At 55.3% G+C, this 274,630-nt stretch overlaps 12 protein-coding genes, 3 long non-coding RNA genes and 3 pseudogenes across 35 annotated transcripts; 11 read left to right on the forward strand and 7 right to left on the reverse strand.

Annotated features, from left to right (window-relative positions):
- Window positions 1–5,172: 5,172 nt before the first annotated feature.
- Window positions 5,173–29,440, reverse strand: LOC127485922 (uncharacterized). 2 transcript variants are annotated; one of them, XR_016224626.1, is made up of 5 exons: window positions 29,310–29,440; window positions 14,153–14,478; window positions 10,566–12,389; window positions 5,519–5,551; window positions 5,173–5,288 (listed from the first exon to the last, which is right to left on the reverse strand). It is a non-coding gene; the product is annotated as an uncharacterized LOC127485922 (long non-coding RNA). The 2 variants fall into 2 exon arrangements; XR_016224625.1 differs by lacking the exons at window positions 5,173–5,288; window positions 5,519–5,551; window positions 29,310–29,440 and adding exons at window positions 5,700–6,029; window positions 17,438–18,111.
- On the forward strand, window positions 16,135–33,439 carry LMTK3 (lemur tail kinase 3). 3 transcript variants are annotated; one of them, XM_070063117.2, is made up of 16 exons: window positions 16,135–16,179; window positions 17,262–17,374; window positions 18,138–18,271; window positions 18,480–18,630; window positions 19,023–19,099; window positions 19,496–19,614; window positions 23,485–23,572; window positions 23,734–23,882; window positions 24,175–24,259; window positions 24,336–24,457; window positions 24,560–24,709; window positions 24,994–27,497; window positions 29,368–29,777; window positions 30,704–30,839; window positions 30,973–31,110; window positions 32,930–33,439. In XM_070063117.2, exons 2-16 carry the CDS (start codon window positions 17,299–17,301, stop codon window positions 32,944–32,946), a joined length of 4,356 nt encoding a protein of 1,451 aa, XP_069919218.1. In that variant the 5' UTR covers window positions 16,135–16,179; window positions 17,262–17,298; the 3' UTR covers window positions 32,947–33,439. The 3 variants fall into 3 exon arrangements, with proteins under 3 accessions (XP_069919218.1, XP_069919219.1, XP_069919217.2); XM_070063118.2 differs by having other exon boundaries at window positions 16,140–16,255; XM_070063116.2 differs by lacking the exon at window positions 16,135–16,179 and adding an exon at window positions 17,036–17,139.
- A 2,561-nt stretch (window positions 33,440–36,000) lies between these two features.
- Window positions 36,001–43,140, reverse strand: CYTH2 (cytohesin 2). 2 transcript variants are annotated; one of them, XM_051840056.3, is made up of 12 exons: window positions 42,947–43,140; window positions 42,052–42,199; window positions 41,884–41,950; window positions 40,986–41,104; window positions 40,331–40,411; window positions 39,579–39,691; window positions 39,333–39,481; window positions 38,813–38,924; window positions 36,779–36,855; window positions 36,584–36,655; window positions 36,345–36,499; window positions 36,001–36,255 (listed from the first exon to the last, which is right to left on the reverse strand). In XM_051840056.3, the coding sequence occupies exons 1-12, from the start codon at window positions 42,963–42,965 to the stop codon at window positions 36,168–36,170; spliced, it is 1,200 nt and encodes a 399-aa protein (XP_051696016.1). In that variant the 5' UTR covers window positions 42,966–43,140; the 3' UTR covers window positions 36,001–36,167. The 2 variants fall into 2 exon arrangements, with proteins under 2 accessions (XP_051696016.1, XP_069919230.1); XM_070063129.2 differs by having other exon boundaries at window positions 42,454–43,140.
- Window positions 43,141–46,134: 2,994 nt separating this feature from the next.
- On the reverse strand, window positions 46,135–55,220 carry KCNJ14 (potassium inwardly rectifying channel subfamily J member 14). Of its 2 annotated transcripts, none has more exons than XM_070063133.2 (3): window positions 54,842–55,220; window positions 48,819–49,578; window positions 46,135–47,284 (listed from the first exon to the last, which is right to left on the reverse strand). In XM_070063133.2, the coding sequence occupies exons 2-3, from the start codon at window positions 49,524–49,526 to the stop codon at window positions 46,688–46,690; spliced, it is 1,305 nt and encodes a 434-aa protein (XP_069919234.1). In that variant the 5' UTR covers window positions 49,527–49,578; window positions 54,842–55,220; the 3' UTR covers window positions 46,135–46,687. The 2 variants fall into 2 exon arrangements, with proteins under 2 accessions (XP_069919234.1, XP_069919236.1); XM_070063135.2 differs by having other exon boundaries at window positions 49,707–55,220.
- A 138-nt stretch (window positions 55,221–55,358) lies between these two features.
- Window positions 55,359–59,557, reverse strand: GRWD1 (glutamate rich WD repeat containing 1). Its single transcript, XM_002723735.6, has 7 exons — window positions 59,357–59,557; window positions 59,085–59,202; window positions 58,758–58,923; window positions 57,435–57,648; window positions 57,200–57,342; window positions 56,846–57,043; window positions 55,359–56,041 (listed from the first exon to the last, which is right to left on the reverse strand). The coding sequence occupies exons 1-7, from the start codon at window positions 59,541–59,543 to the stop codon at window positions 55,724–55,726; spliced, it is 1,344 nt and encodes a 447-aa protein (XP_002723781.3). The 5' UTR covers window positions 59,544–59,557; the 3' UTR covers window positions 55,359–55,723.
- Window positions 59,558–61,080: 1,523 nt separating this feature from the next.
- GRIN2D (glutamate ionotropic receptor NMDA type subunit 2D) lies at window positions 61,081–90,880 on the reverse strand. The gene is made up of 13 exons (XM_070063119.2): window positions 90,520–90,880; window positions 87,453–87,943; window positions 84,308–84,927; window positions 79,865–79,979; window positions 79,515–79,726; window positions 79,187–79,355; window positions 78,628–78,781; window positions 76,669–76,794; window positions 76,241–76,470; window positions 74,716–74,876; window positions 63,054–63,241; window positions 62,686–62,918; window positions 61,081–62,550 (listed from the first exon to the last, which is right to left on the reverse strand). The coding sequence occupies exons 2-13, from the start codon at window positions 87,915–87,917 to the stop codon at window positions 61,225–61,227; spliced, it is 3,999 nt and encodes a 1,332-aa protein (XP_069919220.1). The 5' UTR covers window positions 87,918–87,943; window positions 90,520–90,880; the 3' UTR covers window positions 61,081–61,224.
- Window positions 90,881–93,946: 3,066 nt separating this feature from the next.
- Window positions 93,947–99,910, forward strand: KDELR1 (KDEL endoplasmic reticulum protein retention receptor 1). Its single transcript, XM_051840061.3, has 5 exons — window positions 93,947–94,282; window positions 94,940–95,040; window positions 95,158–95,316; window positions 98,844–99,096; window positions 99,644–99,910. Exons 1-5 carry the CDS (start codon window positions 94,192–94,194, stop codon window positions 99,676–99,678), a joined length of 639 nt encoding a protein of 212 aa, XP_051696021.1. The 5' UTR covers window positions 93,947–94,191; the 3' UTR covers window positions 99,679–99,910.
- A 2,426-nt stretch (window positions 99,911–102,336) lies between these two features.
- Window positions 102,337–110,050, reverse strand: SYNGR4 (synaptogyrin 4). 4 transcript variants are annotated; one of them, XM_051840059.3, is made up of 5 exons: window positions 109,687–110,050; window positions 108,835–109,035; window positions 103,641–103,830; window positions 102,844–102,983; window positions 102,337–102,630 (listed from the first exon to the last, which is right to left on the reverse strand). In XM_051840059.3, exons 2-5 carry the CDS (start codon window positions 108,925–108,927, stop codon window positions 102,397–102,399), a joined length of 657 nt encoding a protein of 218 aa, XP_051696019.1. In that variant the 5' UTR covers window positions 108,928–109,035; window positions 109,687–110,050; the 3' UTR covers window positions 102,337–102,396. The 4 variants fall into 4 exon arrangements, with proteins under 4 accessions (XP_051696019.1, XP_051696018.1, XP_051696017.1 ...); XM_051840058.3 differs by having other exon boundaries at window positions 103,641–103,878; window positions 109,778–110,040; XM_051840057.3 differs by having other exon boundaries at window positions 103,641–103,878; window positions 109,687–110,040.
- A 101-nt stretch (window positions 110,051–110,151) lies between these two features.
- Window positions 110,152–128,637, forward strand: TMEM143 (transmembrane protein 143). 6 transcript variants are annotated; one of them, XM_089319012.1, is made up of 9 exons: window positions 110,153–110,300; window positions 110,661–110,901; window positions 113,886–113,990; window positions 121,697–121,891; window positions 123,522–123,652; window positions 123,967–124,246; window positions 126,634–126,721; window positions 127,141–127,268; window positions 127,605–128,637. In XM_089319012.1, the coding sequence occupies exons 1-8, from the start codon at window positions 110,206–110,208 to the stop codon at window positions 127,230–127,232; spliced, it is 1,227 nt and encodes a 408-aa protein (XP_089175138.1). In that variant the 5' UTR covers window positions 110,153–110,205; the 3' UTR covers window positions 127,233–127,268; window positions 127,605–128,637. The 6 variants fall into 6 exon arrangements, 4 of the variants coding, with proteins under 4 accessions (XP_089175138.1, XP_002723784.4, XP_008250637.4 ...); XR_016224627.1 differs by lacking the exon at window positions 126,634–126,721; XM_002723738.6 differs by lacking the exon at window positions 126,634–126,721 and having other exon boundaries at window positions 127,079–127,268.
- A 1,006-nt stretch (window positions 128,638–129,643) lies between these two features.
- EMP3 (epithelial membrane protein 3 (MAM blood group)) lies at window positions 129,644–133,236 on the reverse strand. Of its 2 annotated transcripts, none has more exons than XM_017339822.4 (5): window positions 133,078–133,236; window positions 131,874–131,966; window positions 131,573–131,675; window positions 130,727–130,867; window positions 129,644–129,908 (listed from the first exon to the last, which is right to left on the reverse strand). In XM_017339822.4, the coding sequence occupies exons 2-5, from the start codon at window positions 131,949–131,951 to the stop codon at window positions 129,739–129,741; spliced, it is 492 nt and encodes a 163-aa protein (XP_017195311.3). In that variant the 5' UTR covers window positions 131,952–131,966; window positions 133,078–133,236; the 3' UTR covers window positions 129,644–129,738. The 2 variants fall into 2 exon arrangements, with proteins under 2 accessions (XP_017195311.3, XP_002723780.3); XM_002723734.6 differs by lacking the exon at window positions 133,078–133,236 and adding an exon at window positions 132,802–132,852.
- Window positions 133,237–133,750: 514 nt separating this feature from the next.
- Window positions 133,751–155,630, forward strand: ODAD1 (outer dynein arm docking complex subunit 1). Of its 5 annotated transcripts, XM_089319007.1 has the most exons (15): window positions 133,751–135,829; window positions 136,083–136,175; window positions 137,082–137,181; window positions 137,288–137,477; window positions 143,248–143,370; window positions 143,487–143,600; window positions 146,759–146,826; window positions 148,562–148,749; window positions 148,833–148,967; window positions 149,192–149,274; window positions 149,355–149,523; window positions 152,986–153,149; window positions 153,449–153,546; window positions 153,796–153,874; window positions 154,110–155,630. In XM_089319007.1, the coding sequence occupies exons 2-15, from the start codon at window positions 136,106–136,108 to the stop codon at window positions 154,659–154,661; spliced, it is 2,133 nt and encodes a 710-aa protein (XP_089175133.1). In that variant the 5' UTR covers window positions 133,751–135,829; window positions 136,083–136,105; the 3' UTR covers window positions 154,662–155,630. The 5 variants fall into 5 exon arrangements, with proteins under 5 accessions (XP_089175133.1, XP_089175135.1, XP_089175132.1 ...); XM_089319009.1 differs by lacking the exon at window positions 133,751–135,829 and having other exon boundaries at window positions 135,867–136,175; window positions 149,086–149,274; XM_089319006.1 differs by lacking the exon at window positions 133,751–135,829 and having other exon boundaries at window positions 135,867–136,175.
- On the forward strand, window positions 137,488–141,259 carry LOC149120765 (uncharacterized). Its single transcript, XR_016224629.1, has 2 exons — window positions 137,488–137,823; window positions 138,446–141,259. It is a non-coding gene; the product is annotated as an uncharacterized LOC149120765 (long non-coding RNA).
- Window positions 155,631–195,784: 40,154 nt separating the features above from the next.
- Window positions 195,785–198,958, forward strand: LOC149120766 (uncharacterized). The gene is made up of 3 exons (XR_016224633.1): window positions 195,785–196,308; window positions 197,366–197,509; window positions 197,901–198,958. It is a non-coding gene; the product is annotated as an uncharacterized LOC149120766 (long non-coding RNA).
- Window positions 198,959–202,476: 3,518 nt separating this feature from the next.
- Window positions 202,477–203,349, forward strand: ORYCUNV1R1567 (vomeronasal 1 receptor oryCunV1R1567). Its single transcript, NM_001167254.1, has one exon. It carries the CDS (start codon window positions 202,477–202,479, stop codon window positions 203,347–203,349), a length of 873 nt encoding a protein of 290 aa, NP_001160726.1.
- ORYCUNV1R-PS1521 (vomeronasal 1 receptor oryCunV1R-ps1521 pseudogene) lies at window positions 227,821–228,224 on the forward strand (annotated as a pseudogene).
- ORYCUNV1R-PS1563 (vomeronasal 1 receptor oryCunV1R-ps1563 pseudogene) lies at window positions 245,327–246,274 on the forward strand (annotated as a pseudogene).
- Window positions 250,306–262,732, forward strand: ORYCUNV1R1661 (vomeronasal 1 receptor oryCunV1R1661). Of its 3 annotated transcripts, XM_089318694.1 has the most exons (3): window positions 250,306–250,963; window positions 251,544–251,586; window positions 261,312–262,732. In XM_089318694.1, exon 3 carries the CDS (start codon window positions 261,617–261,619, stop codon window positions 262,562–262,564), a length of 948 nt encoding a protein of 315 aa, XP_089174820.1. In that variant the 5' UTR covers window positions 250,306–250,963; window positions 251,544–251,586; window positions 261,312–261,616; the 3' UTR covers window positions 262,565–262,732. The 3 variants fall into 3 exon arrangements, with proteins under 3 accessions (XP_089174820.1, XP_089174821.1, NP_001160809.1); XM_089318695.1 differs by lacking the exons at window positions 250,306–250,963; window positions 251,544–251,586 and adding an exon at window positions 252,967–253,280; NM_001167337.1 differs by lacking the exons at window positions 250,306–250,963; window positions 251,544–251,586 and having other exon boundaries at window positions 261,617–262,564.
- Window positions 271,528–272,397, forward strand: ORYCUNV1R-PS1556 (vomeronasal 1 receptor oryCunV1R-ps1556 pseudogene; annotated as a pseudogene).

A 274,630-nucleotide genomic window follows, 5' to 3' on the forward strand; every position in this document is an offset into this window, starting at 1 on the left:
ATGAGGTCGCTGTTCACACAGAACCAGGCCACTGTCACCTCTACAGCCCGACCTTGCCTCTGAAAGCTGGTAACTGCCAGCCATGCGTTCCGGGAGAGCTGAGCAGACAGCAGCTCTGGCTGGCCCCTGGGGGGCAGCAGGCAGGGGCCCAGATCCCAAGTCAGGAAGGAAGCAACAACCAGGCAGGGAGGCTGCGTGGGTTGGGGAGGAGGTAGGCCTGGACCCCTGGGTCTGAGAGAGGAGGGCAGGGGGCCTGGACCCCTGGGTCTGAGAGAGGAGGGCAGGGGGCCTGGACCCCTGGGTCTGAGGGAGGAGGGCAGGGGCTGGACTCCTGGGTCTGAGGGAGGAGGGCTAGGCTGGACCCCTGGGTCTGAGGGAGGAGGGCTGGGGCTGGATTCCTGGGTCTGAGGGAGGAGGGACTGGGCTGGACTCCTGGGTCTGAGGGAGGAGGGCTGGGCCTGGACCCCTGGGTCTGAGGGAGGAGGGCTGGGCCTGGACCCCTGGGTCTGAGAGAGGAGGACTGGGGCTGGACTCCTGGGTCTGAGGGAGGAGGACTGGGGCTGGACTCCTGGGTCTGAGGGAGGAGGGCTGGGGCTGTACTCCTGGGTCTGAGGGAGGAGGACTGGGGCTGGACTCCTGGGTCTGAGGGAGGAGGGCTGGGGCTGGACCCCTGGGTCTGAGGGAGGAGGGGCTGGTGCTGAGCATCTGGGTCTGAGGGAGGAGGGCTGGGGCTGGACTCCTGGGGCTGAGGGAGGAGGGCTGGGCCTGGACCCCTGGGTCTGAGGGAGGAGGGCTGGGCCTGGACCCCTGGGTCTGAGGGAGGAGGGCTGGGCTGGACTCCTGGGGCTGAGGGAGGAGGGGCTGGGGCTGGACCCCTGGGGCTGAGGGAGGAGGGGCTGGGGCTGGACTCCTGGGTCTGAGGGAGGAGGGGCTGGGGCTGGACCCCTGGGTCTGAGGGAGGAGGACTGGGGCTGGACTCCTGGGGCTGAGGGAGGAGGGGCTGGTGCTGAGCATCTGGGTCTGAGGGAGGAGGGCTGGGGCTGGACTCCTGGGGCTGAGGGAGGAAGGGCTGGGACTGGACCCCTGGGTCTGAGGGAGGAGGGCTGGGGCTGGACTCCTGGGTCTGAGGGAGGAGGGCAGGGCCTGAACTCCTGAGACTCGGCTGAAAACTGAGCACCGAGACACCTGTCCCGGCCAGAAAGCTGCGAGCTGTGAGGGATGCTGGGTCCCCAGAGTTCTTTTAGGACAGGAAGGTGGGGGCCCGGCCCCACCCCCCCAATCAGTGGGTCCATCTGGGGTGTGCAGCGTTGTAGAAACCTCCTCCATGCTCCCCGCCCTGATTGCTCCATCCCACAGAGGAGCCTGCCCCAGGCCCGATACCATGGGCCTTGGCCCCACCCCACACACTCCCGGCCTGGGGCCGGGCTAGAGGCCCGTGGGGGCGGCTGCACACCCCAGCTACTCTCAGGGAGGGCCAGCCAGCAACCCTGGGGCACTTGGTCAGGGTGAGGGGGCATCTTGTGACCTCACCAGGCGCCTGGTCACACAGGAGAAGGAGAAGTGACCCCAAGGGGTTAAGACCAGGAGTGAGGAGTGTGAGGGAGCCACGGGGGGCTGAGGATCAGGAAGGCTGGCCAGACCCAGCGACCTGAGGTTCCTAGTGCTGCGTGTGGTGTCCACAGCGACCGACAGGTGGACAAAGGCACCGCCCCACCCCCGCATCTCGGGCCTCCCAGTGCCATCCTCACTGGTCCCTGGCACTCTCCTCTGCCAAGTGCTGGGACCAGCCAAACCCGCTGTGCCAGTCGGGCATCCCCACGCACCCCCCCATCCTCTCGCCTCCCTGCAGTGGCTCCAGGGAGGCCTGGCCCAGCCCGAGGGCGAGGGCGGCGAGCAGGTGGGTGGGAGAACAGGACGCCCCAATCCTGCAGCTGCTCCGCCCCTCCCTCTGGTCCTGCTCATTCCTGCCCTTCCCAGGCTCTCCTGGCCTGGGCTGGGGCCCTGCTCCTCTCCTCTAGGGGCCCATACTTCCTCTTGGCTCTGAGTCCCCAAAAACCTGCCCCACCACGCGCACCTGCTGGGCCTGCCCGTGGCTCCCATTCATTCAGATTCATTCATCTGACAGCTCCGAGGGGGCGGAGCCAAGCGCAGGCTCCTGCCAGGAATCCAGGAGAGCAGAGAAGGACAGCGTCACCGTGGGGGGCCTCACCACACCCCTCCCCCCACAGCTGGCTGCACAGGGGACTCTGCTGAGGTGGCCGGGTCCAGAGGTGACCCTGACCATCCTCTCCAGGTAGGGCCTGTGCTCCACAGCTGGCTCTGCAGCTGGAGGGAGGGGCCGAGACCCAAAGGCTATCGGCGGTCTTCACGCGGCGGCTGAGGCCCAGGAACATTCTCCCCTGGGCGCCCAGAAGAACACACAGCCCTGCCCGTGCCTGCCCTGTGAGGGGAGCCCCTGTTATCTTTGATTGATCTATTTTGATTGAAAGGCAGAGATACAGAGAGAGAGAGAGAGATCTTCCATCCGCTGGCTCACTCGCCAAATGACTGCAACCGCCAGGGCTCGGCCAGGCCGAAGCCGGGAGCCAAGAGCTCCATCCAGGTCTCCCACATGGGTGTAGGAGCCCAGGCACTTGGGCCGTCTTCCGCTGCTTTTTCCAGGGCATCAGCAGGGAGCTGGATTGGAAGAGCAGCAGCTGGGACTCGAACCGGTGCCCATGTGGAATGGTGGCGTCTCAGATGGCAGCTTAACCCGTTGCAGGGCAGCGCTGGCCCCTGGAGCCCCTTTTAGAAACGTTTGGTGCAGACTTCAGACCGCCACTGCTGAGGCGATGAATGAGGCAAATGGCACGGCCAGAGGGGGAAACAGGCAGCGGAGGGGGACACCAAGCATTGTGCAAAATGGCCGGGGGTGGGGCTTTGTGCCCTCTTCTCAAATGGAATTGTGGGAATATCAGCCTTTCTCTCACGGCCCTGGTGATGACAGCTGCCACTCGAGGCAGCCTTCCCGGCACCCGAAGCTGAGCAGGGGAGACAGGGCAAGGAGATTGAGGAGGGAAAGGTAGGCTGAGTTTCCATCACAGCCTCAGGTCCGAACGCTCCTTCGAAGGCGGTGAGAGCTGGAAGGAACATTCTAGAGAGTGGGTCAGTGTGGGCAGAGCCCGGGGCGGGGGGGGAGGAATGACGTCCAGCTGCCTTGCTGCCTGGCCTCGTTCAGGTCACCTCCTCTGAGAGGCCTGCCCTGATTGCTCACCCAGGACAGTCCCTGGTTCACATCCCAGCCTGTTCTCCCGCCCGGCCCTTCCCTTCCCAAACCCAACCCCAGTTTCCCTCTGAGACTCTCTGGGCGGAGGGAAACTGACACGCCTAGCCTGCCGATGCCGGCCTGGTGACACAGCCAGGCCACCCGTGTCCACACACTCCCGGTTCTGTCTTTGCCCAGCGCTCCCACCACGTGTGCTGGGGGCCCCGGGACCTGCACTGCTGCTCCCCAAGCCCTCCTCGCGACTTTTATGAGCTCATCCCCATTTCACAGACAGGGAACACATGTCACAGTCGGTAGAATTTGGCCCATGCTTGGGGAAAGCCTGTCCCAGCTCCTGGGGACTGCTTGATGAGCAGCAGCCGTGTCAGCCGCCCCGCCCAGGGCTGCCCAGCACGGAGAAGCCCGGCCCCAGACGGAGGGCAGCGGGCGCTCCAACGGTCAGCGGGTGGCTGGCTGCCTCTGCCATCGGGTTGGCATCTGAGAAGAGGCCCTGTGTCCACTCCGCTCCCCACCAGGGACCCCTCTGACCAAATGGGACTGACCCCCAACCTCCCCTAGGCTCACCTGGGAAGGACCGGAGCACTCTGGGTAGTCTCGGCTTCAGGAGGGGGGTGCCACTGGCACCTGGTGGGCCGAGGCCCAGGTGCCACCCTGCACAGGGCGGCCCCCGCCATGCCACCGGGAATCTCCCGACCCCGGGCACTAGCAACGCCGGGGCTGAGATGTAGACCCCGACTTCAGTGTGCCGGAAACAGGGGCGGGATGCCCCGCGGGACGTTCCCAGGAAAGAGACACACGCAGAAGCGGGACAAGCCACACAGGACAACGCCCCGGGCGTTCCAGCTCCTCAGATCCGGAGCAAGGAAGAGAACACACGGCAGGCTCTGCTCAGCTTCACCCCCTTGGTTCCAAGGCTGAACGCTTAAGCAGCCTCACGCGTGTTTCCAGAGCCCCTCGGCTGCCCGCTGGGGTGGCCGGCATGTAGCAGAGCACGCGGTGGCCAGGATGTGGGGCTGCGTGCAGGGGGCACGAAGGCAAACGGCGCAGGGGAGGGGAGTCGGTTTGTCGGTCCCCTGCCCAGCTCCGCAGACGCCGTGCCCCCGGCAGGCACAGCCAGAGCCTTGGGTGCTTACCCACAGCCGCGCTTATGTTAAAGCACACACTGGGCACCACAGATGCCCACGGGCAGATACACAAATCCGCAAACCGTGGCCCAGACAGACCGAGGGATGCTGCCAGATAGTCCAGAGGCAGAGGCCAGGCGGGCGTTTGGCTCAGTGGCGAGACGCCGCTCGGGGCACCAGCGTCCCATGTCAGAGGGTCTGGGTCCCCCCTCTGCTTCCTGCTAGTGGGCACCCTGGGGGGCGCAGGGGAGGGGAGTCGGTTTGTCGGTCCCCTGCCCAGCTCCGCAGACGCCGTGCCCCCGGCAGGCACAGCCAGAGCCTTGGGTGCTTACCCACAGCCGCACTTATGTTAAAGCACACACCGGGCACCACAGATGCCCACGGGCAGATACACAAATCCGCAAACCGTGGCCCAGACAGACCGAGGGATGCTGCCAGATAGTCCAGAGGCAGAGGCCGGGCGGGCGTTTGGCTCAGTGGCGAGACGCCGCTCGGGGCACCAGCGTCCCATGTCAGAGGGTCTGGGTCCCCCCTCTGCTTCCTGCTAGTGGGCACCCTGGGGGGCAGCAGTACTTAGCTCAAGTACTTAGCTCCCTGCCTCCACCTGGGAGGCCTGGATGGAGCTCCCAATTCCTGGCTTCAGCCTGGCCCAGCCTTGGCTGCCGCGGACATTTGGAGAGTGAACCAGCAATGGAAGATCTCTCTCATCTCTCTGACCCTGTCTTTCTGCCTTTCAAATATAAAAGATGAATCAAAATTAAAAACGTTAACAATTAAACTTACCGGGGCCGGCGCTGTGGCGCAGCTGGTTAACGCCCTGGCCTGAAGCGCCAGCATCCCATATGGGTGCTGGTTCGAGTCCTGGCTGCTCCACTTCTGATCCAGCTCTCTGCTGTGGCCTGGGAAAGCAGTAGAAGATGTCCCAAGTGCTTGGGCCCCTGCACCCATACCCATGTGAGAGACTTAGAAGATGCTCCTGGCTCCTGGCTTCGGATCGGCGCAGCTCTGGCTGTTGAGGCCAATTGGGGAGTGAACCAGCGGGTGGAAGACCTCTCTCTCTCTGCCTCTCCTCTCTCTGTGTAACTCTTTCCAATAAATAAATAAATCTTTAAAAAAATATTCAACTTACCGATGACCCAGCAGTCACGCCCCTCGGTGTTTACTGGAAAGAAATGAAAACTTTGTTAATTAAAATGTATACATCAACGTGTGCCTCAGCTGTGTTCACCACGGCTGAAGAGCAGAACCCCAGTGTGCACCACGAGGTACATGGATAAACATAGCTTTTGAATATTTTTTAATTTATTTATTGGAGAGGCAGAGTTACAGAGAGAGGGAGAGAGGTCCTCCATCCGCTGGTTCACTCCCCAAAAGGCCTCGACAGCCAGAGCTGGGCCAATCCAAAGCCAGGAGCTTCATCCAGGTCTCCCACGTAGATGGCAGTTGCCCAGGCCCAAGCACTCAAGCCATCTTTGCTTTTCCCAGGCCATTAGCAGGGAGCTGGATCAGAAATGGAGCAGCCAGGACTCAAGCCAGCGTCCACGTGGGAAGTCGGCATTGCAGACGGCAGCTTAAATCCGTATGTCACAGCACCGGTCGCTGGCTAAACACATTTTGGTGAATCCATGTAGGGGAAGCATCTGCAATGCAAAGGAATTAGCTCTTAGACACACAGCGTCCTAGAGAAACAAATCTTAATAAACGCATCATACAAAGTGGAAGAGGCCGGAAGGGTCAGTGTGGTGGCACAGCAGGCGGAGAGGCCGAGCTGCTGCTGTGGCGCCAGCGTCCAATACTGGGGAGCCAGTTCAAGCCCCACAGAGCTCTGCTTCCAATCCAGCTTCCTGCTAACGCGCCCGGGAGGCAGCAGGGGATGTGCTCAAGTACGTGGGCCCCTGCATCCGCACGGAGACCTGGGTGGAGTTGCTGGCTCCTGACTGGCCAGGCCCAGCTGAGGCTTGCAGCCATTTGGAAAGAACCAGTGCATGAAAGACCTCCCCCCACTCCCTGTCCCTTCCACTGTGTTGCTCTGCCTTTCAAATACACAAGGAAATCTTCTTAAAAAGAAGCTAGATGTGGCCGGCACCACGGCTCACTGGGCTGATCCTCCGCCTGTGGCGCCGGTACCCCGGGTTCTAGTCCCGGTTGGGGCGCTGGGTTCTGTCACGGTTGCTCCTCTTCCAGTCCAGCTCTCTGCTGTGGCCCGGGAGGGCAGTGGAGGATGGCCCAGGTCCTTGGGCCCTGCACCCGCATGGGGGACCAGGAGAAGCACCTGGCTCCTGGCTTCGGATCAGCACAGCGCCAGCCGTAGTGGCCATTTGGGGGGTGAACCAGCGGAAGGAAGACCTTTCTCTCTGTCTCTCTCTCTCTCACTGTCTAACTCTGCCTGTCAAATAAATAAATTTAAAAAGAAACTGGATGGGGCTGGCATTGTGGTGTAGTGGGTAAAGCCACCTCCTCTGATGCCGGCATCCCATATGGGCACTGGTTCAAGTCCCGGCTGTTTTGTTTCCAATTCAGCTCCCTGCTAACAGCTTGGGAAAGCAGCAGAAGATGGCCCAGTGCTTGGGCCCCTGCACCCACGTGGGAGACTCAGATGGAGTTTCTGACTCCTGGCTTCAGCCTGGCCCAACCCCAGCCATTGGGGCCACTTGGGGAGTGAATCAGCAGATTGAAGATGTCCGTGTGTGTCTCTCTGTAATTCTGCCTTTCAAATAAATAAATAAAAAAAATCTTTTTAAAAACCTCATCAGTTCATGTACAAACAGGGTGCATTTTAACTTGTTATACCTCTATCAACCTGAGACAAAAAAAAAAAGAAAGAAAGAAAGAAAGAAAGAAAGAAAGAAAGAAAGAAAGAAAGAAAGAAAGAAAGAAAAGAAAAGAAAAATGAGCCTAAGAATTCGCCTTGGTGGGGCTGGTACAGCAGGTAAAGCCGCTGCCTATGCCTCCGACATCCCATTTGGACGCCGCTTTGAGTCCTGGCTGCTCCACTTCCGATCCAGCTCCCTGCTATGACCTGGGAAAGAGGTAGAAGATGCCCAAGTGCTCGGGCCCCTGCACCCGTGTGGGAGACCCGGATGGAGCTCCAGGCTCCTGGATTCTGCTTGGCCCAGCCCTGGCTGTTGTGGCCATTTGGGGAGTGAACCAGCAGGTGGAATATGCACCTCTCTCTGTGACTCGAACCAGCACTCATGGAATGCAGGTGTCACAGATGGTGGCTTTACCCGCTGTGCCAAAATGGGCCCCGGCCATCGCACGTAACTGCCAGCTCTGGAGGACAAAGGCATGCTCCAAAGGCGCCTTTGTCAAACCCGCCACTCCCCATTCTCTGCTCAGCAGACCGGCGGGCCGGGAGTGATGTCAGCAGCCAGGTCACCGGGAGCAAAGCAGCGTGGGCGTCCCAGGGCTGTCAGGAATGGCATCAGCCAGCGGGGAACGCTGCAGCCACAACTTTTTTTTTATGTTTCTTTTTTTTTTTTATTTAATGAACATAAATTTCCAAATTACAGCTTATGGATTACAATAGCTTCCCCCCCCATAACTTCCCTCCCACCCACAACACTCCCCTCTCCCACTCCCTCTCCCCTTCCCTTCACATCAAGTTTAATTTTCAATTATCTTTATATACAGAAGATCAATTTAGCATATATTAAGTAAAGATTTCCACAGTTTGCACCCCCACAGAAACACAAAGTGTAAAATACTATTTGAGTACTAGTTATAGCATTAATTAAACACCTAAGAGTAATTGTGTATTAATTACAGAGTTCAACCAATAGTTTTAAGTAGATCATAAAATGTAACTTTTGTTTTGTTGTGGCTTCCCTCCCCCCCCCCCCCCCCCGCCAACCTCCCTCCCTCCCATGGCCCTCCCCTCACCCACTCCCTCTCCCATCCTGCCCTTCATCGAGTTTCATTTTCAATTACCTTCATATACTGAAGATCAACTTAGTATATACTAAGCAGGGATTTCAACAGGCTGTACTCACTCAACCGAACCAGGTATAGGGTATTGTTCGACTAGTAGAGTGTTGTTTTTGAGTTTCATAGTTAAACACATTAAGGACAGAGATCCTACGTGGGGAGCATGAACCCAGTGACTCCCGTTGTTGATTTAACAATTGGCACTCTTATTTATGATGTCAGAAATCACCCGAGACTTGCTATGAGCTGTCTAGGCTATGGAAGCCCCTTGAGTTCACGGACTCTGAACTTGTTTAGTCAAGGCCGTATCACAGTGGAGGTTCCTTCCTCCCTTCAGAGAAAGGCGCCTCTCTCCTTGATGGCCTGTTCCTTCTGCTGGGGTCTTGTTCACCAAGATCTTTCATTTAGATTGTTTTTTGCCACCGTGTCATGTGCAGCCACAAAGATAAGTGAGGGTGTCCCAGGGGACGGGGCTGGGGGACCACTCGGTTATTGGAACCCCATGGGATATCCGTCCCCTCTTCCAGGACATCCCCCTGGGGTCCTGCTGCGCCCATCTCATATCTTTGTGAGGTCTCCTCCCTACTGGATCTGGGCTGACCCATGGGACAAAGCCGTGACGGCAGCAGTGACACACGGAACACTGCGGCTAGGTCAGCAGAAGCCTCACGACCTCCACCGCGGTGCCCGGGTTGGGGCTGGAGGGAGCTGGTCGGGCCACACAGGTGTTTCCATCACACACACATCCGCCGTGCATTTCAACATGTATATATATATAGGCACCAAATAAACTCCTCTTTGAATCTCATTTTTCACGAATTTTTCAAAGATTCCGTAGATTCAGGGAGGCTGGAGTGGCTGGTGGCGGGGGAGACCCGCGGTGCTGGGGCAAAGCCCAGACCGGAAGTGACCCCCGTGGGAAAGTCGGCCCTCCGATCCTGCCTGCCCGAACCACCGGCCTGTCACTGGTGGAGCTGATGCGTGGGCTAAGGTCACGAGCAAGGTCAGGGCTGCTGCCTGGGTGGGCAGAGGCCTGGTGGGAACAAGGCGCCCCCAGAAAACAGCAGGGCAAAGGCCCCGAGGCAGTTTCTTCTTGCACAGAGTACTGGTCCCTGGGGGGGGGGGGGGCTTTAGCCGTGCCAGCTGGGAGCTGCCGGGGGCTGGGGGCAGCGCAGGGACGTGAGCCGACTACAGGGTGGGGCTGGGGGCAGCGCAGCCAAGAGCCCACCAAGAGGCTGCTGCATCCATCCAAGCAGCCCAGAGGCCGCCAGAGGTGCTCAGATTCCAGGAATATTCCAGAAATGGCGTCAGCTGACGGCTCAGGTGTGGGGGTGTGAGAGAGGAAGGCGCCGGACGGGCACTGAGCCGCTGGGCCCCAGCCGCTGAGCCGGGAGGCCGTGGGTGGGGCGGGAGGACGCTTCCTAACCGAGCCACCCGACCCACGCTGCTCGCGCCTCCAGGCTTTGTGCCCGGTCCCGCCGCCTGGAATGCTCCCGCCCCCGGCCTCACCCCTGCTCCCGGTCACAGAGGTCACCCTGGCCCTGCGCACGGTGGCCGCACAACCTCCGGCCCTTCCCCCTCCCACCGGAGTCCGTCCGCCTGCAGCCCAGCTCCGGCCAGGCGGCAGAACCTGGGGGCGCTTTGATCGCACAGCGCACGCGCGACAGAACCACCTCACGCGTCCCTCCGCCCGCAAACGTGAACCGAGCCTCTGCTGTGCGCCGGACACCGCGGTAGGGGCCAGGGCCCCGGAGGCTCAGCGCCTCGGGTCCTGCTGCAGGCCGGAGGGCTTCACGGAGGAGGTCAGGGGGCGTGGCAAGCGCAGAGCCCAGGGGGACCTGGAAGAGGGTGTCGGGCCACGGCTAAGGGACTGGGGGGTGCGGAAGGCAGGGGCTGAGGCCAGCCTGGGCCCCGGGAGGGCCTGCGTTCCGGTGCTGGGTATTAGACGACGCTTTGACATCCTGGGGCCGAAGGACATCATTTGGCTGCGCTTTCCAGAAGCTTCCTTGTCCCTCGGCTTCTGGGCCCAAGCCATCACCAAGAACTACAGTCTCCCTCCCAGACCTGTCCTGACAGCTCTGTTGACAAGGAATTCCATCCCCCCCTGTGCAGCGGAGGAGCCCGCGCATTCGCCATCTGCGCCAACGCCGCCGCCGCCATCACTGCCCATTTCCCAGCCGTCTCCCAGACCCCTGGAGGGCCTACCCTAGCCCCAGGCCCGGCCGATCGTTCTGTCCCCGTGGACCTACCCGTTTCTCCCACAGGGACTCACACACCCCGCGGCCGCAAAGGTGCACCCACAGCGCAGCAGGTGTCGTAAAAGTCGTAAAAGACGTCCTTCCTTTTCCGGCACACGCACGCGCCGCCATGTGCGCATCCCTCAGTAGGGTCTACATCGCGAAGAAATTCTGCGTTCCCCATTTTTCTTTATTTGGCAGGCAGGGAGAGAACAAGATCTTCCATCAGCTGCTTCAGTCCCTCAAATGGCCACGCCAGCTCGGACCGGGCCAGGCCGGAGCCAGGAGCTAGGAGCCCCATCCGGGTCTCCCGCGTGGGGGGGGGGGCGGCGCCTCGAGTGCTTGAGCCTCCATCCGGGTCTCCCGCGTTGGGGGGCGGTGCCTCGAGTGCTTGAACTTCCATCCGGGTCTCCCGCGTGGGGGCGGCACCTCGAGTGCTCGAGCCTCCATCCGGGTCTCCCGCGTGGGGGGCGGCACCTCGAGTGCTCGAGCCTCCATCCGGGTCTCCCGCGTGGGGGCGGCACCTCGAGTGCTCGAGCCTCCATCCGGGTCTCCCGCGTGAGGGGCGGCGCCTCGAGTGCTCGAGCCTCCATCCGGGTCTCCCGCGTGGGGGCGGCGCCTCGAGTGCTCGAGCCTCCATCGTGGAGGTTTCCAGAAAGCGCAGCGCGCACACCCTGAGGCGGACACGCGGGGTTTGCGCAATGCCGCTCGGCGCGCCGCATTTTTTAAATAGTGGGTATTTTATGAAAATAGGCTTCTGTGTTAGCTCCGGAGGCTTCACGCGTTAGTATTGAGTCATGTTTAAGAGGCGTTAGTAAACAAAGGGCTTCAAGTTTCCACTTCGACTTTCTCGTGGGGCGAATCTCGGTGGAGGTGCCCACAGACGTAATAGCCTTTTGGAGACCAGTAATTTCTGCGGGTGAAAGGCTGTTTGCTCTTACGTGAGACCTGGTCTTGGTCTTTACTGTTTGTTTTTTCCTGTAGGTCACAGGGAAAGCGGAAATACTGATTTTTTAAAAAAGAATAATTTATTTGGAAAAGAGAGGGAGAGGCAGGGTGGTCTTCCGTCTGTTGGGTCGCTCCCCGACGGCCGGGGGCCTGGGACACCCCCTGCGTCTCCCCTGTGGGGGGCCTGGACCCCAGAGCTCGGGTGTCTTCAGGGCTTTCCCGGGTGCGTTAGCAGGGAGCTGGATCTCGCGTGCACGAGAACCAGAAAAGACAGAGAACGTCTCAGTGTCGGTGACATGAAAGTGATTTTGACTTCATGGACACCCCCAGAAGGATCTCAGGGACTCCCGGGGCGGGGCCCAAAACCATATTTGAGAGCCACCGATGTACAGCGACAGGTGTGCAACCAACGACCGTCCAAAGAGAACAGAGGTTCTGGCCAGCGTTGTGGTGCATGGAGTTGAGTGGCCACCTGTGACAAGAGCATCCCATATCGGAGCGCCAGTTCAGGTCCCGGCTGTGCCCCTTCAGGTCCGGTCAGATAAATAAATAAATCTCTCCTTTTTTAAAAAAAATCATTTATTTATAAAGTCATAGTTGGAGAGGCAGAGAGAGAGGTCTTCCATCCACTGGTTCACTTCCCAGATGGCCACACTGGCCAGGGCTGGGCCAGGCGGAAGCCAGGAGCCAGGAGCTTCATCACAGTCTCCCCTGTGGGTGCAGGAGCCCAAGGACTTGGCCTATCTTCCACTGCTTTTCCCAGGCCATTAGTAGGGAGCTGGCTCTGAAGTGGAACAGCCGGGACTCGAACCAGTGTCCAGATGGGATGCTGGTGTTGCAGGCGGTGGTTATACCTGCTTCGCCATAATGCTGGCCCTGAAGTAAATACTTAAAACAAAAAAATTGTATCAAAGAAGTGGCAGCAAAGAAGGATGTACTTTTCTCTAAAGGGAGGAGAGAACTTCCACTTTGCTTATGGCTTTGTCTAAATACTGACGGAGTTTGTGGATTCAGAAAGCTTCCATAGCCTTGGCAGCTCCTGTCAAGAGCCTTGGGTGGTCACTGACGTCATACATAAGAGTGCTAGTTGTTAAATCAACAGCAGGAGTCACTGTGCACTAACTCCCCATGCAGGACCTGTGTCCTCAATGAGTTGTATTATGAGAGTTAACTGTGATACTTGTTCTCAAACAGTGTGTGTGTGTGTGTGCAAATTGTTGAAATCTTTATAGAGTTGGTCTTCTGTGTATAAAGTTAATTGAAAATGAATCTTAATGGAGAATGGGACTGGGAAGGGGAGAGGGAGGAAGAGGAGGGGTGGGAGTGTGGGTGGGAGGGCAGGTATGGTGGGAAGAATATATCCCTCAAGTTGTACTTATGAAATTTGTATTCCTTAAAAATTAATCAATTAATTTTATCATAAGTTTGGTGACCAAGCCAATGGTGACCCAAGCAGATAAACAGTCTTGAATTATTTACTGCCTGTGAATGGGTGTTCCGAAGTGGTGGAATTCTTCATGCATTCCATGACAGAAAATTCTATCATTGCTACTGTGAAGACGCTGGCTTGGCCCCCAACTGCAGGCCTTAGACAAGCAGGGGCGAGTTTTTCACAGGTGCAAGCACAGCGCGTTTGGTTACAGAGACAAGGTATGCTGGAAAGAAGACTGGTACTTAAGGTGGTTTTTTTTTTTTTTTTTTTTTTTTTTTTGTATTGATTTATTTCAAAGGTGGAGTTACAGGAGGCAGAGGCAATGAGAGAGAGAAGTCTTCCATTCGCTGGTTCACTCCCCAAATGCCTACAATGCCCAGGGCTGTGCCAGGCCGCAGCTAAGAGCCTGGAACTCCATCCAGGTCTGCCACATGGGTGGCAGTTGGCCCATTCCCCGCTGCCTTCCCAGGGACGTTAGCAGGGAGCTTGAACACAAGCAGAGTGTCAAGGACTCTGAAATGGGATGTTGTCCTCGGAAGTAGCAGCATAACCCATTACCCACAATGCCTACTGGCACTGTGGCGTAGCAGGTAAAGCCGCCGCCTGCAGTGCCAGCATCCCATATGGCCGACAGTTTGAGTCCCGGCTGCTCCACTTTTGATCCAGCTCCCTTCTAATGTGCCTGGGAAAGCAGCAGAGATGGCCGCGTGGGGGACCCAGATGGAGTTCCAGGCTCCTGACTTCCCCCTGGCACTGTCCCCACCTTTGTGGCCTCGTAGGGAGTGAACCAGTGAATGGAAGATCTCGCTTTCCATAAAATAATCAATCTTTTAAAGAAGAAGAAGGCCATTTCTAGGGCAGGTTGTGGGGAAATTAGGCACATGTGGCAATTCAAAGATGGCGCCCAAAGGAAGTAAGGTGGGCGGTGCCCAAAGTCGTTTGCTACCAAAGCTGATTGGCTGCACAGCATCAGGGAGGTGACAACTGATGATGAGTGCACAGACATATGGCTGGTCCTGTAAAAAGTCACCCTGTAAAATGACCTTTTAAGTAATTGGTTGGTCCTTAATCCCTGCCCCAGTAATCACGTGGTCTTGTGCTTTAAAAGGCTTTGCCATGTGCCAATAAACGGAGTTCTTGCTTGCGTGACTTGACTCCCCGCTGTGTCTGACTGTCTCCGGGATCAGGAGGCTGGGGAACGGGCGAGCGGCGCACTTACCTTTCTTCGGACCCAGTCCATCCTCGTTCGGGTGGACTAAGACCCTGCAGCAGGTGTTTGGTGCAGAGGCTGAGACACCACTTGGGACACCCGCACTCTGGTCCGAGTGCCTGGGTTTGCGTCCTGGTTCCAGTTCTGAATCCAGCTTCCTGCTAACGTGCGCTCTGGGCAGCAATGATGGCTCAAGCACTTGGGTTCCTGCTGCACCCACGTGGCGGAACTGGATGGCGTTCCGGGCTCCTTGCTTCGGCCTGGCCCAGCCCTGGCTGTTGCGAGTATTTGATGAGTGAACCAGGGAATGGAAGATCCATCTCTGTCTCTCTGCACTTCAAATAAAATGAAAGTAAAATATTTGTTAGGCAAAGGATAGATAAGGAGCCGAGGATTGCATAAGGAGCTCCAGATGTCTAAGACGAACAGTGCCTATGTGTGCATCTTGCAAGTCAGACGGACCTGGTGGGTGAGATGGATAGAGCCCCCACTCTCTCTGACAGCTCTCAGTAGGGTTTCTGTTGAATGCTTTGCAGGCTTTTAGGGCAGTTCTGCCCACACCTGGGATCGTGAAAGTGTTGGATGCCAGCCCTGCTGCCCTCTCCCCATGCGGGGGCTGATCAGCCTATTAGAAAACTCTGAAAGACCTCAAATTCCAGAACACATCTGGCCCCCAGGGTTTGGGATAAGGGATGATGTTCCCTCTGCAGTCAGCGTGCCCTCGGCTACTCTAGTTCACTAAAAACAGTAATCAGACCCCAAATTGCTTGTGACCCAGGCGTTGAGGTCACACCCCACAGATGACTGTTGGGCACTCATGCTTTGGAACAATCTGGAACAGCTGTTCCGCCCCAGACAAGGTCACTCCCCTGCCCCTGGAGAGCTCAGCAGCTTTAAATCCTGGTTTGCGATTATTTCACACGCGGCTTCCAGGAAGGCAGGGAGCAGGTCTGACCCCAGGCCTGGTGAATCACACAGTAGGTGCTTAACAAGTGAGTGAACACGTGAGCAAGGAGCCAGCCGGAGTCAGAGTTGGGGCTGTAACCCCGCCCAGGCCGATCCCTAGGGCTGTTTTTCCCATGTCATCCGCAAAGATGCAGACAGCGGACCCTGGGTCCTGGCTGACCTCCACGGCCGGCCGGCCACCGCAGCGTCCTGGAGACCTGCGTAACCCGGGAGTCCGGGCTGGATGAACCAGGACTACATTTCCCACAAGTCTCCGCGCTGGAGCCACACCCCCTCCGTGAGCCTCCGCTTCCGCCAGGTTCCTTGCCCTTCAGCCTTGGGGGCAGCCCATTGCAAATTTCCTCACCACCACCCCCACTCCCGACCGCAGTCCCAGTCCCTGCGCCTTGCAGCCAGGGCCGAGCACCCCCTCCTTCCCGCAAGGAGCCTGCCTCAGTTTCTCTACTGAGACTCTCCTCCCCCGCCTCCCCCCCCCCCACGGGGTGGGCTGTGCGCTGCGGGGTCTGTGGACCGCGCGTCTCGGTGGATAAGCCTTGGGTCCCTGCCGGAGGTGGGGGCGCCGGTGAGCCGCGCTGGGGAGGGGGCGTCTGCGTGCGCAGCGTCCCGCCCGGCCTCCCCTCGGCGACCACGCAGAAATCCGCGCCCAGGGTGGGAGTCCGCGCTTCCGGGTGTGTGTGTGTGTGTGTGTCTGTGTGTGTGTCCTGGTGCGCTGTGTGTCGGTGCCGCTGACGCCTCGGGCTCCTGTGGCAGCCCCGCCACTTCCCGCCCGAGCGCCTGTGCCTCAGTTTCCTCGTCTGTCCGTGGGCGTGACGCGAGCGCCTGGCTCAGAGGCTGGAGAGGTGACCGAGCGCCGGAGCGGATACTCGTGGGAATAAACAAATGAAAAAAACAAAAACAAAAACAAAAAAACCTGTGCTCCTGTTATCTTTTGTTGTGAGGAGGCCGGGGCGAAGTCTGTGCGAGTGCGCAGGGGACGTGGGTGTTCCTGGTGCGTGCGTGTCTCCGTGCGTGTGCTGTGGCTCGTCTTCGCACTGGGTCCCTGTGCCCGCCTTTGGGAGGGCTGCGCTCGGGTAGCGAGTCTTGGCGACCTTGTGTGGAATGTTTGCGCGTGATGCGTGCCTGTGCGGACTGGCGTGTCGGCTGTGGGTGCGTGTGCTTGCATGTGCTTGGCGTGGCTCTGTGTGTGGGCTGTGCGCGCCCGTGTGCACCTGCGTCCGGATGCGTCCGTGGGGTGCCCCTGGCTGCTGTGGGGGCCACCACATGCCTGAGACGTGTGCGTCTGTGATGCTGTGTCTCGGGGGAGGAGAGGTGTCCTTGGTGGCCCGTTTGTCTGCACAGCGCGTGTCCCTGTGGTAGCCGCGTGGATCTTTGTCTGTGGCCCGTGTGGGGGCTTTGTGGCGCTGAGGCTCCTGCGTGGCCGGATGCGTCTGTACCAGGGGCTGGCTGCCTGCGTGTCTGTGTGTGCGTGTGTGTTCCCGGGCCGCTCTCCCCGCGTCTTTGTGTGTGACGTGTACGTGTCCCCGTCTGCTGATAGCTGTCCACCTTTGTATGTGATGTGCTCGTCTGGGAGGGTCTCTGCGACGTGTGTCAGCTGTGTGGGGGCTGCGTGTGCCTGACATGTGCGTCTTCGTGTGGAGCACACGTGTCTGTGGCCGTGGCATGCCACAGCAGGGTCCCGGTCGGGCACTATGGGCCCTGGGAGCCCCCCCCCCCCACACCGCCACCAGGGGTCTGCTGGTCCCCGTCTGTCCTTCCCCCTCCCCTTCCCTCCCTCCTGGCCGCCCGAGCTACCCGGAGCCAGTTGCCATGACGACGCTCCATCCTCCCTCCTCCCACCTTCCTCTGACAGGCTCTCTGATCCCCCAATCCCGGCTGCCCTCGGGGGCGGGGCCCTCATCCTCGCCCCCCCCAATCCTACCCTCTCCCCCCCACCCCAGCAACCCCGGCTCCCCAGCTCCTCTCCTCCGTCCGCCTCTCCATCCCTTCATCTGTCTGTCCCTTCGAAGAGGGGGAGGGGGGTACCTGAGCCAGTAAGCAGCCCCTCCCTCCCCCTGTCCTGCGTCTCCTGCCCCTTTCCTGGGCCGGGGGGAGGCCAGGGTCGCGCGGGTCCCCATGGCTGGGGGCTGAGGGCCCGCCCCCCCCTCCTCCCCAGCCGCCACCACCTCCACCTCCCGGCCATCCTCGACAAGATGCCTGCGCCCGGCGCCCTCCTCCTGCTCGCGGCCGTCTGCGCCTCCGGCTGCCTGGCGTCCCCGGCCCAGCCCGGTGAGTCTGTCGGGCCACGGCCTCGCCGCCCGCCGGGGTCCTCCGCGGCCCCCGCTCGGTCACCTGTGCGCGCCTCCCGCGGTCTGCGCCGGCCGGGCCTGCGGGAGGGCGGCCGCGCAGGCCGGGGAGGGGTCCGTGGGGCCTCCCGCGTGTTCGCGTGCCCGCGTGTGCTGTCCGCGGTGCGCAGCAGTCGGGAAAGACGGGGCCGCAGCCGGAATTGGGGGCACAGGAGGGAAGGCTGGCCCGAGGGGCACACGGCGCGGGAGGCTGTTGCGGGCTCGGGGCGCTGGAGGTGGGGACCTGTGTGTGCGCCAGGCGACCCTGTAAGAGACAGGTGTCAGCCCCCTCCGGGGTCCTCCAGCGTGGGCCAAGATCTCCCAGCCTGCAGCCGGGGCCCATCCTCTGCCGCGAACAGGGGGTAACAAGGCTGTCCGTGGGAGCGTATTTTAAATTCTGAGAGCTCCAGGCCTCACTTTCACTCCTGCTTCCCTCAGTTCTCGCTGGAATCCGTCCCATCCCGGGGGTAAGGGAATGGGGTAGGGTGGACCCAGTTTGGGGCGAGAGGGAAGACCCCACCCCCAACCCAACCACCTGGGAAGGCCCCAAACTACGACTCCCACAATACCCCGGGCCACTCGGCTCCTCTGCCAAGGGGCTCCTGGTTGCAGAGCATCATGGGATTTGTAGTCCGGGATGGGAGGGGCCTGGCGTGCAGGAGCCGGGGGCTTGAAGTCGCGACTCCAGCCCAGCCCTGTGTCCACAGATGGATTCGCCATGGGTCGGGCCCCTCTGGCACCTCCCTACGCCGTGGTCCTCATTTCCTGCTCCGGCCTGCTGGCCTTCATCTTCCTCCTCCTCACCTGTCTGTGCTGCAAACGGGGGGATGTTGGTTTCAAGGTGAGGTGCCCTGGGGGCTTCCATGCGGGAGGAAGACGCTGGCAAGTCCAGATGGGTGGGGTGGGGTGGGGGCAGTGAGCCTGAGACCCCCTCTGGAGGCTTGGACTCCAGGAATAGGGTGCAGACGCGGCCGGGTTGGGGGCCGGCCCCAGAGGCCGGTGGCGCTCCCCCAGCCTGTGCCTCCTCGCCCCTCGCCCTCCGTGCCCAGGAGTTCGAGAACCCGGAAGGCGAGGACTGCTCCGGGGAGTACACTCCCCCGGCCGAGGAGACTTCCTCCTCTCAGTCGTTGCCTGATGTCTACATCCTCCCGCTGGCCGAGGTCTCCCTGCCAATGCCTGCGCCGCAGCCTTCACACTCAGGTACCGCCCTGCACCCGGCCCAGGACCCCTGGGCCCCAGGGAAGGCCCGGCCAATAGCGAGGGGGGCAGAGGTGATCTTTGAGGAGGCCATTGCTTGAGGCAAACCCAGATTTGGGGACCCGTGTGTGGTTGTGTTGGGGGGGCGACTGATAGAGAGAGGAGCCTAGATCTCATCCTTACAGGCAGCCAATGGGAGGCGGGAGTCAGGTCACAGGATCCCGGGCCCCCACAGGGAGGGACTGATTGGGTGCTGAAACTGTGTGGGCAGCCAATGAGGAGGCTGAGCTCACCGGGGACGATTGGAGGCAGCCAATGGAAAGCGAGTGGTGTCCCCACTGAGTTGGGGGTGGGGTTGGAGGCTCAAGGGCCTCCCCCTGTCCCTCTCACCCCAGACATGACCACCCCTCTGGGCTTGAGCCGCCAGCACCTCAGCTACCTGCAAGAGATTGGCAGCGGCTGGTTTGGGAAGGTGAGTGGGGCAGGGGTGGGGGTGGGGGTGCTTGCTCCTGCTGTGCTCCTGTCCTGTGTCCACACCCCTGCTCTCTCCTCATCCGGCCCTCACGGCCTCCCTGCCCCCCCACCGCCATCCCCCCACATCTGTCGGTCAGCGCCTCCCTCCTCACTCCATTGACCACTCCGCCTGGCCACCCGGCTCTCCACGGGTCCGTCCGTCTGTCCATCCTTCCATCCGTCCCTGCGTCCATCGGACTCTGGGCCTGTGAGTCTCTCATCTCATGTCTGGTGGGGTACAAGGGTGGGGGGAGATGGAGAGCCAGAAAGGAGGGGGCGGGGAGCTGGGAGCCGTGGGGGGAGGAGGACAGGGTGGGGGAGGGCACTCGCTGACTCCTGGGTGCCCCTTGGCCAGGTGATCCTGGGAGAGATTTTCTCCGACTACACCCCAGCCCAGGTGGTGGTGAAAGAGCTCCGAGCCAGCGCGGGGCCACTGGAGCAACGCAAGTTCATCTCGGAAGCACAGCCATACAGGTACAGCGGGATAGGAGTGAGCGGGACAGGGGTGAGCGGGACAGGTGTCAGTGGGACAGGGGTGAGCGGGACAGGTGTCAGTGGGACAGGGGTGAGCGGGACAGGGGTGAGCGGGACAGGGGTGAGCTGGGCAGGTGTGGCGGGACAGGCATCGGGGCTCCTCCATAAGCGTGGGCTCTGGGTCCTGAACACCTGGGGCGTGCGCCTCCTAGAGGCAATATCTGGAATGGAAGGCGTACGGTATGAGGTCAAACTGGGTTCAGATCCCCCAGGTCATTCTTCCTGGCTGGGGGGTGCCAGCTGCAGGTGCCCTCCTGGGGCCTGAGCTGGGGGTGCACAGGGCGCGTCTCCCTCGGGAGCCGGAGCCCAGGATGCCTGAGAGGGCCCCTTCCTCAGGCCCCTGCTTGTGGGTGGGGGAGGGCAGAAGCCGGATCACGCTCCAGGGCCTTGAGCTGGACCCCACGCTCCCCAAGCTGTTCCCGTCCCCTTTCCACTGGACTCTGTGAGGCTGGGGAAGGCAGGACCGGTCCCTGCCCTGCCTGCTCTCCCTGAACCCCACGGGCTCCTGGGTGAGGTCTGCCAGGTAAATGCCTCGTGTGTGTGTGTGTGTGTGTGCACGCAGAGACCCCCCCCCCCCAGCACACATGGGACGTTGGCGCTCCCTCACTCTAACACCTGCTGTGGCTGCTGCTTGCCCACAGGCCCTCACCGTGCAGTGAGTGCAACTCACGGTGCAGTCTCACCGTGTCCCCTCCCAGATTCCCCCACAGCAACCTCAGCATGACAACTTGTCTTGCTCCCCCTCCCCCTCTCTGACCCCTCCTCAGGTCTCAGGCAGGCCCTGGGCCCCTGCACCTCCCACGCTCTTTGAGGGCCACAGGTGTGACTTTGTTGTGAGGCAGCCATTGGCCATGTAGGCAGAAGGAGAGTTGAGCCAATGGAAACTCATTTCCTCCCGCACACAGGCCACATCGAAGGGCTCGGTAGCCACGGGTGGCTCCTGTGCTGTTGGGCTCATCATGGCCCGAGCTCGCCGTGGCCACAGGGTGGCGGACATGTGTCCCTGGCTGTATGACCATTGGCAAGTCACTTCACCTCTGCCTCAGTTTCCTTCTGGGTCAGCTGGGGATCACCCACTCGCCAGGAGGGTGTTGGGAGGCTGTGCAGTGGTAGACAGGCGTGGGACAGGGGGTGGCTGTGCAGTGGTAGACAGGCGTGGGACAGGGGGTGGCTGTGCAGTGGTAGACAGAGGCGTGGGACAGGGGGTGGCTGTGCAGTGGTAGACAGGTGTGGGACGGGGGTGGCTGTGCAGTGGTAGACACAGGCGTGGGACAGGGGGTGGCTGTGCAGTGGTAGACACAGGCGTGGGACAGGGGGTGGCTGTGCAGTGGTAGACACAGGCGTGGGACAGGGGGTGGCTGTGCAGTGGTAGACACAGGCGTGGGACAGGGGGTGGCTGTGCAGTGGTAGACAGAGGCGTGGGATGGGGGGTGGCTGTGCAGTGGTAGACACAGGCGTGGGACAGGGGGTGGCTGTGCAGTGGTAGACAGGCGTGGGACAGGGGGTGGCTGTGCAGTGGTAGACACAGGCGTGGGACGGGGGTGGCTGTGCAGTGGTAGACAGAGGCGTGGGACAGGGGTGGCTGTGCAGTGGTAGACAGGCGTGGGACAGGGGGTGGCTGTGCAGTGGTAGACAGAGGCGTGGGACGGGGGGTGGCTGTGCAGTGGTAGACACAGGTGTGGGATGGGGGGTGGCTGTGCAGTGGTAGACACAGGCGTGGGACAGGGGGTGGCTGTGCAGTGGTAGACACAGGCGTGGGACGGGGGTGGCTGTGTAGTGGTAGACAGGCATGGGACAGGGGGTGGCTGTGCAGTGGTAGACACAGGCGTGGGACAGGGGGTGGCTGTGCAGTGGTAGACACAGGCGTGGGACGGGGGTGGCTGTGTAGTGGTAGACAGGCATGGGACAGGGGGTGGCTGTGCAGTGGTAGACAGAGGCGTGGGACGGGGGTGGCTGTGCAGTGGTAGACACAGGTGTGGGACAGGGGGTGGCTGTGCAGTGGTAGACAGAGGCGTGGGACGGGGGTGGCTGTGCAGTGGTAGACACAGGCGTGGGACAGGGGGTGGCTGTGCAGTGGTAGACAGAGGCGTGGGATGGGGGTGGCTGTGCAGTGGTAGACACAGGCGTGGGACAGGGGGTGGCTGTGCAGTGGTAGACACAGGCGTGGGACAGGGGGTGGCTGTGCAGTGGTAGACAGAGGTGTGGGATGGGGGTGGCTGTGCAGTGGTAGACACAGGCGTGGGACGGGGGTGGCTGTGCAGTGGTAGACAGAGGCGTGGGACGGGGGTGGCTGTGCAGTGGTAGACACAGGCGTGGGACAGGGGGTGGCTGTGCAGTGGTAGACAGAGGCGTGGGACGGGGGTGGCTGTGCAGTGGTAGACACAGGTGTGGGACAGGGGGTGGCTGTGCAGTGGTAGACACAGGTGTGGGACAGGGGGTGGCTGTGCAGTGGCCTTGAGCTCCTTGTGCCCCTGCCAGCCGCAGTGTCCTGCACAGGATGGGGGGCAGCTTTGTTGCACCTGTCCTGCGGGGGTGGGGGAGGCCACAGGATAAGCAGAGGGGGCCTGGGTACTTCCTGTTCCCCTGCCCCTGGCCTGCGTCTCCCGCAGAGCGCTGAGTCCAGCCAACAGAAACAGCTAGACCCACACCCCCTCAGTGGTCATCTTGCAAGAACTCACCACACCTTGGGGGAGACACATAAATAAATGAAGAAATATATTATAAAGTCTTTGTTTATTTGAGAGGCAGAGAGAGGGGAAGAGAGAGAGAGAGAGAAAGGGAGAGAGGGAGAGAGAGGGAGAGAAGGAGGGGGGGAGAGAGAGAGGGAGGGAGGCTCCCACCCATTGACTCGCCCTCCAGGAGCCTACAGAGGTGAAGCTGGGAGCCCGGGATCCGATCCAGGCCTCCCCTGTTGGCTGGGACGCAGTTACCTGAGCCATCCTGCTGCCTCCCAGGGGCTGCATTAGCAGGAGCCCAGGGCCAGGGCTGGGTATCGAACCCAGGCCCTCTGGGATGGGAAGCGGTGTCTCGAAGCAGCATCTTAACCTCCAGGCCAAACATCTGCCCTGAGAGAGAAATAGGAGAAAACCAGACGAGAGTGCCAACAGGGTGAGGCAGTTTGTCACAGAGACAGGGGCCACGCTGGACCACGGGTGAGCCCGGGTGGACCCACGGGAATCGGCCACGCAGAGCCGTGTGGGAAGCACGTTCCAGGCAGAGGGGTCAGCAGGTGCAAAGGCTGGGAGGCGGGAATGCACGGAGAGAGCCATCACTCCGTACACCCTGGACCAGAAGTGGCAGAGATACTGCCTGCCGGCTCCTCTCCGATCTCATTTCCACAAGCACAGGAGGGAACTGCGATGACCATCCCCGTTGTACAGATGGGGAAACTGAGGCAGGGAGCGAGGTGAAGTGACTCACCTGCCAGTGCACACCTGGGAAGGCTGGAGTGGGGAGAGAGCCCCAGACCTGACTCCCATGCAGGGGTGGGGGACTCTGGGGAGGGGAGGGCATGGAAAGGTGGCCCTGGGGAAAGCCACACTGGGCCAGCCCATGGGCTAGGGCAGACCAGAGGTCTTCCTGGGGCAGCGGGGAGCCACAGAGGGCTGTGGATGGGCAGACGGCAGGGCCAGGCAGAGTGAGGGGAGAGTGGAGGCCAGGAGGTGCTGACGGGTGAGGGTGCGTCCGCCCGACCCTGACGGCAGGCCAGTCCTGGATGACTCTCGGGGAAGGGCTGGGGTGGGGGTGAGCTGAGACGAGGCAGGGGTGGGGTGGCAGGGGCCGCTCCCCTGACCCAGCCCCCGCCCCCAGGAGCCTGCAGCACCCCAACGTCCTGCAGTGCCTGGGCCTGTGTGTGGAGACGCTGCCCTTCCTGCTGATCATGGAGTTCTGCCAACTGGTGAGGGTCCTGGGCGCGGGGCTCGGCGGGGGGCTGGGCCAGGCTGCTCGCCACGCAGACACTCCTGCCTGGCAAGCCGGGGGCTTCTGCGGCTACCAGCCTCCCAGCAGCCGGGGAGACCAGCGGCGCCAGGAGCTGACCCGGCTCTTCCTCCCTCCCAGGGGGACCTGAAGCGGTACCTCCGGGCTCAGCGGCCCCCTGAGGGCCTGTCCCCCGAGCTGCCCCCTCGGGACCTGCGCACCCTGCAGAGGATGGGCCTGGAGATTGCCCGGGGGCTGGCGCACCTGCACTCGCACAACTACGTGCACAGGTGGGCGGGGCTCTGTGGGGAGGGGCCTGGGGGCGAGGGGTGGCTCTCTGGGAAGAGGGGGGGAGCAGAGGCGGGCCAGGGAGGAAGAAGAAAAGAATCCCAAGAGAGCCTGGAAAGGGGTGGGAGGAGCCAGGGGCCGTTGGGAGGAAAGGCCAGAATTGTAGAGAGGAGAGGGGGCGTCACCTGAGTTGGAAGAGGCGGTAGCAGCTGCAGGGGCCAGGGAAGCCATGAGGACTTGGGTCTGGGCTGGGGGAGGCGTCGCCCCTGCGCTCACCTGCACCCCCCACCCTAGCGATCTGGCCCTGCGCAACTGCCTGCTGACCTCTGACCTCACTGTGCGCATCGGAGACTACGGGCTCGCCCACAGCAACTACAAGGTGGGGGCTGCCCTCCGGAGGGGCGGGGGGCCGCGGGGGTGGCCTGAGCCGCCTGACCCCGCCGGCCCGCCCCCAGGAGGACTATTACCTGACGCCGGAGCGCCTATGGATCCCGTTGCGCTGGGCGGCGCCCGAGCTCCTCGGGGAGCTGCACGGCACCTTCATGGTGGTGGACCAGAGCCGCGAGAGCAACATCTGGTGAGGCCCTGCGGTCTGCGGGCGGGGACACTGAGGCTCCCAACCCCCAGCGGGACAGCCCCGGGCTCTGACCTCCCCGCGCCACCCCTGTGCCGCCCGCAGGTCCCTGGGGGTGACCCTGTGGGAGCTGTTTGAGTTCGGGGCGCAGCCCTATCGCCACCTGTCGGACGAGGAGGTCCTGGCCTTCGTGGTCCGCCAGCAGCACGTCAAGCTGGCCCGGCCGAGGCTCAAGCTGCCCTACGCCGACTACTGGTGAGAGCCGGGCACTGCGGGGACCCAAGACCTGCCGGCTCCCTTCCTGGGGGCCCGGCTCCCCCCCCACCTCTGCCTGCACCTGCGACTTGGAGGGAGGAAAACTGAGGCAGGGAGGGGCACGGCTGGGACTTGAAGCGGTTTTCCCCCAGCAGACCCCTGCTGCTTCCACCTCTAATCCCACAGCGCAGAGCCCAGACAGGGCTCCTCACGCCTGCCAGCCTCCCCCTGCCCCACGCCCACCCCCAGCCTTCTACCCTGCACACTCTCACCCCCCCCCCCAGGTATGACATCCTGCAGTCCTGCTGGCGGCCGCCCGCCCAGCGCCCCTCGGCCTCTGACCTCCAGTTGCAGCTCACCTACCTGCTCTCGGAGAGGCCCCCCCGGCCGCCCCCGCCGCCACCCCCGCCCCGAGACGGCCCCTTCCCCTGGCCCTGGCCCCCATCGCACAGCGCGCCGCGCCCCGGGACCCTCTCGTCCCCGTTCCCGCTTCTGGATGGCTTCCCCGGGGCTGACCCCGACGACGTGCTCACGGTCACGGAGAGCAGCCGCGGCCTGAACCTCGAGTGCCTATGGGAGAAGGCCCGGCGGGGGGCGGGCCGGGGCGGGGCGGCGCCCCCCTGGCAGCCCGCGTCCGCGCCACCGGCCCCCCACGCCAACCCTTCCAACCCCTTCTACGAGGCGCTGTCCACACCCAGCGTGCTGCCCGTCATCAGCGCCCGCAGCCCCTCAGTGAGCAGCGAGTACTACATCCGCCTGGAGGAGCACGGCTCCCCCCCGGAGCCCCTCTTCCCCAACGACTGGGACCCTCTGGACCCAGGCGTGCCTGCCCCCCAGGCCCCGCAGGCCCCTTCCGAGGTCCCCCAGCTAGTGTCCGAGACCTGGGCCTCCCCCCTCTTCCCGGCGCCTCGGCCCTTCCCGGCCCAGTCCTCGGCATCAGGCAGCTTCCTGCTGAGCGGCTGGGACCCCGAGGGCCGGGGTGCGGGGGAGACGCTGGCCGGAGACCCTGCCGAGGTGCTGGGGGAGCGGGGGACCGCCCCTTGGGCCGAGGAGGAGGAGGAGGAAGAAGAGGGCAGCTCTCCGGGGGAGGACAGCAGCAGCCTTGGGGGTGGCCCCAGCCGCCGGGGCCCCCTGCCCTGCCCCCTGTGCAGCCGCGAGGGGGCCTGCTCCTGCCTGCCGCTGGAGAGGGGAGATGCTGTGGCCGGCTGGGGGGGGCACCCTGCCCTTGGCTGTCCCCACCCCCCCGAGGACGACTCGTCTCTGCGGGCAGAACGGGGTTCCCTGGCCGACCTCCCCCTGGTCCCCCCCGCCTCGGCCCCCCCCGAGTTTCTGGACCCCCTCATGGGGGCGGCGGCGCCCCAGTACCCCGGGCGGGGGCCACCTCCCGCTCCCCCCCCCCTGCCGCCACCTCCTCCCCGGGCATCCGCGGACCCGGCCGCGTCCCCCGACCCCCCGTCGGCCGTGGCCAGTCCCGGCTCAGGCCTATCCTCTCCGGGCCCCAAGCCGGGGGACAGCGGCTACGAGACCGAGACCCCTTTTTCCCCCGAGGGAGCCTTCCCAGGTGGGGGGGCGGCCGAGGAGGAAGGGGTCCCTCGGCCACGGGCTCCCCCCGAGCCACCCGACCCAGGAGCGCCCCGGCCACCCCCAGACCCGGGTCCCCTCCCGCTCCCAGGGACCCGGGAGAAGCCGACCTTCGTAGTGCAAGTGAGCACAGAGCAGCTGCTGATGTCCCTGCGGGAGGACGTGACAAGGAACCTCCTAGGGGACAAGGGGCCGACACCCCGGGAGGCAGGGCCCAGGAAGGCGGGGAGAGGCCCCGGGAACAGAGAGAAAGCCCCGGGCCCGAACAGGGACCTGCCAGCCCTGGGCAGCGGGAAGAGAGCCCCAAGCCTGAGGCTCCCCGTGAACGGAGCGACAGCGCTGGAGAGCGGGGGACAGAGAGCCCCCGGCGGCGAGGGGAAGGAGGCGGTGGAGAATGGGGGCCTGGGGTCCCCGGAGAAAGCAGAGAAAGTGCTGGAGAATGGGGAGCTGACACCCCCAAGGAGGGAGGAGAAGGCGGAGAGTGGGGGCCCGGGGGCGCCGGAGAGAGCAGAGCAAGCGCTGGAGAATGGGGAGCTGACGCCCCCAAGGAGGGAGGAGAAGGTGTCCGAGAATGGGGACCCGAGACCGCCCAGGAGCGCGGAGAAGCCACCAGAGACTGGGCCGCGGGGAGCCCCAGGACCCTGGGAGAAGACGCCGGAGAATGGGGGGCCAGCCCCGGAGCACTCGCCGGAGAGAGTCCCCACAGCCAGCATGGCGGCTTCACCCCAGAACGGCACGGAGACGGGCCCTGGCCCCCTTGGCCCAGCCCCCAGGAGCGGGACGCTGGAAGCCGGGACCGAGAGGAGAGCCCACGAGACTGGGGGGGCGCCGAGAGCCCCCGGGGCTGGGAGGCTGGACCTCGGGAGTGGGGGCCGAGCCCCAGTGGGCACGGGGACGGCCCCCGGCGGCGGCCCCGGAAGCGGCGTGGACGCAAAGGTCGGATGGGTAGACAGCACGAGGCCGCAGCCGCCGCCGCCACCGCCGCCGCCCCTGGAACCACAGCCGAGGAGGCCGGAACCAGCGCCCCCGAGAGCCAGGCCGGAGGTGGCGTCCGAGGGAGAGCCCGGGGTCCCAGACAGCAAAGCCGGCGGCGACACGGCACCCAGCGGAGACGGGGACCCCCCCAAGCCCGAGAGGAAGGGCCCCGAGATGCCACGGCTCTTCTTGGACTTGGGACCCCCACAGGGGAACAGCGAGCAGATCAAAGGTGAGGAGGCCTTGGGGGGCTCAGGTGGCGGCCGTGGTGCGGCGGTGGGGGGAGCAGAGCAGGCCGGGCAGGGCAGACCCCAAAGCCACAACCACCCTGGCTCAGCCCCGCCCTAGCTCTGCCGCTGGGGCCCCTGCCCCTGTTGCGTGCCTCAGTTTCTCCATCTGCCAGAACAGGTGGCCGTGGTTAACGGAGTGAGATGAGCCAGAGCGTGCAAAGCCCACAGCCTAACGGCACTGCTTCAGCCACTGCCACCCCCGCAGCCCAGGGGCCAGGCAGCGTAGGGACGAGGACGGGGCCGGCTCAGCTCCAGCGAAACCGTCCGGTCCTGAGGGGCGGCTCCTTCTCAGGAAGCCCACCTCCACTCTCCCCCCTCTTTGAAGCCAGAGCACTGTTCCCCCCCCCCCCAATGGCTGCAACCAACTCAGAGGCAGTGCGTCCCGGGCCGTGTGGTGGGCCTCTGGGGGAAACTGTAGGGGGCTGAGGTGTCCGCCCACCGAGCCAGCCTCGGGGTGGGGTGGGGAGTGTGCCAGGCCCCGAGCTGCCCAACGCTGGGCCTCAGGGCACCTCAGCCCCCTGCCCACCCGCACTGGCCCTGGTGAGCTGGAGGCACAGCAGTGCTTCCCTGGAGAGGCAGTGAGCTAAGGACGCAGGAGTGTGTCCCCCCGGGGGGCCATGTCAGAGAAAAGAGAGCCCCCCCCCATCTAGAGGTGGACATGACAGCCCCCAGAATCCTGGGAGGCGATGGCGGCTCCTATCTGTCCTGGGACTCCTGGGCTCTCCTCTCCGGGTGAGCCTGTGGCGAGGGGGGCGAGGGCCAGGAAGGGGCTGGGCACAGGCCTCTGTCTCCTCAGCACCTCCGCCAGGCCGCGTGGGCAGCGTGGGGCCAGCTGTGTCGGCAAAGAGCTGGAGCAGCTGCGGACCTGGCTGGGCGGAGGCTGGCGCTGGCCTGCTTTTTCCTACTTAGGGAACTCCTATGCATCCTCCGAAACCTTACCCACAGTTCCCTTCCCTGGGAGGCCCCCCTGATTTCTAACAGCCATCACCCCGACTTTTCTCTGGGGTCCCCCAAGCCCCTGTTGCTTCTCCTGTGCAGCACCCCCGGGGACCCCATCGCCCTGAGGTGGTCATCAGGAAAGGTGGACGGGGGGAGGAAGCCACACAGATGCCCGGGGGAGGGCGCTGAATTGGGCACCAGCAGGACATGTCCAGTCAGGAGTGAGGGGACGGTGACCCAGTCGGCATCCGTGCTTCCCCCTGCGGGACCCGGGACCTCACCTTGTCCCCACCCCGCCCCACAGGGCCGGGCCCGCAGTTCACTTATGCGCTGGTGGAGGGTTGAGTAGCCCTGTTCGCTGGCAGTGAGGACACAGGTGCTTCTGCTTGGCCAGGGACGCTCGGCGAGTGAGCAGGACAGGCTTGGGATTCGAAGCCGGGTTTCCTCCTCTGGGGACCTGAGACCCTGCTAGGGCAGGGGAGGGGCCTGGAGGCGGTCCGACAGCCCAGCGTTGGCGTCTGCGAGCCAGTGTCACACGGTGGGCACCATTCGCCCATTAACCTCACAGGCACCCACTGAGCCCTCCCAGGAGCTCGGCCCCATCTCTGTCTCCCTGCCACAGTGAGAGGGTCTGGGGGCTTCTGAAGCCCCCGGCTGGCGGAGGAGCAGGGCTCGGCTTAGGAAAGCGAGGTCCTGGCAGGTGCACGGGTTCAGAGGTGGGAGGAGTGGGGAGATGGCACCTGTGGCGGATGGAGGTCCAGCCAGGAGGCACTGGGCACAGAGGCTGCAGGGGCGCCCAGGGGCTGGGGGCTTACCTGAGCGCAGCCAGGCCTGGGGGCCTGCCTCAGCCTCACTGTATCTCTCCCCTCGCAGCCAAGCTCTCGCGGCTCTCGCTGGCACTGCCGCCGCTCACGCTCACGCCGTACCCGGGGCCGGGCCCGCGGCGGCCCCCGTGGGAGGGCGCGGACGCCGGGGCGGCTGGCGGGGAGGCCGGCGGGGCGGGATCGTCGGGGCCAGCGGAGGAGGACGGGGAGGACGAGGACGAGGACGAGGAGGAGGACGCGGCGGCGGCGGGCGCGGCGGCGGGGCCGCGGGGCCCCGGGAGGGCGCGGGCAGCCCCGGTGCCCGTCGTGGTGAGCAGCGCCGACGCGGACGCGGCCCGCCCGCTGCGGGGGCTGCTCAAGTCTCCACGCGCGGCCGACGACCCCGAGGACAGCGAGCTGGAGAGGAAGCGCAAGATGGTCTCCTTCCACGGGGACGTGACCGTCTACCTCTTCGACCAGGTGGGGAACCCGGAAGAGGGCGGGGCCGGTGGAGACACGCCCGTGTGGGCGGGGCCTGGGGAGGGGCAGGGCTGATCCGCGCCCATAAGGGGCGGGGCCTGGAGGGACAGGTATGGATCCACGCCCAGAAGGGGCGAGGCCGGAGATGGATCAGCGCTCCGAAGGGGCGGGGCCTCTGGGCGAGGCCGGGGAGGGATCCACGCCCAGAGGGGCGGGGCCTAACGGATGGGCGGAGCCTAGTGCGGGTGTGGGACGGGGTGAAAGTCTATAGGCTGAAGGTGGATCTGGAAGAGGGTGCACTGACTCGGTGATAAGAGGCCAGGGAGAAAAGCTTGGACAGGATCAGGGCGTGGTCTGCAGGGTTAGCTCGGGGAGGGCGAGCCGGCCTTGGGGCGAGGCGCCGGGGACGCGGCAGGTCCTGCCACGATGTTCTGGGACCCGGACGGGTCTTAGCGAGACGGGTTGCAGATGGTGCCAGCAGTGTCGAGGCCGCGGGGATTCTGCGGGAAGCTTTGGGGCTGGAGGCATGTCCGGCGAGGTCCAAGCTGAAAGGCGGGGCCGAGCTCTGGGGCCTGAGCCGCTGACATAAGGGGGCGGTGCAGGGGCGCGCGTGGGATGCGGTTAGGAGGACTCCCGCAAACGTGGGCGCCCGTGGCCTCGACCGCGGAGGCGGGACTGTTGGGGCCCCAGCGCCGGCCCCGGCTGCGAGCGGGCTCCGACTGCGGCCGGAGTCAGGTAGGCAGCTTCGGGCCGGGCCGGGACTTGGACGGCCCGTGAGGGGCTCGGGCCAGCTCTCCGGAACGGCCGGAAGCTGGACCGCCGGAGCCCCTGGAAGGCTGGCAGGCCTTCCTCGCTGCGGGACGAGGCTGTGGAGGCGGGGGGGTGACGCTCCGCGCCCTCTCGCTTCCCCTCACCTGCCCTCGCAGGAGACGCCCACCAACGAGCTGAGCGTCCAGGGCCCCTCCGAGGGGGACACGGACCCGTCAACTCCCCCAGCGCCCCCGACGCCTCCCCACCCCGCCACCCCCGGAGATGGGTTTCCCAGCAACGACAGCGGCTTTGGTGAGGGGAGCGTGGGTGGGGGCGGGCCCCGATGCGGGGGGGGCGCCTGGCGGGGCGGGGCCTGCTGGGGCGGGGCTGTCGGGGCGGGGCCGAAGCCGCGACGTGTCTGACCGTCCTCTCCTGTGCCCACTAGGAGGCAGTTTCGAGTGGGCGGAGGATTTCCCCCTCCTCCCCCCACCAGGCCCCCCCCTGTGCTTCTCCCGCTTCTCCGTCTCGCCTGCGCTGGAGACCCCGGGACCCCCCGCCCGGGCCCCCGACGCCCGGCCCGCAGGTACCCAACTCCCTCTTCTGCGCGTCTCTCCTCCCTGTCTGCCCGCCTTGTCCTCATCTCTGAATTTTCAATCGCCACCGACCCCCCAGCCCGGCTCAGACCAGACAGACAGTAGCCATCAGTCTGGGCAGCCACGCCCTTCGCCAAGCCTCAGCTTCCCCTTCTGCAAGGGTCCCCCCTCCCCCCACACACACACTCTTATCCGTGGGCTCAGGCGGCCGCGCGCTACTTGAGCCCACTTCCGCTCATGCACCTGCCGCCCGGGAAGCCGGCGCGCTCGAGGCCGGGTGCTGGGAGCCAGGCTGTCCCTCGGCCGTGCCCCCAGCGGGACTGCAGCCCCTCCACAGGGTGGCCGGCTGGCCCGCGGACTCTGCAGTGTGCCTGCCGCATTGGAGCCCGTGGCGGTGGATTCTGGTCTTGGCTTCGTCTTACACAAGGGAGCCCCGAGGCCCAAAGGGGAGCGCCGGGTCCCTGCCCTCGGCGGGAGTCAGCCCTCCTCAGGGTCCCTGCCTGCAGCGCCCTGGGGAGGGTCGCGGCTCCCTGGGCTCCTGCCTGTGCCTGCGGCTCGGGCGGGGCTCTCTGCTGCCCTCTGCTGCCCGTGCACTCTGTGCGCTGAGCAGGGCAGGTGCAGGTGTTTGTTCCCTGAGAGCAGAGCTGAGCAGGTAGAAGGCTCAGCTTGGCCCTGTCAGGGAGGGGCCCGAGTCCGGATGCGCACCCCGCCTTGTCCCCGCTGTGTGACCTGGGGCAGGCCTCTTGCCCCCTCTGTGCTTCCGTGTTGTGCTCTGCAGAACGGGAGTCAGAGCAGGATGCAGCTCGCAAGGTGGTTGAAGGGACCAAGTGTGCAGCACGGAGCCCTGACCGTGCAGCGGGGTCTCTGTGTGTCAGACACCCACCGTGAGCAGACGCCGGTGGGGCACCCGGGCCATGCAGTGCTGACCGAGACCTGTGCACCCTGCCCACCCCCAGTGCTGACCACAGGGTCCCCCAGCACAGGAGCGCCCCTGCACCCAGGCCGCTAGGAGAGCTGACGCCAGCAGGAGGCCCTGCCTCCCCGTCCTGGTGTCCTTTAGCCACCAAGGGCCACCCGTCCTTAGGCTGGGGGTGGAGGGTGAGGGCTCCGGGGCAGGGGGGAGCGAGTCGGGGCTCAGGGCTGGGGAGAGGCGGGGGCTCAGGGACACTGGCCGCATCCTGAGTCAGGACAGGGGCCGGCCGGGCTGGTGAGGGCGGATGACCTCACCTTTAGTCACCAGGAAGCTGGACCGGGGCCCAGTCGCGCAGAACCCCAGGTTCTTGGCTCAGCCGACAAATATTCGGCTGGCTGCGGCCTAGCGCGAGGGGCGTGGTCTTGGTGCAGGCCCCCAGGTGGGGAGTGGTGAGGACCCTTCCCCCACAGGCATTGCTTCTCTGGGTCTGTGAGACGGGTGGGGCAGAGGAAACCCTGCGGGCGGTGCTGGGTGGGGGCCCCCAGGGCCTAGGGAGCTTTATAACACAGGATGCAGGGCCGCCGCGGCATTCGGATGAGCAAGCACCGGGGAAGGGGGACAGTCAGAAGGAAACGAGCTAGACTGGCTCTCGGAGCGGCTGGGGAGGGGCTCTGAGGAGGCCCCCACAGCGGGTCACTGAGGTGTGTGGGAGCGGCGGATGCAAAGGCCCTGGGGCAGGGCTCAGCTTGGAGCTGCAGGTACAGAGAGGCCGGAGCAGACCGCCCGTGCCAGGGCCCAAGCTGGGGGCTTTCCTTCCCTTCATGTCGGCAGCCACGAGCCTGCTCCCTCTACCCCCTCCCTGAAGTTCCACTTCTCTCCCTGCTTGCCATCCCCAGGCCCCGTGGAGAACTGACTCCCCGAAGACCTGACCCCCCTGCAGCCCCAGAAGAGGGGTTCAGGGTAGAATCCTCTGTGGACGACGGAGCCACTGCCACCACCGCAGACGCCGCCTCCGGGGAGGCCCCTGAGGCTGGGCCCTCCCCCTCCCCCACCATGTGCCAAACGGGAGGCCCTGGCCCCCCGCCCCCCAGCCCCCCGGATGGCTCCTCTGACGCCCCCGACCCCCTCGGTGCCAAATGAGGCAAGACGCCCCGCCCCCCGGAGAGCCGCCTCTCGGAACTGAACTGAACTCTTTGGGGCCTGGAGCCCCAGGCACAGCGGAGGCCCCTCCTCTCCCGCCCCTGGCCCCACACGGGGGCCTCAGGCTTCGGGGATCTGGACCCCGCCACCCATCTCGCGCCTCTCGTCCCCTCCCCAGCCCGGCCCCTGGAGGGGCCTCTGGTCCAAACCTTCGCGTGGCATTTTCACATTATTTAAAAAAGACAAAAACGACTTTTTGGAGGAACGTGGAACCTGTGTGTGTGTTTCAGGAGGGGCGGCTACGCCGTGGGGAGACCCCAGCCCCGCGCGCGGAGCCTGGTGCCCGGTGCCCGGTGCCCGGAGCGCGGGCCGAGTTGGGGGCGTGGCTCGGGAACGAGTGCTGACGCCTACGCTGGGACGGCCACGCCCCTCGACGCTCAGGGCCCACCTGCCCGGGGTGGCTCTGCCTCAGTTTCCCCTTGGCATGCTCGTGCCTCGCCTTCATGCTGACAGATGCCTTTTGTCTTTAGCTCCCGGGCTCATTCTGGGATCCACCTGACTTCCCGGCTCCACCCGGCCCTCTTCCTCGCTGTCTGAATCTATTTCTGTCTGCCCTCGCCCTGTCTCCGCTCCGGGCCAGTCTTCCTGTGGCTTGCTGTGCCTTTCTGCCCCGTGTTTGTTCTTGTCCTTGGCTTCTCCTGGCTCCTCCGGCCTCCTCCCTCTGACTGGGTCCCAACCGGCCCCGGTAACCTTGGCACTGGCAGATTTGAGGGAGGAAGCAGGGACGGACCAAGGGTGAGATCCTAGCTGGAGTACTGTGGCCTCTGGCTTGGGAATTAGGGTGATGGGGACATTATGGTCACAAGTAGGTTCTAGGCGAGGATGAAGGTTTCCTAGTGGTGTTGAGTGGCCATAAGGAGGGGGCTTCAAGGAGGCAGGGCTAGGCTCCTGGGTCTGAGATAACAGCACCTCAGGGTGGGTGCCCCCGTCCACCCCTTTCCTTTATCTCGCTCCCTTTCAGAGGCGGGAAGTCGGAGACCCGTGTCCCGGGGGCTGGCCATCTCCCAGGTGGAGGCGGAGTCAGCCCCGGGCCCTCCTAGGCTGCTTCACAGCCTCCCGGGTGGTCCCTGGCTTGTAGGAGCATCGCCCATCTCAGCCTCTGGCCACCTGCTGCCCGCGTGCCTGCCTGTGTCCAAATGTCCCCTTTTCATAAGGACACCGGTCACGTTGCACTAGGGCCTGGCTAATTATACCTGCAGTAACCCCATTTCCAAACAAGATCACATTCACAGATGCTAGGGGCGGGCCTTCAAGATATGAATGGGGGGGCATTTCAACCCCTAGGAAGAGGGTGGGAGTCTGGGGCCCTGTGTAAGGAGGGAGAGCGGAGTGTGGGCAAAACCCAAGGACAACTCTGAGGTGACCGCAGCCTGGCTGGAGTCAGGCAGCTGGCCATCTCCAGCTTGATTTGGTCAAAACAGAGCCGCTGAATCTGTAGGCCCCCACGCCCAATGCGGGTCAATGGCATTGCCACCCACCACTCCATCCCACCCTCGGCAGGTCTGGGCAGGTCTCTGCTCCTTCACAGCTGCGCAGCCCCCACCCCCCAACCTCCACACTGCTCTCCCCACAGCAGGCGGAAGCCCCTGCTGCCAGCACCTGCCTGCCCGAGGCCACTTCCCATCCCGCCAGGGGCACACGAGAGGACCCGGCGAGGACCGACAGCTGACCAGGCCACCCGCTCCCCCACACCAGACCCCGTCCTGCCTCACCCCTGCCGCCCCCTTACAGAAGCCGCTCTACCTCTCTACCTGGGCTCGGCCAGGTAGTGAGCAGCCACTGCAGGGGCAGTCATGGGACCCTTGATTATCCAGGGACCGCTGCCCCCACTTCCCCGGAGCCACTGGGAGAAGCGGCTCCACCCCGGAGCACTGCCTCCACAGCGTGGAGCCTGGAGCAACCTCAGCCCCCAAGGTGCCTGGGGGCGCGGGGGGAGACGCCACACAGCACAGCCAGCCGGGAACAGTGGTCGGAGGGCGCGGGGAGGGGGCAGTGCTCTTCCTGCACTAAGGGCCCCTTCATGCCAGCCGGTGCCTGCGGCCAAGCTCGTGACAGGACTTGGGCCGCTCCCCAACCCACCCCGAGCATTCAACACCTCGGGGTGATGCGGCCATGGTATGGTGTGGCGTGGTGTGCGGAGGAACTACAACTCCCGGCAGCACATGCGGGCACAGCCGTTTCCCCACCTGAGGGTCTCCCTGGCAGCCACGGGTGGTGGTCTCAGAACCACCAACCCACGCTTCTGGGGAGCCAGGAGCCCGCGTACTGGGGGAACCACGCATACCCCACCTATAGGCTAAAGGGGACCGGGGCTCTCCCTTCAGGGGCTGAGACCCCTGGCTGGGAGGCGGCGCAGATGCACGGCCTTGACACAGGAGCCTGGAGCAGGGAGGGGCGGCAAGGCAAGCAGCACAGCCCCGCCCTGCCCACCGCACCCAGCGGTCTGCCTCCTCCCCACACCCTCCCCGGACCCCTCTGCAGCTCTACAGTTCAGCCTGCCCCCAGCACCCTGCGTGGCACAGCTCACAGAGGGAAGCCTGGCCCCGAGTCGGCCAAGTCTGACAGCAGCTCCTGCCCCGTGGAGCTCCCCCCTCGACCCCCTGCCACTCCCAGGACTCGGGGTGCAGCTGCACCCCACCCCTCAGAGCCCCAGCCGCCTTCCCTCCTGCACCGGCCCAGGGACAGCGGCTGCGCGGGGCGCCCAGCTGGCTCCCCTAAGCACTCGGTTCTGCCAAGCCCAAGAAATGAGGGGGTCCGCAGACACGAGTGGGTAGATAATAAGATTACCAACAGCGTGTTAATTACAAATGCGGACAGAGGAGCTAGAGGTGAACTTTCCAGACAGGGAACCGGGATCCGCAGCCCCAGGGCCCGGGGGTCCGGCCACCCAGGCGGGGCAGCTCCAAAATAAATAACGGAGTTGGGGGCAGGGGGTCAGGGCTGCTCCTGCTTCTTCTTGACAGATATCCGCTTCTTCCTCGCCGCCAGCATCTCGTAGAAGGGGTCCACGCTCACTGCCGCCCTGCAGAAGGGGCGGGGGCGGCCAGGATGAGCAGCGCAGCGAGGCCGCGCTCACCCCCCCCCCGCCCCCTGGCCCTGGGCGGGGCTCACTGGATGGACTTGATCCACTCGTCCTTCTCCTCCTGGGTGGGCGCCGAGATGCGGTACACCATGTGGTTGCCCTCCACCACGCGGCCGTCCGCCTCCGTCTTGCACGCTTTGATGAGCTGCCCCTTGTTGTTGGGGATGTAGAGCTCGAAGCAGTTCTGGGGGCGGGGCAAGGGGACCTAAGTGCCAGCCCTGGGGCCCGAGGAGACCCCCCCCGGGACGGGGGACAGAGAGGCTCTGACCGGCTTCCGGGGGTCGTCCACCTCACGGATGCTCAGGTTCTCCAGCGGGATGATTCCGCGGGGCTCCTTGTCCTGAGGGCGACGTACATCTCAACCTTGTACACCTCCACCCCAGCACCCCTCCCCCAGCGCAGGAGGCCAGCCCCCTCCCCCAGCCCAGGAGGCCAGCCCACCGTCGGCACAGCCCCCGCTCACCGTCGTGTACTCGAAGTAGTAGAGGCAGTTGTCTGTGAGGATGAACCAGCGCCGCTTCCACGTCTTCACCCGGCCCCCTGAAAGGGAAGGGGTGGGAGGGGGCCTGGGCTCAACGAGGGGGGGACGGGGCCTCTGGGAGGGGACGGGCCTCTGGGAAGGGAGGGGAGGGAGAGGCAGAGCAGGAAGGGCAGGGCTCTCGGCCTAGGACAAAGCCAGTGTGGGAAGAGACAGACGAGCAGGCACAGGTGCGCCCGGGCCCCAGGCACCGGTGGCCCCCAGCACCGCTAAGCCAGTGTGTCAGCCCAGGCCAAGTCTCGGCCTGCAGCCCCTCCTCCCCGGAGGCCCGAGGCCAGGGCAGCCCCCTCCCCTGTCTAGTGCTGGGGACGGGCAGAGCTGTGTACCTACCTCCTGGGGCAGACAGCGAGAAAGCAGGCAGGGCCAGGTGCAGGAGAGGGGAAGGCAGGAGGACGGGGTGCCCCCGAGAGCCGCAGGCGACAGAACGGTGCGGGGGAGGGGATGTGCAGGGCCAGGCAGAGAGACACAGAGACATCAGCAAGAAACACGGCCAGAGAGGGAGGGAGGGGAGGGGGAGGGAGGGAGGGGAGAGAGGAGAAAACCAGTTACATCCACATGAGGGAGGATGGCCACAGCCTCTCCCCCGGGGAGCCAAGGCCCTGAGCCCATTGTGGCAGCCACAGACCCGCCGCGGGACCCATCTCGGGCCAGAAGAGCCACAGGGGTGCCTGTGCAAGTCACCGCAAGGGCAGGACAAACCCCTGTCTCTGGCCCAGGGGACGCCCGGGGCTCATCTCAGCTCCGCCACAGACTTGCAGTGTGACCTCTGGACACTTGCTAGCCCTATCAGGACTCCAGCCCGGAGACCACTTGGGCCCACGTCCCTGTGGACAGACCCCCTGAGGACAGGCCACCCAGTCCCCTCTCCTGTAGCTGAGTGTTATAAGACAGGGCACCTCGTTCTTGGGCTACAAAGGGAGCAGATACACCTGGGTAACAGGTCTGGGCCCAAGGCTGCCTGTCCCGTGCCTGGGCTGACGGCTGCAGCTGGGAGATGGGAACAGCTCCTGCTCAGGGAGTGGGGAGTGGCTGCCCTTCCCCGCTGGGGCACCAACTGCCTCGGCTGCCCTGGCCCGTGCTTACCAGGAGGGCCTCTAGCCGCTGAGGAATGCTACGGGGTTTCAGTCCACCTGCAGAAGGGCCTGTCCAGAGGGAGGCTGAACCCATGCCGGAGCTGGCCTCCCCTGCCCCAATGCAGCCTGGCCTCGAGCCCTGCCCTGCTCCAGCCTCTGCCTCCTGGGAGCCACGCCCTGCTTCTCCCTACCCCTAGCCAGGGGTCTCATCCTTGCCCGCACCACAGGTACCTGGGGAGCTTTAAAAATGGCTAACGGCCTGGACCTCAGGGCTGGGCCAGGGCCCCAGGACTGTCACGTGCAGCCAGGGTGGAGATCTCTGGACAGCCACCCCGCTTGTGGGCCTACAGGAGGACCGGCGCCCTGCCTAGCCAGGATCCGAGTCGGCCCAGCTGGTCCAGGCTGTCCCCTTCCAAGCTGGGAGCTAATCTGAGCAGGCGAGGAGTCCCCTGGGGGATTCTGGGACAGGTGTCCTCGCCTGTACCTTCTGCCTGTGGTGATGTGCTAGTGAGGGCCGATACCCATGATGGCCACTGTGACACTGGCCTTGAAACGGGGACAGAAGCAGAGGGATGCTGGCCCCAGGTTTGGGGTCCCCTCGGGCCAGGCCTGCCGCCTGCAGCCCCTGTCACTGACTGTCACTGCAGCACTGACGAGGGCCTGGCGTGCAGAGAAGATGAAGGCCAGGGCTAGGAGCGCTTCCTGCAGGCCAGGCCCCGTGTGGGGCCCCAGCCCTCAGGCCTGACCCCGAGTGCACCCTGGAAGGGTCAGGGAGGGCCGCTCCCCACCTCAGGTCACACAGCAGGAGTGTGTGGAGCCGAGCGCCCCCGGCCCGGGGCCGTACCCAGCACCCAGGCCCCGAGCTCCCCCCGGCCGGGGGCCGTACCCAGCTTCAGGAGCCAGCCCTCGCGGTCCGGGTTGAAGAAGGTGTGGGTCAGGTCGTTGCCGTCGTCCTCGGGGATCTTGAAGGGCTCGTTGCGGATGCTGTCATAGAGGCTCTGGGGGGCGGAGGCCTGGTCAGCCACTCGGGGCTCCCGCGCCCCTCCCAGGGCTCGCCGGGGGCAGGGAGAGTGTGGCGGGGCCACCCAGCGGGGGACGGGAGAAGCGGAAGCAGAGGCAGGAAGCCGGGGGAATGGGGAGACAGAAAGAAAGAGCAACAGCAGATGGGGCCTAGGACAGGGATAGAGAGACACTGGCCTGGAGCTCAGGGCCGCTGACAGAGACGGAGACAGAGACCACAGAGAAGAAAATAAAAAACTGAAAAAAAAATAGAATCGCGCCAGGCGGCAGGATGGGGCCATGTGTGGGAGGGGAGGGCAGTGCTCAGGCAGCCCCAGGACAGCAGCACCTGGGAGGCCCCAGGCAGGGGAGGCGGCCGCGACAGGGGCAGGGAGGAGGAGCCTGACCCTCAGCAGCTCCTCGGGCAGGTCCCCGCCCTCGTTGATGCCCCGGTTCATGGCCACGAAGCGCTCGAGGCCCGGCTTGTCGCGCACGTTGGGGTTGTGCAGGCTGGTGTTCAGCATGATCACCGCGAAGGACAGCACGTAGCAGGTGTCTGCGGCGGGTGGCCAGGGGAGGCGGTGACCGCCTGGCCCCGGCCCCGCCCCCGGCCCCGCCCCCGGCCCCGCCGCCCCAGGGGCCTGCACCCTCACCTGTGGACTGGAAGACGCCAGGATTGCACAGGCAGTAGCGCTGGGCAAAGGCCTCCATCATTCGGTCAATCTTCTGGGCCTCCCCAGGGAGGCGAAAGCTCCACAGAAACTGCCTGGGGGCGGGGCGGGTGTGGGCGCCAGGACCAGCAGGAGCCCCTCCCCCGGAGCCGTGGGAGGGACCGGCCAGCGAGAGACCCAAGCGGCCAGGCCTCCGCCTGCGTCTCAGGGAGGGGCCCGTGACCCGGTCTGACCGGGGGGCACTGCCAGTGCAGCTCTGGCCCCTGGGGCGCTGCCTGGACGCCCGCATCCTGTTCCAGTCCCTGCTCCCCGGCTTCCCGCCAACGCACACCCTGGGAGGGAGCAGCTGGCGGCTCAAGTACCTGGGCCCCGCCACCCACATGGAGACCGAATGGAGCTCTGGGCTTCTGGCTTCAGCGTGGCCCAACCCTGGCTGTTCTGCCTAGGTCTCTCTCTGCCTTTCGAATAAAATGAAAATTAAAAATACTTCTTCTGAGGTTTCTAAACAGGTCTGGTGGTTGCTACGGGCTTCTGGTGCCACGTAGGAAGGTCAAGAAGCTCAATGCCAACACGACGAGCGAAGAGGGCGCCTGGATACGGCCGTGCCTGGAGGAGGCTCACTCATGGACTTTGGCATTACAAGAAGCAATCAACTCCCTAGTTTTGTGTGGGGTGGGGCTCACCACTCCGGACTAAGGAAAGTGACTTTCTGCCCCCCCGACCCCTCCCCTCACCTGAGGGCCTGCACCAGATTGAGGTCGGTGAACTCATGCAGATCCACAAAAGCATGGAGCACGGCCAGGTTCAGCTCCTCCCTGCGAGCACAGGACAGTCACACACACAGGAACGCACAGGGGGCACTGGGGCAGCTGGCCCTCGGCAGGGAACGCGGCTTCCCGCCTGGCCCCACGGCAGGGCTGCTCAAGTTTAGCTGCACCGTTGCTGGGAGACTCGCACCCACCACCCACGCCACCTCCTGCCCCCTCAGACGACCCCACACTCCCCAGATGTGGACACGGTGCCCTGGCCCCTAGACGTGCACCCCAGTGGCCATGAAGGCCTGCCAATGCCCCCCGCCAGCCACATGCTCCCCAGCCATCACCCAGCTGCACATCGCCTAGATGTCCACGGGGTCCGTGCTCCCTAGGGGCCTGCCACGCGTCCCCACACTCCCTGGCTGGCCAGACAGCTCCCACGCACACCTGCAGCCCATGCCTGGTTCTCCCACTCCCGTGATGCTCCTGGATGCTCTCTATAAGGGGACCCCCGTCTTGGGCGCTGGCAGGCCGCCCACACCCAGACACACACACTCCGCAGCAGTCCGGTCCGAGGGCCAGTGTGCAGGGGCCCTGCCCAGGGAGCGAGGCCGGCAGGCATGAAGGGGCTCACCTCTCCCCCAGGTAGTCCCCGATGGCTGTCTTGTTCAGCCCCTCACCCTTGTACAGGAAGCGGGCGATCTCCTCGGGGGTATTCTGCAGAAGTTCATTCTCCACCAAGAACTGGATCCCCTGGCGGGCGAGAGCGGGCTCTCAGTGCCCGGGGCCAGGCCGTCACAGGTGCCTGGACCTCAGCCTCCCTGTCCCTGCCTGGCTAGGTCCACGCTGAACACCTGCTTGCTGAGTGACGGTGTCAGTGGGCAGCAGTGGTGGACACCGAGCCCCAGGCGGCCTGGAGGCTCCTCGGCGCCCTCTTGGCCGTGCAGCCCCTACGCTGCAGCTACAGCTCGTTCTGGGCGGTGGGTCTGTGTCCAGGGCCTCTCCTCCCTGGGTCCCCAGCTCCGCCCGGCACAGGGTCGGGCCCTCGGGAGGCACTGGAAAACGGGTGTTAAATGAACGACTGGGTGAGCAATGCTGGGCCAGCGTGCGCGTCCCGGCTGCTCCACTTCCAAGCCACCCGCCTGCTAACGTGCCGGGAAGGCAGCAGATCATGGCCACGTCCTTGGGCCCCTGCACCTGTGCGTGAGACCCGGAAGAAGCTCCTGGCTTTGACCTGGCCCAGCCCTGGCTGTTGGGACCTCCCTCCCTCTCTTTCCCCCTTTTAAAAAAGTCTTTCCTCCAACTGGTGAACGCCTCTCCATCCTCCAAACCTAACCTGGTCTCCTCCTCGGGGCAGCCCCCCAGGCTCCCCGTTTGGCTGTCCACAGCCTGGTGTCTGGCGCCTCCCCAGAGGTTGGACTGCTCAGGGCTCACAGCGCAAGCGGACAGCCAGTAGCTGAGTCCAGGGACTGGGGACAAACCTGCTACAACCCCCCGCCCCCCGGCAGCACCCAGCCCTTGGCCCCCGGTACCTTCTTGGGGTCCATGTTGAACTTCTTCCTGCCCATTGCCATCTTCCGGTTCCGCTGCAAGGTCTTACTGCAGGGGACACGAAGCAGGGCGGGGGCGGCGGCCCAGGGTCAGGCCTGGCGTCCTGGGCCGGCCTGGCTCGGGCCGCCCGCCCCGGGCCCGGCCCTCACCTGCCCTCGTTGGCCTCCAGCCCCTCCACCTCGCTCATGGCCTCGCTGAGCTCCTCCCGCAGGCGCTGGATCTCCACGAGCAGCTCCTGCTTCCGCCGTCGGATGTTCTCCAGCTCCATCCGCTCCTCCGGCGTCAGGTCTGGGGGTTCTGCGGGGCCGGGGTCGGGGTGCCGAGGGTCAGCCCTGGGGCCGGGAGCCTGCATGCTTGCAACGTGGGGCGAGACGGGGCTGGGGCAGGACGCAGGTGAGGCGCCTGCCTCGGATGAAGGGGGCACTAGCAGCCTGGACCGCTCAGGCCAGGGCTGAGGCCGGGAGTCCCGGGGGGGGCGGGGGGGCTTAGGGCCCGGCCCCCAGAGTCTGAGGGGGAACCCGCGTGGGAGCCTCGGCCTCCGGGTCCATTACTTGGAAAGCGGCCGTGGTGTTCTGATTCCATTACTGGCGCGGCGGCCGGGGGGCCCGGGGGAAGATGGGCCTGGGTCTTCGGAAGCCCTGGGTCCAAGGGAAGTGACCACGGCAGGAGAAGCCGACGGCAGCCCGCGGAGTCGGGACGGCGCGGCCGGGCCTCGGCGGACCCGGCAGCCCCCACGGCCTCCCCTCCCCGCCCGCCGCTGGGCTCGCCCGGCCCCTCCGGCGGGAATGGTTCCGCCCCGGCCTCGCCTCCGCCGCGCCATCCCGCCCCCTCCCGCCGACGCCGGAAACGGGCTCGGCCCAGACAATGGCCCGGAACGCCCCGCGCTCGCGGACCCCGCCGGAAGCCCGCCCGGCGCCCCGGCCAGCGCGGCGGCGACGGCGGCGCCGAGGACCCCGGGCGGCGGGCGCCGGGCGCGAACGCCGGCGGCGGGGCGTTCGCCAGGGAACGCTCCATCCGCTCCACGGCCCCGCCCCTCCGGCCTACCGTAGACGCCGTCCTCCATGGCGGCGAGGAAGGCCCGCGGGGAGTCCGGGGCGGTCCCGCCAGTCGGGCCTGGATCCGCGCTGGCCCGCGGGCTCGGGTGAGCCCGCTCAAACGCCCCGGGAGCCACCGCCGCCTCCTCAGCGCCAGTCCTCAGCGCTGAAAAGACTCTCCCTTCGTCGCCCAACCGCCCGGCCGGTAGGGACCGCCCCTCGTCTTGACACCGCCCAATCCGCGGCGACCCCTCCGGGCTGCACCGCCCCCCGACGCCAAAGGACAGTCCGCCCAGGCCAATAGGCACACAAGAAACAGGTGTTAGGCATGTCCGGCCGGAGGTAGACAGCCAGGGGGCCCAATCGGGGTGCGGGCAGGGCGCCAGGCCCCGCCCCCGAAACAAAAGAATGCCCTTGGCAAGCCTGTCCACCAATGAGAAGCCTCGCAAAGGCGTTGTGAGGAGGTGGGGCTGTGCGCGAGCGGAGAACACTGAGCCTGCGCAAGGACTCGGGGCGCGCGGAGTCTGGGTCAGTCGAGCCCCGCCTCTCAGCACGTTGCCAGGGGGCGTTACTTTGTTAGTCCTGTTGCTAGGGGGCGGGGCCTAGGCCGTGAGCCACACCTCCCGGCCGGCCACGCTGGCTTTGGACCGCCGCGGTTGCCGCGCAACCATGAGCGGCTTCGCCGGCCTTTTGCCTCGCGTCTCCCTTGCTACGTGCAGACCCTTCCCTTAACGCCCCACATGACCACTCCAGCCGCTTCAGGGTCAGGACGTAGTGAAATGGAGTTCTGTCAAATGCTACACTCCCGGGTACCGGTCACGCAGAATGGGACGTTAGGGACAGCACCGGCTCCGCCCTCTTTCCTAAGCCCCTCCCCTTAGCGTAGCATCCTCCCTCCGAGTCTCTACCTCTTTCTCTTTTCTCTGCCGCCTCTCTGCTTTCTCTCCCCCGACTCCGGCTCTGCTCTGTTCAGGCATCCCCCACCCCGACCCTCTCAGACTCCCCCCGCGCCCCAGGCCCTCCCGTTCCACAGCCCCGGCCGGGGGTGGCAGGTGCGCAGGTCCCGCCTGGACAGAACCGCCGAGCCCCTGTGAGTGGTCAGACCACGGGGACTGAAGTCTCTGGGCCTCACCTCATTTGCCGTCCCTGGGCTGGGCGGGCGGGGACGGATTCGGGGCCAGGACCTGGTTAAGCCGTTGGATTAGACATGGAGCCTTTTAATCCCCTCACTGACCTTTATGAGCGGCCCGGGTCCTGTCCTACCCGGCCAGAGAACGGCGTGTGTCGGCTTTGCCCCCATTCTGTCCTTCCAAACCGAATCCCTCCTCGTCACTGCACCCCAACTTAACATCCTCCCCCACCCCTTGAGACTCCATTGTCCCCTGCCCCTTCCCCAGACACCGCGAGCTGTGAGAGCGGCCAGCTAATTAATCCCATCCGGTCATTACACGGGGATTCTGAAGGATAAAAGGGGTCGGGGAAGCCCGAAGGGGACAGCCGGTTGAGCAGTACTTGTGCAGTGACAGCGCCTGGCCTCGGCCTGCAGCACGGGAGTGGAGACGCCTCCTCCCTGCCCTGGCACTGGCTCCCTCTGCGGCTGGCTCCCAGCCTGCAGGATGATTAGCCACATGGCAGCATGGGGGCGGGCCTAAGACCTCCCCAGAAACACTTGTAGACACCCCCCGTCAGCGTGCCCAGTTCCTTAGTCTGGGGGACAATCTCCCGCACAATACCCACTTCCTCTCCCCTCCACGGGAAGATTCCGGTGTTCAGAGCTACTTCCTCCCTGCCCAGATTCTAGAGCTAGGCCAGGGACTAGCTGGCTTTGGCCATTAGCCATGGTTCCACTACCCCTTGCTGGCCCTGTGATGTCCTTTTTACTTATGTATTTGAAAGGCAGGGTGACAGTGAGAGACGGAGCCATCTTCCACTTGCTGGTTCACTCCCCAGATGGCTGCAACAGCCCAGGGCTGCACCAGGAGCCAAGAACTCCACCCCAGTCTCCCACACAGGTAGCAGGGGCCCGAGCACTTGGGCTGTCTTCTGCTGCTTTCCTTGGTGCATTAGCAGGGAGCTGGATTGAAAGCCGAGTGACCGGGACTCGAACTGGCACTCCACTGCCGTTGTCACGAGTGGCAGCTCCACACACCGCATCACCACGCTGGCCCATGGCCCAGTGATGTAGGTGCCCGAGTTCAGAGACAGCTTCCAAGGGCACCTCCCATCCCAGCCACCCCTGGAAGGCCAGGTGCTCCAGTACCGGGATCCACACCCCCACCCCGCCCTCAGTGAGGGGAGGAATCACTAAGTTCCAACACCGCTTTTCACAGATGGTGGAGCCGAGGCAGGGAGTGGGAGTCGTGTGCCCAGCGCCACACAGTAAGAGGATGCAGGGTGGAGCTTTAGCGGGAAACTTCCTGGACTGCGTTCCAGTTGGCTGCAGCCTGATTTCTAACCCCACTGCAGGAACCAGGGAAAAAATAGATATCTGTATTTATATTATGTATATAATATACATATGTATAACATCTTTAAGAAATAGACACGCGTCACTAGGTACAGGATTCCAGCGCATTCTAGACTCCCCAGTCCCAGCCCTTCCCCCTCCCTTGCCCACTAAGGAGCCCTGTGACCGGCAGGGTCTCACCTGAGCCCTCAGAAACCGTGCTTAGCAAGCCCGAGTCCACCTCCTGGAGCTGCCGAGCAGCCCACGTGGAGGCGGGGAGCGCGTCCAGGCCTCGGGGGTGGCCATCCCTGGATCTCTGGAGCCTCATTCCTTTTGGCATGACAGAACCACAGGAAGTCACCTAGAACCCTCGAGAGTCGCAGTTCCACCGGGAAGCCACAGAAACCGGGAACTGCCCGCCCCCCCCACCCCACCCCCCGCCGTGATCAGTCCAGAGCTGCAGAATCCAAATTCCTTTGGACGTTCTAGAATGGCACTTTAAAAAATGAAAACCACCCTGCGGGGGCCCTGGCAGCATCGCTCGCCCCTGGGCATCGGTCACTTCGTCCCTCTGGACCCACAGACTCGTCATTGTGTTGTGCATTCTAGAAAGCAAAGTGTCTAGAGTTCGGTTCTCTAGGCCAAGCCAGCGCTTGCCTTGGTAGCCAACCTGGACTCAAGGAATCAACTCTTGGGCTCTCTGAAACCACAGTTTGTTCTTTTTCTTTCTTGGCTCAGTCGCCACTCTTCGTTTTGCATCCGTCTCGGACGTGCAGCATTCCACAGCCTTCTCGCCTTCGGCGGTCTAGAACAAGTGATTCGCCGCTCAGTCGGCTGAGTCGGAAACCAACAGCCCCTTGCAGCGCAGGTCAAAGCCACACCCACCAGCCCCGGATCCGCTGCTGTGCAGGAACTGCCAGCTTCCTTCTCCGCACGCAGCCTGCCCTACACCACCGACCCCTAGCTCTGCTCAACAGCCCAGACCCAGCCAGGCAGAACCATCTAGAGCCACCACTTCCTTGGCTCTTGGGTGCTCCAGAGCTCTGGAGCCACAGCTCTGGTGAGACGCAGGAATCGGGCTCTTAAAGGGGTTCAGGGAGGAGCGCAGAAGCAGAGGGGCTAAGGTCCAGACAGTGTGTGGTGGGTCCGGTCCACCAGCCATGGCAGACGCTCACAAGCTAACGGTTTACCCAGCAGGCCTGTGGGCCTCGGGAAACGGCTGCCCCACCCCCGATGCAGGCTGAGCTCTCCATCTTGCTCCCCCGTGGAAAGGGGGCACAAGCGGAAAGGGGATGTTGGCTTGCGTCACGGGGGCAGGGTCAGCGCCAGGGTCGGGGTGAGAACTCGGGGGCTGGCAGCCCCTGCTTCTTGCTCCGCCTCACTCCCTTCCTTGGCCTCCTCTTCCTCCTCTTCCTCCTGGCAGCAACTCAGAGCAAGTTCATTCTCGTAACAAAACGCAGCCAGGGAGCCGGGGAAGCTGGACTTGGGGCTGTGGGAAGCCTGCTCCGCCCGCTCGTCCAGCTCCTTGGCGCTGCAGACGGGCGTCCCCGGGACCTCGTAGGTGCGGTGGAAGTGGCGATAGTCGACTTCGTACTGGGAGCCACGCTGGAAGAGGACCGGCTCAAAACGGTGGCCCCAGAGCAGCTCGCCGGGGAGGTACGACGAGCGACACTGCGTGGTCATGGCCGTGGCTTCCACCATGCCCTCGAGGATGACCACGAGCTCAAAGTCGGCCCGGGCCAGCTCGGCCCGTCCCAGCTCGTACAGCGGGCTGGCAGAGTCGATCTCGTGCACGATGGTGATGGGAGACACCAGGAAGATGCGGTCGGTGCCTCCGTCAAAGCCCACGTCCACGTCCTGGTGGTCGAGCGGGATGTACTCCCCCTCCGGGGTCACACGAGGCTGCAGGAGAAAGGGGGGGGGGAGCCGAAGGCAGCAGGAAGCAGAGAGACGAACAGGGACACAGGGAAGAGCAAAGACCACGCGCGGGGATGGGTACGGTGACAACACGGTCCCAGAGGGAGGGGACAGGGACACGGGAGAGAGGGGGATGGAGACCCAGGGAGGGGCGGGGGAGGTCAAGACACAGAGGTAAAGAGAGGGAGAGATAGGGATAGAGATGGAGGAAGACAGGGACAGAATGCAATTAACACAGACCACAAAGAGGATGCAGAGACAATGCGAAGATGACATTCAGCCAGGACACGGAGAAGAGGGATAGAAAAATGGTTTTCAAATGCGTGGCCAAACACACACCATGATGATACAAAGATGGAGACCTGACACCCAGGACTCCAGCACTGCCCTGGCTGTCCCCAGGCCAACCTACCCTCCAGCCCCTCAAGTCCGGCATATGGTCTAGCTCCACTCGTCTGCCCCACCCCCCAACCTCCTGTGCCATGCCACTGCCCCACAGCCTTCTGGAAGATTCCGAGGTGTGTGTGGGGGGGCACCTCTGCTCTTGCACCCTTCCCCCACCACACGCAGCCCGCAGTGCCCAGGGTCTTCACTCGGCCCGGGGAAGCCTCTCCCCCAGGTTGTTGGACACAGTGGCATTGGAGCCATTTGACCACAATGCCAGGAACATGAAGGGCCCTTCTTCGGGGTTGCCCCAGGGTCCGGGAAGCGACAGAAGCCACAGTTCTCCCAGGAGGCTGCTGGAGCCACTGAGGTGGGGGATGAGGCCTCCCGCAAGTGGCGTAGCTCAGCTCCGCAGGGTCGGGCTGCACCCCACCTTCCCACGGTGCCCTAAGGGTCGGCTGCACCCCATCTTTCCCATGGTGCCCTAAGGGTCGGGCTGCACCCCACCTTCCCACGGTGCCCTAAGGGTCGGGCTGCACCCCATCTTTCCCACGGTGCCCTAAGGGTCGGGCTGCACCCCACCTTCCCATGGTGCCCTAAGGGTCGGGCTGCACCCCACCTTCCCACGGTGCCCTAAGGGTCGGGCTGCACCCCACCTTCCCACGGTGCCCTAAGGGTCGGGCTGCACCCCACCCTCCAACGGTGCCGTAGGGGCTCAGCCTCAAGTAGGATGAGAATTGTAAACCTGAGCCATGCAAGGGTCCCTGGAACCCCACCACCCACGGAACACAGTCTCCTCAGAGCACCTCAGGCCGGCTCTTTCCCTGTGACGCCCCAGACGCTTCTGGGAATGGCAGTCCACAGCCCTTCCCACCCAGGAGTGGACCGCCTAGGCCCGGATTTCCCACAATCCCATGGCCGGGCCATGCTCAGGCCACAAGCAGCTCTTCAGAGTTCCAACCCAGGCCTCCGTAAAGAGCGGCCGCAGACCCTTCTCCCGATCCCGTCTCCTACGACCCCGAGAGGCTGCTGGGAATTGTAGTCCACGCACCCTCCAGGCCCACCCGCGTCGCCCTTGCGCCTACATCTCCCACAGTGCCCTGGGCGCGCCTGCAGACCCCGCGAAGCGCCGCACCTGCAGCAGCTGGGCCCGCACGTGGGCCTCGACCAGGTGGCTGCGGCGCAGGTTGCCGACGCGCCACATGAGGCAGAGGCGGCGGTCGCGCAGCGCCACGACGGCGTTCTCGCTGAAGACGAGCGTCTCGTTGCGCTTCTTGGGCTTGGCCATCTTGGCCATGACGGCGCCCACGACGAAGGCGTCGAGCACGCAGCCGGCGATGCACTGCAGCACCACGGCGGCCACGGCGGCCGGGCACTCCTCGGTGACGCTGCGCACGCCGTAGCCGATGGACGTCTGCGTCTCCAGCGCGAAGAGGAAGGCGGCCAGGAAGCTGGCCACCTGCGAGAAGCAGGGCGCGGGCGGCGGCGGCGCGGCCAGGTCGCCGTGCAGCGAGGCGATGAGCCAGAAGGCCAGGCCGAAGAGCAGCCAGGAGGCGAGGAAGGAGCAGGAGAAGAGCAGGCACATCCAGCGCCAGCGCACGTCCACGCACGTGGTGAACAGGTCGCTCAGGTAGCGCGCGCCCTGGCCGCCCAGGTTCACGAAGCGCACGTTGCAGTGCCCGTCTTTCTTGACGAAGCGCCCGCGCCGCCGGCCCACCGGCGACTGCGCCGGCGCCCAGCCGTTGCGGCACAGCCCCGGCCCGGCCTCCTCCTCATCGCCCGCCCGGCTGTCCCCCGACTCCAGGGCGCCGCTCAGGCGGCGCAGGGCCCTGGCCAGGCCCATTGGGCGCGGGGGCCCCCTCCACTTGGCCTAGTGGGGGGCGGGCGCCCCGAACCTGCGGGGACAAGCGACAGGACAGAACATCAGGGGTGCCTGGAGCGCATAAGGTCGTGGGCCAGGGGTGCTCCCTTGGGTGGGCCTCGGTGGCCACCGCCGGCAGGCTCTGGGTGGGACAAAACTCACCTTCCAAGCTCAGCCCCGGTGGCCGCGCTGTCAGAAACACCTGGGCACCCTGACAGCAGCCTTGGACATGTGGCACGGTTGCAGCAGACTTTCCACAGTGCCAAATTTCTGCCTTAAATCTGTGGTTTCCGTAATATGAAGGATGACTAAGTAGGCCATTGATAGACTGCTGTGGTCTCGGGCAGCGTATTCAGCTGTGCCTCACGGGGTTGATACTGTTTTTTTTTGTTTGTTTGTTTTTTGACAGGCAGAGTGGACAGTGAGAGAGACAGAGAGAAAGGTCTTCCTTTGCCGTTGGTTCACCTTCCAATGGCAGCTGTGGCCGGTGCGCTGCGGCCAGTGCACTGCGCTGATCCGATGGCAGGAGCCAGGTGCTTCTCCTGGTCTCCCATGGGGTGCAGGGCCCAAGCACTTGGGCCATCCTCCACTGCCCTCCCTGGCCACAGCAGAGAGCTGGCCTGGAAGAGGGGCAACTGGGACAGAATCCGGCACCCCGACTGGGACTAGAACCCGGTGTGCCGGCGCCGCAAGGCGGAGGATTAGCCTAGTGAGCCGCGGCGCCGGCCGATACTGTTGCACAGATGCTGAGCTGGGGTGTGGAACAACTTGCCCGAGACACAGCTGACTGCGCTGGACTCTGTGCCAGCCACCGGCCAGGTTGTAGCTCCACTCAGCACGGGGTCAGCGTGGAGACCCCAGCAGGCTGAGGTTGGGCGCGGCGCAAAGACACGCTCCAAAAGCACAAGCGACATAAGCGACAATCTCCTTGAAGACATTGAATTTCATCAACATTTTAAAAGAATTTATATCTATCTGCGAGTGGGTGTTTTGTGCCAGCAGTTAAGGCACCACTTGGGCCGCCCCGTCCCACACTGGAGCGCCAGGCTTTGAGTCCTGTGCCACTCCTGATTCCAGCTTCCTGCTAACCTGCACCCTGGCAGGCAGCAGGTGGTGGCTCGAGCACTTGGGTCCCTGCCACCCACACGGGACACCCGAGTTTCTGGCTCCTGCCTCTGGCCATTGTGGACATTTAGGGTATGGTCGGGAAGTCCCTCTCTTTGTCGTTCTCTCTCTGCCTTTCAAATACATGACATAATTTTTTTTTTTTTTTTTCATTTGAGAGAGGTCCCACTCACTCTGGTTAATCCCCCCCAAGCCCATCAATGGCCAGGGCCAGGCTGGGGTGAAAACCAGGAGCCAGGAACTCAATCCTGGGTCTCCTAGGTGGGTAGTGGGAACTCTATTGTTTTTTATTAAGATTTATTTTATTTACTTGAAAGACAGAGTTACAGAGAGAGGAGAGTGAGAGAGGTCTTCCACCCGCTGGTTCACTCCCCAGATGGCTGCAATGGCTGGAGCTGCACCGATCTGAAGCCAGGAGCCAGGAGCTTCTCCCGGGTCTCCCACGTGGGTGCAGGGGCCCAAGGACTTGAGCCATCTTCTACTGCTTTCCCAGGCCACAGCAGAGAGCCGGATCGGAAGAGGAGCAGCTGGGACTAGAACCGGTGCCCACATGGATGCCGGCGCTTCAGGCCAGGGCTTTGACCTGCTGCGCCACGGCGCCGGCCCCGGGGACTCAATTCTTGAGCCATCCCTGCTGCAAACTGCATTGGCAGGAAGCTGAGTGGAGCGGGAGCCAGCACCGGAACCCAGGCACTCTGGTGTGGGCCGGCGCGGGAGTCCTAACTGGCATCTCAGCTGCTGAGCTAAATGCCTGCACCCACATGAAAAACGTACGTGCACCGAAGGACGCTCAGAGAGGTGACGACGACCTCGCGGCTGGAGAGACCAGCTACAAGTCAAGTGTGGGACGCAGAACTTGCATCTGAAATATACGGCGAGCCCTTGCCAGCCCATTTAAAGGTGGGCAAAGGTCTAGGCAGGCATTTTCCCAAAGAAGATGTGTGTCCAAGCAGGGCACAAAAAGATGCTTGGGGGCCGGCGCTGTGGCGTAGCGGGTAAAGCTGCTGCCTGCAGTGCCGGCATCCCTTATAGGTGCCGGTTCAGGTCCCAGCTGCTCTACTTCTGACCCAGCTATCTGCTATGGCCCGGGAAAGCAGTAGAAGATGGTCCAAGTGCTTGGGGCCCTGTAACCACATGGGTGTCCTGGAAGGAGCTCCTGGCTCAGATTGGTCCAGCTCTGGCCGTTGTGGTCATTTGGGGAGTGAAGCAGCAGATGGGAGACCTCTCTCTCTCTGCCTCTGTGCAACTCTGCCTTTCAAATAAATAAAGATGCTGATTACCACTGGCCATGAGAGGACTGTGCACCCAGCCACAGCAGCCCCACAGAGCAGCCACGTAGGCACTGAACTGAGGACAGTGGGGGTGGAAAGTCACGCAGCTACTGTGGAAACCAGGCTGGGAGTTCCATAGGTGGCCTGGCAGAGTCACCGTGTCAGTCTGCCATTCCACCCCACAGTGCCCACCCGAGACAGACAGGCAGCCACACAAAGCCTCGCACACGGCCGCTCCTAAGAGGCGAGAGGTGGAGATGACCCAAATGTCCACCAGCGCTGAGTGGGTGCAATGTGGCTTCTCCCACAGTACAAAGCAGGCAAACGCTGAGAGGATCGAGCCCAGTAAAGCAGCCAATCCCCAGCCCACGTGCCCCCCTCTCCGTGAGGTGCGAGGACGGGCCGGTCTGAATTGCGGTGGCCCAGGACCGAGGCTTCTCTGTGGGGTGATGAGGCTGTTCTCAGTTCAGCTGTGCAACCATGAGAGTGCTAGCCACATCTAACAGGTGAACAGTACAGCAGGAGGTTATGTCCCCACGAAGCTGGCAGAGTAAGACAGGCTCCCAGGGGCCGGGCCGTGGCACAGCAGGTTAAACCACCACTTGCGACACTGGCATCCCGTGTCAGTGGCAGTGCCGGCTGCTCTGCTTCCGACCCAGCTCCCTGGAAGGCAGCCGACGATGGGCCTGGACTGAGGAGTTGGGCCCCTGCACCCATGTGGGAGACCCGGATGGAGGTCCAGGCTCTTGGCTTCCATCTGGCCCAGCCCCAGCCAGTGTGGCCATTTCGGGAGTGAACCAAGCTCTGCTTCTGTAACAAACAAATGTTGCCAGCACCGTGGCTTAGTGGGTTAAGCCACCGCCTGCAGCACCAGCATCCCTTATGGCACTGGTCTGGGTCCCGGCTGCTCCACTTCCCATCCAGCGCTCTGCTGTGGCCTAGGAAAGCAGTGAAGATGGCCCCAGTGCTTGGACGTCTGCACCCAGTGGGAGGCCTGGATGAAGCTCCTGGCTTCAGTCTGGCCCAGCCCTGGCCGTTGCGGTCACTTGGGAGGGAGACCTCTCTGCCTGCCTCTGCCTCTTCTCTCAGTCTGTAACGAGGTTCAGCCCCGACCCTCTACCTCAGACAGCTCCTACTCGGTTGCTGACACCACATGCCTGGGATCCCCAGCATCCTCGCCCAGAGCCTTGATTTACTCATCTGTGGGATGGGGATATAACTTTCCAGTTGAAGAGAGAGGTCTGGAAGGAAGGGGATGGCGGCCTCTCCGAGCAGCTCACACCCCTCTCCAAGCCTCAGTTCCCTCATCTGGGAAGTGGAACGAACCCCAGCAGCCCGACGGGCGTGGACCCGCAGGCCTCACCACCCCTCAGCTGCTGCAGGGGCGACACCCGGCGCCGTGGTGGGGGGCACCTTTCAGGGCTGGCTGGCTAAGGCCAGAGGAATCTGGTTAACTGCCGATTCCATCGGCGCTGGCCCAGCCCCTGCGTGCTTGGACTGTGCCTGCCGCACAGGGGTCAGGGATCCGCCTGGGCCCTCCACCTGAGGACTGCTGACCAACATCGAGGTCAGCACCCACGGGGTGCCTGGAAGGAGCTGTGCACCTCTGGGTCTGGTCTCCACAGCCACCGAGTGGGGGCGTAGGCCCACCTGACGGGGGTGAAGCGGAGGCTCAGGTCAGACGCCCCAGGCTGGGCGGTGCCAGCGCCTACCTTGTACCCAGCTGCGACCTCTCCACCTCCCACAGCCCAGGATGCCAGAGCGTGTTCTTAGGGAGGGGCAGTGGTGGGGTCGGCATGCAAGCCCTTGCCTCCTGGGAAGTCCCCCCTCGTGAGCCAACAATAGGGCGCTGACAGGCCCCACCCTGCCCCAGGCCGGCCTCCCACCCACTCCCCACTGCTAGCCGCTAGCTGCAACCCTTGCTGTGCACAGAAAAGCAAACGGAGGTTCTGCGGTGAGGCTGCCTCAGGGCCAGGCGCCGAGGGCCCCCCTAGGGCTCAGGGAGTGTTTGCAGCCCCCCCACTGGGTCCACCAGACCCCGAGGCTCACCTCGACTGCTCAGGAGGCCAAGGTCCTCACCCCATCTCACGGGCCCAGCCCAGGCTCGGAGGGGTCTGTGGCCAGGCCTGGCCCTCCTCAGCCCGCGAGGCCGACCTGTGTTCACCTCACAAAGCCACCGGACGCTGCACCTGCGGGGGTCTCTGGGTGCCCAACGCGGCCCGGCTCCCAGACTTGGAACAAGGTAGGGCGGGAGCGAGCGGGATCCCAAGCCCGAGGGCCCCACCCCCTGCAGCTGACCTGCGAGAGCAGCTTAAGGTTTCCATATAAAGGAGACACAGGGCTTAAGGTGCTTCAACTCCGTGTCAAAGTCACTGTCTAATCTGCAGCCAAGAGGCCCCGCCCCTCCCCCCGCAGAGGGTTCCATGCTCTTCCTGGAGGCGGGGGCATCCCCCCACTCCCCTCCCCCATAACGGGGGTCCCCACAGCGAGTGGGAGCAGAGTGGGGAGGAGGGGTGGGGCAGAGACTGCAGACAGGGCAGGCCCAGAGATGGGCAGGGAGAGGCGGGCGTTGGGAGGGAGCCTGAGGAAGAGAAATTGGCAGGAGGAGCAGGGCGGGCGGGGGGGCGAGGACCTGAATTGGGGAGCAGAGACCAAGGGGGCCGGGGCGGGCAGGAGACCTTGCCTGGGGAGGTGCAAGCCATGGGGCGAGAAGCAGAAGCCAGGAGGGTGGGGTGCAGCGAGCACAGGCAGTGCCCCCAGCATGGGTGGGCAGAGCTACAGGCAGCAAACCTGGGTCTCGGCGGCTCCCCGAGGGGCCACGGTCAGGGCAGGGGCCGGGGAGACGGGTGTTGGGCCGAGGGGGGAGGGTGGGGGCGGCAGAAGGAGGGAGTGGGCACGTACCTGGGGGGGCTGCCCACCCCCATGCCCTGGGGGGGCTCTGCTGCTCAGGCTGGGGGAGGCCTCTGGGGGCCCGGGGGCTGCGGTCTGTCCTCGGCCCCAGGGGCCTGTGCCGGGCGCCCGCGACCTCTGAGTCCACAGGCGGATCAGAGGCCTGGATGGAGGGGGCAGGGGGTGTGGCCAGCAGCGCCGCAGAGGGGGAGCCAGGGAGGACGGCCAGGCAGGCAGCTGGGCGGCAGCCCAGCAGGCTGGAGAGGCACAGGTGGGGGCAGGGAGGCACGGAAGGCCAGGGACGCTGATCAGGAAGAGAGGAGGAGCTGGGGACATCGCTGAGGGGTCCCCTGGAACGAAGCCTAAGTGGGGGCATGGGACGAGACCCTCTGACTGCTGAGTCCCAGATGGAACACAACAGAGCGTGGCCCCTGCCGCGTGGGGGCTGGAGCACACACAGCGGGGACCCCCTGGGGACAGCTGGGGACCGACTTCCTGCCTCGCCAGGCGGTCGGAGCCTCACACGCCCTCCGGGCCTGTCTGGTCCTTTATTGCATCTCGGGAGCCCCTGCCCTGCGGCTCAGAGAGGGGAGGGCCCCACGCAGCCCCCTGCTGGGAAATCCTGGCCAAACCCAGCGGCCGGAAGACAAGGGTGGGACCAGAGTCCGCTGGAGGAGCCCACAGCTCGGGTTTGGTCCGGCCTTTGTCAGGCCCCTGAGGTCCCTGGGGAAGACCAGGTGCCAAAGCCCAGGGCTCACAGGCCACGCCGGGCCCGCCAGGCCCCGCCAGGTGCGGGTGTGGGCCAGCGTCCATCTCAGCCCTTTTCTCGGAGGGGCAGCCGACAGGCGGCACGAGCGGCTCCTGAGCAGGGCACGGCAGAGGCCGCGGCCCGCCTCAGACGCTGATGGTGCGGAAGATGGTGAAGCCGGACAGGGCGGTGCTGACCACGACCCCGGGGCACTGCGGGTGCCAGTGCAGCTCCTTCAGGTCGGTCTCGCCCTGGTGCACGAACAGCAGCTGCTGGGGGAGGTCCGCCAGCCCGGGCTCGGCCTCCGCCTCCCTGGCCTCGGGGTCCCGCTCCACGGCCAGGTCCCACTGCGTGATCTGGTTGTCGGCGCCGGAGGCAGCAAAGACCCCGCTGTCCTGGGGGTGCCACTCGACAGAGGTCACGGGGGCCACATGCTGCTTGAAGGTGGCCACCGGGGAGCCAGACTGCGGGCAAGGATGGAGTCAGGGGCTCAGACGGCTCAGCCTCGGGGTTCAGCGGGACCCCGCACCTCACCACCCACAATCTGTGATGAGGCCTGGAGGAAGCCCCCCCTCTCCTCCCTGGGTGCGTGCCGGCTCCCTCGTCTAGACAATGTTCCCCCAGGGCTCTCCCCTGACTTTGTGAAGGCCCCACTTTGGGAGCTCCAGAGGCAGCCAACCGGGACAGGGGTCCCAGGTGCTGCTGGGACCTGAAGGAGGACTGGCTGCAGAGGGCCACCGTCATCACCTCCAGGAGCCAGCCCAGGCTGAGTCCACAGAAGCGGCTAAGCTGCAGGGAAACAGATGACCCGGCCGCCCCGGAAGAGCTCGGGCTCCGGGAAGCTATGGCTCCGTGCACAGGGACCCCACAGGCTGCAGCTGCTCCTGCCAGAGCCTCTTTCTGCTCTACAGGTCAGCGCTTCGCCGGGCTGTCACGTCGCACCTGCTCCTGTCCTCGCTGTGCCGCGCCTCCTCCCCTGCAGCGAGTGAGCTGGGTTCCCACTCTCAGTCCACCACAGGACCAATCTAGAGTTCCCAGGGGCCCTGAGTCGTGGGCCGCACAGCGGCTGCACCTCTGCCCCATGGGCAGATGGGAGCTGCAGTCTCGTGGTCTCTCATCCCTCGTCAGAGACCTCACAGCCACCAGGACCCTTCCTCTGCCCGAGCGTCAGCCTCCCCACCCACCCCAGGAGGGGCTGGCCCCGCGCCGGCCGGCCGCCCGAGCACGGAGGGGGAACCCGCAGGCCCAGCGGCTGCTCCGGGAGGTACCTTGAACTGCCGCAGGTCCCAGACCTTGAGCGCCCCGTCGTCCCCGCCGCTGAGCAGGAAGGGCTCCCGGCGGCTCCAGCTGATGACGTTCACGTCCCCGTCGTGGGCAGCGGCTGTGGTGAGCATACAGGCCTTGCCGGGGGCTGCCCGGATGTCCCAGATGCGAATGGAGGCGTCCACTGAGCAGGACGCGAAAACCTGGGCGAGGCGGAGTCTCAGTGACCCAGTGTCCCCCCTCCTTGAAGACCAGGAGTGAGTGAGGGGCTGGCCTCTCTCTGTGACCTCACACCAGGCCAGGCCTGCACCCACTCCTGCCTCAGCACCCAGGATTCCAGGCCCCCAGCCCTTCCTCACCGTGTCCTCGGTCGGTGACCACTGCAGGTCCTCCACAGAACGCGTGTGGCCCACGAATGGCCGCTGGTCCACGTGCCAGGAGCCACCGTCTGTGGGTGTCCAGAGGTGGATGTTCTTCTGACAGTCACCGGTCAGCAGGCGACCTGGGGAAGCAGTCAGGACGTGAGCCCGCCCACCTGGCCACAGCTCACTGCCCCTCCCCCACACCCGCCCGCGGGCACGCGCCAGGACTCACCAGGCACCCGGGGCGACCAGTCCAGGGCGAAGCCCTCACCCATGTGGCCAGAGAAGGTGAAGATGGGCTTCACTCGGGCCTGCTCGTCCCGGAGGAAGACCGCCAGGGCCTGGGGGTCGTCCACCACCTGCAGAAGCCGCCGCAGCGCAAACACCTCCACCTGGCCCTTCTCTGACCACACCCCGGCCACAGGCTCCTCGCCCAGCCATGACACCTACAGGGGAGCGGAGGTCTGGGTCACCACGAGGCCCCAGGATCCCTGTGAGCCAACCCACAGGCTCCCCCGGGCCGGGGCTGCAGCTCGGGGAGTGGTCAGCTCCCCACCCTGGAGTGGCGGCGTGGGCTGAGGGTGGGAACCGGGGCCGTCAGCCCCGTCACCCCAGGAGCGTGCCAGGAGGACTCCCAGTGCCGGCAGCCTCAGGGCTCAGCCCCCCACCCCCACCCCCAGCTCGGGCCTCTCTCCTCGTCACGGAGTGGAACAACTCCGCCCAGGCTCCCACCGGAAGCTCACAGCCTCAAGACTCTCGCCCTTGCCCTCACAGAAGCTCACTCGGCCAGGGCTCCCCGCTCTTCCCCGCTGCCCGCGGCCCCCGCACCGATTCACGTGGCAGCCACCACAGTCCCTTTGCAACAGAAGGCAGGCTCCACACCCACCAGCGCCCGCCGCCCCGTCTCAACCCAAAGCCCGCACGCTAACCACGGCCCCCGGGGGCCCACCCCACAGCTCGTCACCCCCTCATCCACTCGGTCTCCGCAGCTCCCCGGGACGCCACACACACACCACGGTCACCCCAGCACCTCCGCACGCGTGTCTCCCTCCCTCACTTCCTGCGCGTGAACCCCCTAACCCCACTGCCTGCCACGGCAACTGCACCCCAGAACACCCCGGGCCCCGCAGCCGCTTCACGTGGTCTCCACGCCCCTGACAGCTTTTGGCCGCTTCCTACACTCTCCCGTGCCTGCTTGCTCCCCAGCCGTTTAAGTCGCCCCCTGCAGAAGGGGCGGGGCTGGGACAGGATGACGGAGACACAGCACCGCCCTCCACACGCCAGCGACAGGTCAGGAGGTGCTCCAGCTCCCAAGCAAACAAAAACCCACAACCCACAGCCCCAGCAGCTCCTGGATCCTGGCCAATCACTCACACACACACACACACACACACACACGTCACCAACACCCAGGTGCTGTGCACGCCCACCCCATCAGACAAGCAGCGTGACAGGAAAGTAAGAGACAGGCCCGGCTCGGAGGCCGACGGGAAGGCAAGGTGTCGTGAGCGGGGCTAGCGCAGCGGGCAGCTGGTGAGTGTTCCCGGGACTCTACCCGAACTCGGTTGATGCCGCCATAGTGGGGAACCATGGCCAGCTCCAGCTGAGGCTTGCGCTCCTCTTCATCCTCCTCGTCGTCCTCCTCCTCCTCCTCGTCATCACTGCCCTCTGAGGGCGGGGCCTTGGTCCCGTGCAGATTGTGCATCCGGAGCATCATCAGTCTGGGGACAGTGCGGGGAGTCAGGCACCGGGCGGCGGAATCCTTGGGGGGCAGGGGCGGCGGAAACCCGGGCTCCTGGGTCTTGGGGGGCGGGGGGTGCGGCCTGGGACAGAAGCTGGAAGCCCTAACTCCTGGCTGCGAACGAGAACCTGCCTCACGCACCTGTTGCTCTGGGCGCTCTCTGCCTGGGTCCCAGCACACAGGTACAGCGTAAGAGGAAGCTCGGTGCGGTTGTCTCCCAGGTGGTCTCGGACTATGTCGAAGCTGAGACACGGGGCGCCTGGGGACGGACGGAAGAGTTAGGCCGCCCCGACGGAAGGGTCTCAGCCGCCAGCTCCCTCTGGGGCCGGCCATCTCCTCCTGGACCGCAGCTCTCGGGGATGTCTCTTAAGTTAACTTCCCTGGACCCCAAAAGCCCCGGCCTTCGGCCCTACCTGTCTGAGCCCGGTGGTACAGCACATAGGCCTCCTCGTCCATGACCAGCTCCTCCCCTTCGCGCAGCGGCGGCCCCCGCCCAGGCAGGTACACCTGGGTCCGGCCCTCGGAACCTGTGTCACCCGACTCGGTCTCCATGGGTGCCTCGTTATCACACGTGCGTCGCCGACCCTTGCGCGCCGCCATCTTCGAACCCTCTCACGGCCGGCGCGAGGTGAGAGCGTCACTTCCGGGTTACGCCCGTCGCCTTCTAAGATCCGCACCCACAGCGCGGTTGCCTTGGAAACCTGCCGCTCCAGCGATCGAAGCGGGGCCGCGGGTCGGGGGACGGAGAAGGAGAACTCAAGTAACGGCGTCCTGGTGCAGCGAGAGCGACCCGCAGATACGGAGAGGCCGTTCGTTCCCCGTGACCTCAGGGAGCTCTTCCGCCTGGTAGTGGCAAAGGATTCTGGGAGTTGTAGTCCTGTAGGAGGATCCCGAGCGCCTTTGATTCCCAGTGCTAGCCACTAAATTAATTATTCATATATGCAAACTTGAGCACTTAGTGCGAGGAGACCCGGGTTTCGGCTCCCTGGGGACCCCGTATAAAGCGAGTTTCTTCTGCCCTCCCTGTTCGGATGGTGTTGGTTTATTTCAAAATGCTTTGGTGAAGACAGGCTGCCTATTTCGAGTTAGCTAGAGGGGCGGTCAGTGGCCCGGTCAGCTCGGTGAGGCGGCCGGGCCGTCGCTCGCGGGAGGGGATACTGAGAACCTCGGAAGGCTTGCTGGCAGTGGACGCTGAGGTGTCGCCTCAGCCCGGATCGCTCCCACCACTCTCTCGGGGTCTCCGTCTGCGCCCCCCGCCCCGGTTCTCTCTAGTCCTCCCCTATGAGGCTTCCCTCACTTTATTCCCGGCAGAGAAGCTGGGGGCGGGGGAGGGGCCGGGAAACAGACACGGAGCTCAGGCCCGGACTGAGGAGCCATAAAAACATGGTTTATTCCAAACACTGCAATGTGGACGAGGAGAGTGGGGGGAGGTGTGCAGCCCCAGACCCCTCCCTCTGCAACCCAGCCCCAGACCCGGCTGGCGCTCTGGGGAGGGGAGGCTCTTGGGGGTCCGCTGGGGGCATCTTTGAGGGGCCACTAGGAAGGGCCGGACTTGGAGGGGACGCGGTCGGCGGCACCTGGGCTGGACGGGAGGTGCGGCAGGGCGGGGGGTCCCGGCTAGGGGCGAGGGGTGGTGGGGGGCGGGGGGCTGGGGTCCCGGCGGGGCTTCTGCTGGGGACGCGTCCTGGGTCCGAGTAGGAAAAAAGCCACCGAGGGTGGGCGAGGAGGAGGAGGGGGCGTCGCGGTTTGACACCCAGGGTCACAGTCTGGGTCGGATGACGTCACAGTCTGGGGTCAGGGGTTCCTGTGTGGCGGGGCCGAGGTCTGGGGTCACAGTTTGGCGAACGCCGTCTCACAGTTTTGAGTCCCGACGGATGAAAGGTTAAAAACGGCCTCCCCGGAGGCGTGGCTGGGGCCGGGGAGCTGCACAGTGATGCAGGGGCCACGGCCCCGGGCGTGGGGGTGGGGCGCGGGCAGGGCGAGACCCCCACCACCACCTCCCGCCCCTTCTGGTGACGTTAAAAAGCCCTTGTCGGGTTAAAAAAAAAAAAAAAGTCCGGTGGGCTCCGAGACCCCCGCCCCCCTCGCTCAGAGGCTGGGTGACACTTGGGCGACCCATCCCCTCTGGCTCGCGGTTCCCGGGATGCGAGGGGGCGCAGGGCGCGGAGCCAGCCAATATTTTCCTTCCCAGCCCACGCGGGTCCTGCCACTGCGCGCGCCCCCTCGGGCCGTGGCCTGCGCTGACCGAGGGGGCGGGCGGTGCGGCCACCCCTGGGCCGCGTCATACCTCGGACTCGAGGCTGGAGAAGTGCGCCGAGCCCCTGCGGGTGCCCAGGTCCCCGCCCCGGTGTCTCCGGTGCGGCGCGGCGGGCAGCGGCGGCCCCCAGTGCGCGGCGTGCGGGCACCTGCGCGCGTGGCGCGAGGGCCCGGTGAGCCTGCGGGCGGGGGCGGCGCGGGGGCACGAGCTGAGGTCCTCGAGCGAGCGCGAGGTGGGCGCGGGCGGCGGGAGGTCCCAGCCCCCCGCGGCGCGCCGGTGCCGGTGGTGGTGCGGCGCGGCGGGCGCGCGGTGCGAGGCGCGCGGGCGGTGAGGGTGCGGCCGCGGGCAGCCGCAGCGGGCCCGGCGCCGGGGCGGGGGCCCGGCGGCCCAGGGCGGGGGCGGCGGCGCCCACCAGCCGCCGTCCAGGCCGTCGTGCGAGCAGCTGAGATGGCGCGGCGGCGGCAGCAGCTCCAGGCTGGCGCAGTGGCGGCAGTGCCAGGCGGCCGGGCCGCTGCGCGGGGGCAGGTAGTCCCAGCTGCCGGCGCGCCAGCCCCCGAGCTTGTCGACCGACCAGTAGCGGCCGGGCGGCGGCCCGAGGCGCTCGGCGTACGGGTACGGGAAGTCGGCGAACCACCAGGGCTCCAGGCCGCCCAGGGAAGCGCCGCCCAGGCTCTCCGAGTCCTCCGACTCCGACGGCGACGGCTCGAGGTCCAGGTAAGGGCAGGGGGGCGGCGCGGCGCGGCACGGGGGCGGCGCGGCCGGGGCTCCGCCGCCCGCGCCCCCCGCGCCGCCCGCGCCCCCGGCGCCGGGCCCCAGCAGCGGCTGGCTCTCCGGGTCGGAGCGCGGCCAGCGCGCGGGCGCCGGCGGACTCTCGTCCTCGAAGGCCAGGCGGCAGAGCGGCGGCCCGACGGCCGAGGCCGCGGCGGCAGGGGGCGCGGGCGGCGACGGGAAGCCGGGGAAGGCGCCGGCGGGGGGCTCGGCCGGCTCCTTGTCGCGCACGATGGCGAAGTAGGAGGGCGGCGGCTTCTGCGGGGGCTGCGTGGCCGGCGGGGACAGTGGGCGCGCCGCCGCGCCCCGGGGTGCCGCGCGCGCCTCGCCCAGGCCCAGCCCCTGCGGCTCGATGGGGCCGTAGTAGCGGTGGAAGCCGTCGGCCAGGCCCGCGGCCCCCGGCGGCCCCGCGCCCTTGGCCCGGCGCCAGCGGTCCACTGCGGCGCGCTCGCGGGGCACGAAGGGTGCGGGGCCCGGCGCCGGGCGCGCCGTGGGGTACGCGGGGCTGGGCAGGGGCTGCGGCGGCGGAGGGGGCTTGGCGGGCGGCGGGGCGGCCTCGGCGCTGCAGCAGCTGTACATGCCCTGCGGGAGAGCGCGGGTCAGCGCGGGGGGTCCCGGGACGCGTGCCTCCCCCTCCCCGCCAAGGTCTGCGTCCTCCCCCGGAACCCTGTCCGCTGCGCCCTCCGCTCCCCCGTCTCCCGCTCCCGTCCCGCGTACCCTGGAGAAGGCCAGCAGGAAGTCCATGCGGTGGGTGGGCCCCAGGCAGTGGCGCAGGCGCCAGTACACCAGGTGCTCCCAGGCGAAGACCAGCAGGGACAGGCCCATGGCCACCAGGAGCATGTAGAAGACCCCCGCCATGTTGTCGATGTCCAGCTTGCTGCTCATCACCTCGATCTTGTCGTTGTGGCAGATCCCGGACAGCCACAGCCGCTCCAGCATCTCGATCTCATCTGGGGTGGGGTGGGATGAGAATTCACCTGTCCTGAGCGCCCAGCCCAGCAACGCGGGAGTCCAGCCCCTGCCCCCACACCCTGCTGTCCCGGCCCTTATCCCCTCCTCCCCCCACCCGGGACCCCAGGCCGCACCGTCGCCCAGGAACTGCAGCAGGGCCAGGTCGATGGGCCGTTTCCAGCGGGAGCCCTTGTGCAGGGCGATGCCGTAGCCCGTGGTGGCGAAGACCTTGCCGGAGCCGATGGTGACCAGCTTGCAGCCCTCGTCCTTGCGGGCCATGTAGTTGAGCACGGCCGCATCGTAGATGAACGCGTCCAGCTTCCTGCGGGCCATGGGGGCGGCGGGGGGAGGGGCACGGAGGGCAGGGTCAGTGCCACACGGAGCCCCTCCTCCCGCAGGATCCCGACCCTCACCTGCCGCGACCCTCACCTGCCGCGCAGGCCCAGGCCGCGGCCTAAGGGGTTCTAAGGGCTCTCTGTGCCTCGGCTGCAGCATCTGTGAAATGGGCCGAGGGTCGGCGCCGCGGCTCACTAGGCTAATCCTCCACCTTGCGGCGCCGGCACACCGGGTTCTAGTCCCGGTCAGGGTGCCGGATTCTGTCCCGGTTGCCCCTCTTCCAGGCCAGCTCTCTGCTGTGGCCTGGGAGTGCAGTGGAGGATGGCCCAAGTGCTTGGCCCTGCACCCCATGGGAGACCAGGAGAAGCTCCTGGCTCCTGGCTTCGGATCAGTGCAGCTCTGGCTGTTGTGGCTAATTGGAGAGTGAACCAGTGAATGGAAGACCTCTTCCTCCTTCCCTCCCTCCTTCCCTCCCTCTCTCTTTCAAAGTAAATAAATAAATTTTTTTTTTTTACTGACAGGCAGAGTGGACAGTGAGAGAGAGAGACAGAGAGAAAGGTCTTCCTTTGCCGTTGGTTCACCCTCCAATGGCTGCCGATCCGAAGACAGGAGCCAGGTGCTTCTCCTGGTCTCCCATGGGTTGCAGGGCCCAAGCACTTGGGCCATCCTCCAATGCCTTCCTGGGCCACAGCAGAGAGCTGGCCTGGAAGAGGGGCAACCGGGACAATCTGGCACCCTAACCGGAACTAGAACCTGGTGTTCTGGCGCCGCAAGGTGGAGGATTAGCCTATTGAGCCATGGTGCTGGCAAATAAATCTTTAAAAAAAGGAAGGAAGGAAGGAAGGAAGGAAGGAAGGAAGGAAGGAAGGAAGGAAGGAAGGAAGGAAGGAAGGAAGGAAGGAAGGAAGGAAGGAGAAAGAAAGAAGAAAGAAGAAAGAAAGAAAGAAAGCGAGCATTACAGAGAGAGAGGGAGGGACAGATCAATCTTCTATCTGCTGGTTCACTCCCCAAATGGCCACAATGGCTAGGCTGGGCCAGGCTGAAGCCAGGAGCCAGGAACTCCTTCTGGGTCTCCCACGCGGGTGCAGGGGCCCAAACACTTGGGCCATCTTCAGCTGCTTTCCCAGGCCACAGTAGGGAGCTGGGTCAGCAGGAGGCAGGTGGGAGACCCGGAAGAAGCTCCTGGCTCATGTGGCTTCTTGGGGAGTGAGCAGGTGGATGGAAGACTGATCTCTTTCTGTAACTCCGCCTTTCAAATAAATTAATAAAAATAAAATGGTATTTGAGTGGGGAAATTTTTGCCCACCGTCTAGTTCTGGGAGGGAGGCACCTGCTACAGTCTAGCCCAGGAGAACATTCTCTGACAGCGAAATCCGTGGTCCATCCTGGCGGTCCCCGCACCAGCCACACTTGGCCCCTGAGCACTTGAATCCTGACCGGTGCCACCGTAGGGGTGTTACTTAACATTGCACTGCATTTTAATTAGTTTAAATGGAAGTAGTATGACAGACAGATAACGATGCGGCTGGGCGCAGAGCTGCAGGGAAGGTGGGGGTGCCGTGCATGGGATTCTCTGGGAAAAGCCCAGAGGTGAGCAAGGAGACAGCTGGGGGGGGCGGGTCCCCCCCACCGGATGGGGGGGCTGGATAGGGCAAAGACTTCAGGGTGGGGTGGGGTGGGGGCTGAGAGGCGCCTGGGACAGGAATGGCATTCACTGCTGATCGGGGTTTGAACTAATGCCACAGAGCCCCTGGCAGGCAGGGCGGGCCCAGCTGACATCTGGAAACAGAGAGAGAGGGAGGGAGGGAGAGGGAGAGGGAGAGGGGGGCGCCCGAGAGACCCCGCAGCTGCAGCCACCCTGGGCGCTCCCTAGGCAAACTGCGGTTTCTGTCCAGGTTTCTTTGTTGGGAAAGGTGCAGGAGGCGTCCTGAGCTCTGGATCAGGCTGAGGAGGTGGGGTGCAGGGGGCTCTCAGGGGCCCCTGGGGGAGGCTCCTGGGGTGGGGGGAGAGGGTGGGATGCTGTGCCTCTCCCCCACCGTCCCTAAGCCTCTGCTGAGACGCACCCACTTCCCACGGCCTTTGTCTGGGTGTGGGTTTGGGAAAAGCACAAACGCCTTTGCCTTCAAGCCTTGCTGTCTCGACTGTGTCGCCGTGGTGCCAGTGCCTGCCCTCCCCCAGCTCCCTGCTGCACCTCCGGCAACCTGACTGACCTCCAGCCTCCCGGCCCTTTGCACCTGATGCCCCTGCACTGTCCTTACCCCTCTGCCCTCACCTCCTACCTCGCTCACTGTGCTCCAGCCACACTGGCCGTGGAGCTGTGCCTGAGCCGCTCTGCCTGCTCTTGCCTCAGGGCCTTTGCACTGGCTGTTCCCGCTGCTGGAACAGTCTTCTCCCAGCTCGACACTGATTCACTCCCTCACCTCCTTCAAGTGTTTGCTCAAGGGGTAAAGCTGCCTCCTGCAGCACGGACATCCCACATGGGTGCCAGTTCAAGTCCCGGCTGTTCTACTTCCAATCCAGCTCCCTGCTAATGTGCCTGGGAGAGCACCCACGTGGGAGACCGGAAGAAGCTCCTGGGTCCTGATTGGCCCAGCTCCCACCTCCACAGCCATCTGGGGAGTGAACCAGCGGATGGAAGACCTCTCTCTCTGTAACTCTGCCTTTAAAATAAATAAATAAATCTTAAAAAAAAAAAAAAAAAAGCTTCTCCGCCTAGCAGCGCTGGCACACCGGGTTCTAGTCCCCGTCAGGGCACCGGATTCTGTCCCGGTTGCCCCTCTTCCAGGCCAGCTCTCTGCTGTGGCCAGGGAGTGCAGTGGAGGATGGCCCAAGTGCTTGGGCCCTGCACCCCATGTGAGACCAGGAAAAGCACCTGGCTCCTGGCTCCTGCCATCGGATCAGCGCGGTGCACCGGCCGCAGCGCGCCGGCCGCGGCGGCCATTGGAGGGTGAACCAACGGCAAAGGAAGACCTTTCTCACCTGTCTCTCTCTCACTGTCCACTCTGCCTGTCAAAAAAAAAAAAAAAAAAAAAAGCTTAACAGAAAGACAGAAAGGAAAATAAAATCTCTCAGGAAGTGGAGCAGAAAGATAAAGAGATGGAAAAAATAAGATAAAACAAAAGGGACAGTCCAGGAGGCCCAGAATCACCTTATGAGTTCCAGAAAGAACAAATACAGAAATGAAAGAGGAGGAATTCAAGAAAATTCCAGAAACAGTCTCAGAAAACCCGCAGGAGGATGCGGTGACAGCTCGGCAAGGCAAGGGGCCCGAGGGCAGGCGCTGACCGGCCCGGCACTGGGAACAAGCAGAAGAAGGAAAGGCCACGTGACCCCGGGCTTGTCACCTTGACCCTGGGCATCGGAAAACCACGGATGATGCCTCCGATTTCGGAAGAAAAGTGGCCTCCCATCCAGAGCTGTGCACCCCGCCGGCTGCATGAGCCAGGACGTTGCGGGTTTGCTGGAGGTTCAGGAGAGCAGGGTGGGAAACCCCGAAGGAGGAAGAATCTGGACCCCAACGGGATGCAGACCCGGAGAGGTGAGGCGTGGTCCCACGACGGCGCCCGGGAGCCAGCCCAGAGCGGGCCACGAGGCCACGCGGGACTTCTTCAGTAAGATACAATGGGGGCCGGCGCTGCGGCTCACTAGGCTAATCCTCCGCCTTGCGGCGCCGGCACACCGGGTTCTAGTCCCAGTCAGGGCGCCGGATTCTGTCCCGGTTGCCCCTCTTCCAGGCCAGCTCTCTGCTGTGGCCTGGGAGTGCAGTGGAGGATGGCCCAAGTGCTTGGGCCCTGCACCCCATGGGAGACCAGGATAAGTACCTGGCTCCTGCCATCGGATCAGCACGGAGTGCGGCGGCCATTGGAGGGTGAACCAATGGCAAAAGGAAGACCTTTCTCTCTGTCTCTCTCTCTTTCACTGTCCACTCTGCCTGTCAAAAAAAAAAAAAAAAAGATGCAATGGGCAGAGTTGCCAGTGCTGTGGACGCTCAAGTAGTGAAGAGAGAACCTGGGTGTGGATTAGTTAAGTACACGGGCCGGCACTGTGGCACAGCGGGCTAAGCCACTGCCTGGGCTGATTCCATATCAGAGCAACAGTTTGAGTCCCGGCTGCTCAGCTTCCTGTCCAGCTCCCTGCTAGTGCGCCTGGGAGAGCAGCGGAAGACGGCCCACGTCCCTGGGTCCCCGCACCCACGCGGGAGACCCGGATGAAGTCCGTGGCTTTGGCTCAGCCCAGTCCAGACTGTTGTGGCCACTTAGGGAGTGAACCAGTGGATGGAAGACCTCTGCCTTTCAAGTAAGTAAGTCTTTTTTTTTTTTTTTTTTTAAGAATTAGTTAAGCCCAAAGAAAACAGCCAGTAAGCCACTGAAGGACAAAAAAAGACAAGCATTAACTCCAGGAAACACAGACTTGTGTGGGAGAGGAAGGTAATCCTGGTGTACTACTGCGGCAGCTGGGAGAGGGCTCCACAGCCACACCGCCGCGTAAACACTGAATATTCATCCAGCCAGACTCACACTGTGGGAGGCTGGGCTGATTTAAATAAGAATATGAGTGTGTGCCTTCCTTGGGGAGAAGTGGAAATGCCTAAAATTGGAAAATCAATAGGTAGCCCTACAAACATGGTATTTAGAGACGGGGAGAAAAAATAGCAAAGTGGCTCCGTCAGTGTGCTGAGGAGCAGGTGCCTGGCGCCTGGGGTGACCGTGGCCCACATCTGGGTACCTGGTCCCCTTGCTGGCTCCGGCTTGCAGCTCCGCTTCCTGCTAATGTGCGCCCTGCCAGGGGCAGGTGATGGCTCTGGCCCTTGGGCCCCTGTCACCCACCTGAGAGACCTGGATGGAATTCCTGCTTCCTGACTCCAACTCAGCCCCGTCCTGGCCATTGCAAGCATTTAGGGAGTGAACTGGCAGATGGGAGGTCTCTCGTCTTTCTCTTGAATAATTTAAAGGGTAAAAAATGAGGTGGGCCAGCATTGTGGCAAGGGGGGTGGAGCTGTCGCCTGTGGCACCAGCATCCCATATGGGCGCTGGTTCTTGTCCAGGCTGCTTCACTTCCCATCCAGCTCCCTGCCAATGTACTCGGGAAGTCAGCGGAGGATGGCCCAAGTGCTCCTGGCTTCAGCGTCATCCAGCCCTAGCTCTGTGACCATTTGGGGAGTGAGCCAGCAAATGGAAATTCTCTCTCTCTCTCTCCCTCCCTCCCTCTCTCTCTCTCTGTCTCTCCCTCTGTTATTATCTGCCTTTCTCATAAATAAATAAATCTTAAAAAAAAAAAAGATGAGATGAACAGATTTTCTGAGGAGGAAAACTGGGTAAGCCGATGGTGGACCATTGTTTTTCTTTTTTAGATTTTTTAAATTTTATTTATTTATTTGACAGGTAGAGTTACAGACAGTGAGAGAGACAGAGAGGAAGGTCTTCCTTCCGTTGGTTCACCCCCAAATGGCCGTCACGGCCGGAGCTACGCCGATCCAAAGCCAGGAGCCAGGTGCTTCTCCTGGTCTCCCATGGGGTGCAGGGCCCAAGCACTTGGGCCATCCTCCACTGCACTCCCGGGCCACAGCAGAGAGCTGGACTGGAAGAGGGGCAACTGGGACAGAATCCGGTGCCCATATAGGATTCCAGTGCGACAGGCGGAGGATTAGCCAAGTGAGTCATGGCACCAGCCCCCTTTATTTTTCATTAAAAAAACAAACAAACAAACAAAAAAACTTGTATTTGACTCTCCAAAGTATGCAGATAAATCTGATAAAAATAGATCTAAAAATCAAGGGGAAAATATACAAAGGGATTTGGGGGAAAAAAAAATTCGGCAGCAGCAGCAGCAGCAGGAAGCCAGAGCAGGAGGCGCTAGGGAGCCACACTGGGTGGCCCCTGGGGGGTGAGGGAGGCCCCTGGGGAGCCACACTGGGTGGCCCCTGGGGAAGGATGGAGGCCCCTGGGGAGTGAGGGAGGCCCTGGGGAGTGATGGGGGCCCATGGGGAGTGAGGGAGGCCCCTGGGGAGTGATGGGGGCCCCTGGGGAGTGATGGGGACCCCTGGGGAGCTATGGGGGCCCCTGGGGAGTGAGGGAGGCCCCTGGGGAGTGATGGGGGCCCCTGGGGAGTGAGGGAGGCCCCTGGGGAGTGATGGGGGCCCCTGGGGAGTGATGGAGACCCCTGGGGAGCTATGGGGGCCCCTGGGGAGTGAGGGAGGCCCCTGGGGAGTGATGGGGGCCCCTGGGGAGTGAGGGAGGCCCCTGGGGAGCTATGGGGGCCCCTGGGGAGTGAGGGAGGCCCCTGGGGAGTGATGGGGGCCCCTGAGGAGCGATGGTCCCTGATGGAGGCCCCTGGGGAGTGATGGGGATCCCTGGGGAGCTATGGAGGCCCCTGGGGAGTGATGGGGGCCCCTGGGGAGTGAGGGAGGCCCCTGGGGAAGGATGGGGACCCCTGGGGAGTGAGGGAGGCCCCTGGGGAGTGAGGGAGGCCCCTGGGGGGTGATGGAGGCTTCCTCACTGCAGGCCTGTGCCCGCAGGGTGGGTCCTGCCCAGCTCCACCTCCCATCTGGCTCTGCTCGGTGCTGGTGACCCGAACCCAAGGTTCCCAGCAAGCGCTCTGGATGGGTGGGGTTGTGTCCCCTCCCCAGATTATTCCCAGGTCAAAGTCTTAGCCCCCAGATCCGGCCCCTCGGAGGTCATAGGGTGACCCCGGATCTCACGGGATTGGGCCCCGTGCTCAGGGGGAAGGCTGGTTGCAGGTGGAGGTGCGGGGCCACAGAGAGCGGGCTTTGGACAGACCCCTCCCTCGCAGCCCTCAGAGCGGACCAGAACTTCTAGCCCCTGGAACTGGTAGACAAAACAGGAGCCCTGGCAATGAGCGGGACCAGCACTTGACGTATAAGACGGGATGCACCAGGCATCCGGCCTCCGGCAGGGATGGCGAGAACAAGGGCAGCCCCTCTGCGCCGCTGCTGGGAGTAGAAATTGGCGCGCCTACCTTGGTGCCCGTCACGGCTCAGCCCGCCTCTCCCTGGGACCCAGCACTTCCACCCCAGAGGACCGGAGCGAGAATGTTGGTGGTGGGATGTCCCTCCGGGCCAGCCCCCAGCCCCAGCAGCACAAAGAAGGATGCTCCGTGGGAGACAGTGGTGAGCGGGCAATCTGGTCGGAGCACGGAGCAAAGGAAGCTGGACATGCAAGACACAGTGTCTGCAGTTCGATTCTGCTCAGATCATGGTCACAAAGCAGGCGAAAGTGATTCACCGTGCTCTGCTCTGGTGGCTGCAAGGGCGGGGGTGCAGGGAGGTGGGAGGAGTTTCACGCCTCCGCCAGGCACGGGTCCCTGCATGTCTACGCACTCAGAGACAGTGAGTGGCACTGTTACTTGTATCCCACTGTGTGTGTTACATCTTGCTAAAACAGAACAAGGGGCACAGTGGGTAAAGCCCCAGCCTGCAGTGCTGGCATCCCATATGGGCGCCAGTTCGAGACCTGGCTGCTCCTCTTCCCATCCAGCTCTCTGCTATGGGCCTGGGAAAGCAGTGGAAGATGGCCCATGTGTTTGGGCCCCTGCACCTGCGTGGGAGACCCAAAGGAAGCTCCCGGCTCCCGGCTCTGGCCTGGCCCAACCCCAGCCATTGTGGCCATCTGGGCAGTGAACCAGCAGATGGAGAATCTCTCTCTCTCTCCCCCTGTAACTTTGACTTTCAAATAAATCTTACAAATAAAAAATAACAAAATACATAAAAGACCATGAGATGTGGCCTCAAGTTTTTGTAACTCATCAGAGGCTGGGGACGTCCCTGACTTCTATATGAAGACATGGCAGCTCTCTGTTTTGTCAGCTCCGGGGAGGACAGATGTGCACTGGTTTTGAGAGAGGGGCCGTCTCAGTGGCTGGTTTCGTCCTCACTGCTTGTTGATTGACAGCAGGAGTACCCCACACCCCCCAGTCTCCGAGCGCAAGAACCGAGCAGAGAGGCAGACCTGCCGCAGAGAAGGACCGTTCCCTTTGCATCCAGCGCTGCCCCCTCCCCGCCTGTAAGGTAGGGGCTGGGGAAAATGGCCCTGCTTTCCCCAAGGCAGGGGGAGATCTGGAATTCCCAGAGGCCTTCCTGGAGGGAGGGGCTGGGGAGGGAAAAAAACGAAAGGAAGAAGGGGGGGAGTGAGTTGGGCGGCTGGGACTGGGGCAACTCCTCTAGGGTGAGTGGGGAGAGGAAAAGTCCCAGGGCCGTGGGGGTGACCAGAGCCCTCCATGTCTGCTGTGGGTGATGAACACTCTGGGAAACGTAGACCCGTGCTGTCCAGGGAGCACCCCAGACTCTGTGGGAGACGATTATAGGAGGGGTCTCGACCATGTGCGTTTGGATTCTGCATGGAAATCATGGTTTGGACACACACTGGGTCTGAACGTGGCCACCGAGGACTCTGCTGGGGATGGCCTGGACAGGATTGCCTTTCGCGCTCCCGGTCCCCAGTGGGGGCTCTGGTGGGGACTAAGGGGGAAGTGGGTTCCACTGCGGGTCAGTTGGCTCCAGAGCTGGGAAGACACAGGGGGTCCAGCGACAAGGGCCAGAAAGTGACCGTAGCAGCAAAGAGGAGCTGGAAGCCAGGGTGAGCCTGGGAAAGCCAGGAACTTGACAAATTCTCAAGAATTCAACCCTAGGGGGCAGCGGGGATCCTGGATGACATCTAGGGGTGAGGGGAAGCAAAGAAAGAGATGACGAAGGGGAGGGAATACCGGTAAGAGAAGGAAGAGGAGGACAAGATGGCAAAGTGCAGAGAAAGATGAGCAGAGCTAAAGACAGTGCTACACGGAGCTGCCCGACACGAAACAGCCAGACGGAGCTGCTGAGCCCGACATCCGTGAGTCCGGGGCTGGCATCTGGGCACAGCAGTCAAGCCACTGCCTGGGTCGCCAGCATCCCAGACGTGCAGAGCGTCGGCTAGAGTCCCGGCTGCTCCGCTTCCGATCCAGCTCCCTGCCAACCCGCCTGGGGAGGCAGTAGAAGATGGCCAAGTGGCTGGGCCCCTGCCAGCCGCCTGAGAGATCAGGATGGAGTTCCTGGCTCCTGGCTTTGGCCTGATCCAGTCCTGGCCATTGTGAACATTTGGGGAGTGAAGCAGCGGATGGAAGATCTCTCTGTGTGTGTCTCCCTCTTTCTGTTACTGAGCTTTTTCAAATAAATAAATCTTAAACTAAAAAAACTGACATTCAGAAGAGGGAGACGGAGGTCTTCACTTTGGCAGTAAGCAAGCGGTAGGGGAACAGATCTTTCAGGGAGAGGGGAAGCGAGACTTTAGGCAGGGTACAGGTGTCTGGGGGAGCTCAAGGAAGGGCGCTGAGGGCCGCACCCAGGCTGCAGAGAGCGCCGGTGCGTGAAGCCTGTTCCGGAACCTTCGAGGCTTCGCCCACCTGCAGGTGCCGGTGCAGGGACTGGGACGGACAGCCGGGGGCCGCCCTGGCCGCCGCTGATTGGCCCACGCCCGGACACCTGACCCTAGCTGGGGCCAATCAGCTTCGTCCTGGTGGTGCTGGTTCCCGGAGCTGCGTGGTAAAAACCGGAAGTGTGGGCCCCGTTATTTTAGAGGTTAACACTAAGGCTCAGGAGCGGCATCGACGTAACCCCGGGACCCCAGCAAGCCAGGGGTAGCCCCCATTCTAGCTAGGAATGCGTGGTGTTCCGACCACTGCTATTACGCGTCCCGGGATACTCTTAGGAATGCCCAGGCGGTAGCGGCCATTGGAAGCTCCGGCGGAAGATGTGAGGGGGAAAAACCTTTCTCCAGGGAGAGGGCAAGCGGATGGGGCACACGTGGAAGCGAGCGGAGCCGGGGAGAAGGTGGCAAGACGGGTCCCGTAAGATCCGGTACCGTCTGTGTTCCCCGCCTCCCTCCCCTGGAATGGAAGCTTCGAGTAGACCAGGACTCAGGCACCTGGCACGGAGCCTAGCACATCAAAGGCACTCGCTCCATCTCGCTGAGAGAATGAGTGGACGGATGAATGCACAATGGGAAGAAAATGATGTCTTTTTCCAGCGGTGCGCTGTGAGCCGACGTGTCTGCTTGGCCAGCCTTAGACCTGGGCAAGGGGGTGCCGCTCTGGGCCCCGCTTTCCCGGAGCTCTCCCCACGCAGGGAGAGGAAGCCTGGGCTGGCAGCTCGCTTGGGGGTCATGCTGTGGGAGGGTGCGCTCCCTGGGCAGGCGCTGGAAATGTTTGCTGCAAAGCCTCGGCCCAAACCAACCCCCCAAACCCCTCCTGGTAGGGGTGCTGGAGGGGCAGGGGGAGCAGGTAGCACGGGGGTCACGGGGTGGGCCAGAGAAGAGGCGACTGGTAAGGAGGTGCTGAGCTTCACAGGCTCCTACGGGGAGACAGGGGCCGTGTGACCCCCAGAAACAGGACAGGGCACCAGCAGTTAGATCTCACTACTCTGCGCTTGGATCCAGCTTCCTGCTAACGAGCATCCTAGGAGACAGCAGATGATGGCCCAAGTCCTGGGGCCCTGCACCCACATGGGAACCCCACGCAGAGCTGCTGGCTGGTGGCTTCAGCCCTGACTCTTGCAAGCATTTGGGGAATGAACCAGCAGATGGAAGATCTCTTTCCCCTCCTCAAATAAATATTAAACAAACAAACAAACAAAAACAGAAGTCAGATCTCCTCTCCCCATGGCGTCCCACTGCCCTTGGAATCAAGTCCAGCCCTGACCTTGGCCTCAGAGTCACCCCGGTGTCCTCCCCTGCCCCTCAGCCACGCTGGCCTTGCTGTGTCACCAGTAGACCGAGACCACGCCCACCTCATGCCCTGTGCACACCCTGTCCCTCTGCCCGGGAGTCCAGACTGGTGCCCTCACCTCCCAGGTCCGCAGCCAGCTAGAGTCACGTGGCTGTGAACTGATCAACAGAACGAGCTGCCACCCTCTGTGTCGCTGTCCCTTTCCGGAATGGCCTGGCTGACATGTCTGTGTGCGCAAATGTCGTTCACGTCCTGCCTGCACGTGCTGTGCCCACCGAGGGCGGGGCTGTGTTCTGTGTGTCCACTGTCTGGCACAGATGAGGGGATGAGGAGATCATGCCAGCTTTGCTGGGGCCTGGGGTTGGACACGAGGGGGCCTGAATTTAGCCTGATCCTTAGGGCCCAGGAACCTGATGTTAAGAAAATGAAAACTGCGATCTGAGTCCTGATTCCAGTGAGTTGGGCAAACTCCATCCTAAGTGTCTGCCCTGAGGATGAACCTACTAACAGAGGATGTTACGAGCTGCGTGCCCGTCAGCCCCATTTCACAGAGGCGGCAGCAGCGGTTCAAAGAGGCTGGGTAACTTGCCCGAGGTCACACACAGAGCGAGGATTCAGGCCCCGAGCCCATCACTGGTGGACCCCCGGAAACCTCACCCGTGGAGGCTACCTTCCCTAAAGAGGCGGCCTCTCCCTCCCGCCGGGCCACTACCCCCGACGCCCCCACCCGCCCCCGCCTGCGCTGACCCTGCCTTGAGCTGCGTGAGCGCCTCCTCCACGCGCGGCTGGTTGTAGCGCACCATGTAGCTGTGCATGTCCGGGTAGTTGCTGCGGATGTTTTTCTCGGTGGACCCGTTGGGCACCGTCCCGAACTTCAGGGGCGGGTACTGCTCCTGCGGCCGCTGGAACTGGGCAGAGGGGGCGCAGGGGGGACTGTTAGGGTGCGCCCCGAGGATATCCCGACCCCAGCGCTCCCAGAAGGGGCCCTCCTCCCAACTGGCAGGCCCCAGAGGTGCTCCCCCACGTCTCTACGCCCACGCCCCTCCCCCACACAGCTGCAGATAGGAAGTCGGGCAGCACAGGCCTGGGGTGCCAGGCGCTCAGAGAGGTGTCTGCCCAATCCCATTCAGAAACACTTGTTTTCACAACAGATGTAGGGGCCAGTGCTGTGGCACAGCGGGTTAAAGCCCCAGCCTGCAGAGCTGACATCCCATATGGGCACTGGTTCGAGTCCCGGCTGCTCCACTTCCCATCCGGCACCCTGCTATGGCCTGGGAAAGCAGTGGAAGATGGCCCAAGTCCTTGGGCCCCTGCACCTGTGTGGGAGACCTGGAAGAAGCTCCTGGCTCCTGCCTTCAGATTGGCTCAGCTCTGGCCATTGTGGCCATTTGGGGGAGTGAACCAGTGGATGGAAGACATCTCTCTCTGTCTCTACCTCTCTCTCTAACTCTTTCAAATAAATAAAACAAATCTTAAAAAAAAAAAAAGGCAGAATCAGTCAGGTGCCTGCTGGCTCAGTGTCAGATGTGTGCCAGGGGCCTTCAAAGGAGCTCATAGAACAGTGCATATTAGCAAACACCTGTGCATGGATTGCAATTGTTTTGATATCCAACCTATCTTTCAATTCCATTTTTCATATACTCTTTGACGTCCCTCATAGCCAACTAAACAAGTCTCATAAAACCACCGATGCAGTTGGCACGTTTTCTATCTCTATTCCTTTGACAGAAACGCTTTTTGCAACCCACTGAGTGGGTCCCTCACAGGCCAGCACGCCTGGTTAACCCCTTCTCGCTCAGAGTGTGCCAGGTCGCCACAGACCGTGACCCTGCACGGTAATCACTAGAGGCAGCACCAGGAGCAGCTGGATGGCTGGTTCTGTGTCTGCAGAATCTAACACAAAAAACCCGGAGGACTGGCTTTCATGGGTCTCGGTTTTAAATTTTATTTTGCTGTTCTGCTCACTGGATTCTGTCGTATCTTACAAAAAGCACTGGGCCTCCAGTCAATCAGAGGGTTCAGAAACTAGGCCTCACAGCTTGGGAGGAGCACTGGTCTGGAACGTTCCCTCTGGCACTACTGCCCGTAGGACATTGGGGCACAGACATGCTCTTCTCCAGGAGTATGTAACACATCCTGCCTCCTCCCAGAATGAACATCCTCCCATCCTGGAATTCTGGGGGAAAGGACCCCCCAGAATCCTCCTCTTTCCAAGCTGACTGACTTCCAACCGCAGCCACTGCCCCTCCCCGCCCCCGTCACCCGCACACACCTTGCGGTCACTGAGCCCAGACACGGTGTCCACGTACTCCTCCTGGATCATGAAGGCGGCCAGGTTGGCTGTGTAGCTGGCGAGGAAGATGACGGCGAAGAAGGCCCACACCAGCACCATGATTTTGCTGGTGGTCCCCCGGGGGTTCTCCACGGGCACCGAGTTATTGAACACCAAGGCCCAGAGCAGCCAGATGGATTTCCCAATGGTGAAGGTTGAGCCGCCAGGGCCTGTAGGGGGCCAGGATGGAGACGTGATCCCAGATTCCTGCTGCTCGATGCGGGGGCAGGAAGAACTACAATTCCCAGTAGCCCCCGAGGCCTCTGGTGCCTCAAGAGGCTACTGCTCTCCCCTAGGGACTGCTGGGAAATGTAGTTCTGTCTGCGGTCGGGGTGCTCCGAGGTAGGTGGTTGGGGGAGGCCACTCACGCTTGCCCGTGGCCAGGCTGCGGTTGTAGCCCACGGGACTGAGGTACTCGAAGATGAAAACGGTGACGGCGACCACAGTGAGGCACATGACGAACATCATCACCCACACGGCCGGGCTGTAGGGCTCTGGGGACAAGCGTGGGATGTGTGGTCACATGTGGGCACAGCGCGTCCCGACATGACCCACCCTTTCCTGTCCACGTCGCTGGCTCCCCTTCGTGGGATGCTCCCCTTATGGTCCCTGGAGGCTGTCTCTCCCAGAGGGAGCCATCGGGGCCCGGTGGCTTCACACAGCATCAACGGTCCCCTAAGTGTTTCCAGAGCCCATCTCCAGCCACTCACAGTGTCCCTCACTGAGCCTAGCGCAGCTTCCCCAGATCTAGGGAAGATCCCTGTTTGCCATCCATCGCCCTCCCTCTTCCTCACCCCATGCAGCCTCTGTCCCAGTGCCCCTGCGCCTGCGCCCCAACCCATGCTACATGGGCCTCTTTCATCTCATGGGTGGCAGGGCGCAGGCCCCGCCCTCGCTCCGCCCTCTGTTTCCCCAGGCTCAGGCCCCGCCCCCTCCCCACCCTCCTCAGCTTCCCAGGCTCAAGCCCCGCCCCCCACCCCGCCTCCACCCCGCCCTCTCCTCAGCTTCCCAGGCTCAAGCCCCGCCCCCACGCTCTCCTCAGCTTCCCAGTCTCAGGCCCCGCCCCCCACCCTCTCAGCTTCCCAGGCTCAGGCCCCGCCCCCCACACCCTCTCAGCTTCCCAGGATCAGGCCACGCCCCCACCCCACCCTCTCCTCAGCTTCCCAGGCTCAGGCCCCGCCCCCACCCCGCCCTCTTAGCCTCCCAGGCTCCAGTCTCCTTCCTCCAGCCCATTCTCCCCGCGGCCCAGACACAACCCCCCGCCCTTCCCTGCCTCCCGACCACGCCCACCCCCGGGGTCACAGCCCTCCCGTGGCCCCCCAGCACCCTCAGGACAAAGCCCCCGCCGCCCAGCTTCCTCTTGTCCTCCTTTAGGGCCTTAGCCGGCCCGGCCTGTCCATCACACAGCCTCCCATCTGCGCGTCACCCGCAGCGACAATAAACCCAAGTCACTTCCTTGGGATTAGTGGTCAGCACTAGCTGCAGGATCCGCCCCTGAGCAGCAGGGTCACCGGCCTGCACGGCCGCCGCGGCATCTGGGGGCGAGCCCGCAGCTTGGTGGGGCACAAACAGGACCTTGTCACTCCCTGCTATGCGCTGCCTGCAGCCGGGGCCTCATGCGGTGCTACTGAGCTGTGCGCCCGCAGAGACCTCAGTGCCCGAGACATTGTTTGGGGGGAAACAGACAGAAAACAAAACACAAAGGAAGGGACGCGTCTGCTCCCAGCTCCCTGCTCTCCCAGCGTCCTGGCTCAGACATCAAGGGGCCGGTGAGACCTGACATGAACCGTCGCCGCTGGCCGCATGTCCACTGCTCCAGCGCAGGAGAGGGGCCCTCCTCCCAGTCTGCCTGGAAGCCTCAGCCCGCATCCATCTCCTGGTCTCCCCGCACCGCCATCCTTCCCCGGCATGGACCTTGGACACTGACCCTTCACTGGCCTCTTGGTCCCACAGAGCCAGCAGTGGGATCCGGGAAAAGCCCAAATCCAATCACCCGTCCCCACTCCACCGCTCGTGTTTACAATGCTGCCTCCCATCTTGTCCAAGGCCCCAGTCACAGAGACCCTCCAGGCACAGCCCACCCCTTTCCAGCCAGGCCCCTGCAGGCCGAGGTCCCCCCCAAAGGGGCCACTTCCATCCACCCACCCATGGCGTCACGCTGGCCTGATTTCTCACGGGGCTTTATTGCCATCGGAAACCATCCTGCCCGTGCCCCCTTTAGAGTTTATTTGCTGCGGCCCCTGCGAGGCTGCGCGGGAACCCTGCGTGGTGGCGGCCAGCTAGCTGCTGGCCTAGGTCTGGCTCCTGGTCCCAGGGCCCCAGCTCACCGAGGAAGGCCGAGGGGGACACGGTGCCATTGCTGCGTGCCACCATCACGCTGATGCCCGTCTCCACGAAGGGGACAGAGAAGTCCACGATCTCCGACCGCTCTTCGTTGATGGTGAGGGAGCCGATGGCCATGTCCGCCCGCTGGTAGAACACCTGGGGTGGGGGCGGGGAGCGGGCGTGGGAGCTCGGCCCGCGAGGGTGGACACCCACGGTGGGCCAAGCCCCACCCCAGGAGGACACCGGGAGGGACGCCAGGAGGGCAGCGGGGCGCAGAGTGGGCTAGGGAAAGGCAGAGGTGAGTCCATCCCGACTCTCCATCAAGCTCGCTTAAGAGCTGGGGTTCCACTCCAGGCCCTGCCCCTTTTAAGAGTCCCGCCCTCCAAGCCCCGCCTCCTGCCGTTCTCCCCAATCCCTTTTCCGGACCCTCAACTGGCCACGCCCCCCAGACATCCCGTCCCCGCCCCTCGCCCAGGCACACGGCTGGCGTGGCCCCGCCCCTCGCCCCAGGCACACTGCTGGCGTGGCCCCGCCCCTCACCCACCGGCGCCACCCGCTCACCTCTCCGATCATGCCGTTCCACACGCCATCGATCTTCTTGCCATGCTTGCCGTTGGTGACCAGGTAGAGGTCGTAGCTGAAGCCGATGGTGTGCGCCAGCCGCTTCAGGATGTCGATGCAGAAGCCCTTGCAGCACCGCTTTTCCGGGCGGGGGGCGTCCGGCGGGGGGCTGCGGGGAGCAATCAGGCTCGGGGAGGTCGGGGACCCTCCCTCGCACGCCCCCCGCCCCCCGGAGGCCCGAGGAGAGGGAGACGGAGGCCCGAGGGGTTGGAGTTCAGCGCCTTGCTCGGGGTCCGCGTGGGGCCTGGCGGGGTGGGTGGGTGGGCACCTGTGCGTTCTGTTGAGCTGGCTCCTGCAGGGCACCGAGTCGCGGATGCAGGTGCCGCTGGTGGGGTCCGCGGGCTCCACGATGACGAAGGGCCTCTCTTCGAGCGTGGCCACCGTCAAGTGCTGCGTGTCGTCCACCGGCTGCAGGAAGCGGCCGTAGCGGGACCACAGCGGGTACTTGAGGCGGAGGGTCTGCTGCTCCCAGCTGCCCACCTTGGCCAAGAACCAGGAGTCGGGCTCGCTGCGGGGGCTTCCCAGGGTGTCCTGACCGCCCTCAGACCCCCCGCCAGGAGCCAGGCCCCACCCCCACCCCACCCCCGGCCGGTGCGTGAGGCCTGGGTTGTGACTCACCACCTCCCACGTCCGGTCCCTGGTGAGGGAGATGACCACCAGGGAGGGGTTCACCAGGAAGCCATCCTCGTTGAAAGAGTAATCCCGGTTATCCCAGGTAATGTTCATGAAGTACCTGCCCAGGAGCAAGGGAGGGGGCAGGTGGGGACCCCGCTAGACCCAGGCAGCAGCAGGGGGGCAGAGCCCCCCGGTACAGATCTGCCCTGGACCTGGCTGGGCTCTCACCTCCTTCACCTGCGGGATCTCACCCTCCCCTGATGGGGGACCCGGGCAGTGCTGGGGTCTCTGCCCGCTGTGACAGCCTCCCCACAGCAATCAACGCCCACTGCGGGGTGTCCCATCTCCAGGCCTCTCCAGCCGCTGTCCTCTCCCTGGGGAATCTGCACCCACCCCCTCCCATCCTCACCAGCTCCTGTGTGTCCTAAAGACAGCTCAGGGGCCCTGCCACCCACGGGGGAGAGGCAGGCGCAGTCCCTGGCTCCTGGCTTCAGCCTGGTCCAGCCCCGGGGCCGTGGTGGCCATCTGGGGAATGAACCAGCAGATGGAAGATGTCTGTCACTCTGCCTTTCGAACCAATAAATCTTTAAAACAAAGACTCAGCTCTGGTTCTTTTTCTTTGGGAAGAAGCCAGGGGACGAGGTGTCCCAGATGCCGAAAGCCACACCGCCCCCAGCCCCTCCCTCCTATCTCCACAGCAGGCCTGGGCCCCCAGGGCCTCTCAGAGGTCCTCTGTACCCCCAAGCTGACTCCCCCCTCCCCTGCTCACAGCCCCGCCCATGGGCTGGCGCTCCAGGCAAGGACCTGCACCATCTACCTCCGACCCGCTCAGCCTGTCGCCTCCACCTGCTGTGAGCTCCTGTGGTTGCACCAACCTGTCTGCTCTGGGCCTTTGCACCTGCTGTTCTGCCTGCCTGGACTACTCCATCCCCGGCAAACTCCCCACTGCTCTTGCAACCCAGTCGAGACCCAGCGCCTGGCTCAGGCCCCACCTGGCCTGGCCCTGTGTGTCCCCGCCCCCTGCTTAGCCCTTTCTGCCTCCCGCTTGCTGTGTCCCGGCCCCGCTGGCCTGGCCGCACTGCAGGCCTCCTGGCAGGCAGCCCTACGCCAGGACTTTCGCCACTGTTCTCCTTTGCCCTTCACTCCGCTCTTCCAAGGCGTGCCTCCTCTCTGTCCATTTATTTTAAATTTCCAAATTCCTCCTACTCCGAAAGGCCTGTCTTGACCAATCCCACCTAGCCCACACCCCTCCCCCAGCATTTCCTGACACATTCACCGTTTTGTTCTCATCTCAAAAGTTACCATCTGCTGATGCTTTCTTTTAAGAAAAAAAAAAAATCATTTACTTATTTGAGAGAGACAGAGCGGGCACACTTCCATCCACTGGTTCACTTCCCAAAGGCCCACAGAGCCTGGGGCTGGGCTGGGCTGAAGCGGGGAGAGCCCGGGATGAATCCAGGTCTCCCACAGGGTGGCAGGAACCCAACTTCCCGGGCCATCGCTGCTGCCTCCCAGGGGCTGCATGAGCAGGACCCGGAGGCGGGAATTGAACCCGGGATGCAGGTAACCGCTGGGCGAGATGCTCGCCCTACTCTCTGCTTCCTGCGTGCTCACCGCGAGGCTGCAGGACTGCGAGAACAGAGACCTGCCTCGGCACCATTCTCCTGTCCCGGAGCAGTGCCTGTCACAGAGCAGACCCACCGGAGGACTTCTCAATGGGGGAAGAAGAGGAGGGAGGGATAGATTTGGGAAGTGAACCAAGGCTTGGGAGGGCCCTCTGCCTCTCAAAATCAATTAACTAAGGTTTTAAAAATATCCGGAGAGCTGTGTGGTGGCCGGGAGGGGCTGGAGTTGCCAGGGATGGGGAACCGTGGGTGCAGAGAGGTAAGCCTGGCAGGACGGGGGAGAGAGAGGCAGGGAGACAGGGAGTGACTAAGAAGCTCAGACATGAAAGGGGAGCCGGCCCCGGGCTTGGCCTCAATTCCTGACGTCTGAGCTTCTGTGTGTGTTTATCTTTCCAGTAATCGCCCTTTTTCCCCCGAGGAAACTTCAGCGAGAGCCGGTGTCTCCTGCCACCTCCTAGTCCCCCTCCCAGGTGCTCCGGGGACGCCGGAGCTGCCGCCATCGCTCCGCGTGGCCACTGTCCCAGCGCTGCCCGCCACCCCCACGGCGCCCTGCGTTCTTGGAAGGAGGGGCCCACGGAGCGCACAGCTCTGTGTGCTCAGTGTCCAGCGAGAGCCCTGGGCCCTGCAGGCGCTCAGCATGTGCCCAGGAGCGAGGGCTGCTTTTCTCAGCCTCCTGTCCCGGGATCCTGACTCCCAACTCGGCAGTTCTCCGTTCTCCCTTGGGTCCTCTCCCTCGTCCCTGTCACCTCTCCCCAAACTCAACCCGTCTCTTCATTCCCAGATTGAAGGTCTGTCCATCCTCCATTCTGTCCCCACCCCCCAGCCGCCCACTCCCAGAGCTTCCGATGATGGAGAAGCTGTCTCCCGTCCAGCTCTGTTCTAAGGTGGCAGTGTGTGCCGTCAGCCACGATCCCCACCCCCAGCCTCGCCTGCAGCTAGCTCAGGCCACCTGCACTGCACCAGTGATACTGAAAACATCTGACCGGCAGGGTGGGCGTGGTGACGCAGCAGGTTGGGACAGCCACATCCCATATCGGTGCTGGTTCAAGTCCGAGCTACTTTATTTCCAATCCAGCTCCCTGCTATTGCATGCTGGGTGGCAGTACATAGGGCTCAACTGCTTGGGCTCCTGCACCCACGTAGGAGACCCAGGCAGAGCTCTGGGCTCCTGGCTTCGGCCTGGCCCAGCAACGGCTGTTGTGGCCAGTTGCGGACTGAATTGGTGGTGGAAAGACCTCTCTCTCTCTCTCTCTCTCTCTCTGTCACTTTGCCTTTCACATAGATGAAAATAAACAAACATTTAAAAAGTACAGCTTGGGGGCCGGCGCTATGAAGAAGCAGATTGAAGCCAAGGCCTGCAGCACTGGCATCCCATATGTGCGCTGGTTCGAGACCTAGCTGCTCCACTTCCCATCCAGCTCTCTGCTATGGCCTGGGAAAGCAGTAGAAGATGGCCCAAGTCCTTGGGCCCCTGTACCCACGTGGGGGACCCGGAAGAAGCATCTGGCTCCTGGCTTCGGATCGGTGCAGCTTTGGCCGTTGTGGTCATTTGGGGAGTGAACCAGCGGATGGAAGACCTCTCTCTCTCTCTCTCTCTGGCTCTACCTCTCTGTAACTCTGACTTTCAAATAAATAAAATAAATCTTTTTTTTTTAAAAATAAAAAGTACAGCTTGATAATCAGCACAGCCCAGGGGCTGGGTCGGCCAGAGCGGACGTTGTTGTGAATAACCAATAAGTCAGCCCTGGCCCCTGCCTGTGTTCTCCTGGTGTGTTCTCCCGGAGAGCAGGGGAGACTGGTCTCTTCCAGCTCATTTACTCCAAACATAATTGCTTTCTCTCCCATTCATCTTCCCCCTTCTCTTGAGCTAGGCCCACTCTGTCATGCCCGCAACCCAGCTTCAACTGTGCAGAGATATCAGAGCGGCCAGCAGGGGGCTGGGGGGACCCCAGGTCCCTGAGTGACCAGGCCGAGCACGGATTGCTCTGGGGGGGGGCACAAACTTATCCCACATTTGAGCCCCCGGACTGTGAGCTCTGTTTTTTTTTTTCTTTTAATTAATGAATTTATTTGAAAGTCAGCATTACAGAGAAAGAGAGAGAGAGAGGTCTTCCATCCGATGGTTCACTCCCCAATTGGCCGCAATGGCCGGAGCCGCACCGATCCGAAGCCAGGAGCCAGGAGCTTCTCCCAGGGCTCTTACATGGGTGCAGGGTCTCAAGGACTTGGGCCATCTTCTACTGCTTTCCCAGGCCATAGCAGAGAGCTGGATGGGAAGTGGAGCAGCTGGGTCTCAAACCAGTGCCCATATGGGATGCTGGTGCTTCAGGCCAGGGCGTTAACCCACTGCACCACAGCGCCGGCCCCTGTGAGCTCTGTTTGTTAATCAGGCTCTGCTCATGTCTTATGCGGGTTGTTGATCATATTTGTATTTATGTACCACCAAGAAGGCAGAAGGCAGAAGGCAGTGCCAGTGCTGTGGCATAGCCAATAAAGGGGCCGCCTGCACCCTGTATGGGCGCCGGTTCAAGTCCCGGTTGCTCCAGCTCCCTGCTAATGTGCCTGGGAATGCAGTGGAAGATGGACCAAGTACTTTGGTCCCAGATGCTGTTCCAGCCTGTGGCCTGGACCAACCCAGGTTGTTGCGGCCATTTGGGGAGTTGAACCAGCAGATGGAAAATTCTCTCTGTAACTCTGCCTTTCAAATAAATATTTAAGGGGGGGCAGGAAGGAAGCTGAGCGCGAGGGCTGTTTGGCACGGGAGCCCACCCTGCTCATGAGAGCTGCAGGTGGTCAGGCCCCTCCCGCCGGCCCCACTCACCTGTGCAGACTCTCGCCGCGGTGGGTGCGGTTCTGGGCCCGGCAGTCGTGGCCAAGCTCCGGCAGGAAGCCGTAGTCACGCAGCAGAGCCTGGGCGCCTCTGGCCACCACGGCCACGCCGGCCGCCACGCGGCGGGCCAGGTCATCCCGCCAGCCGGCAGAGCGCACCGCAAACAGCCCCGCGGGCAGCGGGACGCCGCCGGGCAGAAGCGGGGGCTCCCCGGGGGCCCCCGAGCCCCCACCGCCGGCCAGCTGCGGCCCCACCATGAACCACACGTAGCCGGGCCCCGTGAGGCCGGCCTCCTCGGCTGCCCGGAACACGGGCTCGGCCTCCTCGCGGGCGCAGAAGAGCAGGCGGATCTGGGCGCTGACGCTGCGGAGCTGGGCGCCCAGCACGGCCTCGCCGGCCCCGGGGTCCAGCGTGAGCGCCCCGCGGTGCTCCCAGCCCACCAGGCTGCCGTCGGTCAGCACCTCGATGTAGGACAGGAAGGCCCGGTGGCCGGGGGCACGCGTGGTCACTGCTACAAAGGACGTCCAGTCGTACTCCTCCAGCACCTCGAAGATGACCTGCAGCTGCTGCTCGGTGGAGGAGCCCAGCTGCAGGAACGTGGAGCCCTTCTCCTGTCGGGAGGGACCGGACGTCAGGCCTCGCCCGCGAGCACTGGCCCTCCTGGCCGCTGCTAGGGGGCCCTCGGCTCCCAGCTCGCTGACTGCGGCTCACCCCACACTCTCCTGTTCCCCCTGGAAGCCTGCCTCTCGGGACTGCTCAGGGCCGCTGCAGAGCCACAAGGCCTGAGTCCCCACGCGGAGCAAGAGGACACGGGCATGAGGGACAACCCGCCTGTTGGGTTGTTTCTGCGCAGGTCTGGGGGCTCCTTTGTTACAGCAGCAAACATCACTGCCCAGAGCACACCGGCGGCCAGCGGCGGAACTACAACTCCCAGCATGCACCAGCTCCCGGTGTGCGCCTGGGAGACTACATCTCCCAGCATGCCGCGAGGGCGCCGCGGCTCCCACTTTCCTGTCTCTGGTTTTCCTCCGGACTCCCCGTGTCCTTTCCCGCCCTCTTTCTCAGCCCGAACCTTAAACGAGGGGTGCCCCTTAGTGCTCTCTCTCCTCCCTCCCCGGCGATGTCAGTCGGGCCTGGGGTTAAACTGTCGAGGCCGAGCAGGCTAAGCTGCTGCCTGTGACACCAGCGTCTCATGTGAGCACCAGTTCGAGTCCCGGCTGCTCCATTTCCGACCCAGCTCCCTGTTAAGGTGTCTGGGAAAGCAGCGGAGGATGAACCACATAACCTAGGCCCCTGGCACCCGTGGGGGAGACCCGAATGGAGCTCTTGGCTCCTGGTTTCATCCTTCATCCTGGTCCAGTTACAGTCTTTGCGGCCATTACAGGAGTGAACCAGTGGGTGGAAAATTCTCTCTCTGTAACTGCCTTTCAAGTAAAACATCTATAAAAAAATCAAACTTCCAGCTCTTTCCCTCACCTCAGACCAGCTTCCCGTCTTCTCTCTTTGGTTCCACCCCAAACCTCGACCATGCCTTCCCTGTGCCTCTCACCCACACCCAGGCCGTCTCAGGTCCTTGCTGCTCTCCGTTCAAACATCTCCCCGCCTGTCCAGTCCTCGCGGTCACCACTTCCCCTCCCCACCTCCGCTTCTACTCCTGCAGCTCTCCTTCTGCTCCCGAACGGCGGCCACCGTGACCGCTTGCAAATATCGATTGCATCTCATCCCCTCTTGGTTGGAAAACATCCACCAGTGAGTCAAGACTTCAGAATCAAGTTAAAGCCTTGGCTGCACCAGGCCCCTCACCGGCTCCAACCACGCTCCCTCCTCGCCCTTTCTCCGACGTCTCAAGCTTTGCCCTCAGCTGGCCCCTCCTGGGGTCACCGTCCTGGCTCCTCCCGCCTTGGCTCTCTCCTCAGGTGTAGCAGGGAGGCCTGCGCTGCCCACGATCCGCCGCAGTCATCCCAGCATCCTGCCCGTGTCCTCCAGGACACATTTTACCCTTCCCGGTCTCGTCTGTCTCCTCATTAGAATGCAGGCTCCATAAGGCAGAGGCCTCGGCTCCCTCCACACTCACACACCGTATTCCCCAGAACCTGGCACAGAATCAGGGCTCAATAAACCCTCCTGTGCTGTAATGAGAACAGCGAGTGGGTGCAAGTGGGCTGGGGGCCCCTGTTCCAGCATTCAGCGGGACACAGATGGCGCCCTGAGGACCACTTGTTCCTCCAGCCAGACTGCACTTCCATAGACTACATTTCCCAGAAAGCAAAGTGCAGACACTGGGCGGACCACAGCGCCCAATGCACGATGCAACGGGCTGGGTCACCTTAGCCACCACGGAGCTGACATCCAGGAAAGAACAAGTTCACCTTCCAAGTCTGCAAATCTGCTTACAGATCTCTGGACAATGCCATGCCAAGGAGAACAGCCAAGTGGGACGGAGGTCCTTCCAGAATGCTATGGGCTGAACTACAAGTCCCAGCATGCAACGATGACCCAGTCACAAAGCCACTGGCCCTCACAGCAGGGAACCGGCCCATTTAGGCCCCACCCACTCAGGCGGGTCCCGCAGGGAGCCCCACCTCCCTCTTCAACTGGCCCCGCCCCGGAACAGGCCACACCCCCGTTTCAGGCCCCGCCTCCTTGTCAGTCCGAAGGCCTGGCTCGGTCCAGGCTTCTCCTGGCTACCTGGACGGCCTCTGAGGCCTCACTCCAAGCCACGGCCGGCTATGGCCTCTACCCTCCGCGGCCCACTCCCTGGCTGAGCCGCCTCTACCGCAGGTCTTTATACCCGCTTTCCATAGCTGGACACCCCCTCCTCCCCGGCAGGCCCCCCACCTCCCACTGGCGACTCCCCCGCCTCTCGGCCCCCTCTCCTCCCCATCCCAGTTCAGCCTCCTCCTCCGTACACTCCGCCCTGTCTGCACCCCAACCCTTTTGCCCTCACTGATCCCAGACCCCACCCCTACCCGCCACTCGCCTTTCTTGCGGTCACTCACCTCTAGGACTGGGCCCAGGTAACCCCCCACACCCTCCATGGCCTCTGACCCTGCTTCTCGGACACTGCCCCCAGTGACCCAGACCCCCACCCCCCACCCGGGACGCGGCCCCGGAGCCCAGTCCCCGCCGCGCGCACCTTGGGCGTGAGCACGAGCGCCGCGCCGCCGTGCACGGCCACGATGGGCAGCGAGGTCTGGGCCGACAGGAAGTCGAGGATGGGCGCCACGGCGGGCGCGCGCGAGTCGTCCTCGAAGACGACGCCGTGCACGCGGAGCCCCGACAGCAGGTCGCAGAGCTGCAGCACCAGGCTGCGCGGGTCCGAGCCGTTGAGCACCAGCGCCACGGGCCGCACGTCCAGGCCCGGGCTGCGCACGGCCGCCGCCACGGCCGGCCCCAGGCGCGCCGCCTCGGCCGCGTACGCCGGCCCGGAGAACACGAGCGCCACGTTGAGCGGCCGCGCCCCGCCGAGGCCCACGCCGAGCCCGCCGGCGCCGCCCGGCCCCGGGGCCTCCTCGGGGAACGGGCTGGCGCAGGCTAGCGCCAGCAGCAGCAACATCCTAGCGGGGCCCCGAGGGCCGCGGGGGCCACCGGCGCCGCGCATCGCCTGCGGGCCCCTCCGGGCGGCCTCTGAGACACGAGGTGGGGGTGGGATGGACGGAGGAGGGCGAGAGACGGGGTCAGGGGGACACGGAGAGACCCCCGTGGCGGGGGGCGATGGAGCAGAGGAATTGGGGTGTGAGAAAGGGGGGAGCCACAAAGACGCGCAGGGTGGGTGTTGGGGTGGCAGGCAAAGAGGGAAAGGGGCGACAGGGATAGGGGAGGCTCGGGGTGGGGGCGTGGGGGGGCGAGACAGGCGCAGGAAACCCGCAGAAAGTTGGGCAGAGAAGAGAGAGACCCCCGCAGCCGCCGCCGCCCGCGAGACCCGCGCACAGACCGAATCGAGGTGCGGGCAGGCGAGGAAACACAGGAGACAGAAATAGAGGCGAACCGGAGCCCGAGACCCCCGCCAGCGAGGTGCGCGGCACAGACATGAAAGGCAGCACAAAATAAAAGGGAGGAAAAGTGAGGGACAAAAATGAGAGAGGGAAAAGGGGTCAGGTGTGTGTGGGGGAGAGAGAGAGAAGGCGAAATTAGTGGGGCGTCCTAGGGAGAGGAAAGGCCCCCCAAAACCTGGGCCCTCACCCCGGCCACAGCCTCCAGCCCCCAGTCGTCCCCTGACTCCTGTCCCTGGCCCCCTCCCCATTCTCAGGACAGTCGGGGGAGCCAGGCTGGAGGGAAGGGTTGGGGGCACAGCTGTGGTGAGCTGTTGGGGGTGGGGGGTCCTCTGGCTCCCAGCCCAGAGCAATTTAGTCAATTAGAAGAAGTGCAGCGTCTTTTCCTGTGCCCCTGTCAAGTGGTGGCCGCCTGGGGCGGCTGGGCTGGGAGCCCAGACTCCCGGGTGCTGGTCTGAGGGAGGAGGGCACGGGGGACCTGGACTCCTGGTTCTCAGACAGGGACCGCGCACCAGGGGCTTCCTGAGGGGCTCGGGGGTCGGACAGGGAAGGGTTCTCTCTTGCTGTCAATCAGGCTCCTGTCCAGTTGCCATGGTAGCACAGGGCTCGTCCACCCCACAGCCAGCCAGGGTGGGGGAAAGGCCCACACCCCCTCCCCTGCCTGGAGGCCTCTCCCCACTCCGCCCCGCCCAACACCTCACCTTCCCCGAGATCCTGGCCACCGTCTCCCCACCCCCGGGGTGGGGGCTTCTGGCACGAGCCCCTCCCACTGCCGGCTCCTCCTCGCCCCTCCCCTGGTTGCCTGTCCCCAAGCAGCTGGCTCAATCAGCGCTCAGAATAGCCCCCCTCCACCCCAAAATAACCCACAGCTGTGGCCTGGCCCCCGCGGGGTTAACTCTGGCTCTCCCCTCCCTTCCCTAGGGCTGCTCACCCCTCAGCACCGCCCCCTCCAACCCTGCCTGTGTCAGAACCGCCCCCACCTGGCCTCTGCCCTTGGGGACCCACGGAGGGGGGGTCCTGCTTCCCTGTTGGGGCCCAGGAGGCACCCTCAGCCCCACCCTTCTCAGGAGGTTGGGTGTCCAGCCCATTCCCTAGGAGGGGCTGGGGACAGCACTAGAGGCCCCATTGCCAGAGCCTGCACCCTCAGGCCCCGTGTCTGCTGTCTCTGTTCTTCCTGTTCACACGGTGGTGGCCGCAGGGCCAGACCCTTGTCCCCTGCGCTGTCAGGGACTGGAGAGACGGAGCTCCCAGCCCCTCGTCCCTTGGACTCAGAAGCCTGGTCCTCCCAACTTCTCCCGCAGACCCCCAGAGTCCCAGGACCCAGGGGTCCGGGTGCTGAGCCTCCTCCACCCCCAGCAAACAAGGGTGCGGGTTCCCGGCTCCTCTCTCCCCATAAGACCCAGGAGTCCTGGTTCCCAGCCCTCCCCTCCCTCCTGGACCCTTGTCTTGCCCCAAACTCTGCCAGCCTCCACATGCCAGGTGCCCCCTCCCCCCCGCCACTGCAGCCTCCCCAGCCGTCCCACTCAGGTGCTGTCCGTGAGTTGAGGAGGGGGAGGGTGCCTGAGGCTCCTGGGGTGTCCCCATCTCCGTTGCTCCCCCCATCATCACAGAAGGAGAAGGAGAGAAGAGGCCAGTTTGATCAACAGCTCCCCCCACCCCGAGTCGTGCTGCAGACGGCGTCCTGCCCCCCCCCCCCCGGTCTCTCCCCATCCCAGTCCTGCCGCTGAGGGAGGCTGGCAGGGTGTTCCAGAACCTTGAGGAAGGGGTGGCAGCTGGGGGCCGGGGTGCCCTCAAGGTCCTTGGCAGCAGTATTAATAGCAGATTCATAGCTCTGAGATGGAAGGGGAGACGGAGAGGGAGAGGCATGGGGCCGGCCGGAGACAGGGGCTGCTGATGTGTGTGGGGGGGTGTGCAGAGAGGTGGTGAGCAGGGGAGGGAGGGGTGTGGGGCTGGGAGAAGGGCCACTGGCAGGCAGATGGGGGGCTAGGGAGGCCTGGGGTGCAGGAGCCCAGGATAAAGGGTCTCACAGAGGAAGAAGGTGGGTTTGGAGGACAACTCATGGCGGGTGAGGTGCTGGGGGGCAGGAAGGACTCCCCACCACCGTTCAGGCCCCTCCCCCCAGGGACCCCCCCCAGCCAACTTTCCCTGTCCTAGATTGGGGAGGGGGTCCACATCCCCACCCTCACCCCTGCATCCCCTGCCCCTGCTTACCTTTTCATGACCCTGTTCTGTGGGGGGGGTTGCGGGGGTGGCCAGGACCGGAACCCGGCGTCCGGCGACCCGAAGATTCCGCCGAGGGCCCAGGGAGCCGCTGGGGGTGGGGGGGCAGGCCCTGGGGCGGCGGCGGCGGCGGCGGCGGCGGCGGCGGCAGCGGCAGCGGCGAGGACCTCCTGCCTGTCCCTGGCTCCGGCTCTCCCTCCTCTTCCTCGGTCCTGTCCTGCCCTGTCTGTCCCCCAAGGTTGCGGCCACTGGGACTAGGCGAGGACGCGGCTACACATGTTGCGCTGGAAGTTGGGCCCCGGACATTGCGGAGGCTGTCGGGGTGTCCTCTTGCGGCCCGACCCCGTGGGGATCCCCCCTCCGCCCACCAGGGGTGCCTCCCCCTGCTGCTTCAGCCCCGGCTCCTCCCCCCGCCCATGTGTCCGGTCCCACCTCTCCCTGGCTCACTCGCACCCCCCATCCCCAGCGTCTGTCTGTCTGTCTGTCTGGGTCACCTCTGAAGCCAGTGGCTGGCGTGTGTCTGGGGCGGGGGGCGGGAGCCTGCCTCTCTGGGGAGCTGCTTGCCCCTTCCCTTCCTCGCTTGTCCACCCCAGGCCCCCCACCCTGGGCACCCCCACTCTCAGACACAAGCAGAAACACACACGGGCACACACGCACAGCCTCGCTTCCCTGGGATTCCCCCCGCACACCCCCGGAGCCAGAGGAAGGAGACGCGCGCACACACACACACAAGGGGGTCCGATGGGGTTCGGGCTGTCTGGACAGACGGGAGGACGCAGGCGGCCGGACGCCCGGCGGGACGCAGACAGGAGGCACAGATCCCAGGTACACAGCATCCATCCAGGCTTGGGGGGGCTCAGGGTGGGCGCAGACAGAAAGACCCCTCCCTGACTCGGCTGCGCCGCAGCCCTCACACAGACACACCCCCCCTCGGCACCACAGCCCCAGACACACGGGTCCTCACCGGGGAGATGGCAGTCCTTCGGGAGAAGCCTGGGGGCCGGGCGGACCCTCCCAGGCCGACACCCCCCGGCTGGGCACCGGTGGCCGAGGGAGGCTGCGGGCGGAGGGTGGCGGCGGTGGCGGCGGCGGCAGCGGCGGCGGCTTGGAGGAGCCGGAGCGGGAGGGATTCGCACACTCGCTATTCTCACACACACACACACACTCACTCGGGATGCGATTAACATTCAGTCCCCGTCCGTCCCTGCCGGGAGACCCACAGCCCCCCCTCCTGGCGTCCCTGGGGACCCCTTCTCCTGCCAGGGCTGGGGGGAGGGGGCTGCTCCCCCCCACTCCCAGCCTCTGCCCTCCCCCTGGGACCAGGGAGTGAGGGGCTGAAAACAAAAAGGAGGAGGAGGGCAGGTGGGGACTCAGAGCCCGGTGTGGAGCCAGCAGCTCTGCACCTGGGCGCAGGGCTTGGGGGGCCGAGTGCTGCCCCCTCCCCACGCTGAGGCTTGGGAAGCAGGGGGCTTTCCCCTGACCTCAGTGTCCATTGCCTACAGCCATCAATTGGCCTCTGTTGTCCTAGAAAGCCAGGCCTGCAAACCAGGTCTCCTTCACTGAGGCCAGCCCCCGCCTCCTCCCTCAGACCCACGAATCTGGCCCCTGCACTCCCCCCTCAGACCCACGGGTCCAGCCCCTGCTCCCCTCCCTCAGACCCATCAGTCCAGTCCCTGCCTTCCCCCCTCAGACCCAGGGGTCCAGCCCCCGCCCTCTCCCCTCAGACCCACGGGTCCAGCCCCTGCCCTCCTCCCTCAGACCCAGGGGTCCAGCCCCCATTCCCCTTCCTCAGACCCATGGGTCCAGCCCCTGCCCTCCTCCCTCAGACCCAGGGATCCAGACCCTGTCTTCCTCCCTCAGACCCAGGGATCCAGCCCCTGTCTTCCTCCCTCAGACACAGGGATCCAACCCCCAGCCCCTCCTCCCCCAGCCCCAGGGATCCAGGGTCCCAGCCCCTCCTCCCTCAACCCAGGAGTCCAACCCCAGCCCTCCTCCCTCAGATCCAGGGGAGGCTGTGGTCTGCAGGGGGAACACACTGCCTTCCCCCAGGGGTGTCTGAGCACCTGTGCATGATGGAGGTTGAGGTTGCTCAAGAAACAGGGTCCGGAGGTATTTCTCCTTGGGGCCCCAAGCACGGTTTGTGCTGGGAAGTCAGGACGCCCAGTACTTAAAAGGAACTTGGGGGCCGGTGCCACGGCTCACTAGGCTAATCCTCTGCCTGCGGTGCCAGCACCCCGGGTTCTAGTCCCGGTTGGGGCGCCGGATTCTGTCCCGGTGGCCCCTCTTCCAGGCCAGCTCTCTGCTGTGGCCAGGGAGTGCAGTGGAGGATGGCCCAAGTGCTTGGGCCCTGCACCCCATGGGAGACCAGGAGAAGCACCTGGCTTCTGGCTTCGGATCAGCGCGGTGCGCCGGCTGTAGTGGCCATTTGGAGGGTGAACCAACGGTAAAGGAAGACCTTTCTCTCTCTCTCTCTCTCACTGTCCACTCTGCCTGTAAAAAAAAAAAAAAAAAGGAACTTGGGCTCCAAGGAGGGCCCCCAGATTCCTGGGTCCCAGTGGAGAAGGGACTTCTGGACCCATGGGTCTGTGGGAGGAGGGCTGGGTCTGGACCCCTGGGTCTGAGGGAGGAGATGCTGGGGGCTGGACCCCTGGGTCTGAGGGAGGAGGGCTGGGACTGGACCCCTGGGTCTGAGGGAGGAGGGCTGGGGGCTGGACCCCCGTGTCTGAGGGAGGAGGCACTGGGGCCTGGACCCCTGAGTAGAGGGAGGAGGGGCTGGGGGCTGGACCCCTGGATCTGAGGGAGGAGGCACTGGGGCCTGGACTCCTGAGTCTGAGGGAGGAGGGGCTGGGGGCTGGACCCCTGGGTCTGAGGGAGGAGGTGCTGGGGGCTGGACCTCTGGGTCTGAGGGAGGAGGGCTGGGGCTGGACTCCTGGGCCTGAGGGAGGAGGGCTGGGGCTGGACCCCTGGGTCTGAGGGAGGAGGGCTGGGGGCTGGACTCCTGGGTCTGAGGGAGGAGGGGCTGGGGCCTGGACCCCTGGGTCTGAGGGAGGGGAGGCTGAGGCTGGACCCCTGGATCTGAGGAAGGAGGGGCTGGGGGCTGCCTTCCTGTCTCCTGGGTGGTTTGGAGTGGGAGGCCCCCGCTGAGGCAGATGCCTGCAACCCAGCCTTGGGGTCTCTGTCCCGAACTTCAAAGCTCAGCCACCAGCCTCCTGAATTCCCACCCAGGGCGGAGCACGGGCGGCTGGACTACGTCCTGGAAGAGATACGGTTGCCTGGGGCCACGAGTGCTGGATTTGGGAGTCTCGGATCCCAAAGACCCCAAAAGTTCATGGCAGGCAACCTTGCGGGCGCATTCGGCGCTGACGCTGCACGGCCGCAGGTGCGCGACAGGGGGAGCCCGAGAACCGGCTCCCGCCTTCGGGGGCGGGGCTCCCAGCCCGGGTTCCTCCCCCTCCCGCTCTCCCTCCCTCTTCCCGGCTCCAGCTCGGCCACCAGCTCCGGCTTTGGCTCCCCCTTCCAGGGCCCCCTCCGCCGAGCGGAGCCCACCCGAGGGTCCCTTTCCCGCCCCCCAGCCCGGTCGCCCGGCCCGAGCAGCAGCCCCGGGGGGCAGCCCCCCGCCAGCCCGCCTCCCTGCAGCTCAGCCCTGCCAGAGCGCCCCCAGCCATGAATCTCTTCCGATTCCTGGGAGACCTCTCCCACCTCCTAGCCATCATCTTGCTTCTGCTCAAAATCTGGAAGTCTCGCTCTTGTGCCGGTGAGAGGCCCACTGGGGCGGGGGGCGGGGAGACCGGAGTGGGGCGTCCCGGGACTCGGTGGGTAGGGTTTGGGAGCACACGGTCCTCTCCCACTGCTTGCGAGAGAACCCAGGTCTGGGGTCACCAGGGGGTCGGCCGCCTTCTCCAGCCTGCAGGACGCACAGTTTTGGGGGGGGGGGCGGCGGCAACTCCAGGACCCCAGTTCAGCCTCCCGCAGCCCCAGTTGGGCAGCCTGGAGGTTCTTGGGCTGGGAGCAGGGAGCCATGGCAGGCGGGGAGGTGGCCCGGAGTTGGTGACGTGGACGGTGGCTGCCAGGAAGGGAGCCGCGAGGGAGGTGACTGGTTCCGGGGGCAGGGGGGCGCTGAGGTCAGACAGGGTCCTCTCCCTCAGGCCCCTTCGCAGCTCAGATCGGGGGAGGACCCTCGTGGGCCCCCGGGGTGGTTATGAGGCCTAGCCTGGGATGGAGCCTCGGGCTGGAGTAGCTTCAGGGCCGGGACTGCCCCCTGGCTGTGGGCGGTGGGAAAGGGCCCGGAGCCCGGTGCTTGGGAGGCCCTTGGGGACGGCTGCATTCCAGAGCTGCCTCCAGGCTGGTCCCCGCGTCTGTGCCCGTCCGGTCCGTGGCAGCCTCATCTCTCCCTTGTCTGGCGGGGCTGCAGGGATTTCGGGCAAGAGCCAGGTCCTGTTTGCTGTGGTGTTCACTGCCCGCTACCTGGACCTCTTCACCAACTACATCTCACTCTACAACACGTGCATGAAGGTAACGGCTCCGCCCCCTCCCTGGAGGGGGGGCTGGGTGTCCTGCAGGTGGCCCAGGCCCCACCCTGCGGGCCGAGCCGCCTTCTCCTCACCGCCCCCCCCCCCCCGCCCCCATCAGGTGGTCTACATAGCTTGCTCCTTCACCACAGTCTGGATGATTTACAGCAAGTTCAAAGCCACTTACGACGGCAACCACGACACCTTCCGGGTGGAGTTCCTCGTCGTCCCCACGGCCGTCCTGGCGTTCCTGGTGAACCATGATTTCACCCCCCTGGAGGTAGGCCGCCCTTCCCGGGCCCTGCGACGGTCAGGTGGGAGGAGCCTGGCCCGACCCTCCCTAGAGCTGTCTCCTGTGGGGTCCGCTCAGACCGCCTTGTCTCACTTGTTGGGTGCGCGGGCTGTGCCAGACGCTGTGGTGAGCATTCCACCTGTGTTAGCTTTTCACTCCTAATAGTCCCATTTCACTGGTGAGAACACTGAGGCCCAGGGCATCTAAACGCCGTGTCCAGGGCCACTGGCCCAGCGAGAACCAGACTGAGGAACTGGATCCCAGATCTGCCAGATTTTATTGGCGTGACACTGGGTCCCCAACTTGAGCCGTCGGTGCCTCTGATTCCCCGTTTGTAAACTGACAAACAGCTACCGAGAGCCACACGCTTGGCCTGGTGGGAAAACACGGCTGGGCTCTGGAGCCAGCGCGCGGGGATGTGAGGCCCTGTTCTGCCCACTCCGCAGCCACGGTACTTCTGGCAAGTTCTGCAGCTTATCGGTGCCAGGGACTTCCGGCTGGCAGACGGGGGGCTCAGCTCGTCCCCCTTGGCTCCCCCGAGCACAGTGTCTGGCGGGAGGTTGGAGGAGCCGTGTCTAGGTTGGTCCGGAGACGGGAGTGCTTAGTCCCAAGCATGGTGCTTCTGCTTCTGGACCTTAGCTGCCGTGGTTCTCATCACCCGCTGTTTTGGCGGGGCCGGTACAAACTCCTCTAGGCCTTGATCGTGTGTCTCCTGGGGCCTGGCAGGAATCCCAAATCCAGGGCAGCCTTCCTGCCCTCACGCCCGCCCCCTGCCTCGTAGGAAGCTAACCCTGGGCGGCCAGACCTGCCGAGGTTTCCATTGGAAGTCAGAATTCTGTCTTCAGGCAGGATCTCATTTAAAAGTGTTGGTCACAGATTCAAAATATAGTTTTCAAAGCCAGCCAGTGGGTGACTCTAGCCCTTGGGGTTCCTTGGCTTGGCTGCAGGTCCTGGACTTTGCCTGTGTGTTGTCATTGGTAGCTTGCAACGGGCACCTACCCAAACCACCCTGTGCCCATTTTCCAGATGAGGAGACTGAGTGTGGCTAGGGACAGCAGTGGGCTTGCTCAAGGCAGCGGAGGCCAGGCCAGAACCTGGGCCTCTGGACTCCAGCTTTTGAGGCCCTTTCATGCAAAGTGTGTGTGTGTGTTGGGGGGCACTTGTGCAAAATATTGGCACCAACTGTGTGCTCAGCCCCAAGCAAGGCCTTCCAAGCATGCTGTCTGATGTCCTGGTCCCCAAAGAAGCAGGCACCTGCATCCCCATTTCTCCAAGGACTAAGGTCACAGACACAGGTGATTCGAGCTCATAGCATTCGAACCCAGGTCAGCCTGTTCCCGAAGCCCATGCTGTTAACTGGTGCATGCTAAAAAAAAAAAAAAAATCATGTTTTAAGCATAGAGGGAGCATATATTATTTTTTTTAAAGATTTATTTATTTGAAAGAGTTACACAGAGAGGAGAGAGAGGGAGAGGGGAGAGGGGAGAGGGGTCTATACCCGCTGGTTCACTCGGGAGCATATAGTTCTTTCAACATTCGGACACCGGGGTAAGATGCCTGTGTCCCACATCCCAGGCCTCAGGTCCGGCTCCTGACCCGGCTTCCTGCCAGTGTGGATCCTGAGGGGCAGCAGTGGGTTCCTGCTGCCCACTGGGGAGACCTGGATTGCATTTCTCTCTCCCTTCTTTCCCTCCCTTGAAAGGCAGGGAAAGAAAGAGACGCACACAGAGGGGGTGTAGGGAGAGGTCTTTCAATTGCTGGTCCATTCCCCAAGTAGCTGCAACAGCCTGGCCCAGCCAGGAGCCTGGAACTCTATCCTGGTGGCCCACGCGGGTGGCAGGGCCCAGGGTACTTTGACCATCTGCTGCTGCTTTCCGAGGCGCATTAGCAGGGAGCTGGATTGGAAGTGGAGCAGCCGGGACTTGAACCGGTGCTCACGTGGGATGCCGGCATCTGAAGCCGTAGCTTAACCTGCTGCGCCACGGTTCCAGCCCCTGGACTGCATCTCTGCCTCCTGGCTTTGGCCCCTGCTGGGGGCCTGTGGCCAGCATTTGAGGAGTGAACTAACGGATAGGAGCTGTCTCTGCAATTAATTTGAAATAAATAAATACTTTCAGGAAATTTCAGATACCACAAAATCGAGTAGGATGCATCAGAGCTTTCACATCCCCTTTGCTGGTGCTTCTGCAACCCCGAGGGGGTGACGGGTTCCTGAGAGCCCCAGCCGGCCTGGCTTGCCAAGAGCTTTGCTGGAAGATTCTGGAGAGTGGGAGCAGGAATCTGGCGTGTCCTTGGGTCAGTTGCCTGTCCCCTGGGCCTCAGGTTCTCTGTATTTCGGGAATAACAGGAGCTACCTGGGTGGGGTGGGGGGCGTGGGGTGAGGCTTCAGCCAGTGAGCGACGCCTGGATACCGTGAGTGCTGGCGGGGCCAGCGGGGGGGCGGGGGGGATCCCGCAAACCAAAGCAACTGCGCAGGGCCCACAGCTGCCACCTGCTCTGCTCTTGGAGGGGAGGTTTCAGTGCGTCTCGCAGACCACGAGTGGCCCAGGTGGCACTTTCAGAACCGGGGCCTGAAAAGGGGCTGGCGGGGCGCAGCCTCTTCCTCTCGTCGTCCAGCAGTCCCTGGGGTGCCCAGTGGTGGTGCAGGCTCCTAGCCCTCTCTAGACACTGTTTCCCTCCACTCACTCAGGAGCTGTGCTAGGTGCTGGGGCCCCCAGGGGGAACAGGATGTGCGCGTTCAGGTGGGCACGGCCAGAAAGGAGATAAGATGGGCTGATGTGGGGGTCCGGAAAGGGGAGACAGGACAGTCCCTCTCCGAGCAGTGGTGAGTGCAAAGGCCCTGCGCAGGGAATAAGATGGGATTGGGCAGGACCTTGACAGCCGAGATCAGGAGTTTGGATTTTTATTCTGTTTGCAACAGGGAGAAGCTGCCAGGGGATTTTTTTTTTCCTTCCTCAACTTATTTGAAAGGCAAAGAGACAGAGATCTTCCATCTGCTGTTTCACTCTGCCAATGTGTGTGACCGCCAGGGCAGGGCCACAGCAAAGCCAGGAGCCCAGAACTCCCTCTGGGTCTCCCTTGCTGAGTGGCAGGGACCCGAGGACCTGAGGCGTCACCCGCTGCCTGCCGGGGTGTGCGGGAGCAGGCAGGAAGCTGGAGTCGGAAGCGGATGTGGGACTCTTGGTGTCCTGGTGTCCCGGAGAGGAGACGCTGCACCTGACACTGCCCCTCCCCCACCGCCAGAGGCTTTCGAGTCGGGGAGTGGAGGGGAGTGGGGAGATTCCGTGCCCACCGCAGGGACGGGCAGGCGGAGGCTTGGACGGCCTGGGTGCCCAGGTTCCAACCGCGCGCCCTTCGCTGGAGCGCCGGCCCTGCTGCTCCCTGGGTGGTGCGAGCGTCTCCCCTGCCCGGCGCCTTGTTTCCTCGGGTGCTCACGGTGGTGTGCGCGTGCCGGGGTTGTGTTGCTGCCCTCCCATTCGTGCCCTGTTCTCTGCCCCGGCCTCCGCCCCGCACAGATCCTCTGGACTTTCTCCATCTACCTGGAGTCGGTAGCCATCTTGCCGCAGCTGTTCATGGTGAGCAAGACGGGCGAGGCGGAGACCATCACCAGCCACTACCTGTTCGCGCTGGGCGTCTACCGCACGCTCTATCTCTTCAACTGGATCTGGCGCTACCACTTCGAGGGCTTCTTCGACCTCATCGCCATCGTGGCCGGCCTGGTCCAGACGGTTCTCTACTGCGATTTCTTCTACCTCTACGTCACCAAAGGTAGCGGGGGGCAGGGGGTGGGAGGCCCTGGGGTCTGCTTCTCCCACTTCCCCAAGCTCATGCCCACCGCCCTCCTAGGAGCTCGACCTCCAACCCCTGCCTCCCCGGGGAACAAGGCCCTGTCCCCTTGCGTTCTAGTGCGGGAGGGGCTGCCCGTAGTGAGGATCAGGGTCAGGGCTAGGAAGCGAGGGAACCCCAGATGCTTCTGTGAATCACTGCAGAGACTGGGGGACTGCCTGTAGGAGGTGATGTTGGGCAGAGGCCTGAAAACCAGAAGCTTTGTGAAGAGGGAGGGGCTACAAGGTGAAGGGCGGGGTGTGTGTGTGTGTGTAATTCCCAGCACTCCCCCTGCTCTGGGGGTTAAGGCTGAGGCCCTCTGACCCCACCTCCCTCACCAACCCTTGGCCCCCAGCCCGAGTTCTTCAAGGGGGCAGGAGCAGCCGGTGCAGAAGTGGGGCCATGACTCAGCCCCTGGGTGAGGCCAGGGTCCCCAGCTCCGTGATCGGGGCCTCTGGGACTAACGCCCGCCCCCTTTCTCTCCCCGCAGTCCTGAAGGGGAAGAAGCTGAGTTTGCCGGCATAGCCCTGGCCCTGGCCCTGACGGCGGCGGGCGGCGGAGGAAGCTGACGGGGAACAGCCTTCCCATCGGGGTGATTTTTTAAGAACAACTTCTCCCCGCTCCCCATCCCCCTCCTGCCGGGTTTTTTTTGGGGGGCGGCGGGCGGTGGAGGACCCAAGTCTTGGGGAGCTCAGGACCTGGGATATTTGTAGTTTTTTGCCTTTTAGAAAAGAAAAAAAAATCTTTCCACTATTTAGTTTTGGATCCTGAAGACTCTTTTCTCTTCTGCGCTCTGGTCCTGGTTTTTATAAACTGTTTTTGGGTGTCCTTTGGGGGCCGGGACAGCATCACAGATCTCCCCCGCCCTCAACCCCCCTGGCTGCCAAACACTAAACCTGCCACCCCACCCCCACCCTGCTGCCCACCGTGGCCACCAACACAGCCCCTACCCCCACGGCCCCCAATTCCTGGGGAGGGGAGGGAGGGGGTGAGGGGGGCCCAGGACGGTCTCCCTGCTGTTTTCATGATAATGTTTTTGCAGAGTTTGGGTTTTTTGATCTTACCCTGTTTTTTTTTTTTTTTCTGACAAATTGGGGGGTGGGGGTGGGGATTGGGGTCGGGGGATAGGAAAGGGGCCGGCCTTAGGAGTCACGGCTCTCAGGCCATGTTTTTGTACAGAGCTGGTGGTTGATTCTTTGTTCTCTTCAAATAAACAGAGGAACACGGTACCTCTCCTCTTGCTCCTCCTTGCACTCTCTGCTGTGTGTGGGGTCCTGCTCCGGCCTTCGCCCCATCAAGCCCACTGTCCGCAGGTGACCAGGGCCCGGCCGGAGCAGGAGGATGAGGAGCTGGGCTGCACCCTGGCCCCTCGCGGCTCCGCCGGGGAAGAGGTTCTGGAGGAAACCTGGAGGATTCCTCTTACCTGGCCCTGGGGCTGCCGAGGGCCTCCGAGAACGAGTGCGTCACAGGCTCCACTCTGTTTTTATAAAATAATGCTAACAGGAAGGGAACAGGGCTGCCGGCCCACACGCCCAGCTTTCCCACTAAAGTCTGGGTTTCTGGCTTCTCTTGGTGTGGCAGTGCCGGGCGCTGGGTTCTGGATGGCTGCAGGTGGCTGGGACTGAGTGGCTGGGCTGCCAGCTTCCCGGCGCGGCCCCCAGGACTCGGCTCCAGGGCCGTTGCCTTTCCTTCCTGGGCTCCCAGGTGGGGGTTTCTGCCTGCTGTCTGGCCCAGAAGCTCTCACCTGGCCTAGTCCCTCCCGTGGACCACACCTGCCTGGCTCTTGTCGGCTTCTGGACCTTTGACCCTTGCCTTGAAGCACTCCCTCCGCGCCCTCTGAGACCGTCCTGATGCCACCCTTGCCCTGCCTGCTCCTGTGCCCGGGAGGTGTGCTGGGGGCTGTGCCTTCACGGCACCCAGGGCTTCCGGAGCCTGTGGGCCTGACCACAGCCCCTGCTTTCCCAACTGGCTTTTTTGGGCTGCTGGGGTTGACCCTGGGGTCGGACTCCCTGTCTGCTGAGCCCCGTGCACCTCTGTGGACACAAACTGAAAACCTCCTGGATCTGATGCCCTTCTTGAGTTTGGCAGGCAAGGGCTTGTGGGCCCCGGGAAACTGACGCACCCAGGACGGCCCAGCCTGCAACAGAGAGGCTGGCTCGTGTCAGCTGCTTCCTGTCCCGCGGCTGCTGCCCTTTCAGTCCAGAGGCCCACAGGGACCGCGTCACACTTATTTCTGTCCCGCCAGGATGGAGCATGGGGCCGGCCGCGTGAGCAGCCCGAGACTAATGGAACCCAACAGCTCAGTGCCTTTGTCCGGGGTGTTAACTAACATTTGCCGGCCACGTGTGCCCCGTGGCGAGGCTTTTTTTTGTTTGTTTTTTTGGGGGGGTGTATTTGTCATAAAAAAATCCTCATGATAAAATGGATTTCCAGTCGTTCTAGAAAAACGAGGAGGGTTAGAGCTATGCTGTCCAGTGGAATAGCGCCTAGTTCTCTTAGTTCTGTCAGGGCCGCTGAGCGCGTGCGGCGCAGTCTGAGTCGGGGAACGCCGTCCGCGTGAGCGTGCAGTGGGTTTTCACCACGGTATGAAGTACGAAATGCCTGAGTTTTGATGTCAATTACATGTGGGAATGCGACTCTTGGATATATTGGGTTAAATAAACTGTATTAAGATTGGTGTCACTTGTTTCCGGTTTTAGTGGGCCAGCACTGCTCTAGAGCCCCCGCCCTGTCCCGGTCACACCCGTCACAGGGCCCTCGCTGGCGCTGCAGCAGGCCAGCTGTTGATAAAGACGCCTCCCTCTTCCCCAGGATGGGCTTTGAAAGGCTGGGGGGGAGCCGAGTGGCAGCTGAGTCCCAGGCCCTCACTGCATGTTCCCTGCAGGGCTCAAGGCTGGGTCCTGCCTATGCTCTGCAGGTGGGAGCCACTCCCATCTCTGAACTTGAGCTTGTGTGGGGCATCTTGTGCCACCCCCACCCCCCCGCCGTGGCTGGGGTGGGGACTTCGCTGGGTGACAGCTGGACAGACTAAGTCCTGCCTGTCACCTCCAATCTGCTGCTATCGGGGTGGAGCCCCAGAGGTGGACGGAGACTGCAGAGACCCCCAGGTGACCCTGTGGGATGGCCACCCCCTCTCCGGCTGCACCCGGGGCCAGAGAGGAACAGACGGGAGAAGGACAGAGGTTCCGGAAACCCTCCTGGAGGGAGGACCGTGGCTTTACTCTTGTGGATGGATAAGCATGTCTAGTCGTCAGGCATCATTGCAAGGCGGGGGGCCTTCGGGGCGGCCACGTAGGGGGACAGGGCAGAGCTGGAGTAGTTCAGGCTGTTGGGGCCGGTGGGGGGCGTGTTGACGGGGCTGGCGGCCGAGGGTGGGGACAGGGTGGTCAGCACCACACCGCCCTCATCCAGGGAGCGCTTGTAGGGGACGGGAGCATCGCTTCGGAGGTCCTGGACGGCCAGGTAGGCCTGGCCTATCTGTGGGCGGAAGAGGGTGCGCTGCAAGGTTGGCTTGGGCTGGGCAGGAGGGGAGAGGGCCTGGGGCTGACAAGGGAGAGGCAGACTGGGGTGGCTGAGCTAGCTGGGGCTGCTGGGAGGAAGGGGTGTCCTGGGGGCCCCCCACTCCTGACTCCCAGGTGAGCTGAGCAGGAATGTTCTAGCTGTCTCACCCAGGGAGGGACCCATCCTCACCCAGATGAGGATGGAGAAGAAGGTGAAGGTGATGGCGGCCTTGGCACTGCCGCTGCCCACAAGGAACTGTTTGGGTGGCGAGTGCTGCCACTGGTTGGCCAGGAAGCAGAAGCACACGAACCAGACGCCTGCCCAAAGGACTGTGGTGTCAGGAGAGAAGAGGGGCCGGGGAGAGCCTGCTCAGCGGGAGGCCGGCAGGGCTGGGGGTCTCTCAGCTCCTCCCCAATCCTGAAAGCTGAGGCCTGGAACAGGCCATTTCAGTTCATTGAACAGAGTTGAGAAGTTCAGTTCCACCTGGTCAGGTGGGCCCCTGCGTTGGCGCGCGCAGGCTCAGAGCACCTCCCCTCACCCAGGGGCCTCAGCTGGTGCCGGACGCAGTGGCTGCCGTGGCTGGCAGGACTCCCTGGGCCCTGAGCTGCTGGGACGGGCTCAGGGGGACGAGGAGGGAGCAAAGGGACTGCAGGCTCCTTAGCTCGTCATTCCCGGAAGCACCCTGTGAGCTGCAGGCCCCCTGCCACGCCCCTGCCTCCTCAGAGGCTCAGAGCAGGTGCGACTCGGGCAAGCCCCCAGGGCGAGATTTCCAACCCAGCTCTCTGGCCAGGGCTCTGAACCCCGCTTCCTGCCACCTGGTGGCTTTTCCAGACGTGGGGTGAGCGCGAGGGAAACACTGGGAAGGTTTCTAGAATCAGCCGGGGAGGGGGGGGTCACAGGGGCCGTGACCTTGACGTGGGCCTGAAGCAGGTGCTTGGGGAGGGCTGGGAGCAGGCTGGGGGGGGGGGTGGTGTTTGGGAGCTCACCAGCCAAGATCAAGTCCAGGAGCTGGAAGGCTGTCTTCAAGTGGGTGCTGGTGATGCGAGCCTCGTTGGCGTCCAGGGCGAGGAAGGCCACGCACGTGAGGAAGGCCAGGAAGCCGGCTCCCACGGCGAAGCTGCAGGCCACGCTGTTGCTGTTGAGGACACAGCGGAGCTGGGAGGATTCCATGTTGTTCTGGTAGCCGTCGGTCAGCAGTGAGGAAAAGACCACCAGGGAGAAGACCTGTGGGTTTGCAGGGCCCAGGCGGGGAGCTCAGAGGTCCCCGGGGTGGAGGGTGCTCCCACACGCCTGGTCCCCTGTGGGGCCGGCCCTCCTCATCAGCCCGCTCCTCGTCCCCTCTTCTGTAGCCAGGCCAAGGCCTCGTCCTCCGGAATCGTGGCCCCTCAGCCCGTCCCCTCCATGGCATTCTGTGGGCCATGGCCCCGCCCCCACCAGGTCCTCCAGGGTGGGCTCTACTTGGTGTCCCCTCTCCTCCCGCTTCTAATTGCAGCTCCTGCCCCACGCCCACACCTCACTCCACGCCCCATTTCTGCCGCCAGACCCAGGTACTGAGATAAAAGGCTGAGCCAGGAGCCAGGGACGGCCCACGAGCATCCCTAGGCTCTTCGCACCCAACCCTTCTCTGCCTGTGACTTCTGTCTCTCCTCCCAGCCCCGCCAGCTCCTGTTCATTTTTTCCAAGTAAGTTTGTGAAATAGCCCAAATATGCAAAAAAGCACAGAGAAATGCCACACCCAGTGCAGGCTGCTTAGAATGAATAATTGTTTGTTTTGCATCGGGGCTTGGGGGAGGGGGGCCCCAGCACAGCACTGGTTCGGTAATCTTGCCCCCCTGTGTGTGCCCGGGTCTGCACCTGCTCAGCCTTGCCTTCCTCAGTGGCGTAGGCACTGCAGACACAGGCCCAGGCCCCCCTGCCGGCCAGCCCAGGACACGGCAGTACGCACGACCCCGTTTCCTAGACTGTGAGACTGGGGCACAGAGAGGACCGGCAGCTGGCCAAACGCCTCAGCTTGCCGGGGGCACAGCCGGGACTTGAACCGGAGCAGCCTGACTCCTGGGTCTGCTCTTTGCTGGCCCCATGGCTTCCTGGCAGACCAACTCGGTGGAACTTTGGTCCCAGGTGGTATGGTCTGTGCCAGACAGAAGGAGCCAGTGTGTACATGGGGGAGGGGGGGCGGGCCCGGGGGGCTCCTGGATGAGGCGATGCTTGTGAGTGTGAAGGGGGAGAAAGGCTAAGGAGTGCGCACATTGTCTGGAGGGCAACAGGTGGCCACGGTGGGCAGGTGGAGCCCTCTGGCGGAAGGGGTGAATCTGCAAGCAGGGGGGAGGCTGGGGTTTGAGGTTTGAGTGAGAACTGATGTCGTGGGGCTGGGTTTGGGGGGTGAAACACTGGGATCGGATGGAGATCAGAGAGGATGAGGCGTTCACCAGGCAGGAGGAGGAGGAAGGGCGTCCCAGGCGCAGCGCAGGGCTCCTCCAGGGACAGGAGGGAGCTGGGCCAGCCGAGCGCGGAGAGCGGGGGGGGGGGGTGGCGGAGATCCCGAGCTTCCATTTCTTCCTTGGGTGTGACTTTATGAACAGCAGTGTGCTGAGCAGAGGGTGGGTCAGAGCAGAGGGGCTGGGTGGAGGCAGGGGGCCCGCAGACCCGAGCGGAGGCTGCTGAGGAGGCCCCAGGCCAGAGGCACCAAGACCAGAGCCCTGGGGAGTCAGGTAATATTTAGGACGCGAAATTGGACCTGGTGATTGATTGGATGCGGTGGTGCTGGTGCTGGGGCTGGCAGGGGAGTGAGCTCAGGGCACAAAAACAACCGAACCTTCTGCGTTAGAAGCCCAGCTCCTCTGGGACCAGCTCTCGGAGGGCGCCTTCTCTCCGCCCCCGGCACCCGGGCCTCACCGGGCCTCAGCAAGTGTGTGTTGGAAGAGTGAATGGGTTCGGCTGCCTGGCTCTGGCTGTGACCTTCAGAGGACCGACCCACCTCCGTCCTCTCGCCTCTGCTCCACTGCCTTCTCTGAACACCAACACGGACAAACAAGCACACCAGCAAACACGACCCCCTTGTCCTGCCCCGCTCCACAGCCCTCACGGCCACCACCGGCTCCTGAGACCCCCGCAGCAGCCCTCAGGGGGTGGCTCTTAGAGGCTCCCAAGGTGGAGCCAGGTGGAGGGCGGACAGCGCATCCATCATGTCCGAGCCCAACTCCGGCTCACCTGCGCCACCTCCCTGGCACCTCGCCCCGGCCCCACGCAGGATACACTGTTAATTTCTCTCTCTCTCTCAGGTGATAAATCGAGCTATTAGGGCAGACTTGAAACAGTCAGATTTGATGGAACCTACCAGCAGTGTGGCCCTGGGAGCCTCAGTTTCCCAGTCGATGCTATGAAGGGGGGGGCGGGGAGGGGTGGGCACTGGGTCCTAGCAGGTGCCCAGAGAGGAACCATCCCCTTAAGGTCAGCGGGCAGAGGCGGGAGCACTACAGCCCAGGCCTCCCAGTCCCGTGGGCTCAGAGTCCACCGACCCCAAGAACCCGGAGCTGCAGCGCCAGCTCGGGCCCTGCCCCCGAGGAGGGGGCTTGGCTGGGCTGGCCGGACCGTCTCCCTCTGCAGCCTGTCTCCCTCTGCAGCCCGAGCCCAACCTCCGTCCACGCCCTCCCCGGCCTGTCCTCAGGGAGGGAGCAAAGACGTATCAGTGAAGGCACCAGCTGGCAGGCGGCAGTGAGGACAGAGCACCAGCTGCCCAGAGACTCCCTACTGAGGAGCCAGGCCAGGGGGGAGGGGGAGGGCGGCGGGCAAAGTCCGTGACCAGAACGTCTGGCGCGTCCGGGCGGCCCCTTCCTCCCCCTGCCCCACACCAGTCCGCGCCAGCTGGGCCTCCTTCTCCCCGGCCACCCGCCCCGCCGTCGGAGGCCTCGGAGACGGCGGGCAGACCCAGTTTGGTTTGCTCAGCAGCTGGGGGACGTCCTTGGGCTAGCCTCAGTTTCCCCGTGGGTTAGGCAGGGTGCGAGCGAGGGACCTGGGCAGGGCACTCACAGGTCTCCTGTGCCCCTGGGGGAGAAGGACCACGTGACGCAGCCCCCATCGCCAGAGGCCCGGGCAGCGTCTCTCTCCTGCCTTGCTAGTCATGACTTTTCCCCGCTGGTAATCACTGCTTAGGGAAAGGACTACTTGGCAGGCCCTTGCCAGTCAGTTTAGGGGGCGTGCACCCCTTTCATCTGCTTCCTGTGGGTGGGCCTTCGGGATCCGCTTGTCACAGATGAGGGTGCAGAGGCTCAGGGAAGCCAGCTTGCTCAAGGTCATGCGGACGCCCCGGAAGCAGGGGAGCTAGGGGACAAAGCGGGGCCCCTGTGAGAGAGACAGGGAGAGAGGAGGTGCCACCGCCGCCACTGCAGCCAGGCTGGCTCAGGCAGAGTGGGGCCACCCACCCTGGCAAGCACGCAGGGCTCCAAGCGAGGCCTGTGGGCTCCTTCCCTGGCCACAGGGCTCCAGAAGGGGTTGGGAGGAGATGCAGGGGTCGGGGGAGGAACCTTGGAGAGACCTGGGTTTGACCTCCCTGGGTCTGTTTCCAATTCTGCCAAAGCTAGGCAAGCCAAGCAGGGCAGGTTAGAGCCCAGAGCCTTGGCTCTTGTGGGGAGCAATCCGGACTAGACTAAGTTACTCGAATTAGGACTTATTCTATGCATCTGCTCTCCCACAATATGGCGCTGGGAGAGAAGTAAACAGCTTCCGCACAGCTGCCTCCAGTTCAACTAATAAACTGTAGGACTTGCTCCCGATTGGAGAGCAGCGTACTCGGCGTGTGGGCAGCCGAGTTGGGATTGGCGGAGGAGGACTATATAGGAGGAGAGAGACGGCATGCACCAGGAACATCTAAGGGGAACATCTGAGGGAACACCTGTGCAGCCCCCCGAGAAAGCCGGCCGGCGGTGTGCCGCTCCCCTGCGGAAGTGGGGAATGCGGCCAGGGGGAACTGCCCTTCCACGGAGGTGGAAGGGATAGTAGCCAACCCGGGAAGAACCAGCAGCAAACCCGGGGAGGGCCGAGCAGACGAAAGAACAGCGCAGGGTCCTGTGTTGCTCCTCCACGAAGAGGGGGAGCGACATAATGGTGCCGTGACTCGGATATGAAGCCTAGGCAGGGTTTAGTGTCGTTCCTCCACGAAGAGGGGGAGCGACAGCTCTGACCGCTCAGGCACAAAGCCGTGCAGAGCAGCGCCGATCGGACCAAGGTGTCCTGGTTCTTCGAGGAGGTGGCAGTGACGTAAAGCCCCTGGCCTGGTGCCTGGTGCCACACGCACTTTGGGCTACGCCATTCTCTTCCCACCTGCCCGTACCTCACTTCCTAGAGCCCCTGCCGGAGAGCTGCAAACGGAAGGGGCTCAGGCATCGCACGGACCCAATGTTGAGCCCTGGCCCTGCCTCCGGCTGCGTGGCCTCGGCCACACCCCAGCCAATAGAACTTTCTGGCCTGACACCAGTGTTCCATCCTGGCACCATCCAATGGGGAGCCACCAGTCACGTGCGGCTGTGGGGCACCGGCACCACGGCCATGGGGACTGCGGAACAGAACTGAGGTTTTTTTAATCTGCTCTGACGGAAAGCACGCTGGACAGCGCTGTCTGTACAAAGTTACTTCACTTTTCTGACCCTTTGTTTCCTTATCTCTAAGGGGGCCGGGCAGGGCCTCCTTTGAAGAGCTTGTTCCTACTCTCAGGGCCCGTTGCTCTCTGGGAGAGGCAGCTTCGGGGACCAGCACTGGGCACAGCGCATTAAGCTGCTGCCTGCAGCGCCGGCATCCCTTATGGGCGCTGGTTCGAGTCCCGGCTGCTCCACTTCCCATCCAGCTCCCGGCTAATGTGCCTGGGAAAGCGGTAGATGATGGCCCAGGTGGGCCACCCATGTGAGAGACTTGGATGGAATTCTGGGCCCTTGGCTTCTGCCTGGACCAGCCCTAGCTGTTGCAATTTGGGGAGTGAACAGCAATGCAAGATCTCTTTCTCTCTCCTTCTATCACGCTGCCTTTCAAATACATAAATAAATCGAGAGAGAGAGAGAGGCAGCTTCAGCCATGGGCTCCCTCTTGTTTTGTTTTCCCAGCGGACCCCTGCTTCTCTGCTTGGGTCTGAGAGCCCAGGACTCCTGTTCTGCCACCCAGGGGTGCCGGGGGGCCCCAGGAGGGCCTCACCCCTGCCAGGATCCGCACAATGGTCTTTGGCCTCCTCAGAAACCGCACGGCCTCACTGTCTGCCAGGTCCTGGAGGCTTTCGGGGAAGTGCATGGCGGCCGCTCTACTGCTGGGGCTACGGCAGGAAGGGGCGGGGGTGCTGGGTGTGGCCGCCGGGGTGCTGCTGTCGGGGTGCTCCAGGCCCACCCTGGGGCGCGGCTGCTGCAAGACAAGATGGGGGGGCTGTCAGAGTCATGGGCTGCTGGGGCCCCCTGAACAGTAGCACAGGGTGGGGGAAGTAGGGGGCCAGGAGTGGGGTTGAGGGGGCATGGGGTGAGGGCTGCCAGGGCTCCTGGGGCTCAGGGGGTGTGGCTGAGGAGCTGCTGGAAGTCCCAGAGGCAGGGGCTGATGGCGTCAGGAATAAGGCAGGAGGGATTTCTGGCCGCCCTGGGAACGGGGCTGCTCAGGATTCCACAAGTCAGGAGTGGGGCGGGGGCTGTGGGGTGGGACTCCCAGGGGTGGGTGCGGGTGCAGGGGCCCCTGATCAAGGGGACATTGGGGGTCCTCCTGGGAGGGCCCAGGTCACGGGCTGTGTTCTCACGAGACGACACGGGGGGTGTCCATGGGGAGTAGGGGTTGGCAGTGGCTGTCAGGGCCCCTTTCAGCCCGAGAGGGGGCAGCATCGCTGTCGGAGGCGCTGGGCATCTCAGGGAATATTCTAGGCTGTCCTTGCCATCTGGGTGTTGCCCAGAATTAAGGGCCCCCCCTTGGAATTCGGCGCCATTTTCCCCAAAGCGCACTGCCTCCAGCGGGGAGTCTGGACCTGAGACTTGCCCCCAGAACGAGGTGGCCGTGTCCCCCGCGCTAGTCTACCTTCTAAGAACCGGGGTCTCCCCTCTAGGGACGTGTGCGTGCCGAGGCCTGGGGGGCCCTCCCCCGGCTCTGGAGCACCGCTCTGCGTCACCTGGCTGGAGGCCGGCCCTTCCTTCCGCCTGCGCCCCCCTCCTGGTGCCTGGTGCCCCTCAGTCTTTTGGTTCCGCTTTTTCCCGCCTTTTCGCTTCTCCACAGCTGATTGGCTGTACCAAAGCCCCGCCCCTCTCTTCTCCCGCCTACTCAGGGGCGAACACGAGAGGGGGCGGGGCCTTAGTGGACGTTGGGACGCTCGCCGTTGGCGGGAGGCGCGCGGGAGCCCTGCCCCGCCCCAGGCCTACCGGGAGTCTCGCGCCTGTCCCGCCCCTTCCCTTTGAAGCCGGCGGACAAGGAGACACCCCTTGAGCGCATGCGCCGCGTCCAAATGAGGACGGGGTGGAGAGGCTAACAGGTCGCGCATGCGCAACTGAGAGTGGGCGGGGAGAAAAAAATGGATCGCGCAGTAAGAACCCGGATTTGCGCATGCGCTTTACTAAGGCTGAAGCCAAACCTTGGGGGCCAAGGACGCCCTTCTGCACATGCGCAGGAGGCTCAATGACAGTCGAGCGTTGCCTAAGGTGAGGGAGAGGCGAGGGATTGCCTGGCCGGGGGAGGGCGGCCCTGCACCCCCTAAGTAGCCTTTTGGAGCATCTCCTATGTTCCTAAAGTCCACCTCGCCGGCTAGACCCTGAGGAAGTCAGTTGTACTACTTCTGGGTGTCTAGGCCTGCAGAGCGCCCCAAAACCCAGGATCCCTGACCCCTGTCTAGGCCTCAGGCCAGGTGTGCGTGTGGGAGAGGAAAGGCAAGCGGGGCGACGGGGCAGCGGGTGCACTCCGCCCTGGCCGGGGCAGCGGCGGCCCCTGCAGGGCGGGGCGTGGAGGTGGAGAGGGCGTTCCATCCACATGACCTTTGGCCTCTGTCGTTTCCCTCCGTTTAGGCTCCCGGGAAAGGGCCTGGCTATGTGGCATGTGACCCGGGGGGTCTGCGGGTCCAGGTTCCGAGTATGGCCCCTGTTGCCCGCGCTCCTCGGGCCCCCGCGGGCCCTCTCGTCCCTGGCAGCCAAGATGGGGGAGTACCGCAAGATGTGGAACCCCACGGAGCCCCGCGACTGGGCCCAGCAGTACCGCGAGCGCTTCATTCCATTCTCCAAGGAGCAGCTGCTCCGCCTCCTGATCCAGGTACCGACCGTCCCGGGACCTAGGGCCTGGGGACTACGGCTCCCGGCAAGCTTTGCGGCGGCAGGGCGCCCACATACTGTAGAGGGCTGCCCTGGCGCCTCCTGGGAGTTGTAGTTCCCTGGGCGGTCTCCTCCAGTCCCAAGTGGGTGTGTGCGAGGTGTGTTGCAATGCCAGGGCCCGACCTCTGAGTTGCAGATACGGCTTCGATTCCTGACTTCAGCTTGTTCTGGAACCTTGACAGAGCTTTCTGGAGTATGGTGTTGTGTTCCCTCCCCCACCCCCCTAAAACAAGTAATCCTCATCATCACTAGTTTTGCTACCCAGTAGTAGTTATACATACAGTGTCACAAAGCTAGGCTCATAATTATCGTCACACCATTTGGGTTCTTACTCTGGCATCGCACCAAGCCTTCGTCATGTGTTGTCCCATCATCCTAACAACCCAGTAAGAGACATTGCACCCCCATCTCTGTTTTATAGAGGTGATGAATACATTCAGAGGTAAAGTAACAGTCCAGGGGTCTGACTCCAGAGCTGGATCGGGAGCAGGGTGAGGCAATGTTCCAGCCTACACGAGTGCCTTCTTAATGCTGGCCCCCTTGGTTGCCTTCTTCACCGGCCCCAGTCCGGAGCCAGACTCTGACCCCCGCCATGCCTTCTGTCATGAGGGTTTGCATTCATTCAGTCCGCAGTTTGTTTTTTTTTTTTTTTAAAGATGTATTTATTTATTTGAAAGTCAGAGTTACACAGAGAGAGGAGAGGCAGAGAGAGAGAGAGAGAGAGAGCGAGAGAGATATCTTCCATCCAATGGTTCACTTTCCAGTTGGCCGCAACGGCCGGAGCTGCGCCGATCTGAAGCCAGGAGCTTCTTCCAGGTCTCCCACGCAGGTGTAGGGGCCCAAGGACTTGGGCCATCTTCCACTGCTTTCCCAGGCCATAGCAGAGAGCTGGATCAGAAGAGGAACAGCCGGGATTGGAACCGGCACCCGTATGGGATGCCAGCGCGTCAGGCCAGGGCGTTAACCTGCTGAGCCTAGTGCTGGCCCCTCAGGTGGCAGTTGTTCACTGAGCACCCACCCCACATGCTGAATCCTGCGCTACACTTAATGCAGACATCACGTGCACCTGTGGCCATGCGTGGTCACATCCGGCCCCCGTCAGTCCTCCAAGAAGCAGAGTGCGGTCCTCTGTCACTGCCCAGGAAGCAGAGGCTTGGCGCTCCTGTGCGCTGTGGAGTCAGACAGGCCTGTGTCACACTCACCTCCCTGCGATACGGTGACTTTCCCAAGCCTCTCTCCCTCTGAAAAAGGGCAGTTGTAGGGGGCTGGCGCTGTGGCGCAGCGGGTTAAAGCCCTGGCCTGCAGTGCCGACATCCCATATGGGCACCAAATCTAGTCCCGGCTGCTCCTCTTCTGATCCAGCTCTCTGCTATGGCCTGGGAAAGCAGTGGAAGATGGCCCAAGTGCTTGGGCCCCTGCACTAACATGGGAGATCCGGAAGAAGCTCCTGGCTTCGGATCAGGGCAGCTCCGGCTGTTGCGGCCATCTGGGGAGTGAACCAACAGAGGGAAGACCTCTCTTTCTGCCTCTACCTCTCTCTGTAACTCTGTCCTTCAAGTAAATAAAATAAATCTCTTTTTTTAAAGGGCAGTTGTAATTCCACGAAACTCTCTCTCTCTCTCTCTCTCTCTCTCTCTCTAAGATTCATTTGAAAGGGAGAGTTAGAGAGAGAGGTCTTCCATCTGCTGATTCACTGCCTAAATGGCTGCAATGGCTGGAGCTGAGCCAGGCTGAAGCCAGGAGTCCGGAGCTTCACCTGGGTCCCCCGCGTCGGTGGCAGAGGGCCAAGCACTTGTGCCATCTGCTGCTTTCCTCTGTGCATTAGCAGGGACCTGGATTGGAAGCGGAGCAGCCGGGACTCCAGCCGGCGCCCATGTGAGATGCCAGCATTGCAGGTGGTAGTGTAACCCGCTTTGGCACAGCCAGCCCCACAAACCTTGTGTCCCCTGGAGGACGACGCCGTGCGCGCTGACGGTGCCTGGCACACGTAAATGTTGTGTGTCACCAAGCACGCGTCCAGGCAGCGCCTCATCCTCCAGATCTCTCGGCCAGGTTCTTCCTTACGTTGGGCTGACGTGGTTTCTTTTTTTCTTAAGAGAAAATGTCGAGCACTTTTTAAAAACTTAAACCATATCTATTTATTTGGGAGGCAGACGGACAGTGATTGGGGCTGGGCCGGGCTGAAGCCAGGAGCTGGGAATACAACCCAGGGCTCCGGCAAGGGTGGCCGGGGCCCGCGTACCTGAGCCGTCACCTGCTGCCTCCCAGGCTGTGGGTCAGCAGCAAGCTGGAATCAGGGTGGAGTCAGGACTCCAACTCCGATCCGGGATGTTGGTGTCCGAACAGTGTCTCAACCGCATGGCCAGATGCCTGCCCCGGCCTCGGTTTCATTGGTCAAACCCCATTCTTCACACTGAAATGAAAGAACAATTGTTTTTTAAAAAATTATTTATTTGAAAGTCAGAGTTACACAGAGAGAGAAGGAGAGGCAGAGACAGAGAGAGGTCTTCCATCCACTGGTTCACTCCTCCAGATGGCTGCAACAGCTGGAGCTGCACCAATCCGAATCCAGGAGCCAGGAGCCTCTTTCCAGTCTCCCACGTGGGTGCAGGGGCCCAAGGACTTGGGCCATCTTCCACTGCTTTCCCAGGCCATAGCAGAGAGCTGGATCGGAAGTGGAGCAGCCAGGACTCAAACCAGCACCCATATGGGATGCCGGCCCTGCAGGTGGCGGCTCAACCCGCTACGCCCTGGCGCCAGCCTGGGCACTCCGTCTTAAGCACCACGCCAAACGCTTACCCCCCAGACAAAAACGCGAGCCGTTTAGGAGGTCCCGAGCTCTGCCTGTGTGGTGCTGCCAGGGAAAGCGCCCTGCCCAGCTGGGGCAGGAGCTCTGAAGAGAAGTTCTGCTCTCTGAGGCCACAGGAATTCCACTCCAGCCCGGCGGAGAAGGTGGCTCTGGAGGAGTTCTCGGCCCACGTGGACTTCTGCACCCTGTTCCACTACCACCACGTCCTGGCCCGGCTGCAGGTGAGGCGGATCCCTCAGCCAACACTCAGGGCGCCTGCTTGGAGCCTGGCGCTGGGGGCCTAGCAGTGGACAGGGCTGGTGCAGCCAGGCCCGCCTGGGGAGACGAGAAGTAAACACAGGTGGGGTGCCCTGCGGGGACTGGTGGAGGAAGAGTGAAGAGGGGAGAGAGCGGGGAGGTAGGCCAGAGGGAGTGGACGCAGATCTCCCCGAGCTGCCTCGGGGCCTCCGCGAGCGGTTGTTGGACTCCCACGGAGCCGGGAGCTGCTGTTTGGAGGAGGTCAGAGGCGAGGAGGCCTGGTGAAGAGGCTGTTGCCCTTGTCCAGCGAGAGGTGATGGGAGCTCCGTCAGGAGTAACGGCCATGGCGGTGGTGGAAAGGAGGCGCTGCCTCGCTGAGAAGCGGAGGTGGGGAGGCCCGTGGGGACCACCCGAGCTCGATTCTGGACTCAGTGAACCTTCCAGGTGAACAGATGGAGTTTGTGGGTCTGGGTTGTGCGAGCTCTGGGAAGATCTGGGTGGTACAGAAGGAGACCCCCAAGGGGGAGCAGAGAGCCACAGATCTTCACCGCTCAGGGCTCCCGGGGCTGAGACGGCCCCGGTGCTGGCTGGTCCTTAGATGTTGCCTCCTCCCACGGTGGAAGGGGCCGAGGCAGCTCTGGGGGCACTGGTCTCTTCTGTGAGCGATCCACCCCGCGACCCAACCACCTCCCAGAGGCCCACCCGCTACGATCTGGGTGGCCAGGGACGCTCGCACCAGGGCAGGTGCAGACAGAGAAGAGCGCTAGGGACCCAGCCCTGAGAGGACTGGGAGTAGCGAAGGGAAGAGAGGGGCGGAACTCCACGGCAAATACCAGCCTCTCCTCCCTCCTCCCGGGGCTCTGCCTGTGCCCGGCTCCCCCAGGACCACTGTCGGGTTCAGTGGTTTCCTTGGACTCACGGAGCTCACAGTTTGTGACACTGAAAGGACACAGGTGAAAGTCGGCAGAGTCCCCGGGAGAGCCAGCAGCCGCCCTCCCTGTCCTGTCCCCCGCTGTGATGCCGGCAGGAAGCCGACCTGAGCTGGCTGTCCAGGGCTTTCCCTGGGCGGTCCATCACGTGAGCGTGGTCTCTGACCTTCATAAACCCCGCAGAGGTCAAACATAGCCGCTGGCCCACGCGGCCCCGGCCACGGAGCACGGCGTTGGCGGAGGTGTCTCATGGGGCTCAAGCCCCTGGTGAACCAGGACTCTTGCCACAGCTCAGCTGGGCCAGGCCCTCGCCTGGAGTGTGCAGGCTTTGGACACGGCCGGCCTGCTGGGTTCACCCTTCCCCGCGTCACCACTGCCCTCCTCCAGCCCCCTTCTTTGCTTTGAATAGCCAGGACAGCCCTGGAGTGCCTGCCCGCCCGGGCGCTGACCCTCACTCTGCAGCCGGCTTTGCACAGGTGCACGCTGAGGCCCCATCACGCTCACAGGTGGCCCCGAGGCTCTGGTCACAGGGTTTTCTGTTTTTCTATTTTTTTTTCCTAAGGTTTATTTATTTGAAAGGCAGTTACAGCGGGGTGGGGGTGGGGGTGGAGGTGGAGGGGAGAGGGAGAAAGAGAGAGGTTGTCTATCCCCTGGTTCACTCCCCAAGTGGCCGCCACAACTGGGGCTGCGCAGATCTGAAGCCTGGAACTCCATCCTGCTCACAGGGGTAGCAGGGGCCCAGGCACCTGGGCTGTCTTCCACTCCTTCCCAGGTGCATTAGCAGGGAGCTGGGTGGGACATGGAGCAGCGGGGACAAGAACCGGAGCCGGTATGGGATGCTAGCATCTCAGGGGATGTTTTAACTTGCTACATCACAACTCCAGGTCCTGTTTTCTGTTAACATTTTTTTTTTCAAAAAAGTGTTATATTCTAGCTTATGCTTATATGTATAGAAATGTAGAAATAACATAAGTGAATATACTTACATCTCCAAGGCACAAGGCTGAGGGGGTCAGGTGGAAGTGGCGGGGGGGGGGGTGAGGCCCCGGTGACTGCTGGGGGCCATGAGACCAGCGGCCGTGTTGGAGACGCGGCCTCCTGCCCCCAGCTCTGCGGGCGGCAGCCGCCTGCTCTGATCCTTCCTTGCCTTAGCAGCGCGCTCATTGAATTCACTCAGTAAATATTTATCGAGCGCCTACTGTGTCCCCTGAATGGTTCCATGTCCCCGGGCGCAGCGTGAGCAGGACAGATGTCCTCCCAGTGAGGAGGAAGTAGCCGGGCAGGAAGGCGCAGGGACCAAGGACCAGGCGTCCAGGGCTGCCCTAGCAAAGGGCTAGAGCCGCCGGCCTTCATTCCCTGGGGCTGAGGTGCGGGCTGGGCTGGCTCCAAGGGAGGAAGCGGCCGGCGTCTCTCCCGGCCTCTGTGTCCCTGGCTCCCAGACGCTTTGTTCCACCCCTTCTCCATCTTCACCTAGCTTTCTTCTTCTCTCTCTCTGCTTTGTTGTCTCCTCTCTAAAACAAACAAACAAACAAACAAACAAAAAACCTGCTTTTCATTTTATCTGACAGGCCGAGGAAGAGAGGGACAGAGAGACAGATGGAGACGTCCCACCTGCGGGTTCACTCCCTGTGTGCCTGCAGCAGCCAGGGCCCCGGGTTCACTCTCCACACGCCTGAAACAGCTAGGGCTGTGCCTGCTGGAGCCAGGAACCAGGAGCGCCATCTGGTCTCCCACGTGGGCGCAGGGGCCCCAGCCCTTGAGTGTCCCGGGCGCATCGGCAGGGAGCTGGATGGGAAGTGGAGCAGCCTGGGCGTGAACAAGGTCCTCCAGGATGGGATCGCAGCCTCCCAAGCTGCGGTTTAGCTGCTGTGCCCAACACCTGCCCGGTTTGGTTTTATTTTTAGACATCTTTACGGGTTTATGTATTTGAAAGGCAGAATTAGGGAGAGAGAAAGATCTTTCACCTGCTGGTTCGCTCCCCAGGAGCGGGCAGCAGCGAGCAGGAATGGGCCAGGCCAATACCGTAGGTCCATCTGGATCTCCCGTGTGGGCAGCAGGTCCCCAGTGCTTGAGCCATCCTCTGCTAGACCCCAGGGTGCGCGCTGGCAGGAAGCTGCGTCAGAAGTGGAGCAGCCAGGGCACAGCGCAAGCGGCCAGCCTGGCGGCTGAGCCACATGCTCCCCTCCCGTCTGCGTCTCCTTACAAGGACACTGGCCTTGGACTTAGGCCCACCCTGTCCCTGTGGCCTCCTCTCCCTCCTGACCCTGCTTCCAAATGAGGCCACACTCGGCGTCTCTGAGGGCAGGTGAATGAAAACACTTTTATTTATTTATTTTTTTTTGGAGGGGAGAGTGTGCATTTTTAGGGGACAGTCTTCAGCCCACCAAGCCCAGTTAAAGTTGAATTTCAGATAGCCCAGGTTATCTATTTATTTAGTGTAAGTATGACTCAAAGATTGCATGGGACGTATTTCAACTGAAATCAGCTGCCACGGGCACTTGGTGCAGCAGTTAAGATGCCACTGGGGAAAAATACGTGTTGCTGTGTGACGTTCAGATTTAACTGAATGTCCTGTATACGTTTTTCTTCTAAATCTGGCAACGCAAATTCAGGAGAAAAAAGAAAGTAAGGACGGGTGTGCCCTATAATCTTAGGTGAGGCGGTCAGGAAGGGCCTCCCTGAGGAGGTGACCCCTGGGCAGAGGCCCAGAGGGTGAGTGCAGAGGTCCTGAGGCTGCGGCGTGCACGGCGCCTGCGTGCATGGGGTACGGGCGCAGCAGCATGGAGGCCCGAGGGGAGAGGGCAGACAGGGGACCCAGGCCGGAGGCTCCTGCAGGGCCTTGTGCAGGGAGGACTCTGAGCAGAGCCACGGGCTGCCCTAGGTGGGAACGGGCGCCCCCTGGTGGCTGCACGGGGCACTGACGGTGTGTGGGAGCCCGGAGAGCAGAGTCCCCACCCAGAGTTGTGTGCCAATAGATAGCCAAGCCGACCTCAGCTGCTGTACCGGGTCTCGGTGCCACACTGGGGGGTGAGAGGGGTTGGACTCTGGATCTCGTGGGGCCAGCAGGACTTGCTGATGAGCCGGATGTGTGGGAAGAGAGGGACCTCTGGGCCTGCACACCTGGGAGGACGCGTGGCCGCTGCTGGGGTGGGGGCAATGGTGAGAGGAGCTGGCTGGGGTCGGGGCGGGGCCCCGTGGGCTTAGCCGTTTGCCCATGGGGAGGCCCCTCGGACATCTGCATAGAGAGCGCAGCGGGCTGCTGCCGGAGGTGTCTGGGCTGGAGAGAGAAGCCCTCGGAAGACGGGGGTGCAGCAGTGACCACCGTGGAGACCCCACTGATCTCTCCGTCTGCCAGCAGGTGCGGCCCAGGGCTCCTTGAGCAGTGGCATCAGAAAGCCAGGCTTGGGCGGTGGGGATGCTCTCCCTGGTGAATGTTTGAGACCGTGGAAGCCAGGGTCACGGCTCTGTGGGGTCGGCTATCAGAGGTGACCGTGGCAGCCTGCACAGTCCATGTTCGTGTCAGAAAGAGGTGCCCCCCCCCCAGCCTGGGCTGTCCACTGCAGCAGCCACTGGCTTCGCGTGGCTTTTAAGTGTCGGCTGACTGAACACACACACAAAAATAGTAACAGAAAAGCTGTCTTCAGCTGCCGTTGTGCTGCAGGTGCGCAGGGGCCACCCGTGGCCGGTCAGTGCAGGAAGTCCGCATCCCTGCAGGAAGTTCTCGGGGGTGCTGCCCTGTACCCTCTACTTCCATCTGAGTGGCGGGCGGGGTTTATAGTGGCCCCAGGGGTGGCTCTTGTTCTGGCACCTTTGTGCAGTACACAACTTGTACAGCCACCCAGGTGGCCCTGTTTACACTGGGGAGTAAAGGAAGGCTTTGGTCTAGTTTTTTTTTTTTTTTTTTTAAGGCTTATTGATTTGAAAGGCAGAGTTAGAGAAAGATCGAGATTGAGATCGAGATCTTCCACCTTCTGGTTGCTGGTTCACTCCCCAAATGGCTGCAAAGGCCGGAGCTGAGCAGATCCGAAGCCAGAAGCTTCTTTCAGGTCTCCCATGTGGGTGCAAGCACTTGGGCCATCTTCCACTGCTTTCCAAGGATAGCACCAGAAAGCTGGATCAGAAGTGGAGCAGCCAGGATGTGAACCTGCGTCCATATGGGGTGCCGGCATCATAGACAGGAGCTTTATCTGCTATGCCACAGTGCTGGCCCCTGGGAGGCTTTAAAAAAAAAATTATTAGCTGGCGCTGCGGCTCACTAGGCTAATCCTCCACCTGCGGTGCTGGCACTCCAGGTTCTAGACCCGGTCGGGGCACCGGATTCTGTCCCGGTTGCTCCTCCTCCAGTCCAGCTCTCTGCTGTGACCCGGGAGTGCAGTGGAGGATGGCCCAAGTCCTTGGGCCCTGCACCTGCATGGGAGTCCAGGAGAAGCACCTGGCTCCTGACTTTGGATCGGCGCAGCGTGCCGGCTGTGGTGGCCATTTGGGGGGTGAACCAACGGCAAAAGGAAGACCTTTCTCTCTGTCTCTCTCTCTCTCACTGTCTAAATCTGCCTGTCAAAAAAAATTATTTACTTTCACTTTATTTGAAAGTCAGAGAGATTTTCCATCTGCAGGTTCACTTCTTAAATTCCCACAAAGGCTGGGCGAAGCCGAAGCCGAAGCCAGGAGCCAGGAGCCAGGAGCCAGGAGCCAGGAACTCAATCTGGTCTTCCCTGTGGGTTGTGAGAACCCAAGTACTCAGGCCATCACTTTTGCCTCCCAGGGTTTGCGTTGCCAGGAAGCCGGAGCCTGGTGTTGAACCCAGGCATTCTGCCGTAGGCCATGGGCGCCTTAGCCACAGGCTAAATCCCTGCCCCAGGAAGCCTTTTTGAGAGTGATAACAAAGCCGGACTATGTCCGAGGAGTCGGAGTTCAGTAGCAGAAAGGGACAGAGGCGGGGAGAAGCTCCCAGCCGCAGCCTGTGCCACGTTCATGTGGCTGGAGGAGCTGAAGCTGGCATAGCTCGCATGCGGCCTTCCGGGGGCGCTGTGGTGCCGGTCCCCGTGGGCTGTAGTATGGAGTGGGTTCTGGTTCGCGAGGGCTGGAGGAGCCTTGGAAGGGTTTTAGCAGGAGACAGGTGTGGCCCAGTTTTGTCGATTCCAGACTGCGCTCCTGAGGCCGTTCCTGTGTGCCTCAGTTTCCACCTCTATCAGGAGGGTAACAGGTGCAAACACATGTGTGCGAGTTGTGCCTCAGAGCACACCTGGCACGTGTGCTGTTGCCACCCGTCGTCGTTGTCCTCTGAGTCGTGTGAGCCCTCCTGGCAGCTGGGGAGAGAGCAGGTGGGCAGTGGGGCCCACCCAGGTGATGGGGAGCGGGGCGGGGGGAGGGCCGATGTGCTCAGAGGCGGAGTCGGCGGCAGGTTTATGGCAAGCCGGCCAGGGCTGGCAGGCAGGCATTCCGCGCGGCGGCCAGGGCCCTGGCTCACAGCCCTGGCCGGGTGTGAAGCTCCCACAGGAGAGTCTGGCTCGCTGCAGACTCCTGATGGATGCAGAGTTCCCCCTCCCTCTCACTGCGGCTCGGCCCTGGCCTTGGGCTCTGTCAAGGTCACTGCGTGAGTCTGGACACGGGCCCCAGCGTACACCTGCGCCCTGTCCTCGGCTGCTATCATGGCTCCCTTCCACGCCACTGCGTCCCTGTGCGCTTCTCAGCCCGTGGGCTCTCCCACCCCAAACCCTGCCAGGCCGGCCCCCCTCTTCCTTAGGCTGACTCAAAGTCTCACCTGGCCCGAGCAAGTTCCTCCATCTCCACGCGGCCCATGGAAGGCGGGGTTTGTGGAGGGCTGAGCTCTCTGCGGCTGGCTTGCTGCTGGGACAACTTGTGCGGTATCCTGAGCCCAAGTCTGCACGGGTGAAAGGGGCTAGGCCACGGGGGGCTCACTCTTCTCATCCACTCAGCAACTTTTCTGGGGGTGTGGGCTGGGGGACTATAGGTCTGGAGGGTGAGGCAGCTAGGCAGAGGCCGCGGGGCAAGGGCCCTGGGAGACGTGGCATGTTCTGGGTGTTACTCCAGCTGCAGTAGGAGGCTGTGGGGGGCGTGGTCTCGGGGATCTCCGTGAGCTCTGGCTGAGGCCGAGTGGAGAATGGCTCTGCAGCGGCAGGCAAAGCCATAGGCAAGCAGGGCGCCGGAATCGGCAGTGGGGCTGAGATGTGGGAGGCGTGGCCGGGCTTGGGCCTGTAGCCCTCTGGTGGTCCGTTCCTGAGCCCCTGGCCCTGGGGTGGTTCCCACAGGGCAATGCTGCCTCCTGGGACTGGTGGCAGGGCTGGCTCTGACTGGTTCCCTTGCTCACCAGAGACTGGCACCCACCCGGGTCCCTGCCACCTCTCGGAAGTGGCCAGGTACGGGAGGGCGGGTCTCTCAGCAGCCTGAAAGGCCTCTGAGATGTCAAAAAAATGAACGATATTTGCAGCACAGTGCGCAGGCCAGAGAGAGGGGAAGTCAGGCCAGCAGGAAGCGAGGGGAAGATGCGCCGGCCACTTCTGCTCAGGCTGCGGGCAGAAGCCTGGCCGAGCAAGGCTGGCAAATGGCCAGCCCCACGTCCTCCGTCCCCTCCCTGACCATGGTGCTCAGAGAGGATGCTGACTGGGGAGCCAGGTGAGCGCGGGGAGGTAGGGGACAGGGCCTAGAGCCCAGGGCTGGGGGCAGCCCACCGCTTGAAGGGATGGACAGGAGCTGACCTAAGCGGCCCCTGCCCATTGTCTTCTCCCCTTCTCTCTCCTCAGGCCTTGTATGACCCCATCAACCCCGACAGGGAGACCCTGGACCAGCCTTCGCTAACGGACCCCCAGCGTCTGTCCAATGAGCAGGAGGTGCTTCGGGCCCTGGAGCCACTGCTTGCCCAGGCCAACTTCTCCCCACTGTCGGAGGACACCCTGGCCTACGCACTGGTCGTCCACCACCCTCAGGACGAGGTCCAGGTGCCTGTCTTGCAAGCTGAACCTGAAGTCCCAGGAGGCTTTGGGGCAGGGGCTGCTGGGCGATGTAGTCCTGAGCCGGGGCAGAAGCCACGTGGCTTCCCCCCTTGGTGAATTAGAAAAAGGTCGCACCCCTTCAGGCCACGTCACTGCTGTTGGAAGGATGTCCTACGATCTTCTTAGGATTAGAGACTTACTTGCCATCGGCCAGAAAATCATCATAATAAGCCATACAAAGGCTCATCCTTCAAGTCAACAAACACTAAATTCCTAGGAAGCTCCACGTTTTAGCGTTTGTATACTTTTTCCGGAATAATATTTTGTCATCTCTGAAATTAGGATGTGACTTACAAACAGCGGTAAGACATGACTTAATTGGCACTGTATTTTCTTTCTTTTTTTTTTTTTTTTTGACAGGCAGAGTGGACAGTGAGAGAGAGAGACAGAGAGAAAGGTCTTCCTTTTCCGTTGGTTCACCCCCCAGTGGCCGCTGCGGCCGGCGCGCTGCGGACAGTGCACCGCGCTGATCCAATGGCAGGAGCCAGGTACTTATCCTGGTCTCCCATGGGGTGCAGGGCCCAAGCACTTGGGCCATCCTCCACTGCACTCCTGGGCCACAGCAGAGAGCTGGACTGGAAGAGGGGCAACCGGGACAGAATCCGGCGCCCCGACCGGGACTAGAACCGGGGTGCCGGCGCCGCAGGCAGAGGATTAGCCTGTTGAGCCGCAGCGCTGGCCTGCATTTTCTTTTTTAAGCAATTACTTGAAAGGCAGAGTGATAGAGAGGAGAGAGGGAGAGAGCGAGCGAGCAGCGAGAGAGATCTTCCACCCACTGGTTCACAGCCAGGGCTGGGCCAGGCTGAAGCCAGGAGCCTGGATCCAGGGACTCCATCCTGGTCTCCATGTGGCTGCCTTCCGAGGCGCATTACCAGGAAGCTGGATTGCAAGTGGAGCAGCCAGAACTTGAACCAGTGTTCCAATATGGGATGCCCAATTTGCAAGTGGTGGCTTAACCCACTGTGTCACTAGGCTGGCCCCTGTATTTTCTTTCTCCTTCAGTGCCTTTGTAAAAAAAAATGAGTATCTTAAAATCAGTGTCATGGAGCTGGCGCTGTGGCGTAGTGGGAAACGCTGCTGCCTGCAGTGCCGGCATCCCATATGGGCACTGGTTCAAGTCCCAGCTGCTCCACTTCTGATCCAGCTCTCTGCTATGGCCTGGGAAAGCAGTGGAGGATGACCCAAGTGCTTGGGCCCCTGCATCCGCATGGGAGACCTGGAAGAAGTTCCTGGCTCCTGGCTTCGGATCAGCACAGCTGTGGCCATTTCAGTCTGGAGAGCAAACCAGTGGATGGAAGACCTCTCTCTCTCTGCCTCTCTAGTGCTTCCTTTCAAATAAATAAACCAGTTTAAAAAAAAAACAAACAAACAAACAACACTGGCATCTTAGAGTCTAGGATATGGGAATGAAGAGGCCCACAGTGAATGAGTGGTGCCCTCTGGGATAGCTTGCCTTGTGCAGTGCACACCGTGGACAGCCATATGCGGACACTGAATGGGGATGAGCGGGGGGGGGGCATCCTGCCCAGCACACCCCACACTGTGTCCAGCTGCCTGTCCCCTTCACCCCGTGCAGGTGACCATCAACCTGGACCAGTACATCTACATGCAGTTCTGGGCCCTGGGCCAGCGAGTGGGGCAGATGCCCCGGAAGTCCAGCGTGGGCTCCAAGCGCGGCTTCTTCACCAAGGCGCCCCCCGCCGAGAGGTGAGGCCGCCCTCGCTCCCCAGCCACAGCCAAAGGGAGCCAGGTTAGAGCCCAGGAGGGGCCGGCAGGTCAGGGCCCGGGAGCCCCGGAGCCTGGGGCTGGGGAGTTGCCTTTTCTTTCCCGGGGAAGTGAGGAGGGTGGAGTCTCAGAGCGGGAGGCACAGCCAGGACTCTGATGCCCTGCGACAGTTATGTCCCCGGCCCCCCACTGCTGGGCTGGCTGGACAGCTGACCCCCAGCACCGCCCATTGTTAGCGTGGCCGTGTGGCCATGGCCGTGGGCCGGGGAGGCCGCCCTGATTCCTCCGCCCCCCAGGAGATACTTTAAGCGGGTGGTGCTAGCGGCGCGGACGAAGCGCGGGCACCTGGTGCTGAAGAGCTTCAAGGACACGCCGCTGGAGGGCCTGGAGCAGCTGCTGCCCGAGCTGAAGGTGCGCACGTCCACGCTGCAGCGCGCCCTGCTCAACCTCACGCTGGTCGTCTCCGGCGTGGTCTTCTTCGTCAACGTGGGCATGGTGGTGCTTTCGGACCTCAAGATGGCCACCTCCCTGCTGCTGCTGCTCTTCGCTGCCTTCATGGGCCTGCGGGCCTCCAAGGTAGGTGCCCCGCCCCGCCCCGCTCCGCACCTGTCCTCCTGTGGCCCCGCCCACCCCGTGGCCCCGACCACCCCAGCCTCAGTGGCCCCGCCCTGTCCTCTCGTGGCCCCGCCCCACCTCCCGTGGCCCCACCCCACACCTGTCCTCCTTGGCCCCACTCTGGCCTCCCTCCCCCTCATCACACCTTGGGCTGGCTCCTTAGTCTGGCTCTGGCCTCAGTTTCCCCGCCCGGAGGATTGCAGGCGTGAACCCGTGCGGGGCCCTGGGTGCTGTGTGCGAGCTGACAGCCAGGCCTCGGGCGTCTGCTTTGAGAGGCGCGCTGGGATGTGGGGCAGGGCCGCGAGCCACGTGAGCCCAGCCAGCCGCGTGGCCGCCCTGCGCGGTGGTGATGGTGGGGAGACTCAGAGGATTAATCGGGGCTGAGTGCAGAGCCTGGCGTGCAGTGCGCCATGATCGTTATCATTACCGATGCGGCTGCTGGTCCCGAGGCCCCATCCTGGCCGGGTGCCATTATCACTGGGGACGGTGGCGGGTCTGTCAGTGCAGCCTCCTGGGCTCCGGCCCAGATGGACGGAATTGGAGCTCTGGGACTGGGGCCCAGGCCATTGTGTTTTCCGCGAGCTCCCTGCTTCCGCTCCATGTGAGAGCCCGGCTGCCCGGTACAGGGGTGCAGGTTGTTCACCATCCACAGATGCGTGGCTGGGGGTGGGGGTGGGGGTGAGCTGGCACTGCTTCTTCCCAGGCTTGGTGAGCAGCCCGAGGCGTCAGTCACGCCCTGTTGTCCCCTCTGGCTCATTGGTTTTCAAGCTGTTCCCAGCCGTCCTGCCAGGCTCTCAGGAAGACTGGTCGTAAATCCCGCAGATAAGAGCCAGGCTGGGTGGGCTGGGCTCAGGAGGGTGGAGCCTGGTGGAGGTGGTCCTCGGGGCAGCACGGCTGGGGGCGTGCGATGGGGCTGGCTTCTGGGCTACAGGGTGGGGAGGGAAAGAATGCCCAGAAAAGGGCCTGGGCTCTCTCCCCTGGGCCAAGGAAGTGGGGAGGGGCCATGGAGGGTGGAGGGGAGGAGCGGACCAGCTGTCCCACGCCCTCTGTGGTCCCAAAGGTCCAGGTGATTCCCTGCCCTGGACTGAGGCCCCCCGCCAGGGTCCCCCTTCCCATGCACGCGTGTTCCTGTGTCTCAGTCGCTCCCGAGTCTCCGTGCCCCAGCCCTCTCCACACGGCACTGTGTGCCCGCTGAGCCCAGGTCCATCTGCAGCCCTCCTGTCTCAGATCGGACCCGCTGCAGGAGGCAAGGCCACCCTCCCTGACCCGGCACCCCACGCCCAGCCAGCCTCTTACCTGCCCCAGCCTACCTTCCTAGTCCAAGTCTTCCAGCCTCCCCGGCTGGGTCCCCTGCAGCCTGTCCCTGACAGGACGCAGAGCCTGGCACGGGGACCCTGCTGCCCCAGCCCCATGGAACGCATCTGAGCTGCAGCTGCCCCAGCTCCCGCCCGGTTCCTGCACCTGCTCTCCCTGCAGACGTGGCCTCCCCTCCCACTGGGCTCCCAAGCCCTGCTCAGCCTCAGCCTCGGCTCAGAGGCTGCCTGCTCCTGTGGGACCTGCCCCGGGTGCCCCAGCCCAGCACCAGCAGGCCCGTGGGGCGCTGGCCAGAGACATGCCGGCCACCCGTTGTGCCTTGCAGTGGGGAGAGGCCACGGACACGCATGAGCGTGGGGCTGCTCACCGTGGGCAGCCTCGAGCACCAGGCTGTGCGTGTGTTCCAAGAACTGACCAGGCGTGACTCGGCTTGTTCCAGGGCGGGGGGGATCGGGGTGAACCCGGGTTTCCCAGAGGGCACTAGGAAGCCGTGGGTGGGGCTGGGGCTGCTCTGAGCTGTGCTGGGACACACAGGAGGAGGGAAGCTGAGGCCAGGGAGGTGATGCACCAGGCAGGAGAGGAGGGGCTGTGAGGAGGGGTGGAGCCAGGAGGGGTGCTGTGAGAGGATGGTGAGGCTGCCCCAGGAGCTGAGCCTGGGGGGCAGGAGCGAGTGGACTGCGGTCAGTGCTGAAGGGACGTCCAGGTAGCAGGTGGCAGCCCCGTCCAGGGAGGTGCCCAGCTCCTCGGGGCCCCACAGAAGACACAGTCCACGGAGTTCCACTCCAGAGGCTCGGAGGGCAGACAGGAAACCTCATGTGCTTTCCACACTATGCCGTGCCTGCACCTGCCCCCCACGGCAGGTGTGGCGACTTCTGCCCATGCCTGGACATGGGCCAGCCGTTGAGAACAGGCCCCCAGAGACCCCCTGGGCCGTGTGGGCTTAGGCAGCTGCCAGCATGGGCTGGGGCTGTCTCCGCAGCAGCGAATGTTAAGTGCTTGGGACGGCCCTCCCTGGCACCACCCTCCTTTTACAGCCGGTGGTGCTGCCCTGGGGCTTCTGTCCTAGCTGGGGGCTCCCAGCCAGGAGGGCTATGGCTACGGCAGCAGGTGTGCTGGCAGCAGGTGAATGGAGGAATCCCCATATGTATTTTCAGCCTGAACCCAGGCACGGGTGGGCTCCCACTTCCCCTCCCTGGGGACAGCAAGGATGGAGAAAGGGGTCCCAGGAAGGAGGGGTCCTCGGGTGGGGGAGGAAGCAGCCAGGACCCCGCTGGCCCCTCCACTTCTGTTCACGCCACAGCGTCCCCAGTCCCTTCCTCTGTGCGCCCTTGTGGAGGAGTTCAAACACAAACAGCCTTCCGCCCCTGAAAATGACAGCCCCAGCCCCAATGCCCGGGGAGGAGGGACCTGGGTGGGGTCGCCACGAGGCCTGCGGGAAGCAGTGGCGCGCACTGAGCCGGTGGTCGCCACCCGCCGCAGATGTTTGGGCAGCGGCGCAGCGCGCAGGCCCTGGAGCTGGCGCACATGCTCTACTACCGCAGCACGTCCAACAACTCGGAGCTGCTCAGCGCGCTGGCCCTGCGCGCGCAGGATGAGCACACCAAGGAGGCGCTGCTGGCGCACAGCTTCCTGACCCGGCGGCCGGGGGGTGCGCAAGGCCCGCCCGAAGGTAGGACGCGGCGCCCGGGAGACCCAACCCCCGAACCCAGCTTCCCGTCTGGGTCCCTGGTGTGGCCTCCGCCTCCATGGGGTCTTGGATGGATGGCGTGTCCCCTCTCCCCGCAGTCCTCCCTCTACGTGAGCCCACGCTCTCCCCACAAGAGACCCTTGCCCCTGTCTATAGGAGCTCCAGGCCGTCCCTTCCCAACAGGAGCCCCCACACCGTCCCCAGATGAGTTCCCATGCCTTGTCCCACTGCCCTCCCCCGCCAAGCCTCGAGGGTTCCGCCGGCCAGCGCCCCGCAACGCCTCCAGCCTGGCCTCACAGCCTGCTCTCCCACCCGCAGAGACCTCCCGGTGGCTGCAGTTGGAGGTGGAGAATTGGCTGCTGGCCCAGTCAGGCTGTGACGTGGCCTTCAACGGAACCCGGGCTTTGGCCCACCTGCAAGCCCTGACCCCGAGCGTCGGGCTGTATCCTCCCCCGGGCTTCCCCAAGCTGGAGCCGTTGGCCGCAGGGACTTCGAGTCTCCCCCAGGCCGCGCCCAGGAGTAGCAACCCCTGCCCAGCCGCATCCGGCCACCTGGGTAGGAACTAAACCCTGCCCCCTCCCTCCCCGACGAGCCGTCAATCATGGCTACCACACGGTTGTCGTTCTCTGACTTCCAATTACTCACAGGCGATTTTTCTTTTTTTTTTTTTTTTTTTTTGCTCTGCTGTATGCTTAAACGTAGCAACCAATCAAGGCAGTCAGCAGCTGGTAGGCGCCGCCCCCTTGTGATGTACAGCCAATCAAAGCTCCTTGGCTCGGTTCCCTTTCCATTCGGGCCGCAACCCCGCCATAAATACCCAGGCGCGGCTCGGAGGAGGCGAGGGTGGCTGCCTGTCACAGCCGTTCAGCCCTCCCGAGGCTACATATCACTAGATCACTGCCTTTTTAGCCTGCTCCGGGCGGCGTGCCCGTGCCGTGCACGCAGGTGGGGCCCCGGCCGGCTGCCGGCGACAGCTGCTGGGCGCCACCGACCCTGGGGAGCCGGCTGTCGCAGCGGGGAAGCCAGCGACGGGGTCGCTTGGGGAAACCCGATCTCTAATGACTGCTGCTGCTTGTGTAGGGTGGGCCCTCTGACCGAGCAGAAGGGGCTAGGAACTTTGGGATGGGCAGAACGGCGGGTCTGCAGGGAACCAGAGACCCCCACTTCGTCTGGGACACTCCAGTCCCAACAGCCTCAGGTGCCTTCCCTGCCCCAGCCCCTCTTCGTTTCCACAGAAACTACCTCGGTCTGCATCTCCCCACCACAAGCGCCCTGTGCAACAGTATTTATTGGTCTATCAATTTCTCCCTGTCCCTTCTCAGTCCTAAGGGAATAAATCATGTTTAATAAATCCGGATGAGTACGGTGGCTGCAGGAATTGGGAAGGCAGGCAGACGTCAGGATCGCAGACCTGAGGGACTCTGGGACGTGGGGGCGGTTACTAATGCATATGGATGGGGCAGACAGAGAAAACTGTTATTCTAGGGAGACGGGGTTCGTGCGTGCCTGGGGAGACAGACTGCCACAGGAGAGCCCTCAGGAGAACCTGAAGGCTGGGGACGGGCCAGGGTTCCCAGCCTGGGACTCACGAATGGGAGGCAGGGCGGCCAGGGCAGGTGTGCAGATTGTCCATTGCACAAAGACTCACCGTCCAGCCCCTGCCAGGTCCCAGTGTGGAGCTGTCACCTAATTTTTACTAAGGTGCCCAGAGGCAGCCTTTTGGGAGGCATGGGGGTGGGGAAGCAGAGGTTGGGACCTAAAAGAAGGGAGGTGAGTTTCCAAGAGGGAAGAAGAAAGCTCTTCCCATTGGGGTCAGCAGGAAACTAAAGAGGCCACCGGGTGGCATTTGGCCTAGCAGTCAGGATGTCCAGGTCCCACATCAGAGTGGGTTCCAGTCCCGCTCAGGCTCCTGGCTCCAGCTTCCTGCTAATGCGGACCCTGGGAGGCGGCAGGTGACGGCTCAGGTAGTCAGGTTTCTGCTAACCACTTGGGAGGCTCTTCTGTGCTCAGCCTTGGGCCTTGTGGGCATCTGGGAAAAGTGCGGAATGAACCAGGGGATAGAAACTCACTGCCTCTCGAAGAAAAAGGAGGCATACCCCATGCCTCTGCGTCCAGGAATGCGAGTTTTGGGCACTCCAGAGTGTCTGGAGGTCAATACCCAGGTGCCTCCCAGGGGCTTCTGCGTCCCGAGAGGAGAGGACCCAGCTCCTGGGCGCCCCAGCGAGGCGTGGGCTGCGGCTAGGAGGCGCGCATTCCGAGGCTGGGGCGGCCGGGGTGGGGGCACTCCCCGGTTCAGGAGAGAGCAGACGCGCAGCCGGGGTCCCGGATGAGGAGAAGAAAGGAGGGAAAGGCAGTGCTCGTGGACAAACGATTTTATTTTCTGGAGGACGCGCGGGGGCTTCCGGGCGAGACGGAGGGGCCGGGAGCAGGCGGGGGGGAAGCCGGGCGCAGCTCACTCCCGCTTCCGCAGGTGGATGTAGACGATGCCGCTGACCAGGGCGAGGGGGAAGGCCACCCAGGCGAGGGCGAAGCAGTAACCGAAGCTGCCCCCTCGCGGGTGCTTCGCCAAAATCTCCTCGGCGTGAATGGCATAGATCAAGGCCCCAGTAAACACCGCCACGCCTGCGGGAAAACAGGAACCAGGCAGCGCGCCGTGCGCGAAAGACTACATTTCCCAGCAACCCACGGGGGCAGAGAAGCGCTGAAAGGTTAGTGGGCAGCACCGCTGCCTTTTGGGAGTTGTAGTTCTCCAGCGCCGTGCCACCACGCTCCCGCCACGTAGCCTTGGGCCATTAATCTCTCTAGGTCCCATTTGCTCATCCATAAAATGGGACAGCAACATCCATCCATCATCCATCCACCCATCCATCCATCATCCATCTGTCCATCCTCCATCCATCCATCCACCCATCCATCACCATCCATCCATCTATCCATCCATGGAATACTTTTCAATGTTTTTTTTTTTTTTTTTTTAACAAGGCAAATATGAATTCGTGATTAATAAAAACAAGAGAGGGGCTTTGTGGGAACTCAGGAAGACAATGTCCTCCAAACGGAGGGCTATGGTTAATTTAGCCCTTTGCACCTGAAGTCAAAAAACCAAAAGGTAAACAAAACTCCCTGAAGTGTCTGATCCTGGGCAGATACACAGGAAACAGCAGTGCGCTGACACAAATGCGTGACTATGGTGATTCAGACCTCGCTTCTGGGGGACTCATTAGCCTCCACCCATTTCTGAGCCCCCAGGAACTTACTCCGACCCCTTCCCAAGACAGCCCAGATCGCTCCTGAGCCCCGAGAGCCCTCTGGAGCACCCCAGGTGCTGAGACTCCTTTCCTTTCACCTGAAGTCCATTCTCACCACCGCCCAGCCCCCTGCCACGCCCCCTGCCCCCTGCCCCCAGCCCGCGGTTCCCAGGCCGGCAGGGCAGCGCTCACTGGTGCAAAGCTGGCAGAGGCCGGTGGCGTAGAAGAGCCCTCCTCGCCGCATAGTGTACAGCTGGAACATGAACAGGATGAAGGAGAGGCAGCAGAGGATGAGGGAGAGCACCATGAGGACCTGCACCGCCTTCAGCCAGCCTGCAAGGGGAGCGGAGGGAGACGCAAGTCACGAGGCTTCAGCCCCAGCGCCGCCTGCCCGCCTTGTTCCTTCTCTCTCCTGTCTCCACACACTCAGGAGTGTCACGTAGAGGACCTTGCTAAATTCCTTTATCAGTTCTAGTAGCTGCTTTGCACATTTTTTTAAATATAAGGATTTTCTGCATAAACAGGTCTCCTGGGAATAGACACTTTTTGCTAGTTCTTTCGTGCCTTGTGCTTCTTTTTCTTGCCTTGTTGCATTGGCTACCTGCAGGACGATGCTGAATGGAAGTGGGGAGGCAGCTCACTTGCTTTTTGATTTTAGGACAAAAGCATCAAACCTTTAATCTCAGAGCTTCCGAGGGATGCAGCTCCACCCCTCTAGAATTCAGACGCATCCCGTGGAACCTCAACGTGGTGCTACTCCTGCATCCTTGAACTTGGACAAATCTGTGCACCCACTCGGAACGCCAGCTCCATCTCCGTAGAATGTAGGGAGCTTTCTCTCCGCCCACTCCTCTAACGCGTGGCCATACCCTTTTTGAGTCAGGAGGAGGGGGCTCTCGGCCCACCCTCCTAGGAGCGAGAGCATGGCTGCCATCCAGATGGCCGGGGCCTGCGTCAGCCCCACCCACTCAAGCTTCAGGGGCTCCCAGTCCCTGTTCCTGGGGTTTCGCCCCTTCCCGGTGGCCCCTCGGCCCTCACCGTTCTCGCTGACGTCGCTGCAGGCCCATGTTCTGGTGTCATTTTTCCACGTGCAGTCGTACCAGAGGTTCAGCGACTCCTTCCCGGGGAGGGTCCACCAGGACTGGGACGGACACGGACACAGGCCCCGGTCAGCAAAGGAGAGCGGGCGGGGTCGAGGAGGCCAGGCAAGGTGGGGGTGGGGGGAAGGGAGCGGAACCGCGGACAGTGGGGCGAGGCAGCAGGTAGAACCCAGACGGCTGGCGGCCGGGCCAGGGGGCGGGGCCGGGGAGGGGCGTGGCCGGAGTCCGAGAAGCCTTACCTTGTCCAGCGTGGCCACGAACAGTAAGATGAGGATGAGGATGTGCAGGGCGGATACCACCAGCAGGAGGAGCGACATGGCTGCGCTGGAAGCCTGGGGAGGGGCAGTCAGGGGGCTGAGGGGCAGGAGGTGGGCGCAGGTGCCAGGTGTCTGGTTCCTGATGAAGGGCGGGGCCGGGGCCTGGAGAGGGCCACAGACGGGCCTCCTGGGAGACTCTGGGGTCTGGCACGCATGTGCAGGACCAGCAGTGTGGTCCCTGTCCGGTTCTGGGTAGAGCCCTGCCCCTGAGAATTCAGACGGACACTCCCCAGATTGATGGGGGCCTGGGAGCTGCCCTCATAGCCAGCATCTTGCCTCACCCCACCCCTCCCCAGGGAGGGGGAAGGCAAGAGGGGGACCCGTGAGTCATCTGTGACTCATCCCCTACCCCTGCCCCTGCCTGCCAGCACCAGGGGAACCCCAGCCCATGGCCATGTCCACGAGGTCCCCGCCCCACCCTGCTGCCAGGCGGGAGCCTGCTGGACATTGCCCTGGGAAAATGGACAATATCTGTGTTGGGGCAGCTGGGAGCAGCCTGCCTCCCACAACCCTTCAGCCTCCCAAAACGGGGGGGCCTGGAGGCTCCCCAGACTTGGGGTGTTCCCCTGAAGGGTGGCTGGTTTCAAAGGCCCTGCCCAGAGAGTGAACACCCCTGGGGAATACTGCCGGGGGGGTGGACTCTGATGGGACCCCCAAATCCTTATCGGGCCCCACCCTGCCTGTGTCCCTACCCCAAGTGCTAAACAGTCACTTCTTAAGTTACAAGAGTTTCCACGGGGGCGGAGAGCTGGGGCGGGGGGTGCTTCCAGCCTGGGGGTGCCCTTCCCGCCCCGCGGCACTCCCAAGTAAATTAAGAAATGCCAGCCCGGATAACGGACTGGAAACTTACCGAGAGCCGCGCTCAAAAGTCAGGGTCGGAGTCTCGTCCCTCGCTCGGGCCTCGGGCCCCGCCCTTCTCCCTCCTTCCACCCTCTCCGGGCCCCCGCCTCCCTCGCCGCCGCCTCGCTCCCTCCCTCCTTCTCTCTCTCTCTCTCTCTCTCTCAATCCTCTCTGAGCCCGATCCCGGGACCCGTTCTCTCTCTGGTCCTCACTGCCTCAGCCTCCTTGGTCCTGCCCTGTCTTTCTGTGCTCTTCTCAATATATACACCGACCCTTTTATACCCACCCGCACCGCGCCCAGCTGAGGTCTGCAGCCAGTGGGAGGGCCCGGGTGCTCGGGTTCCTCATTCTCGGGGCCCCCGCCTGCCGCCACACAAGCATCTTTCTCGGGCCTCCCTCCCAGGGGTGAAGGGAGAAGTCCTTCCCGGGGGGGGGGGGAACCTGGTTGGGGGGGGTGGCGGGGGCGGTGTCTCCTGTCTCTGGTGGAGCTTGCGGCCGGCTGCTTTCTGGGGTCGGAGCCTAGAGGAGGAGGGCAGATTCCTGTGGCCTGGACTGGGCTTGGGGCGAATGGAGCTGGCTCCGCAGTCGGGGTCATGGGATGGGAACCAGGGCGGGAGGCGGGCGCTAGGAACCCTGGTTTCCTGGCTGGGAGACTTTGGCCCAGTTCTCTCCCCTTGCAGAGCCTGGCTCCTAGGCTGTGTGGCGGGCACAGTGACGCTGACAGTACACCGATTCTCATAAGGATCGTGCTGCTAACTCTGAGTCCCTCCCTCCCTCCATCGAACATTTAGTGAGCATCTACTGCGAACCAGGTGTTGATGCTAACAGCGCGGGGCTCATCTTCAAGCAGAAACAGGTGGCGTAGAGGGACCCCATCACTGCAGGTCCATTCCAGAAGGTGGCTAAGCGCTTTGAAGGACACAGAACCATGGGGGTTAGGAGACGTGGGGACGGCTTTTTTTTTTTTTTTTTTAACATTTATTTATTTTATTTGAAAAAGTTACACAGAGAGGAGAGGCGGCGGTTGGGGGCTGGGTCTTCCATCCACTGGTTCACTCCCCGGATGGTCACAACAGCCGGCGCTGCACTGATCTGAAGTCAGGAGCCAGGAGCTTCTTCTGGGACCCCCACGCAGGTGCAAGGGTACAAGGACTTGGGCCATCTTCTACTGCTTTCCCAGGCCATAGCACAGAGCTGGATCGGAAATGGAGCAGCCAGGACTGGAACCGGCGCCCATATGGGACGCGGCGACCTTACCCGCTATGCCACAGTGCTGGCCCCAATGGCTACTTTTTCTGTAACCAGAGAATCCGGGAAGGCCTCTTGGAGGAGGTGATGTTTCAGCCGAGAGCGCAAGACGGGCGCCGTCCGTTGAGTGCTGGGGAGCAGAGGAAGTGCAGAGGGTTTTGAGAACAAACCCCTGTTGTCTGGAGGGAGAGCAGACAGAGGGGCCAGTGTGGCCGGAGCCCTGGGAGTCAAGGGAGCTGTGGTCAGCGCAGTCAGAGGGGGCTTGGAGAGGAGTCTGCGTTGGAGTTCCATGTACCGGGAAGCCGCTGGAGGATTTCAACGGGGCTGTAGTGCCGGGGACCTCATGTTAATTTATTCCTGGGGTAAGGATTTAGGGTGAGGGGTCACGACGATGGTGTCTGGGGTCCACCGAGAGCCCAGGGTGTGTGTGGGGGTAGTCAGATCCTGGGTACCTTCCAGGGAGGAGGATTGGATGCTGCTGTCGGGGACCCAGGCTCGCTGAGGGGGTGACAGCTCGGCCACCGCGTGGGTCCGTGGGGGCCCTGGAGCCGGATACCGGTGCGCTCCAGGCTGCTGGGGCGAATCACTGAGAACTGCTCTTTCCCAGGAACTCTGCTACAGGGCGGTGCTTGGCGCATAGTAGGTGCTACAGCAGGCACTGGAGCCCAGTGGATGGGAGGGGCGTCGCTCAGGGTGTTCAGGAACTGGGGAAGGGGCAAATTCTTGGGTCTCCAGGCTGACGCTGGTCCCAAATATTAGTCCCTGAGACGGCCAGGCTAAGGGGGACCCCGCCCCAGTCCTGGAGGAGGCTGGGGAGGGGGTGGGAAGAGGAGACTTGATCCGCGGAGGTGCAGCAGCGGCGACTTAGAACTCCGAATCCAGTTCCTGAATTGGGTGCTCTGGGGATGTTCGGGGGGGGGGGTGTCCCCCGCTCTGAGGTTCCGAGGACCAGAATGGGGGGGACGCGAGGGCGGTGGCGGGGCCTCCCCCTCCCGAGCCTCCGAGCTGAGCTGAGCACCCGCGGGCCGCTTCCTCCCACAGGAAACCGCAGGCGGCGGGCACACCCAGCCTGCAGGGAGAGGCGCCCACTCCTCGCCTGCCCGCCCCGGGGAGGCCCACGTGGGCAGCTGCGGGCCGCGCAGGGGGCGTGGCCGGAAGGCGGGGGCGTGGCGGGCGCCCCGAGGCCTCCGCCCACTTCCGCCTCCGAGTGCGCAGACTCGGGAAGCCGCCCAGACTTTTTGGCGGCTTTACGGGAGGCCGTTGGGCGCGCAGGCGCAGTGAGTCGCTGTGAGGCCCGGCGACGGCGGCGAGGGCGCCCCCATTTCACAACTCCCGGCTAGTGACCCCCTCAGCCTAACGCGGTATTCAGCATCTGAAGACGGCCTCAAGGACTTCGGCCTCACCCGAAAGCCTCCCAGATGTGTCCTTCCAGGCCCTGTCTGCCGCCGCTCACAGGCCCAGGGCCCTCCCAGCCCCGGTCTCCGGTCGCCACCGCCCTGCCCGGCCCCTTACTGACCCCTCGCCGGCCGCCGAGCCCCGCCCCGCGAAGACCCTGCACCTCCTCCCCTCCCAGCCCAGCGCGGACTCCCGCCGCCCGCCCACCGTGCCCCCGTCCGCCTGGATCCCCCTGAGCCCCCCGGGGTCTTCCGCTCCGCAGCCGCCTCCGACCCCTCCCCAGCCTCGGCCCCTCCCCGGCCGCTGTCCCCGGGCCTCATTGGCCTCTGGTCTCCCCAGTAACCGGACCACAACAGTGAGCATCCGCGTCAGGGACAGGTCCCGTTTTCCGGCAGGTAGCGCCCCGGCGTCCCCCCATTTCCCACCCCCCAGCCGTCAGGGGCGCCCCCTCCTCTCTAAGCAACCAGCCGGGGCTCACGGACTCCGAAAGTCCAGAGGACCCGTCCTCGCGGCGCCGGGACGCGACACGGAGCAGGCGGGAGGCGGGCCCGCCCGAGCGATGCCCCCTGCCCCCTCCCCTTGGAAGAAGTGAGACCCGGGCCCGCTCGGTGGCCTGTGGCCTGAGGGGGCCCGTGTCTGCCCCTACAGGAGCCCGGTCCTCTTAGGCCACGATGCCGCTGGGACACTCTGCGGGGAGCAACCGCTCCGAGGACGGCAGCGAGGCCTTGCCGGAGGGGATGGGTAATTCCTGCCTGTCATTCACGCCTCCGCGCCTGGAGTGGCGGGCCCGGGGCGGTGCAGGGGCGCCCTCCAGCGGCGGCGGCGGGGAGCGCCGACTGCGGGACCGGGAGGCCGGGCAGGCAGGGAGTGGAGTGGGGTGGGCTGGCAGGACTGCCGGCTGCAGCGGCTGGAGTGGAGCTGCGAGGTAGTCCCAGGCACTGCCAAGAGGAGAGAGCAGGAGGGGTATTTCCCCCAGGGGGAACGGCACGTGGCTAGGGCTGTGTTTCTCAGCCTTGGGGCGGGGTGGTTGTGGGGGGTGTTATGTGCCTGGCAGGGTGTGCAGCACATCCCTGGTCTCTATCTCGTAGGAATCAGTAGACTCTGCCTCCCTCTCCCCTACATGTCTCCCGACGCCACCACATATCCGTGGGACGGGACCGGACAGATGGGAGGGGTCAGGTCACATGGGACTCTGGCCTTGAGGGTCCTGCAGGTGTTTTGGGAGGCCCGTGAGCGTCAGATGGGTGGGGTCCGCTCCGAGAGGATCCTGGGGGTGCTGGTCCAGGGGGGGGAGGATGGAGTCTGAGCCCAGGGGAGGAGCTGACAGAGCGAGGAGGCCGGAGGATGGAGCTGAGGCCCGGAGCACCCCTAGATTCCAGGTCCTGTGTCTCAGCCCCAAAGCACTGAGACGCCTTTCTCGAGCGCCCTCTAGTGGGGAAATGAGTAAGTGTCCCAACCCCAGCTGGTCCTGGAGTTCGGGGAGTGTGAAGTGACCAGGCGGTCTGAGGGACACGGAGTCCCAGCAGGGGGGGGTGAGGCCCGGTCTTCAGTTCAGTTGCAGTTTGAGGGACCAGAATTCCCAGATCCTGGGCAGAAGGGGCTGGTGGCACAGACCTCTGTTGAGTCCCCTGTCGACCCCACCCTCAGTGGACTGGGAGCTGAGCCGCCTGCAGAGACAGTGCAAGGTGATGGAGGGGGAGAGGCGGGCCTACAGCAAGGAAGTCCACCAGCGCATCAACAAGCAGCTGTGAGCCAAGCCCCGGGGAGGAGAGGGTTAAAGGGGCTGGGGTTAGGGCAGGGGCAGCACCGCTGAGCTCTGCCCCTGCCCCCCCCCCCCCCCCCGGCCTGCGCAGCGAGGAGATCCGGCACCTGGAGGAGGTGCGGGCCAGGCTCCAGATGCAGATCGGCGTGGCCCAGAGCCAGGTCAAGCGGCTGCAGGACAACGAGCGGCTGGAGCAGATGGACCGCCTGCTGAAGTGCCGGGTCCGGGTGCAGGCCGAGGTGGACGAGCTGCAGGCGCAGACCAGGGCCCTGGATCAGGAGGTGGGTCCTGGGGCATCGTCACAGTCACGTCCCTGAGCCTCAGCTTCCTCATCTGAGAAACGGGGCCGTTGACAGCGTCCACTGATGGAGCTGTATTCGTGGGGAATGTGGGTGGTTGGGGCTTAGCACGGTCCCACACCAGGGGTGGGGGGTGGGTTAGTGAATTTGAGAAAGGTTCGCCCTTTGGAATTGCGGCCGTGCCGGCCCGGGAAGATGACGGCAGCGCCGTGCCTCTGCCTCAGGACCTTGTACTCCATGCACCCCTGATGCGCGCAGCTGGGAACACGCAGTTAAGGGCTTGCACGTTTTCCAGTTGGGGTTCTCCCTTCTACTCTGTCGAGGCCAGGTGCGTTCCTGCACATCCTCGCCTTGTTCTAGACAGGGGTTGGACAGCAGCTTGTCCTGGGGGCCCTGCATCCTTTCTTACCTCCACCGTGGCAGGTTACACCTGCTGCACACAAATCGGTTACCTTAGGGGTCTGGAGGCCGGAAGTCTGAGGTGGGTCAGGTCAGGATGTGGGCCCCGCGAGCTGTGCAGAGCCCTTCCCAGCCTCCGAGGCCACTGCACTCCCTGGTTCGGGGCCCCTTCCTGCATAGCCGGAGCCAGCAGTGGCCAGTGGAGTCACCCGGACGCCTGCCCCATCTCATCCTCCCCGACTCTGGCCCCTGGGATTACCCTGGGCCTGCTGGGTCCGTGCAGAAGGGTCTGCGTCCCGAGATCCTTGCACACAGTTCTCCTGGTGGCTTGAAGGAGCAGCCCGGCCAGAGGTCCCGGGGTGGGGGCGTAGGCATCTTTGGGGGGCTGTTACTCTGTCACCACTTGGTCCTCTGTTGTGAGTCTGTCTGGCGCCCAGTCTCACCCCGCTGGCTTTGGGAAAGTGGATTCTGACGTCCCCATGGCCGACGTGGGCTGTTCTTGGCAGTGTGCCGGCTCTGCAGGTGTGGGCCGCTTGAATTTCTCCCCTCAGGCTTTCCTGACCCAGGCCCAAGCAGAGCGATGTTCGCAAATGAGAAGTCTGGTCTGTTGAAGGGCTGCCTTTTAAAAGAACCCCCCCGCGCGCTCCTGACGGTCACCGTGGGAGTCTGGCGTGTGTGTGACTCACGTGTGCGCTCACGGCCGTGAAGCACGGAGACTGACACACAGCCGCCGGCGTCAGCCCCTTCACGGCTGCAGTCCATGTCCATCCCTGGCTTTTGGCCGACAGGAATGAAGAGCGGCCTGGGGGCAGGGGTTTGGGCCACTGGTTCAGGGCCTGCCTCAGAGGACCTGGGTTCTGTACCCGGCTCTGGCTCCTGGTGCAGACGACGGCTCAAGTGGTTGGTTCTCTGCCACCCACGTAGGAGACCTGGATTGCGTTCCCAGCTCCTGGCTTTGGCCTGGCCCAGCCCTGGTCGTTACAGACATTTGTGGGAAGGAAGCAGCAGATGGGAGCTCGCTCGCTCTCTTTCTCTGTCTCTCTCTCTTTCAAATAAATAAAATTTAAAAAAGAGGGCAACCAGAAAACATCTACAACAAACATCATATTTGATATTGAAACATGAAACAAGTTCTCTTTGAGATTAGCAAGAGTGACAGTGTGTCAGCTGGCACCATTGCTATCAGCATATAGTGGTGGGAGGGCCTGCCTAGTAGGGCATGGTGAGGGAAAGGAAAAAGAAGATTAAAAGATTAGAGAGGAAGAGTGAAACTGTGATTATTTATAGAAGCTACTGTGTACAAAGAAGGTTCTGAAGACTAATGCCAATTTATTAGAATTAGCAAGATACTTTAACAGTGTGCTAACATCAAAATTCATATACAAAGTCTCTTATGCTTCCTGTATCGGCAGAGGAACTTTGAGAAAATAAAATAAGACAAACATACAGCCAGCCGAAAGCCCTAGGAGGAAATCTAATAAAGAGTGTGCAAGGCCTCCTTGGAGTTACATTATAACATTTTGTGTATCTGCTGAAGATTTATTTTAGCTATTTGAAAGGCACAGTTATAGAGAAAGAGGAAGAAAAAGAGAGAGTGGGAGGGCTGCCATCCACTGGTGCTCCCTCCAAGTGGCTGCGACAACTGGGGCTGGGCCAGGCCGAAGCCGGGAGCCTGGAGCCTGGAACTCCAGGCACGTCTCCCACGTGGGTGCAGGGGCCCAACCACGTGGGTCAGCTTCCACTGCTTTCCCAGGTGCATTAACAGGGAGCTGGATCAGAAGTGGAGCAGTCAGGACTCCAGCTGGCGCCCGTATATGTGCCAGTGTGGAAGGTGGCAGCTTAACCCACTGCACCACACACTGGCCTCCGATTATAACGTATTGCTGAGAATTTTAAAGACGGTAACTAATGTGGCAATGTACCACATCCACGGATCGGCAGAGCCAGAGTTGTAGATTGTCAGTTGTCCCAAACTAATTTAGGCATTTGACGTGATTGCAAAAAAAAAGTTTTGGTGAGTGTAATTGACAAGCAGATTCCAAAGTTTATATAAAAGTGCAAAGAACAGGGGCTGGCGCTGTGGCACACCAGGTTAAGCCGTGACCTGCAGCGCCGGCATCCCTGCTGTTGTGCCTGGAAGAGCAGTGGAGGACGGCCCGAGTCCTTGGGCCCTACCCCAGTGGGAGACCTGGAAGAAGTTCCTGGCTCTTGGCTTCGGCCTGGCTCAGCCTGGCCATTGCAGCCATTTGGGGAATGAATAAGTGGATGGAAGATTTCTCTCTCTCTCCCTCTGTCTCTGTAACTGTCTTTCAAATAAATAAATAAAAAGAAAAAACAAACAACAATGAGAATAAAAGCACCAAGGTGAAGGAGCACTGGTGGGGGGTGCAAGTGGTCACACGTGTTCTGAAAAGCCCTTGCCTCCTCACCCACCCCCGCCCCCACTCTGTTAAATCTGGAGACAGACCTACCCACCACCTCTGACCAGGGCTGCGTCGTGTCTGCGTGGTCACCATCAAGGGCTCTCGGGGTCATCCTGGCACACTGGTGGGACCCGGCAGGCTACAGCTTGGCACCAGGTCACTTCTTTCTGCAGAGGGAGAGAAGGCAGGGAGACAGTGTCAGCACACCCTCCTCGGGCCGCTCACAGCGGGGCTGCAGGTGCTCTGTACCCAATCACGTTGTTTGCATGATAAACGTTGCCTGGAAACGCAGCTGACATTCTGAATTCACCCCAGCCCAGTGTGTTTCCATGGAAACAGTGCTGGCAGCAAGCCAGAGTGGTCTTTCCACAGTTTAGATCTGCTGTACCCCTCCCACCGAGAAGTTCCGGTTCTGAGCATCGGCCCGGGGCCGGCCTGTGGCCAGCGTGAGGCAGAGTGCTGGCAGGTGCATCTTCATCCCAGCCCTGACACCCATCAGAATTTGAATGAGTCCATCGATGTGGTGTATTTGTGATCCAACAGTATACAGCAGTGAGAAATGAAAGATCTTTGTCTCTCCTCTCTCTGTGACTTTTCCTTTCGAATAAAACAATTTTTTTTTATGAAACAATAATGCAAAGAGCTCCCTTAGAGAGAGAGCTTCCACCCACTGCTTCACTCCCCCAAATGCCCATAACAGCCCGGGTTGGACCAAGCTGAAGCCAGGAGTCAGGAATTCCATCCAGGGCCCAAGAAATTGAGCCATCATCTGCTGCTCTCCCAGGTGCATTATTGGGAAGCCGGATTGGAAACGGAGCAGCTGGGACTCCAGCTGACACTCGGGTGTGGGCTACAGCATGGCCTGCAGTGGTTTAACCTGGTCTGCTCCAGTGCCGGCGTCTGAGGACTTGATTTTTATCACAGCAACTGCTGAACACCCAGTTTCACAGACGTGACACCACAGAAAGGAATGTAGTGGAATCTGATGGTAGATACCACTACTTTGGGAACCACCTTAAGCTAGAGGTTTTTTTTTTTTAATTTATTTTATTTATTTGAAAGACAGAGTTACAGATAGAGGTAGAACCAGAGAGAGAGAGAGAGAGAGAGAGAGAGAGAGAGAGAGGTCTTCTATCTGCTGGGTCATTCCCCAGATTGGCCAGAGCTGAGCCAACCCAAAGCCAGGAGCCAGGAGCTTCTGGGTCTCCCACGCAGGTGCAGGGGCCCAAGGACTTGGGCCATCTTCCACTGCTTTCCCAGGCCATAATAGAGAGCTGGGACAGAAGTGGAGCAGCCGGGACTTGAACTGATGCCGGCGTTGCAGGCCTGGGCTTTAACCCGCTGCACCACAGTGCTGGCCCCTAAGCTAGCAGTTTATGTGGTGTCTGGACAAAAATCAGTATCCTCAAAAATCGAAAATATCCCTGTGGTGTTTGGTGTGATGTCTGGAGGTATGTTGGTGTCTTCCACGAGTTCATGGAAATGTGTATTACGAAAAAGCTATGCATGGGGCTGGTGCTGTGGTGCAGCGGGTAAAGCCGCGGCCTGCAGTGCTGGCATCCCATATGGGTGCAGGTTTGAATCCCAGCTGCTCCACTTCCGATCCCACTCTCTGAATGGATGGCCCAAGTGTTTAGCCCCCTGCATCCACGTGGGAGACAACTGCTCCTGGCTTCCGACGGGTCCAACTCTGGCCATTGTGGCCATCTGGGGAGTGAACCAGCAGGTGGAAAATCTTTTTCTTCCTCTCTCTCTCTCTCTAATGCTGCATTTCCAATCAATCAATCAATCATCTTTAATAAAAACCTATACATGGATTTGAATTATTTTTGGCATCAAAATAAACTCACCTTTTAATTCCACTTGCAGACTCTCTGAAGTCTCCTTATGCTATTTCACTGAGGTCTCTAACAAGGCACACAAACTGGGGTGGGTGGGGGCATCCAACAGCAAGGCATCGTCCCACAGTCTGGAGGTCTGAAGTGCAAGGCCAGGGAGTCTGCAGGTCTGCTCCAGGCTCCGCCCCTGGTGTCTGGTGCCCCCTGCCACGCAGAAGCGTCGGCCCCATTGCTGCCTTGGTCTCCACATGGCCGTCTCCCTGTGTGCACCTCTGTGTCCCAAATACCTTCCTGATGAAACAGCAGTCACATTTGATTAGGCCCCTGCCCAGTGATCTCATTATATTTTGTTATTATTTTTAAGGATTTATCTATTTATTTGAGAGGCAGAATGACAGAGAGAGAGGGAGAGAGGGAGAGGGAGAGAGAGAGAGAGCAAGCTTCCGTCTGCTGGTTCACTCCCCAAGTGGCCACAACGGCTGGACTGGGCCAGGTTGAAGACAGAGACCAGAAACTCCATCGGGGTCTCCCACGGTGGGGGCAGGGGCCCAAGCACATGGGCCATCTACCACTGCTTAGCGTATTAGCAGGGAGCTGGATCAGAAGTGGAGCAGCCGGGACTCGAACCAGCGCCTGTATGGGGTGCTGGTGTCCCGGGCGGTGGCTTTACCCACTGCACCACAGCGCCGGCCCCATGATCTCACTTTAACTCAGTGACCTCTTGGGGTCCGGCCCTGCCTCACTACCTACTTGTGCCTGCCAGCCTCCTTCTCCCAGGATCCTCTCTGTTGGTGGCGGTGGCAGGGGCTACGTCAGCAGGCGTCCTGGGACCTCAACCTCCCATCTCAGGCGTTTCCCCCCAAACACCGGGAAAGGAGGCAGGCTGGCCAAGCTCTGGGCTCGTGTCTATCTCCAGGCCAGTCCCCGAGGTTGGCCACGGTCAGGGCAGCATGTTAGCCTCACCAGAGCCACACAGAGAGTCACTGGGAACTGTCAGCTGGGCCACCTGGACAGAAGACGGCAGCCACGGCCGGGCACTCCCTCTCGCCCACACTGGCTGTGACAGACAGGAACCAGCCTCTTTCTTTCCAGATCCAGGAGTGGGAGACCCGGATCTTCACCCAAAGTAAGGACGTCATGGGCCCGGGGGTCGTCCTGGAGCAGAAGGTGAGGATGCAGCGGCGGATCAAGATCCTGGAGGACCAGCTGGACAGGGTGAGGGGCGGCTTCGCGGAGGGAGGGCCCCGGGGAAGCGGGCTGCTGGGGACCCAGCTGGGCCAGGCGCCAGCCACACTCTCGCGTCTGCCTCCCCCCGCCCCCCCCTCCCCCAGGTCACCTGCCACTTTGACATCCAGCTGGTGCGGAACGCGGCCCTGCGGGAGGAGCTGGACCTGCTGCGCATCGAGAGGAACCGCTACCTGGAGGTGGACCACAGGCTACGGAAGGTCAGCGGACTCCTCCCCAGGTCCTGCCTGCGGCTGTGCGCCCGGGGCTGCAAGGGCGGAAGTGTGGGAGGCGCCCGGCGCGGGCAGGGGCAGACTGGCAGAGAGCAGAGCCAGGCTCCAGGCACCTGCCTGGCCTCTGGGGCCCACTGAAGAGCCAGCCCATCCTCCCGCCCTTCCTCTCTCTCTCCCCCTGTGTGTATGAGTGATGGTGTTTTCGCCAGAGGAAGCCTATCACTGTGACTGTGGAGCTGTTTGGCGGCGCCTGGCGGGGCTGATGCGTTCGGTGCGGGTTTCCCATGGACGCCTCGCAGCTCTGCGAGGTGGGACCTGAACGCGGGAGAGCGTTCCAGGCGGCCTCTGTTCGGTGGTCCCAGCGCTGCCCTTTGCCATTCCAGGCCAGGGCCCCAGCACATGGGTGCACCTGGAGCCGCCGGCTTCCCGCGGCTTTGTCCCCTGACCTTGACGTTTCGGAGGCTTCCAGGACGCCGGCCGTGGCTGGACGACGTCCCGCCCCGTGGGTCCTGTCCGCTCTGTGTGGCAGCCTCAGCAGTGCGGGCACGGGGGGAGGGGGCGCCCGAGGCGGGCAGCTCTGATCCCCGTCCCTGTGGCCTGGTGAATACGTGGCCTGCAGTGTTCGGGCACGGGCCTTGCTGCGCAGCTGGTTCCCTAACCCTGTTGTTTGTCCGCCTGGGGGTGTGTGCATGGGCGGGAGCCTCCCCACCCCCCTTCCCACTGCAGTCTCGGGTAACAGGCAGCCCTGAGTGTGGCTACCCACCTTGACGTGCAGACTGTCCCTGTCACTCCTGTGAGCCCTTCCTTCCTCTGGGGCACCGGGAGGACAGGCTAGGCAGGCGGGACCTGCGCTGTCCCAGTTCCCAGGGACTCCTGGTTTCTGTCCAGTGAGGAGCAGGTGTCGGGAAACCAGGACACAGGTGCCCTCATTGCTCTTGGCTTCTCTCAAAGCCCTGAGAAACCACATGCACGTTTTATTTATTGACCTAAAACATTTATTTATTTATTTCAAAAGTCAGAGTTACAGAGAGAGGGGGAGAGACACCCACAGTGAGAGAGAGCTCTTCCATTCTCTGGTTCATTTCCCAAATGGCCACAAAGCCAGCACTGTGCCAGACTGAACGAAGCCAGGAGCCAGGCGCTTCCTCCAGGTCTCCCAGGTGGGTGGCAGGGGCTCAAGCACTTGGGCCACCTTCCATTGCTTTCCTAGGCCGTAGCAGAGAGCTGGATCAGAAGTACTGCAGCCAGACTCAACCGGATGCTGGCGCTGCAGGTAGTGGCTTAACGTGGTACACTACAGTGCCGGCCCACATGTGTATTTTTTTTTTTTTTTGACAGGCAGAGTGGACAGTGAGAGAAAGAGACAGAGAGAAAGGTCTTTCTTTTGCCGTTGGTTCACCCTCCAATGACCGCCGCTGGCGCACTGCGCTGATCTGAAGCCAGGACCCAGGTTCCTCCTCCTGGTCTCCCATGGGGTGCAGGGCCTAAGCACTTGGGCCATCCTCCACTGCACTCCCGGGCCACAGCAGAGAGCTGGACTGGAAGAGGGGCAACCGGGACAGACTCCGGCGCCCCGACAGGGACTAGAACCCGGGGTGCTGGCGTCGCTAGGCAGAGGATTAGCCCAGTGAGCCGTGGCGCTGGCAACATGTGTATTTTAAAACGAGTTTATGTCAGTGCCTGTGATCCAGTCCAGCATCACTATTTTTTTTTCTAGAACGTTCCCAGTTTCAGCTATCTCCTTCCCACAGTGGGGACCCTGGCTCAGTCACCCGACACGTGCAGAATCGTTGCAGCTCCGCCCGCCCCACACCCCCAAGCCTGGGGCAAGGAAGAGCTCAGGGCTCGAGGCTCATGTGGGTCATGCTTGGTGCCCAAGGGGAGGGGTGTCTGCAGATGGAGCAGAGTGACCGCCTCACTGCCCCAGCCCCGCTGCCCCGTCCCAGCTGTCCCTGCTGCCCTGTCCCTACCATCCCCGCTGCTCCAGCCCCGCCGTCCCCGCTGCCCTGGCCCCGCTGCCCCGTCCCAGCCTTCCCCGCTGCCCTGTCCCAGCCGTCCCTGCTGCCCTGGCCCCGCTGCCCTGTCCCTGCCATCCCCGCTGCTCTGGCCCCGCCGTCCCTGCTGCCCGGGCCCTGCTGCTCCAGCCCCGCCGTCCCCGCTGCCCTGGCCCCGCTGCAGCTCTGCCCTTCACTGGCCCCCGCTTCCCTCTGCACTGGCTTTCCGTTTCTCTCTCTACTGATTTAGTTGCCTTTGTCCTCTGTGAACGTTAGCAAGGCTCCCGAATCACAGCTGTCCCTACGCAGACCTGGAGCCTCCTCCATCTCCCCCAGCCCTGTTGCCTCCTTTTTAACTTTTATTTATTTATTTATTTATTTATTTATTTATTTATTTACTGGAGAGGCAGAGTTACAGACTGAGAGAGGCAGAGGCAGAGAGAGAGGTCTTCCATCCGCTGGTTCACTCCTCAAATGGCCGCAACGGCCAGAGCTGAGCTGATCTGAGGCCAGGAGCCAGCAGCATCTTCCAGGTCTCCCACGCGGGTGCAGGGCCCCAGCACTTGGGCCATCTTCTACTGCTTTCCCAGGCCACAGCAGAGAGCTGGATCAGAGGTGGAGCAGCCGGAACTCGAACCAGTGCCCATATGGGATGCCGGCACTGCAGATGGTGGCTTCACCCGCTACACCACAGTGCCAGCCCATTTCCTTACTTTCTGATAATCCATTCTGGGTTTCTGTTTGCAAAAGTAAATGTGTACATGTGTGTGTGGAAAAAAATGGAATGAAAAGATAACTTTATTTTGCTGTTCATTTTCGAAATCCTACCTGGAAGTGTGTGTGTGTGCATGTACAAAATTCCCCACCTTTCTCCATCCTTCTCTTTCTCGCTCATTCTCGAGAATGCTTTTCACCCCCCGCCCCCGCCCCCTGGGCACTAATGTGGACGTAGGAGAGCAAGCAGTGTGGCCACAGGGCCACGGTTCAGCGACGCCATCCTGGGGAACATTCACGGGCAGGCGTTTCCCAGCCCCTCCACTGGCTCTCCCCTGACTGCACCCTTCCCAAGCTCAGGGGTCGCCCTCGCGGGTGGGGCAGCGCGGGCTTGGGGAGCTAAGGAGCCGGCTTCTCTTTGGTCCTCCTCCCCGGCAGGAGATGCACCTGCTGCAGCACATGGTCAGCACCCTCATCCTCTCCTCCACCTCTGCCTACGCCATCAGGTAAGGGCCCCTCCGTGGCGTCCCAGTAGGGCGGGGCCTGGGTGATTCAGGTGCATCTGCCCGAAGGCCAAGGTCCCATTCCTGGGGTGTGCAAATGAACCTCATTGGCCCCCGTGGCTCGTGGCTCCCGGTCTGCAGTGAGTAAGTAAGGCTTCCTTACCCCGTGGCTAGTGCAGGGCCAAGGGAGATGAGGCAGAGGCAGGGCACCCAGCAGGCGCTGGCGGAAAGGGACGGAGACTGTCCGGCCACTTCAGGCGGGGACGCTCTGTACAGGACGGAGCTACCCTCAGTGCGGGCTTCTCTGGCTGACTGTGGCTCTCAGGGGCTCCAGGCTCTGCCTCTGCCCCTCTCCCTGCCTCAGCCCCGTTCCCCTCCTGCTCCCCACGCGTGGTTTCTGGGTCTCTCCCTCACAGGGAGCGGCACTGGCTCTCCCTCGGCCGTCCCTGGCACCGGAGCCTCAGCCCTCACTCCTACTGAGGTCCAAAGTGCTCCCCCCCTCAAAGGAAACCCTGGCACTCACTGTCCTCCCTCCTCTCCCTCCCCTCCCCGAGGCCCGGCAGTCCCCAGGCTCCTTCCTGTCCCTGGGGTTTGCGTGTTCTGGACGTTGCACGCTGAGGCAGGCACACAGTCCTTGGCTGTGGCCTTCGTGTGGGCCTCTTTCCTGAGGCCCATCTACCCTCGGACCACCACGGCTCCGATCTAGCCTCTCATGTGGCTTCTCTCTCTCCAAGTCCACGGAGCACCTGCGGGCTCGTGCTTAGCGATTCTCAGTCCTGATTCTGCAGGAGGGACTGCGGCTGGCCGGGCTGTACGCGGCCAGCCCCTCGACTCTGCCTGCTTCTGCACCGTGAACTGCCATGCAGGGCGCAGCTGGGCAGCTCCAGCTGGTGAGGGAGGAGGGGGCAGCCTGTGTCCCCTGCACTTTGCTAGGTGACTAGGGACGGTCGCTTCCGGTCTCTGAGACTCTGTCCCTAGGGCTGCCCTGGAAATTCAGCCGTCTAACGCACACGGCCCTCCCCTGGCGCCTGGGGAAGCTGGGTTTCGTCTCCCCTGCGCCTTGGTGTCGTGGAGCCTAAGGCCCTGGAGGAACTGAGTCCTGATTCCGGAGGCCTGTGTTGGGGGTGGGGGAGCTGCCTCCCGATTGGGCTAAGGTGGCCCTGGCAGGGTGAGGAGCTGGAACTCTGGGTGGAGACGAGAGCTGGCGTGGCTGGCGGCCAGAGGCCCTGGGGAGCCTGGCCTGCTGCCTCGCTGCCCAGCCCTGCGGCCTCGACGGTGACCGTGGCGCTAGGCTGGAGTAGAGACTGCATTTTCAGCAGTGCAGGGCAGGGATGCATGGTGAGCTGCGAGTCAGGGCGCCCCCCGGTGCCCCCAGAGGAACCTGCTCAGGTGGCGACGTGCCCGGCCCGCCCATGCCGCCCTCATCGCCCGCGGTCACCTTATCACCAGGCCACCTTTCCCCAGTTTGGGGTCATCGCTTGCTCTGTCGCCTTCACCACCTCTCACCAATCACAACAGTGTCCTGGCTCCCAGAAGCCCCCACGGTGCCCCGCAGCCACGCCCTCTCATGGGCCCTGCACCTCTGCCCTGACCCCGACCCCGGCCCCATCCCTCTCCTAGAACCTAGATCGTTCTGCCCGCCCCTGTGACTTCTGGCCGACCCCACGCCCGCCCCTACAACCCCAGGCCGACCGCTACCCAGCCTGCAGTGGCCCTGACCCAGGCTGGCCTCCCCCAGGGAGGAGGCGAAGGTCAAGATGGGCATGCTGCGGGAGCGCGCGGACAAGGAGGTGGCGCAGAACGAGACGGAGGCGCAGGCGCTGCGGCGGCAGATAGCGCACCTGGAGCGGCTGCACCGCTTCCTCAAGCTCAAGCACGACGAGCGGCAGCCGGACCCCGCCATCCTGGAGAAGCGCGAGCAGCGCGGTGAGCCCGCGCCCGGCGGCCCGCGTGCGCCCCGCCGCCAGCCGCCGTCCGGGACGCCGACCCAGCCGCTCCGTCTTCCGCAGCCCGGGAGGAGGCCGAAGGCCTCCGCAAGACCTCCCAGGAGAAGCTGGTGCTGCGCTACGAGGACGCCCTGAGTAAGCTGTCCCAGCTCACCGGGGAGAGCGACCCCGACCTGCTGGTGCAGAAGTACCTGGAGAGTGAGTAGGGCCCGGGCGGGGCGGGAGGCCGGACCGGGGCGTCGCGGGTGCAGCCCGCGCGCCCGTCTCCCCCACCCGCCTCCGGGCCGACGCCTGTGTCCTTCTGTCCCGTGACGAGTCTGTCTGCCCCGTCTGCCCGCACTTGTCGCCGTGGCCCGTCTCTCCGCCTTTGCGGCTGGCGTTCTTTCTCCGTCGCTCTGCCTGCCTTGGCCGACGCCCCCAAGTGGAGGAGCGCAACTTCGCCGAGTTCAACTTCATCAACGAGCAGAACTCGGAGCTGCAGCGGCTGCAGGACGAGATCAAGGAGGTGAGGCCGAGCGCGGCGCTCCTCCCCTCCCGCCTGCACGCCGCCGCGCACGGCGCCAGCCTCCCGCCCCGGTCCCGCAGGTGCAGGAGGCTCTGGTGCACGCGCGGGTCAGCGAGGAAAGCCGGCACTCGCAGCAGCAGACGGAGCGCGAGGTGCTGCAGCAGCGCGTGGACGCCGTGCGCTCCGAGTGCGAGAACCTCGAGGCCCGCTGCGCGGAGCTGCGCGGGCAGCTGGAGAAGCTCAAGACCGGTGAGTGCGGGGCGGGGCCTCTCCCCGCCTGGACCTCTGCCCTGGGGGCCTTCCAGGGAGGCCATTGTGCTACCAGTCCACCCCACAGCCACCACTCCACCCACCCACCCATCCATCCACAGCCACCCCTCCACCACCCACCCACCCATCCACCCCACAGCCACCCCTCCACCACCCACCCACCCATCCATCCCACAGCCACCCCTCCACCACCCACCCACCCACCCACCCATCCACCCACCCACCCATCCACAGCCACCCCTCCACCACCCACCCACCCATCCATCCCACAGCCACCCCTCCACCCACCCACCCACCCATCCATCCCACAGCCACCCCTCCACCACCCACCCACCCATCCATCCCACAGCCACCCCTCCACCCACCCACCCATCCATCCACCCACCCATCCATCCCACAGCCACCCCTCCACCCACCCACCCATCCATCCCACAGCCACCCACAGCCATCCCCCACCCACCCACCCAGGCATCCACCCAGGCATCCACCCACCCATCCATCCCACAGCCACCCATCCATCCATCCATCTATCCATCCACAGCCACCCCTCCACCCACCCACCCACCCACCCATCCATCCATCCACAGCCATCCCTCACCCACCCACCCAGGCATCCACCCAGGCACCCACCCACCCATCCATCCCACAGCCACCCATCCATCCATCCATCTATCCATCCACAGCCACCCCTCCACCCACCCACCCACCCATCCATCCACCCCTCCACCCACCCATCCATCCATCCATCCACCCACCCACCCACCCACCCATTCCCCCACCCCCACACATCTACCCATCCTTTCCCAAGTGCCCGGCAGTGGGCTTGTTGGGTCCTAGTGTGGGCGCCTGTTGGTGACTGCTGGATGCTGTACGCTGGTTGCAGCCCCACAGTGAGTCTGGGCGTCCCAGATGCTTCCCACCCTCCCTGGCGCTTCATGTTGGTGGCTGTGTTGATTCCAGCCACTTGAACATGTGAATGGTACCTCTGTGAACTTGTGTGCCCCTGATGACTGACGGTATCCACACCTTCTAGGCCAATAGGCTCTCTTGGGGTCGTTCCCATTCAATCTCGTGCGCTGGGCTTTTGAAACCATTGGGCTCTGGCCAGCGCTGCGGCTCAATAGGCTAATCCTCCGCCTGTGGTGCTGGCACCCTGGGTTCTAGTCCCGGTCAGGGCACCAGATTCTGTCCCGGTTGCCCCTCTTCCAGTCCAGCTCTCTGCTGTGGCCAGGGAAGGCAGTGGAGGATGGCCCAAGTGCTTGGGCCCTGCACCTGCATGCAGGAGACCAGGAGGAGGCACCTGGTTCCTGGCTTTGGATCAGTGCAGGGCGTGGCCATAGCGGCCATTTGGGGAGGGGGAGGGTGAACCAATGGAAGGAAGACCTTTCTGTCTGTCTCTCTCTCTCACTGTTTAACTCTGCCTGTCAAAAAAAAAACAAAAACAAAAACAAAAACAAAACAAAAACAAAAAACAAAAAAACACAGACAAAAAAAAAAACAGACAAAAAAACTGTTGGGCTCTTTGTCCTGTTACAGCTGAACTGCAGGAGTTCTTTGTAAGTCCTGGGTTTGGCGAATGTTTCCTCCCATACTATAGCTTGCCCTTTTCACCTTTCTGTGAAAAGCTCGGGGAGTTTGTTCTTTTCCTGCTCCCACAGTGAGGTCCTGAGGGTGGGACTTGATACGGGAGAGAGGTTTACTTGGCTTGCGGTTGTGGGGTTCAAGGGCGTGGCAGCAGCATCATGGCAGGGGCACTGGTGGAAGGGAGCGATGACGAGACAGGAAGTCAGGGGCCAGGCCCACCATTTTTCTTTTTCTTCTTTAAAAGGGTTGTTTATTTATTTGCAAGCCAGAGTTACAGAGAGGGAGGGAAAGACAGAGCGAGAGTGAGAGAGAGAGAGAGAGAGAGACAGACAGACAGACAGACACATCTTCCATCTACTGGTTCACTCCCCAGATGGCAGCAGTGGTCAGGGCTGGGCCAGGCGGAAGCCAGGAGCCTGGGACTCCATCCGGTCTCCCACATGGGTGGCGGGGACCCAAGCACTTGGGCCATCCTCTGCTGCTTCTCCTAGGCCATTAGCAGGGAGCTGGGTAGGAAGTGGAGCAGCCAGGACTCGAACCAGCGCCCATATGGGATGCTGGCATTGCAGGTGGCAGCTTAACCGCTATGCCACAGTGACGGCCCTGGATTTTCTCTTTTTATTGCCAATGTGAAATGCTGTGCTGGTTTGCAACTTTGTCTTTCTTTATTTTTTAAAGGATTTATTTATTTTATTTGAAAGGCAGAGTTACACAAAGAGAAGGGAGAGACAGAGTCCTCCATCTGCTGGTTCATTCCCAAATTGGCTTCAACAACTAGGGCTGGGCCATGCTGAAGCCAGGAGCCAGAAGCTTCTTCTGAGTCTCCCACATGGCCCCAGTCCTTGGGCCCAGCTTCTGCTGCTTTCCCATGTGAATTAGCTGGGAGCTGGATCAGAAGTGGAGCAGCCGGGTCTTGAACAATTACCCATATGGAATGCCGGCACTGCAGGTGGCAGCTTTACCTGCTATGCCACAGCGCCGGCCCCAGCTTTTTTTTTTTTTTTAAAGATTTATTTATGTATTTGAGAGAGAGAGAGAGAGAGAGAGAGAGAGAGAGAGAGAGAGAGAGAATCTTCCATCTGCTCATCTGCTGATTCAATCCCAAATGGTAGCAGTGGCTCGGACTGGGCCAGGCTGAAGCCAGGAGCCAGGGGCTCCATCTGGGTCTCCACTGTGAGTGGTGGAGGCCCATGCACTTGGCCATCATCTGCTGCTTTCCCAGGCCCATCAGCAGGGAGCAAAGTGGAGCAGCCGGGACTCAAACCAGTGCTCTGATGTGGAATGCCAGCATTGCAAATGGCAATTTACTCCTCAAATGGCATAAACCCCAGGGCTAAGCCAGACTGAAGGCAGGAGCCAGGAGCTCCATCCAGGTCCCACATGAGTGCAGGGGCCCAGGGATTTGGGCCATCTGCTGGTGCTTTTTCCAGGCCATTAGTAGGGAGCTGTATCGGAAGTGGGGCAGCTGGGACTCGAACCGGCGCCCATATGGGATGCTGGCACCGCAGGGGGCAACTTTACCCGCTACTCTACAGCGCTGGGTGCATCCCATGAACTTTTTAAAGTGCCCTTGTCTGAGCAGGCCGCGTGTGGGTCATGAGAAGTGACCTATAGGTCCCCAAGGTCGTGTGCACCTGGGGTCATGTGTTGGGAAAAGCGGAGACGACAGCCCTGGAGCCGTGCGGCGCCCTCACTGCCTGGCCCGTGGGTGGGCACTCCCCGGGGGTCGCCCTTCCTGTGGTGCCTTCCTGCTGCCCCAGCAATCTCTGGCCTGTCCCTTTGGGTCTCTGCGCCCACGGAGCAGGGCAGCGCGGTGGCGGCGGCGCCATCCGTGACAGCCGCCCGCGCTAATCCCAGACATCCAGGTGCTCTTCACCAAGGCCAACTGCGACCGCAGCGCCATCGACGACCTGCTGGGCGTCAAGACGCACCTGCGGGACCGGGACCTGGGCCTCTACCTGGGCATCATCGAGAAGCGGCTGATGCAGTTCCTCACGGTGCAGGCCTTCCTGGACACGCAGGTGCTGCGGCGGGGCGGGGCCTGGGCGGGGCCCAGGGCTGAGGGGGGGCTGGGGCGGGGCCATGCCGGGCTGGGGGGGGCCAGGGTTGCCTGGGCCAGGGAGGGGTGGGGCCCAGGGCTGCGCGGGGAGGGGGGGGCTGGGGCGGGTCCATGCCGGGCTGGGGCGGGGCCGGGTTGCCTGGGGCCAGGGCGGGGTGGGGCCGGGCAGGGCGGGAGGGCGGGGCGGAGCAGGGCCGGGGCGGGGTGGGGTGGGGATGGGCCCGGGCACGGGCCCCGCTTACCCCGGCTCCTGCTCCCCAGGGCTACACGTCCCTGGGGGATGCAGCCCTGATGGTGCTGGGCCAGAGCCTGGAGGACCTGCCCAAGAAAGTCATCCCACTGCAGCCCCCGGACAACCTGTGAGGCTCAGGGCGTGGGGGCGGGGCTTCCTGGAGACAGAGGCGAGGCCTGGGGGCTTTGGGCCAGACGGCGACGGGAGGGGGTGGCCATGGGTTAGGAAGTGAAGCGGGGGCCTCCAGGGAACCAGAGGAGTGGGGGCTCTAAGGAGCTCATGGGAAACTGGCGCCTTAGGTGTTTCAGAGTGGGGCGGGGATCTCCGGCGTTTTGCGGTCAAGAGTCTGGTCCCTTCCGTCTCCTCTCCACTCTAGGGAGGACCCCCCAGGGCTGGTGGTCAAAGATGACCACCCGATGAGCAAGGAGGAGCTGCTGAGCCAAGTGGTGAAGTCGGTGAGAGCTGGGAGCCCCGGGAGGCGCGGCAGAGCCCCGGCCCCGCCCCCGCCCCTAGTCTAGCTCACTGGCTTGACAGGTGGAGCTGTGAGAGCCGGCCCCGCCCCCGCCCCGCCCCCGCCCCATCCCCGCCCCCTGGCCCAGCTCACTGGCTTGACAGGTGGAGCTGCAGGAGCCGGCCCCGCCCCCGCCCCGCCCCATCCCCGCCCCCTAGTCCAGCTCACTGCCTTGACAGGTGGAGCTGCGGGAGCTGGCCCAGGAGCAGCAGCAGAAGGAGCTGGCGGAGGCCGTGAAGAAGGAGGACAGCACCCCCAGCCTGGGCTTCACCGGCCCCCGGGGCGCCAGCTCCGGCCTCTCCCTGGGGACCCCCAAGAAGCCGGACGAGGTGCCGGGGTCCATCCTGAGCCAGAGGACGAGCAGAGGCCGTGGGACGAGCTCCATGAGCCGCGTCACGTTCGGCGTCCCTGACCCCAGCCTCGGCCAGCTGTCCAGCAGTGCCTCCTTTAGGGAACGCAGCTCCAGCACAGCGCCAGGGACCCTGGTCAGCACCAGCGCCAGCGGGGCCCCGGGCTCCAGCCGGGCCTCAAGCCGGGGCCGCGTAACCTTTAGACCGGTCAGCTCCAGCAGCTACCTGGGCTCCACTGGCTACGTGCAGTCCAGCAGAGGCCAGGAGAGCTCGGGGAGCAGAGGCTTCAGTTCGGGCAAGGGCCAAGCATCCAGCACCGGCCGTGCCTCCAGCACCGGCCCCAGCTCCTCCGCCAGCAGAGACCCCCGGTGCTACTACTAGGGCGCCCGGCCCGGCCCTGCCCCTGGCTCTTCGCAGGGTCTTCTCTGCCTGTCTGCTTGCCTGGGGCCCTGCCTCTCCGTCTGTCCCCAGCTGTCTCCTGCGCGTCTCTGGTCCTCTCCAGTTTCATTGCTTTCTGCCTCCCAATCCCCCAGGCTCAGTCTCCGGTCCCTTGTGTGTCTTGTCCCCGTCTCTGCCCCCGTTGATCCCCTGCCTCCTGCTCTGCTCCCCCGTTTCCAGCGCTTTCTTCTTTGTCTCCCAGCCTCTCCTGGAGTCTTGGGTCTGTCGCTGAAGTCCCTCCTTCCCCACCCTCCCCAGGAGCCCCCCAGGACCTACCAGATGAGCTGTGCCCTAGGAAATAAAGGTCACAGCCTGGCGGCAAGCATGTCTCCCACGCGGGTGCAGGGGCCCAAGCACTTGGGCCATCTGCTGCTGCTTTCCCAGGCCACAGCAGGGGGCTGGACTGGAAGTGGAACAGCTGGGACTCGAACAGGCGCCCATGTGGGATGCTGGCACAGCAGGCGGAGGACTAACACACCTCCCCCATTCTCCCTCCATGATTCCTAAAGCCTCCGCCTGCATCTGACGCGCACCGCCCCCTTCACAGGCATTGGTCAGAGTGGGTCACCTGACCTGATGTGAGCCAGCAGGAAGCCCGGCTCCCTCTGTCTGGGTGGGGGAGAGGGAGGAGCCCCGTGAGCCCTGTCGAGGGCCAGGCCCCTCGCCCTGCCCACACTCAATGCAGTCAAACCCAAGCAGACCCTGCCCCGAGGAGACGGCGGTGAGCATCCTCCCCAGGACGGAACAGCAAGTGCGTCACAGCCTGGCGGGAGGTGGCCCTGGCCTGGGACAGCACCGGGTACCTTGGCCCTCGGCAGCCGCGGGCGTCTGTTCTGTAAAGCATGGGGTGTTCACGCCACACCTCCACCACCCTCCCACATGCTCTTAGTTTTAACAAAGTTTTGTTTGAAAGGCCGAGTGGCAGAGCTCTTCCATCCACTGGTTTGCTCCCCAAATGTCCACCACGGTCAGGGCTAGGCCAGACCAAAGCCAGGAGCTCCATCCGGGTCTCCCACGTGGGTGCAGGGCCCCAAGCACTTGGGTCATCTGCTGCTGCTTCCCCAAGCCATCAGTAGGAGGCTGGATGGGAAGTGGAGCAGCCGGGACTTGAACCAGAGCTCAGATGAGAGATGCTGGCGCTGTGTGCTGGCCTAACCCGCTGTGCTAGGACACGGGCCTGTGCCATAGACCGGGCACAGTAGCAATGCCGTGGGAATAGTTGTTCTGTGGTATTTGTGGGGCAAGAAAGCCAGTCTGCTCATGCGCAGTGTCCTGCAGCTGTTTTTCTGAAAGTTGGACGTGCGGATGCAGGGGGCTGGCCGCCCGTGAGGACGAACACTACGTCACCTTCCTCACCTGTCCCCTGGGACCCTGGAACCCGGCACGGTCACGCCAGGGCCAGCTGGCAATTGTGTAAGGACTGGGTCTTCGGGAGAGAGCATCCCGACCCGAGGTGCCGCCAGGGCTGCGGGGTGAAAACCGTCCCCACTGCGGCCTGCGCCCCCGAGGGCTGGATGAGCTGCCCTGGCCCGACCCTGGCCCGCCCCCCGCCCGTGCCCTCCCAGCTTTCTCACCCCACAGCAAACTCCAGCAGATGGTAGCGCATCCTCCTTCAGCTTAAGGACACCCAACACCTCTGCTCAGTGCAAGTCCCCGGGGCGGGTGTTTGGCACAGAGGACGCCGCCCGGGACGCAGGCATCCCGCGTCCTGGGTCTCAGTCCCCGCTCTGCTTCCGCGTCCTGCGAACGTGCGTCCTGGGATGTGGCAGGTGCCGGCTCGACCATCGGAGCTAGCAGGACGCTGGATTGACAGTGGAGCAGCTGGGTTGGGATGCGCACATCTCTGATGTGGGACGTGGGCCTCCCAAGCTGGGACTTAACCACTGGCCCGCCCGCTCTCCGCGGGCCAGGGCTTTCTCGTGCAGGGAAGAATCACTGGACGTGGTCACCACTGCTGCGGTTTTGGGGCACCCCTGCAACCCTTTCACGCAGGGCGCGGCCTTACTCGGCTCCGCCGCCAGGGGCGCCCGCGCCGCGCCGGGAACGGCTCAGCCCTGGCCGGCCTCGGACGCTGCCAGCCCGCGATGTCCTGCTCCCGCCTCGGCACGGGACGCCCGGATCTCGAGCAGCGTTCCCGGGGCCGAGCCCTGCGGGGGACTCGGGGGTCGAGAAGGCGCTGGCTCCGCCAAGACCCCCGTGCATCCTTCCTTCCGTCCACAGCGGTCACTGAATGTCCACCCCGTGTCCCGCAGAGGCCCCCGCCTGATCTACACCCGGGCCGAAGGACAGAGAGAACTCGACGTCGCGGCGCTGTCCGCACAGCGCAGGCACCGGCCCGCAGCTCCGGACGTGGCCTCGGTGCGGGAGCGGTGGCCGTGAGCAAAGTCAGGCCTCGGCCGGGCCCCTGCACCCACGTGGGAGACCCGGGTGGGGCTCCTGGCTCCTGGTTTCGGCCTGGTCCAGCCCTGGCCGTTGTGGCCATCTGGGGATTGAACCTGCGGATGGAATCTCTGTCACTCTGCCTTTCAAATAAATGAATAAATTCAAAAAATTGATAAAGTAATAACTTCAATTTAAAACAACAAAAGTACAAAATCAGGATAAAAAAAGAGCTGTGCCTGGCCCTGTCCCGCCCCTGGGGGAGCAGATGCTGTGATGTGAGGGGTTTGTTTTGCTCTTTCCCTTATTTTTAAATAATAATAATATTATTATTTTGCTCTTTCCTTAAGGCCAGAGCTCATGAACTACAGCCCAGATGCCAAAGCTGCCTGGGAGCTGAGATGCTTTTACAGTTTTAAATGGCTGGAAAAAATATTTAATTTATATTATAATTATATAACATTATAATATATTAATAATTAATTAATTAATATATATTATATTATAATATATAGACAGTTCATGCCACACAACCTCTGTGTGGGGTTCATGCTGTCAGCACTTGGACGTGGTTTAGCTGTGGACAGTGGGCATGTCCACTGTACGAAGTTGCACCCAGGTTTTTATTTTTTTTTCCAAGATTATTTTCAAGATTATTTATGTGAAAAGCCGAGTTACAGAGAGGCAGAGGCAGAGAGAGAGAGGTCTTCCATCCTCTGGTTCACTCCCCAGATGGCCGCAATGGCCCTGACCCATGCATGCTTCCTGTCCCATGTCCTGGGCAAGCTGTGCTGATAGCAGCTGCTAGGTACTCAGGGCCGCACACCCTGAGTTCTGTTCCAACTTTCTCATGGCTCTTGTCTTCCTCCCTCCTGCCCTCCCTCCTTCCTTCCTTCCTTTCTCTGTCTTTCTCTCTTTCTGTCTCTGTCTGTCTCTCTCTTCTCCCCAGGCAACAGAAACTATCTATTTCGACATTTTCCCACTCTTCCAACTATGGGCCCTCCTGAGACTCCGGGCATCCCCACTGGAACAATGGTTAGAGTCTGGTCGGAAGCTGCTCCACTTCCGATCCAGCTCCTGTTAAGGTGTCTGGGGAAGCAGCAGGTGGTAGCCCAAGTGCTTGGGTCCCTGCACCCATGGGGGAGACCAGGATGCAGTTTCAAGCCCCTGGCCCAGGAAGGTTCATTCTCTCTCTCTCTCTCTCTCTCTCTCTCTCTCTCTCTCTCTTTTAAATAAATATGTCTGTAAAAGAAAAAAAAAGTCTGGCTGTTCCTTAAATCTTGTAAGCAGGTTATGTGCCATCCCCCACACACTGGCCAAGGTCAAGGGCTTTTGGGGGGCCTAGAGACCCCCAGAGAGGCTCTGGGGAAGCTGTGGCTGTGCCAGTGGGTGTCGGTGATTTTCGTCCCTTGCTGGAATCCAGAGCAGCCCGTGGAGGGGCGGCACCTGTAGCCGACACTTCTGTGTTATGGAAGAGACAAACCGTGCCAGAAGGTGGAATGAGTGGGGGCTGAAAGTGCGTACAGAGGCGGCACTGCTGTCGTGGGTGCCGAAGGGGGCAGAAGCTGTGGCAGAGGAGGGAGAATGGTTGTTTACGGTGACCTGGATGGAATGGGGGAGCAACGTCTCTTCCCCATTGGGCATGGCCACCGAGCTTCGTCATACACCTTGTCAACATTTTCTTTTTAAAGATTCATTTATTTGAAAGGAAGAGCGAGTGAGAGACAGAGAGATCTTCCATCTGCAGGTTCACTCCCCAGACGGCCACCGTGGCCAGGACGAAGCCAGGGAGCCAGGAGCTCTGTCCACATTTCCCACACGGGTGGGCTAGCCTCTGCTGCCTCCCTCCCAGGGTGAGAGAACCACCCTCCGCCCTCTGCCCTTTGGGGTGTGTGGATTTTATTACGCCTGTCTTGTGTCAAGTTGGAGTAACTCCACGAAGGAAGATTCAAGCAGGTGTGGTCCATCTCCCAATCATTTGGTGCATTTTGAGAATGAATTAGTGAGGCACCTGTGGACATTATATGGGAGTGCCTCCTGTTTTATTAAAACAAATGAGATAAGTGGTACCAGCTTAGAATAATTTAAGACTGGCAGGGGTTGGCGCTGTGGCATAGCCGGCAAAGCCTCTGCCTGTGACATTGGCATCCCATATGGTCTCCAGTTTGAGTCCTGGCTGCTCTTCTTCTGAGCCAGCTCTCTGCTATGGCCTGGGAAAGCAGCAGAAGATGGCCCAAGTCCTTGGGTCCCTGTCACCCAGGTGGGGGATCTGGAAGAAGCTCCTGGCTTCAGATTGGCACAGCTCTGGCAGTTGTGGCCATTTGGGGGAAGGAATCAGTAGATGGAAGACTCTCTCTCTGCCTTTTGGATACATACATAAATCACCAGGGGGTCTGGTGATCTTCATGGGACCAGAGCCGTGGGCACAGGGACTTTGTGAAGTGATACAAGGAAAAGACAAGGGCTGCCTTCCTCAGGAGCTGAGCCGGGGTCGGTGATATCTACCGGCTCTCTAGAGCCAAGGGTGGTCCACGGAACACTCGTGCAGGGGCTGGGACAACCCAGCGTCCTCGGACCGGGCTTCTTCCACCTGGAATGTTGTCAAGGTTTATCCACGCTGCAGCATGGATCAATGCTTCATTCCTGGGGCACGCATTTGGCAGAGCAGGTGAGGTGCCGCTTGGGAGACTGGCGTAACCTACACCAGGGAGCCTGGGTTTGAGTGCCAGCTAAGTAACTTTATTTAAATTTAAGGCGAGGTTCAAGAGCAAGGGCGATTCAAGAGCATGACTGGGAGGAAAGAGACAGCTTCACAGGGATGAGAAAAATAATAACTGTTTGAAAGCAAAGGCACATTTCTCGTGATGTGGATGAGCCTTGTGATGTCTCAAGCAGGCGATGGGCCTACACGTTGGTATTTTCCAAGCACAGAAAGCACTCAGCGGACCAGACCAGAGAAAAACTGACATCGTCAGGGGAACGAGGAGGAGCAGCTAACCGGCAAAGGCGGAGGGCTGGGCGGCGTGCTGCAGCATCCCTCGGGGGTAGCGCTCTCCTCTCTGCGTCTGGGGGGCCTACGGGGCCTCGTGTCAGCATTAACTTCAGCAGTGGCTTGTTCCTTGTATTTCTGCTGTCCCCTCTCCTCCCAATTCGTGTCTGGAAATTATTGATCCATGTGTTTACAAGACATTCCCTACATCTAGCAATCCCTGGTGTAATTATTCCTGAGTTAAAGGTATTATTTCCAATTTTATCTAAAAAAAAAAAAGCTTTTAATTTTCCCCCACAATGTACTGAGCATCTCAAAGACATAATGTTATTATAGGATATAAAAAGCCTGAACAATGTGCAAAATGGATTAGAAAGACCATTGACTTGGGGATTTGATAGATCTAGACTGGTGCTGACCAGTGGGGTAGCCACTAGGCATATGTGGCTATTCAAGTTTAAATTAGTGAAGGTGAAAGAAATACACTTAAAGATAAGTAAACTCAAATTCCTCAATTGTACTAGTCACATATCAAGGGTTCAATAGCCACATGTGGCTTATGGCTTCCATATTGGACAGTACAGAGAATATTTTAATCATTTTAGACAATTTTATGGGACAGCAGTATTCTAGATTTTTTTTTTATTTGACAGACAGTGAGAGAGAGAGACAGAGAGAAAGGTTCTCCCTCCATTGGTTCACTCCCCTAATGGCCGCCACTGCTGGCGTTGCGCTGATCCAAAGCCAGGAGCCGGGTGCCTCCTCCCGGTCTCCCATACAGGTGCAGGGCCCGAGCACTTGGGCCATCCTCCACTGCCCTCCCTGGCCACAGCAGAGAGCTGGACTGGAAGAGGAGCAAACGGGACTAGTACCCGGAGCCCCAACAGGGACTAGAACCCAGGGTGCCAGCACCATAGGCGGAGGATTAGCCAGTGAGCCATGGAGCTGGCCAGTAGTCTAGATTTTAATATTAGCTGTGATTTTAATATTAGGTGTTAACTATACATCAATCTGCTGACTTTTTAACTTCATCAATTAGAAAAAATGACCTCTGATTCATAGATTGTCTCTATCTGTCTTCTATCTCTATACCTTCTGGAATAAATTATGACACTAGATATTCAGAAAGAGAGAGAGAGAGAGAGAGAGAGAGAGAGAGAATATTACTGCTATTTCCTTTATGAACTCCTGTCCCAGCCATGGAAATATATAGAGATGATCTCATCTGTTTTTCTCACTTGATTTTATTCTATCTCCTCCAGTGAACTTTAATAAATTGGAACAATTGCAGCTCTCTCCAAAGTTCTTATCCAAAGCATCAATCCTTAGAGATTTATGATTCAACAAACCTGCCGTATTATCAACACAGACTAAAGAACGTTGCTTCGGTCATGGGAACTTGGGGGCCCACATAAACTCCAGAATTAAAGGAATTTTTCTTGATGGTACAAATTCAGTGGCTTGACTAAGGGGTGAACCTCCATGTGTGGCAGGAGGTACTGCAACAGCACCGCGTGACCGAGAGCCCGTAAGTGGCTGCTGGCAACCTTTACCTACCGGTAGCATTCTGGAACAATCTGCGTCGACGGCATGCCCATCACCTAACTTTAATCACGGGGACAGGTGTCTGCAAAAAGAGACCACATAATGACTCTCCCCGCATCTAAACACTTCGTGCAGTGCATCAGTTGAAGTAGCATTGTATCAGCTACATTTCTTAGCATTAGTTTCTATCTGGATAGCTATTTTCTTACCAGGTGAACAATGCAGTGTAAAGAGGGTGCTTACCGGTCTCGGTGACTTTAATAATATTTTTGAGTGGCATGCGCAGCGATCTTAACTTGGATTTGAAAATCTCAAAGTCCTCAGGAGTCAGATCAGAGCCTGGGCCTGGAATCAGAACAGAATTCCGCATGGTTGTTCACGAGAGTCGGCATGGGAAGGCTATCCGCAGAGAGCCACAGGTGCTGGAGGGACTCACACAGGCTCCCTTGTCAGTGGAGGCAGCTTTGTCCTTTTCTTTCTGGAAACCTGCCAGGGCCCCTTGCTAAGGGGTTTGGGGCTCAGCGACAGGTTCAGAGGAAGGGCAAAGATGCTCCGATGGGTGTCGTGGGGTCCGGACACCAAAATGGGCCTCACGTCCCCTCCCTGCCTCTTCTGGCCAATCCTTGGGTCATCGATCTCAGCTTGAAAGGCTGAGTTGCACATTTAAGGGGTCGGTGAGGGAATTTTGTAGTTAAGGAGTGAAGTTCCAGTCATGGCAATTCTTCTGCATTTTTCCAAAATCTGAATCTTACTCCTAGGAGCACTAAAGAATCTCTAATGCATCTTGTGGGTGCTTGGGAGACTTGAAAACCCTATCGCAGGCTGGCGCCGTGGCTCACTAGACTAATACTCCACCTAGCAGTGCCGGCACCCCGGGTTCTAGTCCCAGTCGGGGCACCGGATCCTGTCCCAGTTGCCCCCCTTCCAGGCCAGCTCTCTGCTATTGCCAGGGAGTGCAGTGGAGGATGGCCCAAGTCCTCGGGCCCTGCACCCCATGGGAGACCAGGAGAAGCACCCGGCTCCTGCCATCGGATCAGCGCGGTGCGCCGGCCGCAGCGCGCCAGCCACGGCGGCCATTGGAGGGTGAACCAACGGCAAAAGGAAGACCTTTCTGTCTGTCTTTCTCTCACTGTCCACTCTGCCTGTTAAAAAAAAAAAAAAACAAACCTATCGCAGATCCAGCAATCCCACCAGCAGGTGCATAGCCACAGGCTATGTCTCCATGTCCATGAGGCAGCCGCACTCCTACGTATATTTCTGCACTGTTCACAACAGCCAAGATCCAGAAGTGGTCCCATTGGTGGATGAATGAGTAAAGAGGATGTGGGAGGTGAATACAATGGAATATCCTCCAGCCATAAAAAGAGTGAGATTCTATTATTCATAGCAAGAGCCTGGAGGAACTTACATTAAGTGGGAGAACTTGGGCATGGAAAGACAAACCCTGCCCATTCCCACATATATGTGGGTGCTAAGCATGAGGATCTTATAGAGGAAGAGGTAGGATACTGGTTCCTGGTGGCTGGGAAGGGTGGGGGAGGGGAGAGAGAGGCGGGGGGAGGAGATGGCTAACCAGTACAGGGTGCAGCACCATAGAAGGAGCACGCTCCGGTGTGCCTTTACAAAGTAGGGTAGATATGGTTATGAAGAATTCATTATTTGCTTTAAAATAGCAAGCAGGGGCCGGTGCTGTGGCATAGCAGGTAAAGCCACCACCTGCAGTGCCAGCATCCCATATGGGCACCAGTTCGAGTCCTGGCTGCTCCGCTTCTGATCCAGCTCTCTGCTGTGGCCTGGGAAAGCAGTAGAAGATGGCCCAAGTCCTTGGGCCCCTGCACCCGCGTGGGAGATCTGGAAGAAGCTCCTGGCTCCTGGCTTCTGATCGGCGCAGCTCCGGCCATTGCAGCTAATTGGGGAGTGAACCAACGGATAGAAGACCTCTCTCTCTCTCTGCCTCTCCTCTCTCTGTGTAAATCTGACTTTCAAATAAATAAATCTTTAAAAAAATAGCAAGCAGAGGGGCTCTTGAGCACAAAGAAATGGTAACAGAAGTGATGGATACAGGCCGGTGCCGCGGCTCACTAGGCTAATCCTCCGCCTTGCGTCGCCGGCACACCAGGTTCTAGTCCCGGTTGGGGCACCAGATTCTGTCCCGGTTGCCCCTCTTCCAGGCCAGCTCTCTGCTGTGGCCAGGGAGTGCAGTGGAGGATGGCCCAAGTGCTTGGGCCCTGCACCCCATGGGAGACCAGGAGAAGCACCTGGCTCCTGCCATCGGATCAGCGCGGTACGCCGGCCGCAGCGCGCTGGCCACGGCGGCCATTGGAGGGTGAACCAACGGCAAAGGAAGACCTTTCTCTCTGTCTCTCTCTCTCACTGTCCACTCTGCCTGTCAAAAAAAAAAAAAAGTGATGGATACATCCACCACCCAGGTCTCATCGGCACATGTGTATTAGAAATGTTGCACTGTACCCCATCAATATGTAAAATTACTCTGTGTCTATCAAACAAATTACATTGGAAACCAATGGAAAATCATCCACAGTCTTGGATATGATCGCCCCCGCCTTTATTCCTTCCTGCCCTCTCCAATTATGATTCCCACTGGCTGAAACCCTACGAATAGCTCTCAGATGTTTTGGAGATCCAGTGTCTCCCACGCTGGCAGCATGCGGGGGCTTCGTCTTCCAACCTGAGCAGCTGCTTCCTGCAGCTGTGGCTTCCAAACTGGACAGCGCACTGGGAGCGCCTGAAAGTCTTTGCAAAACATCCTTCAGCGGGGTTGCACTGCTGACCGGTTAGGTGACAATATCTGGGAGTGAGGCACGGGTCTCAGGAAGCTTAGACTCCTGGCTCCCGGCTTTGGCCTGGCCCAGCCCCAGCCATTATGGAGTGAACCAGCGCTCTCATTCTCTCTCACTCTCTCTGCCTCTCAAATACATTGAAAACAAATAAATAAAACTTTAAAAATATTAACAAATGTTTCATTCCCAACAGGCTTGGGAGGATAGTTTGTCTCCCCAAAGACTAGACTCTCAAGAAAACTGGTCGGCTGTTCCACAGGCTCCCTGCAGATGGTTTCCAAATGGCTCACCCAAGATCTTGGGATGGGATGAGCATGGCCCCCGGCTCCCTGCCCCCTCCGGCTTGGGCAGTAGCAGCTCTGGGGACAACAAGCCCGGCTCACGCACTTACCCGTGCCCACGAGCACGGACGTCACGTCACCATCTTCACTGACGTTGATGAGGAAAACGAGGCCCATCGCTCCCTTGTTTCTGGTCACGTGGAGGTAGTTTCTCCCCCAGTCTGTGAGGGAGAGAAAGAGCCAGAGGCAATGACATCGCGGTGGCCCCACGGCCACACCCGGAACATCCACCTGCCCCCGCATCCAGGGGCCCTGGGGAATCCACTTCCAAGAGAGAAGGGAGTGAGTTTACTCCCAATGTCTTTATGCGGATGGGTCCTTTGAGGGCCGGTGTGGGCTGGATAGTCCAGGACCAATGTTCTTGCTGCTGTGGCTTCTTTAAACATCTTAACTCTTTGAGTTTTTTTTTTTAAATTGAAAATTAGACCAGAAATCGCCTTGTATTTCTCCTGTGTTATCAGAGGAGATGCGTCACCACGCTTTAGAGCGATCTCATAGTTGAGAATTTCCCTTCAGTGATGAACAAGCATCGAGTGAGTTCTGGTTCTTTCCTTCTGCACGTTTCACTCGTCAGCAGTGACAAAGCCAGACAGACACGTGGGAGCGGAAGCGAATACTGCAGGCAACAGGACATAGAAGATGCCTGCTCTCAGAGAGTCCTTGTTTTGTTGGGGAAGAAAACAGAGCAAAATAAGTAAGAAGAGGATCTGCGCAGTGGTCCATCTGTCGGTTCTGTCTTTTACTGAAAAGCAGAGTGAGCCAGTGGAGAGCTCCGTCGCGGTTGTGAGATTTGGCTGCGGTGTGGCAGGGCTTGTTGGACCTTGATGGATGACACAGCGGCTCAGAAAATAATGGGAGAGGCCAGCGCGGTGGTGCAGGGGGTTAAGATGCCGCCTGTGACACCGGCGTCTTCATATGAGCTCTGGTTTGAGTCCCGGCTGCTCCGCTTCTGATCCAGCTCCCTGTTAATGCCCCTGGGAGGGCAGTGATCAGTGGCCCAAGGACCCGGGCCCCTGCCATCCCCTGCCCTCCATCCAGGCTGGAGTTCCTGGCTCCTGGCTTCAGCCAGGGCTGTGCCATTTGCAGCCATCTGGGGAGTGGACCAGCAGATGGAAGATCTCTCTATTGCTCTGCCTTTTAAATAAGTAAAACTTTTATGCTTAGTGAAATAAGCCAGACCACAAAAGACAAATAGCATATATTCTCCCTGATTTGTGGTAGCCAATATATACAGTACCAAAAAAAAAAAAAAAAAACAACAACAAAACTTGAATGTCTGCGAGTGAAATAGACATCTTATGATTGGATTATTTATAGCCCTTGGCTGTATTACTGGGGAACAGTGGCCTTTCTAGTTACTGGTTGAACACTATATTTAGTGGAATATTGAGCCTGTGACTATCAAGTAAACTGAAATTATGTTATTGCAAAAATTAAAAGAAAAAAGAAAGAAGAAAGAGAAGGGAGAGGAGGGTGGACAGCAGCTTTATATTCTTATGATTGTATCTGAAATGCATGACATCGGTTCTCTTTACATGAATAAAATATTTTAAAAAAACAATAAAGTGGCCAGTGCCACAGCTCACTAGGTTAATCCTCTGCCTGCGGTGCTGGTACTCCGGGTTCTAGTCCTGGTCGGGGCACCGGATTCTGTCTCGGTTGCTCCTCTTCCAGGCCAGCTCTCTGCTGTGGCCCGGGAGGGCAGTGGAGGATGGCCCAGGTCCTTGGGCCCTGCACCCCATGGGAGACCAGGAGGAAGCACCTGGCTCCTGGCTTCGGATCAGTGCAGTGCGCCGGCCATAGCAGCCATTTGGGGGGGTGAACCAATGGAAGGAAGACCTTTCTCTGTCTCTCTCTCACTAACTCTATCTGTAAAACAAAAACAAAAACAAAACCAAAAACCAGCCTGGACCTCTGTCTCTCTGCTTCTCAAGTCAACAGAGAAACACAATTAAACCCCCATGAGTCTCATTTCAGCTCTGTCACTCCGGTCTGGCGAGCAGGGCTGGCTCCAGCCGTTGTGGCCATTTGGGGAGTGAACCAGAGGATGGAAAACCTTTCTCTCTGTCTCTCCTTCTCTCTGTCTGTAACTCTGCCTCTCAAATAAATAAATACAATCTTTTTTAAAAAAATGAATATCTTGGCCACAGAGGAGAAAGACTTAGGAACCACATGAGCTGGGTGGAAGTCTTGTTCTGTCACCTTGTAGTCTTCCGGGAAAATTTCTTAACCTATTTGTGCTTGTTTCCTACTTCCCTAACAGTGATGATAATAAAACTCACCTCTTTGGGTTACTGAGAGAAGCAGATACAGTCAGACATGCAAAACCCCACGACAGTCCCTGGTGCACTGTACTCTTCTCCAAACACCTACTATTTTTAACAGTCGCCATCAGCATGGTAATATTAATCACCATAGTATTATTAATTATAATAACATTCAGTCACACATTGTATAACAATGAAGATACACCTTGAAAAATGTGCTGTTGTCCTGGTAAGACTTCATAAATCACATTTATGCAAACTAAGATGGTTATGATGTCACTTGTGTCTTACTTATGATGTCACTTATGATTGTCTCTATGGCCTGTTGACAAACTCTACTATGCAAGGCGTGAATGCATTTAAAAATAAAAGTGCTGTCGCCCACAGGACGTACTTACATGTCATGCTGAACCAGATATCTTCAGTTTTAACTGCCTTGCAGGTGAATTTTTGGCAAGTACAATTAGTCCTTGAAAAGGAAACCATTTTGAATTAATGAAGAATCCATCACCGACTTCATTAATCAAAAGAAGTACTTCATGAACATTTGCACGTGGAAATCTTCCAGAACAATCCATCTATTTATTTTGCTATATATACTTCCTAAGAAACTTTGATCTATGAAAAAATGTGCTTATGGAGAAGACGCCTTCACCACACAGAAGTGACTGGCTTAGGTTATGTCGTGAGTCCTTGCAGCAGGCTAGCATTTTTTTTTAACATCATCAAAATATTTATTAAAACCAAAGCAGGAGAGAACAGAGCTGCTAGGAACCAAGTCAAAGTGCAGATGGAGGGTGGGCATAGCAGTCAGCTGACCACACGAGGGGCCCATGCAGTGTGGGCCTAAGAGGTCCCTCAGTCACCCCTCCTGCCCACCCTCAGTGAAGATCCTTCACTCCCCTCTCCCTGCTCACGGCCAACCTGGGGGACGGCTGGGGACCTGCAGTGACTCTCTGGGGAGTAACCACCCTCTCCATCACTCACGGCTGGCTGGCTGTCAGTCAGTCTCCCTCCCTCCCTCCTTCCCATTGCTATTCTTGCTTGCAAAAGTGTATCAAAGTGCACCAATACTGAAAGCTTAAGTTTTGTATCTGTGGACACCCACGTGACTGCCAATCAGATCAAATTGCGAACATTGCCAGAAATTCAGGAGACTCTCCTGTGAATCCTCCTGGTTAAAAACTCACCCAAAGGCCAGCACTGTGGCGCAGTGGGTTAACGCCCTGGCCTGAAGTGCCGGCATCCCATATGGGTGCTGGTTTGACTGCTCCACTTCCGATCCAGCTCTCCGCTAGGGCCTGGGAAAGTGGTAGATGATGCCCAAGTGCTTGGGCCCTTGCACCCATGTGGGAGACCCAGAAGAAGCTCTTGGCTCCTGGCTTTAGATTGGTGCAGCTCCAGCCATTGTGGCCAATTGGGGAGTGAACCAGCAGATGGAAGGCCTCTCTCTCTCTCTGCCTCTCCTCTCTGTGTAACTCTTTCAAATAAATAAATAAATAAATAAATCTCTTAAAAATACCACCCAAAGTAGCCACTATTCTAACCTCTGTCTCCAAAGCTTGATTTTCCCACTTTTGGCATTTACAGAAATGGAAGAATGAACAGGAGCCTTTGTGTCTGGCTATCTCCATTCAATATTATGTCTGTGTGTCCAAGGTGGTGGAATAGGGAGGGAGCTCACTGACAGTCCAGGAAAAGATAGCTTAATAAAAGTGGAGATAGTGTAGTCTCAGGGAAGAGTTAGGGAAAAAACTGCAGAGAAAACTCTTCTGGAAATAGAAGGACATGGTGGATCTACGTGGAGGACATGGGCGCCCACGGCTTGGGAGCCCAGTTGCCGAGAGACTTCTCCTCCACACCAGCACTGAAAAGAGAGGTGAGGTGAAACCGCAGTAGCCTGAGAAATTGGCAGAAAAGCAGCTGGAAGAGCCTAGAGGGTTGAAGCCCCTTGGGGGAAAGCCTAACTAGAAGAGAGAAAAAAATAAAAGGGACAGTACGGACACAATTCTCTCTCTCCACACACCTTACAAAGGCATGCAATACAATAGAGCAGGTGCCATTTTGGACATACGTAACAACTGCAACAGCTCAGTGCTGCACCTGCCCTCAACCAAGCAGAAAAACCTGACTCTGGTGGTGAGTAATAACAGGAGACTAAGACCTAGTGAATGTGTGGAGCTTATGAACCGGGACTGTGAAAAACAAACAAACAAACAAACAAAACTGAGGGTGTGTGGGAGAACTCACAGTGTGGCTGAGACTTGAGTAGTCTCGATGGGAGACGCCACAACCTTGGCCAGCCCTGGCTACCCGGTGAGACATTGCAGGGGAATCTGAGCTTACACTGAGGACTGAACAGATCCTTTGTGTGGTCCTTGGGACAGAACAGATGACTATTATACCCACTGATTGCCATTGAGGAGAAGAGCTCAGCTGAGTGGAATTACTTCCCTTCTGAATAAAAAAGGAAAAAAAGAGAAGATTTACCACACCAAACCTGGGTGTGTCACCTTTGGCACACCCTTAACCCTGAAGAACTGAACAGAGCTCTCTGGCCACACCCACCACAGCCTCTAGAGATTCACCAAAAGCAGACAGTCCACTTAATTCAGAGTCATAGTATAACAAGAAAAGCCACCACAGCAGAAAAAAAAAAAAAAGAGGAAGAAACCAAAGAATATCTCCACAATGCCAAACAACAAACACAAAAACAAGGAAACAAGAACAAGGAAGACATGGTGCTTCCAAATGAACATGACTCTCCAATACAAGATTATGAAGATGATGAGATAGAAGAAACACAAGATATGGAGTTCAAAAAATTTATGATGAGAACATTTATAAGTTATCAAAAACAAATGCATGAACTACAGAAATCCATGGAGGACAGGACAGAAAAATCTCTGTCATGAAAATGAAATCTTTTTTTTTTTGACAGGTAGAGTGGACAGTGTGAGAGAGAGAGACAGAGAGAAAGGTCTTCCTTTTGCCATTGGTTCACCCTCCAAAGGCCGCTGCGGCCGGTGCGCTGTGGCCGGCGCATCACGCTGATCCGAAGCCAGGAGCCAGGTGCTTCTCCTGGTCTCCCATGGGGTGCAGGGCCCAAGCACTTGGGCCATCCTCCACTGCACTCCCAGGCCATAGCAGAGAGCTGGACTGGAAGAGGGGCAACCGGGACAGAATCCGGCGCCCCGACCGGAACTAGAACCCAGTGTGCCGGCGCTGCAAGGCAGAGGGTTAGCCTATTGAGCCATGGCACCAGCCCTCAGAGGATCTTAAATTAGACTCACAGCAGACTTCTCATCAGAAACCCTACAGGCTAGGAGGGAATGGCGAGATATAGCCCAAGTACTAAGAGAAAAAACCTGCCATCCCAGAATATTATATCCTGCAAAGCTCTCATTTGTGAATGAAGGTGAAATAAAGACCTTTCATAGCAAACAGAAATTCAAAGAATTTGTCGCACACATCCAGCCCTGCAAAAGATGCTTAAAGATGTGTTACACACAGAAACACAGAAACACGGCCATCAATATGAAAGAAGGTAAAGGAAGAAAACCTCACAGTAAAAGATCACAGGAAATTCAAAGTGTATATTAGAAAATATCTTTGGAAAAATGGCAGGGAAAGTCAATACTTATCAATAGTCACATTGAACATTAATGGCCTCAACTCTCCAGTTAAAAGACACAGACTGGCTGAATGGATTAAGGAACAAAACCCATCCATTTGATGCTTTCAAGAAACACATCTTTCCAACAAAGATGCATGCAGACTGAAAGTGAAAGGTTGGAAAAAGATATTCTATGCCAACAGAAACCAAAAAAGAGCGGGCGTAGCCATCTTAATATCAGACAAAATAAACTTTAACACAAAAACCATTAAGATAGACAAAGAGGGGCACTATATAATGATTAAGGGATCAATTCAACAGGAAGATGTAACTATTATAAATGTATATACACCTAATTACAGGGCACCAAGTTATTTAAAAGATATGTTAAGGGTCTTAAAGGGAGACTTAGACTTCAGTACAACAGTATGGGGGGGCTTCAATACTCCACTTTCAGCAATAGACAGATCAACCGGACAGATCAACAAGGAAACCACAGATTTAGTCAACACTATGGACTAAATTGGTCTTGCAGATATCTACAGAACTTTTCATTCTATACTTAAAGAATACACATTCTTCTCAGCAGTACATGGAACCTACTCTAGGACTGACCACATTCTAGGTCATAAAGCAAGTCTCAGCAAATTCAAAAGAATCAAAATCATATCATATGTCTTCTCAAGTAACAATGGAGTGAATCTGGAAATGAGCAACTCATTAATCCCTAGAGCATATGCAAACACATGGAGACTGAACAACATGTTCCTGAATGAACAGTGGGTCATAGAAGAAATCAAAGAGAAATAAAAAAATTCTAGAAGTAAATGAGGATAACAACACAACATATCAAAACTTATGGGGCCGGTGCCACAGCTCACTAGGCTAATCCTCTGCCTGCGGCACCGGTACTCCGGGTTCTAGTCCTGGTTGGGGTGCTGGTTCTGTCCCAGTTGCTCCTCTTCCAGTCCAGCTCTCTGCTGTGGCCCAGGAGTGCAGTGGAGGAAGGTCCAGGTCCTTGGGCCCTGCACCCACACGGGAGACCAGGAGGAAGTGCCTGGCTCCTGGCTTCGGATCGGCGCTGCCCGCTGGCCGTAGCAGCCATTTGTGGGGTCAACCAATGGAAGGAGGACCTTTCTCTCTGTATCTCATCTCTCACTAACTCTGCCTGTCAAAAAACTTATAGGATACAGGAAAAGCAGTGTTAAGAGGAAAGTTTATAGCAATAGGTACCTACATCAAGAAATTGGAAAGGCACCAAACAAATGAGCTATCAATGCATCTTAAGGATCTAGGAAATCTGCAGCAAACCAGACCCAAAACTAGTAAGAGAAGAGAAGTAATTAAAATTAGAGAAGAAATCAACAGAATTGAATCCAAAAAATGTTACAAAAATCAGCAAAATGAATAACTTGTTTTTTGAAAAAATAAACAAAATTGACACTCCATTGGCCCAACTAACTAAAAAAAGAAAAGACCCAAATCAATAAAATCAGACATGAAAAGGGAATGTAACAACAGACACCACAGAAATAAAAAGAATCATCAGAAATTACTACAAGGACCTGTATGCCAGAAAACAGGGAAATCTATCAGAAACGGATAGATTCCTGGACACATACAACCTACCTAAATTGAACCATGAAGACATAGAAAACCTAAACAGACCCATAACCGAGTCAGAAATTAAATCAATAGTAAAGGCCCTTCCAACAAGAAAAGCCCAGGACTGGATGGATTCACTGCTGAATTCTACCAGACATTAAAGAAGAATTAACTCCAATTCTTCTCAAACTATTCAGAACAATTAAAAAAGAGGGAATCTTCCCAAATTCTTTCTATGAAGCCAGCATCACCTTATTTCATAAACCCAAAAAATATGCAGCAGAGAAAGAGAATTACAGACCAATTTCCCTGATGACCATAGATGCAAAAATCCTCAATAAAATTCTGGCCAATATAATGCAAAAATACATCAGAAAGATCATCCACCCAGACCAAGTGGGATTTATGCCAGGTATGCAGGGATGGTTCAACGTTCACCACATTAACAGACTGCAGAAGAAAAGCCATATAATTATCTCAATAGATGCAGAGAAAGCATTTGATAAAATTCAACACTCTTTGATGATGAAAACTCTAAGCAAATTGGGTATAGAAGGAACAATACATTCCTCAATATAATCAAAGCAATTTATGAAAAACCCATGCCAGCCTCCTATTGAATGGGGAAAAGTTGGAATCATTTTCACTGAGATCTGGTACCAGACAAGAATGCCCACTCTCACCATTGCTATTCAATATAGTACTGGAAGTTTTAGCCAGAGCCATTAGGCAAGAAAAAGAAATTAAAGGGATACAAATTGGGAAGGAAGAACTCAAACTATCCCTCTTTGCAGATGATATGATTCTTTATTTAGGAAATCCAAAGAACTCTACTAAGAGACTACTGGAACTCAAAGAAGAATTTGGCAAAGTAGCAGGATATAAAATCAATGCACAAAAATCAACAGCCTTTGTATATACAAGCAATGCCACGGCTGAGAAAGAACTGCTAAGATCAATCCCATTCACAATAGCTACAAAAACAAATACCTTGGAATAAACTTAACCAATGATGTCAAAGATCTCTACGATGAGAATTACAAAATCTTAAAGAAAGAAATAGAAGAGGATACTAAAAAAATATAAAAACTTTTCATGCTCCTGGATTGGAAGAATCAATATCATCAAAATGTCCATTCTCCCAAAAGCAATTTATAGATTCAATGCAATCCCAATCAAGATACCAAAGACATTCTTCTCAGATCTAGAAAAAATGATGCTGAAATTCATATGGAAGCACAGGAGACCTCGACTAGCTAAAGCAATCTTGTACAACAAAAACAAAGCCAGACACATCACAATACCAGATTTCAGGACATACTACAGGGCAGTTGTAATCAAAACAGTATGGTAGGGCCAGCACTGTGGCACAGTGGGTTAACGCCCTGGCCTGAAGTTCTGGCATCCCATGTGGGTGCTGGTTCTAGTCCCGGCTGCTCCTCTTCCAATCCAGCTCTCTGCTCTGGCCTGGGAAAGCAGTAGAAGATGGCCCAAGTGCTTGGGCCCCTGCACCCACGTGTAAGACCCAGAAGAAACTCCTGGCTGTTGGCTGCTGGCTCCTGGCTTCGGCTTGGTGCAGCTCCAGCCGTTGTGGCCATCTGGGGAGTGAACCAGCGGATGGAAGACCTCTCTCTCTCTGCCTCTCCTCTCTCTGTGTAACTCTGACTTTCAAATAAATAAATACATCTTTAAAAAAAAAACAGCATGGTACTGGTACAGAAACAAATGGATAGACCAATGGAACAGAATAGAAACACCAGAAATCAATCCAAACATCTACAGCCAACTTACATATGATCAAGAATCTAAAACCAATTCCTGGAGCAAGGACAGTCTATTCAACAAATGGTGCTGGGAAAACTGGATTTCCATGTGCAGAAGCATAAAGCAAGACCCCTACCTTACACCTTACACAAAAATCCACTCAACATGGATTAAAGATCTAAATCTATGACCCGACACAATCAAATTATTAGAGAACTCCGGAGAAACCCTGCAAGATATCAGCACTTGCAAGGACTTCTTGGAAAAGACCCCAGAGGCGCAGGCAGTCAAAGCCAACATTAACAACTGGGATTACATCAAGTTAAGAAGTTTCTGTACTGCAAAATAAACAGTCAGAAAAGTGAAGAGGCAACTGACAGAATGGGAAAAAATATTTGCAAATTATGCAACCAATAAAGGATTAATAACCAGAATCTACAATGAAATCAAGAAACTCTACAACAACAAAACAAACAAACAAAACTTAAGAGATGGACCAAAGACCTCAATAGACATTTTTCAAAAGAGGAAATCCAAATGGCCAACAGCCACATGAAAAAATGTTCAGAATCACTAGCAATCAGGGAAATGCAAGTCAAAACCACAATGAGGTTTCACCTCACCCCGGTTAGAATGGCTTACATACAGAAATCAACTAACAATAGATGCTGGTGAGGATGTGGGGAAAAAGGGACACTAACCCACTGTTGGTGGGAATGCAAACTGGTAAAGCCACTATGGAAGTCAGTTTGGAGATTGCTCAGAAACCTGCATATAGCCCTACCATACAACCCAGCCATCCCACTCCTTGGAATTTACCCAAAGGAAATGAAATTGGCAAATAAAAGAGCTGTCTGCACCTCAATGTTTATTGCAACTCAATTCACAATAGCTAAGACATGGAATCAACCTAAATGCCCATCAACAGAAGACTTCATAAAGAAATTATGGGATATCTACTCTATAGAATACTATACAGCAGTAAAAAAAATGAAATCCAGTCATTTGCAACAAGATGGAGGAATTTGGAAAACATCATGCTGAGTGAAATAAGCCAGTCCCAAAGGGACAAATATCATATGTTCTCCCTGATCGGTGACAACTAATTGAGCACGTAAAAGAAAACCTGTTGAAGTGAAATGGACACTATGAGAAGCTATGACTTGATCAGCCCTTGTCCTGACTGTCGAGGAACAACTTACTATTTTATTCCTTTTAGTATTTTTTGTTCTACTTAATACCATTAGTTGAACTCTTTAACTAATGCACAATTATTCTTAGGCATTTAAATTTAACTGAAAAATGATCCCTATTAAATATAAGAGTGGGAATAAGAGAGGGAGGAGAAGTACAGTTTGGCCCATGCTCACTCAGACTTACTCCCCATGCTCACTCAGACTTACTCCTAATGGTAGAGCTAGAAACATGCCAGGGGATTCCAATTAAATCCCATCAAAGAGGCATATATACCAATGCCACTTACTTGTTAAAGTGATCAGTTTAAGTTCATAATTGATGAAAAAGATAGGATTAAGTGCCAAAGGGATAATTGGTAGAATTAAAAAGGAGAGAATGATCCTACATGGGAAGCAGGATACACAGCAGACTCATAGAATGGAAAATGCCCTAAACAGCACTCTGGCCTCAGAATCAGTCCTTAAGGCATTCAGATCTGGCTAAAAAGCACATGAGAGTTTCGCAGGCATGGAAAGCCAAGACACTCTAGCACAAAAATAATGGCCGAAATCAAAGATCTCTGTGAGTGAGATCCCAGTGGAAAGAATGGGCCATCAAAGAAGGCAATACCTTTCTCTGAAGGGAGGAGAGAACTTCCATGTTGAATATGGTCTTGTCTAAATAAGATCGGAGTTGGTGAACTCAAGAGGCTTCCATAGCCTTGGTAGTTCGTGACAAGAGCTTCGGGTGATTATTGACGTCATAAATAAGAGTGTAGATTGTTAAATCAACAACAGGAGTCACTGTGCACCTGCTCCCTATGTAGGACCTCTGTCCTTAATATGTTGTACTATGCAAATTAATGGTAAAACTAGTATTTAAACAGTACTCTATACTTTGTGTGTCTTTGTGGGTGCAGTCTGTTGAAATCTTTACTTAGTATATACTAAGTTGATCTTCTGTATATAAAGATAATTGAAAATGAATCATGATGAAGAATGGGATGGGAGAGGGAGTGGGAGATGAGATGGTTGTGGGTGGGAGGGAGTTCTGGGGGGAAAAGCCGCTATAATTCAAAAGTTGTACTTTGGAAATTTATATTTATTAAATAAAAGTTGAAAAAAAGTATTATGTCTGTGAGCTTCGTTCATGTTGGTTAGTGAAACACTCTGCTCCCTGTTTTACATTGCTGTATAATACACCAGTCTATGAAAACCCTACCACTTAGGCATGTATTTTAACTTCTTATACTTTGGGAGCTATTTCTAGTTTGGGGTACTATGAAGAATGCTGTAACTATTCCTGTAGATAACATTTACATACGGGTTAAGGACTATTTAATTCTCAGTCAATAAGAGAAAGGGGCAAATATTACAACTGGTTCAAAAGAGAACACCCCCTCCCCCCCAAAAAAAAGCACACATTGATAAGGAGTCACTTATCTACAATTAGCACAGTTGAAAATAGCTCAAATACAATGGAAGCCAACCTGGAAGGATAACGGTGTGATTTCGATTTCCTGTGGTCTTTCATACCTATTCTTCCTTCTAAATTCTTTCTGCCACTGTTTCTGTCTGTCCTACAGCTGCTGCCTGTACACCCGTGAACCTGGCATCACACATTGCGAGGAAGCCAAGCTTCTAAATTCTCATTCTCGCCTTCCAGCAAGTTAAAGTTAGAGGAGGTTTGGAATAATCTTAGATCTTGCTGTCGAGAGACTGAGGACAGCAATAGACAGTGCCTGACTATTATATGTCAAGCGTGACTCAGAGCCACAATCTACAGCCAACAACCCAGCAAGCCAGCCTTGCATTCACAGTAACCAACCGTACTAGGCACCTTGCCACCTCCACATCTGACTTGCGACACGTGGGACCTGTTGTAAGTTAGACTTAGAGTGAAGCAGACTGCTGTCTCTAGCAGCAGTCGTACACGCCAGCAGCAAGCCCTGTAACAGCTGGTGCTCAGATCTCTGGGACTGGGTAACAGCTAGCTTCTTCAGCTCATTTTCGCTTCCACCTCCAACTTGGATCAAATGGAGAAAGCTAAGCTGTCAATACCGCCGCATGCCCTGTTCTGGTTGTCCCACACCTGGCTTCCCCATGCCAACAGCCTCCTATTTGGATGTATCCGAAACCTTCCCATTTTCTGCCATAAAACATTCTCATTCCTCTGCCTACATTTCCATCCCTGCTCCGTGCAAGCGAGGGAGGCCGACTCAGCTCTGGAAAAGTTTCTGCTTGTTCTCATTTGAGTGAGTCTCTGTTTATCTCCCCACCGTGTCACTCCTGTGTCTGGTAACTCCCAGGGGTTTCTGATACGTAAATTACTACTTTTGATGGACAAATAATAATTTTGCACATATATATATATAGGGTACAATCTAATATTTTAAGATATTTGTACAGCATGTACTGATGAAGTCATTATAATTAGCATTTCCATCTCCTCATTTTTTTTAATCTTTGAGGCCCTCTGTTCCTATCTTCTAGGGCTTTGTAAAATGTATAATGTGTTATTGGAGGGATGGGTGTTTGGCATAGAGGTTAAAATGCTGCTTTGGGTGCCTGCATTCCATGTGGGAGTTCTTGGGTTTGAGTCTTATCTCTGTGTCCGATTGAGGCACCCTAGGTGGGAGTGGTGATGGCTCAAGTACACCCTGGGAGGGAGTGGTGATGGCTCAAGTTGTTGGGTCCCACTCATTTTGGAGACCTGAACTGAGTTCCAGAATTCTGACTTTGGGCTGACACAGCCCTTGTCATGTGGGTGTTTGGGAGAGTGAAGCAGTGAGTGGAAGATCTCTTTCTTTCAAAGAAATACAAATAGCAAATTTTAGGCATATGTTACTATAAACTATAGTCATCCCACTGTGCTGTGGGACAGTAAACATGGTCTCTTCCATCTAACTCTTCTTTTTTTATTTGACATATAGAATTAAACAGAGAGAGAGAGAGAAAGAGAGAGAGAGAGAAAGGTCTTCCTTCTATTGGTTCACTCCCCAAACGGTCACCATGGCTGGTCCGAAGCCAGGATCCAGGTACTTATCCTGGTCTCCCATGGGGTGCAGGGCCCAAGCACTTGGACCATCCTCCACTGCCCCCCTGGGCCACAGCAGAGAACTGGACTGGAAGAGGAGCAACCAGGACTAGAACCGGCACCCACATGGGATGCTGGCGCCGCAGGAGGAGGATTAACCAAGTGAGCCATGGTGCCGGCCCTCCATCTAACTCTTCTAGTACCTGTTCTCCAACCTCCCTCTATTCCCTTCACCTACCCTTCCAGCCTCTAGGAATCACATCCAAATTTTCCTGCTTCCACATATGAAAGAGAGCAGGCAGTATGTGTCTTTCAGTATAAGGCTCGTTTTACATCACATAATATCCTCCAGTTCCATCTGGAGCTGGAAATGACAAGATCTCATCTTCTTTACGGCTAAATAATGTTCTGTTGTATTTTTATGCCATATTTTCCTTATCCAATCTTCCTTGGAGATATATCTAGAGGGCTATCATCAGACTCTCCCTTGTTGCTTTCCAATCACAATTGCTGTTTTTCAACTCCTGTTCCCAAGGCTAGTCAGTCATCAGGAACGACAGAGCCATAACACAGATGGGCCACCTTATTTACCATTTGGCCATCTTTATACAGGCTCCTCACACAGTACTCATCTTTGAAAAATATAAATCTACTTGAAAAGCCATCTTCCATGTGAACATTTCCAGACTGCATAGCTCCATGGCTTTATTTCCTCCTGGCTTTTTAAAAAAATATTTATTTATTTATTTGAAAGTCAGCATTACACAGAGAGGAGAGGCAGAAAGGGAGAGAGGGAGAGAGGGAGAGAGGCAGAGAGGGAGAGAGGGAGAGAGGGAGAGAGAGAGAGAGGTCTTCCATCCGATGGTTCACTCCCCAGATGGCTGCAACGGCTGGAGCTGTGCCGATCCGAAGCCAGGAGCCAGGAGCTTCTTCCTGGTCTCCCATGTGGATGCAGGGGCCCAAGAACTTGGGCCATCTACTACTGCTTTTCCAGGTCATAGCAGAGAGCTGGACAGGAAGTGGAGCAGCCGGGTCTTGAACCGGTGCCCATATGGGATGCCGGTGCTTCAGGCCAGGGCATTAACCCACTGCGCCACAGCACCGGCCCCTCCACATGGCTTTTTAAGATGTTTCTGCTGGCATTGGCCACAATGGTGACCTTGCCCCCTAGGATGTCCATGTCCCACACAGGAGTGCCTGGCTCTGCTACGGACTCCTGCTTCCTGCTAACATACACACACCTTGGGAGGCAGCTGGTGATGGCTTAGGGAGTTGGACCCCTCTCACCCACATGGGAGATCCAGGTTGTGTTCCTAGCTCCTGGCTTCAACCTGGCCCATCTCAGCTGTGTAGACATTTGAGGAGTGAAGCAGAACTCAAAACAACAACAACAACAACAGCAACAACAAACAAGGCACCCAGTGTTTTGCCCTTTGCCACTGAGTACCCACCTGGTGTAGAAGGTGATTTCGAGATCTCCATTGTACGTGCCTTGAATGTTACGGAGGTAGATTCTCAGTGGTCCATTCTCACTTATCATTTTTTCATTGTTGGCAGCCAAGTAAATAGTATTATGGTATGTTTTCCTCTAAAAAGAACATTCACATGGGGAGTGTTAGGAAACCCTTTGCTCTGTGCATGCTTCTAGATGAAAAGCAAAACAGAATGAGAGCAAACCCACGACTTGGCGACAAAGGCCTCTGACGCCGTGGCGTGGTCCGGGAATGATGGGTTATTGACTTAGAGTTTGAACTGGGTTACCGTCTACTGCGATGGGCTCACTCTCAATTCTGATGCTTTGATTTTTGCCAGAGACAACAACTCTGAATTCTATACAGAACACATACACACACACACACACACACACACACACACAGTCTGATAGTACCACAGATGTTTAAACAGGGCTGAATCATGTCTCCACATTGTACCTCATTATTCAGGTGAACCCTTTCAATGTAGCTCAGGAGGAGGAGTGCTAGAGTGAGAAGCAGAACCTTCATCCTGACGTCAGCCGCTCCTCACTTTTCTTTAGCTCCTGCTTGGCAAGAGGGTCCGGCTGCACGGCTTGCTTTTATAAGAGCTGTGCATTGACGTGGCCTTTATGACTTGCCTGTTCTTCCTTGCTTGTAAGGAATCATCCAGTAACCCAAACAGCATCCAGTTGCAGGCGTGAATTTCCAAGTGGCATTTTAGAAACGGGTCAAGTTTTGGCATTTGATCTGTGAGTAGACAATGCTTGCTAGCTGAGATATGAAATTGAAGGATCATGGGGTAAGCTTCCCATTTCTTTCCTCAACATTTAGTATTTGGCAAACCACTACAAAGGTCTAGCTAATCATGCTTGGGTTCTTTCTTTACTTTGGTCAAGTGCTATATTTTCTTTTCTTTCCAACTACTTGGTCTTTTGTACGTCTGCCTAAATTGCTCTAAGCGTTCACTTAAGTATGCCTTTGGAACGCATCTAATACAAAGAAAGTCATCTTAACATAACCTTGACCAAGCTTACATGTTAAGCCTTATAAACACCTTAGTCAACTTAATATATAATTTTAAAAAAAGAGAATAAAAGCTTTGAAGACAAAGGCTCATTATGGTTCTCTGAACTTTTCTACAGACCTTGTTTTATATTTGGCACGATTTGTGATTTCCAGAACCAAACATTGCGCCATCCTTCCTCCCCAAGGAAATGTCATTAGTTTTAATTTTTGTGCATGTCTAACAAAAGCCACGTGCAGAACAGGATTCTGTAATTAATACTCAAGGGAGTCGTTGCGATTCCAGTGCTCTGCCTATCAAACTTACTGGTGTGTAATTGTAGTTATTCAGTGGGGTCGCTCGGGACAGGGTATTCAGGCGAGCAGTGCTTGAAGGATTCAGGAAAACAAAATCAAACATCTTAGCTTTACCAGCATACTCATAAATCAACCTCTGAGTCATCAATTCACCGGCCAGATGTTTTGTTTCACAGGCTGAGTTCTCGTTAGTTCATTTGGGTCAAAGATATTAAGCACACATGGCGCTGCTGATATTTATGTAATTTAGATCTCCATCTAAGTTCTAGTTAATTAACAGGCACAATATTGAAAAACTGAAAATGAGGTGGGTTGTGTGAGTTTTAGCCCATGTTGTAAATCTGTGTGATGGAAGATTAAGTCCATTTCTATTTTGCTGTCAGAGAAAAAACCGACATCATCTGTTGTCATCTGACAGACAGGTGACATTTTCTGATGATGCCAAGCTACCTTTCTCCCCATATTTCCCAGAGCTTACACTGCCTCTTAGCTATTTAAAAGCAGACAGTGGACTGGCAGAGGTACATACCTGAGTAAATGATTATAGCAGTGAAAATATGACCAGGACTATAGAGGTATACAAACTCATTTATTTAGTAATTTATCCATAAAATTACATATGATTATGCACTATTACGTGATGCTTTGATACAAACACACACACACACACATATATATATATATATTTTGACAGGCAGAGTGGACAGTGAGAGAGAGAGACAGAGAGAAAGGTCTTCCTTTGCCGTTGGTTCAACCCCCAATGGCCAGTGCACCGCGCTGATCCAATGGCAGGAGCCAGGTGCTTCTCCTGGTCTCCCATGGGGTGCAGGGCCCAAGCACTTGGGCCATCCTGCACTCCCGGGCCACAGCCGAGAGCTGGCCTGGAAGAGGGGCAACCGGGACAGAATCCGGCGCCCCGACCGGGACTAGAACCTGGTGTGCCGGCGCCGCAAGGCGGAGGACTAGCCTAGTGAGCCGCGGTGCCGGCTCCACATATATTTTGTGCCATTTCAAATGGGGATAGATATATCTATGCTCAAGCATTTCTCATGTCTTTATGGTGCATTGACAATAATTTCTTCTAGACTCTCCTCTGCACCAGGACAATAGGCCTTCTCTCTTCCCCAGTTGCCTGTTGGGACCCAGGGACCAGCCTTTCTCCACTCCTCCTTCCTTCCCAATCTCCCCAGCCTCTGGCAACCCCTGTACCACTCACTGTTCCAACTTCTGTGAGCCTTGATCAGTTGTCTCTCAAAAGGAAGGATACGTTTCACAAAGCAGTGGTTATTTAAATAGGCTTTAAATGGACTTTTAAATCACAAAAGTTACAATGAAGAAATGAAAATATCTGGGTGTTGTTCAGTAATTGTGACAAATATACTAATACAAATAATATATATAGTATACAAATATACTAATCTATTACAGGGTGTGGGTACGTGGGAACTTTTGGTCTTCAGCAAAAGAAAATTTAACCTTTTTTTCTAATTGGGTATAAGTAATAAATACTTCCCCCCAAATCCAGAAAATTTAAGCCCAAACATTTTTGGAAAGCCATGCTTAGTTTTTCCATAATGTGAATTTTTCTTGAACTTTTTGAAGAACTCTCATATGTGTGGATTTCAATTTTTTGCTTCCAAAAAACTTATAATTCTGGTTTTTCATAAACTTTCTGAAGCCCCTTCATGTATGTACATATGTAAACATGTATGCCCACACATATGATGTATGATCTATAATCTTATCCATTCTCTGGAGCCAGTTGTACATGTACTCCTTTTGTTGTATGTTGAAGTTTTAAATAAATGTTTGGCCATTTATTAAAGAATAAATGAACTATTAATGGTTGTGTATATGAAGAGGGGGCACCATTCACAGGGTAAGGCCACATAAAACTAGAGAGCTACCTAAATTAGGATATTTCTCCTGGGGTCCAGCCCTGTGGTGTAGCTGGTTAAGCCACCACTTGTGAAGCTCCGTTTCACACTTGAACGCTGGTTCAGTCCCGGCTGTTCAACTTCCCATCCAGCCTCCTGCTAATGCTCCCGGGAGAGCAGTGGATGCTGGCTCTAGTACTGGGACTCCTGCCACCTACATGTGAGATCAGGATGGGGCTTCTGGCTCCTGCCTTCAGCCTGCTCCACACCTGGCCGTTGTGGCCATTTGGGGAGTGAAACAGTGGAAGGGAGATTCTCTCTCTCTCTCTGCTTCTCTCTGTTGCTCTGCCTTTCAAATAAATAAATAAATCTTAAAAAGATTTTTTTACATTTATTGCAAGTAGTTCAATTATGGGTCTTAAACCATAGGGAAATGTGTCTGAATTTGTGTTTTAGAAACTATCTCCTGGCATCATTTAAAACTGTGGTTTGGAATCAAAGCCTAGCATCTGATAGAAAGTTAGGTTCAACAAAAAATAGTTCACGTCACTGAAAAAGTTCAGCGAGATTGTCCTGGAGAGTTCTGGTAAGGTGGATAATGACGGATATTAGATACTTGCATCAGGAACAAGCTGTATCTCAGAATGCTCCATTCAGCCTGTGGATTAACAGAACCTGTGTGTGACCAGTTTTAAGCTCGACAAAGCAACCAGAAATGGTGCAAGGACATGGATTTGAAATGTTGACACTCTCATGTGGAACAACTGGCTTTTCTGCTCTGAGCCATCCATTTTTTAATTTAAACATTTTTTTTTTGACAGGCAGAGTGGACAGTGAGAGAGAGAGACAGAGAAAGGTCTTCCTTTGCTGTTGGTTCATCCTCCAATGGCTGCCGCAGCCAGCGCACTGCGCTGATCCGATGGCAGGAGCCAGGTACTTATCCTGGTCTCCCATGGGGTGCAGGGCCCAAGCACTCAGGCCATCCTCCACTGCACTCCCGGGCCACAGCAGAGAGCTGGCCTGGAAGAGGTGCAACCGGGACAGAATCCGGCGCCCCAACCGGGACTAGAACCCGGTGTGCCGGCGCCACAAGGCGGAGGATTAGCCTAGTGAGCCGCGGCGCTGGGCTAATTTAAACATTTTAAATTTAGTTTTTAATATATTTGATGTAGTTTGTAGATAAAATTCTAAGAAAACAGTGCTATTCCCTTCCTCCCTCCTTCCACCTCTTTCCCTCTGGGCCATCAACTTACACTGTCACAGATGTGTCATTAATCATCAATAATGTTTTTGAGTCATGTTTCTTTTTTTAAACTTTTATTTAATGAATATAGATTTCCCAAGTACAGCTTATGGACTACATTGGCTTCCCCCTCCCCCCCGATGACTTCCCTCCCACCCGCAACCCTCCCCTTTCCCGCTCTCTCTCCCCTTCCATTCATATCACGATTCATTTTCAATTTTCTATATATACAGAAGATCAGTTTAGTATACATTAAGTAAAGATTTCAACAGTTTGCACCCACATAGAAACACAAAGTGAAATACACTGTTTGAGTACTCGTTATAGCATTAAATCTCAATGTACAGCACGTTAAGGACAGAGATCCTACATGAGGAGTAAGTGCACAGTGACTCCTGTTGTTGACTTTACAAACTGACACTCCTGTTTATGTCATCAGCAATCTCCCTATGCTCCAGTCATGAGTTTCCAAGGCTATGGAAGCCTTTTGAGTTCTTGACTCTTATCTTATTTAGACAAGGTCATAGTCAAAGTGGAAGTTCTCTCCTCCCTTCAGAGAAAGGTACCTCCTTCTTTGAAGACCTGTTCTTTCCACTGGGATCTCACTCACAGAGATCTTTCATTTAGGTCCCCCCCTTTTTTTTTGCCAGAGTGTCTTGGCTTTCCATGCCTGAAATACTCTCATGGTCTTTTCAGCCAGATCGGAATGCCTTTAGGGCTGATTCTGAGGCCAGAGTGCTGTTTAGGACATCTGCCATTCTATGAGTCTGCTGTGTATCTCGCTTCCCATGTTGGATCGCTCTCCCCTTTATTTATTCTATCGGTTAGTATTAGCAGGTACTAGACTTGTTTATGTGCTCCCTTTGACTCTTAGTCCTTTCATTATGATCAATTGTGAACTGAAATTGATCACTTGGACTAGTGAGATGGCATTGGTACATGCCACCTTGATGGGATTGAATTGAAATCCCCTGGTATGTTTCTAACTCTACCATTTGGGGCAAGTCAGCTTGAGCATGTCCCAAATTGTACATCTCTTCCCTCTCTTATTCCCACTCTTATATTTAACAGGGATCACATTCCAGTTAAATTTCAATACTTAAGAATATCTGTGTATTAATTACAGAATTAAACCAGTAGTATTAAGTAGAACAGACAAAAAAATACTGAGGGATAACATATTAAGTTGTTCATTAACAGTCAGGGCTATGCTGATCAAGTCACCGTTTCTCATAGTGTCCATTTCACTTCAACAGGTTTCCTTTTTGGTGTTCAGTCAGTTGTCACCGATCAGGGAGAACATATGATATTTGTCCCTTTGGGACTGGCTTATTTCACTCAGCATGATGTGTTCCAGATTCCTCCATTTTGTTGCAAATGACTGGATTTCATTGTTTTTTACTGCAGTATAGTATTCTAAAGAGTACATATCCCATAATTTCTTTATCCAGTCTACCGTTGATGGGCATTTAGGTTGGTTCCAGGTCTTGGCTATTGTGAATTGTGCTGCAATAAACATTAGGGTGCAGACCGCTTTTTTGTTTGCCAATTTAAATTCCTTTGGGTAAATTCCAAGGAGTGGGATGGCTGGGTCGAACGGTAGGGTTATCTTCAGGTTTCTGAGGAATCTCCAGACTGACTTCCATAGTGGCTTGACCAGTTTGCATTCCCACCAACAGTGGGTTAGTGTCCCTTTTTCCCCACATCCTCACCAGCATCTGTTGTTGGTAGATTTCTGTATGTGAGCCATTCTAACCAGGGTGAGGTGAACCCTCATTGTGGTTTTGATTTGCATTTCCCTGATTGCTAGTGATCCTGAACATTTTTTCATGTGCCTGTTGGCCATTTGGATTTCCTCTTTTGAAAAATGTCTATTGAGGTCCTTGGCCCATCTCTTAAGTGGGTTGTTGGTTTTGTTTTTGTGGAGTATCTTGATCTCTTTGTAGATTCTGGTTATTAACCCTTTATCTGTTGCATAGTTTGCAAATCTTTGTTCCCATTCTGTCGGTTGTCTCTTCACTCTCCTGACTGTTTCTTTTGCAGTACAGAAACTTCTCAATTTGATGCAATCCCAATAGTTGATTTTGGCTTTGACTGCCTGTGCCTCCCGGGTCTTTTCCAGAAACTCTTTGCCTGTGCCAATATCTTGAAGGGTTTCTCCAATGTTCTCTAATAACTTGATTGTGTCGGGTCATAGATTTAGGTCTTTAATCCATGTTGAGTGGATTTTTGTGCAAGGTGTAAGGTAGGGGTCTTGCTTCATGCTTCTGCACGTGGAAATCCAATTTTCCAGCACAATTTATTGAATAGACTGTCCTTGCTCCAGGAATTGGTTTTAGATCCTTGATCAAATATAAGTTGGCTGTAGATGTTTGGGTTGATTTCTGGTGTTTCAATTCTGTTCCATTGGTCTATCCATCTGTTTCTGTACCAGTACCATGCTGTTTTGATTAAAACTGCCCTGTAGTATGTCCTGAAATCTGGTATTGTGATGCCTCTGGCTTTGTTTTTGTTGTACAAGATTGCTTTAGCTATTCGAGGTCTCTTGTGCCTCCATATGAATTTCAGCACCATTTTTTCCAGATCTGCGAAGAATGTCTTTGGTATCTTGATTGGGATTTCATTGAATCTCTAAATTGCTTTTGGGAGAATGGACATTTTGATGATGTTGATTCTTCCAATCCATGAGCATGGAAGATTTTTCCATTTCTTGGTATCCTCTTCTATTTCTTTCTTTAAGATTTTGTAATTCTCATCATAGAGATCTTTAACATCCTTGGTTAAGTTTATTCCAAGGTATTTGATTGTTTTTGTAGCTATTGTGAATGGGATTGATCTTAGCAGTTCTTTTTCAGCCGTGGCATTGCTTGTATATACAAAGGCTGTTGATTTTTGTGCATTGATTTTATATCCTGCCACTTTGCCAAACTCCTCTATGAGTTCCAATAGTCTCTTAGTAGAGTTCTTTGGATCCTCTAAGTAGAGAATCATATCATCTGCAAAGAGGGATAGTTTGACTTCTTCCTTCTCAATTTGTATTCCTTTAATTTATTTTTCTTGTCTGATGGCTCTGGCTAAAACTTCCAGAACTATGTTAAATAGCAGTGGTGAGAGTGGGCATCCCTGTCTGGTGCCAGATCTCAGTGAAAATGATTCCAACTTTTCCCCATTGAATAGGATGCTGGCCGTGGGTTTTTCATAAATTGCTAATTTCCAGCTTCATTCCCCTGTGGTCTGAGAAGCTGCATGGTATGATTCTAATTCTTTTAAATTTGCTGAGACTTGCTTTATGGGCTAGTATGTGATCAATCCTAGAGAAGGTTCCATGCACTGCTGAGAAGAATGTAAAGTATTTAGATGTAGGATTAAAAGTTCTGTAGATATCTGTTAGATCCATTTGGGCAATAGTGTCGATTAAATCTGCTGTTTCCTTGTTGATCTTCTGTCTGGATGATCTGTCTATTTCTGAGAGTGCAGTATTGAAGTCCCCCAGTACTATTGTATTGGAATCTAAGTCTCCCTTTAAGTCCCTTACCATATCTTTTAAATAGACAGGTGCCCTGTAATTAGGTGCATATACATTTATAATAGTTACATCTTCCTGTTGAATTGAACCCTTAATCATTATATAGTGCCCCTCTTTGTCTCTCTTAACAGTTTTTGTATTAAAGTTTATTTTGTCTGATATTAATATGGTTAGACCTGCTTTTTTTGGTTTCTGTTGGCATGGAATATCTTTTTCCAACCTTTCACTTTAAGTCTGCATGCATCTTTGTTAGAGAGATGTGTTTCTTGTAGGCAACAAATAGTTGGGTTTTATTCCTTAAGCCAATCAGCCAATCGGTGCCTTTTAACTGAAGAGTTAAGTCCATTAACGTTTAATGTGACTATTGATACATAGTGACTTTGCCCTGCCATTTTCCCGGAGATATTTTCTAGTATATGCTTTGAGCTTCCCATGCTCTTTTACTGGTAGGTTTTCTTCCTTTACCTTCTTTCATATTGATGGCCGTGTTTCTGTGTTTCTGAGTGTAGCACATCTTTAAGTATCTTTTGCAGGGCCGGACGAGTGGCGGCAAAGTCTTTCAATTTCTGTTTGCTATGAAAGATCTTTATTTCACCTTCATTCACAAATGAGAGCTTAGCAGGATATAATATTCTGGGCTGGCAATTTTTCTCTCTTAGCACCTGTGCTATATCTCGCCATTCCCTCCTAGCCTGTAGTGTTTCTGATGAGAAGTCTGCTGTGAGTCTAATTGGAGATCCTCTGAGAGTAATCTGACGTTTCTCTCTTGCACATTTTAGGATCCTTTCTTTATGTTTCACTGTGGTGAGTTTAATTAAAACGTGTTGTGGTGAGGATCTCTTTTGATCATGTTTACTGGGGGTTCTATGAGCTTCCTGTACTAGGATGTCTCTGTCCTTCTCCAAACCCGGAATGTTCTCTGCTAGTATCTCACTAAAAAGGCCTTCTAATCCTTTCTTTATCTCTATGCCTTCCGGAACTCCTAGAACGCGAATATTGTTTCTTTTTAATAGTATCATGTAGATTCCCAACAATATTTTTTAGATTTCTAATTTCCTCTTCTTTTCTTTGGTTTGAGTGTATGTTTTCCTGTGCTCTGTCTTCTAAGTGCGATATTCTCTCTTTTGTTTCAGTGACTCTGTTTTTAGACTTTCTAATGTGTTTGTCATTTGATCTATTGAGCTCTTCATTTCATTTTGATTTCTCTTCACTATCACACTTTCCTGTTCTACTAGTTTCTGTGTTTCATTTTGATTCTTCCTTAAAATTTCATTTTCATGAGAGAGATTTTCAATCCTGTCCAATATGGATTTCTGTAGTTCCAGGATTTGCTTTTGAAAACTTCTAAATGTTCTTATCATAAATTTTTTGAAATCCGTATCTTGCATTTCTTCTATCTCATCATCTTCATAATCTTGGCTTGGGGTGTTTTGTTTATTTGGAGGTGTCATAGTGTCATCGTTGATCTTGTTCCCTCAATTTTTTTTTATTAATTTTTTTTGACAGGCAGAGTGGACAGTGAGAGAGAGAGACAGAGAGAAAGGTCTTCCTTTGCCGTTGGTTCACCCTCCAATGGCCGCCATGGCCGGTGCGCTGCGTCCGGCGCACTGCGCTGATCCGATTGCAGGAGCCAGGAGCCAGGTGCTTTTCCTGGTCTCCCATGGGGTGCAGGGCCCAAGCACTCAGGCCATCCTCCACTGCACTCCCTGGCCACAGCAGAGGGCTGGCCTGGAAGAGGGGCAACTGGGACAGAATCCGGCGCCCCAACCGGGACTAGAACCCGGGGTGCCGGAGCCGCTAGGTAGAGGATTAGCCTAGTGAGCCGCAGCACCGGCCATTGTTCCCTCGATTTTTGTGTTTGTTGCTTGGCATAGTTAATTCTTCTTCCCTCACTGTGAGTTTTTTTTTTAATACTATATCTGTGTTAAGTGGACTGCCTGCTGTTGGAGGAGCCTTGGAGGCTTGAGATGGGTGTGGCCTGAGAGCTCTGCTTGGTTCTTCAGGGTTATGGGTGTGCAAAGGTGACACCCTCAGGTTATCTGTGGTAAATCTCTCTCTCTCTCTCTCTCTCTCTCTCTCTCTCTCTCTATTTATTTATTTTATTTTTTGTTCAGGAGGTAAGTAATACCGCACGGCTGAGCAGAATTGATGGTATTTAGCTTCCGATTTCTGGCTTCTACCCAAAGAGTCTGTGTGGGCTCAGTTTCTCCTGCGGACTCCCACTGGGTTGCCTAGTCTACTAAATTGTAGCGCCTCAGTTCCTTAGCTCTCCCCTTTTGTTATGTATATCCAGAGTGGGGTTTGCTCTTTGTCTCTTGCTTGCCTTTGCAAGGTTGGCAGAGAGAGAAACTTGTTTGTACCAGTACCCCCCCCCCCACCTTTTTTTTTCCTTCTCTCCTGTAGTCAGTCTGGTGAACTTTCCCCCTCAAAGCCCGCTTCCCTCTAGATTCTGTCCACCGTTTCCCCACCAATGTCTCCGGTTACTGAGCTCACCTCCCCTTCCAGCGCCGATGTGTGGACTCGGAGCCCTGGGCGTCCCTGCTCTCCCCACTGGTGTCTGTGTGACATCCACTCCCCTTCCCGCACTGGCACGCAGACCCTGCAGCTCCTGCGGCTTGGCTTCCACGCGGTGGGCGACCCTGCTCTCCCAGTAGGTCCTCTGAGTCACAGCCACTAGATCCGGAAGAGTTTCCTCTGCAATTTTTTCCTGATCCTTTTTCTGAGGCTACCGTAACTCCACTTTTATTAAACTAAATTTTCCCGGACTATCGGTGCGCGCCCTCACTATTCCACCATCTTGGTTCCGCTTGAGTCATGTTTCTAATACCCAGCTTGAGGGCCAGCTTTGCTACCTATCAATGTCACTGCAGTTGAATCTAATGATGTGACAGAGTTAAATTACACTGGAGCCTTCTTGTTGTCTGTGGTGCTTCACCTGTTGCTGCAAAGCAGTGATAGGATCTGAGTAATTCTGGATCATTGATCAGCCCAGAAAAGCAAAGATTTTGCCTGCCGTCTCTTTGCTCATCACCCACTCCTCCTTCTGCCTTACTATTTACAACCTGAAATTTCAGAGGTCAGTGATTTTTCTTCAGCAATACACCAGCTTGGGACAGTGGACTTCTCTCAGTCTTCATTATAGCAGGGTAGCTGTGTGATTAGATTATGGCACATAACGAATACCAAGTGCACAAACACTACAGTGTTCTGACTTAGCTGGCATGCAGTTTGTTTGCTTGGCTCTTCTTTCCTGCTAATGGAGGTGTAGGCACTTTAATTAAAGCTCCAACAATAAGGTAGGCACTGATTATGTTTGGTATGGCAGTGACAAGGGTTCCTCGCTGAACCTTCTGACCTCAAGACAACATACTACTTGTTACTATTGGTAACAGCAAGCCAATTTCCATTTGGTGAATAGGATCAGTTGCCTTAACCAATAGAGCAATCACCCTATCATTTTGGAATAGGAAGCATAAAATGGCTAAGGGATGGAACATATGTGTGTTCCATGGTACAAGCGATTCCCTCAACAAGCAAGACCTCCAACCTTAGTAAGTCCAAGGTGGTAGGAGTAGGAAGCCATAATTCCTGAAACTGGATTGTAGAGGTGTTACTGGAAAAGGTTACTCCAAAATCTATGCTATATTTGGGGCCCATGCATTTTGGCTTTGGATAAAATAACAATATTCTAGATGCTCATAAAAACTTAGACCACATTTAAAAAAAAAGAATTATTTTATTTATTTGAAAGACAGAGTTACACAGAGAGGTAGGGCCAGAGAGAAAGAGAGAGGTCTTCCATTCTGCTGGATTATGCCCCATATGACCACAATGGCTGAAGTTGTGCCAAATCCGAAGCCAGGAGCCAGGAGTTTCTTCCGGTCTTTCACGTGGGTGCAGGGGCCCAGGCACTTGGGCCATCTTCTACTGCTTTCCCAGGCCACAGCCAAGAGCTGGATAGGAAGAGGAGTAGCCGGGACTTGAACCGGCATCCACAGGGGGTGCTGACACTACAGGCTGGGGCTTTAACCCAATGCACCACAGCACTGGCCCCAGACCACATCTTTTAAGAAGGCAACTAAACCTCACAGGTGCCACAATTTAGCCTCAAATAGTTATTATAACTTTCTATCTACTGGATCCTATTCTGCAGGATCTCAGTAGTCAATGGCCATCACAACAGTATTTCAGTAGTTGGTGACAGTTCGTTGATGTCTCAATATTGGTGGCAGTCCCAATGGAGTCTCAGTGGTTGGTGGTAGTCCCAACAGTATTTCAGTAGATCAACTGACAAAAAATTTTTCCTTGTTCATCTCAGCTGTGCTGAAAAAAAATATTATCTTTGGGCTCAATTTCCTTTTCTGCCACTTATCTAATTTCCTGACCAGTCATCAATGAAGTGAACACCTTGAAGCTATTTTCTGTTCCTTCCTCAGGAAGAAAAAAGCCTGTGTGTGCTGGAGGACTTTCAGGTGAGATTACTGTAGTTACGCTCCATGTGGACCCACAGAGTGTGGACTGCGGCAAGGCCCATGCTATCTCCGAATCATTTTCACTCCACTGAAGGCTCTAATGGTTGACACACAGAAGGCTCTGGTATACATCAAAATTGTGACCTGTCCTGTCCTGAGGGAGGCGGGCGGGGACTTTGCTCTCCACTGTGAGAGCATTCACGTGTAGGGTTGCTGGAGGTGAAAGTTTGGAATGCCCCCTCAGACTGGCCTCTCCTCACCTGGAGTTTTTTTTTTTTTATTTGACAGTTAGAGTTAGACAGTGAGAGAGACAGAGAGAAAGGTCTTCCTTCTGTTGGTTCACCTCCAAAATGGCCACTATGGCCAGCACTGTGCCAATCCGAAGCCAGGAGCCAGGTGTTTTTCCTGGTCTCCCACGCGGGTGCAGGCGCCCAAGCCCTTGGGCCATCCTCCACTGCCCTCCTGGGCCACAGCAGAGAGCTGGACTGGAAGAGGAGCAACTGGGACTAGAACCCGGCACCCATGTGGGATGCCGGTGCTGCAGGCGGAGGATTAACCAAGTAAGCCATGGCACTGGCCCCCTCACCTGGAGTTTTTAACCTCTCAAACGTGTCCAGACTGAGGCTCCAGCAATTCATCAGTTACATTCGATTTCTCCCTCCCGGGACTGCTGACCAAGGTGGTTTCTGGTCTGTCAAGGTTGTCATTCATGAATCTGTCTGTCTCTCCAACTTGTAGGGGGCAGGGCAGTGATTTGCCCTATGACCTCAGTTCTCAGATGGATCTAAGAAAAATGGTAGATTTTCCTTGTTGTGCAGCTGGGAAAGATGATTTAGGCAGTACTCACATGCTTAACCAGAAAATGGAAGTTTAAGGTGACTTAGAGCAAAAGCTGATCTCCCATGAGGGTGCCAGAGACCCAAATATTGAGCTGAGGATTTGGTTAGTATTTTTTGCAGATTTATACATTTGAGTATTCTATCACTGCTGCCTCTGTTTTTTTTTCTCTTTTTTTGACAGTGAGAAAGAGAGACAGAGAGAAAGGTCTCCCTTTACCGTTGGTTCACCCTCCAATGGCCGCTGCGGCCGGCGGCCAGCACTGATCCGAAGGCAGGAGCTTCTCCTGGTCTCCCATGCGGGTGCAGGGCCCAAACACTTGGGCCATCCTCCACTGCACTCCCAGGCCACAGCAGAGAGCTGGACTGGAAGAGGAACAACCGGGACAGAATCCGGCACCCCAACCGGGGCTAGAACCCGGGGTGCCGGTGCCGCAGGCAGAGGATTAGCCTATTGAGCCATGGCGCTGGCCGCTGCCTCTGTTTTGAGTTTGTTTTTGTACATGGTGAGAGATAGGGAAGTGTGGTTTTGTTCTTCTGTGTGTGCCTCTCTGATATTCTCAGCACCATTTTTTTAAACTTTTTTTTTTTTTTTAAGAATTAGTTTGTTTATTTATTTGAAAGACAAAGTTAGAGAGAGAGGCGGAGACAGAGAGAGAGGTCTTCCATCTGCTGGTTCACTCCCCAGATGGCCGCAACAGCTGGAGCTGTGCTGATCTGAAGATAGGAGCCAGGAGATTCTTCCGGGTCTCCCATGTGGGTACAGGGGTCCAGGGACTTGGGCCATCCTCTATTGTTTTCCCAGGCCATAGCAGAGAGTTGGATTGGAAGAGGAGCTACTGGAAGTACAAATGGAGCCTGTAAGGGATGCCGGTGCTTCAGGCCAGAGCTTTAACCAGCTGCACCACAGCATTGGTCCCAGCACCATTTGTTGAAAAGTGTGTCCTTTTTCCACTGCAGGCTTTAAGCAACTTTGTCAAAGACCAGTTGGATATAGATGTATTGGTTTACTTCTAGGGTATTTGTTTTGTTCCATTGGTCTGTGGTTCTGTTTTTATGCCAATACCATGCTGTTTTTAAAAATATGATTTCTTTATTTATTTGAAAGGCAGAGTTACAGAGAGACAGAGGTTGAGGCAGAGAGAGAGAGAGAGAGAGAGAGAGAGAGGTCCTCCATCCTCTGGTTCACTCTCCAGATGGCTGCAATGGCTGGAGCTATGCTGATCTGAAGCCAGGAGTCAGGAGCCTCCTCTGGGTCCCCTATGCAGGTGCAGGGGCCCAAGGACCTGGGCCATCCTCTGCTGCTCTCCTGGGCCATAGCAGAGAACTGGATTGGAAGTGGAGCAGCTGGGACTTGAACCAGTGCCCACATGGGATGCCGGCACTGCAGTTGGTGGCCTCACCTGCTATGCCACAGTGCTGCCCCCCCATGTTATTTTAATTACTATAGCCTTGTGATGTGTTTTAAAGTCAGGTAGCATAATACCTCCAGGTTTTTTTTTTTAAGATTTTATTTATTTATTTGAGAGGTAGAGTTAGAGACAGAGAGAGGGAGAGATAGAGAGGTCTTCCATCCACTGGTTCATTCCCCTTATGGCCTCAATGGCAGGAGCCGAGCTCATCTGTAGCCAGGAACCGGGAGGTTCTTCCGGGTCTGCCATGTGGGTGCAGGGGCCCAAGGACTTGGGCCATCTTCTATTGCTTTCCCAGACCATAGCAGAAAGCTAGATTGAGAGGAGCAGCCAGGACATAAACTGGAATGCATATGGGATGCTGGCACTGTAGGCAGAGGCTTAGCCCACTGCACCACATTGCCAGCCCCAGGTTTGTTCTTTTGTTGGATATTTCTTGGGCTACTCAGAGTTGTTTGTGGTTTCATACATACTTTAATTTTTTTTTTAGTTTTATGAATAGTATCATCAGAATTTTCATAGGGATTGTGTTGAATCTGTATGTTACTTTGGGTAGGATGGACATTTTAAAAACTTTTTCTCCCAATGTATGAACACAGGATGTCTTTCCATTTACTTGAGTCTTCTTCAATTTCATTCATCAATGATTTATAGTTTTTTAAAAAATATATTATTTATTTATTTGAAAGGCAGAGTTACAGAAAGAGATGGAAGGAAAGGCAGAGGGAGAGAGATCTTCCATCTGCTGGTTCACTCCCCACATGGCTGCCAGGACCAGAGCTGGCCAGTCCAAAGCCAGGAACCAGGAGATTCATCTGGGCCTCCCACGTGGGTGCAAGGGCCCAAGCACTTGGGCCACCCTCTGCTGCTTTCCCAGATGCATTAGCAGGGAGCCGGATTGGAAATGGAGCAGCCGGGACTTGAACTGGCGCCCATATGGGCTGGTCCAGATTTATAGTTTTATTGTGGAGATCTTTCACCTTTTTGGTTAAATTTATAATTTTTTTGGTAGCCCTGGGGAATGGGATTGGCTATTGATTTCTATAAATTAACTTTGTATCCTGAAGCTTTCCTGATTTCACTTATCAGTTCCAATTTTTATGTGTCGATATGGTATCCTACAAATTTACTGAATCTCTTTATCAGGTTGAATAGTCTTTTGGTGTAGCCTAGGTTTTGCATCATCATGTTATCTAGACACAGGGATAATTTGATTTCATCTTTTTGATGATTATAACTTGTACATTGCGACGACAAGTATTAATGAGAACCCTGCTACCCAGCAAACCACGCCTGCTCCACCTGGAGAGATTCTTGCTACAGTGACTACAGAACAGCGTCCTGCCCCGCACGCGCTGTGCATTGTGCGACGTGAGAAAGTTACAACTCCCTGCACTGTGTGCGCTGTGCACTGTGGGATGTAAAGGAGGTTACAACTTCCCGCCCCGCATGCGCGGTGCACTGTGGGACGAGGAGGGAGGTACAACTCCCAGCTGGCGCAGGGGGCGCCCCAGGCTGCAGTGCCGACGGGAGTGTGAGCTCTGGGGTCCCGCTCAGGGCCGGGCCATGTGGAGGGCTCAGGAGATGCCACCAGCTGTGGGAGAAGAAGTTCTGATGACGTGTGTCGTCCTGAAGTTTACTTTCTGACGCTGCTCAGCTGGGGAAAACGCAGTCCAAGCGCCGACCTCGTGCTGCCCCTGAGGAAACCCCGTGCGCCCCCCAGGAGACTCATTGTGCGTCTGGGAGGGCGATTTGGGGTCTCCCGGGGGCGTCAAAGTGACGACGATAAACAGGGTGGTGGAGGCAGCAGTGACAAGGTGACCGGTGTCCACCGGGAGGAGACGTCCCGCCGGCCCGGGCCTGATCCACAGTCAGTGCCGGGCAGCCCCAGCCTGTGCAGGACGCCCCCAGTAAGGACCCTGCACCCCCAGCCTGGGGCGGGAGGGTGTGCTGGTGCCGCAGGTGGAGGATTAGCCTAGTGAGCCGCAGCGCCGGCCCACATTTTAATTTTAAAGGGATTCATATTTAAACTTATGTTATCATTTCCAATTAGAGATTTTACCATCTATTAATTTTGATGTTTGTCCTATGATTGTGTTAAACAGTATCGATCTTTAATTTTATTTTAGAAACTCCAACAGTTTTTATACTGACTTTGCTCTCAGCAACCTTGAAAATTCCTCAAATCAGAGCAGACGTTGTGGTGCATCTCATATGGGCGCTGGTTTGAGTCTCAGCTGCTCCCTTCCCAGTCCAGCTCCCTGTTCGTGCAGAAGGTGGCCCAAGTGCTTGGTTCCCTGTGCCGGACCCTGTGCCAGGGTAGGAGAACCTGGCGGAGCTCCTGGCTCCTGGCTTCAGCCTGGACCAACCCCAGCTGTTGCAACCATTTGGGGAGGGAGCCAGCTGATGGAAGACCTCTCTCTATGTCTCTCTCTGTCGCTCTCTGGAACTCTACTTCAAAATAAGAGAAATAATTCTTTAAAAAAAAGAGAGAATTTGTCAAACTGTTTAGGTAGTTTTGCCAATTTTTGTCAAATTGTTTATGAATTTCTTTCTTAAAACATACAACAGCTCAGGATAAAATCTGCTCATACCTTTATAATTATATTAATTTTATTTTTACTTAAAATAGACCCCTCCGAAATGATGAGGAAGAGGAGATAGCAGATGTTTTATTTATATACAATCTCAACACAAAAACTTGCAATATTTAGCCATTATGTGGTAATGTTGATGTGTAGATATCTTTCTCTCTGCCATGTGACATCAATCTTAACCATTTCCAGGGGTGATTCTCTTGGTCATTGCTAGACTCTGCTTGGAGAGCACTGGATTCAATTCTACAAATTGTGGGACTGCTTCTCATTTGCTTCCTGAACGAGATGGCTTCAGCATCATACTTTTCATACCAGGTTTATTTGGTTTTCCCACACTGTGACTGACAGAGTGCTCTCTCTCTTTCCCTAGGAAGTGTTTATAGATGTTTTTTGTTCCACACCATTGAAGCATTATCTGGAATTCTTCATGGAATGATTTTTTTCCTGCTGCTCAGTTTCATTATGGGAAGCTTTGCATGAAGTTTGTGACTTTCTACAGTTTCATGTTTCTATGGTGAGTTAAGTTTTGAGAATTTCCCAGTGTGTCTCAGCCTTCCAAGTTTATTAGCATAGTCACGATATCATTTTTAGAAAATGCAGGTTCTTAGTTGTGTTTTTAACATTTGAAGTCTGACGTTACTAGTGTCTTCTCTTTAGGAAGTGCAGCCATCTCTCTAGAGGGTTTTTATTTATTAGTCTCTAGAAAAATGGCATTTTGAGTTTATTTGTCCACAGTGCATTTCACAATAGATTTTCCCACTTTGTTCTTACTATGGAATGCTTTTCTTCTGAACATAGAAATCAGTGTTAAGAATTAAAATGTTCTTTTTGTAATTCATTGTAATTGTGTAAGATAATGTGTTGTATTCAGTTGAACTCTTCAGCTTTGCTCTCATTCACTTCAGTGTTTGCTCTCTGGCTGCGTTGATTACATGGTGCACATGATAGCAGAGAAGGGGAGTCGGGCATCTGACAGTGAGTTGTGTGTTGGTCAAGGCATTAGGTACAGCAAATTAATTCACAAGCTCGAGTTTTTTGTAGTCTGGCCTTTTGTCTGCTGGTTCCTTGGTTACTAAAAGACTTTGGTTAAATCTCCTACTACCGTGGTGGATTTTCTTGTTTTTTAAAAAATAATTTCTTGTGTTTTTACATTAAATATTGATGCTGTTGTTTAGCATTTACAAATTTGCATCTTTTATTTTTACCATAGTGGGTTTCATTATATCCAGCTATTCTGTTCCCTAAATGTTGGATTTGTGCAGTGTTATTCTGTATGCACCTGCTTTCTGATACTTGGTTGGTAGTTTTATACCTTCCTTTCTTTATTTTGAAACTTTCTCTTTCTTCCTAATTCTAGTTAAATCATAAGACATTGTCTTTTTCTTGAAGTTCAGTTCATCTCATTTTTATGTGGATACTCTGTGTGTCTACAGATTAATATTGACCCTGTATATCATGTCCTGTTCAGTCACTTATGGACCATATGTGCTTTTGCATTTACAATGTGAATGCCATGGACAGCGCATAGCTGGGATTTGACATTTTTGACTCTTGCATTGTCTGCATTTGCTTGGTGGATTTAGTCCATTATTCATTAACTTTTTCAGCTTTATGGAGGTATAATTGACAAATATAAGCTTGTATTTTTAGCTAGTATATTGGGATGATTTGATATGAATACGACCTCTAAGTTAATTAACATAACACTCACACAGAAACCTTGTGTGCATGGTGACAGCTTGTAAGACCTATGATGTTAGCAAAATTCAATTATACAATACATTCTTATTGTAATACATATATTATCAACTATATTCAACCCATGTTACTTTAGCTATCTAGAATTTATTCATCTGATAACTCTACACTGTCACTAACACCTCTCCATCTCTCACCCCCATCTCCCAGCTCAGGTCTATGTGTAGATCTGCCAGTGTATCTTTCTTTGTGTTAACTAGTGAAATACCATAAAAATTTTACTTTGTTCGTGGTTCATTTCTCCTAATATCTAACATGATATCTGTTAAATTAAAAACCATATATAGCATAATTTAGTTTACAGATATCAGAAATTGTAAAAAGAATGGATAGCACAGGAATGCAATCATGTGTGATTTTCTATTACACCCTGTTATGGAGTTGTTTTTGCAGATTTCCCGTGCTCTGAGGGATGACTGTGTATAATATTTGCGAGTATGATTTTGCTCTTGCCAGCAATGCCAAGTAAGAGAGCATAAAAAGGTGTGAGCTGACGGGTGAGCAGACTGACCTTGACTTTAGTGCCTCAGTTGGACACTTCCTTGTTACTAAGACTGAGAGCCACATTTTTCCAGAAACTCCTTGCTTCGCCTCCTTGTAAAGCCCTTCAGCAGACTTAGCCAAAAGAGTTCCTAATAGAGTTTGGATTGGTAGAAGTGGAACATAGGCCTTCTGTCATTTAATATTAAGTCACTGGACTCAGTGATGGACCAGACGCTCCCCATGGGCTACAGCTTCCCACTCGTCTTCCCCAGGGCTCCCGGGGCCATGCATGTGCCCAGGGCTGCAGTTCCTTCAGTGTTGGTGCTACTCTGACACTTCTGCAGGTTCCCCTGCACAGACCAACCTTGATCAACCACCCAGGGCCTGTGGATGTTCCCAGCAGCTCCCCCTGCCCTCCCATTGAGTGCCCCACAGAGCTGTGTTTGGTGACCTGCTCTGTCCTCCTGGGTGCCCTTTCTAGACTTTGAAGCTCCTCCCACCTTTTCATAAACTCTGCTGTCCATTCTGACTCCCTCTTCCTTAAAGATTCCATTTCTCTAGGTTTTTGAATTGGTGTAACTGTTGTAATGTTAACAGGGCTATTTTAAATTCCCTCCATGCTGACTCTACCTGGACAACCTGGTGCCTTCTTTTGGCATGTGGGAGGTGTGTCTCTGTCATGTTTTGCAAGTACTCGTGTGTCAGGATTTCTCTTTGTGATTTTGTTTTATTGAAGGTCAACAGTAACCACACATTGAGCTATGAGGGTTACAGAGAGTGCCTGCCACATCCTAGTTTGTTTCCTTTTCCTTTTTTGAGTCCCAGTAAGGGCCTGATGGCACCCACCCATCATAAGCTGTGCAGAGTTGGTGCTGGGTGGGTTCATTTGAGAGGCAGATATTTAGCCAGGACCTCTCATGCTTGGCAGAAAGAGACCTGAAGTACATGAGTACTGAAGGGAATTTTGGGAGTTCAGCTCAATGATAGAATTATGAGAGACTTTAAATTGTGAACAGCAGGTAAATGGAGTGAGCAGAGAATTTGACTGAAGAAGGAGCTCTTGTGACAGGCCATGCTTGTGATAGTGGACAAGGAATGATGGTCAGAGAGCCTGAAGGTGAACCAGAAACTGTCATCCTGTATATTAAAGACAGGTTGCATTAAAAACTAAATTCATATATTTGTTTTATGAAAGGAGACAGAGATTGGGAGGGAGAGAAGGAGAGAGAAAGAGTGAGTGAGCAAGCAAGTACAGACTAACCCAGTGGTTCCTTCCCTATGAACCTGAAACAGTCAGAGCTGGCCATGTTCAGGGATCAGGACTTCATATATCTCTTCCATATGACTTCCCTGGGCTGATTCCCTCAAGCCATCATCTGCTGCCTCCTAGAATATGCATTACCAGGAAGATTGATTCAGAAGCAGAGTCAGGGTTCTAACCTGGGCACTCCGATATATATTTTGGGAATCCCAGAATCTTTCCATTTCTCTTAATGCACAACCTAGGATTTTTAAAAAGATTTATTTATTTATTTAAAGTCAGAGTTACACAGAGAGAGAAAAGGTAGAGCCAGAGGTCTTCCATCCACTGGTTCACTATCCTGTTGGCCACAATGGCTGGAGCTTTGCAAATACAAAGCCAGGAGCCAGGAGCCAGGAGCTTCTTCCAGGTCTTCCCTTGCACATGCAGGGGTCCAAGGACTTGGGCAATCCTTGACTGCTATCCCAGGCCATAGCAGAGAGCTGGATTGGAATTGGAGCAGCTGGGTCTTGAACCAGTACCTGTATGGGATGTGGCACTGCAGATGGCGGCTTTTACCTGCTACCCCATAGTGCTGGCCCCCCTAGGATGCTTTTTAAAAATTAAGAGTAGTTAACATTGTTGACCATATTAGTGACACAGTTTCAAGTAATTCCAACTAACATGATCCTAAATTACAGAGACATTTGAAGGCAGAAATATGAGAACAGAAGACGAGTACTCTGTATTGATGGTGTTTGTTACATGTAGGATTTCTTTCTTTGTTAGATGATTAGAAGCCAGCACTGTAGTAGAGTTGATGCCAGACGACAGAGTTGTTGTGAATCTGAGAATGGAATATAGAAAGTTAAGATACTCTATGAATGTATTCAGATTGGAGGAGACACGTATGTAATTCACTAACAATCTCTGTAGGAAGAAAGGTGATGCCTTACATGACAAAGACATGGTCTCTGAGGGAATGATATAAGCAAAACTCCTTAGTCCAATAAACGGAGATGAAGCACTAAGTCAGCCTCAGTGATTGTCATACTCTTCCTGTTCTGTTTGTGAACCAACGGTTTGTCTGCGTAACAATGCACAAAATGTTGAGCCAAAGTTTTAGATGTGGTGTAGAGAGAAAGACAGGATTGCTTTGTAAGACTGTGTTCATCACCATGTGTGTGTCTGCCCTTTGGGGCCAGAATGTTTGAGGGCTGTCCCGTGCATTGTGGGAAGTTGAGCTGCATTCCCAGCCTCTACCCACTGTGTTTCAGGAGCTCTGCAGCGTCTGAGAACAAAAATGTCTCCAAACATTGCGGTTAGATGAGGAGAAGCAAAATCCTCACTTGGAAAACCAGTTATTCCTTTTCACATTTTTAAATTTAATTAATTCTATTTTTGATTGGTATAATACCTCAGTGTTTTAAACTGCTCTGAAGTGTTAAAAATGTTCCTTGTTTGAAAGAATTGTCTGCAGTGTAAATTCTAATAAAGCAGTTCAAGTGCACATACTCCACTTCATGCATTAGAAGCAGAATATTCTTCAGAGAGGTGAAGACTTACACATTGGTTTAGAGATTACAAGCACTCTATACTCTGAAGAAAATATCACCTGCATATTTTTCATTCATAGGGGCCAACATGTCCTCGTGGTAATAGATAGGAATGTAGCATATGACACTTGATGTCCACTGCTTCATATCATGTATAACTATAGTCTGAAATTCAAAGGATGCCCAAAGTCCAGTCCCTGGAAGTATCACAGTTGGGTCTGAAATATAGAAGATATGAACATTTCACCGCTTCTCTCAGAGAGCTGTTAGTCATCCTAGTTTTCAACAGACTCAATTTTTTATAATTTCAGTATATGATCTGTTTAAGAGGATGCCAAATTAGACTAATTAAAACATCTAAAAATATATAAAATCCTTGAGATAATGTTAACAAGTGATGTGATTTATACCTTTATCCTAATATGTCAGATTTGTATGGGTGTCATGGCAAACTCACTGCTCTTCATTATATACACATATACCTTCCTAATCGAGCCTCATCTGAAGAAACCCATAGATTGGATTTTCATGCACCTGACAGTGGTCAATATTTCAACCATTTTGATCCGGTCAATACCAGAACTCATGTCATCTTTTGGAATAAAAGATTTCTTTGATGATATTGGTTGTCAAGCATTTCTGTACATATCCAGAGTGATTCGAGGTCTTTCCATATGTACTACCTTTCTCCTAAGTGTATTTCAGGCCATCACTGTCAGTCCCAGTCATTCTAAATGGGCATGGATGAAACCTAAACTCTCCAAGTGGATTTTCCCCTCTTTACTCTTTTTTTGGGTCATCAACATGGTGATCTACACCCACATCATTAGAACTGTAAAAGCCAGATTGAATTTCACCGTGGTTGGTGAGGGATATGTTAATGTATATTGTCAGTCCAGGAAGCCTGTAGTCCATGAAGCAAGATCATTTATAAGTACCATAGTGATTCATGATATAGTGTTTCTGGCACTGATGATCTGGTCCAGCCTCTACATGGTGTGGATCCTCTACAGACACCGCAGGAGGGCCCAGCACATTCACACCTCCAGTCTCTCTTCCAAGACATCTTCAGAAAACAAAGCCACCTACACGATCCTTTTGCTAGTATTTTGCTTTGTGTTCTTTTATTTGTCAAACAACTGTTTGACCCTTTATGGATTTTATGCATCTGAGAAAAACTCAAGGTTGGAGGGTATTGGTGGAATTTTAGCATCATGCTACCCAACATTTTGCCCCTTTTTTCTGATGAAACATAACAAATTTATTCTCAAATTGACTTCCTTCTTTTCAAATATGAGAATGACCTTTTGTCCATGAGCTTTCAGTGGCTGATCTGACATCATCTTCAACAGAGGAGTCTCCATCAAGATTTATATGAGGAAAAGAAGCCGTAGGGCAATGGGGCACTGGAAATGGGGCTAGTTTGAGTGGAACTATGTAGTCCATTTAAAAACATTCAGGTTTTTTAATGTTAACATGAATCAAAATGTATTAATCCTTACATAGAATACACAGTGAAGTAACATTTTGGGTTAAATGAATGTGGTGTATATCATTAAGGTAATTTTATCTGCTTGCTTTTGTCCTTTTGAATGGAGCAACTAGAAAATACTGAGTCACATTTGGGCTTGCTTTGTATTTCTGTTAAACTGTGCTGTTAAAAGACTTCTCTTATCCATGAAATAAAAACCACCTATGTCATATATTTTGGAGACTTACCTAGATTAGATGTGCCCCAGTGACCTAAAGATAAAACAAAGGAAGTAAAGAGAGCCCTAAAATTATCTGTGATGCTGGAAAAAATAGTTGTATTTGTGAAAACATCTAGGAAAAAAAAGAGCTGATTAAGAGGATGGGAAATTGTGGAAGATTCAATCATTAATATTTAGTAAAATGCAGCATTTGCATAAATCCATCCATATTGATCTCCACTCTTTTTTTTTTTTAAAGATTTATTTATTTGAAAGTTACACAGAGGAGAGGCAGAGAGAGAGAGAGAGAAAGAAGTCTTCCATCTGATGGTTCACTCCCCAATTGACCGCAACAGCTGGAGCTGGGTGATCTGAAGCCAGGAGCCAGGAGCTTCTTCTGGGTCTCCCACGCAGGTGTAAGGGTCCATCTTCTACGATTTCCCAGGCTGCAGCAGAGAGCTGGATTGGAAGTGGAGCAGCCGGGTCTTGAACTGGCACCCATATGGGATGTTGGCGCCTCAGGCCAGGGTGTAACCCAATGGGACACAGCACTGGCCCCTCCCCTCCCCTTTTTATGATGACATTTATTTTTTGGATCCAAGTCACTGGGATGTCAGTGAGAATTGTCTCTACATTTACATACTCATCAGCAAGGGCCTGATTCTTTTCATTGCTCCATGGTGTATTGGCTCACAGTATATTTGTTTTGCTAAACTTTTCTAACCATCAACATTTTTTTCTCAGTTTCATCTTCCACATCTTAATTTCTATGCCCTACTTCCCTCATTGTTCAGTTCCAGTCCCCAGGGACAGCACTCTGGTGACTGTAGCTTGAACCTTTGCACATATCTTTGTTCCCAAGGCTAAGAAATTCCACCGCGCCTGTCCAAAGGTTCCAAGGTTTGGAACCCAAAATTTCAAGAGCTCCCATTTCCCCTCTCTTCAGCTTTCTATGGATCAAACACATTATCTAATGCCAGAGGGAGGCTCTTCCCATGCAGAAACTCAGTATTCTCCATGAGCTTTTATAATTTGTTCTTTATCCTAATACTTCAGTCAGGGTGACGTCGGGAAACACACCTCAGAGACCTTCAATGTGGACACTGCTTCATTACTGCGTGGCTGTCTTTCCTCCCCAGTTGTGTTTCTCTTCACGAAGTGTTGCTCCTCATGCTCCTCATGCCCCGTGGACAGCTCTCCCCGCCCCGCCCTCCTCCCCGTCATGATTTCATCCTGTGATCAGTAAAATTTGACATTTTCTTTTCCTTTAATTTTCAAATTGAAGTCTTATGATCGGGTATCGTCGCCTTCAAACATTTTTTTTTAATGTTTATTTATCTGAAAGTCAGTTACAGAGAAGTAGATGCAGAGGCAGAGAAAGAAAGATTGATCTTCCATCTGCTGGTTCAATCCCCACATGGTTCGAGGGCTCCCACGTGGGTGCAGGGGCCCAAGGACATGGGCCATCTTCTGCTGCTTTCCCAGGCGAATCTGTAGGGAGCTGGATGAGTAGACTACCCGGGACGTGAGCCAGTGCCCATATGGGATGCCAGTGTTGCAGGCAGCGGCTGTACCTGCTCTGCCCACAGTGCTACCCCAACGAATTTTCTAGAAGTTATTTTTTAATACTCAGCAGTTTCTCTTGCTCCATGAATGTTCACTGTGGCCACACCAGGACCCCAACACCCAGATCCAGACAGCACAGCTGCCCTCACCCCTCCCTGGCTGCCCCGTGGTGTCTACTCTGGACCAGCGACCCCACCACCGTGCCTGTCAGGTCTCCCGCTCACGCCCATTGGTCCCAGGCATCGCTACTGAGTGGCCCCTACATTCGCAGAGGAAATCATGCAGTTGCTGAGGCTTCGTCCCGCGTCACCAGTGTCTGCTGAGAGAGTTGTGAGGGCTCTCTTGCTCAGGCTGCTGGAGACTCAGAGGTGAAATCGCACTTCCGGGTCGGCTGATGCTCTGTCCCAGGACGCAGAGCAGTGACGTCATGGACAGACCCGGATGTTGCCACGCTGGCCCCAATGAGGCCTCGAGGAAGGCCTGTTTGTTTCCGGTTTGCCGAGACCACCTCTGCGCTTGGTAAAAACCATGAACAATCACAGGTATTCCCAACACAGAGCTAATCGTCATAGGAAATCCCTGGTGAGGGTAACCTCACTGAAATTTCCTGCATGCGTGCCCTGCACATCCACGGGTTCTCCCCAGGCTGCCATTTTGACAGAATCTGGTGGACTTGGAGGCTGAGAGGGCAGACACTGATTTTCTCAGGCTCGTGGGCCTGGCGTCTGGGATGAGGGCGCCTGCATGGCCGGGCCATGGGAGCACTCTCCCCCTGTCTGCTGGCGGCCATCTTGTCGCTGTGCCCTCCCGGGGAGAGGGGGAGCTCTGGTCTCCTCCTCGTGAGGAACAGAACTCTGACCGGGCCAGAGCCCCCCTCACGGCGGCCGTCACTTTCCTTCTGTCAAGACCTCATCTCCAAATACAGTCACACGTGGCCCTGGGCCTTCCGCGTTTGCATTTCAGGGCAGTACTCAGTCTGTGACACACACACACACACACACACACACGTGTTGTATTGACACCTAGAAACCTCCATACCTCTTGAATATATAACTTTTTATGCCACCACTTTAGGGATTTTGGGGAGGCAAAGGTAGTTCCTTTTTGAGTGGTTTCTGCCTCATCTTCCTCAGGCGACGGATGATGAGTGAACCAGGTCGCATGCAGTGCAAATCTGCGGGCTTCTTCCCCCGCCCCCCTGAAACCCATGAGCATTGGTTTTGATTGTGTCTGATGCCACTCGTCTGATCATCCCCAAAGTGGCAGAATCTGAATTCAGCTCAATCAGGTTAAAATGCCACTTACAGGATGTTTGTTTCCAGCACCTTGTCTGGATTTTTTTTTTTTTAAATATTTTGACAGGCAGAGTTGACAGAGAGAGAGAGAGAGAGAGAGAGAGAGAGAGAGAGAGAGAAAGGTCTTCCTTTACCGTTGGCTCTCCCCCCCCCCACCCCCAATGGCCCCTGCAGCCGGCGCACTGCGCTGATCTGAAGCCAGGAGCCAGGTACTTCTCCTGGTCTCCCATGTGGGTGCAGGGCCAAAGCACTTGGGCCATCCTCCACTGCACTCCCGGGCCACAGCAGAGAGCTAGACTGGAATAGGGGCAACCGGGACAGAATCTGGTGCCCTGACCAGGACTAGAACCTGAGGTGCCGGTGCCGCAGGTGGAGGATTAGCCTATTGAGCTGCGGCGCCGGCCAACCTTGTCTGGATTTTTACAACTAGGATCATGAGTCCTTGCCTTACACAAGTCTCCTTTCTACCGATGTCATTGATGGGCTTCAGACAAAGCTCTTCAGGTCCTTCATCGTGGTTCACTGAATGTTTCCTGTGTTTCTGGGTCTGGAGGGGTTTTTGCAGTATTCAGTTGGTCTGTCTCTATGTGTTTTAGAACTTGTACAAGAAGAAATCATTATTTTTGGAGATATTTTAAACAATTGTGTTAATTGCTTCTTAGATGGTTACTCAACTCTTCTGTTTTTTTTTTTCACTCTGTATTTTATAAGTTTTAATTATTTTTAGAGGATCAGAAAGATACACAGATAGAAATACAAATAGTCCTACCTGCTGGTTCTCTCCCCCTAAATGCACACAGCGCCCAGTTACTGGGCCTGACAGAAGGTGGATCCAGGAATCAGGCCAGGTCTCCTACGTGGGTGGCAGAAACCCATTTACTTGAGTCATCAGCTGCTCCCTCAAAGTGTGTGCATCAGGCTGAATCCATAATGGGAAGCCCCAGAGCTGGGGTTTGGACTTAGACCCTGGATGCAGGATGTCTGCATGCCAAGTGACATCTTCACTGCCAGGCCACACACCCACCCCTGTCAGTTTTGTATTAGGTACAACTTTTGATTTTGGTGTTTTGTATTTACCAAGTGGGAGCATCGCCTCAACCCTTCCATGGCAGCTGGCTGTCATATACCACACACGTGTGAACTGAAAGAACTCTGGGTGACTGTGTGAATTTGGGAGTCATTAAACTTCATGAGCATTGAGTGTGTTTCACAGAAGATGCATCCAGGAAGTTCCATGAGTCTCATGACAAAACAGTGAAAGATTGCAATCTAGGCAAAAATCGGATCCGTACCAAACTGCTGCTCTTTTAATGTCAGCACACAATACAAGTTTTGCCGGAACAACATTACTGGATATAAGGATTTTTTTATAATTTTAACAATTTGTTAAACTCACTTTCTATCTTTGGAATGACTTTCTGGATTAATGGCGTGATCGCTTTAATTATTGTGGAATCTACTGCGCAGCTCTTTGGGGTCTGTTGGTTTCCATTTGGCTCCTGCGGCAGATGGTCTGGGTTTGTCCTTCTCTTCCTGCCTCTGCTGTGTTTGCTCCTGAGGTTGCAAGGTTTCCTCCACCCTTGGGAGCCTGTGCGTGGTGTTTGTGACTGGCGGTTTCACCACTGAAGATTTCTTATGCCCAGTTTTTCTAGGGAGTGCTCTGATCACCCATTTTCTCAGTTTCTTATTTAACACTTTCCTGATCTCTGGGTTGTAAATATTCTGAAGTATGTGCATGTCTCCTACATTTCCATATTTATTGGTGGAACCATGATCGGTGGTTGTTTCTGTGTTAGAAAGCTGCATCAGACTGGGGGTCTGGTGGGCAACTTGGTCCCTAGCACTTGGCCCGTGTGGGGTGGGGCGATCCAAGTGGGGAGGAACCAGCTGGGCTGCAGCCGCCGCCTCGCTGTTCCTGTCCTGAGGTCACCGTGTTGTGTGTGACTTACCTGACAGTCACACTGATGTCCACAGTGGGTGTTCCCCCGCTGCAAAAGCGGCTTCCTGCTGGGGAGGTGGCACCAGGCCGTCCCCTGCCTGCCTTTCCTTGAGCCTTTGTCTTCCCTTGTTTTGGGAGCCGACTCTTAGAAAACCCAGGCAATTGCTCTTGCGGCCTCGTCTCTGCTGTGAGCGTGTAAACCCCGGCGCTCTTGGTTAACCTGGCCTGTGCATCCCTCCCCTTCTCAGCGTGTGTGTCCTACATGTGTCTGTGTGCTGGACGTGCAAAAGCATCTGACAGGACAGAGAGCAGACGTGACTTTTTCTCGCTTTTCATTCTCTGTTGTTTTGGTCTGTTCCATTTTCATTTCCTGTCATGGTGGACAGCTTGGGTTTAGGATTAGCCAGTTTGCTTCCCATTCTCTCTTGTCCCCTCCTGTAATCGTGCCTGGCTTTTCTTCGGCATGAATCAGTTTTCTTTATCTCAACTCTCTCTCCATATGTACTCAAATTTAATATCATTATGTATTCTATTTTACAAATATGAAATGGTTTCGTATGCTTTGTTGCCAGCGTTGAGCACTATAAATCAGAATTGGGCTCAGAGCTGTCAGTAGCTTCTGAGCAACAGGCAGCAAACAGGTTGCCACCATTGGATTTTTTGTCTCCACGTTTGGAGGGGAGGCTTTGCAGGCTGCATCCACCATATCAGAGCACGTCTTGCCATTTCTTTCACTTGGGAAAGTGACAGAAGCAAAACAGACAGAGTAGGGCACTGCGTTGGCCTGGGTTCACCCACCTCACACTGTCCCTGGGCTGAGATTTGCACAGCGCTGCCACAATGCCCTGCCTGGGAGCTTCAGGTTCCAGTCGGCCACAAGGGGTCTCACTTGAGCTTGGGAATGGAAGAGGTGACAGATGCTGGTAGCCTTTTTAATATCAGGACACCCAGACTCAGGGACACACACACAGTGCTCAGCAGGCTCCAGCTTCTGGCTGATACCCCGGCGAGGCCCCAAGCCAACCACCAGCCCTGGCTGCACCTGTGCTGCACACACCTGCACGGCTGGCTCCTTCCAAGCCAGCCCTGAGGGCCAGGTGTCCGTGGTACTGCGTCTAGAACGCTGGATCCTGGGACTCCCTCTGCTGGATTTTTGGAACCTGGCACCCCGACTCCCTCCACCCTCTCTTGGCCCCAGTAATCGCCATGTCGTTCTGTTCTAACCTGAGAGCCGCATTTTCAGCTTTTACATACAGGAAACACGTGGCGTCTTTTTATGTCTCTATCTTGTTTCACTCAACATCTTCCTGTCTCATACGTGGTGCTGCAAGTGGCAGGGTTTCATTCTTTCTCATCGTTGAATAACATCCTGCAGCGCACATTGGCCACATTAAAAAAATCCATTCATCTGCGGATGGAGGCTTGGATCGGTTCCCTATCTTGGTGTCTGGCTTTCTTGAATAGCGATGCAATAACACAGTACTGTCCGTTTGCCTTTGACACAGACATTTCACCTCCTGGGGATGTGAACCCCCAAGCGGGATGCCTGGGTCATAGTGTGGCGGATATATTTTCATCTTGGGCAGCCCCCATTCTGCTGTCTATACCTGCTGAGCTAATGTGCATCGCGACCGGCCACATGCAGCTGCCCAGAGCGGCTGGCGGTGGCGGCAGAATATCTATGGGCTGAGCCAAGGGATCTGGGTTTCCGCGCGACTGGGCCCCGGTTTCCGGTTCCTGGTGACTAAAGGTGAGGTCATTCAGCCCGGCCGGCCCTGTCCTGACTGAGGATGTGGCCGGTGTCCAGCATTCCGCACCCTGTCTCTCCAGCCCTGAGCCCTGAACTCTGTCTTGGTCTCCCCTGCCCTGGAGCCCTCACCCTCCAACCCCAGCCTAAGGACGGGCGGCCCTTGGTGGCTAAAGGACACCAGGACAAGGAGGCAGGGCCTCCTGCTGGCATCAGCTCTCCTAGTGGCCTGGGTGCAGGGGTGTTCCTGTGCTGGGGGACCCTGTGGTCAGCACTGGGGGTGGGGCAGGGCGCACGGGTGTCAGTCGGCACTGCATGGCCCGGGTGTCCCACCAGCATCTGCTCACGGTGGGTGTCTGACACACAGAGACCCCGCTGCACGGTCAGGCTCCGTGCTGCACACTTAGTCCCTTCAACCACCTTGCGAGCTGCATCCTGCTCTGACTCCCGTTCTACAGAGCACAACACGGAAGCACAGAGGGGGCAAGCGGCCTGCCCCAGGTCACACAGCAGGGCCATGGTGGAGCGCACATCCGGACTCGGGCCCCTCCCCAACAGGGCCGAGCTGTGCCTTCTACCTGCTCAGCTCTGCTCTCAGGGGACAAACACCCGCACCTGCCCTGCTCAGCACACAGCATGTACGGGTAGCAGAGAGCTCAGCCCGAGTTGCAGGCACAGGCAGGAGCCCAGGGAGCCACAACTCTCCTCAGGGTGCCGCAGGCAGGGATCCTGAGGAGGGATGACTCCCGCCAAGGGCAGGGACCCGACTCCGGCTCCTTGCTCCCCTCTGGCCTTGGGGCTCCCGTTTGCAAAATGTAAGGAAGACCAGAATCCACCCCCCATGGGCTCCAATGCGGCAGGTACACTGAAGAGTCCACGTGCCAGCCAGCCACCCTGCCCAGGGGCTGCAGCCCCACTAGGGGCACCGCCGAAGGATGGCCTGGCTCCCAGCCCCAGCCTCCAGTGCGCCGGCTTCTCGGGCCATGGGTGCCTGTGGCAGGTGCATGAGCAGAGGGGCCCCCGTCGCGTTCCTGGTCACTTGCTGATGGGTAGGTCCTGCTGGCGTTTGTCCGGAAAGATCTTGTGTCTCCTTGGCTTCTGAAAGCCGGTTTTGTGGGTGCCTTATTTTTGGGGGCAGATTTTTCTTCCCTCTGTCCAATTGCTTCCCAGCCAGCCAGGCTCTGCCGAGCAGTGCACCATGGATTATTCTGGAAGCTCTCGTAGTTGCTTGCTGCTTTTCTCTTGCTGCTTTAAGGATCCTCCTTGGCGTTGCTCTGGGAGAGTTTGTTTCCAGTACCTTCCGGGGTAGACTTTTTGGGCTTGGACTTCAGTTCCTGGATATTCACATCTCTTTCCAGCTGTGGCAGTGTTCTGCGATTGCTTCTTCGAATGAGCCTTGTACTCATTTGTCTTCTTCTGCCCCCTCTGAATTCTCACTTATGCCTGTATGTCCTCTTTTGATAATCGTAAGCTCCATGAACTCTTTGATTTTTTTAAATAATTGTTTCAGGCTGTCTAGATTTCTGATGACATACTTTATTTAAGAGAAAGGGGAGGTTGGGAGTATAGGAAGGAGGGGAAGGGTAGAAAGGAGGAAGAGAATATCACTATAGTCAGATTCCAAAAAATTATTTTATAAACATTTATTTATTTGAAAGGTATAGTGGTGAGAGAGATTGATTGATTGATTGATTGTCCATGTGCTGGTTCACTCCCCAAATGGCTGCTACAGCTCGAATTGGGCCAGGCAGATGCCAGGAGCCAGGAGTTCTGACCTGGTCTTCCTCATGGATGGCAGAGGCCGTGTTTCCCTGCTTAGCCAGGGGCATCAGCAAGATGCAGGATCAGAAGTGGAGCTGCCAAGACTCCAACCAGCACTCTGAGGAGGGACGCTGGCACTGCAGTGGTGGCTGAGCCCATTGTGCCAGAGCATCAGCTCCGATTTCTCTGATAAATTTCTGTATGGTTCCTCTTGGTTTCTGAAGTTCACTGTGCTCCTGTGAGACAACTATTTAATCAGCATTGTCTCAAAGATCACACTTCTGTCCCATTAGGGTCAGAGGTCGGTATGTTATTTTGTCCTTTTGATGTGATCACGGTCTCCTGGGTGGTCTTCATGCTCACATCATGTGTCAGTGTCTGTGCATCACAAAATAAGCCACTTACTCCAGGCTGACTGATGTGATCCCTCAGCCTTGACCATGGCAGTCCTATTGGCATCTCAAGTGTAGGTTTTCCATGAGAGTGACAGTGACGCTGAGGTTGGCAGGATGTCCATGCCCAGACAGAGCTGGGGGAAATGCACAGAGGGTAACTGGGTGGTGTTGGGAGGCAGGAGGGGGTGGAGCTTAGACTGGGCTCCCTCACATCTGCTGTGGCACAGTGACTGGAAAGCCTGGCGCAGAGGCTCAGTCACCTGGGTAACCCCTGGGGAGTGAGGTCTGGTGGTTCTCCCTCTGGGTCCTTTCATGATGGTTTTAGTTGCAGGCTAAATGCCAAGGGGGCTGTAGCCAAGTTCACTGGGGATGGAGGCCATTTCTGCATTTGACCTCAGGAGTAGGCTCAGGGGGTCTGCTGCCTGGATACAGATCTGTGCTCCCAAAAGGACCCTCCTGGTTCAGGGCTCCTCAGGGTTTCATGGCCCCTTGCACCTGAATCCAGAGACTCCCACAGGAGACTGTTGTCTCCCTATGGTGCAGAAGTCTTGTTGTGTGGGCCAACAGGATTGGGGGACTTCCTTATTCCAACACCTTACCAGAGTTGGTAGAAAGTGTTTAAACTGAGCACTGTCTTGGAATAGGTATGTAATGCAGACTGAAGTAAAAAGGAAGTTCATATATTTGTGCATTCTTTATGCATTATAAATGCAAACTTCTACAGACAGTTCTGCATACTGAAACATACAGGTTCAGGGATAAATATCTAACATACTACTCTTTTTTATGAATTTCTTTTTTATATTTAGTAAATATAAATTTCCAAAGTACAGTTTATGGATTACAGTGGCTTCCCCCTCCCCCCATAATTTCCCTCCCACTCACACCCCTCCCATCTCCCGCTCCCTCTCCCATTCCATTCACATCAAGATTCATTTTCAATTATCTTTATATACAGAAGATTGATTTAGTATATATTAAGTAAAGATTTCATCAGTTTGCACCCACACAGAAACACAAAGTGTAGCCAAGTGAGCTGCAGCACCGGCCACCCCAGTGTTTCTTTCTTTCTTTCTTTCTTTCTTTCTTTCTTTCTTTCTTTCTTTCTTTCTTTCTTTCTTTCTTTCTTTCTTTCTTTTGAGAGGCAGAGTGGACAGTGAGAGAGAGAGAGAGACAGAGAGAAAGGTCTTCCTTTTGCCATTGGTTCACCCTCCAATGGCTGCCGCGGCCAGCGCGCTGTGGCCGGCGCACCGTGCTGATCCGATGGCAGGAGCCAGGAGCCAGGAGCCAGGTGCTTTTCCTGGTCTCCCATGGGGTGCAGGGCCCAAGCACTTGGGCCATCCTCCACTGCACTCCCTGGCCACAGCAGAGAGCTGGCCTGGAAGAGGGGCAACCGGGACAGAATCTGGCGCCCCGACCGGGACTAGAACCTGGTGTGCCGGCGCCGCTAGGCAGAGGATTAGCCTAGTGAGCCGCGGCGCCGGCCCCCAGTGTTTCTTAAAAAGTTGATTCTTGGCTGGCGTCATGGCTCGGTAGGCTAATCCTCTACCTGCGGCACCGGCACACTGGGTTCTAGTTTGGTTGGGGTGCTGGATTCTTTCCCAGTTGATCCTCCTCCTGTCCAGCTCTCTGCTGTGGCCCAGGAATGCAGTGGAGGATGGCCCAGGTGCTTGGGCCCTGCACCCGCATGGGAGACTGGGAAGAGGCACTTGACTCCTGGCTTCAGATCAGCGAGGTACGCTGGCTGCAGCGTGCCAGCTGCAGCGGCCATTGGGGTGTGAACCAATGGAAAAGGAGGACCTTTGTCTCTCTCTCTCACTCTCCACTCTGCCTGTCAAAAAAAAAAAAAAATTGATTCTCAAGGGCTTTTTTACCAAAGGACACAATTCTCCCTTATTCTGTTTCAGTTGGGGCATTTTGTGCCCATTCCTAAAATCAAAGTCCTGGAGCAGTTTTGAGCAGAACCTAGCAGGGGATCAGAAGAGCAATGAGTGTCAGATTCCTAGCATTCTCCCTGAGGGGCTGACGAGTAGAAATGTGAATCAGAGCATCAGTCTCCATCTTCCACAGAATTTTGTGATTTTATCTATACCCAGTATTCTTTTAAATTTGTGTATTTATGTATTTTCTTTTATTTGAGAGACAGGGAGGGAGATTGATGGAATTTCCACTGGCTGCCTTCTTCCCCAATGTCCACAACAGTTGGAGCTGGGTCAGCAGAAGCCAGGAGCCAGGAACTCCATCTGAGTCTCCCACATGGACATCAGGGCTGCAAATATTTGGTACTTGAGGCATCGTCTGCTGCTTCCCATGGTGTGCGTTAGCAGGGAGCTGGGTGAGAAGTGGAGGCAGGGCTTGGTCCCAGGCTCTCTGGTATTGGATGCCAGTGTCCCATGAGGCAGCTTAATCTGCTCAACCACAATGCCTGCCATACAGGATCCCTCCCAAAGGCTGCTCTCCACTCCAAAACCCTCAATGAAGCAGAAGTGCAAGCCTTCAAATATAGATCATTGCTTCAAGTAACACTATGAAAAGAAAGAGTTTCTCAAAGGATTTAGCTCAATAAGATAGAATGAGTCACTGTGCACTTACTCCTCATGTAGGATCTCTGTCCTTAATGTGTAGTTCAATGTGAATTAACGATATGACTAGTGCTCAAACAGTATTTGGCATTTTGTGTTCTCTGTGGGGGCAAACTGATGAAATCTTTACTTAGTATATATGAAATTGACCTTCTGTATATAAAGATAATCGAAAATGAATCTTGATGTGAATGGAATGGGATGGAATGGGAGAGAGAGTGTGAGATGGGAGGGTTGCAGGTGGGAGGGAAGTTATGGGGGGGGGGGAAAGCCATTGTAATCCATAAACAGTACTTTGGAAATTTGTATCTACTAAATAAAAGTTAAAAAAAAGATAGAATGAGAAGAGCAACTACAAGTTTCTTTAAGCTTTTGGATAATAATACAGAAATTTAAAAAATCTCACTTGACCCCTAAAGCTACTTTTAGAAATCTTCCTTATTAAGGAAAGCATCCCCATCAGGGAGCTGGTGTGGGGAAAGATATTCCTTGAAATGAGCTGTGAGGACAAAGCAAAAGCAGCCTGGGTGCTCAGAAACAGGTGACTCTTTGGGGAAATCCCCATTCAATGGGGAATCCACATGGTGGAGTATTTTGCAGCAGTCCCTGGTGAGCTCCATCTGCCCATGTGGTGGCTCTCAGGGGGCGGGGACAAGGTTGCTTGTGGTTGGTAGCATCAGCTGGCTGCTCCCTGTGGTCCTCAGCTCTGGCCTCCTCATTCTGAATCTTGGCAAGCCCAGCTTCACTCCTTCCCCACAATCCTGTTGCAGAGACTTGGAGATCAGCTTTATGACTGCTGATCTTCCCTAAGAGTCCCCACTTGTTGAGGTCATGGCAGGGATAGGGCTAGACTCACAGGTTCCAGCCAGAAGTTCAATGTGGGATGGCACTTTGTCAGCTCGGCAAGAGCCCTTGCTGGTTCCTGCCTCCATTCTATAAATGTCCAAGCCTCTGGGATTTTGAGGGTCTTTGCGTTTCTTCGTGACATTTTGGGTTCAGTCTGTGGGTCCCACACTGTGGAGAAGCAGCACTTGGCTGAGTGCTTGCATCCTCAGAGCCACAGTGAAGAGTGCATGATGCTCAGCAAGCAAAGGAAAGCCAGTGCCCCCCAACAAAGCTGTGTAAGTGTCAGAGCAGCTTCCTGTTTCTCTACTTGAGAAAAGGATGTTTTTGCTAAGCTTCAGATACATGCTGGGACCTCAGCAGGCAAAGTCTGGGTGAACTGGGTGAACTGGGTGATGGCAATGCACCTGCTCTGCTGTGAAATGACCAGAAACTGAAACCAAAGGACCTGGCCGAGCTAGGGAATCTCAGCCTGATTCAGTGTTGGTGTCCACGGACACAGAGCTGTGGCAGAACGCAGCGCCACGAAGTTCATTAGAGCTTCCAACAGTACAAGAAGTTTTAGGAAAAGTTTGGATCCCACTGAAAACTTCCAGCTAATACAGTAGTTGTGCAAAATCTCCCATAAGTTTATGAGAGAATTCTACTTCCTACACTGTCATCAGTGGCCATGGCAACAGGGTTAAAAAATAATTTCAGGGGTGGCTGCCGGGTGTAGTGGTCAAGCTTTGCATTTGGAGGCCCACCTCCTACCCTGGAGTGCATGGCTTTGATCTCAACTCTGGCTCCTGTGTCTGACCCTGGCTGATGCAGACCCTGGGAAGCAGTGGTCGTGGCTCATGCCATGGGTGGTTCCTGCCACCCATGATGGAGACCTGGATGGAGCTTCTGGCTTCCAGTTTCAGTCTCTTTGTGGCTACTGTGGGCATTAGGGAAGTGAACCAGTGGGTGGAACCTCTCTCTCCCTCTCTCTCTCTCTGCCTTGGTCTCTTTGTCTCTTAAATAAATAAGCATCAGTTTTTTTTTAAAAAATAAGACATAATTTAAAAGTCAAGCATTTGATGTTGCTTTGCTATTTTACAAACTTTTTTTAAAATTTATTTGACAGGTAGAGTTACAGACAGTGAGAGAGACAGAGAGAAAGGTCTTCCTTCTGTTGGTTCACTCCCCAAATGAAATGGCCGCCATGGCTGGCACTGTGCCAATGCGAAGCCAGGAGCCAGGCACTTCCTCTTGGTCTCCCACACAGGTGCAGGGGCCCACACACCTGGGCCATCCTCCACTGCCCTCCCAGGCCACAGCAGAGAGCTGGACTGGAAGAGGAGCAACCAGAACTAGAACCCAGCACCCTATGGGATGCTGGCACCGCAGGCAGAGGAGTAACCAAGTGAGCCACAGCGCCGGCCCCCCAAGCATATATCTTTAAACTGAATTTTTCTGGGAAGTTGGAGATCATTTTGCTGTCATCTTCAAAGCCCCCAAATCACTGGTTTGCAAATAGAAAAGTGTGTTCTTTTCTCTGACCAGGTGGTGAGTGAGCCCTCATTCCACTGGGTTCCAGGAGCACTTTAATGCTCAAAAAAACCGACTTAACTTAGGAAATGGTGCTCACTTATTTCAGCCGGTTACACCACAGACCAGCAAAGCACATTACAGACACAAGATTGCTCATCAAATCCTCTTCCCAACGCTCCCTCCCTCTCCGGGGGTCCAGCTTGGGGATGCTTTCTTGAAGCAGAGAAATGGAACCCTACTCACATAAGTTAACAATAAAATGATTTGGAAATAGAGATACTGATTTAAAATGTTTAAATAAAAGTCAAGGACCGTGTGTGATCTCAGGAACTCTGTGTGTGATTGGAGGCCACTCAGTGAGGGTTCAGTCTTTCCCTCTTGGTGACTTACGAAGACAAACCAATGTGACACACAGAAACCATGAGAATGACTCAACAGCTTGGGTATTAGGATATAAAGTGAACATTTAAGACCATATAACAGCAAATTATTGTGTGGACACCAGGCATCTGGGGCCCTCTAACCTAATGTTCTTCAATACACCTGGCCACCAAACTTCAGAGACAGAGTAAGCCCAAGGCTAGCGAGGCATCCAGGGCAAGACAGGGAAGTCCCAGATAGAAGGCTGGATGCCAAGGGAGACTGTGTGAGCTCGGAGAGTGGGGCACTGGCTGTCCAAACAGTGTGGATGTCTATGGGATGGGAATGATACCGGATGCAACCAGGATAGGAGTTGTGGCAAAAATTGAGACTTGGGGGCTGGTGCTGTGACATAGCAGGAAAAGCTGTGATGCTGACCTCTCATATGGGCACTGGTTTGAGTCCCAGCTGTTCTACTTCTGATCCAGTTCCCTACTAATGCAGATGGTAAAGTAGTGGAGGATGGCCCAAGTGCTTGGGCCCCTGACCCCACATGGGAGACCCAGAAGAAGCTCTTGGCTCCTGGCTTCAGCCTGGCCAGGCCTGGCTGTTTCAGCCATTTGGGGACTGAACCAGCAGATGGAAGACACCTCTCTCTCTCTCTCTAACTAGGCCTTTCAAATAAATAAAGTAAATCTTTTATTCAAGACAAGCAGTGACTGATTCATTTAGGTCTGTGGAGTTTGTAGAAGAGGAAGAAACTCCTTGAGTTAAGGGGTGAAGCCTCTGAAGTGAGGCTGTTATCTGGTCCTCTCCCCTTATCTATAGTCCTCTCCCCTGACCTACAGGGGTCTTTCCCAGGGCCCTCCAGTGAAGGCCTGGAGGCGAGGATGGCACTGACCCTGCATTCACTGTCTGTGCTACACACACATTGCTATGAGCATGTGTAATTCATCCAGTAGGCACAGTGAGGGGACAACAATTCTCAATGACATAGCAGAGCACTGAGAGCAATACACTGGGATTCAAGTCACAGGAATATGATCTCTCTCAGAATACCTCCTGTCCTGCTAGAGTCAGCTCCGTGGTTGTTCTTTCTCTGCGTAGTAAGTGGAGAACGTTAACCTCACTAAAGGGAGCGCTCCATGGCTTTGCAGTTATGGACTGCCAGCACCACTGCTCTCACATGCTGGGGCCATTATCAAGGAGAATAAGGATCACTTGATCAGGCACAGCAACCCCATGGGTGTCCATCCCATAGCAGAGATGGATATTAAGTGCCTAACGGGCAGCATGTGTCTCCTGGCCGGAGAGATGATTTGTGTTCCAGTGGGAGAGTGGGAGATTTCATCAAGCTACTGCAGTGGCATGCAATATGTTCGAACTACTTATTTCTGGAAATTTCCAATTTAGTTATTTCAGATCCAGGCTGACAGGGGTAACTGAAGTCAGGTAAAGAGAAGCTTCAGATAATGGGGTTGGCAGTAACTGATCCAGGCCTGAAGATTCTTACCATTTCAATGCCTTCATCTTACATTATTAAAAACATTTGCCAGGACAACAGTCTTCAGTGTCACCTCATGTGGCTGGTGACACGGGCTCAAAACTGAAGTGACTGTTTGAGTGGTAGTGGTTGAGATGAAGACCATCAGGGTGGGGTTTCAGTAGAAATGGGAACTAGGAAATGAGGGGGTCTTGAGACTTGGAGGCCACGGATAGTATGGAGGAAGCTACATCATCGAATGCACCCAAATTCATGACCACAACATATGAGTGTGAGTCTGAGTGTGAGTGTGAGAGAGAGGAGGGGGAGAGGGGCAGAGCGAGAGACATGTTTAAGTCACACACGCAAGACAGTGAGCCCCACCCCCAGCCCCCAGGCTCACAACCTTCACTTGGGCATGGATTGGAATGCTGCAGGTGAGCTGCTTCCCTGGGCTTCCCTCAGCTTCCTGCTGCTCTACCATGGGCTCGGGTACAGTGTTGGGGAAGGAACAGACAGAAGCTCACACCTGGGTGGGGCCTGCATGGAGGCCTGAGGGCTCCCAGGGTGCGAGGTCCTCCCTGAGCAGGAGCAGGAGCAGGAACTGCTGGGGGCAGTGGGGGCACACAGCCAGCAGCCCCAGGCCTTGTCGAGGCACACGGGGACAGACAAGGAAGCTGGGTGGTCTCCCCTTCCCTGGGACTTCCTGGAGAGTGGGTGAAGGCAGGACTAGCAGGTGTGCTCTCAGTGGGCGTTGCCTGAGGAAGGCCCTCCTCCTGACCAACGTGGACAGCAGTCCCCATGCCAGGGCCACTGGAGCCCAGCGTCTCACAGGTGAAGCCAGGTAAGCTGGCAGGCATCACACTGATGAGTCGGGTTGTGTCTTTCTTGTGCTGTGCTTTTCAGCGCTCATGACAATGACTAGTGAGTCCCTTTGATGGGACAGAGCACGAGTGGCAGACAGTGACAAGGTCGTGTTCCTCCTCCGTAGACCAGGATGATGAGTTGAGGGTCATGCCATGAGGACAGGTCACAGAGTTCATGGGAAAATGGAAAGAGCAGTGACATTTTATTTTGGTGCGAACATGTTGAAATCCATGCATAGTTGTTTTTTTTTTTTTAATAAACGCACCATTTCCATGGCCTTTTTGAAGTTCCTTATGTGCTTTCCACATTTTATTTGCACCAAATACATGTATCTCTGAATTACATTTTCCGTAACTGTTGGATATATTCATTGGCCAACTCAATGGAACCCACGGGTCGGTTGTGGGTAACTGGACTGGACAGAAGCAGCCCCAGGAAAATGAGGAGCACGCAGGCAATTTGAGAGGCGTTCCCTGATCAGCACCTCACAGGTACACACACTGCCAAACAGGGTCTCTAATAGTTCATCTGGGTGTGTGCGCGGCACAGAAATAGTTTAGTGCTTTCATTTCTTTCCGTCCACTTCCCTGCAAAGTTGTTAGAAGTCATCCTGAAATTCAGGGACACCAGCTGAAGGCCGTGCAGTCCTCATTTTATTCCATAACCCAGGATCAAATGCACCTGTCTGCTCTCCAGGACACAGAGACCATGCCTGGTGTAAATCCAGGCGTAGAAAATGAGTAGAGTAACCCAACATTTACTGATTGCAGTGTGGACGGAGTAGTTGGTTAATGGAATACAACGCAGCAGGAAGATAGATTCACTACAGTGCAAAAATCTACCTATTAGGCCTGCGCCGTGGCTCACTAGGCTAATCCTCCGCCTAGCGGCGCCGGCACACCGGGTTCTAGTCCCGGTCGGGGCGCCGGATTCTGTCCCGGTTGCCCCTCTTCCAGGCCAGCCCTCTGCTGTGGCCAGGGAGTGCAGTGGAGGATGGCCCAGGTGCTTGGGCCCTGCACCCCATGGGAGACCAGGAAAAGCACCTGGCTTCTGGCTCCTGCCATCGGATCAGCGCGGTGTGCCGGCCACAGCGCGCTGGCCGCGGTGGCCATTGGAGGGTGAACCAACGGCAAAGGAAGACCTTTCTCTCTGTCTCTCTCTCTCTCTCACTGTCCACTCTGCCTGTCAAAAAAAAAAAAATCTACCTATTATTGTCAAAGACAGACATTTTCCAAGAGTAAAATTTGAATTTGATAAGTATTTATTTGCACAAGGCCGCTCACAAAAGAATCTGTTAAGACCCCAAGATCGTAAGCTTTGAAACTCAAACCTACCCTGGTGTTAATCTAAAAAGTAAACCACTTGGTAAACCGTCAGGAACATTAGCCCTGCGGGAGGGAGGAGTTTGTTAGTTTCAGGAGCACTCGTTTTAAAGTGTTCAGTTCCCGACAGTGAGCTATTAATCATCTCTGTGTGTGAACACTGGTTCTGTGGTTATTTGCTTATTTTATTTTAAAAAAGATTCATTTCTTTATTTAAGAGAGAGAGGTCTTCCATCTGCTGAGTCACTCCAGGAGTGGCCACAGCTGCTGGAGCTGTGCGGATCTGAAGCCAAGGTCTCCCATTGGGTGCAGGGTCCAAGGACTAGGGCCATTTACTGCTTTCCCAGGCCACAGCATAGAGTCAGGTCGGAAGTGGAGCAGCCGGGTCCAGAACCAGCGCCCATATGGGATGCCAGCACTGCAGGCAGAGGCTTGGCCTACTACGCCACAGCGCTGGCCCTGTTATTTGTTCAGATCGTATTCCTTACTGTGTAGGAAATATTCAACAGTTTAAATTGTGGCAGTTTCATTACTTACAGGGTTGGAAACCATTTTAAAAGGAGAAAACCGCTCCACATCAAACCATGTGCGACCCACGCTGAGAGCTTCCTGTGTAGAGTCTTATAGCTCAGCCCCCTGCTCTGTGCGCGCTGTGCACTGTGGGACACGGAATAGTTATAACTCCCTGCGCCACACATGCTGTGCATTGTGGGACATAAAGGAGGTTACAACTTCCCGCCCCGCATGCACGGTGCACTGTGGGACGAGGAGGGAGGTACAACTCCCAGCTCGCGCAGGGGGCTCCCCAAGCTCTCGTGGGAAGTGAGTGTGAGCTCTGGGGTCCGCTCAGGGCCGGGCCATGTGGAGGGCTCAGGAGATGCCACCAGCTGTGGGAGACGAACTTCTGATGACGTGTGTCGTCCTGAAGTTTACTTTCTGACGCTGCTCAGTTGGGGAAAACGCAGCCCCAAGCGCCGACCTCGTGCTGCCCCTGAGGAAACCCCGTGCGCCCCCCGGAGACTCATTGTGCGTCTGGGAGGGCGATTTGGGGCTCTCCCGGGGGCGTCAAAGTGACGATAAACAGGGTGGTGGAGGCAGCAGTGACAAGGTGACCGGTGTCCACCGGGAGGAGACGTCCCGCAGCTGATGGAAGACCTCTATCACTCTCTTTCTGGAATTCTACCTTTCAAATAAAATAAATTTAAAAAAAGAATTTTGTCAAATCCTTTAGGTAATTTCACCAATGAGTCTATTAATTTCTGTCTTAAAACTTATAACAGCTCAGAATAAAATCTGCTAATTTCTTTGTAGTGTTATAAATTTTATTCTTCCTAAGATGACCCCTCCGAATGCATGAGGAAGAGAAGTGAGATAGCAGATGTTTTATTTATATTCAATCTCAACACAAAAACTTTCAATAGTTACTGATTATGTGGTAATGTTGCTGTGTAGATATTTTATTGTGTAGTGTTAAACCTTTCTTTCTGCCATTGACATCAGTCTTAACCATTTCCTGGGGTGATTCTCTCGGTCGTTGCTAGACCCCGTTTGGAGAGCACTGGATTCATTTCAACAAACAATTTGTGGGACTGTTTCTCATTTGCTTCCTGAACGAGATGGCCTCAGCATCATACTTTTCACACCAGGTTTATTTGGTTTTCCCGCACTGTGATTGACAGAATGCTCGCTCTCTCTCTCCCTAGGCAGTGTTGATAGATGTTTTTGTCCCACACCATTGAAGCATTCTCTGGAATTCCTCGTGGAATGATTTTTTTTCCTGCTACTCAGTTTCATCCTGAGAAGCTTTGCACATTTGTGACTTTGTACAGTTCTTGTGTTTCTATAGTGAGTTAAGTTTTCTGAGAATTTTTAGTGTGTCTCAGCTTCCCAGGTTTATTAGCATAGTCATGATATAATTTTGAAAATATGCAAATTCTTAGTTATTATGTTTTAAATATTTGAAGTCTGCTATTATTGGTGTTTTCTGCTTAGGAAGGCAACCATCTCTGAGGAGGGTGTTTACTTTTGTTAGTCTCTAGAAAAATGGCATTTTGAGTTTATTTTTCCATGGTTCATTTCACAATAGATTTTTCCACTTTGTTCTTACTACGAAATGCTTTCCTTCTGAACATAGTGTTAAAAATAAACTTCTTTTTGTAATTTTTCATAATAATTTAAGATAACTTATGCAACTCTTCAGCTTTGCTCTCATTCACATCAGTGTTTGTTGTATGGCCGTGTTGATTGCATGGTGCACATGATAGCAGAGAAGGGGAGTCAGGCATTTGACAGTGACTTGTGTGTTGGTCAAGGCATTAGGTGCAGCAAGTGAATTCATGTGCTTGAGTTTTTGTAGTCTGGCCTTTTGTCTGCTGGTTCCATGGTTACTGAAGGACTTTGGTTAAATCTCCTACTCAATGGAAGATTTTCCTGTTTTTTTTTTTTTAAATCATTTCTTGTGTGCTTACATTAAATATTGATGCTATTGTTTAGAATTTACAAATTTACTTTTACCAAAGTGGATTTCACGATATCCAGCTATTCTGTTCCCTAAATGTTAGATTTGTCCAATGTTATACTGCAAGCACCTGCTTTCTGTTACTTGGTAGTTTTACAGCTGCACATATTTGCATGCACACATATGCACACACACACACAGAGCCACAGTTCCTTTCCCTTCAATGGGTGCTCAGAGAGCTATCCAGAATTTATTCATCTGATAACTCTACACTGTCACTAACACCTCTCCATCTCTCACCCTCTGTCTCCCAGCTCCTGGTAATCACTGTCTCCTTTATTTTGCTAACTTTGGTATTTTATATTCAATGTTGTACAGTCTTTTGTCTTTCTGTGCTTTGTTTCTTTTACCCAACATAACATCCTGTAGGTTCATCCATTTGTCATGAATGGCTGGAGTTTTTTCCTTTTTTATGGATGAATAAAATTCCCTTTATGCACATTTTTTTTCACCCCTTCACCTGTTGATGGATCCTAAGGCTCAACCCAAATGATTGCAACAGTCAGAGCTGAGTTAATGCAAAGCCAGGAGCCGGGAGTCTCTTCTAGGTCTCCCATGTGAGTGCAAGGGCACAAGGACTTGGACTATTTTCTACTGCTTTCCCAGGCCACAACAGAGAGCTGGATCAGAAGTGGAGCAGCTGGGACTTGAACCAGCACCCACAAGGGATGCCAGCACTGCAGGTGGTGGCTTTAATAGGTACCCATGGCACCTATATGGGATGCCAGTGCTGCAGGCTGGGGTTGTAACTCACTGCACCACAGTGTCAGCACCAGTGAGTCTCTTCTCAGGTCCATTCCTTGCTGTTTAGGTGAATATAAGCCTCTGATCCAGTTTGGCATCAGGACATCTGATGATCCAGCTTGGGTTTGTCTATTCCAGTGTCTGTGCTCCATATGAAATTTAGGACAGATTTTTTCAATGTCTGTGAAGAATGTCATTGGCATTTAGATAGTGATTGCCTTGAATCCATAGATCACTATCAATAGCATGGATATTTTGACAATATGGATTGTGGGGAGCAACTTGGACTAGACTAAGTTACTGGAATTAAGACTTATTCTATGCATCTGCTCTCCCACAATATGGCACTGGGAGAGGAGTAAAGAACTTCCACACAGCTGCCTCTCTTTGGAGGAGAGCAGCGTACTTGGTGTCCGGGTAGCAGAGTTGGGATTGGTGGAAGAGGACTATAAAGGAGGAGAGAGACAACATGCACCAGGAACATCTGGATAACATCTGAGCAGCCCCCGAGAGAGCCGGCCGGCGGTGTGCCGCTCCCCCGCGCAAGTGGGGAAAGTGGCAGGGGGAACCGCCCCTCCACGGAGGTGGAGGGTCGGCAGCCAACCCGGGAAGGACCAGCAGCAAACCCGGGAAGGGCTGAGCAGATAAAAGAACAACGCAGGGTTTAGTGTCGTTCCTCTGTGAAGAGGGGGAGTGACATAATGGTGCCGTGACTCGGATATGAAGCCTAGGAGGCATAATGGTGCCGTGACTCGGATAGGAAACCTAGGAGGGAAGAAGCGGGAAGAAGTGGGAAAATACCAGAGAGAGAGACTAGCAAAGAGCCTAGGGGAAAGCCGGACAGAAAAAGTTCTGGGAGAATTCTAGGGTTGAAAGTGAAAGTTAGAGGAAATAGACTGGGATACGGATTGTGGGGAGAAGCCAGGAGAAATGAGAGAAATATTGTTGTAAGAAAGCTAGGAAATGTACCAGGTAAAGAAAAATATTAGTTAGGGAAAATGAAGCCGCGGGGGCAGGCCGAAGCGGAGACGTAAGCTAGGTTGGGATTCGTCAAGTCAGCCCGGTGAGCAAAAGGCAAAAAACTAAAACCAGAAGAGGAGACGTAAGCTAGGTTGGAATCCGTCAGATTAGCCCGGGGAGCAAAAGACGGGAAGCCAAACCGAAAAGCGGAGACGTAAGCTAGGTTGGAATTCGTCAGGTTAGCCCGGGGAACTTAGACTGAAAACCGAGAAGTGGAAACGTGAGCTAGGCTGTGATTCGCGGAAGCCGCCGCGCGCAGAGAAATCGCATGGGGCACAAGCAGAGAGAGCGCACGGGGCGCGAGTAGATAGGGAGTGCGGGGCTAGCACCGAGGCCGTGGGTCGGGCGCAAGAAGGCGCGGAGACCACAGAGCGCGCGCAAAGCCGGGAAGCTGCGCAGATGAGAGAAGCGCGGGCTGAAGCCGCGCAGAGCTGGGAAGCCACTGCGGGGCGAGGTGCCGAGAAGCAGCCTCGGGGTGGGCGCCGGGAAGCCGCGGAAATAAGAGAAACAGAAGTATAGAAGTAAAATGAGAGAAATAGGAATGCTGGCAGATAGAAGTAAAATAGGAGAGATAGGAATGCCCAGAGAGAGAGAAATAGAGAAAAATAAGGCCTCCCCACAACATGACAATGAGAGGGCTTGGAGTTGGTCTGCCTGATTAGTAAGACGATCAGCACCTGCAGGTGGCTAGCAGAATATCTGCTGCAGGTCACCGAAGACAGGCACGTTATCAACACCAATAAGTCTCCCCACAATATGGCAATGAGAGGGCTTGGATTCGGTCTGCCTGATTAGTAAGGCGATAAGCACTTGCAGGCAGCTCGAGCAGAGCATGCACTGCAGGACACCGAACACAGGCACACATCAGCGCCTAAAAACCTCCTCTCAACATGGCGAAGAGAGGACCCGGATTCGGTTTGCCTGATTGGTAGGGCTTGTAAGCACCTGTGGGCAACTCCAGCAAGCAGAGCAGAGTGTGTGCCACGGGGCACCGAAGACAGGAACGTATCAACGCCAAAAATAAAAAGAAAGGGGGAACTGTGGGGAGCAACTTGGACTAGACTAAGTTACTGGAATTAAGACTTATTCTATGCATCTGCTCTCCCACAATATGGCGCTGGGAGAGGAGAAAACAGCTTCTACACAGCTGCTTCTCTTTGGAGGAGAGCAGCGTACTTGGCGTCCGGGTAGCAGAGTTGGGATTGGTGGAAGAGGACTATAAAGGAGGAGAGAGACAACATGCACCAGGAACATCTAAGGGGAACATCCGGATAACATCTGAGCAGCCCCCGAGAGAGCCGGCCGGTGGTGTGCTGCTCCCCTGCGGAAGTGGGGAAAGTGGCAGGGGGAACCGCCCCTCCACGGAGGTGGAGGGTTGGCAGCCAACCCGGGAAGGACCAGCAGCAAACCCGGGAAGGGCTGAGCAGACAAAAGAACAATGCAGGGTTTAGTGTCGTTCCTCCGCGAAGAGGGGGAGTGACAATGGATTATTTATTTCTCTGCTCCAAACACTGTGGTTAGATGAGGAGAGGCAAAATCCTCACTTGGAAACCTGTTATTCCTTTTTTTATTTTAAAAATGTATTACTTCTGTTTTTGATTGGTATAATACATGAGTGTTTAAAACTACTCAGACATGAAATGTTAAAAATGTTCTTTGTTTGAAAGAATTATCTGCAGTGTAAATTCTAAAAAATTAGTTCAAACACATATAGTACATTTCATGAGTTAGAAGTAGAATATTCATCTGAAAGGTGATATATACACATTGGTTTTGGGATTACAAGCACTCCAGTATTCTGAAGTAAATGTCACATGCAAATTTTTCATTCGTAAGTTCATCTGGCCTTCTGGCAAAAGAGGAGAATGTAGGCTGTGAGCATTTGAGGTCCAACTTCTTCATATCATGATGTATATCTTTACTCTGAAATTCAAAGGATGCCTGAAGTCCAGTCCCTGGAAGTACCATGATTGGCTCTTAAATATAAAGGAGTTCAACATTTCACCACTTGTTTCTCAAACAGAGCCGTTAGTCATCATATTCTTCAACAGACTCCATTTTGTTTATAATTTCAAAATACAAACTGTTTATTTTTCAGAGGATGCCTAATTAAAAATTCTAAACCCGGAAGACCATAACCCATGAAGCAAGGTCATTTATAAGTATCATAGTGATTCATGATGTAGTGTTCCTGGCACTGATGATCTGGTCCAGCCTCTACATGGTGTGGATCCTCTACAGATACTGCAGGAGGGCCCAGCACATTCACACCTCCAGTCTCTCTTCCAAAATGTCTCCAGAAATCAAAGCCTCCCACACAATCCTTTTGCTGGTATTTTGCTTTGTGTTCTTTTATTTGTCAAACAACTGTTTGATGCTTTATGGATTTTATGCATCTGAGAAAAACGCAAGGTTGGAAGGTATTGGTGGAATTTTATCATCATGCTATCCAACATTTTGCCCTTTTTTCTGATTAAACATAACAAAATTATTCTTAAACTGACTTCCTTCCTTTCAAATATGAGAATGACCTTTTGTCCATGAGCTTTCAGTGGCTGATCTGACATCATCTTCAACAGAGGAGTCTCCGTCAATATTTATATGAGGAAAAGCTGCACGGTCATGGGGCACTGGAAATGGGGCCAATTTGAGTTGAACTTGGCAGTCCATTTAAAATCATTCACATTTTAATATGTTAATGTGAATCAAATGTATTAATCTTCACATACATTGCACAGTGAAATAACATTTTGGGTTAAATGAATGTGTTGTATATCATTAAGCTAATTTTATCTCCTTGGTTTTTTTCCTTTTGAGTGGAGCTTGTAGAAAATAAAAAAATCACACTCGGGCTTTCTTATATTTCTGTTAATCTGTGTTGTTCATAAATACTTCCTTTATGCATTCAATATGTAAAACTTACCTTGCATATTTTGGTGATTCACGTAGAAGTTGGATGTTCCCCAGTGACCTAAAGATAAAACAAACGAAGTAATGAGAGCACTAAAAAATGTCTGTGATTCTGGAAAAATAGTTGTATTTGTGAAAAGATCTAGGAAAATAGAGCTGAATAAGAGGATGAGAAATCTTTAATATAGAGCACAATGCAGGGGCATCTCCCAGTATCTGCGTAAATCCATCTATAATGACCCCCTCCCCTTCTATGCTGATGTATTTATTATTTGGATCCAATCCATTGTATGTCAGTGAGAAGTGTCTCTTCATTTAAATACTCATCAGCAGGGGCCTGATTCTTTCCCATAGCTCCATGGTGCACTGGTTTACAGTATATTGACTGCAAAACTTTTCAACCAACATCTTTTTTTCCTGTTTCATCTTCCCCATCTTAACTTCTCTGTTCTACTTCCCTCATTGTTCAGTTCCCTCCCCAGGGACAGCACTCTGGTGACTGTAGCTTGAACCTTTGCACATATCTTTGTTCCCAAGGCTAAAGAATTCTACCTCACATGTCTAAAGGTTCCAAGGTTTGGATCCCAATCTTTCAAGATCTCCTGTTTCCCCTCTCTTTAGCTTTCCATGGTTCAGATACATTATCTAACACCAGAAGTGGTTTTCTCCATGAGGTTTTAAAATTTGCCCTTTATCCTAATGTGTCAGTCAGGGTGACATCTGGAAATACACCTCAGAGACCTTCAGCTTAGACACTGCTTCATTTCTGTGTCATTGTCTTTCCTCCCCTGTTGTGTTTCCCTTGAGGAAGTGTTGCTCCTCATGAGCAGGCACAGATGCCCCGTGGACAGCTCTTCACCCCTCCTCAGCCCTCCACCCCATCATGGTTTCATCTTCGTGATCAGTACAGTTTGAAATTTTCTTTTCCTTGAATTTCCAACATCAAGTCTTATGATTGGCTATCCTCTCCTTCAAAATTATTTTCTTTTTATTTTTTAAAGATTTATTTATGCATTTGAAATTCAGTTACAGAAAAGGAGAGGTAGAGGCAGAAAATCTTCCCTTTGATTGTTCCTTCCTGAGATGGCCACCTTGGTCAGGGCTGGTCCAGCTTGAAGCCAGGAGCCAAGAGCTCCTCTAGGTCTTCCCCCTGGGTGCAGGGGCCCAAAGATATGGGAAATCTTCCACTGCTTTCCCAGGCTGATTATCAGCAGGGAGCTGGATCGGAAGTGGAGGAGTAGGGACTTGAACCAGTGCCCATATGGGATGCCAGTGTTGCAGGCAGTGGCCTTACCCACAATGCCCACAACACCAGCCCCCAACGAATTTTCTAGAAGTTATTTTTAAAGTAGCACAATACTCAGCAGTTTCTCTTACTCCATGAATGTTCACTGTGGCCACACCCATGTCCCAGCACCCAGATCCAGACCAGCACAGCTGCCCTCGCCCCTCACCCCTCCCTGGCTGTGCCCCATGGTGTCTACTCTGGACCAACAACCCCACCACCGTGCCTGTCAGGTCTCCCGCTCATGTCCATTGGTCCCAGGCATCGCTACTGAGTGGCCCCTAAATTCGCAGAGGAAATCATGCAGTTGCTGAGGCTTCGTCCTGCATCACCAGTGTCTTCTGAGAGAGTTGTGAGGACTCTCTTGCTCAAGCCACTAATGGCTCAGAGGTGAAATCACATTTCTGGGTCAGCTGATGGCTCCACCCCAGGAGGCAGTGCAGTGACGTCATGGACAGATCCAGATGTTGCCACTACTGGGACCCAGTTAAGGCCTCACAGAAGGCCTGAATGTCTCCAGGTTTGCTGAGACCTGTCTGCCCTTGGTAAAAACCATGGACAATTCACAGGTATTCCCAACACAGAACTAATCTTCATAGGAAATCCCTTGGTGAGGGTAACCATCACAGAAATTTCCTGCATGCGTGCCCTGCACATGCACGGGTTCTCCCCAGGCTGCCATTTTGACAGAATCTGGTGGACTTGGAGGCTGAGAGGGCAGACATTGATTTTCTCAGGCTCGTGGGGCTGGCGTCTGGGATGAGGACACCAGCATGGCCGGGCTGTGGGAACGCTCTCCCCCTCTCTGTGGTGGCCATCTTGTCGCTGTGCCCTCCTGGGGAGAGGGGGAGCTCTGGTCTCCTCCTTGCAGGGAAAAGAACTCTGACGGGGCCAGAGCCCCCCTCACGGTGGCCGTCACTTTCCTTCTGTTGTGACCTCATCTCCAAATACAGTCACACGTGGCCCTGGGCCTTCAGCGTTTGCATTTCAGGGCAGTACTCAGTCTGTGACACACACACACACACACACACACACACACACACACACAGATGTGTTGTATTGACACTTAGAAACCACCATAACTCTTGAATTTATAACTTTTTATGGCAGTGCTGTAGGGATTTTTGGGAGTCAAAGGTGGTTTGCTTTTTGAGTGGTTTCTGCCTCATCTTCCTCAGGTGACAGATGATGAGTGAACCAGGTCACATGCAGTGCAAATCTGGGGACTTCTTCCCCCGCCCCCCTGAAACCCATAACATTGGTTCCCTGATTGTGTCTGGTGCCATTCGTCTGATCATCCCCAAAGTGGCAGAATCTGAATTCAGCCCAACCAGGTTCAGATGCATTGTGCTTCCGAAACAGATGATAAAATCCTAGTAAAATGCCATTTACTGGATATTTTTTCCACACACCTTGTTTGCACTTTTACAACTAGGATCATGAGTATTTGCCTTATACAAGTCTTCTTTCTACCGATGTCTTTCAAACAAAACTTTTCAAGTCCTTCATTGTGGTTCACTGATTGCTTCCTGTGTCTGGTTCTGGAGGGTTTTTTTCAGTATTCAGGTGATTCTGTCTCTGTGTGTTTTAGAACTCGTACAAGAAGAAATGATTACTTTTGGAGGTATTTTAAACAATTGTGTTGATTGCTTCTGTTTTTCTCTTAACTGTATATTTTATGTTCTAACTTTTCTTCCTTTTTTTTAGAGGATAGAAAGACACCCCGATAGGCAGGCATTCAAATACTACTACCTGCTAGTTCTCTCCCCCAAATGCCCACTGCAGCCAGGTCTTCTGTCTGAGTACAATAATAATGAGTTATGGACTAGAAATAAATAACTTTTTTTTTTGACAGGCAGAGTGGACAGTGAGAGAGAGAGAGAGAGAGAGAGACAGAGAGAAAGGTCTTACTTTGCTGTTGGTTCACCCTCCAATGGCCACTGTGGCCAGTGCACCATGCTGATCCAATGGCAGGGGCCAGGTACTTATCCTGGTCTCCCATGGGGTGCAGGGCCCAAGCACTTGGGCCATCCTCCACTGCACTCCCTGGCCACGGCAGAGAGCTGGCCTGGAAGAGGGGCAACTGGGACAGAATCCAGCACCCCAACCGGGACTAGAACCCGGTGTGCTGGCGCCACAAGGTTAGAAATAAATAACTTTTAAAAAAGTTATTTGAAAGGCAGAATTAGAGAGAGGGACAGACAAAGAGTATTTCACCTTCTGGTTCAGTCCCCAAATGGCCACAATGGCCATTGCCATAGGGCTGTGGCAGGCCAAAGCCAGGAGCCTGGAACTTCTTCCACATCTCCCACATGGGTGTAGGAGCCCATGCCCTTGGGCCATCATCCCCTGCTTTCCCAGGCACATCAGCAGGGACTGGGTGGAGAGTGGGACAGTGGAACTGGAACAAGTGCCCATGTGGGATGCTGGCACCACATGTAGCAAAGTTACCTCCCATTTATATATATATATATATATATATATATATATATATAGAGAGAGAGAGAGAGAGAGAGAGAGAGAGAGAGAGAGATACCCTTGCAAACTTGTGATGAATAAAGTGGACAAAAGATATTTTTTCTCATATCAAATTCAAATCAAGGATTTTCAATACATAATCATTATATGTTAGCCTTGACTTTGTAGATCTTTTATCATGTAATGCTAAGATTTCTTTTTGCTCTGTTGCATGAACTTTTACCATTTTTCTCCTCTGTTACAGCTGTGGTTGATCTTACACATATCTTCATAATGTTAACCTTACCCTTCCCTTTTTTCTTTATTCTACTCCATGGTATAATGTAGGAGAAAGCATTCTGAAAGCACACTTTATTATAGAATTTAAAATATCCTGGGCCTGCACTGTGGTGCAGTGGGTTAAAGCCCTGGCCTGAAGCACCAGCATTCCATAAGGGTGCTGGTTCTAGTCCCGGCTGCTCCTCTTCTGATCCTTCTGATCCAGCTATCTGCTGTGGCCTGGGAAAGCAGTGGAAGATGATCCCTGCACCCACTTGGGGACCCAGAAGAGGCTCCTGGCTCCTGACTCATGGCTTTGGTTTGGCTCAGCTCCAGCCGTTGTAGCATTTTGGGGAGTGAACCAATAGATGGACGACCTCTCTCTCTGTTTCTACCTCTCTTTGTAACTATTTCAAATAAAAAAATCCTATTGAGGTACTAAAACACACGTCTAATCTGCTAAAGTTAGATGAGAATCACTTCACCAAGGGCTTAAGGGAATTGTCACATACTGAGAAAATTTGAGTTTCAACTTCCGTGTAATATTGATAATAGCAAAAGATCTGGAGTTGAAGGTTTTTGAGTTGAAGATGTGCAAACTACTGGGAAGCTTCAGAGGTCTTAGTGGTTTCTGAGCCTCCATTTGTTCAGTAAAATGATTCCCACCTTACCCTTCCAATTGGGTAATTCTCTTGATCTTTGGTAGACTCATTTTGGATAGCACTGATTCACTTTATAATGAATTTGCGTAGGTTATTCTCCATTTGACTGATGGAGTAGGTAGTCCCATTTCTGTACATTAAGACTTGATTGGGCAGAGCCAAGATGGTGGAATAGTGAGGGCACGCACCAATAGTCCGGGAAAATTTAGTTTAATAAAAGTGGAGTTACGGTAGCCTCAGAAAAAGGATCACGAAAAAATTGCAGAGGAAACTCTTCCAGATCTAGTGGCTGTGACTCGGAGGACCTATGGGGGAGAGCAAGGTTGCCCACCACGTGGAAGCTGAGCCATGGGAACCGCAGGGGAGTGGATGAGACACAGACGACCGACCGGCAGGGAGAGCAGAGATGCCCAGGGCTCCGAGTCCAAACATCAGCGCTGGAAGGGGAGGTGAGCTCAGTAACCCAAGACATTGGTGGGGAAATGGTGGTCAGAATCTAGAGGGGAGCGGGAAAGTTCACCAGACTGACTACAGGAGAGAAGGAAAAAAAAAGGTGTGTGTGGGGGTACTGGTACAGATGAGTTTCTCTCTCCGCCAACCTTGCAAAGGCAAGCAAGATACAAAGAGCAGGCCCTGCTCTGGATATACATAACAACAGGGGAGGGCTAAGGAACTGAGTCGCTACAATTCAGTAGCCTAGGCAACCCAGTGGGAGTCCACAGGAGAAACTGCCTGCACAGACTCTTTGGGTAGAAGCCAGAGATCAGAAGCTAAATACCATCAATTCTGCACAGCCATGTGGTATTACTTACCTCCTGAATAAAAAATAAATCAATAAATAAATAAAAAGAGAGAGATTTACCATGCATAACCTGAGGGTGTCACCTTTGCACACCTGTAACCCGGAAGAACCAAGCAGAGCTCTCAGGCCACACCCATCTCAAGTCTCCAAGGCTCCTCCAAAAGCAGGCAGTCCACTTAACACAGACACAGTATAAAAAAAAACTCACAGTGAGGGAAGAATTAACAATGCCAAGAACTGTTAACACAAAAATCGAGGGAACAAGATCAATGAAGACACTATGACGCCTCCAAATAAACAAAATACCCCAAGCCAAGATTATGAAGATGATGAGATAGAAGAAATGCAAGATACGGATTTCAAAAAATTTATGATAAGAACATTTAGAAGTTTTCAAAAGCAAATCCTTGAACTACAGAAATCCTTATTGGACAGGATTTAAAATCTCTCTCATGAAAATGAAATTTTAAGGAAGAATCAAAATGAAATGCAGAAACTAGTAGAACAGGAAAGTGTGATAGTGAAGAGAAATCAAAATGAAATGAAGAGCTCAATAGATCAAATGACAAACACATTAGAAAGTCTAAAAAACAGAGTCAGTGAAACAGAAGAGAGAATATCGCACTTAGAAGACAGAGCACAGGAAAACATACAGTCAAACCAAAGAAAAGAAGAGGAAATTAGAAATCTAAAACATACCATTGGGAATCTACAGGATAGTATTAAAAAAACAACATTCGAGTTCTAGGAGTTCCTGAAGGCATGGAGAGAGAGAAAGGATTAGAGGCCTTTTTAGTGAGATACTAGAAGAGAACTTTCTGGGTTTGGAGAAGGACAGAGACATCCTAGTACAGGAAGCTCATAGAACCCCTAGTAAACATGACCAAAAGAGATCCTCACCATGACACGCTGTAATTAAACTCACCACAGTGAAACATAAAGAAAAGATCCTAAAATGTGCAAGAGAGAAACGTCAGATTACTCTCAGAGGATCTCCAATTAGACTCACAGCAGACTTCTCATCAGAAACACTGCAGGCTAGGAGGGAATGGCGAGACATAGCGCGGGTGCTAAGAGAGAAAAATTGCCAGCCCAGAATATTATATCCTGCAAAGCTCTCATTTGTGAATGAAGGTGAAATAAAGACCTTTCATAGCAAACAGAAATTGAAAGACTTTGTGGCCACTCGTCCGGCCCTGCAAAAGATACTTAAAGATGTGCTACACTCAGAAACACAGAAACACGGCCATCAATATGAAAGAAGGTAAATGAAGAACACCTACCAGTAAAAGAGCATGGGAAGCTCAAAGCATATACTAGAAAATATCTCCAGGAAAATGGCAGGGCAAAGTCACTATGTATCAATAGTCACATTAAACATTAATGGACTTAACTCTTCAGTTAAAAGACACCGATTGGCTGATTGGCTTAAGGAACACAACCCAACTATTTGTTGCCTACAAGAAACACATCTCTCTAACAAAGATGCATGCAGACTGAAAGTGAAAGGTTGGAAAAAGATATTCCATGCCAAAAGAAACAAAAAAAGCAGGTGTAGCCATATTAATATCAGACAAAATAAACTTTAATACAAAAACTGTTAAGAGAGACAGAGAGGGACACTATATAATGATTAAGGGTTCAATTCAACAGGAAGATGTAACTATTGTAAATGTATATGCACCTAATTACAGGGCACCGGTCTATTTAAAAGATATGTTAAGGGACTTAAAGGGAGACTTAGATTCCAATACAATAGTACTGGGGGACTTCAATACTCCACTCTCAGAAATAGACAGATCATCCAGACAGAAGATCAACAAGGAAACAGCAGATTTAATCGACACTATTGCTCAAATGGATCTAATAGATATCTACAGAACTTTCATTCCTACATCTAAAGACTTTACATTCTTCTCAGCAGTGCATGGAACCTTCTCTAGGATTGATCACATACTAGGCCATAAAGCAAGTCTCAGCAAATTTAAAAGAATTAGAATCATACTATGCAGCTTCTCAGACCACAGCGGAATGAAGCTGGAAATTAGCAACTCAGGAAACTCCAGAAAGTATGCAAACACATGGAGACTGAACAACATGCTCCTGAATGAACACTGGGTCATTCAAGAAATCAAAAGAGAAATGAGAAACTTTCTGGAAGTAAATGAGGATAACAACACAACATATCAAAACTTATGGGATACAGCAAAAGCAGTATTGAGAGGCAAGTTTGTAGCAATAGGTGCCTATATCAAGAAATTGGAAAGACACTAAATAAATGAGCTTTCAGCATATCTCAAGGACCTAGAAAAACTGTAGCAAACCATACCCAAATCTAGTAGGAGAAGAGAAATAATTAAAATCAGAGAAGAAATCAACAGGATTGAATCAAGAAAAACATTACAAAAAATCAGCCAAGCGAAGAGCTGGTTTTTTGAAAAAATAAACAAAATTGACACCCCATTGGCCCAACTAACTAAAAAAAGAAAAGACCCAAATCAATAAAATCAGAGATGAAAAAGGAAACGTAACAACAGACACCACAGAAATAAAAAGAATCATCAGAAATTACTACAAGGACTTGTATGCCAGCAAACAGGAAAATCTATCAGAAATGGATAGATTCCTGGACACATGCAATCTACCTAAATTGAACCATGAAGACATAGAAAACCTAAATAGACCCATAACTGAAACAGAAATTGAAACCGTAATAAAGGCCCTCCCAACAAAGAAAAGCCCAGCACCAGATGGATTCACTGCTGAATTCTACCAGACATTTAAAGAAGAACAAATTCCATTTCTTCTCAAACTATTCAGATCAAAAAAGAGGGAGTCCTCCCAAATTATTTCTATGAAGCCAGCATCACCTTAATCCCTAAGGCAGAGAAAGATGCAGCACTGAAAGAAAATTATAGACCAATATCCCTGATGAACATAGACGCAAAAATCCTCAATAAAATTCTGGCCAATAGAATACAACAACACATCAGGAAAATCATCCACCCAGACCAAGTGGGATTCATCCCTGGTATGCAGGGATGGTTCAACATTCGCAAATCAATCAATGTGATTCACCACATTAACAGACTGCAGAAGAAAACCATATGATTATCTCAATAGATGCAGAGAAAGCATTCGATAAAATTCAACACCCTTTCATGATGAAAACTCTAAGCAAATTGGGTATAGAAGGAACATTCCTCAATATAATCAAAGCAATTTATGAAAAACCCACGGCCAGCATCCTATTGAATGGGGAGAAGTTGGAATCATTTCCACTGAGATCTGGCACCAGACAGGGATGCCCACTCTCACCACTGCTATTTAACATAGTTCTGGAAGTTTTAGCCAGAGCCATCAACAAGAAAAAGAAATTAAAGGAATACAAATTGAGAAGGAAGAAGTCAAACTATCCCTCTTTGCAGATGATATGATTCTTTACTTAGAGGATCCAAAGAACTCTACTAAGAGACTATTGGAACTCATAGAGGAGTTTGGCAAAGTGGCAGGATATAAAATCAATGCACAAAAATCAACAGCCTTTGTATACACAAGCAATGCCATGACTGAGAAAGAACTGCTAAGATCAATCCCATTCACAATAGCTACAAAAACAATCAAATACCTTGGAATAAACTTAACCAAGGACGTTAAAGATCTCTATGATGAAAATTACAAAACCTTAAAGAAAGAAATAGAAGAGGATACCAAGAAATGGAAAAATCTTCCAAGCTCATGGATTGGAAGAATCAACATCATCAAAATGTCCATTCTCCCAAAAGCAATTTAGAGATTCAATGCAATCCCAATCAAGATACCAAAGACCTTCTTCTCAGATCTAGAAAAAATGATGCTGAAATTCATATGGAGACACAGGAGACCTGGAATAGCTAAAGCAATCTTGTACAACAAAAACAAAGCCGGAGGCATCACAATACCAGATTTCAGGACATACTACAGGGCAGTTGTAATCAAAACAGCATGGTACTGGTACAGAAACAGAGGGATAGACCAATGGAACAGAATTGAAACACCAGAAATCAACCCAAACATCTACAGCCAACTTATATTTGATCAGGGATCTAAAACCAATTCCTGGAGCAAGGACAGTCTATTCAATAAATGGTGCTGGGAAAACTGGATTTCCATGTGCAGAAGCATGAAGCAAGACCCCTACCTTACACCTTACACAAAAATACACTCAACGTGGATTAAAGACCTAAATCTACGACCTGACATCATGAAGTTATTAGAGAACATTGGAGAAACTCTTCAAGATATTGGCACAGGCAAAGAATTTCTGGAAAAGACCTGGGAGGCACAGGCAGTCAAAGCCAAAATCAACTATTGGGATTGCATCAAATTGAGAAGTTTCTGTATTGCAAAAGAAACAGTCAGGAGAGTGAAGAGGCAACTGACAGAATGGGAAAAAATATTTGCAAACTATGCAACAGATAAAGGGTTAATAACCAGAATCTACAAAGAGATCAAGAAACTCCACAGCAACAAAACCAACAACCCACTTAAGAGATGGGCCAAGGACCTCAATAGACATTTTTCAAAAGAGGAAATCCAAATGGCCAAGAGACACATGGAAAAATGTTCAGGATCACTAGCAATCAGGGAAATACAAATCAAAACCACAATGAGGGTTCACCTCACCTTGGTGATAATGGCTCACATTCAGAAATCTACCAACAACAGATGCTGGCGAGGATGTGGGGAAAAAGGGACACTAACCCACTGTTGGTGGGAATGCAAAGTTGTTAAGCCATTATGGAAGTCAGTCTGGAGATTCTTCAGAAACCTGAAGATAAACCTACCATTCAACCTAGCCATCCCACTCCTTGGAATTTACCCAAATGAATTTAAATTGTGAAACAAAAAAGCGGTCTGCACCCGAATGTTTATTGCAGCACAATTCACATTAGCCAAGACCTGGAATCAACCTAAATGCCCAACAGTAGACTGGATAAAGAAATTATGGGATATGTACTCTGCAGAATACTATATCGCAGTAAAAACAATGAAATCCAGTCATTTGCAACAAAATGGAGGAATCTGGAACACATCATGCTGAGTGAAATAAGCCAGTCCCAAAGGAACAAATATCATATGTTCTCCCTGATCGGTGACAACTGACCGAACACCAAAAACAAAACCTGTTGAAGTGAAATGGACACTATGAGAAATGGTGACTTGATCAGCATAGCCCTGACCATTAATGAACAACTTAATATGTTATCCCTCTTAGTATTTTTTTGTCTGTTCTACTTAATATGACTGGTTTAATTTTGTAATTAATGCACAGTTATTCTTAAGTGTTGAAATTTAACTGGAATGTGATCCCTGTTAAATATAAGAGTGGGAATAAGAGAGGGAAGAGATGTACAATTTGGGACATGCTCAAGCTGACTTACCCCAAATGGTAGAGTTAGAAACATACCAGGGGATTCCAATTCAATCCCATCAAGGTGGCATGTACCAATGCCATCTCACTAGTCCAAGTGATCAATTTCTGTTCACAGTTGATCATAATGAAAGGGCTAAGAGTCAAAGGGAGCACATAAACATGTCTAGTACCTGCTAATACTAACCGATAGAATAAATAAAGGGGAGAGCGATCCAACATGGGAAGCGAAATACTCAGCAGACTCATAGAATGGTGGATGTCCTAAACAGCACTCTGGCCTCAGAATCAGCCCTAAAGGCATTCGGATCCGGCTGAAAAGCTCATGAGAGTATTTCAGGCATGGAAAGCCAAGACACTCTGGCAAAAAAAGGGGACCTGAATGAAAGATCTCTGTGAGTGAGATCCCAGTGGAAAGAACAGGTCTTCAAAGAAGGAGGCACCTTTCTCTGAAGGGAGGAGAGAACTTCCACTTTGACTATGACCTTGTCTAAATAATTTAAGAGTTGGTGAACTCAAAAGGCTTCCCTATCCTTGGAAACTCATGACTGGAGCATAGGGAGATTACTGATGCCATAAACAGGAGTGTCAATTTGTAAAGTCAACAACAGGATTCACTGTGTATTTACTCCTCATGTAGGATCTCTGTCCTTAATGTGCTGTACATTGAGATTTAATGCTATATGTAGTACTCAAACAGTATTTTTCACTTTGTGTTTCTGTGCGGGTGGAAACTGTTGAAATCTTTACTTTATGTATACTAAACTGATTTTCTGTATATAAAGATAATTGAAAATGAATCTTGATAAGAATGGAAGGGGAGAGAGAGCAGGAAAGGGGAGGGTTGTGGGTGGGAGGGAAGTCATTGGGGCGGGCGGGAAGCCAACGTAATCCATAAGCTGTATTTTTGAAATCTATATTAATTAAATAAAAGTTAAAAAAAATTAAGTAATCAAAGGCCAGCACTGTGGTTCAGCAGGTAAATCCACCGCTTGCAGTGCCGGCATCCCATATGGGCATCAGTTCGAGACCCGGCTGCCCCACTTCCAATCCAGCTCTGCTGTAGTCTGGGAAAGCAGTAGAGGATGGCCCAACTGCTTGGGCCCCTATATCAGTGTGGGAGACCCGGAGGAAGCTGCTGGTTCCTGCCTTCAAATCAGCGCAGCTCTGGCTGTTACAATCATCTGGGGAGTGAACCAGCAGATGGAAGACCTCTCTCTCTCTCTCTCTGCCTCTCTGTAAGTCTCTTTTTCAAATAAATTAATTACATCTTTAAAAAATTTATTTTCACTTCATTTGAAAGGCAGAGATCAATAGAGACGGATCCATCTGCTGATTCATTCCCCGGATGTCTGCGACAGCCTGGCTGGGCCAGTCTGGAGTTAGGGGCTGGGAACTGCATCCAGGTCTCCCACATGGGTGGCAGGGGACCAAGCACGTTGGCTGTCACCTCCCTGAACGTGCATTTGCTGAGTGCTGGTTGGAACCGGACACTCACATGTGGGATGCCAGCAACCCCAAGGTGCCGTAACCACTGTGCCAAATGAGTGCCTCGAAACTCCTCTCCTCTATTCCACAGGCTTGTCGTAGTCCTCTCAAAGGGCTGAGATTTTCAGTCTAGGAAGTTGCAACAGTGGTACTAGTGTGAAACATAGCCTTGGTGGTTCTTAATAAAATGCGATTTTCACCTTTAAAAAAAAAAAGACTTGATTTATTAGCTGTTGCTGTCAGTGTTGTGTTCACTACATTATGTGATGAAGGGAATGCTCTTTTTCTGTCCATAGGAAGAGTTTTTAGACATTGTTTATTCCTCACCATTGAGGCAATCATTGGGATGCTTGGTGGAATGATATATTTTCCTGCAACTCAGTTCCATCACGTGAAACTTTGCACATTGGTGACTTTCTATAATTCTAATGTATTTTTGGTGAGTCATGTTTTCTGGGGATTTGCCCATATGTCTCAACCTTCCAAATTTATTGGAATAGTCACAATATCATCTTTAAAACTATTTTTAAGTTCTCTGTTTTGATTTTTAACATTTTAAGTCAGATATTATTGGTATCTTCTCTTTAGGAAGCGCTACCATCTCTCTAGAGGTTTGGCAATGTTGTTATTCTTCAGAATAACTGCATTTTGACTTTATGTTTCTATAATGTGTTTCACAATACTGAAAGGTTTTTTTCACTTTGTTCTTACTAAGGAAAGTTTTTTTGAACTTAGTGAAAAATCAATGATAATATAAAATATCCTTTCCTTTTTAGAATTCATTATAATTCTGCTATGATAAATTATTCTGTTCAGTTAAACCCTGTACTTTGTTCTCATTTGGTTCAGTGTTTGCCGTATGGCTGCACTGATTACATGGTGCATGTTCTAGTGAAAAGGGAGGTTGGGCATTTGATAGAGACGCATGTGTTGGTGAAGGCATTAGGTGCAGAGGATGAACTGAGCTGCTCAACTTCTTCATTGTCTGACTCCCTCTTTGCTTGGTGGTTCTGAAATTGCATTGCCTTTGCTTACGTGTCTTACTACAATGGTGGATTCCCCTCCATGTTCTGATCCTTTCATGTGTTTGCATGTTTAGTGTTGATGCTCACAGATTTACAACCTTCGTTTTTGTCATGTGCACTTCATTATATCCAGATTTTTTGTTCCATAAATGTTTGTTTTCCAGTTTTATTTTGCATGCACCTTTTTTCTGTTGCTAGGTTTGTATTTTGTCATCTTCCTTTATTTTGGATTTTGCCTTTCTTCTTTATTGGACTTTTTTTAAAAGATATATTTATTTATTTGAAAGTCAGAGTTACACAGAGAGAGGAGAGGCAGAGAGAGGTCTTCCATCCGATGGTTCACTCCCCAATTGGCCGCAACGGCCAGAGCTACACCAGGAGCCAGGAGCTTCTTCTGGGTCTCCCACACAGGTGCAGGGGCCCAAGGACTTGGGCCATCTTCTACTGCTTTCCCAGGCCATAGCAGAGAGCTGGATTGAAAGAGGAGCAGCCGGGACTAGAACCGGCGCCCATATGGGATGCTGGTGCTTCAGGCCAGGGTGTTAACCCACTGCGCCACAGTGCCGGCCCCTATTGGACTTTTTTTTTTTTTTTTTTTGACAGGCAGAGTGGACAGTGAGAGAGAGAGAGACAGAGAGAAAGGTCTTCCTTTGCCGTTGGTTCACCCTCCAATGGCCGCCGTGGTTGGCGCGCTGCGGCCGGCGCACCGCGCTGATCCGATGGCAGGAGCCAGGAACCAGGTGCTTTTCCTGGTCTCCCATGGGGTGCAGGGCCCAAGCACCCGGGCCATCCTCCACTGCACTCCCTGGCCACAGCAGAGGGCTGGCCTGGAAGAGGGGCAACCGGGACAGAATCCGGAGCCCCTACCGGGACTAGAACCCGGTGTGCCGGCGCCGCTAGGCGGAGGATTAGCCTAGTGAGCCGCGGCGCCGGCCTGGACTTTTTTTTTTTTTTAACAGGCAGAGTTAGACAGCAAGAGAGACAGAGAGAAAGGTCTTCCTTCTGTTGATTCAGCCCCCAAATGGCTGCTATTGCTGGTGCACTGTGCCAATCTGAAGCCAGGAGCAGGTGCTTCCTCCTAGTGTTCATATGGGTGCAGGGCCCAAGTACTTGGGCCATCCTCCACTGCCTTCCCAGGCCACAGCAGAGAACTGGACTGGGAGAAGAGAAACTGGGACAGAATCCGGCACCCCAACTGGGACTAGCACCCTGGGGTGCCGGCACTCAGGTGGAGGATTAGCCTAGGGAGCCCTGGCTCCAGGTGGACATCTTTCTTTCTTTCTTTCTTTCTTTCTTTCTTTCTTTCTTTCTTTCTTTCTTTCTTTCTTTCTTTCTTTCTTTCGACAGGCAGAATTAGACAGTGAGAGAGAGATAGAGAGAAATGTCTTCCTCTCATTTGTTCACCCCAAAAATGGCTGCTGCGGCTGGTGTGCTGTGCCGATGCAAAGCCAGGAGCCAGGTGCTTCCTCCTGTTCTCCCATGCGGGTGCAGGGCCCAAGCACTTGGGCCATCCTCCACTGCCCTCCTGGGCCACAGCAGAGAGCTGGACTGGAAGAGGAGCAACTGGGACAGAATCCGGCGCCCCAACCGGGACTAGAACCCAGGGTGCTGGCGCCGCAGGCAGAGGATTAGCCTAGTGAGCTGTGGCACTGGCCAGGACATGTTTCTTTTACAAACGTTGTAATGATCTTTAAGTTTCATGTGTCTAATATTTAATGGACACACCTTATGTCTAGAGGTCAAAATTGGCCCTATGTATCATGCCCCATCCAATCACTTTTGGACTGTGTGTTTGTATTTATATGGATGCATTGGATGGCACATAGTTGGGATGTGGTATTTTTGACTCTTGTATTCTCTGCTTTTACTTTGTGATTTAGACTGTTTTCAGCTTTGTGGTGGTATAAGTGGTAGATGAAAGCCTATTTGATCGCTGACATATTGGGATGATTTGACATACATTTGATATGAGTGCTACAACTAAGTTCATTAGCATATCATTCACCTTCCATAGAAACCTTATATGTTGGGGAGAGCATCATAAGAGCTGTGTTGTGAACAAATATCGATGATATAGTACATTATTATCAAGTATATTCCACTCATATTGCAGCATCTATCCAGAAAGTATTCATCTTCAAACTGCAAGGTTGTACCCTTTCACTAACATCGCTCTCCTCTACCTTATCATTCCTGAGAATCACCTTTCCTCTGTTTCTCAAAATTTGATATTTTGTAGTCCATTTAGAAGTGAGATCATAACTAGAAATCTATATAGTAAAGAATGATAATGTGTGCGCGACAAAGACAATTGAGAAGAGTAAGTCTCTGAGAGAATGATATAGGCAACAACTTCAAAAATCAACAAACACAAATATTAAAGATATTAATTTAGAAGTCACCCTCAGTGACTGCCATAGCATTCCTGTTCTCACTATATTTGTGAACCAACTCACTCTACTCTGTTTCCCCTAAAAGTGTTCAAAATATGCTTGGGCCAAAATGTTTATTTTATATGTGCTGCAGGGAGCACAACTCAGTGATGATTTGCTAGACTGGGCTCATCAACTGTCATGTGACTTCTTGGGGCCCCAAAGTTCTATGGTATGGGATATCCTGTGCATTGTGGGAAATTTTGTGCATGGTGGGAAATTTAACAGCAATCTTGGACTCTACCCACTGTGTGACAGGAGCTCTGCACCAAGTGTGAGACCAAATATGTCTCCAAACACTGCTGGTTGGATGAGGGGAGGAGAAAAAGCCACACTTGAAAACTCCATGCTACTTCCTTCTTTATTTTGAAATTGAATTATATATTCAGAGTGTCATAATATGTGAGTGGTTAAATGTTTTCTGTCTTGAAAGAATTGTGTCTGCAATCTAATTTGTAAGAAAGAAGTTCAGATATCCATAGTACTGTACATGAATCAGAAATGTAGTGTTCTTTAGAAAGGATAGGATAGACACATATCATCAGAGGTAAGAAGCAAGCTAATACTCTGAAGAAAAAAATCACTTTTAATGTAAATTGTCATTCTCAGATGCCATCATGCCCTAATGTGAATGTAGGATGTGAGCATCCGGGTTCTCCTTCTTCATATCAGTTATTTCTGTAGTCTGAAGTTCAAACACTGTCCACTATTCAGTTCCTGGAAGTGGCACAGCCAAGTCTGAAATAGAAAATTTGACCATTTGTCCTCCCTCCCTAACACTTAACTGTCAGTCTTCACATTCTTCAAATGTTCCATGTTAAGAACATCATGTCACAGTACAATCTATTTATTTTCCAGTGGATGCAACCTTACCTAACTGAAACGTCATTGACATGTTTCCAGGTAACACAATTTTGAAATTTTTTCTCATAGCTCAGATTTTTATTGGTGTCATGGCCAATTCATTTCTCTTTATGAACTATATTTATGCCTTCCTAATCCAGCCTCAGCTGAAGAAGCCCATAGATTGCATTTTCATGCACCTGACAGTGGCCAAGATTGTAACCATCGTGTTCCAGTCAATACCAGACATCGTGTCATCCTTTGGAATCAAATGTTTTTAGATAATGCTGGCTGTCAAACTGTTTTTTTACATCTACAGAGTTACTCGGGGTCTTTCTATCTGCACCACCTCTCTCCTGAGTGCATTTCAAGCCATCACTATTAGCCCCAGCCATTCTACATGGGCGTGGCTGAAATCTAAGCTGTCTACCTGGGTTTTCCCCTCTTTCCTTTTCTTCTGGATCATCAACATGCTGATCTACATCCACATCATTGAAACTGTAAGAGCCAAATGGAATTTCACTGTTGTTGGTCATGGGTTTGTTCATGCGTACTGTCAAACTAGGCAGTCTGGAGATCACCATTCAGGGTCATTTGTAAGTGTCATGCTGACTTGTGATGTCCTGTTTGTGGCACTGATGATCGTGTCCAGCTTCTACATGGTGGGGCTCCTCTACAGACACCACAGGAGAGCCCGGCACATCCACAGCTCCAGCCTTTCCAGGCAGACGTCTCCAGAAAACAGAACTACCCACACTATCCTTTTAGCTGGCATTTTGTTTTGTGTTCTTTTACCTTTGCAATACCTTTGTGACCCTTTATGCATTCTATATACCTGAGAAAGACTCAAGATTGGTGGGCATTACTGGAATTTTATCATCATGCTACCCAACATTCTGCCCATTTTTGCTGATGAAAAATAACAAAAATATTCCCAAATTGACTTCTTGCCTTTAATGATGAGAATGCCTTTTTCTCCAAGTACTTTCCTTGGTTGATCTGACATCATTTATCACAGAGGAGTCCATAAAATTTTATGAGGAAACAAAGGCAGGTGACCATGGAACTAATCTCACTTGAAGTATTTGGTCCATTTAGAAAACACATTTTAAAATGTTAAATTGAATCAATATATAAATTTTCAAACTGTGTACATGTTTGAGTTATGCTTTGGGTGTAATTAACATATTGTCTATTATTAAAGTTAGTTACTTCTGCTTTTAATGGATCTACTGGAAAATGCGAAATTATATTTGGTGCTTGCCACATATCTGTGCAGCTGTGCTGCTCAAGAGAACTTCCATATTCATTTATGAAATTTTAACACCCAAGTCTCATTTTTCAGGGACTTGGCTAGAGGTCAGATGTGCATCCAGAGACCTCAGGAGATAAAACACAGGAATTCCTAAAGAATGGGATGCAGTAAAAATACATGTCCCTGTGTAAATAGCTCAGAAAACAGAGGTGATGAAGATGGGAAATCCAGTAGGTTCATTGTTTAACAGACAATGAAATGCAGGGGTGTCTCCCAGCATGTGCATAAATGCTTCCGTAAGATCCCCTCCCCTTCTCATGCTCCTAACTTTGTTATTAGGATCCAGTTCCTTGTGCTGTCCAGGTGTTGTGTGCTGTGGTTAAATACCCACCAGTAATGGCCTGAGGCTTTCCCAGTGGTTGGGGTGTAGAGACTTTCAGTGTATTTACTTCACAAAATATTTTTAATCAATACAGTTTTTTCCAAAGTTAATCTTCTCTATCTTGAAGTCTCTAACCCACTTGCTGTTCTGTTCTGTTTCTCAGGGACATCAACACTGCTCTGCAACTTGAATCCTAGCACATGTCTTTGTCCCCAAGGCTGATGGATTTCACTTCACATCACCATTAGATTCCAAGGGTTGGACCCCAGTCTTTCAGGAGCTCACATTTCCACTCTCTTCAGTTTTCTGTGGTCCCAACCCATTATTTAATGCCAGAAAGAGGCTCTTCCTGTGAAGAAACTCAGTTTATTACAGGAGCTCATAACACCTGTGCTTTATCCTGCTGTGTCAGGATGACATTTGGAAATACCCCTCAGAGAAAGAACTGCTAAGATCAATCCCATTCACAATAGCTACAAAAACAATCAAATACCTTGGAATAAACTTAACTAAGGACGTTAAAGATCTCTATGAGGAGAATTACAGACTCTTAAAGAAAGAAATAGAAGAGGATACCAAAAAAATGGAAAAATCTTCCATGCTCATGGATTGGAAGAATCAATATCATCAAAATGTCCATTCTCCCAAAAGCAATTTAGAGATTCAATGCAATCCCAATCAAGATACCAAAGACATTCTTCTCAGATCTAGAAACAATGATGCTGAAATTCATATGGAGATGCAAGAGATCTCAAATAGCTAAAGCAATTTTGTACAACAAAAACAAAGCTAGAGGCATCACAATACCAGATTTCAGGACATACTACAGGGCAGTTGTAATCAAAACAGCATGGTACTGATACAGAAACAGATGGATAGACCAATGGAACAGAATGGAAACACCAGAAATCAACCCAACCATCTATAGCCAACTTATATTTGATCAAGGATCCAAAACCAATCTCTGGAGCAAGGACAGTCTATTCAACAAATGTTGCTGGGAAAACTGGATTTCCACATGCAGAAGCATGAAGCAAGACCCCTACCTTACACCTTACACAAAAATACACTCAACATGGATTAAAGACCTAAATCTATGACCCGACACCATCAAATTATTAGAGAACATTGGAGAAACCCTGCAAGATATCAGCACTGGCAAAGACTTCTTGGAAAAGATCCAGGAGGCACAGGCAGTCAAAGCCAAAATTAACATTTGGGATTGCATCAAATTGAGAAGTTTCTGTACTGGAAAAGAAACAGGAAAGTGAAGAGGCAACTGACAGAATGGGAAAAAATATTTGTAAACTATGCTACAAATAAAGGAGTAATAACCAGAACCTACGATGAGATCAAGAAACTCCACAGCAACAAAACAAACAACCCACTTGAGAGATTAGTCAAGGACCTCAATAGACATTTTTTCAAAAGAGGAAATCCAAATGGCCAAGAGACATATGAAAAAATGTTCAGGATCACTAGCAATCAGGGAAATACAAATCAAAACCACAATGAGGGTTCACCTCACCTTGGTGATAATGGCTCACATTCAGAAATCTACCAACAACAGATGCTGGCGAGGATGTGGGGAAAAAGGGACACTAACCCACTGTTGGTGGGAATGCAAAGTTGTTAAGCCATTATGGAAGTCAGTCTGGAGATTCCTCAGAAATTTGAATATAACCCTACCATTCAACCTAGCCATCCCACTCCTTGGAATTTACCCAAAGGAATTTAAATTGGCATACAAAAAAGTGGTCTGCACCTTAATGTTTATTGCAGCTCAATTCACAATAGCTAACACCTGGAATCAACCTAAATGCCCAACAGTAGACTGGATAAAGAAATTATGGGATATGTACTCTATAGAATACTATACAGCAGTAAAAAATTTGAATCTGGTCATTTGCAACAAAATGGAGGAATCTGGAAACATCATGCTGAGTGAAATAAGCCAGTCCCAAAGGGACAAATATCATATGCTCTCCCTTATTGGTGACAACTAACTGAGCACCAAAATGAAAATCTGTTGAAGTGAAATGGACACTATGAGAAATGGTGACTTGATCAGCCCTTGCCCTGACTGTTGATGAACAACTTAATACTTTATCCCTTTTAGTATTTTTTTCTGTTTGTTCTACTTAATACTATTGGTTGAATTCTGTAATTAATACACAATTATTCTTAAGTGTTGAAACTTAACTGAAAAGTGATCCCTGTTAAATATAAGAGTGGGAATAAGAGAGGGAGGAGATGTACAATTTGGGACATGCTCAATCGGACTTGCCCCAAATGGTAGAGTTAGAAACGTGCCAGGGGATTCCAATTCAATCCCATCAAGGTGGCATGTACCAATGCCATCTCACTAGCCCCAGTGATCAAGTTACACAGCAGACTCATAGAATGGCAGATGTCCTAAACAGCACTCTGGCCTCAGAATCAGCCCTAAAGGCATTCGGATCTGGCTGAAAAGCCCATGAGAGTATTTCAGGCATGGAAAGTCAAGACACTCTGGCAAAAAAAACAAAAAACAAAAAACAAAAAACAAAAAACAAAAAACAAAAAAAACCTAAATGAAAGATCTCTGCTAGTGAGATCCTAGCGGAAAGAACGGGCCATCAAAGAAGGAGGTACCCTTCTCTGAAGGGAGGAGAGAACTTCCACTTTGACTATGACCTTGTCCAAATATGATCAGAGTCAGCGAACTCAAAAGGCTTCCATAGCCTTGGAAACTCATGACTGGAGCCTAGGGAGATAACTGATGCCATAAACAAGAGTATCAAATTGTTAAGTCAACAACAGGAGTCACTGTGCACTTACTCCTCATGTAGGATCTCTGTCCTTAATGTGCTTTAATGCTGTAACTAGTACTTAAACAGTATTTTTCACTTTGTGTTTCTGTGGGGGTGCAAACTGTTGAAATCTTTACTTAATATATACTAAACTGATCTTCTGTATATAAAGATAATTGAAAATGAATCTTGATGTGAGTGGAAGGGGAGCGAGAGCGGGGGGTGGGAGGGAAATTATGGGGGGGGAAGCCATTGTAATCCATAAGCTGTACTTTGGAAATTATATTCATTAAATAAAAGTTAAAAACAAAAGGAAATAACCCTCAGAGACCTTCAACTAAGAACTGGTCCATCACTTAGTGGTGGTCTGTCCTCCACCATTGCCTCTTTCTGCTCCAGGATTAAGTTAAGTTTCAACACTTAAGAATAATTGTGTATTAATTACAGAATTCAACCAATAGTATTAAGTAGAACAAACAGAAAAAAATACTAAAAGGGATAAAGTATTAAGTTGTTCATCAACAGTCAGGGCAAGGGCTGATCAAGTCACCATTTCTCATAGTGTCCATTTCACTTCAACAGATCTGGTCCTGAGCAGGTGTGGCTGCCTCCTGGACGGCTCTCCATTTCCTCCTCTGCCCTCGTCATGGTTTCATTCCCTTGATCAGTGCAGTTTGAAATAGACTTTCCCTTGAATTACCAAATCCAATTCTGGTTTTGTGACCAGCTCTCCTCTCCTTCAGAAGTAGTTTTGAATGTTGAAGTTCAGCAAATTCTCCTGTTCCACGGACTTTCGCAGTGGACCCCCATGAAGCAGCACCCAGATCCAGAAGCAGAACAGCGCCGCTGTCCTCATCCCTCACGACCCCCGTCTCCACCGCTGTCCCTGTTGGTCTTGTGCTGTTGCCCGTTCATCCATGAGGCGCTCTTGCGTGTCCTGCGTCCTCTTGGAGGTGGTCTGTGTAAGAGCGCCTCTGTCCTGGGTCTGTGTAGGCTGTAAGAGAGTTGAGGGGTCTCCCACTCAGGCTCTTGGCCACGCAGAGGCGACATTGCAATTCCGGGTCTGCTGGCTGGTGCTCAGGCTTTGGAGCCCCTAAGGAAGCACCGCCCTGAGGGCGCGGGGAAGTGACGTCATAGATGGAGCCCGGGTGCAGAGGCTTCTGGGCCCTGTGCTGAGGCGGCCGGGAAGTCCTCTCTGTTACCAGGTTTGATGAGGTCGTCTCTGCAGCTTGGTAGAAACAATAAACATCATACACAGGTATTTACACTAGAAAGCCAACAGTCACAAGAATTCCCTTTGAGAGAAACTGTCCCCAACATTTCCTCCAGGCTCCTTGCTTTGTCCTGTCTGAGCCCTGCCTGGGCCACTTGGGAAGGGAACCAGCTGATGAAAGCTCTGCTCTCTCTCTGCCTCTTCCTCTCTGTAACTGTAACTTTCAAATAAATACAATCTTTTAAAAGAAATGTAAGAAGGCCACAGTTCCACTGGAGTGTACACATGGGCTGAAACTCACAATCATATCCCAGAGTGACCACTTCATTCCTACATATGTTTTTGCATTCACATTAGCTGCCAGAGGTTATTTTAATTCAAATTTTATATTTCTATATACAAATTAAAATTTTCATAAGTGGGGTAAATCAATAGAATGATTAAAAATGGAAATATTACAAACCACAGTGGGAATCTTATCAGTGTACTTTAGTCATTAACATAAACACAACCCAGAACAACAGCAGGGTGCCCTAAATATGAATAAGACATTGAACACCCTTGACCTACCTCATAGAACAGTAATTCCAACAGTTACACAAAATCCTTATGTTTCTTTCCCCAGCTGTGGAGGCACTTGGAAAAAGCAACTGTGCAGTGAACTCACAGTGAGTATCCATAGAATTCAAGAGTTTAATTCATTTAGACATGTGTGGTCTGTGTACAGTCATAATGAGTTACAGACTAGAAGGAAATCATTAAAAATATTTATTTATTTGAAATGCAGAGTTACAGAGAGATAGTGAGAGAACAGAGAGGTCTTCACCTGCTGGTTCACTCCCCAAATGGGTCCAATGGCTAGAGATGGGCCTTGCTGACCCTAGGAGATAGGAGCTTTTTCCATGTCTCCCCCGTGGGTGCAGGGGCTCAAGTGCTTAGGCCATTTTCTGTTGCTTTCCCAGTCACATCAGCAGGGAGCTGGATCAGAAGTGGAGCAATTACAACAAACAGGCACCGATAGAGGATGCTGGCACCACAGGCATCAACTTTATCTGCTACACAACATGCCAGCCCCCAAATAAATAATTGAATAGGAAACAGTGCTCATAGCCCTTATCCATACACATTCAACCCTAAGAATAGTATTTCTAGATAACAGAGAAAAGTGAACTAAAATTTATCCCTATAAAGTCCATTATGTAAATAAGTGTGAGGATTGAATGAGCCCCTTATAAGAAAACAATGAGGCCGGGTCCGTGGCTCACTAGGCTAATCCTCCACCTTGCGGTACCGGCACACCAGGTTCTAGTCCTGGTTGGGGCGCTGGATTCTGTCCCGGTTGCCCCTCTTCCAGGCCAGCTCTCTGCTGTGTCCCCAGAGTGCAGTGGAGGATGGCCCAAGTGCTTGGGCCCTGCACCCCATGGGAGACCAGGATAAGTACCTGGATCCTGGCTTCGCATCAGTGCGGTGTGCCGGCCGCGGCGGTCATTGGAGGGTGAACCAATGGCAAAAGGAAGACCTTTCTCTCTGTCTCTCTCTCTCACTGTCCACTCTGCCTGTGAAAAAAAAAAAAAAGAAAAGAATGATACTAGAATAAGCAGCAGGGACCGGTAATATGCAGCAAGTTAACCTCCCGCTTGTAAGCCAGCCCGCCCATGGAGTGTCAACTGCCCCTCTGTCAAATCAGCTTCCTTCCGGGGTGCCTAATTAGGCAGCACTTGGGTCCAAGCAGTTTCACAATTGGGATTCCTGGCTCCTGGCTTCAGCGTGGAGCAGCCTCAGTCATTTTGACAATTTGGGGAAAGAACCTGCAGATAGAAGATATTCTCTCTCTGTCTCTCTCTCTCCATTCTGCCTTTCAAACAAATGTTTAAATATATAAAAATAACAAAGTGATTCCCCAAAAAGACATTAATAGGATTGAGAGATAAAAACAGAAACTCATAGAAAATAACCACAAATTTAAAGGGAAAATAAAGTAAAATTTCAGGTCTTGAATAGAAAATTAAGAAGCCAATAGTGAGGTCATGATTGCCACCAGCTGTTGGAGATGAACTTCTGATGATGTGTGTCGTCCTGAAGTTTACTTTCTGATGCTGCTCAGCTGGGGAAAATACAGCCCTAAGCACTGACTTTGTGCTGCCCTGGAGGAAACGCCGTACGTTACCCCAGGAGACTCATTGTGCGTCTGGGAGGGCGATTTGGGGCTCTCCTGTGGTCGTCAAAGGGAAGATGATAAACAAAGCCCTGGATGTAGCAGATGACAAGGTGACCGGTGTCCACCGGGAGGAGACGTTCCGCCAGCCCGGGGCCTGATCCGCAGTCAGTGCCGGGCAGGCCCAGCCTGTGCAGGACGCCCCCAGTAAGGACCCTGCACCCCCAGCCTGGGGCAGGAGGGCAGTGAGGCCTCTCCCCCTGCCTGCTCCCCACTATGGCTGCTCACACCAACTCCTTTTTGTTGTCTTCAGATGCATCCTCCAAGTTTCTGTGACCTTTACTTATATGTTCTTGTTCTTGTTGGCAGTTCTTTCTTTCATCTCACTATTTGTTTTCTCGTGCTTCATTCTTTTCTTTTCCCATTGTCTGAACCTCTCCACATCTCTCACTGCCCTCGGCCACTGAGTGTTCTTTGCTTTTGCCCTATGCTCTGCTCTTTTCAGTACCTACCTGATGTTTAGGACACTGGAATAAATGTGTCTAATTTCATTTTAAAAAACTCCTTTCCTACTTTTTGTTATTTTCATTTGTTTTTCTTCCATCATTCCATTTCTAGTTATTACTTCTTATTTCAAATTAATGTATACCCATTATATTTAAAAAGGGTACAGTCACACTTAGATCAATTTATGTCATCATTTCTGATTAGAGATTTTATCACATTGTGACATTTATCCTATGTTTTTGATATACTAAACAGTGCAATTTATGTTAGAACTTCAGATGGTTTTTATTCTGACTTCACTCTCAGTAACCTTGAAAATTCATCAAGTCTTTAAGTAATGTAGCCAATGTCTCTGTGAATGTCTCTTAAAATATATCATCAGTGATAAGACTGTGCATTTCTTTGTAATGACATTGATATTATTCTGTTTCTTAAAAGAGACCCCTGAACAAGCATGATGAATAGAAGTAGAAATAGCAGCTATTTTTATTCATTTGTCTCAAAGCAAAACATGGTGATATTTAACCATTATATGATAGTGTCAACATTGTAGATATTTTATCACAGAATATTAAGCCTTTCTTTTGCCATATAATTTTTAGCCATTTATAGGAATAGAATTTATCACAGTATTTTATGTATCAACTGAAGTGCTAATCCATTCTTCTCCTTTAATCTACAACTGTGGTGAATTTTACATGTAACCATTATAATGTTCCCTTTACCCTTCATATGTAGGTGATCTGGTCAGTTGCTACACTCATTTTGGAGAATACTGAATTCATTTACAATCAATTTGTGTAGGTTATTTTCCATTTGACACTTGGAGTAGGTAGTCTCATTATTATGCTTTTCAGCCTGGCTTATTAATTACTTCAGCCTTATTTATTAATCATAATGTATTTTTTTTGACAGGCAGAGTGGACAGTGAGAGAGAGAGACAGAGAGAAAGGTCTTCCTTTTGCCATTGGTTCACCCTCCAATGGCCGCCACGGCTGGCGTGCTGCGGCCGGTGCACCGTGCTGATCGGAAGCCAGGAGCCAGGTGCTTCTCCTGGTGTTCCATGGGGTGCAGGGCCCAAAGACTTGGGCCATCCTCCACTGCACTTCCCTGGCCACAGTAGAGAGCTGGCCTGGAAGAAGGGCAACCGGGACAGAATCTGGTGCCCTGACCGGGACTAGAAGCCGGTGTGCCGGTGCCGCAAGGCAGAGGATTAGCCTAGTGAGCTGCGGTGCCGGCCTAATCATAATGTATTAACAGAATGCTCTTTTTCTCTCTTCAGGAAGTGTTCATTGATTTTTTTTTTTTGTACCTAACCATGGAAGCATTTGTTGGAAATCTTTGTGAAAATGGTTTTTCTTAAGTCTGGCATGATCAGTGTCTTCCCTTTAGGAAGTGGTACCCTCCTTCTAGAAGTTCATTAACTTTGTTATTCTTCAGAATTAACTTGAATTTTGAGTTTATGTTTCCAAATGCATTTCACAATACGTATGGATTTTTTCGCTTTGTTGTTACTGAGATATGTTTATCTTTTGAACATAGTGAGAAATGAGTGTTAATGTAAAATAGCCTTTCCTTGTTGTAATTGATTATAATTGTGTTAAGATACATGTTCTGTTACATTCAACTCTTGCACTTTGTTCTCACTGGGTTCAGTAAGCTGTGGCTGCATTGATCACATGGTGATGTTACAGTGGAGAAGGGAGGTCTGGTATTTGTCAGTGACTGCTGTGTTGGGCAAGGCGGTAGGTGCAGAGAATGAACTGACGTGCTCAACTTCCTCATTGTCTGACTCACGGTTTCTGGTGGTTCTGGAGTCTCTGAAAGCCTTTGGTTCCATCTCTTACTACAATGGTGGCTTCTCCTAGGTCTTCTTATCCTTTCACGTCTTTATACTAAACGTTGCTGTTGTTTTGTGTTCACAAACTTAACAACTTTGGTTCTTACTGAAGTAGGAGTCATCATATCCAGCTTATCTGTCCCCTAATTGTTAATTTTTCCCCAATATTATTTTGCATGTACCTGCTTTCTGTTGCTTAGTTTGTAGCTTGTCATCTTCCTTTATTTTGAATCCTGGTCATTCTTCTTTATTGGACATGTGTCTTGCAGAAACGTTGTACTCCTCTTGAATTTAGTTCCTCTCGTATAATGTGGACACTCGCTATGTCTGCAGATTAACATTGACCCCATATATCAGGTCCCAGTCACTGACTTTTGGACTAGATGTGCTTTTGTATTTACATTGTGAAAATACCAGAGAGCACATGCTTGGAAAGTGGTATTTATTTAAAGATTTTAAATACATTTAGTTGTAGAGACAGAGAGAGGTCTTCTATCTGCAGTTCACTCCCCAAATAGTTGGAATTGGGCCCATCTAAACAAGGAACCAGGAGCTTTTTCTGGGTCTCCCGTATGCGAGACCAGGCAGTTGCACTATATTCAACTGCTTCCCAGACCATAAGCAGAGAACTTAATCAGAAAAGGAGCAGCTGGGACACAAACTGGGGTCCAAATGGGATGCTGATGCCAGGGGGAGGCCTAGCCTAGTATGCCACAGTGCTGGTCCCTTGATTTACATGTGAAATGAGCACTATAGGCAGGCTAAGTAGCATACTATTCACCTTACATCAGAACCTTTGTGTGCCTGGTGACGGGATGTAAGCTATATATGTTAGCATATTTCAATTATACAACACATTATTAGTTATATAATACATTTTTTATTTCTTTTTTTTAACTTTTATCTAATGAATATAAATTTCCAAAGTACAGCTTATAGATTACAATGGCTTCCCCCCCATAACGTCCCTCCCACCCGCAACCCTCCCCTTTCCCACTCATTATTATTAGTCATCCCATATTAAATTAGATATCCAGAATTTATCTTCTTACAACAAAGCTTGTACCCTTTCGCTAACAGCTCTCCATCTCTCTTCCCCGACAGACACCATATCTTCTATTTCTCTGTGTTTGGTATTTATATTTCACATACAAGTGTATTCTTTGAGTCCTGCTCTAAGATTGGTTGGCCATATACATGTAGATTTACTTTTGGGATCTTTGTTCTATCAATGAGTGTATTGATTGATTGCTGTCAGAACATCTGACAATCCAGCTTGGTTTCTCTCACTGAATACAGGTTTTCTTTCTAGTGCTTCTTGCCTTGCACATGCATTCAGGACAGCTTTTTCAGTTTCTGTGACTTGGGTAGGGATGCCTTGAACTCACAGGTCACTGTAAATATTATGCTCTTTTAATGCTATTAGGATGATTCCTTTTTCTGTCTAATTGCTAAGGCTAGGGCTAGCAACAGTGGACATCTTGAGCCGGATCTTACAGGGGAAGCTGTCATCTTTTCATCACTGAGTCTGTTTTAACTGTGAACTTGTCACATGTGGCATTAATGATATTCAGTTCCATTTATCTAGTTAGTTTTTTGAGGTCTTTTTTTTTGTCATGAGAGGATATTCAGTGCTTCAAGTGCTTTTTCTATACCTACGATGTATTATATTATTTTTTCATTCACTCATGTAGTGCATTTCATTTGCTTTTGTGTGTAGAACTATCCTTACATCCCAGAGATGTCCTGATTACATATGGTGAAATCCATTTATTCTGCATTTAAGTGTCAACATATTTTGTCGAACTTGTTGATAGCAATGTTCATCAGAAATATTGTCCTGTAATTTCCTTTTCTCATGGTGTCCTTCTCTGCCCTTTTTATTTTAAAAGTCAGGGAATATAGTCCTTCTAAAGTGAGTTGGGAAGTATTCCCTGTCTTCATGTTTTGGAGATATTGAGAAGGATGTTTATTATCTTGTCTTTTAATATTTTGTAGAATTCAATAATAAAGCCATCTGTTTCTGGGATTTTCTTTATGGGAGATATTATATTTTTATAGATTTATCTTATTTTTTGGATTTACATACATTTCATAAATAAAACTTTAGTAATATAGTAATTCTTTCCACCCTACCCACCATCCCACCCATCTTACTCTTTCCTCTCCTGTTCCCAGTTTATTATTATGCTCTATTTTAATTGAACATTATATACAGAAGATTAACTCTATTCTGGGTAATGGGTTCAACACTTTGCATAATGGAGAAAAAGAAAATAAGGAAAAAAAGTTAAAAATAATCCAATCAAACAAAACCAAAACTAACCTAAACAACAAAAAACATAAAAAAAAAAACAAGAACAAAAGCTGTGCCTCAACAGTCCAGACAAGGGCTCTTCAAAGTCGCTGCATCTGGATGGTAATTTGCTTTTTTTGTAAACTTAATAATCTTTAAACTGGAACACAAGAATGGTACAGCTTTTGTGACCACATAGATATAACTATAATTTGTGTGACATAAGAATATCTTCCACTTAATTCACTAAAATGATGTAATTCTTTGAGAACAAGTTTTACAATAATTCTTTAATACAACTCTTTGAGGACAGAGGTCCTGCATGGGAAGTTAATGCACTGTGACTCCTGTTGTTTATTTAAAAATCAACATTATTTATAATGTCAGTGATCACCCAAAGCTCTTGACATGAGCTGCCTAGGCTATGGAAGCCTTTTGGATCCACAAACTCCTTCATATTTTGAGAAGGCTATAGGCAAAGGGGAAGCTCTCTTATCCCTTCAGAACAAAGTACATCCTTCTTTGGTGGCAGCTTTTTTCCGCTGGGGCCTCACCCACAGAGATCCTTCATGTAGATCAATTTTTGCCACAGTGTCTTAGCTTTCCATGCCTGAAATGCTCCCCTGGGCTTTTCAGCTAGACCAGAATAGCTTAAGGGTTGATTCTGAGGTCAGAGTGCTACTTAAGGCAATTGTCATTCTATGAGTCTGCTGTATGGACTGCTCCCCATGTTGGCGCATCCACTCCTTTTTAATTCTGCCTATTATTATTACCAAACACTTATATGATTACTTTAGCACTTAATCCTATATATATGCTCACTTTAACACTTAGAATGTATTTTTACCACTGGGCTTAAGGGGATTTAAGGTCCCATGGCAAGCTTTTAAGCTGTACCCTTAGAAGTAGGTCCATAGGAATGTATGCAGCACTATACAGCTTTACAGTTACAAACTTCATATTTTTCACAATTACAACTTTAGGGTCACAGTGATTCTTCTTCTGTGCCCGCCATCTCACCCACACTCTCTACCCTCTTCCACTTCCCTCTCTTATTCTGACTCTTATTTCTAACTAAGATCTATATTCAATTAACTTTATACATATATGGTTAACTCTATGTTAAGTAAAGAGTTCACCAATTAGTATGAAGAAAAAAAGGGTAAGTAAAATAAGATAAATAAAATAAGATAAAATGAATGAAAAGGAGAAAAATGAAAATACAGAAAACAAAACTGTTCCTCAACAGTGAAGGTATGGGCTGCTCAAGTCATTGCTTCTCAAGGTGTCCATTTCACTTCTACAGGTTGCCTTTTAGGTGCCTATTAGTTATCACAGGTCAGGGAGAACTTACGGTATTTGTCCCTTTGGGGCTGGATTATTTCACTAAATATGATGTTTCCAGCTTCATCCCTGTTGTTGCAAATGACTGGATTTCAATATTTTAACTGCTGTGTGGTATTCCATGGTGTTCATATCTCATAATTTCTTTATCCAGTCTGTAGCTTACAGGCAATTAAGTTGATTGCATGTCGTTGCTATTGTGAACTGAGCTGCAATAAACATGGGGGTACTGATAGCTCTTTCATATGCTGATTTCATTGCGCTTGGGTAAATTAACAGGAGTGGGATGGCTGGGTCATATGGCAGGACTATATTCATGTTTCTGAGGTATCTATACTGTCTTCCATAGTGGGTTTGCCTAACTTACATTCCACCAACAGTAGTTAATTAAGGGTACCTTTTCTCCTGTGATAGACTGCCAATCTTCTTATGCATTTTCTTCAGTTCAGATTTAATATTTTTATTTAAATTTTTAAATAAATTTTTAGCGTTTTCAACATAGTTCATAGATCCAATTCTAAGAATATAAAGAAATTCCCTTCCAGATTTAATATTTCTTTGTGATTCAATGTTGGTAGTTTGCATGTTTTTAGGAAGTGATTCATTACTTCTACTCATATTTCTTTGTGATTCAGTCTAGGTAGTTGTATGTTTTAGGAACTGATGCATTACTTCTAGCTCATGGTCTTCTCTTGTATATCTTTGTCTGAAGTAGGTTTTTATATTGCTTAGTATTTCTGTGGTATCAGTTTCCATGTCTCATCTTTTATTTCTGGTATCACTTATTTTAAGCTACTTTTAAATTTTTTGAATAGGTTGGCTATAATTATCCTCTGCTGCATTTATAATTTTTGCATGAATTTTTTAAATTTATTTCTACTTTCATCTCTGTGTCACTGTCTTTTTGCTTGTTTGCTATCTGTGCCTGTCCTTATCTGCATTCAGATATTTGTATATACAGAAAAAATGAAATGAAAAAGGTCTATATATAGTCTGTGCATCAGCATTTATGTTATCTCTTGATGGACCATGATAGTTTTACTTTTTAAAAATGATTTATATTTATTTATTTGAAAGTCGAGTTACACACAGAGAGAAGGAGAGGTAAAGGCAGAGAGAGAGAGAGAGAGAGAGAGAGAGAGAGAGAGAGGTCTTCCATCTGCTGCTTCACTCCCCAAAGGCCTCAATGGCCAGAGCTGAGCTGATAAAGCCAGGAACCAGGAGCTTCTTCTGGGTCTCCCATGTGAGTGCAGAGGCCATCTTCTACTGCTCTCCCAGGCCATAGCAGAGAGCTGGATCAGAAGTGGAGCAGCTGGGACTCAAAGTGGCACCCATATGGGAAGCCAGCACTTGAGAGAGAGAGAGAGAGAATCTTCCATCTGATGGTTCATTCCACAAATGGCCACAATAGTCAGAGCTGGGCCAGTGCAAAGCCAGGTACCAGGAGCTTCTTCTGAGTCTCCGTTATGGGTGCAGGTGCCCAAGAACTTGGACCATCTTCTGCTGCTTTTCAGGTGCTTTAGCAGGGAGCTAGATTGGAAGTAGAGCACCTTTACATGAACTAACGCTCACATGGGATTCGGGAGGCACAGACAGCAGCTTTACCTGCTGCATCCCTTTGCCAACCCCAATTCTATTTTTTGATTGGCATGACATGTGATTGTTGAAATTTTAAAGTTGTCTAAATAACATGTTAAAAATGTTTCTTATTTGAAATAATTGTGTCTGCAGTGTAAATTCTTTTTATTTATTTTTTTGACAGGCAGAGTGGACAGTGAGAGAGAGACAGAGAGAAAGGTCTTCCTTTTGCTGTTGGTTCACCCTCCAGTGGCCGCCGCAGCCGGCGCGCTGCAGCCAGTGCACTGCGCTGATCCAATGGCAGGAGCCAGGTGCTTATCCTGGTCTCCCATGGGGTGCAGGGCCCAAGCACTTGGGCCATCCTCCACTGCACTCCCTGGCCACAGCAGAGAGCTGGCCTGGAAGAAGGGCAACCGGGACAGAATCCAGTGCCCCAACTGGTACTAGAACCTGGTGTGCCAGTGCCGCAAGGCAGAGAATTAGCCTAGTGAGCCACGGCGCCAGCCTGTAGTGTAAATTCTAAAAAAGCAATTCATACACACACACACACACACTGCATTTCAAGCAGTAGACGTGGATTATTCTTCAGAAAGGTGAATATACACATATTTTTAGAGTTAATAGCACTCTAGGACTCCGAGGAAAATATCACATGCAAATTCTTTGTTCACAGAGGCCAACAGGTCCTTGTGGCCATATAAGAGAGTGAAGGATGTGAACACTTGAATTTTACCTTCTTCATATCACCTGCCTCTACAATCCAAACTTAAAGGATGCCTGGAATCCAGTGCTTGGAAGTCCCACCCTTGTATCTGAAACATAGAAGATTTGAACATTTCAGCACCCATCTCCCAAGCTGAGCTGCTAGGCATCATATCCTTCCACAGGGCACCATATTTTAATAATTTCACAGTGCAACCTATTTTTCCAAAGAGACCAAACTTACCTAATTAAAACGTTGAAAACATCATTGAGATAATGTTTCCAAGTGACACAATTTATAGCTTTTTTCTCATAGCTCAGATGTCCACCAGTGTCACAGCAAACTCACTGCTCTTCATGATCTATATTTACACCTTCCTCATGCAGCCTCAGCTGAAGAAGCCCATAGACTGGATTTTCATGCACCTGACAATGGCCAATATTTTAAACATTATTTTCCATTCAATGCCAGAAATCATGTCATCATTTGGAGTCAAACGTTTCTTGGACAATATTGGTTGTCAAATTTTTTTGTACATATACAGAGTCACCCGGGGTCTTTCCATCTGCACCACCTCTCTCCTGAGTGTATTTCAAGCCATCACTATCAGTCCCAGTAATTCTAAATGGGCAAGGCTGAAGTTTAAACTGTCCACCTGGATTTTCCCCTCTTTCCTTTTCTTCTGGGTCATCAACATGCTGATCTACATCCAGGTCATTAAGGTCATGGGAGCCAAACTGAATTTCACTATGGTTGGCCAGGGATATGTCAATGCATACTGTCAAAGCAAGAAGATGAACATGCGCTATCCGGGACCATTTGTAAGTTCCATGGTGATTCGCGATCTCCTGTTTGTGGCACTGATGATCATGTCCAGCCTCTACATGGTGGGGCTCCTCTACAGACACCACAGGAGAGCCCAGCACATCCACAGCTCCAGCCTATCCAGGCAGACGTCTCCAGAAAACAGAGCCACCCACACTATCCTTTTGCTGGTATTTTGCTTTGTCGTCTTCTATTTTTTACACAACGTTTTGACCCTTTTTGTGCTTTATAGAACTGAGAAAAATACAAGATTAGAGAGCATTAGTGGATTTTTATCAACATGCTACCCGACACTCTGTCCCTTTTTTCTGATGAAAAATAACAAAATGATTCCCAAATTACTCTCCTTCCTTTCAAATATGAGAATGACCTTTCCTCGGAGAGCTTTCAGTGGCTGATTTGACATCTTCAGCCGAGAGGTCTGCACATAGATATTATGAGGAAATGAATCATGTGACCATGGGACACTGGAAATGAGGCTAGTTTGAGTTGAGCTATGTAGTACTTTTTATATACATTCAAATTTTTAAATATTTTTAATAAAAATGAACAAATTAATGTTCACATTGATTACATATTTAAGTTTTTGTATTTTAGGTTAAAATAAAGTGTTATATATTATTAAAGCTAACTGTATCTGCCTAGATTTGTGTTTTTTAATTCAGCTATGAGAAAATACAAAATGGGGCTGGCGCTGTGGTGCAGTGGGTAAAGCCCTGGCCTGAAGCTCTGGCATCCCATATGGGGGCTGGTTCAAGTCCCTTCTGCTCCTCTTCCAATTCAGCTCTCTGCTATGGCTGGGATAGTCCTTGGGCCCCTGCACCCATGTGGGAGACCCAGAAGAGGCTCCTGGCTCCTGATCAGTGTAACTTTGGCCATTGTGGCTATCTTGGGAGGGAACCAGCGGATGGATGACCCCTCTCTGTCTCTACCTCTCTCTGTAACTCTTTCAAATAAATCTGAGAATAAATCTTTAAAAAAACAAAAATGAAAATTCAAAATTAACACATGTGCTTGCCTTAGATTTATGTTCCTAAGAATCCATCCAAAAACATCAAAATACTCAAATCATACATTTGAAGGACTCATGTAGATGGATAGCATCAGTGAACTAAAGCAATAAAACACAGGAACTAATGAGGTTCCTAAGGAATGTCTGTGATGCAGGAAATATATATATACACACATTGCTATAGCTGTCATGGTGCCATAGCAGGTAAAGCCACCACCTGCAGTGCCACCATCCCATATGGGCACCGGTTCGAGTCCCAGCTGCTTCACTTCCAATCCAGCTCTATGCTATGGCCTGGGAAAGCAGAAGATGGCCCAAGTCCTTGGGCTCCTGCACCCATGTAGGAGACCTGGAAGAATCTCCTGGCTCCTGGCTTTGGGTTGCACAGCTCTGGCCATTGTGGCCATCTGTGGAATGAACCAGTGGATGGAAGACCTCTCTCTCTCTCTGCCTCTCCTTCTCTCTCTGTGTAACTCTGACTTTCAAGTAAATAAATAAATTTTTAAAAAATAAAATAAAAAGTTAAACATAAAAAAGCTATGAAAATAGCTGATCAAGAGGTTGGGAGGTCTTGGGGGGTTCAATCCTTAACATACAGTAAAATGCAGGGCTGTCTCTGCGTCTTCATAAACCCACCCACAATGATCCCCTCCCCTTCTCAGGCTGACATATTTGTCATTTGGATCCAGTCCCTTGTGCTGTCCTGAGATGGGTCTCTGCAGTTCAATACTCACCAGCAATGGCCTGAGGCTTTCCCAGTGCTCTGTGGTGCACTGGCTTGCAGTGTTTCCCTTAGCAAGTCTCTTTCTTCAATACTATTTTTCCTTATATTCAGTTTCCCTAATCTTACAGCCTGTGTCCCACTGAAGTCATTGATGAGTTCCAGTCCTCAGGGACATCGCACAGGGCTCTGCAGCCTGAATCCTTGCACATCTCTTTGTCCCCGAGGCTCATGGGTTCCACCTTGTCTGTCCCCTAGATTCCAACGGTCGCATCCCCATCTCTCAAGAGCTCCCATTTCCTCTCTTCAGCTTTCTGTGGTTCAAGCACAATGTCGAACACCAGAAGGAGGCTCTTCCCACGGAGAAACTCACTTTTGTCCATGAGCTTTTAAAAATTGTCCTTTAGCCTGCTGTGTCAGGGTGAAGTTTGGAAACCTGTCAGAGACTGTCAGCTCCAGTTCTGCCACTTGTTTGGGGTACTTGGGAGAAGCAAAGGTTATTCGTTCCCTTTGAAATGTTTTCTGCCCTTTTTCCGTTGGCAGCAGATGATGAGTGAACCAGGTCCTATGGGGTGGTCTGCAGACTTCTTGCTCTGCCCCAACAAAATCCCTGAAAATTGATTCCTATTTGATTGTGCTGGAATCTCTTCACTTGTTTCACCCCCAATTTGGCAGAATCTGAATTTAGCTCAAGCAGGTTCAGAATACATGGTGATCTGTACACAAATGGAAAAATCAGGGCAAAATTCAAAGCAAAGATTTATCTTTCGAACACTTTGGATTTTTGCAACTAGGATCAGGAAGAGCTGTCTTACACACTGTGTTTCTATTATTGTGATTGACAAGCTTTGTTTAGTCCTTCATCATGCTTCATTGAATGTCTCCTGTGTTTTAAGTTTCTGGAATAGTTTTTGCAATATTCAGATGATTCTGTAAGCTTTTTAGAAACATGAAAGAATTCACTATGTTTGATAGAAGTTTAAAAATCATATTGATTACTTGTTATTCAACTGTTTCTTTTATACTGAGCATCTGTGAAACTCTCCAGATCTCTCACTCCCAAGCCTACTGAATGTTTCCTTTTCCACTGAGCTCTCCTCTTCTCTCTCAATACCTAAATGAATATTATCTATTTACATTGGATATAATGTGCCTCTAATTTTATTTTATTAGTTCCTTGTATACTCTATTGTTATTTTCTCATCAACATTCCATTTAAAAATAACCCTTTATTTCAAATAAATGGGTACATATTTTACAAGATTTATTTTATATGACAGAGTTAAGGAGAGACACACACAGAGAGATCTTCCATCCATTGGTTCCCTCCCCCATATGGCCACCATGGCCAGGGCTAGTCCAGTGTCGCTCCCCCTCTTCACGGAGGAACGACACTGTCCCAGGTTAGCTGCCGACCCCTCCACCTCCGTGGAGGGGCGGCACCCCCCGCCGCTTTCCCTGCTTCTGGGGAGGAGTGGCACACCACCGGCCGGCTCTCTCGGGGGCTGCTCAGATGTTCCCTCAGATGTTCCTTCAGGTGTTCCTGGTGCATGTTGTCTCTCTCCTCCTTTATAGTCCTCTTCCACCAATCCCAACTCTGCTGCCCACACGCCGAGCACGCTGCTCTCCTCCAATCAGAAGCAGGATCAGCTCCTGCAGTTTATCAGTCAAGTTGGCAAGAGGCAACTGTGTAGAAGTTTACTCCTCCCCAGTGCCATATTGTGGGAGAGCAGATGCATAGAATTAAGTCTTAATTCCAGTAACTTAGTCTAGTCTCAGTTGCTCCACACAGTTCCCCCTTTCCTTTTATTTTTTGGCATTCATACGTGCCTGTCTTTGGTGCCCTGCGGTGCACACTCTGCTCTGCTTGCTGGAGTTGCCCACAGGTGCTTACAAGCCCTACCAATCAGGCAAACCGAATCCGGGTCCTCTCTTCGCCATGTTGTGAGGAGGCTTTTAGGCGCTGATGCATGCCTGTGTTTGGTGTCCTGTAACGCACGCTCTGCTCTGCCTGCCCATAGGTGCTTACTGCCTTACTAATCAGGCAGACCGAATCCGAGCCTTCTCATTGCCGTATTGTGGGGAGACTTGATGTTAATTCATGCCTATCTTTGGTGACCTGCAGCGCATACTCTGCCTGCAGGTGCTTACTGCCTTACTAATCAGGCAGACCGAATCCAAGCCCTCTCATTGCCATGTTGTGGGGCGCCTTATTTTTCTCTATTTCTCTATCTCCGGGCATTCCTATTTCTCTTATTTTACTTCTATCTGCCAGCATTCCTATCTCTCTCATTTTACTTCTATACTTCTGTTTCTCTTATCCCCGTGGCTTCCCGGCGCCTGCCCCGAGGTGGCTTCCCGGCGCCCTGCACTGCAGCGGCTTCCCTGCTCTGCGCGGCTTCAGCCTGTGCTTCTCTCATCTGCGCGGCTTCATGGCTTCGATTGTGCTCCGCGGTCTCCACGCCCTTCGCGCCCGCACCACGGCCTCTGCGCCAGACCTGCGCTCTCCTATCTACTCGCACCCCGTGCGCTCTCTCCGCTTGTGCCCCGCGTGCTTTCTCTGCGCTCGGCGGCTTCCGTGAATCACGGCCTAGCTCACATTTCTGCTACCGGTTTAGTTTTCAGTCTAAGTTCACCAGGCTAACCTGATGAATTCCAACCTAGCTTACGTCTCTGCCTTTTGGTTTGGCTTCCCGTCTTTTGCTCCCCGGGCTGACTTGACGAATCCCAACCTAGCTTACGTCTCCGCTTCGGCCTACTCCCACGGCTTCATTTTCCCTAGCTTATATTTTTCTCTACCCGGTACTTTTCCTAGCTTTCTTTCAGCAATATTTCTCTCCCATTTCTCCTAGCTTCTCCCCACAGTCCGTATCCGAGTCTATGTTTCTTCTAGCTTTCACTTTCGCTTTCAATCCTAACTTCTTCCAGCACTTTTTCAGTCTGGCTTTCCCCTAGGCTCTTCCCTAGTCTCTCTCTCCGGTATTTTCCTGCTTTTTCCCTCCTAGGTTTCATATCCGAGTCACGGCACCATTATCCCTCCTAGGCTTCATATCCGAGTCACGGCACCATTATGTTGCTCCTCCTCTTTGAGGAGGAACGACAGTGTCCCGGGTTAGCTGCCGACCCCTCCACCTCTGTGGAGGGGCGGCACCCCCCACTGCTTTCCCAGCTTCTGCGGAGGAGCGGCACACCGCTGGCCGGCTCTCTCGGGGGCTGCTCAGATGTTCCCTCAGATGTTCCTTCAGGTGTTCCTTCAGATGTTCCCAGTGCATGTTGTCTCTCTCCTCCTTTATAGTCCTCTTCCACCAATCCCAACTCTGCTGCCCACATGCCGAGTACGCTGCTCTCCTCCAATCAGAAGCAGGATCAGCTCCTGCAGTTTATCAGTCAAGTTGGCAAGAGGCAACTGTGTAGAAGTTTACTCCTCCCCAGTGCCATATTGTGGGAGAGCAGATGCATAGAATAAGTCTTAATTCCAGTAACTTAGTCTAGTCTCAGTTGCTCCCCACAGTCCAGGGCAAAGTCAGGACTCTGGGACTCTATTCAGGTCTCCCATGTGGGTCGTAAGACCCAAGCACTTTCAGTATCCTCTAATGTTTCTCAGGTGCATTAGCAGTGAGCAGGTCAGAGGTGGAGCAGCCTAGAATCCATCCAGCACTTACATGGGATGCTGGCAGCACCATACCCTGTTGTTCCATAATGTAGGCCCTCAAACTTTTTTTTAGAAGGTTTCAGTCACAGTTAGGTTAATTCATACCAACATTTCTAATTAGAAAGTTTATATATTTTATCAAATAATTTTGAGGCTAATCATTTATTCATGTTATTTAACTGGTGTAAGTCTTTACTTTTTTAAAATAATTTTGGGCTGGAATATGCAAATCAAAATGATTTGCATACTGATTCAGCTCTCACTAATCCTGGGACTCATTCTGCTGGGCTTTTGGGACCTGGCACCCCGACTCCCACCGCCCTCCCTACCTTGGCCCTAGTAATTGCCATGTCATTCTGTTCTAACCTGAGATCTGCGTTTTCAGGTTTCACATACAAGAGAGAATGCGTGGCATCTTTTTATGTCTCCATCTTGTTTCATTCAACATCTTCCCATCTCATACTTGGTGCTCCAAGTGGCAGGATTTCATTCTTTCTCATCATTGAATAATATCCTGCAGTGCACACTGGCCACATTAAAAAAAAAATCATTCATCCATGCATGGAGGCTTGGAGTGGTTCCCTACCTTCGTGTCTGGCTTTTGTGAATAGCGATGCAGTAACATGGCACTGTTTGCTTCTGACACAGACATTTCACCTCCTTGGGGTATAAAGGCCCAAGTGGGATGACTGGGTCACAGTGTGGCAGATTTATTTTCACTATGGGCAGCCCCCATAGCTCAGTCTGTACTGGCTGAGCTAATAATGTGCATCCCAACACACCATGTGCAGCTGCCCAGAGCAGCTGCCTCCACCGCCTGCTGTCACGTCAGTCAGCCTGGAGTAAGTGGCTTATTTTGTGATGCACATACGCTGACACGTGTCTGTGAGCACAAAGACCATCCAGGAGATTGTGATCATATCAAAAGGACATAATATCGTACAGACGACTGACCCCAACAGGATGGAAGTGTGATCTTTGACACAATGCTGATTAAACAGTTGTCTCACAGGAGCACAGTGAACTTCAGAAACCAAGAGGAACCATACAGAAATTTATCAGAGAAATCGGAGCTGATGCTGTGGCACAATGGGCTCAGCCACCATTGCAGTGCCAGCGTCCCTCCTCAGAGTGCTGGTTGGAGTCTTGGTAGCCAAACTTCTGATCCTGCATCTTGCTGATACCCCTGGCTAAGCAGGGAAACAGGCCCTCTGCCATCCATGTGGAAGACCAGGTCGGAGCTCCCGGTTCCTGGCATCTCCCTGGCCCAATCCGAGCTGTAGCAGCCATTTGGGGAGTGAACCAGCACATGGACAATCTCTCTCTCTCTCTCTTTGCCCACTATATCTTTCAAATAAGTAAATGTAAGATAATTTTTGGAATTCTGACCATAATGATATTATCTTCCTCCTTTCTACCCTTCTCCTCCCTCCTAAACGCCCTCCCTCCCCTTTCTCTCTTAAAAAAAAAAGAAATTGATAAGAGAAATCTAGAAAGTTTGAAATAATAGTTTAAAAAATCAAAGAGTTCATGGAGCTTACGATTATCAAAAGAGGACATACAGGAGTAAATGAGAATTCAGAGGGGGCAGAAGAAGACAAATGAGTACAGGCTGATTCGAAGAGGCAATCGCAGAACACTGCCATAGCTGGAAAGAGATGTGAAAATCCAGGAGTTGAAGGTCAAGCCCAAAAAAGTCTACCCCAGAATGTACTGGAAACAAACTCTCCCAGGGCATCGCCGAGGAGGATCCTTAAAGCAGCAGGAGAAAAGCAGCAAGCAACTACGAGAGCTTCCAGAATAATCCACGGTGCACTGCTCGGCAGAGCCTGGCAGGCCGAGAAGCAATGGGACAGGGGAACAAAAATCCACCCCCAAGAATAAGGCACCCACAAAACCGGCTTTCAGAAGCCAAGGAGACACAAAGATCTTTCCGGACAAACGCCAGCAGGACCTACCCATCAGCAAGCAACCAGGAACGCGACGGGGGCCGCTTCTGCTCATGCACCTGCCACAGGCACCCGGGGCTGGGAAGCCGGCACGCTGGAGGCTGGGGCTGGGAGCCAGGCCGTCCCACGGTTGTGCCCCCAGCGGAGCTATAGCCCCTAGGCAGGGTGGCTGGCTGGCCCGCGGACTCTGCAGTGTGCCTACCGCATTGGAGCCAGTGGCGGTGGATTCTGGTCTTGACTTCGTCTTACAGAAGGGAGCCCCGAGGCCCAGAGGGGAGCGAGGAGCCGGAGCCCGGTCGCTGCCCTTTGCGGGGGAGTCAGCCCTCCTCAGGGTTCCTACCTGCAGCGCCCGGGTGGGAGGGGGGTGTCGCGGCTCCCTGGGCTTCTGCCTGTGCCTGTTGCTCGGGTGGGGCTCTCTGCTGCCCCCTGCTGCCCGTGCACTCTGTTCGCTGAGCAGGGCAGGTGCAGGTGTTTGTTTCCTGAGAGCAGAGCTGAGCAGGTAGAAGGCTCAGCTGGGCCTTGTCGGGGAGGGACCCGAGTCCGGATGCGCACCCCGCCTTGTCCCCGCTGTGTGACCTGGGCAGGCCGCTTGCCCCCTCTGCGCTTCCGTGTTGTGCTCTGCAAAACGGGAGTCAGAGCAGGATGCAGCTCACAAGGTGGTTGAAGGGACTAAGTGTGCAGCACGGAGCCTGACTCTGCAGCGGGGGTCTCTGTGTGTCAGACGCCCACCGTGAGCAGACGCTGGTGGGGCACCGGGGCCATGCAGTGGCGACCGAGTCCCGTGCGCCCTGCTCCTGAACGCTGGCCACAGGGTGCCCCGCACAGGAGCGCCTGTGCACTAGGCTGCCGGTAGAGCTGACGCGGGCAGGAAGTCCTGCCTCCCTGTCCTGGTGTCCTTTACCCGGGCCGCAAAGGGCGGCTTGTCCTTAGCGTGGGGGGTGGAGGGTGACTGCCTTGACCATGGCAGTCCTGTCGGCATCTCAAGTGCAGGTTTTCCATGAGTGTGACAGTGACGCTGAGGTTGGCAGGACGTCCGTGCCCAGACAGAGCTGGGGGAAATGCACGGAGGGTAACTGGGCAGTGTTGGGAGGCAGGAGGGGGCAGAGCTGAGACTGGGCTCCCTCACATCTGCTGTGGGCCTGGGACTGGGAAGCCCGACGCAGAGGGTCAGCCACGTGGGTAACCCCTGGGGAGTGAGGTCTGGGTGGTTCTCCCTCTGGGTCCTTTCATGATGGTTTTAGTTGCAGGCTCAATGCCAAGGGGGCTGTAGCCAAGTTCACTGGGGATGGAGGCCATTTCTGCATTTGACCCCAGAGGAGGTTCAGGGGGTCTCCTGCCTGGATATAGGTCTGCACTCCCAAAAGGACCCTCCTGGTTCAGGGCTCCACCAGGGCTTCCTGGCCCCTCCCACCTGAATCCAGAGACTCCACCAGGAGACTGTTGTCTGCCTATGGTGCCGAAGTCTTGTTGTGTGGCCAACAGGAGTGGGGGACTTCCTTACTCCAAGGCCTTTCCAGTGTTGGTAGACTGGCATTCAAACTGAGCACTGTGTCGGAATAGGTATGTAATGCAGACTGTAGTAAAAAGGAAGTTCAACTGTTCGTGCATTCTTCATGCATTAATAAATGCAGTGTTCCACAGACAGTTCTGCATACTGAAACATACAGGTTCAGGGATAAATATGTAACGTACTACTCTTAATAAAAATGCCTTATAATATGCAAATATGTCTGTCACACAGGCAACAGATATCCAGGTGACAGATTATAGTGCACCTAAATTTCAGCTTCCCCATGGTGTTTCAGTACACGAAAGTTCTCACAAATTCCCAGCATCCAGCATCTGAAGGCACACACTGGGGCTTGAGATCCAGAGCAATTGGACATCGGACACCACCTGTCACATTGACCTGTCACTCCTTCTGTTCATCCACATGCTGAACTGTTTATAACTGCACAGTACACTTTACTCGGGTTTGATGGGAAGCCTGGCCTGATTACGACATCCAGAAAGATACCATTACAATCGTGTTCTCAAGTGATATACTTTTTGGATTTGTCCTCATATTTGAAATTTGCATGGGGTACATTGGGAACAGATTGTTTCTTGTGTTATATATGTACACCTTGTTCATGCAACTTCATCTCAAGGCCGTAGATGTGATTGTCGTGCAGCTGACTTTGGTCAATGTCTTGACCATTGTGTTCAGGCTGGTACCAGATATCACATCATCTTGTGGAGTAAGACATCTTCTGGACGGTGTTGGTTGCAAAGCCATTTTGTACACATCCAGAGTTTCCTGGGCTCTTTCCATCTGCACCACCTCTCTCCTGAGTGCACTTCAAGTCCTCATTCTTGGTCCCAGTCATTCTAAGTTGGCCTGGCTGAACTCAAAACTCACTGCGTGCATCTTCTCCTGTTTTTTTTTTTTTCTTCTGGGTTATGAATATGTTGATCTATGTCAAGACCATCACAGAATTAGAAGCCAAAACTAAAGTCACTGTCAAATACAAAGTTGGAAGTCTGTTGTTCAAAAGCCTTCACAAGCTTCATGGTGATCCGAGGGTGCTCCGTGTGGTTCTCATGATCTGGTCCAGCCTCTGTATGGTGGGGCTCCTCTGCAGACCCCGCAGGAGAGCCTGGCACATCCACAGCCCCAGGATCACTTCCCAGCCATCTCCTGGAATCAAAGCCACCCCCACTATTGTCTTACTGGGGTTGCTTTGTGGTTTTTTATTGTTTGAATGATGTCACTACTGTTTATTGGATTTCCAGGTCTGAGCAAAGCCCAAGACTGGATAAGTTACTGGACTCATTTCCTCATGCTGCCCAACAGTCTGTCCTTAGGTGTGGATGAAGCATAACATAATTGTTTTCAGATCACTTCTTCCCTTTGAAAGAGGAGAGTCAGATTTTCTCAAAGAGCACACAGCAGCCGATGGATACCCATGGATTTCTTCTCCATTCACCAAGTCTTTAACAGTTTAGATGAGCAGGCCAATGCTAGGTAGCTCGTGAGTAGTGATATCAAGCTGGTGTGAACTGAGGTATGACATACACTTAATATAAGCATGGATTCCAGATCGTCTAATGAAAAGCCTATATAAATATTAAGTTAACAAATTGCTGATTGGGTAGTTGTTGAAATTGTAATATTTGGGGTTAAATGAAATACATGATGAATGCAAGATTAAAATTAATTTTAGTCTTATCTGCTTAGTTTTGCTCTTTGTTCACTGTGGCTACTGGAAGACTTAAAAGTTACATCTGGGGCTTGATTTCTTTATATTAAACTGTGACCTCATAGTAAATTCATTTTTCTATCTATACGAGCATTCAAGGTAATAATTTAAAGATAGCATGTGGCCAAAACCCAAAGCCTAATAACTAAAATAGAGTGCATACAATGTTCACGGTATAGGAAAAAGTCCAAGCAGATGTGAGAAGAGGCATACAAAACACAGGATGTTAAGAGAAGTTGGAGTCCTGAGAGTTTCATTCTTTCACACAGAGCAGCATGCAGGGTGTGTGTTGGCATCTGTGTGAACCCAGGCATAACAGTGACCCCACTTGGGATTAAGGCTGATGTACTCGTCACATTATGCCCAGGCTCTTATAGAATTCTGTTTAATGCATCTCTTTACTTGCAATGGTTTTCTCAGAAGTGACTTGTTTTGCAGTGAATTGGTGTGCATTCGCTTTAGATATAGTCACTCATCACACTATTACTGCTCACATATTCACCGTTTTTGTCTTGTTCTGACAGAAGAGACCTCCGTTTTTGGTACCTTTCTCTGAAGGGAGGAGAGAACCTCCACTTTGACTATGACCTTGTCTAAACAAGATAAGAGTTGGAGAACTCAAGGGGCTTCCATAGCCTTAGAAACTCATGACTGGAGCATGGGGAGATTACTGATGCCATAAACAGGAGTGTCAATTTGTAAAGTCAACAACGGGAATCACTGTGCACTTACTCCTCATGTAGGATCTCTGTCCTTAATGTGCTGTACATTGAGACTTAATGCTATAACGTGTACTCAAACAGTATATTTCACTTTCTGTTTCTATGGGGGTGCAAACTGTTGAAATCTTTACTTAATGTATACTAAACTGATATTCTGTAAAAAAAAGAAGAAGAAATTATCAATTCCCAACTTGACTCTCACTGGGATTAAACATGACAATAGGTCTGATCTGATTTCATCATCATTTAAAAAATCATCTATTATTTTTCACTTTATGTTTCTGTGTGGGAGCAAACTGTTGAAATCTTTACTTAATGTATGCTAAACTGATCTTCTGTATATAAAGAGAATCGAAAATGAATCTTGATGTGAATGGAAGGGGAGAGGGAGTGGGAAAGGGGAGGGTTGCGGGTGGGAGGGACGTTATGGGGGGGAAGCCATTGTAATCCATAAGCTGTACTTTGGAAATTTATATTCATTAAATAAAAGTTAAAAAAAAAGAAGAGACCTCCGTTTTCTTCACTCAGAGTCCTCAGGGGTACTGTGCAAGTGACTAGTTTGGATCCTTGCACACTTTGTCCCTCACGTGAATGCGGGTTCCTACCTTGCCTAGACACAAGGTTTTTGGTATCATTTTTATTTGTTTGGTGGCCTCCATCCCACCTCCCACATTTTTTTTTGCAGTATCTTCTAGCTCTCTGCAGTTCAGACAAGAGGTCCAGGGCCAGAATGATGGTATTCCTTTGAAGAACATGATTTTTTTTTTCTCTCAAGAGGATTTTGAACTTGTGCTTTAATCCTTAGACAGTCACAGAGCTTAATGACCATTATCTTGATAAATATAGTGGTGTTTTTTTTAATCACTCCTTCAATCCAGTGAGTGGCCTGGTGTGCAGGAGAAGTGTTCTTCAGCCTGGGAAATCACCTTCCATTGTTTGATGATTGCCTTTCCTCCACCGATGCTGTTCATTGCTCTGGCTTGGTTCTTTTTTAGCCCATGGGGACGCATGCCCCTGGACAGCCCTCCCATGTCCCATCTCTGCCTCCCTCCCCAGCCTGTTTTCTTACCATCAATCAGCACAACTTGACATTTTCTTTGCTTGATATTCCAAACCCAATTCAGGTTTCACTGTGTACTCTCCTTCCAAGACACCCACTGGTTGTT

Source organism: Oryctolagus cuniculus, chromosome 18 (genome assembly GCF_051225735.1).
Source record: "Oryctolagus cuniculus isolate XC-2025 breed Fujian yellow rabbit chromosome 18, ASM5122573v1, whole genome shotgun sequence".
NCBI classification, from domain to species: domain Eukaryota; kingdom Metazoa; phylum Chordata; class Mammalia; order Lagomorpha; family Leporidae; genus Oryctolagus; species Oryctolagus cuniculus.

Excerpts from the sequence above, each read along its gene's own strand:
- LMTK3 (XM_070063118.2), top strand. The coding sequence starts at position 16,221 with ATGCGTGCCTGTGCGGACTGGCGTGTCGGCTGTGG. Across the intron at positions 18,631-19,022 it reads GCCGCAGCCTTCACACTCAG|ACATGACCACCCCTCTGGGC; the intron begins GTACCGCCCTGC and ends CTCTCACCCCAG. Across the intron at positions 23,573-23,733 it reads TCATGGAGTTCTGCCAACTG|GGGGACCTGAAGCGGTACCT; the intron begins GTGAGGGTCCTG and ends CCTCCCTCCCAG.
- CYTH2 (XM_070063129.2), bottom strand. The coding sequence starts at position 42,916 with ATGGAGCGTTCCCTGGCGAACGCCCCGCCGCCGGCGTTCGCGCCCGGC. Across the intron at positions 42,200-42,453 it reads ACACCACGGCCGCTTTCCAA|AACCCCCAGACCTGACGCCG; the intron begins GTAATGGACCCG and ends CCGGCCCCGCAG. Across the intron at positions 38,925-39,332 it reads TGCCCGAGGAGCTGCTGAGG|AGCCTCTATGACAGCATCCG; the intron begins GTCAGGCTCCTC and ends TCCGCCCCCCAG.
- KCNJ14 (XM_070063133.2), bottom strand. The coding sequence starts at position 49,526 with ATGGGCCTGGCCAGGGCCCTGCGCCGCCTGAGCGGCGCCCTGGAGTCG. Across the intron at positions 47,285-48,818 it reads TGCGGGCCCAGCTGCTGCAG|CCTCGTGTGACCCCGGAGGG; the intron begins GTGCGGCGCTTC and ends TTTCTCCTGCAG.
- GRWD1 (XM_002723735.6), bottom strand. The coding sequence starts at position 59,543 with ATGGCGGCGCGCAAGGGTCGGCGACGCACGTGTGATAACGAGGCACCC. Across the intron at positions 59,203-59,356 it reads GTACCACCGGGCTCAGACAG|GCGCCCCGTGTCTCAGCTTC; the intron begins GTAGGGCCGAAG and ends GTCCGTCCCCAG. Across the intron at positions 58,924-59,084 it reads GAGAGCGCCCAGAGCAACAG|ACTGATGATGCTCCGGATGC; the intron begins GTGCGTGAGGCA and ends CACTGTCCCCAG.
- GRIN2D (XM_070063119.2), bottom strand. The coding sequence starts at position 87,917 with ATGCGCGGCGCCGGTGGCCCCCGCGGCCCTCGGGGCCCCGCTAGGATG. Across the intron at positions 79,980-84,307 it reads CGCGGCGAGAGTCTGCACAG|GTACTTCATGAACATTACCT; the intron begins GTGAGTGGGGCC and ends GCTCCTGGGCAG. Across the intron at positions 76,471-76,668 it reads CAGCCTGGCCACGGGCAAGC|GCCCTGGCGGCTCAACCTTC; the intron begins GTGAGTGGCCTC and ends GGCCCCCTACAG.
- KDELR1 (XM_051840061.3), top strand. The coding sequence starts at position 94,192 with ATGAATCTCTTCCGATTCCTGGGAGACCTCTCCCACCTCCTAGCCATC. Across the intron at positions 95,041-95,157 it reads TCTACAACACGTGCATGAAG|GTGGTCTACATAGCTTGCTC; the intron begins GTAACGGCTCCG and ends CGCCCCCATCAG. Across the intron at positions 95,317-98,843 it reads ATGATTTCACCCCCCTGGAG|ATCCTCTGGACTTTCTCCAT; the intron begins GTAGGCCGCCCT and ends CGCCCCGCACAG.
- SYNGR4 (XM_051840058.3), bottom strand. The coding sequence starts at position 108,927 with ATGCACTTCCCCGAAAGCCTCCAGGACCTGGCAGACAGTGAGGCCGTG. Across the intron at positions 103,879-108,834 it reads TTGTGCGGATCCTGGCAGGG|GTCTTCTCCCTGGTGGTCTT; the intron begins GTGAGGCCCTCC and ends GCAAACCCACAG. Across the intron at positions 102,984-103,640 it reads CCTGGACTTGATCTTGGCTG|TCCTTTGGGCAGGCGTCTGG; the intron begins GTGAGCTCCCAA and ends CTGACACCACAG.
- TMEM143 (XM_002723738.6), top strand. The coding sequence starts at position 110,206 with ATGCGCTTTACTAAGGCTGAAGCCAAACCTTGGGGGCCAAGGACGCCC. Across the intron at positions 113,991-121,696 it reads ACGTCCTGGCCCGGCTGCAG|GCCTTGTATGACCCCATCAA; the intron begins GTGAGGCGGATC and ends CTCTCTCCTCAG. Across the intron at positions 121,892-123,521 it reads ACCCTCAGGACGAGGTCCAG|GTGACCATCAACCTGGACCA; the intron begins GTGCCTGTCTTG and ends CACCCCGTGCAG.
- EMP3 (XM_017339822.4), bottom strand. The coding sequence starts at position 131,951 with ATGTCGCTCCTCCTGCTGGTGGTATCCGCCCTGCACATCCTCATCCTC. Across the intron at positions 130,868-131,572 it reads CAGCGACGTCAGCGAGAACG|GCTGGCTGAAGGCGGTGCAG; the intron begins GTGAGGGCCGAG and ends CTCCCCTTGCAG. Across the intron at positions 129,909-130,726 it reads CCTCTGCCAGCTTTGCACCA|GCGTGGCGGTGTTTACTGGG; the intron begins GTGAGCGCTGCC and ends GTTTTCCCGCAG.
- ODAD1 (XM_089319007.1), top strand. The coding sequence starts at position 136,106 with ATGCCGCTGGGACACTCTGCGGGGAGCAACCGCTCCGAGGACGGCAGC. Across the intron at positions 148,968-149,191 it reads GGTGCAGAAGTACCTGGAGA|TGGAGGAGCGCAACTTCGCC; the intron begins GTGAGTAGGGCC and ends GACGCCCCCAAG. Across the intron at positions 149,275-149,354 it reads TGCAGGACGAGATCAAGGAG|GTGCAGGAGGCTCTGGTGCA; the intron begins GTGAGGCCGAGC and ends CCGGTCCCGCAG.
- ORYCUNV1R1567 (NM_001167254.1), top strand. The coding sequence starts at position 202,477 with ATGGCAAACTCACTGCTCTTCATTATATACACATATACCTTCCTAATC.
- ORYCUNV1R1661 (XM_089318694.1), top strand. The coding sequence starts at position 261,617 with ATGTTTCCAAGTGACACAATTTATAGCTTTTTTCTCATAGCTCAGATG.